The sequence below is a fragment of the Squalius cephalus genome (genome assembly GCF_949319135.1).
Source record: "Squalius cephalus genome assembly, chromosome: 1".
Lineage (NCBI taxonomy): Eukaryota > Metazoa > Chordata > Actinopteri > Cypriniformes > Leuciscidae > Squalius > Squalius cephalus.
In genome coordinates this window covers 49,313,664-49,602,021 of record NC_137122.1, presented here as the reverse complement: position 1 = coordinate 49,602,021, position 288,358 = coordinate 49,313,664, and the positions used below count along the sequence as shown (strand labels likewise).

At 38.0% G+C, this 288,358-nt stretch overlaps 7 protein-coding genes and 1 long non-coding RNA gene across 24 annotated transcripts; 7 read left to right on the top strand and 1 right to left on the bottom strand.

Moving 5' to 3' along the window:
* The first annotated feature begins 4,326 nt into the window (after positions 1-4,326).
* On the top strand, positions 4,327-9,488 carry LOC307171927. 2 transcript variants are annotated; one of them, XR_013823621.1, is made up of 4 exons: positions 4,327-4,456; positions 4,602-4,708; positions 6,458-6,695; positions 9,453-9,488. It is a non-coding gene; the product is annotated as an uncharacterized lncRNA (long non-coding RNA). The 2 variants fall into 2 exon arrangements; XR_013823622.1 differs by having other exon boundaries at positions 4,377-4,456; positions 4,607-4,708.
* Positions 9,489-50,746: 41,258 nt separating this feature from the next.
* ttyh2l (tweety homolog 2, like) lies at positions 50,747-89,429 on the top strand. 2 transcript variants are annotated; one of them, XM_079865267.1, is made up of 15 exons: positions 50,747-51,175; positions 55,526-55,698; positions 64,677-64,788; positions 68,206-68,426; positions 72,220-72,315; positions 74,306-74,378; positions 79,745-79,814; positions 82,215-82,270; positions 82,831-82,923; positions 83,023-83,115; positions 84,512-84,654; positions 84,730-84,906; positions 84,997-85,075; positions 86,910-86,934; positions 87,894-89,418. In XM_079865267.1, the coding sequence occupies exons 1-15, from the start codon at positions 51,047-51,049 to the stop codon at positions 87,932-87,934; spliced, it is 1,581 nt and encodes a 526-aa protein (XP_079721393.1). In that variant the 5' UTR covers positions 50,747-51,046; the 3' UTR covers positions 87,935-89,418. The 2 variants fall into 2 exon arrangements, with proteins under 2 accessions (XP_079721393.1, XP_079721392.1); XM_079865266.1 differs by lacking the exon at positions 86,910-86,934 and having other exon boundaries at positions 50,789-51,175; positions 87,894-89,429.
* A 911-nt stretch (positions 89,430-90,340) lies between these two features.
* Positions 90,341-99,052, top strand: chmp6a (charged multivesicular body protein 6a). Of its 2 annotated transcripts, none has more exons than XM_079891752.1 (8): positions 90,341-90,600; positions 93,232-93,341; positions 93,503-93,590; positions 94,224-94,310; positions 95,853-95,918; positions 97,537-97,617; positions 97,711-97,783; positions 97,880-99,052. In XM_079891752.1, the coding sequence occupies exons 1-8, from the start codon at positions 90,535-90,537 to the stop codon at positions 97,927-97,929; spliced, it is 621 nt and encodes a 206-aa protein (XP_079747878.1). In that variant the 5' UTR covers positions 90,341-90,534; the 3' UTR covers positions 97,930-99,052. The 2 variants fall into 2 exon arrangements, with proteins under 2 accessions (XP_079747878.1, XP_079747879.1); XM_079891753.1 differs by having other exon boundaries at positions 90,466-90,600; positions 93,235-93,341.
* Positions 99,053-99,249: 197 nt separating this feature from the next.
* On the top strand, positions 99,250-198,209 carry baiap2a (BAR/IMD domain containing adaptor protein 2a). Of its 12 annotated transcripts, XM_079868460.1 has the most exons (15): positions 99,258-99,445; positions 124,744-124,819; positions 131,601-131,699; positions 159,270-159,331; positions 161,241-161,312; positions 166,331-166,468; positions 180,105-180,257; positions 183,984-184,217; positions 186,017-186,233; positions 186,355-186,556; positions 187,010-187,078; positions 188,805-188,958; positions 190,336-190,373; positions 195,207-195,250; positions 195,786-195,863. In XM_079868460.1, exons 1-14 carry the CDS (start codon positions 99,374-99,376, stop codon positions 195,232-195,234), a joined length of 1,614 nt encoding a protein of 537 aa, XP_079724586.1. In that variant the 5' UTR covers positions 99,258-99,373; the 3' UTR covers positions 195,235-195,250; positions 195,786-195,863. The 12 variants fall into 12 exon arrangements, with proteins under 12 accessions (XP_079724584.1, XP_079724590.1, XP_079724580.1 ...); XM_079868458.1 differs by lacking the exon at positions 195,207-195,250 and having other exon boundaries at positions 99,250-99,445; positions 131,601-131,687; positions 195,786-198,209; XM_079868464.1 differs by lacking the exon at positions 190,336-190,373 and having other exon boundaries at positions 99,250-99,445; positions 131,601-131,687; positions 195,786-197,132.
* A 1,416-nt stretch (positions 198,210-199,625) lies between these two features.
* On the bottom strand, positions 199,626-250,484 carry aatka (apoptosis-associated tyrosine kinase a). 3 transcript variants are annotated; one of them, XM_079868429.1, is made up of 14 exons: positions 249,856-250,484; positions 226,442-226,575; positions 216,818-216,959; positions 208,242-208,321; positions 207,880-207,998; positions 207,557-207,644; positions 206,286-206,419; positions 205,872-205,956; positions 205,642-205,763; positions 204,995-205,144; positions 200,941-204,235; positions 200,665-200,809; positions 200,367-200,567; positions 199,626-200,216 (listed from the first exon to the last, which is right to left on the bottom strand). In XM_079868429.1, the coding sequence occupies exons 1-14, from the start codon at positions 249,935-249,937 to the stop codon at positions 200,188-200,190; spliced, it is 4,806 nt and encodes a 1,601-aa protein (XP_079724555.1). In that variant the 5' UTR covers positions 249,938-250,484; the 3' UTR covers positions 199,626-200,187. The 3 variants fall into 3 exon arrangements, with proteins under 3 accessions (XP_079724555.1, XP_079724556.1, XP_079724557.1); XM_079868430.1 differs by lacking the exon at positions 249,856-250,484 and adding an exon at positions 236,594-236,711; XM_079868431.1 differs by lacking the exons at positions 216,818-216,959; positions 226,442-226,575; positions 249,856-250,484 and adding an exon at positions 208,559-208,760.
* Positions 250,485-255,627: 5,143 nt separating this feature from the next.
* Positions 255,628-261,220, top strand: mettl26 (methyltransferase like 26). The gene is made up of 7 exons (XM_079894595.1): positions 255,628-255,907; positions 255,987-256,203; positions 258,606-258,768; positions 258,857-258,916; positions 259,013-259,080; positions 259,949-260,027; positions 260,350-261,220. The coding sequence occupies exons 1-7, from the start codon at positions 255,838-255,840 to the stop codon at positions 260,404-260,406; spliced, it is 714 nt and encodes a 237-aa protein (XP_079750721.1). The 5' UTR covers positions 255,628-255,837; the 3' UTR covers positions 260,407-261,220.
* A 99-nt stretch (positions 261,221-261,319) lies between these two features.
* On the top strand, positions 261,320-271,307 carry ankrd40 (ankyrin repeat domain 40). Its single transcript, XM_079894587.1, has 5 exons — positions 261,320-261,741; positions 263,696-263,844; positions 265,035-265,595; positions 267,117-267,298; positions 270,164-271,307. The coding sequence occupies exons 1-5, from the start codon at positions 261,608-261,610 to the stop codon at positions 270,308-270,310; spliced, it is 1,173 nt and encodes a 390-aa protein (XP_079750713.1). The 5' UTR covers positions 261,320-261,607; the 3' UTR covers positions 270,311-271,307.
* A 6,449-nt stretch (positions 271,308-277,756) lies between these two features.
* On the top strand, positions 277,757-281,952 carry wfikkn2a (info WAP, follistatin/kazal, immunoglobulin, kunitz and netrin domain containing 2a). Its single transcript, XM_079876781.1, has 2 exons — positions 277,757-278,123; positions 279,242-281,952. The coding sequence occupies exons 1-2, from the start codon at positions 277,920-277,922 to the stop codon at positions 280,754-280,756; spliced, it is 1,719 nt and encodes a 572-aa protein (XP_079732907.1). The 5' UTR covers positions 277,757-277,919; the 3' UTR covers positions 280,757-281,952.
* Positions 281,953-288,358: the final 6,406 nt, after the last annotated feature.

Here is a 288,358-nt window from a genome sequence, read left to right as displayed (position 1 = left end):
TCCCCAGAGTGTGTATGTGAAGTTTTAGCTCAAAATACCCCACAGATATTTTTATAGCATGTTAAAATTGTCACTTTTTGAGGGTGAGCAAAAACGCACTGTTTTTGTGTGTAATGCTGGTGTCATCACATTTTTTAAATTTCAGTACTGACTTGGTACTAAAAGTCTGTGCTTTTGACAACACTATCTTAGTTATATTTGGTTCAAATATGTTCATGTGTTTGATTTAATAAAGCCAAAATCTACTGGTGTGGGGTGATGTGAGAAGAACTGCCCCTTGTGTAAAAGTGTGCTTAATTGTATTTAATGTGCATTGTAGTGTAAACGTATATAAATAAACTGTACTTGCAAATAATCTAATATTAATTAAAAGCCCACTAATGTGCACTTAAAGACTTTAATTACTGTTTCTTAACACACTTAACACACGGTCAAAAAAGTACTCTTAAGTTCGACTAATTGCATTTAATATCAATTAAACTATAATACATTTTCACTTAATAGCAATTAACACGTGTCTGAAAACATCACATTCAGTTCGCCCTTAAGTCTATTATTTACATAATATGTTCTCTTTTTAAAAGTATGCTAAAGTGTACTTTTTCACAAGGATCTAGTCTTGATATTGCAGTTGTGGAATCTAATGAGAAGCACTGACTCTGTTCTCACTGATATTTTAGCAACATCAAGGCTTTGATTCCCATGGGAAAGCATGAACTGATAAATGTATAAATTTATAAGTTGATTTGGATGGTTATCTAAAGAATAATAAAAAAAAAAGTCCTTCACTCTGTAAAGAATGTGTATTAATTTAATGTCAGATTTATTAACTTAGAAATCGAATGAACTGTACAGAAAGTTGTTTTTTCAAAACCTTGGGTGATACAGAAAACTTTATACTCTACTTGAGGTTTTATTGTTGTCATATTACACACTAAAAATGTAATTATCCTCACCTTGAAACCGCAACATTGAGTGAGTCAACTTAGTTTAAATAGACCAACAATAAAAAAACGTGGAGCCGGGATTTGAAACTCCAAATACTCCATTTCCCTGACATTGTTCTGTGCTTAAGGTGAATAAATGTCCCCCTAGTCGTCATTATCTCACCCTTGCTTGTGATAAGATAAAGCGGGCCCATATAGACTGGTTCAAATGTGACGTCTCCTGCGGGTTATTATGCTACATTTGCTAAAAGCCGGACATTTAGTGAATTTATTCACGCACATTTTATGCGTGAACACAGAATTCCCAGACGACTCTTTTGCAAGCCCATTCATAGTCGTCCTGAGGGGAGACAGACCCAACACTGTTCTCTGTTGGGCTGCTAATCACAGGACCCTGTCTAATAATTGACTCAGCAAAGAAGGAGGGGCGGCCCAGGCCACCCTGAGGCATATAGCTCACTGCTAACAAACACAGCCTGTCGTCCCTATCTTTAGCACATGGAAAGTTCAAATTAGCAGGAAAATTGGCATTTTCACGCGGTCTCCTAATGACGCAGTCACAAACGCACTCATTATGACATATTTTTGGGATTCATATTTGGGATGAGCAGCAGAGATTGTTTAACTGAAGCAGACATGGGACTGAGCTGCTGTGCAATGTCTGGCCCTTGCCCTCAGTGCAGGGAAAGCTGTGGGGACGACTGTCTTTGTGTCTGTCACGGGGACGAGCCCTGTGTGGACCGCTGCTGTAACCTGTGCTGTCAGTTCTGTCTGGACTGCTTCTGTCTCATCTGCTCGGACGACTGCCGATACACTCTGTGTTTCTGGTGCACCAGGATGGCCGACTCCTGCGCTGGCGTTCTGGTCACCGAGCAGCCCAGATCTACACAGAAACCAAGAGAAGGTAGGAGTAACAAATGTGCAGTTTTGACCTGTACATTGCCGTGATTTGTTTCGAAATGCCAGCGCTCCACTGGGAGATTTTTCCATGTAATCTCATAAAGTTATTGGTAACACTTTACAATAAGGTCTCGTTTGGGAATATTTGTTGATGAATTAGCTAGCATGAACTAACAATGGGCAATATTTTTAATAATCTTTGTTAATGTTAGATAATTAGGGGTGTAACTATACCCTCATGTCACGATTCAATACATATCACGATACTAAACTCAATGCAATACTCCAAAAAAAGGTTAACAAAAAATGAACTGTTGATTAAAATGCTAAATTTGGTATTACATTGTGGGTGTGAAAATGAATACGCTTGGACTTGGTGCTGGTAACCCAATTCACAGGACAATGGTGACACCAGAATAAAAATATTCATGGTTCTGAAGCTGAAAATATAATTATTTTAGACGAATATGCTTGCACTTTGTCACGGACTAGATATATTTAAAATAATGTAGGCCACATTTTCCTGGTATAAGACATTTTGGCATTATAAGGACCCACAAATATTCCCCAATTGCATTATTATACATTATATTCAACATTATATATAGTAGTTTAATGTCGTACTGACACAAAAACTTTGAAAACTAAAAAAAATAAAATAATTTTTATTTTGGGTGAACTATCCACGATACATGTTGCATTTTTGTATTGCGATATATTGTGACACCATATATTGTTACACCACTATAGTTAATGATTTGTTCATTGTTTGCTTAGTCATTAACTATAACAGATTCAACTTTTGGTTTTAACATTATTCATGTTACAGTCACACTAAATAGTCAAGTAAAAGACATAAAATAATAAAAGTAATAAAAAATGTCAATTATAATTCATAATTTAACATGCAATTAAGTGTTGCATTCAATTTGCACTGAAGTATATTTTATGAAAGTATATTATTTTCATAATAAGTAGGCCTACTCTTTTTTTTTTCTTTTTTTTTTTAAGATATTCCAATGTGTAGGCCCACTTTTCGTCACAAGGGTATTCTTGTAAATATTAATGAAACCTTAAAAAGCGATACCAAGTTAATCTGTGGTTAAGGGTTAGTTCACCCAAAAATGAAAATTCTGTCAGTAATTACTCACCCTCATGTTGTTCCAACCCCGTAAGACTTTCGATCATATTCGGAACACAAATTAAGATATTTTTTTGATTAAATCTGAGAGCTGTCTCACTCCTCCATAGGCTTCTCTTTATAATTGAAACTTGCCGGCCCGGAAAGTTAGTAAAGACATCGTTAAAATAGTCCAAGTGACTACAGTGGCTCAACCATAAGTTTATCAAGCGACGAGAATAATTTTTGTGCGCAAAAACAAACAAAAATAACGACTTTATTCAACTATTAATTTTCTTCTGTGTGGGCCTCTTGAGTGAGTTCACTTGGTGTAACAGCGCAGCGCTTCTGGGTTGTACGTCAGAACGTAGGCTCACTATTGGCCAGCATCACACACATGACCAGCGTCGGCCAATAGTGAGCCTACATTCTTACGTACAACCCAGAAGCGCTGCGCTGTTACACTACATGAACTCACTCAAGAGGCCCACACAGAAGAAAATGAAGGTGAAATGAACAACATGAGAATGAGTAATTACTGACAGAATTTTCATTTTTGGGTGAACTAACCCTTTAATGCATTATAAAGTATTAACAGTGGTGGACCAATAAGTGTTTTTAAAAGGTGTGTGTGTGTGTGTGTGTGTGTGTGTGTGTGTGTGTGTGTGTGTGTGTGTGTGTGTGTGTGTGTGTGTGTGTGTGTGTGTGTGTGTGTGTGTGTGTGTGTGTGTGTGTGTGTGCAAGTAAAATAAGTGTGTTATCAAAAGTTACTGTCATGTTTTTTTTTTCATTATTATTTCTTGACCTGTAGGTTCTCAAGGAGTCCAACTGGTTTAGATTACATGATGTGCGTAATGGAAGCTGATGGGTTGGATGAAGACTTGTTTCCTACTTTATGATGCCATTTTTGTACAGCAAGGGACTAAAAACTATGAAGGAAATGTTTTTTTTTTCTACAGTGCATTTGTAGCCCATGATGCAATGTGTATACAGGAATGCACTATTTGTATTGCACAATGAATACTGTATATTGTAGCCCAAATAAATAAATAAAATACAACTGATTCTGTGAATTATCAAAAAGTGTCATCTGTGAAAACAATTGTACACTCATGCAAAAATAAATAAATAAACAAATAAATTCTCAGGAACGACTGACTCTCAAACCGGCAGCACTACTGGAAGGCCTCTCAGCCAATCAGATTCAAGGACCAGAACTAACAAAAGATTATTTAAACTTGTTCATCAAAGAATCCTAGGGAAAAATAACAGAAGCGATTAAGTAAAAGTAAAACTATTCAGGAGTGAAAACACTCATGCAAAACAACAGTACGCTCTAGAATGACTGGCTCTCAGGGGACAGGCAGGAAAAACTTGATTTACACACCCTGTGGAACACGCCGTCACAGAGGTGCAGTATTTATATTTAGGAATCCACCCAGGTGTAAATCAGACCAGACCCGTCAACATCACAAGCAAGACAACTAAGGTAATTTTGAATTAACTTTTTGAAATTGACTTTTTAGCTTGATTTTTAAAAGGCGAAAAGAGGACAGCAGGAACAAAGCGGGTAAACAAGATCGTCTGAGAAGCAGAGAATGTCTTTTCTATGCTCTTTTCTCTTTTTGTGGCAGTGCAGTGATTGAGGATTTTAATTTCTTCTCAATTTCGTGAAGAAAAAAAACAGAAGTGGGACTGAAGGAGAAAGAAGATTCTATACGTCTGAAGCCGCTTGAAAAAGGTACATTGAATTGAAATGGCAGTTGTTCTCTGATAATTTGAGTCATCTGAAACATATTCGTCGCTCGCAGCCTAGTCCTATGGTAAATTATTTGATTGGAACTGATTTTGTTTTGTGTGAAAAGTTTTGTGTAATAAAAGTGTCCTCCCCCGTTCTACATCTTAAGGAGCTCTAAGCTTTGAGTCTGTGACAGAAAAACAGATGACAAGGAGGAACTCGATGCTTTGTGAATGATTGTGCTGGCATTTTGCCCTTAAGCAACAGGGCTGAGCTTAACACATTCATTTCACAACTATGTCACTTATTGTTCCCATTTAAGTAATCCACGGTGGCCGAGAGAGCTCAACGCGCTGCAACTGAAGAAAACACATGCAAATAGAAAAACACCCGCAAATTAAGAAAACATCTTCATCAGGTTTGACCTGATGTCAACCAAATACAGAAACGCGCTGCAAATAGCACAGACCACAACAGAAATGTTTCCAGGGGACCCCAATAAGTGATGAACCCGGCTGGGACATGCTTATTGCTCAAAATGGGAAAATTCCAAATGGAAGTGAGCATCCCTATGCCCTACTCCCTTTGAAGGGCAGAGCCCTTGAAGTGGGGACTTTGGAGTGAGCCACTAGTGTGCCATTATTTAGCCGTTCGGAACGCACTTGGCGAAGGGAGCAACGAAAGACAACGTAATTTCCTCATTATTTTCACCTGGGATGTTTTCATGACAATGCAGCACGGTGTCCATCAGCTGAATACCTGTTCTTACGACAGACATTTCTATTGCTGTTAACATAACTGTTGCAAATAAATATACATTTTATACAAAAAAAGTTTTTAAAATATGCGTTATATATCTGTGTGTGCGTGTCTCACCTTTAAAACTTGCCGTCTCATTTTTGGACCAGCATTACCTAACATTTCTTACCTATGAAACTTATTTAAACATAACATGACAAAAATTGTACAATGTAACTGATGTAGCCTATAGATTAATATCTTACCCTCGTGTTCTTTTTCCTCTATCCTTTTTTATTTTTATTTTGTCTTTTTTCAGCTCTTTGTTAGCTCTTCTCATTTGTATTCTGATGACATTGAACATATTGTTAATACATTTTGTATATAGTATACAAAGTTGTATGGCATAAACATCTCTGTATGTTTTGTGATAAAAAAAAAAAAAAATTAAATTAAATTAAATTAAATAAAAGTAGACATTGAGCTATATAAGCATGTCCCTGCCGGGTTCATCACTTATTGAGGTCCCCTGGAAACATTTTCTGTTTCTGTGTTTGGTTGTGAACGTTTGCAGCGCGTTTCTGTATTTGGTTGTGCTGTGAACTCTTTGCTGCGCGTTTCTGTATTTGGTTGTGTTGTGAGTATTTGGAGCACATGTGTGTTGTAAAACTAATGAAGATGTTTTCTTAATTTGCGGGTGGTTTTTTTTTCTATTTGCATGTGTTTTCAGTTGCAGCGCGTTGAGCTCTCTCGGCCACCGTAGGTAATCACCGAATTAAATATAAAAAAAAACACAGGCAAGTAACATCACGTTGGTATCTAACTCTTATTACATGTTAAAACCATCTTTCCAACTTAGAGTTAAGTGTCAACAGCATTTAGATAAAGCTCGCGAGATACATAGAGCATCTATTTATTTCCATATCAGTTAATGACAAAGAAACCATGCTCTCAGATACTGGAACCTAATTAGCATCGATTGATTTTCCGCATCTCTCTCTCATCCTCCCTCAGGCCCGATCCAAGAGACTAGCCATGGAAGAGGAATACAAGAGACCACCACCGTCCTATGAAGAAGTTATTACCCAGCAGCACACGAGCAACACTAACCAGAGCTCGCCTAAGACTCAGGGCAGTTGCTGCAGGTGTTGCATAAGCACCAAAAACTGCCTGATGAGTCCGGAGTGCGGCCGAGCGCTCAACATCGCCAGCGTGGTCGCCATGTGTGGCATGTGCATTCGAATGTTTGTTTGTAAGTATACCCGGGAGAATGGATTTATGTGTGTTTACACTATGGTTATTTTTAAAGAAAGAAATGAATACTTTTATTCAGTTTGGATGCGTTAAATTGATCAAAAGTGACAGTAAAGACATTTATAGACTAATGTTACGAAACAAAATCTGTTTTTAATAAATGCTGTTCTTTTGAACTTTCTGTTGGTTAAAGTTTCCACAAAAATATTAAGCAGCACAATGTTTTCAACACTGATAATAATCAGAAATGTTTCTTGAGCATCAAATCATCATATTAGAAATGATCCTTCAGAAATCAGTGACACTGAAGACTGGAGTAATGATGATAAAAATTCTGCTTTACCATCACAGATATAAATTACATTTAAATACTTTAAATTGTAATAAAAAAAATTATAATAGATATTTTAGTTTTTACTGTATTTTTGATCAAATAAATGCAGCCTTGGTGAGCATAAGAACGTTTTAAAATGATTTAAAAAAAAAAATCTAACTGACCACAAACTTTTGAATAGCAGTCTATATAGGAGTTATTTGGGATGGATGGAGGGAGGGAGGGATGTGTATTTTGACATGGTAGTGTATATAGGAGGTATTTGCCTGAAGAGGCGATGGATGGATGGAACAAACTTGTTCAAATAGTAATTACTTATTTTAAAAAGTCACCAACAGCAACAGTTTTGGTTCTGTCCCAATCAAATAAAACTTCAAATGACTTCATCATATTATCTTTACTTTATTAAAACATTAAATCAACTGAATGAGCCATTGGTCTGAATATAATGCATATTATTATAATATAAATAAATAGTATGTTCTGTGGATCGTCCCAAGTGTACAGTAAAAAAGGGCAAATAAAAATCCTTGTCCTTATGAGGACATTTTTTGGTCCCTATGAGGAAATCATATTATAAATCATACTAAGTGATGTTTTTTGAAAATGTAAAAATGCAGAAAGTTTTCTGTGATGGGCAGGGTTAGGGGATAGAATATACAGTTTAGTTTACCAGTATACCAACAGTTTACCAGTATACCACGAATATTTTATCTGAGGCATCTATTGAGCTTTGTGAAGATTTTTTTTAAACATTTCACTCAAAAAATTGATGATATTAGAAGCTCCATTGTTCCATCTGAACCATGTCACTTGCAACTACCCTGTCCTATGAGTTGTCTGTCTAACTTTAAACCTGTTTCTCCAACTCAGCTAGCTGATATTATCTCTACTATGAAGTGTTCTGGTTCTAAGTGAAATATTATCCCGGCTCGTCTTTTTAAAGATGTTTTCTCTACCATTAGTCATATGGTAACCGCTATCATAAACAGCTCTTTAGCCAAAGGTGTCGTTCCAGCTAGTTTGAAAAATGCAATTGTGCAACCTATGTTGAAAAAACCTCAACTTGATCCAGAAATGTGCAGTAACTATCTCTAAACTGCATTTTATCTCAAACCTTTTAGAGAAAGTATAGTTTTCTCACAGCTCCAGTTTTATTTGAATTCTTTTAATATTTTGGACATGTTCCAATCTGGCTTTAGATCATTACATAGCACTGAGTCAGCTCTGTTGAGGGTTACAAATGATATCTTGCTTGCTCTAGATTCAGGCTCTTGTGTTGTGCTGGTTTTGTTAGACCTGAGCGCTGCATTTGATACCATTGACCACAACATTCTTCTTGAAAGGCTAGAATATATGGTAGCCTAGGTGTCAAGGGCACTGTACTAAAATGGTTTGCTTCCTACCTCGAAAAGAGGACTTTTTCGGTAAATTTAGGAAATTGTTTCTCACCATCTGCGCCCGTTTTGTTTGGTGTGCCCCAGGGATCTATTTTAGGACCTTTATTGTTTTCCCTTTATATGCTCCTCTTGGCCCTCATTTTTCAGAAGTACAACATTTCATATCACTGTTATGCAGATGATTCTCAGCTTTACCTTCCAGTAAGTCTTGACACCACTGCTCCATTTGATGTGTTATTGGAATGTGTAGATGATATCAAGAGGTGGATGACAAATAATTTTCTGCAGCTAAATGAGGATAAAACAGAGGTTTTAATTCTGGGCTGTCCGGCAGATTCCTCTCCTGCTCTGAAAGCCCAGTTAGGTCCTCTCTCAACAAATGTATGCAAACAAATTTTTTTGTTTCTCCTGTTTTGGCATCCCTTCACTGGCTTCCCATTAAGTTTCGAGTTGATTTTAAGATCCTTATGTTTGTTTATAAGGCGTTACCTGGCTGTGCACCAAGGTATGTTTTTTGATCTTATTGTGCCATACTGTCTTGCTAGGGCACTTAGATCTTCAAATCACTTGCTTTTAAATGTGTCACGAAGTCGCTACAAATTAAAGGGTGATCGGGCCTTTTCTGTGGCTGGTCCCAAGCTTTGGAATGCTCTCCCTTATCATGTGAGGTCTGCTCCTTCATTGGACATTTTTAAATCTACTCTGAAAACACATTTTTATTCCTTAGCTTTTGGAAATTTGTAATTGTTGTTTTTTATAGTGTAGTCCTGCTGTACAGCACTTTGGATCAATTTTTATTGTGTTAAATGTGCTTTATAAATAAAGGTTGTTGTTGTTGTGTGTGTTTGTTATATTATTATGTTAATTAATTTAGTTTTCCTAGAACTGCAAAACAAAGTTATATCAGACTAAAAAACACATTTCAAAAGTCTTGTTAGCATAGCAAACATAACAGTTCTGTGCTCTGCTACTGTGATATTTTATAGCTTTGTCTGAAATTTGTCTTTTCTTTCTTTTTCAGAACACAGTCTCTTGTGGACCATCTATTCCAGGTCTCTCATTCAGTGGTGGCCTTCTTAAATTAAAAGACACACAAAGGCATTTGCTCTGTTCCAAAACCTGATCTGCAACATTTATAAGCTCTCCCCCAAAGCGAATCTCAATGCTATTCCAAAAATAGTAAGCAGAGCAGCATGTATCATTAAAAGAGAAGGTAATCTCAGAACACGTTGTGATTTTATTATAATTTTTTTTAAATAGTAATGTCAATTTCAAAGTATAACTAATTTATAAACAAAGTATATTTCAGTCAGATGTTTGGAAATATTTTAGCAATGATGTGGATAGTGTAATTCTGTTTAATTCTGTGTGTGTGTTGTCAATGTGTGTTGTTAAGTATGTATTTATGTATGCTTGACACCAGTGTCAAAGACGTATTTCCGCTGTGTGACAAACAGAATGTACAATAAAGTTACTCTAATCTAAAACTCAATAGGAATCAACTGTGTTGGTAGAGCCTCTCGTGTGCTTCATTGGCCTCGTTCATGAAACACTAGCAAAATGTAAATCATTTGTAAAAATCATTCTTATGTCAATTGTGGCATTTAAGTTTGCATGAGTTGCTGTTAATGTAGACTGTTTAGACACAAGTTGCGGTCACATTTATTGCAGACGAAATAAAGTCTTCACAATAAGAATGCGATCTATTGGAATTTTCTGCATTGATCAACAGAAAGCTGCATGGTATGAATGTGCTTTATACATCAATATACTATTGACAATAGAGTGCATTAGTGCCCTTGAGATCATTACTGAAGGCCCTGACTGAAACCCCATGGTACGCCACTATATTAGTGGCGGGCATGGATAAATTTTTTTTTAATCTAGATTAATCTCACTGTAATCTTGGAATTAATCTAGAGTAATCTAGATTAAAATGGCTCATTTGAATTCTGCCGAAGGCATGACTAAAGGGCACGTGTTTCTTAAATACAAAGTGACATTTAAAAGAACTTGTGAAGAAATGCCAGAGATTTTTTTTTTTTTTTTTAATTAAAGTATGATTTTATTTTATTTTTACTTTGATGAGCATATAAAACAAAACAGCTCCTTGGAAAAAATGAAATGTAGCCTAATATTGTAGTAGTTATAAACAAAGGTCTATTTTTAGTTCAGATTAACATTTGAGGGCAGCAATTTTATTCATAATGTCAAAATAATACCAACGTAATGTTACTTGAAAGCATTATAGCCTACTATTCCTGCCAAACTTCCATGGTTGCAGTTAGTGTTACTACAGTAAATCCATGGTAAATGTTGCAGATCTGTGGACACTGGATAGTTCATTCATGGCACAATGTTTCTTCCTGGCTTCCACGCACTGTTTGATCCGTTAATAACGGAGAAATGTGAATGTTTCTCACTAGACCTCGCAGCAATGTTATTACTCAAGTAGCGAATTCAAATGATTTATTTACTGGATCTCTTGATCAAGATCGGCTCGCGCTGCTTTGGTCCAAACTGATAAACAACGGTCCGTCAACCACACAATAACGAGTAGCTCAGTTTCGTTCCGCTTGCATTACGTTTGCCATTTGATGTCGGACAATGTTGTGGTTGCGCCAGCGTCTCTTACATTATGAGCGCGCTTGCCACGCGCGACCCGCCTACATTTGAAATAACGAAATTTTGGTCGGCAGGAAAAATGGTCCAACGGTTCGGTTTGAAAATGCGTACCGAACACCGAACCGAATCCGCGCTAAAATATCAAGGTGGAAGTCATCATAGCTTGCTTAGTATAGACCCAGCTCCCAACCCAACTTTGAGAATAGATTAACGGCATGTTTTTTTTTAATCGCCCGATAAGTCTCACGTTAACGCAGCACGTTAACGCCGATAACGGCCCACCCCTAATATATATATATATATATATATATATATATATATATATATATATATATATATATATTAGCGTAGGGAGATTGACTCGATTATGTCATTCGCAGTGCTTCATGGGAGTGGGTGGAGATAAAGAGCTCTTTTGGCACGTTTTGCTTATTTCGACTCCCTGATTTGTGTAATTTTCAGTGCATCATCATGTTTAATGTAGTTTTTTTTTACCTCGAATTCCGGCGTTAAACTTGATAGTGTTGGGCGGTATGACCAAAAATGTATAACATGGTATTTTTCAAAATTATAACATGACATATAATTCAAGCATGACTGGGTGTTAACCACATTTTCTACTGATTAAGAGAGGAAATACTGCAGTAGATTGACTTAGAATGCCCTATTTTACTGCCATGACTCATGCTTGAGGGTGAGTAAATCATGGGCTAATTTTCATTTTTAAAGTGAACTACTCCTTTAAAAGCATATTCAAATATATTAAAACATCTGGTTACTTGAGCCTAAGCTCTTTTCAATAAAATCCATGCAAAAGTTAATATCAGATAGGATACAGTATAGGATGTACCGAATATTCTTCAGTTTTATGCAAAACAGAAATGCGACAAATAGAATATCAGACCTCATATGGCCAAAAATAAATGCAAAACAATTTTGCATAGTTGTGTTTGACACATGAAAACACATTTTAGTTTTATTCAAGTTCTCACTTTGAAAAACAAGTGCCGGACAGTAACACCATATATGAGTTTTGTTATGTTTGGTTGAAAATTCTGAAAAAATGAGTGATGAACTGTTTTAATGTTGAATATGTTCACATAAAGCATAATGTTCTGCACAATATTGAGAAGGTTTTTGGCAAATATATTTTGTATTATACATGTTTGACACTGAAGACAGCAAAACTGCCATGTCACGTCACCCACCCATGTATCTTACAAGGTGCAGTAACACGATGTAACCTTGCTCTCACTTGAAATGTGTCCCCACATTTTATTCCTTAAATTTGAGGGTATTGGACCTGGAAAGTCCTTGAACGGTCTTTGAATTTGAAGTTAAAGGTGTGGGAACCCTGTTCGTGTAAAAACAACTGCGCTGCGTTTTGACTTTGAAACGTGCATGCTCGTTTATTCAACGATGTCAAAGCCTTTTGGAAAATCTATTTGTGGCGGGCAGTGTTGATATTGTGAACCAATGTATGGGAAACACTGTTTGACAGCTATCAATTATAGTTTAACCTATCCATCTTCACCGTCACGTTTTGTAACATACAGCTGTGCATCACCAGTGCAACAGTGAAAAGCGACCCTCTCAAACAGTGGCGCGCCGCGTTCCGATCATTGTTAAAGCGACATACAGTATTGCGGTATATTAAAAATTAATTTCATAACAAAAATAAACACCGGTATTCAGAATGAACCGGTATACCGCCCAGCACTAAAACATAATTATTTTAAAAATAAGTTGATGCGGGCTGACGGCTTCAACGGGAAAAAAAAATACTATTGATTAAAAACCTTTTCAGTTTTCACTTCCAGGACCCGACTGTTGCACTCTATGGACAAGGGCCCTTTATTTTTGTTGTTTGCAAAATTTTACTAACGTGACCGACCGGACCTTTACAGTAGCCTATGAGTTTCCATTTTGGTTTTGAACAGATTAGCCTGATTACAATTCAATGATAGTCAATTTACCCTATTATTATTTTTTATATATATATTTCAAGAAGACAAAATGTTTAATAATTACACTAATATTTTCTCTCTAATTCAGAAACCAAAATAGTTGCAATCATTTGAAAAATGTTCATTGGATTTTCCAGTCATGTAATCGGATGTGGCATAGGGTACCCAACATTTGTATTTATCACTTTTTCTAAAAGAAATCTTTATGAAATGCGAAAGTACTATCATTTATAATACTGATTTATGTTTTAAAGGCTGTGCACTAGACAGACCGGATGAGTACACAGTCAGAATAAAATATGCTTGATTATTTTCTAAACTGTGGTGGAAATGTTCCTTTAAGTCTGTAAAATTCCACTAAATATTACATCTGTGGACTGAGAGTGAGTAAATGAGGGTCTTCTCCATCTGTCTTATAGCCGGTATGTAAACAAATACCCTTAAGTTTAATTAATACAGCTGGAATGTATACCTTCAGGAGAAATAAATATTCATCTAACTAAAATATTTAAAATAATAAAGAGATTAATGTATCTGACATAAGCAAATTAGGATGAATATGGAGTCTTTATTTTGTGTAATTTTAAATGGTATTTGTGTCATTTGCAACATAATCAGATATATATTTTTTTTTTATCATTAAGAGAGAATAATTTATGATGGGCATTTGGGATTAAAATGACATGGTTGCCACTCTGAAATTTTTTATCTCCTAATTATACCCTGAATATTTGGTGTGTCATGAATCAAAGGTCAAGCATTTCTCTGGGGCTCATAATTATTCATGGTTTTTTTCTGGCTGGTCTCGCTCACTGGCCCATTTTTTTCAATGCACGGGAAACAACACAAGATGTAATCAATCTGAAGGATCCGAGTACAGTGTTTTAGTCCAAATCACATATAGCCTACTGGAATCAGAATCCATCCGAGTAATGAAGGTAATTCAATATCGTAATCAAAACACACAAGCAGATATTCAGCGAACTAGGGAACAAATGCACTGATACAAACCACTCAGAATGAAATAAACGAGAGAGAGATTAACAAAAAGACGAAGGACAAAAAGAACAGATGGTTTTATATATGCTGAACAAAGCAATGCACATCTGTAACAGCACAATGGCTATTAGTTGGAGCGAAATAGCGTGCAGTACATACAGTAAAGTGCCTAGTATGTGAAACAGAAATGATAACCATTTTAACCCTCTGGTGCTCTTCGAATTTTTTACTTGCTCGGAATGGTTCAACACTTGGTAAAGGTTTTGGCACTGGCTATGTAAACACACACACAAAAAAAATCATGTACATCATTAAGGTTAAATGGTCCAGAAAAAAGTAGTCACACTTGTGCTCCTAGCGGTCAAAAATTACCGCATTGGAAGTTAATGGGAGACGAATTTCATCTAGTGGAAACTTTTGGTACTGCGGCCAAACAAAATCTTAAGGCCTGTTCACACCTGGACGAATTTCGCACGCGATATTCACTATGGAACGCCGTTGGGGACAATACCTATTTTATGCAACGCGTGAAATTTGGACGCATTAACACGCACAGTTTGTACGCGTCTTTTTGGTCCGTGTAAACGCGAACGTTTTGTACGTCTAAACGCGAAGTTTTTTGACATGTTATTTAAAGACACGATCGTTTGTATCGCCTTAACGCAACATTTTTGGCCGTGTATTTTTGTTACGTGTTTCTAGACGAACGTTTTCGTCGTGTAAACATTACATTTTTGAACGTGTAATATTTCTGAGTCTTATTTGATGTCCAACATACAAATTTTTCTGTTTTAGTTAAACTGGTGATAATTTAGAGTCAATGATTAAATACATCCAATGACTGCATGAATTAACATTATATTCTTTTGTAACGTTAAAGGAATTTGTCCTGTAGGTAAAGTGAGTGGTCTCTGTGATCCAACGACCATATTTCCCCTCTGGTTAATACATTTGAGGTGTCTATTTGGACCACTGCAAATAGCCTACTTGTTGACAGAACTAATTACACTAGGCCATATTAGAAAAGCAGAGCGCATGTGGCGGAAGACAAAACTTGTAGTCCATTATAACATCTACAAAGACAGCCTTCAGCCTTCAACAAATAGTAACGTTATCTGTCACTATTTATAAGTAAATAGCATCTAAATGTCTACTGAATCCACAACTGTTGCTATTTACACTTGGACTTGGACTGGCTGCCCCACAGTTTACGTGGTCCGCCTGCTGTAGTGATTCTGTAATGTTTATGTGTCGTATGATTGTGTCTGTGTTTAAATGTTGAATAAAGATTTGTAAATTGTCATAGGCTACTGGTGCTTTGTTTTCTGCTTTTGTATTTGCCTTATTGTTATAATATAATTGTTAAATTTGTGATTGTTACAATATATTGTTATTTTTTATCTGACATATACAGTACACAGTATATGTGTATTAATTATTTCCAGTCAAACTGACATCCCGACTTCAAGGAGCATTCCAGAGTCTCTCATACCAGATTGATGCTGGCCCACTCGGAGATTACTCGTCATTTTGAAAGAAAAAAAATAAAAAAATAAAAATAGCCACAGTATTTAGTATTTAGCCTTTGCTAACTTTATTATTCATTGTATTTATTAAAGTTGAATGATGTATGGCATTTATTGGCACTATTATCTATAATTATTGACACCCCACCGTGGACCTCACTATAATTATTATACCCTGGCTATGGCCGTATCCAGTGTTGTATGTTGTATACGTTAACATATGTTATACATGTGTATATAGCCTGTTATAAGAGGATGCCAACTGAACGCAGTCTGTAAAAGTTCTTTGAAAGTTTAATAAAAAAATTCTAAGAGCCATCGTAGAGAGCAATCCACTTTTCCACGTTACCGGAGACAAAAAACCTGCATGAGTACAAACGGGATGAGATGACACAGCATGACACATCACTGACATCACAACCAACGTATAAATGCATCATTGACTCTAAAGTTTTACGCTTGCCTATGTACATGCCAACGTAAAATTACGATCTCATTCACGAACAAATGTTACGTGTGACGTTTGCATAGGTATTTGCTTACCTAACAGCACATCATCCCTCACGGAAAGAAATGTCGTCTGATGTTTATATGTATACAGCAACGTGCCATCGCATCACAAATGCAAATGAAATCCTAAATAGAGCAACGCTATTGGCTGTTGTGCGGTCTGACGCGACACCCGAACATATACTTCGTATTTACGCGTACAAACTGTGCGTGTTAATGCGTCCAAATTTCACGCGTTGCATATAATAAGTATTGTCCCCAACGGCGTTCCATAATTCGCCGACGTTTAACGCCTCGTGACTAAACAAAGGGCGCCAATGGCCTCGTTTACACTGCAGGTCTTGATGCCCAATTCTGATTTGTTGCCTAAATCCGATTTTTTTGACTGTCTGTTTACACGTTCTTTAAATTGTGACCCATATCCGATTCATATGTTTACACTTGCCATGGCTAGTAGCCTAGGCTACTATCTGAAACATATCGCGCATGCTTAAAGGGTTAAATTCTCTTGCACAAATGGACGAATACAAAATATGTTTCATGCTCTGCGATATGCAAAGTTGCCAAACACCACTTTTGAATAAGAAACAATGTCTATAAAACTACCACGAATCACAAGCGTATCGGTGAGAACACTCGTTAAAACAACATACACACACCCGAACTTGACTGCACATCACATATTTGAGATTACTGATACTGCTTTCATTCGTAATGCAACGGACCGATCTACGGCACATACATTAAGGGCTGTTCACTGTTATACAATAAAGAGCCCGCACAGCGACAAGAAATAGAAATTAACACAAAAAAACTGTCTAGAGCCTTTACTACTTACACAACACTGACAGTGGAGTTGCGCTCAGGAGTAGAGCAGCTATGGACAATTTTCTTTTTCTTTTTTGAGCGGCTGCGGACAAATTCTTTCTATGCACACACAATATTACATCACAATCTGCGCGCATGTTTTAAAAATATAATTGAAAATGTAAATAGTCCTAGCACTTTTTAAATTTAAATAGCCCACTTAAAGTGTTTATTACAAATAAATTATTAATTGCTTAAAATGAATAAATGTAAATGAACAAAAATTTTCGTTAAATTTACAATCATGTGAAAACACTTCCCGTGCCCCTCTCCACATTCCTCTCCTACGATGACACGTTTCGTCGGGCCATCCGTCCCTTTGCAGATGTGCGTCGGGGTTTCTCTCGTCATTAAACCGCGGAGACGTTGCCTAATGCCTCAGAAAATCCGATCTGCCTGTTTACATGACAGTCGCATTGGCACATATCCGATTTATTTCCACATATGAATGAGGCCTGAAACCGATCTGGAAATATCCGAATGCATGCGTTTTTTTCCTGTTTACACTGTCATAGAACACATCCGATCTGTGTCACATGTGAGCAAAAAATCGGAATTGGGTCACATTTCACTGGCAGTGTAAACGGGGCCAATGTGAGTGTGCACACCGACGCGAAAAACGGCACGCGTAAAAGCGTCATTTTTTAAAAAACGCCTCAGGTTCGTTTTTTTGGTTTGAAAACTATCCGACCAATGAGATTGGCGCTTTTGTTCACGTGTCTGGAGCTTCTGAAGTTACAGTAAAACACAACTTGGGGGCGCTCAAACACAAAACGGTCTTGCCGAGCACACATACGTAACGGCGAAGAAGATATACACCAAATAGCGACACTGCCGGGAAGAAATAAGACGAGGAAGATGCAAGGCAAGATGATTGTAGAGCTGCTGGTCTCGTTGGTGTCGGAACATAAATAACTAAATGACAAACGCGACAGCGACTACAAAAATCTTGATAAAAGAGAACTGTTATGGAGTGGTTTCTGTTTTACATTAAGCGCCATCTAATGTCAGTGAATGAATTTGCATGTTCACTCGGCTCATCGTCAGCGAAAATCGCTTGGGTGTGAACACAAAAAATGCGTTGAAAAACGCTGGCGAATAACGCGCGCCGATATTCGTCCCGGTGTGTATGGCCCTTAACTGGAACAGCTCAAATTTTTCTTGCAGTTTTAGAGTCAAATGTGTTTTTGAAAATATATATTTCATATACAAATTAAAAATAGTATTTTTGTGCATTTTTTAATAACAATAAACATAAAAAAAAAAAGTAAAACTTTTTTAAATAATCTTCCAAGTGTCGTCTTTGAAAAGAGATCAAAATTAAGTCTGTGTTCTACAGCGTTCAAGATTTTACGACAGTTTAAGTTCTATGCTCAGAAAGTGAATAAATGGATTTTACATACAATGAAAATATCATTTAGTACCAAAAAATGCCCTAAAAATACAAAATATTAAATAAAAAAACATTATCAAATTAAAATATAGTACATTAATTTCATTGAAATAAAAAAGAAAAGAAAAAAATGTCATTTTTGATCTACAAGCGAAGAGCACAAATTGTTAACATGTTTAGAATCATAATAATGCAATTCTGGCATTGGTGTAACAAAACATAGAGCTCTTGGTGAAGCGCTTCTGGCTCTTATATGCTTGAGATTGTCTAAGAGAAGCAAAATTGACGATGAATGAATTTTTTATTGTTTTGGATTCGTTATTCTCTAACTCTGTAATGAAATCTTTACCTTCACTCTCAGTATGTGATGTTTGATTCTCTCTGTCCGGCAGAAGTGAATGTAGGGCGATTCTTCTGCTGTTCTACTCATGACCTGTCAATCATTGCATCTATTCCCAATCAGGCAGTATTGGGCAACACTTTCAGCTCTCTGGAAAGTGGAAAAAGTGCACACACAAGATCTATGAATTTCCATTGCTAATATATTATTACTCAGTTCCACAGCCGGTGGTGGATATTGATTTCAAAATGGAGTCTCGGTAGATCAGTGCATATGAATGCAGTGTGACTAGGCTGGAATAATATTTTTCAAGACATTAGAACATTCATGAAGAGCTGGTCAGGTCAAACAACTGGCCTTGTGATACAGTACATGCCCTCAAAAAAAAGAAATAAATGTGGCAGTACTTTAATACTGTGACCCCTAAAAGTGTTTACGCCACACTTAAAATGTATAAATGCCATCGATTTGGATCAGGAGCACGATTAGACCTGTTAACGTTTCCAGATCTATTTCCTGATCTATCAGCTAATTTATCTCATGTAAATTAAGTTCTGAACCTTTTCTAAATCTGTTAAATTTGGCCACAATAGGCTGGTATATTTGACATTATTATTTATTATAATCATCATTCTCCAGTTATTCACCATATGCATAACACGCTTCTGAAGTTAATAAAGCATAAATCAATTTTTATTGCTTTAATGACTCATTTTGGGGTAACATACACCAGGGGCCTTTACAGTATATACAGTAGAATGAAATTGGAAGCAAAAGTAAGAAAGAAAGAAAGAAAGAAAGAAAGAAAGAAAGAAAGAAAGAAAGAAAGAAAGAAAGAAAGAGCCACTGATCTTAGCTGAGAACAAAATAATTATAGAATTTAAATAAAGCTGCAAGAAGCCATTATCGGGGCCAAGCGCAAAGAAGACGATAAGACATGCCAACATGGCTGGGACTGTTAGACCAACTGCAGCAAGGAGCAATTAAAGACATTTAAAGATGAATTTAAATTACATTTTTTGTTACAGACATTTATATGTATAAACACATAAAAAATTACCCACTCCTGACTTTGTTTGCATTTTTATGCCACTTACTAATAATATTTTGACATTTGGGCATTGGCGTTTAGTCAGCAACCTATGTTTCCAAACTTCTGACAGTGGTTTCGTCTCGATTGGTCTAACAGTTTCGAAGATATTGGCAAATGTTTTTTAAGTGCTAAATCAAAACGTTACACAAACCGTAAGGCGAAACCTAGCATGTTTGGTATCATTGGACTCGGCAAGGATTCAGAAACCTAATGAGATGAGTACTGTGAAAATAAGTCAACCACACCCAGAGTTGTGACCCATACCATGGGTCATTCTGATGACCCATACCGAGTTTCGTAACGATACGAACATGCGTTCATAAAATACAGCATTTTGGTACAAAATTCAAAATGGCCGATGCCTAAAATGATCGATATGGAAAAATTTGAAATTACAAAAAGTAGGCCTGACGTCCTGAATCTAACGAGACCACTTTTATGATTTTTGGACAAACCGTTCAGAAGTTATAAGCAAAAATAGCCATTTTTCATATCTCCGGACCAGTAGGTGGCACTGCTCTGAAACACAGCGTGTAGCCTCAGGTCATGCTTTTGATGACATATACCAAATTTGGTCTGAATACGATAAAGCGTTGCGGAGATACAGCCTTACGTCTGTTTTTGCAAGCGCTACGTAAAATTAGTTTGCGCTATTCGAGAACGGTTTGACGAATCGACATGAATTCCATAACTTTTTGTCGGCATGGTCTGAAGACGATCTGATTAAATTTTCATGAAAATCGAGGAAACAGAGGATTCAAAATGGCGGACAAATTTTCATGACGGAAAATGATGTCATATGGTGCAATCGAATCGGGGCCTTCGGTGCTTGGCCTCTAATTGTAGAACTGCTTCTCAGTAACATTGGAAGCTATTATTTGAACACAGTCTTGTTTTTACACAGTTAATTAATTTATTGAACGTTCTTACTTTATGTGTGATTTCTAGAATGTTTGCTACTGTGTTTGTTCCTTTCCTCAAGAAGAACTGAATGTATTAAAGAACAGTTCACACCAAAATTAAAATTCTGTCATCATTTACTCTTTCCAGACTGCAACACAAAAAAAGATGACATGTTGAAGAATGTAACCAAGCAGTTTTGGTTATCACTGATTTTCATTGTATGGACAAAAAAGATCTATCTAAGAAATATCTAATTTTGTGTGTTTGTTCATGGAACCTTACGAGGGTTAGTAAATGACAGAATTTAAATTTCCGAGTGAAAAATCTCTTTAAGACTGAATGAACTACATTTTGAAGGGGAAATAAATAATTAGGCTATATAGAGCTGTTCAGTTTATAAACCTGGGAGAAAATTTGCATTTTTAAGCCACGGGTTCCCTCGGGAATTTCCTTTGGGGTTTTAGCATAGCAGTTATGACAAAAATAAGGTCTGTGGTTAATATGACTTTAGGAAACTTATGTTTTGTTCTACAACAGAAGTTACACACAGTCACACCTCAAACATACATTTTGAAGCCATTGCATGTTTAAAAAAAAAAAGTTCTTAAGTTCTGTGAACAGAATAGTGCATTTGCTATAGAGTGGTGCAGGTATGACATCACTTTGTAAGCCAAAACGCGGAAGCGAGTTTCTTTTTTTAGCACTTCCAGTTCCATCGTCCCGAAGTCAATGGGTTTTTTGAATGGGGTTTTGGTTAAGTTGTTGAAATAAGGTCTGTGGTGAACACAAGCTCAAGACACTTTCACGTTTTATTCTACGACATCAATATTGCCCCACTCGTGAAGTTTTGAAGCTGCTACATGTCTTGAAAAGGCGGTTGCTAACAAGTGGCTAAATGGGACTACGGAGGCTGTCGAGGACATTAGACGTCATCACGCCGAACAGGTAAACTCAGTCCGCTTTTACAGCCTCGCTTATAATTGTGCTCTTATAAACTATTCTAACTCAAACGTTCTGAAAGAAATGTTTTTAGATAAAAACTGAAAGAGTTGTCGGAAGATTAGTGATGGTGACGTTGAAGTCGTGGGACCGTGGTGTAGTTCGTTTGTAGAAGGCGAGCACTGCTACCTCTGAGCGAACTCTCTGCTCCTCATCACAGGGCTTCTCAGGTGCTCCGCCCAAGTAGCAGTGCTTCGCCTTCTGAGAATATAGTTCCCAGTATGTATACGGTTAGAAGATGGCTGTGTCTCATGTGACCTTGTTATTTGTACACGCTGTGACTATACAAATCACATGTAAATAGGAAAATGTTGGCGTTATTTTGTCACTTATTGGGAGCAGTATGCTAGCTGGAGCCGTTTACCTCCAGTCTTTGTGCTAAGCTAGGCTAGCGGTGGGTGCGTCAGACAGAGTTACGGCACGCACGGAGGTGAGAAGGGTATGTATGGACTTATCTAACTCTGGGGGATACGGTGAATAAGCTAAAGTCCCAAAAAGTCGGCGTGTTCCTTTAAAGAAAGAAACACAAGCATGAGGTTTTTTGAAACCTTTTTACATAAAAAAAAAGAAAAAAAAAGTTTGTTTTAAATAGTCAAACAGTAGATACATTGCCGCAAAACATGGGTAAGAAAAGTTATTTCTGAGATAAGTTCATTGTTCGTCTGCAGATTTGTCCACTATAATATCTAATCAAAGGACATTTTAAGTGTGGCTCTAGTACTTTTTGGGGCCACCATCGTACTTTAATCATACACGTAGTACTGCAAAGAACACCATGATATTACCGTAATGGTTTTCCCATATAATATATTCTGTGAAGAGGTCTTCTGTGGATGTCAGAGGGCAGTTTTTAAGCCAGTTGCCGAGTTGCAGTGTGGCCGGGGTGTGATTACATTCGCCTCGGAGAGCCGTGTGCGATTAGAGCTCATACCTGACAGCGTCGCAGTCATTTGCTGTCATTTGAGGGGATGATAGGTCTGATTCACTGATAGGTAATGCCATCTGACCAGGACGGACAGAACAGTTTTAATCCATCCCTTCTATACACATCAGACAGGCTCCACGGGTTGGACGCACATCGAGTAGTGACTCACTATAGAAAAAAGAAACCCAGAGAGGGAAATTCACTAAATTTAAAGGAATATTCAAGGTTCAGTGGTTAAACTCAATTTATATTTATTTTTGACTGGTCCCTCCTTTAAAAAACATAAATCTGGGTCACAGTGAAACACGTATAATGGAAATGAATTTGGCCAGTCTATAGAGTTTCAATAGTAAAGCCACAATACATAAACAATATGTCTGTTAACATTTTAGTGAGGCAAAATTAAAATACTTATATTAATTAAATATTTTTATATATTAATTTACATCTCTTTTGCCATTTACAGTTCAAATAATACACAACATTTCACAGAAAAATGATTTTTTTTATAAAAGTTTAAATTGTTGTTATAATAATTATTCAAAATTATACCATTTTAATCTTCACATTTCTGCATTAAACCCTCTGAAAACGGGCCACGTTCACTTCCATTGTAGCTATAAGTGCCTCACAAGGTTTTTTCTTTTCACCAAATGAAATTATTGGTATGTTTCATGTGGTAAATGAATATTTCTTTTCACTGAAATACTGCTTGCAAAAGGGCCCCAACTGTTTAGTCACCCCAGTCATTGTTTGTCTGCCTTGTTTTCAAGGACGTCTGTGAGAGAAAAAAAAGTCCCTACAGTGGAAGACAAAATTCCAGGACTTGCTGATTGTGTGCTGGTGCGTCCTCCTGTAGACACTGAGGCAGGGGTTTGGGCTATTGTTGAAATTGGGTTTTAGTTTTTTCTCCTCTCAACCACTTCCATCTTATCCAGCTCCCCAGCCCTCCCACTCCATTTCCATCGTGCTGGGTGAAAATTGGAATGAAATAAAGATGTGAGCAATGGATGGAGACAACCAGTGAGGGAAGAGGAGGAGAAAGGGAGAAAAGGGAATGAGACGGAGATGAAAGAGAGGACATGAAAGCAATATGTAGATTCAAAATACAGATCTTTACTCGACTGTTTCACTCCACTCTTAAAAAGCAATAAGATGTCAGAAAAGCCATTACGGGAGCTTTTTATACCGCACTTTGTAAGTGTATTACATTCACGTCAAAACGACCTTGCATTAACTGTGTCTGTGAAAAACTGCCATTAGTATTGAAGCTAAAACTAAATGATTAATGTCATTTAAATGCAATTGCGATACACATGCATGAACGCAGTCATTGCTGGAGTTCGCCGAGTGTCTGTATTATTGGTTATAGTGGACGTTCATACTGTTGTGTGTAATGTTATTGGTGGGCTGCACAACTGTTCATCAAAGGGTTGACACCTCTGTGATTTTGAGGGCTGAATCACAAAGGCTGCGATTTGTTTTATTTTTAATTAAATGAACATATGCACCACATGTTAGTGAAGAGCGTCTCTGTGATCAGTAGTAAATGCTGCTCCATCTCTGAAAGTACTGGGAGTTTGAGTCACTTATAACGTTAATTTGAAAAAGCAACATGCACCAAACATCTTCCCAAACTTGTAATGCGAAGCATAAACCTGTTGTCCAACAAACATTTGATAACATGTTTTTACTAACTTTATATCGTCAGTCAAGTGTTTGAAATTTTCTTTTGTGAGAAAAAGGCGATTTTCTCAATGTTTCGATTTTATTGCACCCTCAGATTCCATATTTTCAGTTTCAGTTGTATCTCTGCCAAATATTGTCCTATCCTAACAAACCATATCAACGGAAAGCTTATTTATTCAGCCTTCAGATGACATATAAACCTCAGTTTAAAAAAAAATATCCCATGTGACTGGTTTTGTGGTCCAGGGTCACAAATCGTAATTTTAACCAGAAAAATCGCAATTATATTTTTTCCCCCAAATCGTGCAGCCTTATGCTAGAGACTGCGGTCTTTAGACTGCGGTCTAGTTAGTGCATCCGCCACCCATGCCGGAAGTGCGGGTTCGAATCCCGCTCATAGCGGGGTGAGTAGAACCGAAGGGGATATATTGGTGCCGTGACCCGGATGGGAGTGAGGTTTAGGGGGGTGAGTGTAACGAAGGCCATCTAATTAGAGCTGTGCAAGTAAACCTCACTCCCCTGGCATCAAGAGGCGCACTAGAGACTGCGTCCTTGTTAGTGTGCCTGCCTCTTATGCCGGAAACACCGGTTTGAATAGAACCAGAGGGGTTAGATTGAACAGACCATGCGGTACGATCCCACACTGCATTAAAACCTCAAAATGAGTTGGTCTTTAAAGAAGCACCTGTATGCATATTCAATGCGACAAAATTTGCACAGTGGGGAAAAGAGAAGGCAAAATCAATGCGAGAAAAATACCTGAATAGCTGGCAAAGGAGGTTTGCACTCAATGTGGTGCATTAAAAATGCATCACAAGACAGCCCATTAGACTGTGTTGAAAAAAATCACACCCTGGCCTTCATCCAAACCCATTAACTCAGAGGTCTGGTCCAGAAGACAGTCTGGTAATTGACTAATAGTTAGAGGTAAATAGGAGGTAAATCATCGGGTCTCGGGATTAGAAATGATGACGGCACGCTCCGTTCTAACAGGCTGCGGAGGTTTACTAATAAAACTATATTTCTGAGAGTGGTCCCACAAGAAGGTAGCGAGTAATTAATTTTCATCCTCTTCAAATTAATCTTCTAAGTCATTACATTTATCAAGCCTTGTTCATTTGATTTTTTATTTTATTTTTTTCCCCCGGCTGAAAATATTACGGTGTCAATGCTTTCCTCAATACAGGGATTGTGGAAAATGAGAAACAGGGTACGCAAGATTGGTCAAATGACTTGCTTGGTCCAGATTGAAACCATGCAAATCAGGGTAACACATATAGGCTACTACAGTATGCATCTCATGTCTGTGCTACAGCTCAGCTAATTAGACTTTCAAGAACAATTCAGGCTCTAATGGTCACATGACATGCAATGCCACGTTAGCTTTTATTAGTATGATGATTAATGATCATAATCCATCAAACTTTACCTGAAACTACTGTCTCACTTTTTCTAACATGTTAAGGCAAAGAGGGACAGTAATGAACCCTTACGAAAAAGAAGTATACCTCAAGTTCATTTTATGAAGTATACTTAAGTAATGTTCAAGTATATTTTTAAGTATACTTTATGTAGTAAGTATACTATATCAATGTCTACTTGTAGTGAACTTGTAAGTGTACTATTTCAGTGCTGCTTGGGACTAAATTGGCCCACTTTTAGTATATAAAAGTATACGTTTAAGTGTACTGTAAGTGTAAGAGTAGTAAACTGAGTACACAACTAGATATCTCATTTGTAATACATCTGTTCTACAAGTGAACTTATAAGTATACTAGTAGTTTACTATTTTAATACAAGTATTTTTAGTTTATGAAAGTACACACTGAAGTGTACTCTCAGTAAACTATAGTTTAGTAGTTTATACTCCAAGTATACTTGTAAGTTTTCTTTAAGTGAACATAACATTATACTTCAGCTTCAAGCATTCTTTTTTAATCAACACTTGAATATCAGTAAGTTTCATAAAGAAAGGCAACATTTTAGACAAAAAAGTTGAGAAAATGTAGTCTGAATGTCTGATCAAGGCGATCAGACTCAGAACGATGATCAAAACACAGATGGAGTAGATCGAGTCCAACACCCCCAAAGCTTCACAGTCGTTTTCTCTTCATGGGTTACGCTTCATTTCATTTGGTAATATTAAGCACGCTGTTTAATGTTTGATGATCACGTTATTTTACATTTGAGTGAGCAATCTTCTATCACTTGTTTCAGCTTCTTCTTCTCCTGTGTTTTGATCCGGAGATTCTGTACTAGAAGATGTGTCACAGCGCCCCCTTACCGTATAACAGTGAAAACATGGATAGCTGGAAAATTCAGTCAATGGTACTGTCTATGGGAAAAGTACCCTGGAAATCCAGAGTTCTCGCGAGAGCACAAAATGAATTTGCTCAGCGAGTTACTCTGGCGTCGAGTAATGATGCTCATTAAATATGCCCTTGTATCCGAGCTGCACCAATCACATCGGGTTATCTGATATAGGCGGGCTAGAGGCGAGCTAAACAGATGACGACAGAATTAGAAACACATCTGTTTTATATCAATATTCTAATCAATATTTTCAAACAATGTAAGTTTCAGAAGACTGTAGCCTATGAAATGAAAATATATGGCTTAAAAAATATAGGCTACTCGATCAAAAGAGTTAACACAGCTACAAGCCAAGTATACTTTGAATACTTTTAAGTATATCTTGATCAAAAGATTGAGTACAAGTACTGGCCAAATATACTTGGACTTTTCTCTCAGTATAAGTCAAGTACACTGAAGTGTAATTTTAAGTATATTTCTGAGAAGTACATAAAGTAGGCCTATATTTTTGAGAAGTATATAAAATGTAGACTGAAAGTAGGCTATACTTTCTTATTTTTAGTTTAAAAGAAGTATACTAATAGGACACTTGAATAAACGTTTTTTTCGTAAGGGAAAACAGGCTCTCACAAATAATTAAGTGAGATTTATATACATATTTTTCTAACTTATACCATCCAATCATCATTTAAAAGCATTCTACTGTTTGTGATGTTTTTCTGTGATTAGTATTCTTTATAGAGATTTGTCTCATTTCATAGTCTCATCATGTATAAGCTGAGATCATCTAGATGTTGAAACTTCACTATGATGATCTCGGGTAAATTAAAATGTTTTAAAAATGGCTATGGCAAATACTGGCCATTTTTAATGACGGCTACATTTGTTTATTTCCTGATACTTCAAGGGCAATGGTGGTCAATCATAAAATGTATTTTTCCACGGTTTTCCTCACCCTACAATATATGCTGGAAAAACAGAGGAAAAATGTATAGACTCTGTTATTAGACTTTCTGCGGGTCCAAAAGTAATATGTACAAAAACTCAAAACAATGCAGAAAATACATTTGAGCTTGTGAGTTAAAGGAGAACTCCGGTCAGTTTTAACATTGAGCTCATTTTTTTGTAAATTTGGAGTGCTGTCAATACAGAGAACAACGACAAAAATCGGTGTTGCCTACACCGTGTTATCCTCTTTTTAAAATTTGCACCCTGTTGACTTAAATGGGGCAAGTTTTAAACCTGCTTTTAGCCTCTTAACATCCTTGATGTGTCATTACAAGTGACCAGCCATGTTAGATGATTCCTTCAGAGTGAACACGGGTGAATCTGACTGCAGTAGATGTGAAAGATATTGATAAAAGTGATGTTAATTCAGCCAGCGCACATACCTGTGTTTTCTTCCTGTTTTCAGTCGAAATCCATAGTAATCGATTGTCGAGTTCACGCGCATAGGTTTAGTTACCTATGATCACGCGCGTGAACTCAACAATCGACTACTTTGGACTGCGACTGAAAACAGGAAGAAAACACAGGTATTTGCGCTGGCTGAATTAACATCACTTTTATCAATATCTTTCACATCTACTGCAGTCAGATTCACCCGTGTTCACTCTGAAGGAATCACTCACATGACCTGTGCACTTGTAATGACACATCAAGGATGTTAAGAGGCTAAAAGCAGGTTTAAATATTGCCCCATTGAAGTCAACAGGGTGCAAATTTTAAAAAGAGGATAACACGGTGTAGGCAACACCGATTTTTGTCGTTGTTCTCTGTACTGACAGCACTCCAAATTTACAAAAAAATGAGCTCAATGTTAAAATTGACCGGAGTTCTCATTTAACCTGCTGTCAGTTGTTAGAAACAGAATTCAATTAAAACCTGTCAAATTTTGGCAGATCCATTGCTTATCTGATAGTATCAACCCAATCATTTGTAAACCTGACATGGTTTCCAGGCAGAAGAAAAAAAAAAAAAAAAACCTGTGTACTTTTACTCCCAGAAGAAAGGCAGCCAATCAGATCGGAGCATTTGCTATGTGGCAATGGATAAGTCTGAGCGAATTACTGAGGGCTGTCTAAGTGAACCTATTCAAACGGGCTCATCGATGATGTGTTACTCGGCCAGGGGAATAATACATCTGCAAATTACATATTGATCAAGTGTCAGTGTGTATTTGATTGCTGGCTTCTAATGTAATAATGCATTTATTGTCAATATGTTTGGCAGTGTGAGTAAAAGATGCATGTCATCTGCCAGATGTCCTCAATAGATCTGCAGATTAACATAATGAGCTTTTTCTCAATGTGACAGTATCAGTGCAAAACAGTCTTGAGGACAACCACTGCGTATTGCCGCTAACAGACTCATTTTGTAGCACCGACACATGTTCTCGCCCTGTGAAGATGATGATTATTTTGAAGTAGGTCGCAGCGTAACCTAAACCTGGTGTGTTGGGAAGAACATTGCGCTAATGGGCTCTTGCATCATGTAGACGATAGTGTTTGGGCATTCTGAAATGAGGTGCGGAACGCTACATTCGCCAGGATAGATGAAAGCACCAGGCTTGGTTATAAGCTCACGCCGCAGCCAGAGAGCAAATCCAAGAGCCTGCCGAGTTATTCCTCGAGGGAAACCTTATCTACTCTGCTTTCCACTCCACTGAACTCCCCTCTTCCGCTCTTCTCTTGGCCCGAACCGGTGGGGTGGTGTTGTTAGGAGGCAGTTCTGCAGTTCGGGTACGGTTGCGCAGCACGGGCCGTGCCGCTGTTCTGTTACAGTGATGAACGAGTGCGCCGATCCTCTGATAATTGCTCACTCAGGGGTACAGAGAGGTCCATTAATCAAAATGAGAGTGTTGCTCCGGGCCTAACCTTTCCATGGCACACTTTCATCTGACCACATTGACCCCTGGCAGACCTGACGGGGCAGCCTCAGAGATACTGACAGGGGCTGCCCCGGACATCGAATCGACAGACAGCTGTCAAACCCTCATGCCTAAGGTGAGCAGAAAATGATATGTGCTGTGATCACACAGCATGGACAGGCTTGTTTTTGCGGTTCTTTAAACGCCGAGAGGTGGGCTGTTGTGAAGTGTGAGTGAAATCGGGTGGTCCAGGAGCGATGAATGGGCCTTTCATGTGTGTGTCGAGGCCCTGATCGATTACTGCAATAATGCACTGGAGCTGTCCGTCTGAAGGGCCTGTGAAATGTTACCATTAGCTGTAAACAAGACAACCGATGCAGAGATTGCTTTGTCTCTGGAGCGTAGTCTGCGGGAGTAATCTCATTAAAGCGGCATCCGCTTTGTCCGATAATGAATGCTCTTGGAGCTTGGGCTTTATTCCAACTCAACCCTGAATATGTTTGTTTGCATGCCCTACCTGTCTAGGTGAAACACTTGCCAAAGCGTCTCTATAGTTTACTTTTTGCAAACACCTATGCCAGGGGTGTCCAATCCTGCTCCTGGAGGTCCAGTATCCTGCAGAGTTTAGCTCCAACCATAATTAAACACACCTTTGCTAGCTAATCAATGTGTCCAGGATTACTAGGCTGACGTTAAGCCTGTCATATATTTCAGTAATGGAGATTGAGGGTATGTTTATACGACAATGATATGCTTAAAACGGAAAAGTTTTTCCTTTGAGTTTTCCGCGACACCATTATCAAAACGATCCCCATTCACACAGATCCACGAAAATGACTGAAAACACTGTATTCTGATGCCAGGCCATTAGATGGCGATGAAACGCTATAGACTGAACACGTAATAAGCATGTGCATGACGTCATCGTCTTCAGAGATTCGCGTTTTTGTTGTTTATATGGAGACCGTTTTCAAAAACTTGCGTTTTCAGGCACCCAAAACGCCATTGTCGTGTAAACGAACGGCCAAAACACATAAAAAGTTTTACGTTTTTAGTTGAAAACGGTGTCATGTAAACAGCCCCTTAATTGGACAGGATTTCTCCAGTACATTTGAAGTCATCAGTATTTCAAGGTCTGGGTCCTGGAAGAGTTTTTTGTGTGCACTATGCATTAGGTGGTTAGTAAATGTGTGCCATCTGAAGATGAGACTACATCAGCACTAACTAGCTGGGAACAACATTCAAACTAGTCACTCAGCCAATTCTCATTTCTGTTTTGAAGCTCTAATTGGATCTGGGAGCTGTAACTGTAACAGGGAGCTGATAATTGTAATTGTAAAAAAAAACATATTGTGGAAACACAAGGTTGCAGATGCTCTGAGGGATGGCACACCTCCTGCGCTGTCTGTCCCTGCCAGCTGGATTTGCATAAACTCAAAACTTGAATGTCAACAGAAGTCAGATCTTGTTAGGCTGCGGAGCTCATTCGGTACAAGTAAACTATGCGCTTTACGGACAGGCGTAAAGATGGGAAAAACAGGTAGTGGGTGGACAGGGATGTGAATTAAAATTTCAGTGGAGGTAGTCGTATGACCTTTACACGAGATGACATGTTTTGAAGCATGCTAACCACGCGTTCATGTGATTCCCAGCCATCAGACGAAAATTGAAAAATCAATAAGAAAAATATTTAAATTATGTATATTAATGCTTGTGGTTGGCAACTGATTTTGTTTCAGGTTGTTGTTTGTTACATTTAAGGCGGTAAAACAACCAAAACCATACAAAGGTGAACAAAAATGACTTTAAAATAAAACATTGAAATGTAACAGCATTACCAAGAACTGCCTATAGGCCCACTGTAAAAAATAAAAATTAAAAAAAAAGTGTACATATACCTTTTGAAGCCTTCAAATTGCTCGAATGTAACTCTACACCCTTGCCTCATTTAGTATGTGGTTTTATGAATATGCAAACTAGCCCCGCCTCCACTTACTCGCACCAGCTCAGAGATCGTGATTGGTTACAATTTAGTTTGTGACGTCAGAAACATCAGTGATTTCAAACCGCCTTTTTGAGTTTTAAAGAGAAAATACTCAGCAATGGTGTTGACTTATGAATTTGTCATAATAATAATGAATTTGTTGACTTATGAATTTGTCTTAAAGCATATTAATAACACCACATAGACATATAAACAACATTAAAAGCTTGATTTTCACCACAGCGAGGCTTTAAAATGTTGAGTTCATTGAAATTAAAAATTTGAGTTAAAACAATGAAGGAGATTGGTTTCATCAGCAGAAACTCTAAATATTATGTTATGTGAACCACATAAATGATAAGTTGATTTGACAAAAGAAAAAATTGCTGTGCAGTAATATACAACATTATAAACATAACCGCATAGGAAAATTGGGGAAAAAGACAGAAGCTAACATGCTAAACTAGCCTGTGCAAATCAGTGGAGCATTTGCGGGTTCATCTCTGTGTCAAAGTTTCATAATTCACATTTTATTTTATTTTTATATTATTTATATATTAGAATGTAGCAATTTTTTTATCACTGCTGTCGCTATCACATCCCACCAGTTAAGAGTGGCTTAAACTATCACCTCCAAACGATTGAAGCCCTGCTCTACGTCGTCCACTGCCATCCATAGTTCTCTTTTCATCTGGATTAATCGTGCAATCTCCGATTGGCAGCTACTTTGCCTGTTATCAGCACTCCACACTTGCTCAGACCCAAAGTGCCCTGCCAAAAAGTGTATCAGCCACGTTGCAGTACACACACTGGCCTTCAAGACCAAACGTACGCCTGCTGCTCATTGTAATAAAGTCTTGCTGAGTTTAGACAACTTTAGAAGAAATCACTGCCGCCTATACTGGTAGCGGTGGGGGTCGGCCTGGGTTCTATCAATTTTCGTGGCTGAGATAAGAAACCCACCGAGTTTTTGAGGGAAAACATTACCTTCTGCTCTCCCAAGCTCAAATTCAGCAGTTTCACTCTGTCTGGATTTCAGACTCTGCAGAGCTTTGTATTCACCCTATCTACTATATGATTGAAAAAAAGGAAACACCTCAGACACTCATCTCTCTACTGTCACACCACGCTGCACTCGCAAATGCGATGACACGGAGTGCCGCGAAGTTGCAGCAATTGCCATGGTAAGAGACACGCTCTGGATATCTGCTTTGTCCTGTCATTCCGTCAGCCAGCCTGAGTCTGTGACTTCTGCCACAAAGCAGAGAGGATTTCCTTTTAAGCACACTTCCTCCGCGCCTCCCCTGCTCTCAAACTGATGGAATGAAGAATGGGAAAAGGGCGAAAAAAATTAAACAAAACCGAGAGACCACTAGAGACGGACTGCAGAAAACCATTTTCAACCTATCTGGAATACCAATGATGGTTTTTCAGGTGCCGTACAGTCACCATGGATGCTTTGACGATGTTCATTCCCATCTTACCTTTATCTCTCCTTGTTGAATGCAGATTCAAAAAAGACGAAGGAAAGAGTAAATTGAGCAGAACAGATGTTGAAGCATGTGAGGAGAAAATAGTTTTTTTTTCTCAGAAAGAATGTGTGAGAGGTTGGAGGCGTGGCCTAATAGTTTGCACACTATTTCTGCACATTGAGTCTTGGGGCTCATGTAAGAGATGTGTGTCTTTGTCCACCTCATGTCAGATCCTGACACTCTGATTCATTTTAGGATTTGAAAATGACCAAACAAATTAAACACATGCATCCTTACTGGGTCAACAACATCTACCCATATTTTAGGTTAGTTTCTGCGTGCATTTGCTAAATATTCTGTTAACTATTTCCCCTCCAGTGACAGAATATTTAGGCAATCTGTGTTTTCACTGTACTATGGTAGGGGGCACTATCGCGCATATTCTGAAATAGTTCAGAATGTCTGGATTAAAACACAGGCAAAGTAGCAGAAACAAGCGATATGTAAAATAACGCGATCATGAAATGTTAAACAGAATATAAACCAAATCTGCCTAACATTTCCAAATTAAATGTTGATCCAGGAAGAGGAAACGACTCTGAAGCTTTGGAGGTGTTGATGGACTCGACTTGCTTGATCAATGTTTTGATCATCGTTCTGCAATCCAGACGTAGTCTTTGACAGAAAACGTGATTTCTCACATGTTTGTTCAAAATGTTGCATTTTTTTTTTTAAATGAAACTTACCCACAATCAAGTGTTGATAAAAGAATGCATAAAGCTAGAATAAAACGATTTATGTTTAAAAGCAGTGGCTCTACTTTTTCTTTTGATGTTCAGATATTCATACAAACGCTGGCGTGCAAAGAGGTAAGTTAAGAAGTGCAGGCTAGTTGCCAGAAATTCACTGCGAATTTACTGTGGTAATCACACTGGACGAGGATGCCCTTTTAATGTTTTTCACCATAAATTATAAGATGACAACAATATTTTACTTTAAAAGTACATGCATTTTCTTGCTGAAATTATTATATATTTTAACCATTAAAATTATATGACTACTCATACATTTTTTTCCTAATATACTTTTTCACCGTATATAGTGAGGTAAATTACAATTAACAGTGTTATATTCCATTTCCTTAAATCATTTCCATCAAAAATATTACCATTTTTAAAGTGTGTCCACACACTTCTCCAAAGAGTTACAATATAAAAGTTCATATGCTCTGACATGTAATGGCAAGACTATGACTAATGAAGAAAGAATTGCATGATAAAATAATTGCGATAATGATGGGATTATGATTACTAGATAACTATACTTGCATATACAAGTTTTTGCTCCGACATGTAATGGCAATTACTGTATGTGTGGGCAACAGAGGCTTGCCTCTTTTCTCAGCCAAAGGCAAAAAAGGTTTTTCTGGCACTATGGGGGATGGCAATATTTGCCAGAGTTGGATTGGTCAGTAACTGCATAAAAGCTGTTTTGCAGATACAATGACGCACCCTCAGGTCTGGTGTGGCACTTCAGTGGGATAAAGGAGCACGCAGAAGCCTGTTAAACTGACGGCGGGTGATGTATGCGCGGTCGACTCCTGTTCTCATGTGTCATTGAATAAGCGCCACCTGGCTCTTCCTGAGAGAAGCAGCGCGGAGGATTAGTCAGGAAGAGTGATGAGATGTTCAAGGTGAAAACCAACTCCTCTGTGGGCGGCCATTCATCTTGCAAGTCCCTCATTCACACAGCCGTTGCATTCAATGCTGACATGCTCTTGTCTGCGGCATCAAGTGGCCCATAGGAGCCGTGAGTGGAAGGCTGAGAAAGCCATGCCAATCTCATCTCATCTTGAGCAGGGCTAGCCACATTCCCAAAGCTCTTCTCATCAGCATAAACATCTGCTCATCAGCAGTGGACACACACAGATGCACTCATGCACAATTCACACGGCATATGCGCCTCAGACAACGTCACGGTCCTTTCCTCGACATATACTCATCCTGTAAATGGTGTAATTGGAAATCAATATGATGAATGCACAGCAATCAACACAAAAGCAGATGTTGTTATGGTTTGATAATAAGCATTTAAATGGCTATTCCGATATACATGGTTTTGGTCAAAAAAAAAAAAAAGAAGCCTCAGACTGCATCTCTTTTATGTGGTAATGCATTTCGTACAGTGCAAGAGCACTCAGAAATGGTTGACATGCACAGCTCTGAATACTGAAGTGGAGCAGAATTAAGATCACGTTACGGTTCTTGCTCGAAACACAGGCTTTTTCTCTCCATGGCAGCATCCCAGTCCTTAGTAAATGGCAGAAATTGATTACCACTCCCAACTAATTGTGAGGCCTCCATCTGCTAAATCTTAATTGCAACTTCAGACCACAAAGCAGCCCATGTTTTCGGAGGAAACTACATGAAGCTCGCAGACACTCCATCAAACAGCAAACATTACGGCACTCGAGAAATTGATTGTGAATAATGCTGTAGTGTGGCGTTCGCTATGAGAATGGATCAATGGGTTGCAGAGAACAAACAAATAGTTTTGGGCTGGTCATGTGATCTCAGCATGAAAGCCCACCTTGAGGGTCCCGGTCCATGTAGAACAAAACAGCTTTTATTAGCTACAGTATTAGTCTTCATCTCATGTTTAAAATTACGTGCACTCAAACGTTTCCTATTCATTTCCGTAGGGACTTTTTAATGAGGAAACAATTGGTTGCATCTTTAAAATTATTACAGTAATGATGAGATGATGATTTTACCAGAGAACCGTACTTGCATATGCAAGCTATTTTACTGTCTCAAATTATGCATCAAGAAACACACCGAAACATGTTTTCTTACTGTTCAACATATTTTTCTTCACTTTTTTTTTTCTTTTTTTCTTTTTTGAGACAATTGGACTTTATTCCACTAGGAAAACTGTTTAATTACCTACCGCCTTTCCAGCCCACTGATTTACATTCTTAGCTATTTTAATTATGCAATTCATTGCATTTTAAATGTGGATAAACTACTTAAAATTCAGCGATTAAAAGCCGTTGAATAATATCAGCAGATTTAAGAATGGCCATTGCTGGAGGAATTAAAATACAAAATGCATTGGGGAAAAAAAATAAATGTTTACTTCTTTTGTTCCCTTTCTTCATGCGCCTACCCAGCCTATTCAATTTCATCTATCATTTGTCATTTCTATTTCAAACGCTTTTTAATGTGTCCTTATCACTCACAAGAAGCAGACTCTGAATCCCTGTGCTTCGTGAATGGTCATGTCATTACCTCTAATGGGAGTCATCTGTATAAAACACAATGTGTAACCACTGAGACAGCGAGACTGCTTCACCTTCCTCAATTTGATGTAAAGTGTTTCAGACCAGAATCTATAACATAACAGCTCTCTTACAGAGTCTGCGAGAACATTGAAATGCACCGGTTGTTTGGTGGCACTTTACAGGTCCCATGGACCTAGATAGCGGATCAATCTATGATTCTGCCGAGTCTAGCACTGGAAATATAATAATCAACAGGTCAGGTATAATACTCAAAAAGGCAGAGTTAGGATTAAGATCATAATAGAACTGCAGTCGAGGCTTTGGTCTCTGAGGTACGGACTGAAATCTTGTATAACATTCAGTGTCTGAAATAATAAATTATCAAGGTCTTTCGGTTCACGTCTTCAGAACTGTGTTCTGACTTCTCACTCCAAGATAGAAAGATTCTGTACGGTTTTTAATAAATGACCAGTATTGAGTATAACGTGCATTCTCAAATGTGACTGACAGTGTTAGGTTGCCTTTTATATTTTATATCTGAATTCAAAATGAATTTAAACTAAAGGCAACTCAAAAATGATACGGATTATAACTAATATTTTGAGTTCTATTAGTGTTGAGTACTATTCAAATTAAATGCAATTCAAAGGGATTTGTGTAATTGTTATTAATAGTAGTTTTTAATAAATGTATTTATTTTGTGTGTATTACGCAGTTTAAAAAACATACCATACAAAATATATGGGGTATATCCAAAAACAGGAATTCATTTAATATTAATTATTTATATCATACTATTAAATGATATAATATTTACAAAAATAAATAACAATCTAATGTTTCTGCAAATATATTGTGTGTGTGATAAGGTTTTTCTTTAACGATGATAATTATGATGTCTAATCATGCCTGTCTAAAATGCCATAAAATGTAAAATATGCACTCAAAAAAGCTTCTGAAACTCCAGCAATAACAAAACACTCGAATCTCACTCATCTAAAATCTCAGAAATAACCAGTAGCGGAGTGCGGCCTTACAGAGAGACTCAGGAAGAGGTTGCAACTTTTAGACTGAACCTGGACGTTTCTGAATGGTTAGTGGATACATTTACAGTGGTGGTCAAAATTGATGGCACCCCTGATAAATATGATAAAAAATGGCTGTAAAAAATAAATCTGCATTGTTTATCCTTGTGATCTTTCCTTCAAAAAATTCACAAAAATCTAACCTTTCATTGAAGTAAAAGAATTGAAATTGGGGGGTAAATCACATTATGAAATAAATGTTTTTCTCCAAAACACGCTGGCCATAATTGTTGGCACCCCTAGAATTTTTTATGAGAAAAATATCTCTGAAGTATATTCCCATTAATATTTGCCTTTTTTAGCACACCAGGGTGACTAGGAACATGAAATTGTCCAGCTATGACTTCTTGTTTCACAGGAGTTTATATATGAGGAAACACAAAGGCCAAATTCCCTGGCTCATCCATCACAATGAGTAAAACCAAATAATATAGTTCTGATGTGCAGCAAAAGATTGTTGAGCTTCACAAAATAGAAATTGGCTGTAAGACAATAGCTAAAGAATTGAAAATCCCCATTTTGACCATCAGGGCAATAATTAAGAAGTTCCAATCAACTAAAGATGTTACGAATCTGCCAGGAAGAGGACGTGTGTCTATATTGTCTTAATGGACGGCGAGGATGAAAGTTTGAGTGGCCAAAGACTCTCCAAGGATCACAGATGGAGAATTGCAGAGATTAGTTGAGTCTTGGGGGTCAGAAAGCCTAAAAAAAAAAATCAAACAACCCCTACATCCCCACATGTTGTTTGGGAGGGTTTCAAGAAAAATGCTCCTCGCTCCTCCAAAAATAAACTCTAGCATATTCAGTTGTCAGACATGACTGGATCTTCAAAAGGGACCGGATTCTATGGTCAGATGAAACAAAAAAAGGGCTTTTTGGCAGCAAACCCAGCAGATGTGTTTGGTGCAAACAGGGATGAAGAGTACCCCATGCCTACGGTTAAATATACTGCTGGATCTTATATGTTGTGGGCCTATTTATTTGCTGGAGGTCCTGGACATCTTGTTCAGATACATGGTATTATGGATTCTAGCAAATACAAACAGATAAAAAATGAAAACCTGACGGCCTCTGCTAGAAATCTTATAATGGGCCGTGGTTGGATCTTCCGTCCAAAACAAACATCAAAATCAACACAAAAATGGGTAACTGAGCACAAAATGAAGCTTCTGCCATGACCGTCCCAGTCCCCTGACCTGATGAGTGGAGTGAACTGAACAGAAGAAGCACCAACATGGATCTGGGAATCTGAAGGATCTGGAGAGATTCTGTATGGAGGAATGGTCTCTGATCTCGTCAGGTGTTCTCCAAACTCATCAGGCATTATAGGAGAAGACTCAGAGCTGTTATCTTGGCAAAAGGAGGTTGCAAAAAGTATTTAATAACAGGGTGCCAACAATTATGGCCAGCGTGTTTTGGAGAAAAACATTTATTTCATAATGTGATTTCCCCCCCACATTCAATTATTTTACTTCAATGAAAGGTTAGATTTTTGTGAATTTTTTGAATGAAAGATCAAAAGGATAAACAATGCAGATTTATTTTTTACAGCCATTTTTTATCATATTTATCAGGGGTGCCATCAATTTTGACCACCACATAGTTGTTGTGGAGTTACATTGATTCATCTCATCGACTTGCATGTACCATCATAACTTTCACACAAGTTGACACAGTTCCCTGAGGTTTTTATAAGACAGTTGTGACATTTTTTGGTCAAATAGTGTAGGGACAGAACAGTTTGCATGCTTTGCTCGAACTTTTGCCATTGCATTAGAACTGGTTACACCAGAGCCGATCCTGGCCTCCCTGGGGCCCTAAGCAAAATTCAAGCAAAATTTATTTAAGCAAAATTCTGTTAAGCCATGTAAACCATCTGCCATTGCCACCTGACTCGCCAGTGCTCCCACTACAATCCTCCCTCCTTTAACTAGTACTAATTAAAATATAATTCCTGATATCAGAAATAGACATTGTTACTAGAAAAAGTACATTCTTAATATCAAGAATTCACATTTTAAATTGTACACATTTAATTGTGAATGAATAAAAGCTAAAATGGCTTGTCATAGCATATCACTGTGTTTTAAATGACAAAAGCAATACTTGATACTTGATGGTTATTATTTACTGAGGGATGTGCATCCATATTGACCAGTAGCCTATGTCCAGCCAATCAACATTTTAAACGCAATATAGCCTATAAATCAATAGTCAATGTCAACACGTTGCTTTCCATCTTGCTTTATTGCAGAGTTGTAACTAAACTGACTTGGAGACTAGATAATCATTGTCTTGTTTTAAAAGTATGTGCGCCGATAATGAGGAGTGCCATCACGCCCATATTGTACAGGTCCCCACAGATGTTTTGCTGGAAAGTGCGCGTTTCATTTTGTGAAGGGGTGGTTGATTATGACTTCACTTTTCTAACTTTAGTTAGTGTGTAATGTTGCTGTTTGAGCATAAACAACATCTGCAAAGTTACAACCCTCAAAGTTCAAAGCAAAGGGAGATATTTTAGTTTATAGAAATCACTTTTTAAGGACTACAACAAACGGCTGGTAGGGACTACATGAGCTTCCTCCCAGGTTAGTGACATTACAAACCATAGAATTTATATAAACCCCACCCCTGAACCGGATTTATAGATTATCATGACATAATATGCTAATCAATGACTAGAAGATAACTACACATCAGCTACATAAATTCATCAACTAACCATTCAGAAATGTCCTGTTGCTTCTACATGTGGTCACTTCTTGAGTCTCTCCATCACTGACTCCGTTGACATCATCTGATCCCAGTTTGAACATAAAAGGCTAAAAAGTTTTTGACATTTTCAGTGCATGACTATGTGAGGTAAAAGGACACAAGTTGTTGTAGCTCCGCCCCCTGTGCGGGGAGCAGCAGCTCATTTGCATTTAAAGGAACACACACAAAACAGTGCGTTTTTGCTCACCCTCAAAAAGTGAAAACTTTAACATGTTATAAAAAAATATATGGGGGGTATTTTGAGCTAAAACTTCACATACACACTCTGGGGACATCAAAGATATATTTTACATCTCGTGAAAAGGGCATTATACCAACCCTTTGACGCGCGACGCGGTTATTCTTTTCCGAGCTGCAGTTTATAAACAAACACCGTTGCCCTTTGTCGTTTATCAAATGTAATAAATAGTTGTATTTCACTCTCACTTTTTTTGTCAGGCACAAAGTCACAGAACACAGCCCTGGAAGTGGCCGGCATTAGCAAGCAACATTAACTTAACTTTACTGTTCTTTGCTGACATCAAACTTGGAGAGGAGAGAACACAAGTCTGATTGCTCTTCCTGAAATTCACTGTCATTGTGGGTTTTTTTTTTTCTCTCTCTCTTTTCGTGACCAGAAGTATAGTTCCACTTAATTTTCTCATCAATGTTGTAAACTTTGTTTGACACGCTTTGACACGAGGGGGAGGCAGGGCCTTGAGTAATTTGCGGGGCCCTACACAACCTGCGTAGTGTGCGTATAGGGCTGATCGGCTCTGGGTTACACTAATGGCGGCGCCGTGGGTGGAAACGTGCAGATTAAGGGGCGGTAATATTATAATAAATCCCCTTCCTACGTCAGAAGGGCAGCGAAACCTGATCGGCTTATTTTTTAACATGCTTGCAGTGAAAGCTTACCAAAAGAAACTTTTCATGTTTTCTGGGTTGGTAGATGCACCGGGGACCCGATTATGCACTTAAACATGGAAAAAGTCCGAATTTCATGATGATTCATGTCCCCTTTAACATCCATGGAATCTTTCCATTACAAAAAGGTTCTTTATAGTGTAAAAAGGCTCTTTAGATAATTAAAATGTTATTCACACACAGAAAAAATAATGTTTTTTTCAGAACTGTTCACTGACAGGTTCTTTAGGGAACCAAAGATGGTTCTTCAATGGCATCACTGCAAAAAAAAAAAACTTTTGGACCTTTATTTTTAAAGGCCCCCTGAAATCAAAATTGAAGTTTTTTAGCTTTTAGTACAAATATATTAGCCTTAACACTAGAACTGCCAGAATTCCATAACTACTAGAACTGCCGCAAGCGGTCATTTTGACCGCTATATTCCAAACTCTATATCTTTAATGATAAATACCCAATTGAGAGATGAATGCATTTATTGTATTAATATGTCTTTAAAAAACAAAACAACACCAAACTGTACATTTAAACAAGTTTAATTATACATTTATAAATAAATAATATCCGTAGATGTCCTGAACAAAATGACGGAGTAGCCCATATTTGTTTACACAGTTCGATCGCGTCGCGCCCGCCGACACACACACACGCACACACTCACACACACATCAACCATATTCCAGTATTGCAGTCTTGACATTGCAGCCTGTTCATTATAGCCACAATAAAATATAATAATAAAATAATCAACCTAACATATAAAAATTCCACTGCTCTGTTTGTAGCCTATAGCCTACAATTCGTACCATTTTGCGCATGTGAAGAGGATGATTTTTTCCGTCGATATTGGAACGTGAGTGAAGTACAAAGCCTATAATAAAGAAATAGTTCACCATCCAAATACATCGCAAATGTTGAAACATTTTGATTCTAATTAGAAAGTTACGTGAGCCTAACGCCGCTTACTTTCACTTTCGCTTATAACGCATTTCATTTTGGCTTGTTTATAGTTATTTTTTTCATTCTTGTTCTGTTCTGAATATCATTACATTTAAATGATTTGTTGTTGAATATGTTTAGTGTATTTTTAACCACATTTTATTGTTGTGTATATTGGTATAGCCTATAATAATTCCGCGAAATTCCGTGCGGTCAATATGACCGTCTATGGCCGAAATAGGTAAATATGTTCATTTGTTTTTTTGCCTTATGTGTAATTTATATGAAAAACATTTTAAATGAAAATACAGACACTTTTAGGAAAAGTCAGGTACCAGCAGGATTGTATTTATTTTTTCAACGAAGTTATTGCAGATATAAAATTCAAAACGGTCAAAATGACCGCCATGGCCGTTCTAGTGTTAAGGTTACGAATAAGCTGGTGTGTTCCAAAATAATGACACAATTCGCATTTAGGAGATATAAGCATTCAAAACTTTTCAAAAGTTTTTCACTTCCGCTAAAATGGATCATGGATTTTTATGACATCCCAGTGGACATCAGCTTCTCATCACATCTTCTGTCCAATCGAATGCTCTCTAGAATCTAACATATCATCAGCACTCGCACTCGGATTCGCTTCCATGGTGCTGTCAAGTACCACTTGCAGTCTGTGAGGTAAACTAAACGCTATTGGCTATTTGAAAAGCCATTCAATATGTCCCGCCTTAGCTTCCTGTTTCAGTGGAAATTACATCAACGCGTCATACAAAGCTGCGCGTTCCAAGGCGCTTCAGTGGGTCTAAGAGTGCAGATATATGGAAATATATGGGCATAATTAGTCAGAATAAATTAGGTAATTATTTATGTTTTGTCAACAAAGTTATGTTGAAATTATTTGAATTGTAAGTGAGCAAATTGCTTGTTCACATCAAGAACGATAACTAGAATAATCCAGACCAGCAATCAATAAAGCTTTTTAAAGTTAGGTGGATTCTGATTGGACAGTTTTTTATCGTTAAACAGCTGTAAAAGCCATTTTGGAAGTGATTCAAAGGATATTGTTTTAAAGAGCTTGACCATTTAAAGCTGCAGACAACAAAACTGACAAAAATTAATAATGACAATCATTTGTCATTATTAATTTTTGTCAGTTTTGTTGTCTGCATCTTTAAATGGTCAAGCTCTTTAAAACAGGAATCTGATTGGCTGTCAACGTTTTTATCATTCATCAGCTGGAAAATAATCGTTAAGAAAGTGATTCCAACGATATCATTCCTCTGTGTCGTTATAGTTATAGTTGTGGTGTGGACTTCTTTTATATTTAGAACTATATCATTATCTTCCATGGTTCACACTAAAGGCCTGTTCACACCAAGATTGATAAATATATAGTTCTAAAAATCATTTTAAATATAAAACATTAGCAGCGTTGTCATGTACTGGCTTCTGATAATCCAGATTCAAAAGACTTGACACAGATGAATGATGAAATCACATTTAAAGGTGCTCTAAGTGATGTTGGGTGACGTCACTTCTTGTTGACGTTTAAAGTATTGTCAAACAAAACGGAGGCTAGCTAGACCCTCCCACCTCCTCATCCGCGCACTAACTCCCCAAACCCCACCCACAAATCCTTCTTGTCGGTTATTGGCTGGAACAGTTTGTTATGTTTCGTGGTGCGGGTTAGCCCAGTTTGTTTTTCTTGCCGTTTGTGGAGCCTGGGGCATCTACAGAGACCGCGTTTCTTTTTTTACAGTGTGTTCAGGGGACAGGCAGCTAGCGGATATGTATGTGACCAAAAAAAAATTGGCCTAAAAAACGCGTGACATCGCTTAGAGCACCTTTAATAAACACATAGCAAGAAGCACCAGCATGAAACATTAACACAAGATGAGGAAAAGGGTTTATACACAAGATGACAAGGGGCTAAATGAAGGACCGGTGTAGGAGATTAGTTAACAAACAAGATATGGAAACACAGGAAACAGGAACTCAACCACAGGAAGACAATATCAAAATAAGAGTCCATGAAACAGACACAGGGAATCTTGACAAGAGTAGGCTCCGTTTCAGTTAATGACTTTCTGTAAGTTCCACATGAAGGACGATAAGTATATAGTTCTTCAGAATTTTGCAACACTCACTAACACAGTGACGCTGACTGTACTATAAAACTGCGAAGTGATGAAATTACTTTTTGTTGGTTGTGGGCCCTATAGTTGCGGAATAAGCTTTTATCTTGAGCTGGTAACAGAAACCATAATCAGTCTTTAAGCCGCAGTCGTCTTTGTTCTGTTCCTCGTTGTCTTTGGTAGGTGTGCTGCTCGCGCTGAGATCAGTATAAGAATCTCCTCTCAAACCAGGCAATAAGCCCAAGCTTGTGCTTTATCTCCACTCTCTGTTCATATCGTCTCTGTGTCCTCAGAAATACAAGTGGTACATAAAAGCAAACAGTTATTGTGCAAAGATGTCTTTGGAGAGTTCTTCCAAACCTGCTTTGTTTGGCTCTCTCTACATCACACCAATAGATCGATACAGCGCTGCGACAATTATCATTGTAAACTGCAGATTACTATGATATGTTCCACAAGTGCATGTTTGGACCAATTCCGTTCATGCTGCTGCTGTAATCTTGTTTCAAACGATTATATACATACATCACAGAAAGAAAAAAAATTCAAGCTGTCAAACAATATTCTCATTTACTCACTTTAAGACATTAGTCAGTTCAACAGCTCATTCAAAGGAATCACTGCTGTTATTGTTGGATTCCCAGGCTGCTGAAAGCTTGCACTGAGTGTGCCTGGCGTACATATACAGTATATGTTGAATTTCACCTCAGTGCAGGTTAACAATGCTTTTCCATTGTGCTTTCTTTCTCAAGGTTGCCAGACAAAAGAACCCCAGGATTTCTTTATTCCCTCCTGCAGTGCACAAACTAGACTACTCTGTCACCTTGTTCCACTAAGCAAATGGATTATCCTTGTAATGGTCAAAGGGAACAAAACAAAAGATCAATAGTTTAGTGCCACACATTATAGGTAAAAATCAATTGAGGAAGAGAGACAGAGTTTCCAATGCAAGAACACACTTAAAACAGCAGAAGGTCAAAGAAATGCTGCCCAGATATCACATGCTATAGCACAGTTTGCCCATTACAAATGCAAATGCTCCCAAACAATATTAGGACTAAATACCACAGAAAAAAAAAAATTCTATTAAATGGATACTATACCGGGAGAGGGGTTGTATTGCAGTCAGCAGGTTATGGTAGGGTGCCCATACGTCCTCTTTTTCCAGGACATGTCCGGCCGGGATTTCGAGATCGCCCAAAATATGCGGGATTCGGCTTTTGCTTTCTCGTCGCCATTCATTTTGTTTACATGCACACCTTTTGATTTAATAGGACTTAATTAATTCCGATTGGTGAATCTGAATGTAGTGTTTACATGAACGCTAAACAAGTGATCGGTTGATGTGCGTTTTAGCATTGTTAAGAAAATTCCTGTGTTTTCGTCTCGGGATCCGTGTGAAGCAGAATGCATGACCTGCAAAGCTAAGTGTCAGTGTCAAATAATGTAATAATGTAAACATAATGAATGGTGACTGTAATCCTGGCCAGACATGTCCTGGTTAAACAGGACGTATGGTCACCCTAGGTCATGGAACATAACCGGCTAAATTTGCAGATAAAAAAAACATATGATTTTATTTGATCTTTTAAAAAAAAATTATTACATTTTTATTATTAGATACATTCGATAATATGAGTAAGTAGAACCCAATACTTGCGTTTAAAAGAGTGTAATTCTGCAATTTCTCTCAAAAAAAAAAAAAAAAAAAAAAAAATATATATATATATATTGGCGCACAATGAATTTTGGGATAGGCAAAGCCATGAAGGATCCATCTGTTGTATCTTTCATTTAGCGGGAAACAAATGGCGCATTTTGAGGTCGCATTTGAAGGAGCTTTTGAATTGGTACAGCCTTCGTCACGCAGCCGTGACGCAATCGGCCTTCGAAGGATGCAGACTTTGAATTGGGACAGGGCATTTATTTGAATGGGACTTAGTTAAAGATTTAAAGGATAAGATTAAAAGAAGATTGCAAAACTGCCCAGCAGGTGGCGATATGAACTAAGAATGTAAATCACCATTAAACAAAAGAAAAAAGAAGAAAGAAGAAGCATGGTGCCCTTCTTCGTAGTTGAATGAACTTACTCCTGCCCGTGTAATTTTCCTCCTAAAATTTAAATAAACAGATGCGAACATTTTCTCCTATGAAATCCAACACAAACATCTGTTAACATGTGTTTCATGACCCCTCAAAATATATCCTCTATACACCTGTCCAGAAAGTTCGGAATAATTTTTTCAAGTGCATAAGAGCTCTCGCCTTCCTCCATCAATGAAACGCTTTAATGAGATTCACTCTCTCATCTTGTTTCTTGTTTGGTCCCGTCACTTTTTGACCTCTTTATCTTCTTGATTACATACTTTTATTAGCCTGGAAATCCAGACCCAAATCTGTAAGATTGAGGGTCTGGCATTGAGTAATGAAAATCGCCCAGCTCGAGGGGCGGTATCAAGCATGCATTTGAACTCACTGCACGCAATTGGATAACACTACGACCAATCGCTGTCGTGATTGCACTGTCACTAGCGCTGTCGTCATCTGTTTAGCTCGCCTCTGGCCCGCCTATATCAGATACACCGATGTGATTGGTGCAGCTCGGCTACAAGGGCATAGTTAATGAGCATCATTACTCAAAGTAACTCGCTGAGCAAATTCAAATTGTGCTCTCGCGAGAACTCTGGATTTCCAGGGTATACTTTTATAGCTGTTGCAAAGTAATTACTTATTCAAAATGAGTACCTAATCAAGAGAGTATGCGATTTCAGACGCAGCCTTGGTCTTGGATGCCTGAAATAGCTGCCCGGAGGGGTTGCAAATATGGCCGCCGAGTGAACGGACTTTCCTTGAAAGGGACTTGTAAAGTCCTGTCTCTCCCTCTAGCTCTTTTAAAAACTCAGCAACGCAAATCAATCAGCGATTGACATATTCAGATTTAAGTAGCATTATTGGCATGGTAAAAAAAGGTAATGCGGTTGCTAAGGAGTTCTAAGTGGTCTGAGTCCAGGAATAGCACACTTCGCTCAACCCCAATTAAACATTTTAGCAGAACTACTCAAAAATGGCCATGATTAAAGACATAGGCTAGTTTCCCATTGCTCACGCAGCACAGCTGAGTTAGTCAAGGGCTTTCAGATAGAAGAATGTCTCAATGGATGAAAGTAGATCATAAAACAAAAGTCTGAGGGAAAGCACAATCTCCGTGCTCTGAAGCTGGGATATTACTGTTCACAGCTCAACCCTCAGAGCTAGTGAGCAGCGGCGTCTGATTGAATGCAAACTCTTTGAGCCTGATGTGTAAATCTTCATTCATATGTATAGGCCTTAGTCATCCACTGCACCACAGAGGGATTTAGGATTCCAAATCCCAAAAAGCAATAACCAAAGAGGAAAGACTCCTTAATATCACTCTACGTTGTTTTGAACATCAAACGCAAACCATCACAGCTGCCTCAGGAATTGGAGGATTAATGTGTAATAAAGTAAGGTGATGGGGAGGAAATTCCTCTCCCAGTCATTTTGATGATGTCAGCTACAACCTTTATGAAAATGTTTATTATGCAAATTCATCCTGTGGTGTCTTGGGACATCATAATTTCAGGACGTCAATTCACAGAGCAATGGAGAGAGAGAAAAAGGAGACGAATTAGATTTGAAGGCTCGTTTGTATCCCAAAAAATGGCACATCAAATGTGTTGACATCTCTTTTTTGTGTAGCATAAGCATTATTACGTTTAGTTACAGAAGCTGATCGGTTGAATAATTTGAAGTTAGCACAGCCTGTGCCTAACACTTTGTCGTTTAATTGTTATGAAGGAAGGCCGTCGCAGTCAGACCCGTAATTGATATTAAAATCAATCAGACCTCTAATCAAAAATAACTGCATGGCGGTTTGCACGGTTGACCTTGAAACATGACGTGCCAAAAATGACAAATATGCAATATACAGCTGATAGCTCAACACATTTCCTTCATTCTTTACAATGTCCATGTCAGTGAACTCATGCAGGACCAGCACACTTGAGATTCCACACATCTTACCGCAGTGATTCGTGGCATGACATATGACAACAGATTGTAATTTTATAGACGTGTGCTTTAATTAGAAAGAGTTAAATGTTAATTTCTCAGCACATTGGGGTTTTGGAGATCATGGTCTTTCACTCTGGTATCTTTTTCTTCTCTTTAACTTGTAATGTGCTACTGCCACCTCTCGGTATGTGATCACATGGCTCAACAAATTATTTAACACCCACATCTATTTTATAACACATGGAGTGTTATTGCAAAATAATATTATTAGGTTAATTTAAAAAAAAAAAATGCTCAAAGCAACATTTATTTTTATTTATTTATTTTTTGCTTAAAAAATTCATTAATTAGTACCGAACACATTTCTTAATGTTGGCCTACGTATTTTCCATTCATTTTATAGCTTTCCTGGACAAATCCAGAAAGCACTGTAATTGATTGCACAGTGACGATAGCGCTTATAGAATTATAGTCAATATTATAGGAGTCTTTTGTTTATTATTTTGGCCTTTCTCCCTCTGGAAGTATTTTGTGTGTCCATTATTTGCTCCTTTGTCAATAAACCTGACTTCAATTAGTTTCAGGTGAAATGTTGTTTCTAGTGCTGGAGTAGAGAAGTTTACTCTCAAGTTGTTCTCTCTGCTTTTTGTTACCCCTATACTTCTGAACCCCTGGACTAAGATGACTAGACAGTAACGGTCATTATTTGTAAATATAAAAAGGTTTCGAATGATTCCTGTTTCCATAGTAACAGCAACTTCTGCGATTGGTGGATTTTGTTTCAGCATTGTGGGTAGTGTAGTACTCCGCATTTAAACGTGATTTTAAAACATGAATAGCGGGTCATAAGCTAAACACAGAGTTTGGGGACATGAAAGTGTCATTGGTTTAGAAAGGTTTAGATACCAATAGGACGATTACTTTGTGAAATGCCCTTTCTGTCCACCAGAGGTCAATATTGAACAAGAGTGAAAGAGTTAATGGCACGCACTTTCTTGACTGTGAATTGTTTTAAATAGAAAATTTAAAAAAAAAATTTTTTTTAAATAGTAGACCCCATCCCCCCATATATAGCCTAGAGACTTTTCTTTCTTCCACTTTTCTGTAGTTGGGCTACTTTATTGTGATGGATGTGAGATTTATTCTTCTGATCTTTTTAGCACAGAAAAAAAAGTATAACTTTTTATTTCACACACTGTAAAAAATATAAAAATGGGAAATGTACTGGCAATTTTCTGCCAGGACATTATCCAGTGATTTTACGGAAATTTCCCTTAAAGGGATAGTTCACTTTGAAATTAAATTTTGGTATGTTTTAGCTTACCTCAAGGGCATCCAAGATGTAGGTGTCTTTTTTTCCGCAGTAGTTTCAATTTTGATATTTTTAGGTCAAACCGTTATTGTCTGTCAGTCATTTCATGCAGGTCTATGGTCACTATCTCAAAGAGCATGCACAGAGAAGTCCAAATTAAACAATTCCCCATCGTAAGTACACATTGATGGCCTAAGACACGAAACGAGCGGTTTGTGTGAGAAAACGAACAGTATTTATATCGTTTTTACCTCTTGTACACAACCACATTCAAGTGATCTGAGGGCGCGCGCGCTTCCTGGTGTGTGACGTGTGCGCGCGTTCTGGCTTAGTCTGCGCAAGCGCCGGAAAGTGTACAAGAGGTAAAAACGATATAAATACTGTTCGTTTTCTCACACAAACCGCTCGTTTCGTGTCTTAGGCCATCAATGTGTACTTACGATGGGGAATTGTTTAATTTGGACTTCTCTGTGCATGCTCTTTCAGATAGTGACCATAGACCTGCATTATATGACTGACAGACAAGAACGGTTTGACCTAAAAATATCAAAATTGGAACTACTGCGGAAACAAAGACACCTACACCTTGGATGCCCTTGGCTTGAGGTAAGCTAAAACATACCAAAATTTAATTTCAAAGTGAACTATCCCTTTAACACTAAAACACAATGCGTAATTCAAAATACAGGTAAAACACATTTAAAAAGCGTGTGACTGCATAATTTTGACATACTAAGTAATAAGTGACATAAGTCTAAATTATTACATAAAAGTCATAATTATGACATAGTAGCCTAAGTCATAATTCTGAGATAAAACGGTTATTAACGAAATTATGACTTTTTATGTAAAAGTAGCCTATAACTTTTTATATCATAATTTTGACCTTTTATCTCATAGGCCTATATGACAGTATGTCATAATTTCGAGCCTTTTCGAACTTTTCCACAGTCAATGCTTAAACCTAGTTTCAGAATAAAATGCATGTTTGAGATGTTTTAACTGAAAGCAAGTTAAGTGACATATTTCTTAAAATATGTCATTGTTGTGTCTCAAGCATGGTCTCAAGATGCACCAGTAGGCCTAATGTTATTTTTCTAAGGTACGTTTATAAAAGCTTCTTAAATGCCCTAATTGAACTAAGATCTAATCCTGGCCCAATCTAACTTGTCATTATGACATTTTATGTAGGCTACATTTTGACTTTTTGTCATATAGCCTACTTATGATTTACCAAAGCATGTTTTTCTTCCCTTACGTGGAATAAATGGGCTTCCATACATTTTGCTTGAAAATTTTGCCGGTGCTGTTTATACATGAGTTTGCAATTTGTCCGGAGCGATCAGTGCCGTCGACGCTCGCTCCCTGAGCGCGTGCGGTGCGCAGTCGCAGGAGAGACGCGTGGAGTCAGTCAGTGTCAGGGACAGGGAGCTCTGAAGGGGTCACAGCTGATCACTCTGCACGCAGTCACACACTCAACTCGTGTGTTATGCATCCTTTTAAGCGAAAAGAGCTAGGGGAAATACTTTTGTGCGGTGTTTCCCTGTGTTGTCATTGCGTCTCGTCTTCGGGTGGCGGATCTTCGTTGTGTTTGGTGTTTTAATAGAGTGAACAGTGAGGATTACCGGAGCGCTCCAGAGATCAGCGGTGTTCTTGAGTTTCTCGCCCGGGATGGCCTCATCGCGACAGGACTACATTGCTCCATGGTGGACCTACTGGCTGCACAATTTCCCGCATCTTAATTTTAATTTCCAGGCGGTTGATAATACTTTTAAACCGGAGGACGCCAGCTATCAGCAGGTGAGAGGAGTTGAATGTATTTTTAGTTTATGGAGGGGGGAAATCTAAGTAAACGTTACCAGTTTGGTAAACAACTGACACACATGCATACAAGAGTCAACTATAGAATAACTATTTAAATTATAATAGTTATAACTCTCTCTCTCTCTCTCTCTCTCTCTCTCTCTCTCTCTCTCTCTCTCTCTCTCTCTCTCTATATATATATATATATGTGTGTGTGTGTGTGTGTATGTATACGTATAATAGTTACAACTAATTATATATAACTATAACAAAATACTGTATTCTATATAAAACTATGTATAACTATAACAAAATACTGTATTCTATATAAAAACAAATTGATAAAATAACGTGCAAAATACCAAACCATTTGGCCAAAAAATATTATAATTAATACATTTATTAATACATACATTTACTACATAATGCATTAATTTACTACACTATAATACTTTCAAACGTGTGACAACTTACCCCAACCTGATATGAATGAAAAACACCTTTGTCCTGAAAACATAGCGGGACTTAATTTTAAAGTTGACTCTTGACTGTGTGCCAGTCTCTAAAACAAATTTGGCACACACAAAAAAAAACAAAAAACAAAAAAAAAACAATATATATATATAACTTCAGTCTTTGTTTTTTCATCAGTTTTAATAATGTATTTGCATTTATCTGGAAATCAATTAAATCACTTTTATATGCTACATTTTAGAGTCAACATGAAATGGAAGTTTAGTCTTTTCTTCCCTCCTATATCCGAGTGAAACGGCTTCTCAAACAAGAAAAAAATGTAGGGCCGAACTTGATTTTGTCCATGGGGAATGATTGAATGGTTGTGGTTTTCTATTGGTGGATCTCATGTGAGTGACAGGTTGACCCCGCCCTCACGCCAGTAAACACGTCATCAGAGAAGAGAAGAGAAGAGAAGAGATGTCACTGAAAGAGGGAGGGGAAGTTATTCTGATTAAACAATATGAGGACACATGAATAAATAAATAAATAATGCACGGATAAATCATTTACAATAAATAGTGAGCTATACCATTAAAATGGTGACTTTAAATGAACCCCAAAATATGTTGTAAATAGCTTTTTACAGGAATTCTAATCTTCTGAAATCGGTGTCACATGTCCCACGTTTTCCTATTTTTCTGGGCCAAGCCTTTAAGACATGTTCCTACAGAAACTGATTAAAAAAAATAATAATAAAACAACGTCCCCATAGAAATAATCACTGAAGTATCCTGTGACAACTAGCCCCGGTCTCCCCTGAAGAACAGTGGCCTGTTCTTGCAGGTGTAGTGGTGAAACATGCAGGATGATGAGTGTGAAATGTAATTCTGTAGTGGATCACTGGTTTCTCTCAGCTCAGCAGTTGTGTAGAACTCAAACAGCTTCTGACATCTGTGACTTGTAGCTATGCATCTGTTTGTTTACATAATCCAAATCCATTACTGCTAAGACAAGAGTTCCACATTCCAGTAATGGAATATAGTGTGTACCTTCAGCATCCTGGGACCAAAAATGTGTGATAATCATAAATGTCTCTCACTAAACTCTATAAATGTGCAATATCTGGTGTAAACAGATGTGTCTGGTGGTGTGTCAGATCTCCATTAAATAGTCTCTGTTTCCCCTACACTGTGATTTGTACTCTAGCAGAATACAGTCTCCAGAGGAACATTTCCCTCATCGATTCAGTCGATACTTCTGCTGGGGTTTTTATCATAAAGGATATTACGTTCCTTGTTCAAGGTCACATTTTCTGGGTTACATGAGAAAATCAGTGAAGCAGCAAGTTTATCTCATCCCTCGTTCTAAAATAAAGAATGCTTTTCACATCTTTCTCTCGGTTAAATCGAAATCAATCTCAGGAATTGTACTTTCTTTAGTAAACGTGTGTTATCAATCTTTGACATTGCGATTTGAAATTCACATCACAAAAAATGACAATCTTATTTAATGTGGTTGTAGTTTTTATTACATAATAACGTTTCTCAAAGCAATTACATTTTAGTATGTTCTTTTACTAAAAAAAAGAACCATGGTAAATAAATCCAGTGGTTTTCTGGACATGTACATTGGTAGTATCATCATAGTTTTTATGGTAGCTGAATATGGCAATTAGATGCCATTACTATACAATATACAATATTTTTTTGAAGCAAGTATATGTAAATGAAATGTTTATTTCCTTTATTGCTTGGCCTTCTGAATAGACGTCCGGCTTGCCTCAATATGTCTGTTTTTTTTAGCACTGGCAGGAAGTTTGGTTTTAAGTGGTGCTCTTCTGATAAACTTCCTCTGAAAACAATGCATGGGACAAATATAGAGATCAAACGGTTTTATTATTGGTAATAATGACTGTCACCGGTGTTGAGTTCGCAAACACACTCTGTTAGGTAGGAGGTTAGCAAGTCAGTTGCAGGTTACAGAGTTTATTGGTAATTAAGTTGTTTAAAAATTGTGAAAACGTATGTCCAGGGGACTGTGATGTTGCATTAGTTATTATTTTATAGCTTTGGAGACATAATAGAGGTCTCATGTTTGCATTTAACTATATCAGCATGTCTTAGATTTTACTGAAATTTCCGTTATTAAGGAGTACAGAGTAATGTGGATGTGTAGTGTTTGAGGTCGTGGTGAGATCTGACTTTTGGTTGCAGACAGTGTACGAACTACACAAATCAGGTATTTGCGTAAAAGTGCAGATACCCTGATAAAATATTACTTTGTTTCACTTTTTGAGTTAACCCTTAAATGCATGAATGTTTCGCCAATCATTTTTACACATTCGGGTCTTTAGTGACCCGGATCTGACGGAGATAGAGATTGACGTCACGGGTCACCCGAGGTGTCCGTTTAGGGGTCAAAGTACAAAACTACTTGATTTTTTATGTAAAAACTTGTTTTTATATACTTCATCTTACAGTAAGATGTGTTGGTTAAGGACTTGAATGTAAATTGATCTGCAAATAGCAATTTATTTATAGCAATTAAGTTTATTTACAAAAAATACACTATAAAACAATTCAAATTCAGGACACTAAAATATCAATTTAAAGTTAATGATAATTCAGTTGTTCAAACAAGAGAAAATAATGAAAAATTAATCATACATGCAATATAAAAACAGGTACAATACATAGGCATTATTTTAATATTATAGATTTGACCTAAAATAGCCTTTCCCATACAGAGAGTAACATGCAAATATGGACATGTTCACATTCATGCATTTGAACAGCTCGCAAATAACTGATACTCATGAGATAGATATGATTTTCATTAACAGTGATCAATACTAAAATTCGGCATTAGTAACTTACTTTTCACCTTTTATTATTGTAACAGAGCTATTCTAACTCTACACTTTGGTTTTGACCATAATTCCCAAGTTCTTATATGGCGGTTTAACTGTACCATTGAAAATAATGTCACAGCAGCCTTTAGTGATTTTAGTAATTTTGCTTGGAATTTCCCAAGAGCATGTTGTGATTATTTAATGTGAAATTGAGGTTTGCACTCTGTGGTAACCACACTTTTCCATCCCCTGACGCAACTTTAACATTTAAAAAGCTTGTCAAGTATTTGTTTTGCATTTAAATGAGCAGTAGCCCTTTGCAATGTTTTCTTAACCTAATAAAATCTAATCTAATGTAATATATATATATATATATATATATATATATATATATATATATATATATATATATATATATATATATATATATATATATATATATATAATATCCGGCTGTCCTTCTGGTCTCCTTTGATCACAAGACTCCAGAGCTGACGTGCTTTACTTTCATCACATGATGTTGGACTCAAAGACTGAAGGTTTCTGTTTAGCCTCAGTCCATGTGGGTTGCCATGGCGATGCACGTGGGGGCTCAAGCACGCCCTCATAACAACCATTATATGATTTATCCACCCACAGCCTTGAACCGTTCCATGCGCAACGTCAAGATACATAATCTCTTAGAGATGCAAACACCTTTGTTTTTCAATTTTCTACATAAGACTGTTCAGAAAACATCTCTGTTCAGTCCTTTCCTCATACCATCGCAAATAATGTACCACACTCAAGTGTAGCTTAGAACATTTGCATTATTTTTACACTGCAAAACATATTTGTCTTGTGTTCTGGTACAAACGTTTAACGCCTATTAGAAATTCTCTGAAAAAAAATATTTTTTTTTTATTCAAGCATTTTTTTCTGATGATCTTTTACTGGAAAGCAAGACTAAAATACTGATTAAGAAAGTACACTGCAGCAGCATCACTAATCTCTGTTTGATTTGACCATCTGGCCCGTGTTTTCTTGACTCTGTCCGGCAGGCTCTCGTCTTGCTGGCCTGTGTGTCTGCGCTGGGTCTGGGCTTGAGTCTGCTGGTTCTGTCTGCGTATCTGACCTGCCTGTGCTGCTGTCGAAGGGAAGAGGATGAGGAAGTCAAAAGGCCTGACACCTGCTGTGTCACATGGACTGCTGTTATCACCGGTCTGGTCATATGGTGAGTTGTTTATGGTCACTTTGTTTTGCACCTGTGAGGACATGTGCATGTGTATTTCTGAATTCAGCATCATTTTATTCATCACCACTTTAGAGTCGATGACGTAGCTATTTTATTTATTTATTTGATTTTTTTCTGTCTATGGACATTTTTTCCAAAATAATTGTTGAAAAAAAAAATTTTGGGGTCGTTGAGATTTAAAAAAAAAAAAAAAAAAAAAGAAAAAATTAATGCTTATGTTCAGCAAGGATGCATTAAATTGATTAAAAGTGACAGTAAAGACGTTTTTTAAGGTTACAAAATATTTATATTTCAAATAAATGCTGCTCTTTGGAACTTTATTTATCTAATAGTCCAAAAAAAATGACTAGAGTAATGGCTGCTGAAAATTCAGCTGTATCATTATGGGAATTTCTTTTTGGATAAATAAATAAATTGAATATATGGCATACTGATTTTTAAAAAAATAATATATATATATATATATATATATATATATATATATATATATATATATATATATATATACATATATGTATATATATGTATATATATATATATATGTTAGAAACATATGTAACATATCTATTCAGCATTACAGTATAATTGAAAGCTATACATTTTAACATTTATTAGGCTTTAAAAAATTTAACTTTTAATTTAAGTGAACTTAAACTCAATCTTTACATAAACCATTTGTAATCAATGACTTATTTAGCTGTGACTTTAATATATCAGGGCTCAATGCTAAGTTTTTTTTTTTTTCTCAGTTTATAGTAAGGCAACAACTCAAAGTCCCGTCCCTTGGGTGAAGGAGGAAATCCTCATGAAGGAGGAAATGTCCTCATGCAGCGGCACTTGGTCGATGGTAGAGAAAAGAGTTAAAAGAGTAGAGAATTTTAGAGCAGAAAGTAGAAAAGAGTCCACAATCTCTGCTTTATTTGGCTCTCTGAGGTCAACACACATCCTAATTTTACCTGATTTTAATGCATAACAACAGTCGGAGACACCCATGCAGAGACGTTGATGTGTTCTATCACCCCGGCTGCTTGCAAGCGATTTAATTCCTCTGACACAACACTACGAACAGAAAGTGGCAGACGGCGAAGTTGGCACACTGGTGTGACTGTATCATCCAGCTTTAGAAAGTTTAAAGCACATCCAAACTCAGTTGACTCTGCAACAGTGCACTGAAAGACTGGCACAGGAGAAGTCCGGTCATGTCATGTGTGTCAGCTCAATGACAAAACTGTCAAGTCACATCCTGTGGGTCACATCCAAGTCACCAGTGAGGGTACGAAACCCCTTGCATGTTCCTAAGGGACACCAAAAGTTTACCGATCCTCTCACAGTTGCCAAAAGACTTGGACTGAGTACATGGGTTCTTAGTGATGGAAAGACATGGAATGCTTCCCATCTTACTGCATTTCCATGCACACCTAGCCTGGATGCCAGCCAAACTTAGTCCCGCCCACAACATTTGAGGTCGGGAAGTTCGGTCTGGACTTGATCCGTTGTGGAGCAACTATGCTCGAACCAGAGCTGTTCGGACCAATCAAATTGTCAGGGCAGGCTTTATATGATGATGGACAGATGATCAACAGTAACGTAATCATCCACGTCACCAAAGAGCGCTTGGGTTGAATTCGTTTACAACAAAGATGGCTGCCGCTGGAGAATTGAGATTTGTAGATTCTGCCATCGAGTCTGTTATAGAAGATATCGACAGAGCATTGATTTTAAAAGAGGAATAGAGAACCGCGATCAAGGCATTTGTCGAACGGAAAGATGAATGAAGAACATGCGTCACTTACTCCATTGCTCTGATTGGTTGTAGGTCCATCCAATTGAGTGCAGAGGCATTTTCTTTCCTGGTTTGGTTGAAACACGCCCCATAATCACAGCCCAATGGAGCAGTATCAGACTCATATTCTGACTAGAATCTGAGTATGACGACGTCAGGCTAATGCACACCAACAACTCCAGCTGAGAACACTGTTCACTTCACACACACTCATACCACTAGACCTAAACGTGATGTTCGGAAGCCTAGTTGGTTGTAATTGCATTTATTGAGATTCAACTATTGTTTCACAGAAAAAAATTACTTACACAATTACATAGCTTGAGTCGCTAGCGACCCTATACACTTTAAATATATATAAATATAACATTTATAATAAAATAAAATAAAATAAAACAGACATTCTTTTATAATTGAATTTTTTTCTTGTTATATTGTTTACAATGAATTGGTTGAGGAGTACTAAGAAGGTTAATGTCTAACTTTAAAAAAAAAATGAATGAGGGGGAGGGTTGCGAATGACGTGCCGGGTCGATAAAGACCCGAGGTATGCGTTTAAGGTTTAACCTGTGGCATTTCATTTAGGACATCAGCAGTATTTTACCATGGATAATGGTGCATTTGGATTGGATTTGTTATGCGACAGGTTCATGGGTGAGATGTTAGCTGTGGAAGAGATATTTTTAGTATTTAAGCTTGTGTGCTGTGACCTCATGCACAGTTCCTTGTTCTCCCAAACGGCGGTGCAAATCAGAGCACGAACCACTGCATTCAGCTCCGAATGGTAGGAATTAAGATGGAAACTCAATTCTAATTTTGTGCGAATTAATCCTCCTTCACCTCTATTCTCTTTGAGCCGGATATGTAGGCAAATTCATTCTCTGCTAACCAGAACACACGTGTCACATGATTCATGATGTCCAGTGGTTGTCATTAGAATTAAAACACGTCAGGATCTCTTACGCACAAAGACTGTTAGAGATCATGTTAACAGTGAGATATGGAACAGGTTCAGGATACAGAAAGTGAGATTCGTCTCTGGTAGGATATGTGCATGAGTGATCTCCTAAAGCTTAGTTCCTACCCTCAAGAGAACCTATAAATCAATCTTCCCAGAGGCTCAAACCTCTAGAGCATTGGAGAGTTAGCACACTGCTAACACTGTTTGCGTTCACATTGTGTCAATAAAAGAGAACAAATGCTTCTGCTTAAGTGCTAAATTGAATTGGCAGAGTGTTCATCTTAAACTTGTGACAGTCATGAAAGTTTGGGTCGTGATTGAGTTAGCATTCCAGATCTAGACACAGGGCCATTGTCATGTTAACTGCTACTGCGTGATCTGCTTAGCACAAAGTCTGACTTAACCTTTTACTATTGTACATGCTTTCTAACACACTTTATTATTAATAATTGGCTCTTTTAAAGACCTATATAAAATCCAAATTGGAGTTTTGTGGCCTGATAGATATAAGGTCACACTATATATATAGGACACAGCGACAGTGTTCTAAAAACAAGCATCAAGTTGCAAGCTCAGTTTTCTCATGTCCTCCACTTACTATATGACATCACCTTCCTCTTACTGTTTCCTCTCTATCACAGATAAACATCACATGTGCTTGTGTTACTTCTATGTTCATTTTCTGATGACCTGAATAACCTGAATTTGAGTTTGTTCTTCAGACCAAACTTCTTGTAAATGGCTTCAGAAGGTGAATTTCATTTTTGGATGAGATATTCCTTAAGTAAATCCATACCAGTTGACCACTTATGTGAATTGTGGACACATACATTACATTTCTAAATGTTTATGGTGGTTGCGACCCTGCGTGAAGGTGCATGTGTGCTGTCGTGGGGATGTACTGCAGCAGAACACGTTCTTAAGCTAAGACACTGTTATACTAAGACCTTAACTCAATAATGTGGCTGTTTATCTCATTCATGTTTGTGTCAGGTGGCCCGTGGTCGTCCTTATTGGATTAACCCATCAGCTCTAAGGCGCTCTTTAATTCCATTATATTACCATTTTTAATCAGAACAGGGATAGTTTTTATTTTCAGTGGCTCCGTTCCTTCTAAAACACTTGGATGTAGGTAATACCATTGTCATGTACTGTATATTAGAAGCCAGTTCTCTCCTTTAGCCACTTTTCCTTCACATTTACAGAAAAACATTAGCCCCTTTCACCCCATAGTCCACAGTTTTTCAGTTTATCTCAATTTTTGCTAATCATAAACGAACGTTCTTTTCAGTTAGCTGTGCCCTGTGGTCTAATGACAGCGCCGACCCCATTAAAGCCCTGCAGAGATGCCTGATGGGTGAAGATTCAGGAAACTGACCCTCTAATTCTGATCCAGCTTCTGAACAGCACTTGACCCTGCAGATTTATAGAGATAGTGTGTCTCTCATTTGCACGTTTGGACATATTAGGCGTTTAAATGGCACTTTATCCTTTCAACGCTCTATCAGTGCTCAGCGGGAGCATGTAAGTGTTTACTGAAGCAATGGACAGCTTAGAGGAGGCTCACCGGTCTCTAGCTGTGATATCAGTCCTCACTGTTATTTATTTGTATCTATTGGATACAAAAGGAGAAGATTTGAAGTAGGGCTGTCACGATGTTAGATTTTTCACACCTTAATTTAAATCTTGTGAAAAGGACATTAAAGGAGCCCTTTCATTTTCATTTTAGGGTGAACTATCCCTATGAACATTTTAAAAACACCACAGGCAGTGTTTGTATGATCCACTTCTTTAAGAACTATTTAAATCTTTGCACTTTCACTTGTTTAATCGTTCACTGTGTCCAATCATTTATTTCAAATTTGCACCTTATTTGCTTTTGGCACTTCAATTATTGGAGAACTGCAGTTTGTAGGTGAGATGCATCCAGATGAGCAGTGATTTCAGCAGCTTGTGGTTGAAAGCCAGGCTAGCGCACTCAATTGCTAATGGGAGCAGAAATGCTGCTGGCCTGAGGGAGTTGTAGTAATGATATAAGGAAAGAGCCAGGAATCCATCATGCTTAGGGGAAATCAGAGACAGGATTCTCACTCAGACCACCTGCACACGCACACACACACACACGCACACACACACCCTGTTGAGGAGTTACTTTAGCAGGACAGTGTATGCCATCTGCTCAGTCTCCACTGTGGATTTCTTATATTTACAGTGGGTTTCTTATATTTGCATTGAAGGTGTTTTTATTTGGGTGTTCATGTGTGTGTTTGTGGATTAACAAGGTGTACAGTGTGTTAGTGAGAACAGAGGTGTCAAGACTAAAGAGTCCAGTCAGGCCCATGAGATGCTTTGAGGACAAAAAATGTAAAAATGCTATAAATATTAATGCCATTTACTATATTGGAACCATGTTCTGGTATCATGTATTATGTATGTTTTAACTGTTGGACAGACACATTATTTCATTTGCTGTTGCATTTTGTACATCACTTGTTTATGCAGTAGAGCCTTTATTTTAATTATGCACATTGCACAGCATTCAAATTCATGCTTTTCAGCTGAAACTGGATTTGTGGGTGACAATGTCCTTTGTCGACCCAGTTTGTTTTGTCTCATTTTTAAGTTTGAGTCAGTCAGTAATGGCAATAATGGCATGGACAAGGGAAAAATACTAGAGGTAAAAAACAGAAAGATTATGAAATCATAATAATAATAATAATAATTCATCACATTTATATAGCGCTTTTCTCAACACTCAAAGCGCTTTACATAGAAGGGGGGAATCTCCTCAACCACCACCAATGTGCAGCATCCACCTGGATGATGCGACGGCAGCCATATTGCGCCAGAACGCCCACCACACACCAGCTTACTGGTGGAGAGGAGAGTGATGAAGCCAATCAGTATATGGGGAGGATTAGGAGGCCATGATGGACAGAGGCCACTGGGCAAATTTGGCCAGGATGCCGGGGTTACACCCCTACTCTTTCGAAAGACATCCTGGGATTTTTAATGACCACAGAGAGTCAGGACCTCGGTTTAACGTCTCATCCGAAGGACGGTGCTCTTTTGGCAGTATAGTTTCCCCGTCACTACACTGGGGCATTAGGACCCACACAGACCACAGGGTGAGCACCCCCTGCTGGCCTCACTAACACCTCTTCCAGCAGCAACCTGGTTTTCTCAGGAGGTCTCCCATCCAGGTACTGACCAGGCTCAGCCCTGCTTAGCTTCAGTGGGCAACCAGTCTTGGGCTACAGGGTGATATGGCTGCTGGCTATCAATCCATCTATGGGTGATAGATCATGCCATGAATACCATTGGTGCTGGCATAGAAATTCCATTTTTCCATAAAAAGGTCAGCAGATTCATTCTGGGGCTAGTTATTAGTAATAAAATAAAAAGTAATTATTTTCTGAGGAGCACTTATAAACCTATTAAAAAAAAAAAAAAAATGAAGACAGATAAATAATCTACTGAACATTTTCTAATTTAGCCTATATTTAGGTTTTCTAATCTCCATCTTCAGTATTAGTTTTTAAAAACTTAATTAACTAGAAAAGAAAAGTTGGAAAAAGGGTTTCAAGGATAAATCCCCTGTCTGTGTTTTTTCATGCATCTTGGCTGTTTCCTAGAGTGTTGCTAGAGCTGATAAATAGATGGATGGATGGACGGATGGATGAATAGATAGATGTATATGTTACTTTATTATTAATGTGACAACTTGCCTTTGTTTCGTGACAGGATACTGAGGGATACTGAAGAAAAATGATGGATGGGTGGATGGATTGATTAATGGATGGATGGATGGATGGATGGATGGATGGATGGATGGATGGATGGATGGATGGATGGATGGATGGATGGATGGATGGATGGATGGGTGAATGGACGGACATGGTTGGATTAATGGACAGACATGGATGGATGGATGGATGGGGGGGATGGATTGATAGATGGATAGATGGATGTATGGATATATGGGTGAATGGACGGACATACAGACAAGGCAGATAGATAGATGCATGGATGGATGGATGGATAGATAGATAAACAGATAGATGCATGGATGGATACATGGACAGACGGATGGATGGATGGATGAGTGGATGGATGGATAGATAGATATATAGATAGATAAACAGATGGATGCATGGATGGATTGACAAACGGATGGAGGGATGGACAGATAGATGGGGGTATGAGCTGATGGATGGATGGATGGATGGATGGATGGATGGATGGATGGATGGATGGATGGATGGATGGGTGGACGGACCAAGACAGATAAATGCATGGATGGATACATGGACAGACCAATAGATTGATGGGTGGGGTGAATGGACGTGCAGACAGACAAAACAGATAGATGCACTGATGGATACATGGACAGATGGATGGATGGGCGAATGGATGGATAGATGGATGGATGGATGGACAAATAGCTGAAACATCCAATTAATCATACCAATGTAACTGTTACAGCCAATACAGTGTTTTTTCTTTTGTCAGTCTGAAAAATAGCCTCTCTGATGAAGCCTTCAAAGAAAATGAGACATAGATGTGGAGATGTTCTCAAAAACGCCGGAGAAATATCACATCTGAAATGGACTGTGTCTCTAACATAAGGAATGGGGGTTTTAGATGCTTTGCTGAGATGGACTGAGCGGTCCTAGAGCTTGACGGTCTGCACACATGCTTCTGATGAGGTTGCTTAATGAAGCGGATCTGATGCTGTCTGGAGAAGAGAGTAAACTGGTTTCTGAGCAGAGCAGGCTAATTAGGTAGAGCACAATTCTGGAGGCTGCTTTGAAATATTTACTCAGATTTCACATTAGAAGCCACCTCGAGACCAATTGAGTCAAAATGATGAATTTTTAAGTCAAACTGGTACTGGTGAGCTGTTTATTGCGGTGGCAGCTGGTGTCAGATGTGTTTGGGCAACTTGGGCCTGGGAATTGTCTACTCTGTGAAACAAGGGTCCTTCAATATAAATTAACAAGTGATAAGACGTACCCTGGGTGAATCTCTCAAAACCTGTCTCAAAAACCCTTTTTTTACTGAAAGAAATTAGTATTTTTATTCAGCAAGAATGTGATCAGAAGTGACAGTAAATAAATGTATAATGTTATTCAAAAAGTCTATTTCACATAAATGCTGTTCGTTTTTAAACTTTCTATTCCTCAAATAATCCTGAAATTTATTTTATCACGTTTTCTGCAAAAAATATTGAGCAGCACAACTGTTTTCAACACTTATAATAATCTGAAATATTTCTTGAGCAGCAAATCATCATATTAGAATGATTTCTGAAGGATCATGTGACACTGAAGACTGGAGTAATGATGCTGAAAATACAGCTTTGCATCACAGGAATAAATTACATTTTTAAATATATTACAGTAGAAAAATAGTTAATAATATTTCACGATATTTCTCGTTACTGTATTTTTTTTTTTCATCATAAAAATGCAGCCTTTGGAGAGCATAAGATTTCTAAAAAACGTATCGACACCACACATTTGTACGGTAGCGTGTCTTTTGTGCCTTGAGAAAATTTTATAACAGCAATGTAAAACGTCTCATTTACATATCTGTAATACAATATATATATATATATATATATATATATATATATATATATATATATTTATTTATGTATTTATTTATTTATACATTATGGTTGTGTTGGTTGTACTTCTATTAAAAAAAATCGTAATGCATTTTTTTTTTTTACTATGATATTGAGGAAAATTATTGAACCACCATTGAGAATAATTAAAAGTAGAAAATAAGAATAAATGTGCTTGATGGTCATGAAAATATAAAAATAATCTAACTACTTTTACTAAATCAATCTGTGAGACTTTACCATGTTTTACTCTTATCATTAGTTCTTCTGGTGTTTAGGAATGATAGTATCTGTCTTGTTTCATCGATCTGGTGCTAGTAAGTTGATTTCGGTTAGTTAGTTTAGTCCAAATAAAATGATCTTTTTGAACTGAGCAGGATTTTTTAAAGAAGCTCCGCTAAAATATTTAATCTCATAAGATGGATAATTTGATTCCTCATCTTTGTAGTGGTAAAAAACTTTACCTTGAAATGTCTCAAATCTTCAGCAAACCTTTTGAAGCAACATGAGAGAATTGTATTGATATGAAACTGTATTTGTAACACAAACTGTTGTTTTGCCTTGATTTGTTTTTCTCACAGTTCAGCGGTGGGTGTGGGTTTCTATGGAAACAGCGAAACCAACGATGGAGTTTACCAGTTGACTTACTCAATTTATAATGCCAATCACACACTGGGTGGCATTGGCAGTCTGGTAAGAGTTTCACTTCCTTCTCCCGTCACTCATCATGTCTCATTTCATTGGAATAGCCTGAGGAACGTTTGTGATTAAATTTAAATCTGAATTTTGCCTGTTATATGCTGCATTCTTAAAAACTAAGAGCTGGAGCCTCAGGGGCTTTTCGCTGGTGCTGGAATATCATGTGATGAGTGGCACACACACACACACACACACATGCAGAAGCGCAGCACTGCTGCAGGCGTCACTTCTGCCACAGAGCTGTAGTCATAAAGTGTCAGTCCCCAATTTAACTTCCAGTGTTTTGAGAAGTTTGAGTTGTTGATTCTAGAAACCTCTCCAGATGCAAATACATCCATCTGCTGTGTATATTCATCCGCAAGAGAAATCAGTAAGCACTGAGAGAAGACTGGGATTATCTGTTCATCTGCTTTAAAGGGGATTGAAAATCTATGTGTATATCCACGTCCACGGATGTGCTGGAAATGTTTGTCAATGCTGATCACAGAGTGATTGAGGACACCCACTACTGAACGACTATCACAGACCACCATTTAATTTAATTTAATTTAATTTTATTTTATTTTATTTTATTTTATTTTATTTTATTTTATTTTATTTTATTTTATTTTATTTTATTTTATTTTTTTATTTTTTTATTTTTTTATTTTTTTTATTTTATTTTATTTTATTTTATTTAATTTTATTTTTAAATGATTTGAACACAGGTAGCTCAAAGTTTTCTGACGACGATAAACAACAAAAAGAAGTTACAGGCTATGTTGAGAACAGAGAAACTACCTTAAAATTAGAAATTGGAATATCGCATAAAACGGTTGCGATTAAAGCATTTCCATCCCATGTGATTAAGAGAAAAAAATGGTCACTTTCTGGGAAATTGGTGCAAAATATCTGTAATAAAAATGAAAGTTGCTGCAATTGGGGAAGAAAATGTGGCTCTTTTTTCCTACATCACAAATGGCTTGCATCTCAGACCGTGTAGACGAAGCGGTCATGTTATCTCACGTTCAGATGCCAGGTGTTTGTGAACGCAATCATGTGAGACGCTTCTGGGATGTCATCATACCAAATAATTCTGATGACAGACTTATCTTAGGCATTTAAGAACCAATATTTGAGATGCTGCGATGCTATTGGTCTGCCGGCTAGTCCAGTTATCCAATCACATCCACTGTTGAGGCAAAATAACGTGAGTTTTCTTGTTGCGCATCGAAGGATTTATTCGGTTAATGTGTTTCCATCGTAGTAGATATGCGCATGTCTTCTTATCGGATAAAACATTTATCTGCCTCAGTTGAGCTTATACGTTTTTAATGCACATTTTTAGAATTTATGTGCATCTTTTCGTTTCCATCCAGAGTTTTTTGTTTATCCAATATCCCAAAATGTGCATAAAAATAGGTGGATGGAAACATAGCTAGTGTAAGCATCAATGTGATTTTAATGTTTTAATGTTCGTGTTTTAATGGCAATCACTTAAAAAAAAAAAAAAAAAAAAAAAAGGATGAGCTGTAAGGAAGACTACACTTTTTTTGAGCCAAAAAGCTAAATTTTTCGACTAATCTCAGTCTTTGTTGGAATCGGTGTATATTAAGTGACAGGTTTACAAGTTCTTTGCTTTCCCATTAAAAACGTCACTGTGTTATCTATTCCGAGAATGCACTGTGCATAGGGCGGTTCTTTGTAATTCACAGCAATGCTGTTTAAATCAACCCACAGACAGTGTTTCCTGCAGTATGTCCCAGATGTGAGGGCTGTGTAATTCAACATATGGCAGGTTGAGTCTGGTAAACGGAGCATTTGGCTGGCAGAACAGTTCTCCTCTCACAGCCCTGATGTTCATTACCTGTGGTGACATCCTCTGTTCCTCTGATACTCTTCCTGCCATCTCTCTCTCTCTCTCTTCTAGTGTATCTTTGGCTCACTCACTTATAATGCATTGCTTCACGGTTGGGCGGTCATATCTAAATGAGCTGAGAACAGACTTTTCACTATTTGCTGTAACTAAAACAACATTCAGAATGTGAGAACAACAAACAGCACTTGGCTTCACTAAAATGGCATAAATCCAATTTCAGCTTTAGTAAACGTCTCTTTTAAAATTGAAATATAAAGAGGACCAGTCTGAAGGCCAAGCATGATTGCACAACTGAATTCATGAATGCTGAAAAGTGAGGAGGGAATTTTCAGACCTGCCAAGCTTTTTAAATGGCTTCTGCCAGTGGTTGCGTGCCAGAAAATAGCTGTTGCAACCGTGAGTAAATGGGTGTAGCGATTGCCATTTTGCATGCTTCTAACTTTATTTCATTCAGTGTCCACACCTTCCACAAGGACACTGACTCTAATGCATGAAAGTTGCCCTTATGAATCTTAATCTTTACAAATCTTAATTACGCTTCCACCATCTCCAAATTATGAGTTATAGAGCTATTATTCAAAAGAGCTACATAATGCATTTCACTGAAACGAAAGAAGAATGAGCAATTATTGCCAAGACTAAGATTTATCAGAAATGCCACATGGTGGCCTTTAAAAGTAGGGAAAGAAGAGACAAATGGACAGACTCAAGCAAATGTATTGTTTTTTAGCATGCAAACACTGATGTACTGATCCATTATTAATGATTTGATGTCTAATAACAAACTTTAAAACCATTTAGACAGTCTAGTGTAGCTTATTCTGGTTAAAATAAGATGTCTGACATTTTTATGGCACACTTATAGTTTGGTGAGCAGCAAAGTGGTAGAACAAATTTGTTCAAGTCACAAATTTGATGTGTTGGCTAAGAGAAGTGAGTTCCTGTGCATTATACATCCCTATATTATAGACAATGGACCTTTTTGCACGCTACATTTTGCTAATGTGGCCACGCCGAGTCATACAATTTCCATAAATATTTCCATTTTTAGACCTAGCTGAATCTAATTGTGATTGATGACTGCATTTTGCTGTCTTGTACTGTTTCTTCTAAACTAGCTTCTTTCTGTCCCGTCTAGCCTGATTCTTGATTCTCGGTCCTCAAAATAGGAGGATAAGACCCCTCACTTTGTCCAAAACGCATCTTTCAAAAATGTTTAGCTTGCATATCCACTGGCTTGGGAGAAACTATCTCAATACCTGCCAATGAAATATCCCACTTACTTGGGGGATGTTACATTTGCAAAATTCAGTTTTGTCAAGTATGTGTGGACCCCAACATTCTTTCAAATATCTATAATAATTAAACAAACAAAACAAATCTCAGCTTTTTGTCACTCTCGCCACTTTGCTTCTTTGGCAATCCCATGATCACCCGTGCATGCCTCCCACTCCCATAGAGAATTCATTGGAAACGGCCATTCATCTCTGCGCCAGCGCGGCACCATTAGCCTGCTAATAGTGATCAGCAATTTTCTTTGTCTCTGCTCTCAGGTGGGAAACTCATTGGGTAGTATGCAGGTCGGGCTGAAGGAGCATCTGGATCGGTTGGATGAGATATTTTCTCCACGGGGGGACTACACCCAAACCTTGCGTTTCATGCAGCAGATGGCCGACAACATTATCCAGCAGCTGACAGCCATGCCAGACACAAGGAAGGTGCAAGTGGATTTGGCAGCCATCGCAGACCAAACTGCATTCATAGAGTACTATAGGTGAGCTGCTTTGAGCTGGTGGGGTAAGGCTGGCTTATTTACTTCACTTTGTGCACTTACTGTTTTACAACATCATGTCCTATGTTTCATCAGAGGTCAAAGACAGGTTGGCTCTATTTGCTCTTGAGACTGCTGGTGTAGATGTGGGTCAGAAATGTGTCTGAATGTTCCAGATGCCCTTGCTCGTCAAACATGTGACCCAATTTTTCAAACTACAAGCCTTCTCAAATAGGGCTGTGTATCGGCAACAAAGTCACGATACGATACGACATATATCACAATATGGGTCTGCACTAAATTTCACCCCAGCAGAATTTGGTATAACAGTTTATTAAACACTGCATACTATAGGGCCATTGCTAACTATAGGCAGTTGCCCTCTGCATTGTGAAGGGCCACTTTAGCACTGTATAACAATATGGCTTAGGTGTCATGTTAATATTGGGCACTCCCCACCAGGTACAATATTCTGATTATTTTCTTCTTGTTTTTTTAACTCTTTCCCTGCAATTGACGGAATATTTTGTCACTTACTGTATGAGAGAATGCTTTTTCCGGCTTTCTGTGTTTTCACTGTTATACGGTAGGGGGCGCTATTACACATCTTCTCAAAGAGTACTGAATCTCCTGATAAGAACACATGCGAAGAAGAAGCAGGAACAAGTGATAGCATATGTAAGCAGATGCGAATGTAAAATAACACGATCATCAACATTAAACTATACTGTTACAAAACTATAACGTTTCAGAATGAAAATTCAACCCAGGACGAAGTATAGGACTGTGCGAGTTGTGGAGGAGTTGATGGACTCGATCCACTCCATCTATGTTTTGATCATCGTTCTGAATCCGATCTGGTTGTAATCTCTGGGAAAAACACGATTTTGCTTTTAGCTCAAAATGTTGCTTTTTTATTAAAGACCGTCTGTCAGAAGCTAGTTATTTTAGTTTATAACGTTTCAAATATGGATATTTTTCTTACACAAACGCACCGCTTCACTTCAGAAGGCCTTCATTAACCTTTAGGTCTTTATTATTTTTCAAACTTTTTGCCCTGCTCCTCAAACATGGCCGTATTTTTCAAACTTCTGGCCCTAATCCTCAAACATCCGACTGTTCAAACTTCTGACCCTACTTCTTAAACATGTGACCCTATTTTTCAGAATTCTGGTCCTGCTTCTCAAACATGTGCCCTATTTTCAAACTTCTGGCCTTCTCAAAATGTGACCCTATTTTTCAGACTTCTGGCCCTACTTCTCAAACATGTGACCCTATATTTCAAACATTTTGCCCTGCTCCTCAAACATGGGACCCTATTTTTCAGCCTTCTGGTCCTGTTCCTTAAACATGGTACCCTATTTTTCAACTTCTGGCCTTCTAAGACATGTGACCCTATTTTCCAGACTTCTGGCCCTGCTCCTCAAACATCCAACCCTATTTTTCAAACTTCTGACCCTACTTCTGAAACATATGACCCAATTTTTAAAACTTTTTGCCCTGCTCCTCAAGCATGTGACCCTATTTTTCAGACTTCTGACCTTTTCAAACATGTGACCCTATTTTTCAGACTTCTGGTCCTGCTCCTCAAACATGTGACCCTATTTTTCAAACTTCTGACCTTTTCAAACATGGGACCCTATTTTTCAGACTTCTGGCCCTGATCCTCAAACATCCGACTTTTATTAAAACTTCCGACCCTACTTCTTAAACATGTGCCCTATTTTTTAGACTTCTGGTCCTGCTTCTCAAACATGCAGAGGTGTAAAGTCCAGGGGTCAGAAAGTAAAAGTCCTGCAATATGTTTACTCAGCCAGCTGATTTCACTAATTAGTTCTATCTCCTGGCTGAAAAACTGTGCTAATAAGCAAATCCAGGTGATTGGAACAAAATACTGAGGAGTACTTTTACTTTCTGAACCTGGACATTACACCTCTGCAAACATGTGCCCTATTTTCAAACTTTTGGCCTTCTCAAAATGTGACCCTATTTTTCAGACTACTGGCCCTGCTCCTCAAACATCCGAACCTATATTTCAAACATTTCTCCCTGCTCCTCAAGCATGTGACCCTTTTTTCCCCCTGTCTTCTGGCTCTACTCCCAAAACATGTGACCCTATTTTTTAAACTTCTAGCCTTCTCAAGCGTGTGACCCTGTTTATTTTTTATTTTTTTTACTTTTCGGCCTGCTCCTCAAACATGTGACCCTATTTTTCAAACTTCTGGCCCTAGTCATCAAATATGTGACCCTATTTTTCAGACTTCTGGCCTTCTCAAACACTTGACCCTATTTTTTAAACTTGAAAAATAGGTCTCTTGAGCTCTTCTCCTCAAACAAGTGACCCTTTTTTTTAAACATCTGACCATACTCCTCAAACATGTGACCATATTTTGCATACTTCTGACCTACTCCTCAAACAAATGACCCCTTTTCTAAAACTTTGTCCATTACACCTCAAAAATGATGGCCCTACTTCTCAGACATGTGACCCAAAACTCCTCAAACATTCTGCCCTTTTCCCCCCTCACCCTACCAAAATCAACCTGTTTTGAGTTTTGGCCTACTTGTTCACCTTTACTGGCACTACTACTGTATCTCATGTGTACTAGGTTGCTTTTGGAGCTGTTAGTCTTGTTTAATTGATTTGTATGTCCTCCTAGAAGATTACATTTCCATTTGTAGACCTGCGCGTTATGAACTTGCAGTGCATGTATTGACAAGTAGCTAGTGTTTCAAAGAGCTAAAGGACTGTGCTATTGAGCAGCAGCGCTCAAACCTCTCCTCCTCCATTACTCATGTGCAAATCTAATCGCCCGACCTCTGGACTCCCTTCCTTGATTCATCATACACCTCTGTCTCCATATATTTCGCTCGTTCCCTCCCTCTCTTTCTGTCTCAAGATATGTGAGCATTTTTAAGTCCTCATGGTGTAGGATTACAGATCAGATTGTGGTTTGCCAGGCATTCCAATAGCACACCAAACCATGTAGAACTTGAATCAATGCAGTACAGAAAATACAGCACATTACATGTGGTTTCAATTTTTTAGTTGGCTCTGACGTTAGTAAGAAAACTGTGCCCTGCTTATTAGAACATTTTGTAAATCTTTTATTAAAATGTTATGAGTTCATACGACATAAAAAAAGAAATTATGAGCTCAAACAGGATGTGTGTTCACCGGAAGGAACACCTTCTCAGCGTGAGCTGTTTGGCAGATTGTCTATTCTCACATACTTGGCTGGAGCTCATGAAATTCATATGTCTATTTGGTCTGTTCAATTATTAATCGTATAGATGGGAAACATACAACGGAAGAATAATGTGAGTGCCATAAACACCCACTTTTAAAGTCATACTTAGAGACCTGCTGACAGCACGCTCCCACACACTTACATCACACAAGATGAATATTAAAATTAAAGCTGTCCATTGATTTTTAAAAAATGCAATCGAATGAGATGATACACAGTTTAATGAATCAAATTATATGTAAAATAAATCACATATAAGGTATGTTTTCTTAGAAAAGCACTGAAGATAATTCTAAGACATTGTTATTATGGCAGACTTTGAATAAACATTACAAAAAATGGCTTTTTGATAAGTTTATCATTGGCCACAGCAATCCATTTTGAATAAGAGGGGCATAATTAAGTGCATTATCTTTTCATCACAGTTTTTTATTTTTTTATTCCAATTAATGTACAAAATTAAATTGAAGGGGCCTAATTAAAAATAGAAAACATCTGTATTTGAACATTTCTTTCCACCCTCATCATTGTTTGCTTTCTTTCAGATGGTTAACGTACCTGCTGCTTCTGATTTTGGACTTGGTCATCTGTCTCTTAGCATGTCTGGGATTGGCAAAGCAGTCTCGATGGCTGTTCGCAGTGTAAGTGTGCTCTAAATATGTATGGTTTAGACACCTGGCTTTGGCGATTGAACCATGACCTTTTTTTGCAAACATAAAGCCATTTGATGTCAACATTGATTTGGGATGCAATACATACTTGTACTGTATGCGTATGTACACAACGAGTCAAATGTCATATTACTTAGATTTCAGCATGTATATAACTTTCTCGTTTTGAATTGTTTGTTTAGTGTTGCAGAGTTGTTTATCTCTGCTAGCTTAAATCCCTAACGGATGCACAGTAAAATAATTTTGCCTCTGACATAAACAGACCTCTATGGAAAGACTCTTGAGTGCATCGAGTGCAGTGGTTAGCCAGTCGCCAGCGAGCCCTGCATTTCCCCTCTCTCTCTCTCTCTCTCTCTCCGTTTTCCTTATTGGAAGCTCCTTTAGATCCATCCCCACTTACCCCACTAATGCTTATTGATCTCTCTGCCCACGTGAGTGTGCGCTCGCCCTTAACTAATTACTACGTGCTTCCAATCCGCTTTATTGGTGCTTTTAAGACCATCTTCAGACGAGAAAGGCTGTTTGAGGAAACGTCGGCTCCATTTTCCATGGCCACCAGGGAGCCGTTCACCCCATTCATCTCTGTCTGCTTTTGACTTCCTGTTTACTCACATGATCACTCACATGCTCACGTGTTTGATCACTTTGTCACTTCATTCATTTGCTTCTTACTACTTGCTTATTAAGTTACTTAGTTAATAAGTCTTTTGTAGGTTGATTTCTGAATGCTTCAGCGACTTCAAGAATCTTATCATGATAGCACACCGTAGAGTTTACGCTCATCTGCAGTTGATCACTAAAACGTTTCCTGTTAGATACACATTCGGCAGATCCTTTTGCAATATTCTTAATTATCAACATTATGGTATGGAACAACATTCCAATCAACCAATCAGATTTGAGGGTCAAGCTTACAGTTTATGTCTAGTTTAGGCTTACAACCAGGGTTGGGTGCTTCAACATCAGTGTTATTCACCATCATTTCCCTCTGATTTTAGGGAGAAGTTATGGGTAGGGTTAGGACTACATTTTTTTGACAGGAATGTTGTTCCAGGATCAATAAAATATGTTGATCCAGGAACCAGTCAGAAAAGTCTTGGCAAAATCATGGTGACCCGAGAGCAGCTACTTGAAGTATCAACAGATTTACTTGCTAATAGGAAGTTTAGTTGATATTCATTTACACATTCACAAAACATGTGTGTAATAAATGGTGTTTTAATACATTTAGTACTATAGTTAAGTAGGATTAGTATCATGGTAGAACTCTACAGGAAACACTGATCTAACACTTGATGTTTTCCTCTTTAAAGATGTTTATCAGATATGCATTATATATTATATTTAATAGAATGCTCTATCACAGACTTTTGGCGATCTTATTATGGGCTAGATTAGCAAAATCTACATTATCTAGATTTTTTCAATCGTTCAATAATTTTTTCAATTAATTTATTAATGCTTTTAGTCAGCACAAGTATTCATAAAATTGATAAAGTGACAGTAAAGACATTTTTGAATGTTGCAAAAGTTTTCTGTTTCAAATAAATGTTGTTCTTTTCAACTTTCTATGCATCAAAGAATCATGGAAAAATTGTACCACCAAAATATTAAGCAGCAAACCTGTTTTTAACATAAATCAGAATATTAGAATGATTTCTGAAAGATAAATGATGGATAAATGATGCTGAAATACACTTATACACTTTAAAATGTATTCAAATAGAAAACAGTTTGTTTAAATTGTCATAATAATCACAATATTACTGTTTTTACTATTTTTGGTCAAATAAATGCAGCCTTGGTGAAAATGATCAAAATAATTTCTTTGGTGAGAATCTTTCAAAAACCTTCACAAATCTTACTGAGCCCAAACTTATGAAACGGTAGTTTATAGTTTTATTTTTGACCTCACATCTAACTGTTATTCCTTCACTTTCTCTCTTTTTGTCCATTTCAGTATTATGGTGTGTGGGGTACTGACCCTGATCATGAGTTGGGTGTCATTAGGAGCGGGCACGGCCACAGCTGTGGTAAGTTACTGTGTTTTCAAATGACTGCTCACTTTAAATGAGGGGAGCATGAGGTATGTGAAACTCTTAGGAGATTATCAGGGTTCAGTGACTGCATTTGTGTGTCTCGTGGTGCATGCCAGTTTGAAAAGCTGATTACAAAGCCCTGGTCATTTAAATTAGACAGTCCGCTGGCTTAATGGAGGTAAACGGTTTTACTCTCTGTGCCACTAAACATGCCAATGTACTCATGTCTCATGTCTCGCCACTGTCTTTATCTCTGCATCTCTCAGGCTGCATAATAATGACTGCAAACTCTATTTATTGTTCTGAAGATTCTTTATATTTAGTCTTGACTTGCAATACAGTGATTGGGTGTGGAGTACATTATGCATAGGGGCTAAGTGCCTTGTTCATGATGTCACAAATGTAATGAAGGGGGATCTCGAGTACTTTACACTTTTCTGTGACCTGACATCAAACATGCCACTTTTCATTAGTAGTTCAAATCCTCAACCATGATTCTACTACTACCTTCACATGAAGAAAACAAAGTAAATGTTGTTTTTTACTTACAAATGCTGCCAGAAGCTATCTGCATTGCCAAGAATCGTTAACTTCTGTAAAACACCTTGTAATATGATAAATGTACAGTACCAGTCAAAAGTTTGGAAACATTTCTATTTTTAATGTTTTTGAAAGAAGTCTCTTATGCTCATCAAGCCTGCAGTTAAAAAAACAAACAGTAATATTATGAAATATTATTACAATTTAAAATAATGGTTCTCTTTTTTAATATACTTTAAAATGTAATTTATTTTTGTGATGCAAAGCTGAATTTTCATCAGCAAGTACTCCAGTCTTTGGTGTCATATGATCCTTCAGAAATCATTCTAATATGATGATTTATGATCAATGTTGGAAACAGTTGTGCTGCTTAATATTTTTTTTATAACCTGAGATACTTTTTTTCAGGATTATTTGATGAATAAAAAGTTAAAAAGAACTGTATTTATTTAGAATAGAAATCTTTTGTAACAATATACACTACCGTTCAAAAGTTTGGGAACAATAACTATTTTTTTTTTTAAGAAATTAGTACTTTAATTCAACAAGGATGGGTTAAATTGATAAAAGGTGATGGTAATGATTTATATTGTTAGAAATGTTTTTATTTTGAATAAATGCTGTTTTTATGAATAAATGCTGTTAACGTTTTACTCATCAATGAATCCTGAAAAAAGTATTCCAAAAAAATATATTAAACAGCACAACTGTTTCCATCATTGATAATAACTGAGTATCAAATCATCATATTAGAATGATTTCTGAAGGATCATAAGACACCAAAGACTGGAGTACTTGCTGATGAAAATTCACAAAAATAAATTACATTTTAAAGTATATTAAAAAAGAGAACCATTATTTTAAATTGTAATAATATTTCATAATATTACTGTTTTTTTTTGTTTGTTTGTTTTTTTTAACTGCAGGCTTGATGAGCATAAGAGACTTCTTTCAAAAACATTAAAAATAGTAATGTTTCCAAACTTTTGACTGGTACTGTATGTGAGTTCAATAAATTATAGTGGTGTAAGCAAATGAGCAATCAAGCATTGCTGACCAATAGAGTGATTGCTAATGATATTGCTTATTATATCAACACTACGTTAATATTTCAGTAACTTATATTTCAGCATTGCCAGTTACTTTGTCTTTTTTTGCTCTGCCAACATAAAGAGTTTCAAATGAAGGTACAGCAGAATGACATTTCAATTCTGAATTCTGAATCAGTGTCTTTGAACAACTCGGTATGAAAGATTTAGTGACTCACTCATAAAGGCAGTTGTTTCACTCCTGAATCCTTTTTTTTTTACGTACGAACAGAATAACTTACTCATAAAGACATTCACACTTGTCACCCCCTACTGCTTTTTTTATATTAGGTTGCTGAATATGAGAAACGTACACTGAATGCATAAACATATCAATTTGTTTACCCTTTTTAATGTATTCTGGGTCATATCTTGATTAGTTTGGTTCATGGCTTTGAGGATGTAGAAACGTCACTCAACCTGTCCATCTGGTTAATATGACCTATATTCTACCTAGAGATGAATTTAATATGTTGTACAGTTTGATTTGATTCACAGCCTGTGTCATCCACAAAATAAATCGGAAGTTTGTAAGTCTATTTATTTTGCCATTCTTCTAACTATAATTGCAATGGTATGTATGTCAGAAAAAAAAGTATAATTGTGCTGGGTGCAAACCTGGGTGCAAATTGACATTTGGGGGAAAAAAAAAAAATATATATATATATTAAAGGTGCAACAGTTCAAATTACTCGTGGTTCGGTTTGTATCTTGGTTTTAGGGTCACGGTTTCGGTATGATTTGGTATGTGCTATGTCCTGGGGGGAAAAGGACTACTGTCAAATTTAAATAAAGAAAATAAGAACAAATAATCTAACTACAAGCAACAGCACAAATAAATGCAATAGAGCAAAGATACAAATAAAATAAACAGTGTTTTCCAGGGTTTGTCTTTTGTTGTTTTATTACCATTAAAAACAGACAGCAGGAATATTAGGCTGCTGTCCCTTTAAGAGATAATGCACGGATCCAGTACACACTGAAACTGATACACATGCCTCGACTCTTTTATTCACTTAAGACTAAACCGACTATGTCTGCTAGGATACTTACCAAGACGGGCATGTTGATAATTTTTGTGTGAATTTCTCCGTTGAAGCGCAAGAATTGAATGAGGAATCAATATTTTCGCGCTCTTTGAGATGCGGGTTTGCGTGCTTCAGATGAGTGCGCGCACAATCTTCTCACAGTGCGCTCGAGTTCTCAATCGCGTCTTCTGGCTCTTAAATGTTTAAATTGGCAAGGCTTAAATTAGTTTTGTTTAAACAGATAACAATGTGTGCTATAAAGGGTATCTCCTGCGCTCGCGCGTTATTAACACCCGGGTGATGACGGCATAATTGACTAGTCGTATTCGAGCACACGGCACTCGCATTGAACAAAGTTTACAAAGAGTGAGTGTTTTGTCCATGTTTTTTTTTTTTTTTTTTTGATCATCGCTGTTGTAATGTATTGGGAACCCAGGATGTGTATCCATCGACAGAAACATGCATTAGCAGAACTTTGTCTGTTTTACGTGCTGTTATTCTCAATAAACCATGTTATCGATGTGTCATCAGATTTAAGATGAACCGCGGTGCAAATGCGTGCCGAGACGTGGATGGAGAACTGCATGGTTTGATTTATTTTTGTATTTTTTTTTACAGAGAACCGCTACACCCCTAATTGATATAGATATATAAATGGGGTGGGGTATGAATGAATTGGCTTAATTTCTTGTTTTAGCTTCAGTCTTTGAGGAGCTACACATGAGGCAGACCTGAGCTCTACCGTGAGCTTGACTGTGATTAGAGTCACAGCTGACACTTCAATCAGGATGTCTGTGGGGAGCAGGACCTAAGACTGCTCAATGAGGGGTCAGAGCAAAGGTCAGGCCCCGCGGTAAAGTGGATTACTCCAGCAGTGCTTGACTACATCGATTCCTGAGAGTGGAAACAAGCATTGCAGGGATGTGTGACTTGCACGCCTGCATTCAACTCTTTTTTTTTTTTTTTTTTATTCAGAGAGAATTTCCTGTTGAAGCCCCATGTGTACCACCCTGATTGATTGAGTTTGAGAAATAAATAGATTAAGCATTAATAAGGACATTTAACAGTAAAAATGTAATCAATTGATAAAAAACAAATCAATGATAGGGATAGATAGGAAGCAGTAGACAAATAAAATATATGATTATAAACCACTTTATTAAAAATGTTCAGTGATATGTATTTATCTTAAAGTTCCCCCTGTTCTCTAATGATTGTATCCCTTAAAACTCGGCTTGAGTGTAACTCTACACCCTTGCCTCATTTAGTATACATGGTTCAATGAATATGCAAATAATCCCGCCTCCACTCACTCACTCCAGCTCAGAGATCCATTTGTTGACGATCACACGCTGACCTGATTGGTTACAAGGTAGTTTGTGATGATAGAAACACCAGCGATTTCAAACCCTGTTTTTGAGACTGTCTTTGGTTCACTGCAGTTTTAAAGGTAAAATACTCAGCAATGGAGTTGACTTATGAATTTGCACATGATTTGTCTTAAAGCATATTAAAATCACCACATGGACAAATAAACAACATTAAAAGCTTGATTTTCACCACAGGGGGATTCTTTAAGAATTGCAAATTAAATGGTTTTCAAATGATCAATGTTTTTATTAAATTCTTATTTTTGATTGTTAAATTATCTACTTATCCTCATGTCTATATATCTCATGATTGGTTTAGTTGATTCGTTATTTTTGTTTTGTAATTGATTTATTGATTTCTTATTGATTTAGTTCCCACATTACTGCATGTAGTCTCAAATACATGTAAATACATTTGGATTTGCTAAATTGGATGTATTTTATATTGGTCCTGGAACGACAACGTTCTGGTCCAACAAACACCCCTAGTCGTTACCCCAACCCTAACTTTACAGAGGAAATTATTGATAATATTGTTGCTCAATCCCCAATGCTAAGCATAATGCTAAAATTCAAATCTGGTTGGTTTTGCCATCCAGTATGTGCCGTCCAGATCTGAATGCATGAATGAGATTTCAGAGCTTTGTCAGAGGGGAGAATTAAAAGCGCACAACAATTTAATTAGAAGCAATATTTATGACCTTTTCCCTTAAGAAAGTTTCAGGTAAAGGTTCGTTCTGTTCGTTCTTGTCGCTGACACCCACTAATTTAAGTTTAGCCATCCACAGATCTTCACAATAGAATTTTCCCCTGTGTGAACAGCTCATATGGTCCTGACATTCAGCAAAGGTCATAAGCCCTGTTTAACACCAGGTGTTGCATTTCGGTCAGTCGGATCACTGGTGGACGATGCTAAATACAGGTGTAAACGGGGTCTAAAATGTTTTGAGCTTGTCACTTTCGACCACTTCCAGACGTAGTTGAAAACACATTTTACCGGATTGCTTTTGAGGTGTAAACCGTTCATGTGATCGAATGTGTTTGTACAACCACAAAAGATCGCCTACTCTCTGCCTACTGACCTAATGCGGAAACATTATGGGAAGTGCGCTAACCAGGCGGGATTTAAACTTTGTTGCGCATTTTCTCCCATCCCTAGACTTGTATGTCAGAGCAGAAACAAAAGCTGCTGCTCTCCTTATGTTTTTCCAATGTCTACTCTTGCAAATATCACAACCCAATATGTATGAACGCTGCAATAACATCCACAAAATTATTTGTGGCCTCTCAACATCAGAATTTTCCATGCGAATTTGTTATTTGTTCTGTTCTAGGGCACCAGTGACTTTTGTGTCTCTCCTGACAAGTTCATTGTCAATCAAACCAAAGACTCCTTAAGTGCAGGTAAGTAATATTTCATTACTTCATACGCCTGTGTCCTTTCCATGAACCAGATCTTTTTAGCACAGACAATTAAAGGCATATGCATCCACTTTTATACCATTTTATTTATTATAAACGCTGCAACAACAACAAAAAATAAATGTCCCATTTTCAGGATACTGTATTTTAAATATAATTTTGTAAAATCCAAATAAGCTTTACAGATCTTTATTTGAAAGGGTTTAAACAATGTTTTTCATGCGTGTACAATGAAGCAAAAACCATTACTGCACATGCACCAGTGGAACAGTCCATCAGACACTAAACTAGTACTAGTAATTTACATCTACAGTACATGTAATTTACATGACTGGTTGCTTAATACTGAATAGGTCTTGTATTTGGGTGGTCATATTGTAATGTTCTCATGATTGAAGTCATAACATGATGGTTTCCAAATCGATTTCAGGTAATAGCACAGTAATTTGGGTCCGGAATCTCAGCACATTCTCAAAGAAATGTTTTATAACTGCCATTTTTTTCCTATTTTTCTCAAGAATGAAGCTCAGAATATTTTGTACTCCCAAAAACAATACTTGAGAATGTACTTGTATTTTTCTTAAAGTTGTTCTGAAGACAATGCTTAGTTAGAGTTTGAATTCCCTAATAAAATGTTCCTAAAAAAAAAAAATCCTTGTAAATAATCGTAAAAATTAGGATAAGCTTCCAACTTTCTTAAAACTATAAGCTTGTTTCCGCCACAGAAAAAAAAAGTAATTGCGACTTTTTTCTCACAATTGCAATTTTTTATCTCGCAATTCTGACTTATAACACGCAATTGCGAGATATAAAGTCAGAATTGCATGATATAAAGTCACAATTGCATGTTAGAAAGTCAGAATTGTGAGATATAAACGCGCAATTCTGAGGAAAAAAGTCAGAATTGCGAGTTTATTTCTCGCAATTGTGACTTTATATCAAGATGTAAACTCGCAATTGTGAGATAAAAAGTCGCAATTATCTTTGTAAAAATGTTTTATTCTGTGGCGGAAACAAGCTTCCATAAAGGTAAGATGTGTAATTAATTTATCACGTTGTTTCACATATTAAGCTTTACATCATAACACTATCTACATACAGTGTTGGGTAAGTTACTCTAATAAAGTAATTACTACCTACTAATTACATCTTCAACAGTGTAGTTAGATTACGGTACTATTTACTCTCTCTGAAAAGTATTGCATTACTTATTACTAATTACTGTCTAAATCCTATATCAACCTCAACTGGTTGAACAATACAAGGATTGACATAATTATATAAAATTGCACAAATTATTCTTGAGCTGACCAAAGTATTTTGATGTTAAATATTGTTTTATGTAGAATTGTTCTATGCAGTGTTTAATGCAATTACATCAGAATTGACTGTAATCCCTTACTTGACCATTTCAAGGGAAAAGTAAATAAATGCCAGAAATTAATTACACCCAACAATGGCTACATATTATACATATTAATATTACTAGAGATGTGCACCTGTACTCTTAAGTGACGCTCTATTCGATAATGTAAACAATGATCAGTCATGAGTCAAATAGGGACCTCATTGTTAATTTTAGAATTACAACAATTTTCAGGCACATTCAGCACTTATGAGAGAGTGCAAGAAATATGAATAAAGATGGAGTCCAAATGAATCCTACATATACCACGCAATCTTTAGACGGGCTCTTAAAAATATTTCAAATACACAGTGCAGTAAAAATGCCAGTGGCAGTTAAGTAAGGGTTAATGCCCGACGAGGTGTCCATTATCAGGTATTAATGGACGACGGCGAGGCGTGAACCGTCCGACGCCTCCGCCGAAGTCCATTAATACCTGACAATGGACACCTCGAAGGGCATTAACCCGCTTATACCATGGTCACTTACGAAAGAAAGAAATATTTAATCAATTAATAATACTTTAATGTGTTTTAGAGTAAAAATCGTGAGGGTTTTTATTTATTAAGTCGAGCGCACTATTTAATATCTCCCGTATACAGGCGTTGCCAAGCAACGTGGCCACAGCGACCCGACCGCAGCAGTTGATCAGTGAGTTTGAGCCAGCGCAATCATTTAGAACTGTCATCAGGCAAATTGACAGGACGACCTTTCCTAGGTGTACATTATCACTTTTTAACGGACACCCTGCAGCCAATCAGAATCGAGTATTCACCCAGACCATGGTATAACAAAAGTTCATCTGCAAGAACCGTATATTATTATATGTATTCATTTTAAAGAACCTTTCAAGAATTGCACTCTCATCCTTACGAACTTCTTACACTTTATTTGAATGAATCTCCTAACTTCTTTCTTAAGAAGGTTTTGGTGACATGGGCCCCTGAATGTTGACTTTGCTTGTGTGTCCCCTGCAGATATAGTGCACTATTACCTGTACTGCAGCCAGAGTCTTCCCAATCCGTTCCAGCAGGTAAACGATTCAATTCCTCCCTGAACTCCTGACACGAGCAATTAACGGAGCTTACAGATTCATTTGACCTCTAATTGAAGCGAATACCCATGTTAAAGCCATTATAACGTCTCTGTAAAAAAAAATCTGCGTGGCTAATTCAATTATGAATAGGCGATATGAAAATATACTTTGATCAAAGAAGGACTCTTTTGTCTGTAGTTTTGGGATAATTAGATTTGTCTGGCTTTCTCGCGTCGCCTGTGGGAATCCTGCGAAAGCTTTTCCACTGATTTAGACATTTATTCTGTGCTGGTTAAGCTCCTGTTTTGGATGATCATCTATTACAGTAAACGTTCTGAGGGGAAATCATGAAGCGAATACAAGACAGATGTAACCATTAACCATATTTAAGCCCTGAATGAGTGTTAATCCAGATGTAAATACATATTCTCAGCAGGGATTTATGCCCTTTTACTAGTCGTTGCATTAGCATTAGCATTAGCATAACCTATGGCATGTATGTGTAGTAAGTAGTTATCCTTTAGCTCACATGTTTTGCTGTTGTTTCTGTGCTGCAGTCTCTGACCGTCTTCCAGAGGTCTCTGACCACCATGCAGATACAGGTGCAAGGTTTGCTGCAGTTTTCTCTCCCTGTGTTTCCAACTGCAGAGGTGAGAGTGCTGTCAAATATAGATGAAGAGTTCTGCATCACATTCTGTACCTTCTTTTTCTCCAAACATGATTCATTTCTCCTACATTAATCATTTCAGAAAGATCTTCTAGGAATTCAGCGTCTCTTGAACTCCTCAGAGTTCAATTTGCACCAGCTCACCGCCTCGCTGGACTGCCGTAGTCTTCATAAAGTGAGTCATCCTTGTATGAAAAAGAATATTTTAACAGTTTGTTAGTCTGGATCTGGAATAGCCAGACTTTTACACTGTAAAAAAAAATAAAAAAATAAAGTACAATCAACTTGGAAGTTTCAGTAATTTCAACTTAAATTACATTAAACTGACTCTTAAAAAATTAGTTGAATCGTATTTAACTTAAAAAAAAGTTGAAAGTTGTTTAACTTATTTTGATGAGATAAAACAATGTAAAAACATATGTTGTCATAACTTATTGATCATATACTTTTTTTTACAGTATACCTATCACCAGTTTTCACATTATTTTAACCAAAAACAGCCACAATGACAAATGTCCCCCAAAAAAAACTTTTTTGTTGTTGTTTCAAAACACGTCAATGTTGTCTTTGTATTCATGTTGGTTTCATGGGGTTTAAAAAATAATTTATTGAATTTCAGTTAGATATGAGTTTTAAAAGCATATTATACCTTGAATGCATGCAAGTGTAGACATGTTCATTATTATTTTTGAAAACTTAACATAAATTAATAAATCATACATCATGAAGTCGTACCACATTACACTTGTATAACCTCAACTAACCTTGCCTTTTCATAAAAAGGTAAAATTATCTGATATTTTAAGAAATTTATGGCATAAGGGTCTCTGTTTTTTTCTGCTTGTTGGTCGCACCACTTGACTTTGATTTTTACAGACAAAAGATTTTCAGATATTAATTAGCAACGAAGCAATTTTGTATTTTTTCCCCTAAAAAAAGTCAAACTACTTAAGGCAAGACACTACAGGCATTTTTTAATGCACTTGTTAATTTTGAGGCTTTCCAAAACATGTTGTTTCAGACTAGTGGAAAGAAAAACATCCAAAATACACTTTTAAGTTTTTATTTTGTTACACCATATCTACATCTGTAGATTTCAATTACAATACATATCTTTAAAGGCTGTTTTCTAAAAACCAGAAAACCAGAAATTTTAGTATCACTTACATACACCAGAATGTAGTTTTATTCCTATCTATATTCTGAAGGTGTGTGCACAGTGTTGACATATAATTTGCCTGATTTTATTCCTAAAAACATGGTGAAATATATTTTTTTCCTGACATTTATTTATGGAGTAATAAAAAGAGATACCCAAAATGCCCTCTGTAAAAACCTTTGATTCTAATTCATCAACAAAATGAGACCTGGCTCAATATTATAAAAGCTTTCGATTTCAGATATATGCTGTTCTTTTGAACTTTCTATTCATCAAAGAATCCTGAAATAAAAATAAATAACCGTTTTCAACATTGATAATAATGAGAAATGATTCTTGGTAGTGTATTAGTTCAAAAAACCCTTATTCCCCTGTGGAGTCATGTTGATCTAACAGCGTTGTGGTTGTGCAGGACTATCTGGAGGCTCTTCTGGGCGTCTGCTATGACGGTGTGGAGGGGCTCCTGTACCTGTGCCTGTTCTCTCTGCTGGCAGCCTGTGCCTTCTGTGCCCTGCTGTGTGCCGTCCCACGAGCCTGGACCCTCATCGCCATCAGGTACCATTCCTGTTGTGTCACTGCGGTGCATGGCATCGATAGATGTCGCTGACAGGTGCTTTGCTTGTTCCTCAGGGACAGGGATTATGATGATATGGACGAGGAGGACCCCTTTAACCCTTCGAGGCGCATCAGTGCGTATAACCCCGGCCGAGCTCAAGTTCACAGTTTCTGCAGTTACAGCAGCAGCATGGGCAGCCAGACCAGCCTTCACCCTCCGCTGCAGGCCGCATCCAGCACACCGGAGTACATGTGAGTGTGTGTGTGTGTGTGTGTGTGAGAGAGAGAGAGCTGTTGTTTTCTCTCATGCTTGACCCACTTATCTTTCCTCTTCTCCTGCAGGAACCAGTCCATGCTGTTCGAACGAAATCCTCGCTATGAAAACGTCCCATTGATTGGGAGCGGTTCACCACCACCATCGGTATTTACTGAGTAAATTTTACTCAATCGTTGTATGTTCGAGGAATTTCACCAACTATTGATTTTTTTGAAGGATTTTTCTTGCAGAAAATACAATTATTAAAGGTATAGAGGAGGATTTTCCCGAATTTTGGAACCGCCCTCTCCACTTTTTGAAAAAATGCACATGCGCAACACTCTACCTGCTCCCGAGAGGGAACGCCTATTAAACGTGTGCACGAGCTAATCATAGCTTACATTAACTTTTACTAGCAGTGATTTTAAATGGATTTCTCCAAATAGCATGCCAAACTTTACCTGTCAAGTAGAAACTTCGCGACTGAGACATCAGTGGGAAGCCCAACCTGTGTTTTGAGCGCACGCCATCGTGTGAATCATGTGCACGAGCACGTACGACGGCCTTACGTAAACATATCACCAGAATGATTGACACTTAGGAGGACCAATGGTCTTGATGATCCACCCGGAAAAAGAAAATCCTCCGCTATACCTTTAACTGGTAATTCTCAACTCTGCACGAGCCTGATAGAAATTCTGGCTTCAAATTAAATCAAAGCAGGGCTGTTTTTAATTCATTTTCATTAATAATTTAGCATTAACAACTAATAGTAATTTCTCCGTATTCCCTGTCTATCTGTCCCTAAAGGACAAAAATAAAGCCACATTTTTTATACTGTGATACATCATGATGTGTATCATATCTTTAGGTTGTGGTCGATGTTTAGCACTATTCCAATTGCACTATTCCGTGTTTTCCACAATTCCACTTTTTCTCGCAGATCATGTAAATATATTTTGGGTCTTTTTTAAAAAAAAAATTAAGTCAGTTATTCATTAATCACTTATACGCTACTGTTCAAAAGTTTGGGGTTCAGTAAGATTCTTTTAAAAAAAATAAGAATAATAATGATTTTATTAAGCAAGGGTCCATTCAAGTAATAGTTTATTCCTGTCCAAATATGAACATTTCCTGATTATTTACTCACCCCCAGGCCATCCTAGATGTATATGATTTTCTTTCTTCAGCCGAAGAGAAATTAATGTTTTTGAAGAAAACATTCTAGGATCTAACTGGGATCAAATTTTTGACATTCGAAAAACCATATTTAGACAGCTTCAGATGGCCCCACAAGACCCCATGACCAAATTATCATATTAGAATGATTTCTGAAGGATCATGTGACACTGAAGACTGGAGTAATGGCATTTAATATTGTATACATATCTTACAATATTACTGTTTTTTTTTATCAAATAAATTCAGTCTGGATGAGCATAAAATACTCCTATCAGAAACATTAAAACCTTTGAACGGTAGTGTATATTCACAATAATTCTTAATTCTAGCAGATATTTCAGCATGAATGAAATCGTAATGTTCTGGTACTCATGTAGCTTTGTGTGATTGTGGTGCACAAGACCATGAGAACTGAAGCTTTAAAGCAGATATGGAGCATTACTGCCCCCTAATGTTTCCTTTTTTTTACTGGAGTATCCATGCAGATAGAAAGGGGAATCATGAGAAATTACTATTAGTTAAATTAAAAATTAAAAACAGCCCTGCTTTGTTTTATTTCGAAGCCATTATTTCTATCAGGCTCGTGCAGATTGTGAGGTCTAAGATGAATCATAAGTGAACACGGGTGTAATTGAGAGGATCGTCTTCTGAGTCGTGTTGGTTGATGCATCGCAGAAGGCGTAAAACTCATCAAAGGACAGTCCTCTGTCTAATGAACCGATTCCCTGCTTCATTTTTAACTGTCAAGACGCTGTATTCACACAGAGATATTTCACAGCTAATTGAGTTCTTTTCCTGTCTTTTATCACATTTGAAGTTATATCCCCAGACATTTAGAAACAGTAAGTGAGCCCACTGCCCTCCTCCCTACCGTGCTTCTGCCTTCCTTCAACATGCCTTTGTCCTCATTTCCTTCATCAGACGATATCTTCACCCAATCCATTAGCATTATGTACGTCCCTATAAAACTTAAGAGCACTGAGCGGTTTTTGAGGTTGTTGTCTTTTGCTTTTTTTGCCCAGATATTCATCAGTATGTTTTCCCGCTCACGTCTTTTCCTGCACTAATACATCACCTGAAGGCTCGTTCACACATACAGTGATTTTATTTCGGGAGGTTTCCAGGCATTACCTTTGTGTTAAAGGAATAGTTCACTTTAAAATGAAAATTCTGTCATCATATACTCACCCTCATGTTGTTTCAAACCTGTATGAATTTCTTTCTTCTGCTGAACAGAAAGGAAGATATTTAGAAGAATGTCAGTAACCAGACAGTTTCTGGGTCCCATTGACTTCCATAGTAGGAAAAAATATACTATGGAAGTCAATAGTATATGCGTCCGAATTAATTAAGGTTTAAACATTAGTTTTCACATCTTTAGGTTTCATCTTACTACTGGAGCTGTTTGCTAACTTTCAAATGATTATTAAACAGCAAGCACAAACTATGCTATCCAGTGTCCGAATTAACTCACTCGTTTTCATTCACTCCTTCAAGTGAATTATATTAGTGGAGTAATGTAGGGAATAGTGAATGAGGGTATAGGGGGCGATTTCAAACACAGCTAGTCTTCACTTTTATTGGTCACTGCACTGTTCATTTGCATAAAGCCACTGGACACGCCCACTCCGCATCACAAAAGTTTGCTTTAGCTCATTTTGCCTCAAAGTTTCTCACTGCAGATCACTGTATGTGTGCGTGAACAAGGCTTGAGGGTCTTTTGCCTGTGGCTTTCACACATGCCATTATCCAAAGTCGATCGAATACAGTGTTTATCTTCCTCTTTCTTTATCAACTGCAGTATTCACCCAGCATGAGGACCACTTACCTGTCCATGACTGATGCCCAAATCAGACACTTCGGGACAGACTTTCAAGTGTAGGTTTTCTGGGGTCCTCTTCCCAAAGGAGTCTCTGGCGGCGTGAGATGAAGATTAAAATCACTCGACGTCTTCGAATAATCTCAAAGGACACGTGGATGGTAAAGCACAAATATTTAATGCGCATTAAAGGGAGTTCTCAAAGAGAACTGAATGCCATCCAGACCTTTAAAGTACTCTTCTCATCTAGAAAGGCAAATGATACCTCAGAGGTTTATGGGTGAGCTCTGATCACGTGTAAATATTCGCTTATTCTCCTCAGGGGCTCGTCAGATCATTGATAAATGGTTTTCTGTGACAATAATGGACTGGATCAGAAAAAGATCTTAAAGGGATAGTTCGCCCAAAAATGAAAATTTAGTTATACTTACTCACCCTCAAGTTGTTCCAAACCTGTACGAGTTTCTGTTGAGCACAAAAGAAGATATTTTGAAGAATGTTGGTAACCAGACAGTTTATGAGACCCATTGACTTACATAGTATGAAAAAAAAAAACTATGGAAGTCAATGTGCGCCGTCAAATGTCTGGTTCCTGACGTTCTTTAAAATATCTTCTTTTGTGAGTAAATCCACAGGTTTGGTGAGATGTTTAGGTGAACTATTTCTTTAAATGTCTTTGAATAATAATACTTCAGCTTAGGTTGTGCAAATGGCAATTAATAGCTCAAAATAATCTCTTCACTTAAAAAGAAAGGAAAAAAAGCGATTGCATTTTACCACACAAAGGCCTTGAGCTCCATAATGAGCCTTAAATGAATATTTCTCAGCACTGGTTAATGATGTAGCCTGAGAGAAATGATCAATTGGATGGCTTTCTGCGATCTGACAGACTAAATGGTCTTGAATATATTTTGCATGAGGAACAAGGTGTTTTGTTTGGTGCCTCTCGTTAAATATACTTCTGTGTTGTGATCATGTGATTTCGCCTCGTGAATGTCTGTATTCTAGTAGTCATAGGTCTGCTATCCATTCCAGACAAAATTCACGAGGCTCACGGCACACAACAAAGATAAATATGAGTCATTTTCTGCAACAGTAGATATGGGGATGAACAATTTGGATATGTAAATCGCTGACAGACTGTTGTTTGTTTGGTTCAAGCTTCTTGATGTTGTTCTTATGCTTCTGTACTCATATCAAACAAAGCTGACGAAGCCTATTTTTCTAGGTTAAGCATTTTAGTGTTTCTACGGATGTACTGTAGATATGGCCATTTCTAAAGAAATGTCTTTATTAAAGGTTTTTTTTTTTTTTAAATGCTCAACATACTGCTGTTTATACAGACAGCTGTTTATGATCCCAATGAATGAAAAGGAATACAATTAGATTAGATGATAAATGTTGAATTCTACCACTATATTGTCTTTATTTGTCTACATTTCTAAAGTGCTGTTTTTAATTGTTTATGTAATGCATTTTTTGTGTCATTTAATTCAATAAATATTTTTTTTTTAATTAAAAATCATGTTTTATTATTCTTAATTCATGCTTCGTGTTCAGTGCTCGCTGTGTGAAAATATGGTTTGGTATGAAGGAAATATTACTCTGTCAACCAAATATTTTTTTGCAGAGCTGAAAAATAAATAAATAATATATATTAGATAGATAGATAGATAGATAATATAAATTATTATATAATTATATAATATATTTTTCATATAGATACACACACACACACACACATATATATATGTATATATATATATATATATATATATATATATAAACTTACAGAATGTATATATTTTTTTTTATAATTCTTATTAAAATTTACATTTTTTTATTTTTTACAAAAGTGTCATTAATGTAAAACACTAAATCAAATATTCTACATACAATTTTATTTTGACAATTGAGTTGACTGTTCAATAATTCAATAACTGATAATGGCCAAAGGAGAATCCCAGTAAAAGAGATTTATCTGAAAGGTAAAATTATTCTATGACATATACATGGCATATGAGTATTTAGTTATTGAATTGCCCATATTTTAGTTGAAGATATGTCATAAAACATTGATGTGTCCACAAATCCCTCATTAACAAACAGAACTTTGATATTCAACATAATGTAATGTCATAGATCACTATTTTCCAGAGACACAAAATTAGATAAATTAACCTCAAAACTGTTTCTTCTGACTAAATCTCACAAATGTTGATCTTAAGATGAAATTATAAAATTAAAAATAGCGTGGTCATTCAGCAAAAGTGCTGAGATGAGATTTTGTGCCAACTATGGTCAGGAGAAAAAAATGATAATTTTGCCCTAGGGGGCAGCTTACCCCATGTAACCCTACTATATGAATGAATGTCCCTCATACACCTGTACAAAGCGAAAGAAAGGGGGCGCCACATAGTCCCATCATAGACGCTAGAGGGCGCAGCTGAGGGCCTCCATAACCACAACACACGCGCTTAAAGAGCCATTTGAAACGGCTGAATAAAAAACGCTTGACACACCAGAACACATCTTTCCCATGTGTTTTGAAGTAAAGAGCAGCTAGCACTTCAGATGAGATGTAATATTAGAAGAGAGGCGGGGATGTGGTGGTTTATTCGCGATGGGAAATGTTTTCGGCAGACAGGGACGCCCCAGTCGAGTGACAGAGCAGGACAGGGCGATATTGGTAAGATCAATCAATAAGTCGATCAGCATCATCACACTCTCTCTCACACACACGCGCACTTGTGTTGGGTTTGTGTCGTTGCGTACACGTGTAAACATACTATACTGTAGTGCGTCTGAAATGAGTTCATGAACTGAGAAAGAAAGGATTAGATCAGCTGTCCTACTTTACAGAACACAGAATAAATGTCTGCAGAAACGAGTATGTTATATAGAACACAACAGAACAGAGTCTGTAGAACAGAGTAGAATCTGCGTCGATTATGAATAGAAAAGAGTCTAGTAGAACAGAACAGTTTATTATAAAATAAAGTACTACAACAGAACAGTCAATTAAAGAATAGAGTAGAACAACACCTTTTATTGAATAGAATGAAATTGAATAGTATCAATTGTAGAACATAATGTATTAGAATGAAATGCAACAAATGTAGAATACAGGTGAACAGAGCTGTATATAATAGAATACAGGTGTAGAACAGAGAATAGAGCAGAACAGATCAGCATAGTAGAATAGAGTAAAACAGAACACGGTCTGTTATAGAACATAATATTTGAGAATAGAGTTTGTTATAGAATAGAGAAGAACACATTTTATTGAATAGAATGAAATTGAATAGTATCAATTGTAGAACATACTGTATTAGAATGAAATGCAACAAGTGTAGAATACAGGTGAACAGAGCTGTATATAATAGAATACAGGTGTAGAACAGAGAATAGAGCAGAACAGGTCAGCATAGTAGAATAGAGTAAAATAGAACACGGTCTGTTATAGAACATAATATTTGAGAATAGAGTTTGTTATAGAATAGAGAAGAACACATTTTATTTAATAGAATGAAATGGAATAGTATCAATTATAGAACATAATGTATTAGAATAAAATGCAACAAGTGTAGAATACAGGTGAACAGAGCTGTATATAATAGAATACATGTGTAGAAAGATAGAATAGAGCAGAACAGATCTGCATCGATTGTAGAATAGAGTAAAACACAACACGGTCTGTTTTAGAATATAACAATATTCGAGAATAGAGTTTTTTATAGAATAGAGTAGAACATCTTTTATTGAATAGAATGAAATGGAATAGTATCAATTATAGAACAATGTATTCGAATGAAATGCAACAAGTGTAGAATACAGGTGAACAGAGCTGTATATAATAGAATACAGGTGTAGAACAGATAGAATAGAGCAGAACAGATCGGCACCGATTGTAGAATAGAGTAAAACACAACACGGTCTGTTTTAGAATATAACAATATTCGAGAATAGAGTTTTTTATAGAATAGAGTAGAACATCTTTTATTGAATAGAATGAAATGGAATAGTATCAATTATAGAACATAATGTATTCGAATGAAATGCAACAAGTGTAGAATACAGGTGAACAGAGCTGTATATAATAGAATACAGGTGTAGAACAGATAGAATAGAGCAGAACAGATCTGCATCGATTGTAGAATAGAGTAAAATAGAACAGTCTGTAAAAGAACATAACAATGTTCGAGAATAGAGTTTGCTATAGAATAGAGAAGAACATATTTTATTTAATAGAATGAAATGGAATAGTATTAATTATAGAACATAATGTATTAGAATAAAATGCAACAAGTGTAGAATACAGGTGAACAGAGCTGTATGCTATAGAATACAGGTGTAGAATAGAATAGAGCAGAACAGATCTGCATCGATTATAGAATAGAGTCTATTCTATAATAAACTGTTCTATTCTAAAATATATTGTACACTGTTCTATTCTATAACAAACTCTATTCACGAACATTGTTATGTATTCTATAGCATACAGCTCTGTTCACCTGTATTCTACACTTTTTGCATTTTATTCTAATACATTATGTTCTATAATTGATACTATTCCATTTCATTCTATTCATAAAATATGTTCTACTCTATTCTATAACAAACTGCATCCTCAAACATTGTTATGTTCTATAACATAGAACATCTTTTATTGAATAGAATGAAATGGAATTGAATCGATTATAGAACACAATGTTTTAGAATAAAATGCAACAGAATTGTATTAAGCAAAATAGAACAGAACTATAGAATAATGCGTAGAAAACAGAACAACGTTTAATAGAATAATATATAACTTAGATTTACTGTAGAATTTATAGGCTATTCTATTCTACACTAAAATGTAAATATAAACTTACAATATAAGCTAATTAAGGGGGCTGACTTACGTTTTTAAATTAATAAAATGTTATTTTTTATGTATTAAATGTTTTATATTATATTTAAAGTGCTAAAAATGCATAAATTCAACATGTATTTTCCCCTCCTCAATAACTATTGTTTATTCAATATCAAATAATCACAGCTCCTTTTAATAAGACAAGTTAGAAAACAAGCAGCATTGTCAAAATTACAGAAGCAATCCTAGAAATATGCGAGTCTTAGAATATTGTGTTTGGACAATGTGTGTTTGAGTGGAGTCTGCAGAACACACAGGAACAGTGTTTCAGTGCTCACTGTTGCACGCAGATCCATGTCTGTTTATTCATCTAAGTCGAGAAACTGGCACCTTCATGAATAAGAAGTGCTTCTGTAAGTGAACTGTCATGTTTCTACATCACGTCCTGTCACCGGATCACAGCAGCTGAAACAGCAGAGAGATAAACTGAAACAATATCAGAAGAAAATCACGTTACGGCTGGAGAAAGAGAGACATCTGGCCAAACTGCTCCTGAAGGATGGCAAGAAAGAGTAAGACATTTCAGATTATGTAACCATTCATGATGTCCGATCACCCAGAGTCACCCATCATGCATTGCGCGGTGCCTTTGTCGTGCTGACGTGCTGCCACATGGCCAAAGTGGTTTTGGTTGAACAGATTCACTAACACTTGTGACTCATGCATTTCACAGACGAGCTCTTCTGCTGCTCAAAAAGAAGCGCTACCAAGATCGCCTGCTGGACAAGACCGAGGTCCAGATAGCCAACCTGGAGCGCATGGTGGGTTTACATGAAATTATTCATATTTAAGTATTAAATCCTCTGATTTGATATAAATTAAATCTTTAATAAAGTAATTAAAGGGATACTTCACCGATTAGCATTAAGCTTTGTAAACCCGGTAGTATTTCCGAATGACCGTGCTTCCCTCCCTCATGTCCCCCTGAGACGAGAGATTTCTGTATTGTGTGTCTGGAAAAAAACTCAGATGACGCAAAAGTCGCCATTTTTGCGTCATCGGAGGCTTTTTTGTCCAGAGGCGAGAGACTACAGCCAGTAGGCCTGCATGTTTTCAAGCATGATCTCACGATAAAACGGCGTCTTTTCAGTTTCGAGTCAACTAGTCGCCTAGTTGTATCATTTCTTCCGATACTGCCCTCTGTAACCGGTAGGCGTGGCTTGGGAGTGGCCTCGTAGGGAAGCGACGCAAGTGCATTCTGGGAGTTGTTGTCTTTCATCCACATGAGCCAAAAATACATTTTCTGGCTTTTCTCAGTCTAGAAGGCACTTCTAAAATAATTTCACATTTCTACTACATGACCCAATTTAAATACACGTTCATCTTTCCAGCGGTGAAATATCCCTTTAAGAGATATAAGATAATGAATTACATTCTGAATATGCCTCATTCAGGTTCAAGATATTGAATTTGCTCAGATTGAAGTAAAGGTCATCGAGGGTTTAAAAGCTGGGAATGACTGTCTTAAGCAAATTCATGAGGTAAGTCTCTAATATAGACTGAAACTAGTTTAATGTCAGCATGAAATGGAAGTTGCGATAGTCTTTTTTTCTCTATTGTGGCGTAAATCCTTCTTGAAACAGCTTATCGAACAAGAAAAAAATGTGGGGCGGGGTTTGATTCTGTCCATCGAGAATTGATTGGATGGGTGTGGTTTGCTATTGGTCGATCTCATGTGAGTGACAGGTTGCCCCGCCCTCACGCCAGTAAACACATCATCAGAGAAGAGATGTCGCTGCAAGAGGGAGGGGAAGTTATTCTGATTTGAAAAAATGATAAAGCATTTATAATAAATTCCATTAAGAATTGTTGTCATATTTGCTATATTATAACAAGTAAATCATCAGTCATGTTAAATGCTGTTATTAGGAGCTAAGGGGGTTCATTGGTCTGTTTTGGTGTTGTGTAGTTTGTACCAGCATGTTTTGGCAACTGTTGCTCATTGTTCTGGGATTAAAGGCTTAAACCTAACACTCTTAGATTACAGCAGAGCTTACCTGTCTTTGTTTTGTCCTGGACTATAGTAACATGAATCTCCAGAGTCCCTCGAAATCAACAACAGGAAGAAAAAAAAAGGCCTTTTTCGCTAAATCCCACATTTAAAGCATGACTACCTTAGCAATTGTTGCCGCCCATTATATTCTCAGACAAGCTTTTGCTGTTTTCTAATATAAGTCTTTGGAGGATTTGAGTGTTTGATTCCAAAATGTAGAACATGAGTAAGAACACCAACAGTATATTTGCTACAAAGTAAATTAATATAATATAATAACGGTTCAAAAGTTTGGGGTTGGTAAGATTTTTTGAAAGAAGTCTCTTATGCTCACCAAATCCCATTATGCTATTTTAAAGGTTCCTAATTTTTGTTTTGGAGGTGTCCTGCAATGAAACAAACTCTTTCATTTGTTATTTGTTCTTTTTGTATCTCTTTTGTTTGTTTCTTTCAACAATGGCGTCGGTTTTACCGTATCAATTTGAGTCCTCATCCATTAGAAGTGCATCAAAATGGATTTGCAGCGTTGAAATCAGCATCTTCTCGACACGTTGACAACACGAACCAAACTCTTCCAGGCCTCAGCTACAACTACAGTGGTCGAGGGGTAAAGCAGACATTGTTCGCAGGCAGTCAATGAAGAACGTAGGCTGGCATTATGCAAAAAACTGACCCCAAACTTTTGAGCGAGACTTTATGTATTGATTGATTCAAATTGCAGTAGAGGTGAGAGCAAGTTCACACTCACATCATGTGTTGTAGGTACATCAAAAACAATTCTGTTCACACAATTCCAGCTTAAATAAGAATTTTCACTGCTTTAAGAGCACATTTTACTGAAAACTGCACTATTCATTTCTGTGGGGTGTTTTTCAATGCTTGTCTCAGTGAGCAACCGTAACCAAATGGGGGTGGAGGTTAGCAAAAGGTCAATAATGTTATGAATATTTCAGAAGTCATTTACTGGTCTGTTATGAGCATTTGACTTAAGTCAATTTTTTTGCCACGGATTGATCTTTTATCTTCTCAGGTCATGTCAATTGAGGAGGTGGAGAGAATACTGGAGGAGACGCAGGAGGCCATCGAGTATCAGAAGGTTATAACCGTCACACTCAGAGCAACGCTAAATAGACTTTAAACACTTCAAAATCCGTGACACTCATTGCATTGCATTACATTACACAATCAAACAAACCAAGTGACATTTATATTAAAGAAAGACCGCACAAGAACACAAGCATAATAAATGTCAAAACATCAAATCAGCATATTAGAATGATTTCTGAAGGATCATGTGACACTGAATACTGGAGTAATGATGCTGAAAATTCAGTTTTAACATCACTGAAATACATTACATTTTACATATATATTAAAATAGAAAACATTTTAAATTGAAATAATATTTCATAATATTAATGTTTCAAATAAATGCAGTCTTTGTGAGCATAAGAGACTTCTTTCAAAAACCTAAAAGAATTTTACCGGCCCCAAACTCTCGAGTCGTAGTGCACAACCACTAAAAAAAATGTTTTTAATTTATTACAAAAAAGCGAATTTAGTTATTTTTAAGCATGTCTTGCCGCGATCGTGACGTAATCCACGCAACCGCAGCGTATTCTGAAGCAAAAAGATAGGTGTTGTCTAAGAGAAATACTAATATTTTAAACTCTTTTAACTATATATTACACTTCCAGGCCTACTAGTGGAGGGGCTAAGTGATATAATCGTTCAGTTTATGATACAAGCGTGAAAATTGGCATGAGCAGTCTCCATGGGTCACTTGTTGACAAGAAAATTGTCCGAGCCACTTGAAATTTCAAGATTTTTCATTTTTCAATATGGCCGACACCTTAGTGGAGCAGTTAAGTGATATAGTGGTTTATTTGGTGATACAAGCATGAAAATTGGCATGAGCAGTCTCTGATGGTCACTAGACAATAAGCCACCCACAGCTACTTGAAATTTCAAGATGGCGGCCATTTTTCAAGATGGCCACCACCTTAGTGGAGCAATTAGGCTCATGGCAATTTTCATGCGTGTATCACCAACTAAATGATTTCTTAAGCCTAATTGCTCCACTAAGGTGGTGGCCATCTTGAAAAATGGCCGCCATCTTGAAATTTCAAGTAGCTGTGGGTGGCTTATTGTCAAGTGACCCACAGAGACTGTTCATGCCAATTTTCATGCTTGTATCACCAAATAAACCACTATATCACTTAACTGCTCCACTAAGGTGTCGGCCATCTTGAAAAACGGCCGCCATCTTGAAATTTCAAGTGGCTCGGACAATTTTCTTGTCAAGTGACCCATGGAGACTGCTCATGCCAATTTTCACGCTTGTATCATAAACTGAACGATTCTGCCAAACATAAGCACTTAGCCGCTCCACTATACTGTTCACAAGTTCAGTTTGCATGAGAAGCTATATACGAAAGCTCAAAGGATCGCCACTTCTCACGCCAACTTCACAACGTGTCACAGCGTCCATCTCATGAACGCTCGTATAACGGATGGTTTTAAAAGAGTTTAAAATATGAGGGTTTTTTTGCTCCACTGTGCGCGTATTGATTACATCACGATTATATTCAGAATAAAATATTGAATTCGCTTCTCGTCATGCTGTTATAGCCTCGGGCATTGGGCACATTGCTCTTCCCTGGTTTTTATTGCTTCGAATGTCTAACTGCTTCTCGAAACTTCTTCCCTAACAGCAAATTGATGAACTGCTGGCGGGTTGTTTGACGCTGGAGGATGAGGATGCTGTGTTAGCCGAGCTGGAGGCCATCACTCAGGTATGGGCATCTTTATCTGTCGTCCGTCTTCATCATCGCTCACTGGTCCTGATCCAACGCCTCTGTATCTCTCTCTCTCTCCATCCCGGCCAGGGAGAAGACATAGGCCTAACCCTCCCAGAATTACCGTCAAATCCATTGCCAGCGGTGCCTACGGGAGAGACAGGTGTTGTTTTAGTACTGTCAAACACAGCAGTGTGTGAATGACATGGCTTTTTTATTTGGCTTTCTGTCACTCTCTTTGTGCTCTGTGTCTTTGCAGAGAGAAAAGAGGGACGAATCAAGCCGGAGCGAGAGATGCTGGCAGCGTAATGTTTGATCTTACAACCTGGCTCTTCGCTTTGGTCTTAATGAGAGGAAGAGCTAGGGGAATGTAATTGAGAGAAGAGAAGGCTTTCATGGGATTATTTAATAGGCACGTGTCAGAATTAGCATTTCCCACGATCATGGGAAACTTCAGGGAATGTCAGGGGGATTTTACTTTTTTGGGATTTCCAGACTTGAAAAAGTCATGAATGTCATGAAAAGGCCATGAGAATTAAAATGTATTCACAAACGATTCTAATCATTGGTCAAAGACGTGGACTCCCTGTAGAACAGAAATGCTGTTGTGACAAGAACAGAAGCACAAATCAAGTTTTATCTTTGGATAAAAGTATGTAAATGACATAGTTTACAGTGCGTTTCTACATATGTTCTTCTATTAAAACGGCTATTAGCTTTAGTATGTTTTAGTATGTTCACATTTGATTTCAACTGAACTATGAGAACTTTTAAGTAGCCTAGCTAATTTCAATACTTTTCCATAAAAGCACATTTACAGATTTGGTTTAAATAATGTGATTTTTTAAAAGCCTTTTCATGTATGCAAACCCTTTAAGAGCTTGGGATAAAATCTGTGTATTCTACAATGTAAACTAGATTGATTTCGTGGTTGTGCCACTTGGAGGTGTGTTAGCATCACATGACCACCAGGGGGCTCTTAATATCACTAATTGAGAGGAAATAAATCTGTGCTGACAGATTCAAACTGACAATCCTCTTCCGATGGCTTAGTTTGTGTTTGTAATGTAAACCTTCTGTTCATGTATGGAAGTATTATATGAATCTGTGCGTGTTATTTTATGTATTTCAGTTTTAAAATTGAATTCCATGCCATTGATAATGTGTGTTGAAAGTGTGTGTACTGATACATATTCTTTGAAAACTACATCTATTGAAAACTACTTTCCAGTGATCACAAACGAGTGGGAGAGTCATGGATATTCACTGGTAAAGTATTTCCATTGAAAACTTGGAAAAACAATCAGATGAAGTAGGCTACTATACGATCTAAATGGTTTCTTTCCAACAAACTTTACACATTTATCTTACCCTGTGTGTTAGGAATTTGCTCTGAAGAACTAATAAAAGAACCTGTTTTCTGCAGTTTCTCATATTCGAAGTGTTCATAGCCAAACCTGACACATAAAACAATGAAATCATGTTAAACAATAAAGATCAATGTCCAGGGAGCTCTAGAGGAATCACATCCGGGCCAGGGAAGGCGCAGGTGAGCGTAGCCACGCCCCCAGTGCGCGTTTTCTAGTATGGGGGCGTGGCTACTAATGTAAGCCCCTCCCCCTCTCTGTTGCCTCCGCACGGTAGTGTTGAGCTGAGATCAGACTCCCGTGGATCGGAGCAGAGATCCGCAGCTGACCCTCATCACACAGACACACTGTTCGGATAACACATCACGTTCAGCAAAACACCGTTTATGGTTTTAACTGAAGATTTCACCATGTCTCGCACCGACGAGGTTCACCGCATTACGGAAAATGTCTATAAGGTAAAGTGCAATGATCCAACTGTTGGAACAACTTATCGATCACAGGTGGTGATGATCTAATAGGCGAATACATGTGTAACGAAAGTGGATGCTTTATATATGAGTTATCGTCGTTGTTCGTAGTAGCCTAGTGCATAAGATTGTTGTCTTGAGTGGGTTTATGGTTAGATTTGTCATCATTAATGAACTTGATGAGAGATCAAGTTTCTCGTTCGTGTCGCTAGTGTCATTTAAATGAAGCTCACCGTGAGAACAGGAGTGATTTTGCATTGTTCTTTACTTATCTGCCACCTCTCTCTCTCTCTCTCTCTCTCTCTCTCTCTCTCTCTCTCTCTCTCTCTCTCTCTCTCTAACACACCTACACACCCACATCTATCTATCTATCTATCTAGTGATCGAAGATCACTTTACGACAATGGTTTAAATGTCCGATTACTTTATTTTTTTTAATGCTATCTATCTATCTATCTATCTATCTATCTATCTATCTATCTATCTATCTAAACGACAATATAACTTTTTACGACTAATAATATACATAGGCCTATCATTTTGTTTTAAATGTCTGGTAACTGATATGCAAATAACACATTAAAGTAATATAAAACACAATTACCATAACAATAAAAAACCATAATATTTATTATGAATTTTTACATTTATTTTAATTTATGCAGTTACATTTAAGCTGTGTTTGCTAAGTGGTCATAGTTGATAATGTAATGTAAATGAACCAGTCTTTCGGTCTCCTCTCACACATTTCCATTTTTCCTCAGAAAACCTGTATTGGTTATGTTTATTGGCTTGTGTTCTGTCAGGCATTCCAGCATATGTGTTTCAGGGAGGGGGACGTGCTGGTGTGTGTTGCAACAGGTTCAGTCAATGTGTGTCTCGTCAATGTTTCCATAGATTCCCAAAAGGTTTGTTTGGCAGTTTTAGGTTTGTAACTTTAAAAAAAAGTTAATACGTGCCACACCAGTAGGATTACAGCTCTCATCAGATACTTAAGCCTGTTAAATAGGCCACCTGAAGTCCAACACCTAAAATGAGGACAAAGAAACTATTCTGGTTGATCAAGGCCAAGCGGATGTATCTGGGGTGTTACTCTTAAAGCAATGGAAACCTAACTATAAAGACTAGCTTACAGCACGATTCACACAATATTTTCATCTGTCTGACAGATATTTCAATTCTGGTTTACTATGTCAGTCTGTATAGATTTACATTTCATAAACCTAAAGTGGGTTACACCTCACGGGAGGGCTTTGCATTAGACCACTAGCTGTCTATTGGTGATCTGCGTTTGCGTAGTCTGTGGTTGAACTGGGAATCGCTGTGTGCCAGTTCTGTGTTGGCGTCTTTCAGTGGTGGTGCTCAGCTGGATCGTTCGTCCAAATCCACCCCCTATTCAGATAGCTTGTTAAATCGGCCAGCTAAAGAATATGGATTGAGTTCAAAAGGAGTGTAGTATTGGTGAGTGAGTGAGTGAGTGAGTGAGTGAGTGAGTGAGTGAGTGAGTGAGTGAGTGAGTGAGTGAGTGAGTGAGTGAGTGAGTGAGTGAGTGAGTGAGTGAGTGAGAGAGAGAGGGAGAGAGAGATAAGAGGGGTAAACATCAGTGGAAGTGGTGGGATGTTTAACATCTGCTGAAGTATCAGAGCAAAGACATAAGCTTGTTTCTGCCTGGGTATATTAAAAAAAAAAGTTAAAGAAAAGAAAAAAAAATGTCATTTAGATTTTTATTTCACAATTCGGACTGTTTTCTCACAATTGCGAGTTTATATCTTATAATTCCGACTTTTTTATCCTCAAATTTGTGAGTATCTCTAAATTGCAAGTTATTAACTCGCAATTTTGACTTTTTTTTCCCTCAGAATTCCGAGTTTTAAATCTCGCAATTCTGACTTTTTCCTTGGAATTCTCAGTTTACATCTCGCAATTCAGGTTTTTTTTTTCTTAGAATTGATTACATCTCGAAATTCAGTTTTTTTGTTTCCGCCATGGAATTAAAAAAAAATAATGTAAAAGGTACAGTAATTGCCAGGTTTTTTTTCCCAATTTTCGCACAATTGTGAGTTTATATCTTATAAATCAGACTTTTCCCTTAAATTTCTTTTGTGACTCAACACATGGGTGTACCAGGGTGCGTGCGTGTGTGTGTGTGTGTGTGTGTGTGTTCTGTTGTTACTCAACTGTGCACACAGAACACTCCCTACCTGTGAGCAATAGCTGTGATCCTGCTGGAGTTGCCATGGATTTAAAAACAGGCCTCACCTGTGAGTCACAGCCGGCCCTCAATCACTCATCCTCCTGGCGTCAGACTCTCAGCACCAGGGCTCAGTCATCCAGACAGTGCCACACTCGGTCAGATCTCTCTAATCCCATCAGCCTCCAGGCGAGTACCAGCGGCAGGGCTGACAAGACCTTTGCCAGCTGGAGGGTGACATAACTGCTGTCCACTCACCTGTGTGTGTGTGTGTGTGTGTGTGTGTGTGTGTGGGTGAGCTGAGGTCAAGCCACTTATGTGCAGTTTGAGGCCAGACTCCTACTGTGTGCTAATGCAAATTCTAAAGCATTGTTAGCATGCGGTGATATTGTACTTGCGTGTGTTCTTGCGTCTCTGTGGTGGTAACAAACCTCAGTACAAAAGGACTTGGCACGGGAGTTACCTTTAAATATGTAGCTCAAAGTTATGGTTTTGATTCCTGGGACTTACTAAAAATCCTCCTGGATTAAAGTGCCTGTTGAATATAGTATATGGAAAAATGGAGTGTCAATGTCTGTGGCATTGAAGCTGCAGGAATTGTTTTGCTAACTGCTATTTTGCTAACTTTAGCCACACACCTTTTCTTCAATCTCTATCTGTCTGTCTATATATACTTGATTTTTATTATTAATTGTGTTATGCAGTATCGTGTAATAAATTAATTGTTGAAATCGAGAGAAATCACATTTTTGTGCAGGCTAAAGTATGATTTCCTTCCTAAGAGGGATTACATGGTGTAGTGCTTTATTGGAAACCCCTCCAGCTCTGTTGATCAGGGTGTATTAAGAGACATGTGACGGGAAAGGGCATGTCTCATCAAGTTCACAGGTGAAACAATGTGATGGGAGTGTCTCTAACTCCTCTCCCTAATAGTCAACTTAGAGGTTACCATGTTCACTCAATTGCAGGGGAAACTAAACTAAATTTTAAACCTATTTTTTTTATCCTACGTGCCATGCCTGATATTGGAGAATAAAAAACAAGCAAAGGTTTCAGTTACAATATGCATATTACTTTCCCATAAATCTGTTTGATGAAAGCATTATCATACCCAACAGGCGTACAATTTCATTTGTTCGGGGACTCATTTCATCAGAGATCACCAGGAGCAAACTTTATATAATTATGTTTTTTTGAGAGATTGAGAGGATGTATTTTTCATGTAGCAAATCTGGAAAGGTAGTTTCTTAGCAACAACGTGCTACAAAATGTTTCTGTCGTGTCATTCAGTGAGAGACACAGACCGCAGATAGAAACAGACATTGAGAGCATGTATTTGGTTATATTCATCAATAATCCATAAAAGGTGCTTGTTGTGGGGCTAATGTGCTAATAGAGGAGCTGTTATAGTTTTCATTTCGCCTAGTTCTTAAAGGGACAGTTCGCCTAAAATTAAAATTCTGTCATCGTTATGTCATTTAAAATCCCTTTTGAATTTCTTCCTTCTTTACAACACAGAAAAGCACCAGAAATGTATCAAAAGTAATCTATACAACCATTTTTAAGGTACAGTACATTATTTAGGCTACATTAAATGGTTGACAACTTGTGTATAAAATTGTGTATATTCAAACCTGGCACTTAAACTGTAGAGCTGCAACGATTAATCGTTAAAAGATCACGATCTCGATTCAAACACAAGCGATCTCATTCCATACCTTTGACAAAATCACATCGGAACATTCAAATCTGCAATCTGATCCAGAGAGAGCAGTTGTCATGTATAAGCATGAAACGGCTTCAGTTTATCATTATTTCTGTCTTAAAGTAATTCAAATTATCAGAAAACTGGGATAAGATAAACGCTGATGTCTACGGTAGCGATCAAAATTGAATAAATCTCCTTTTGAAAGTAACATGGCGCCTCAAATATCGATTGTATTGATTATGTCGTTACACCAGTAGGTGGCGACAAGTGACTGTTAACAAATGTATTTGTCACTGAATCATTCATTCAAGAGACTCGTAAAAAGATTCATCCAGTAATGAAACAATCTAGTGTTTATGAGTGAGTCATTGAATCATTCAACCCTATTTTTTAAATAATTAATTCAGATTCATTAAACATTAAAGGGGTGATGAACTGAGAAATCAAAATTTCCTTGAGCTTTTGACATATAAGAGATCATCATACTATAATAATATCCTGCAAGTTTCAGAACTGAAAACTACCTTGTTAGTCCAATAAAAGCTTTTATAGACATCAGGCTCAGCAAACGACTCGTTTTTCAATGTGGGGAACTATGACGTCAAAGAGGATTTAACACCGCCTCCACAAAAGAAGATCAACGCCTACTTCAACACGGCCTGTTTAGCCCCGCCCACCGATTCGCCCAAACATGCTAAATAACATAGGACGACATGATGATTGCTTACCGGATCGAGCTACTTCCAAGCAATAAACATGCGGTTTACTAAATATTGTGCGTGCCTGTTTGTGGAAGAAGACAGTCTGCATAAGCTTCCTTCGGATTCCAGCAAGGTTAAACTTTATTAAATCAGTCAATCACAATTTCCCGACACGGATCTGCCAGCAACATGTAAGTAACCATGTGTATTCTAATGCCTGATCTGCGATCAGTGGTTTCTGTGTAATTATTCAAGTTCAGATTCTCTTAAAATCGTTCAATACTGTTTATGCATCAGTGACTAAACGATCAACTTCACATAATTTCTCGTAGTATTATGAAAATAATCCTTTTTAAACTGTTATTAAATTATATACAGAAAGCGATCAAAGAACGATCCCTTTCCATTCGCCCAAGCTGTCAATCAAACAGCACAGCGCGAGCCGCGAGAGCTTATCTGGACACTTACCAAACTCGTGATGAAATAATGACACTGTTACACTACACAACGAAGCTCTTACTGTGTACTCACATCGTGTTTGCATTGTGATTTGGTGTAAGCATTTGTGAGAGTGCAAAAATTGCGTTGCAATGATAAGATCTTTATTCACGCGATCAACAGACTGTCTGTCATCTGCTCAGTGCTCATCATGCTGCAACCTTTCATGTGATGGAATAGATTTAAATATAATGCTTTAAACGATACTTTTCACCATTTGTTAATCTCGATAGCTGTAATAGTAAAAACGTAGTAAAAGTTTTCGAGAGAGTTCATGTAATACTAGCTATTTCATATGCAAGCATGTCAGCCAATCACAGCAGTGGGCGATTGCACTGAAGTCTCACAGCAGACACGCCCCTTAAAACGTTATGAGTGACTCAAACTCACAGTGCTTTCAGATGGAGCAGCGTTTACAGAGCCGTACATCAGTGACAAGCCGCGCATAAAAAATAGGCTAATCGCAGCCAAAGTGCGATTACATGGAAATTGCGATTAATCGTGCAGCCCTAATTGATTGGGATGTGCCAGGTTTGAATTTGGAAAGATTTTGTTAGCTTGTATTATTTATTTATTCAGCTTTCATTATAAGGGAAAGAGCAGCGTTAACATTTTTCAAAACGTCCACTTTTGCCTTTCGCCTATCCATATTTTTCCTACCAAGCTTACTATTATTGGAGGCACTTCCGGTTTGGGGAAGTTCCACTTAAAAAAAGACTGAAACAAATCATAAGGTTGTGCTACAAATAATCATTTTAGTCAGTTTGACTAAATGAGCTGTAAAATGTCCCTCATGTTCTATTTGCAGACGTCAGGAGAGTAATGTAACTCTTGGTATTTTAATGTGACATGATATAACAAGAATGCCTGTGGCAAGAGCTCTTTTCATTCACGGCATTCTTTTCCTCCTGGTTATTTTCATTTTTTCCTCTTTGTATTCCGCTGTCACCAAAAAAAAAAAAAAAAAAAAAAAGACAACATATACTGCGCATTTTGTGGTCTGTTCTCCCGATTTAATTTACGATATGTCCCATGAATAATTCACTGGAATGCTCTAAGAATCTTTTGGTTTCAAACCTCAAGTCTCTTTCCAGGTGTTTTTTTTGTTTTTTTTTTAGTTTTACTTTAAAAATGTAATTGCCTCCCTTTTCACTTCTAATCTCTATTAGCAGGGTTTACTGGAATGTTCCCAAAGCAGGTAAATACAATATTTACTGTCTGTCAAAATGACGGAAATCTCTGAAATATTATTTACTCAATATTACTCAATGTTCCAATTATTGAACATTTTTAATTAAGGCAACGTTTTACATAATACAAACATATATTACTACAGTGATATTTAAAATGTCTGTATTATTGCTGTGGAAATAATCAGTCTTTTGGGGTGTTCATTGTCTGTTGTAGTGATTTGTTAGTGCGTTTACACTTAAGTTTCCTTTTAATGTTCGATGGTTGAAGGGTGAGTGGTTGAAGGGTGAGTAGAATAATGTCATCTCGTTGCATCCAAAATACTTATTGCGTTCATAGAGCGAACCTTTCGCTGATTGTTTAGTTTAAAGGAAGTTACTCCTATAATTAGAGCAAAGCATCATGGGGCGTAGGAAAAAGGTGGATACATTTAGAAAATTATGGGGCTGTTTCAATGATTTTCACAATTTTCTCATTATTTACTCTCAAAAATGTACCAATGCTGTTTTCTTTTCTTCTGCGAAACAATAGAGAATATGGTCTAACTTTTTTTTCTCTCACAATTGCGAGTTTACATCCACAATTTTGTCGAGGGGGGTCAAAATGACCATTTTCACCTGAGATTTAGTGACAAAAATGTAGTATTTAGTACCAAAATTTGGTGCCAAATTTCAGAAAGATGCCAACATTTTATTTTAATTTTTACACAGAGATTGGTTGGTCTATTAGGTATACCTGTTTACTTTAGCAATCTTTTCTGCATTATATGCCAATGGTGACAGTTAAAAAATGGGGAAAAACACTTCCATGTAACTCAAAGTATTAAAGATTTCTCAGTATGATTTTAGATTCTGGTTCTTAACAAACTTTTATTTTTTTAAATCTTCATTTTCAAGGCCCTATTGATACTTTGCAGTCACGTGATATCTGGCGGGCAACAAACGCGGTTAGTGCATCCAATCGCACAACAACTATCTGGCATGTCGTGTACACCTCAAAACACCAACTTTTGTATATTAAAACTGGCAACGTCCTGGCAAGATCCTTGATTAGTTTACTGGTTTTCGTTGCTAGAGAATGACGTTCTTGCCCGCCAGCCAGTACAACTGACGTCATGTGCAAAGTATCAATATAGTTCTGTCTCAATGCAGCTCCATGTTCAGTTTGTTAAATGTTACCCACTTGGAATGGTCGAAAACCAAATGTGGTCCACTTTACGCACAGCTGATACTTATTGTATTTAAATGGGAAAGTCTGAAGAATAAATAATATCTTGTTTCCCCCTGTCAAAACAATTGCATAGAACATTCCCATCTGATACACAGAAATGGTCAAGTTGAGGTACATTAACTTGCTTTCAAAAGTGTATTTATTAGAATCTTTATTTGAATCAGTTTCAGGGATAATTGGAAGGGATTTTGTTCATTTTAAGAGCTTCTGAAGCTAGTGTTCAAATACACAGTATTGTAATGTTACTGCACTGATATCCCAATATCTCTGGGATTGAACCCATATAGGACCTTAACAATTAAGATCCCAAAACAAAATTCTATTAAGAATTAGAATCTAGAAGGAAAGTAAGATATCTTTAATACTTTTAGAGTTACAGGCATGCAAATCTAGGATTTAACCCTATAGGGGCTTTAAAAAGATACCAAAAGAAAGGTTTAAGAGCCAAAATCTAAAAGGATATTAAAGTTGTTGTCTTTAATACTTCTTGAGTTACAGATATGCAAACTTCAGGCAAAAAAACACAAGAAGTGCTTTTTCCCATTTTTGAACTGTCATCATTGGCACATAATACAACAAAGATTGCTAAAGTAAACATATTTTACTAATAGACCTACCAGTCTCTGTGTAAAAATAAAATAATTATGCTGTCATCTTTCTAAAATCATTTTTACCCCCCTGTAATTTGGCTCCAAATCTCAGGTGAAAATTGTCATTTTGATCCCCTTGACAACATAGTTGACATTTGACAAATAATAATTGACATTTTAATATTTTGGCTTTCTTCTTAAATTATGTATTTCTTTCACCAGAAAAAAAAAATATATATCAAAATCAATTTTTAGCTGGGGACCTCTGGTTGAGTTGACATGGAATGACCCAGATGTAAACTCGCAATTGTGAGAGAAAAAGTCAGAATTGTGTATATAGATATATATATATAATTGAATTTTTTTATGATTAACATTTTTTTTGTCAATTTTTTGGAGCTTAACAGATGTGGTCACTATAAATTGTTGTATGAAAAAAAGAGCTGCTTAAAGATTCTTCAAAGTTATCTTTATGTTTCATGGAAAAATAACAGATAATGGGTTTGGAACCACATTTTATTTGTATCCTTTTATAAACCGAATATAAACATCTAAGCGAGAGAGAGAGAGCGAGCGAGTGAGATTTTTTTTTTCCTTGTAATTGGTAAGTAAACAGAGATGTACTCTTGTAGTGTAAACTATGGCAGCTGTTTGCTCCTTCCGAGGCTTTTAAGGACTGGGAGTTTGTACTCAATCCTATGAAATTCCCACGGCCCTTTGACAAATAAACAATCAATGCGTTGGCAGTTTTTCCGCTGACAAGTTAATGGATCTCTCGACCCTATGATCACTCGCAATGTATTTAATGACAAGTGTAAAACAACTTTCCCCGGTCGCCTTTTTGATCTCGACAAAGATGTAGCTTTTTGTCGCTGTGTCAGAAGTCCCTGGGCCCCAGGAGATTGCATTTATCATAGGTTTCCCGACAGTCATTTGAAAAGGAATGGGTTTTATAAGAGATGGATTCACTCCGCACACCCACTCTCTCCTCTCGGTCCGGGGGTGGATGGCTCTGAGCCGTTGCCACATCTTATTGTCTGAGCTCTCTCTTCAAAGAGCTCTCTATCTCTAATACTCAGAGCTCACAAGTAATGTTGCACTGCGCTCACGGAATACACACCTTATTTAACATTAGCAAGAACGCGCTTTGTTTTTTTTTGCATAATGTATCAACACATTAAACCTGATGAGGTTAACTAAGGCGAAAACTTCATGCTTGTGGAATGGAAGCTTGGTTTTGGCATATCAATTAGAAAATGAGTGTTTCTACTGTAAATTTTGGCCCTTTTGGATTGTTTTTTTTTTAGAAATTAGGCCCTTACCAAACTATGTTATTTAATTTGTCTACTATTCATGTCAAACAGGGTGTATACATCATCACAAATAAACTTCTTCTTTTTTTTTTTTTTTACTTCACTAAATGTTATTTCCACCATTTCTCAAATCACTTTTTGTGATAAAATATCTGGCTCCATCTTGCTAAGGATAATTTATTTTAATATGTTAAACTTGCACAATTCATATTTACTTTCTTTCTTTTTTTTTATCGCTTCACACATTGCTCTTCATTGACACTTGTTTCAATGGCAACCAGGTATATACGTATAGCCTAACTTTGATAAAATTGCATTACTGGCAAAATTGTTGGTTGCTATGGAAGCTCGTTTCTGCCACAGAATAAAACATTTTAAAAGATAATTGCGACTTTTTATCTCACAATTGTGAGAAATAAACTCACAATTGCGAGAAATAAACTTTTTTTCCTCGCAATTCTGACTTTATACCAGCAATTGCGTGTTTTAAAGTCAGAATTGTGAGATCTAAACATGCAATTCTGAGAAAAAAAGTTAGAATTGAGAGTTTATTCCTCGCAATTGCGACTTTATATCACGCAATTCTTAGATTAAAAAGTCAGAATTGTGAGATAGAAAAAAAATCGCAATTACTTTTTTTATTCTGTTGTGGAAACAAGCTTCCATAGTTGCAGTGAGAACGACTTTGTAAAACAAAATTATATTTAATTAATATTGAAATGGTTTCGGTGCACACCACTTTTTGTTTAGATCAGTTTTGAAAATTCACAAATAAATAATTTTTTGTGGATTTTCATGTTGTAAGATTGAAACACAGGATCTGGGACAAGGGACAATAAAATATGTAAATTTTAAAATGCACTACCATTCAAAAGTTTGGGGTCAGTGAAAAAAATTTTATTTTATTTTTTAAAGAAATTAATACTTTTTATTCAGCGAGGATGCATTAAATTGATCAAAAGTGACAGTAAAGACATTTTATAAGGTTAAAGATTCTAGATTATAAGATTCCACAAAAATATGCAGCAGCACAACTGTTTTCAACATGGATAATAGTTCTCAAGGTTAAAGTTGACCTCTTCAGAGAGATACAGTTATACAGTAATACAGTTTTGCCCCATTTGTCACAGCAGGACTGACCCCTGTAACTCAGACATAATGAAACCGTGTTCCTATAGGAAAAGAGTCATTTGAAGGCCACTCGCTCTATAATGGCCCAGCAATAAAAGGGTTAGAATTAAACGTAGCCTTACTCTGTGCGTAATCCCATTCCTTATGCCTACGTGCATCTAAGCAAGTGCTGGTAAATTAGTGCTGGAATCAAAAGCAGAGGAGGTTCCTTTCGGCCGACTCCGTGACCTGCCGCCCGCACCTCCTCCTGAATAATTACAGGCCCACATCTCCACACGGCAATTACAGAGCATTTCCACAAGGATCAAGAAGCTCTCTTTCTCTCACCCACATCTGATTCTCGCTCCCACATTCATCTGCTCTTTCAAAGGCCACTCCTGAGATATCACTCTCTTCTCAGTTTTGATAGATATTCGACACTAAGTCATTCTGACCTTTCCAAATATCATTTTAACTTTCAACATGTTTTGGACTTTCGTCAACTGTGGGCTCTTTCATAACCTGTGGGTTGATTTTTTTTTTTTTTTTTAACTTTTTATTTTTGTTAAATGGTCACGTTAAAACCTTGCTATGCCTCAATCACATGTCAAAGCTGAATTTTCAGCATCATTACTCCAGTCTTCAGTGTCTCATTATCCTTCAGAAATCATTCTAATATGATGATTTGATGCTCAAGAAACATTTCTTATTATCAATGTTGAAAACATTGAATGGAAGGTTCAAAAGAACAGCATTTATTTGATATATTTTGTAGCATTATAAATGTCTTTTCTGTCACCTTTGATCAATTTATTCATGGTGTTTTATGTCACAATATCCTTGTAAACACAGTCGGGTATGTCTTAAGTGAACGTAAACAGTTGAGAAAGATAATGGATGTGTAACAGTATATTGGATCAGTGCATTGGATCAGTGCGTCTTAAAGTGACAGCAGCCTATATCCCTGCTCCCATGTGTCATTAATGTTAAGGATTTTAATAAGGATGTCTATATTTTTTATATATATATATATATATCTCGATGTCTAATCTATATTATTTCTAAAAAGTATAAATCAAATTGTTTTTATTTTACATTTGATTTCAATTTCTGAGATTTGTTCAGTTGTATTTATTTGTGCTAATTGTTAATTTGCGTATTTGTTCTTAATGTATTACTGACTATACTTGTCTTTAATAATGTTTGAAAATGTGTATTAGTCAAGTTCATTAGTTGGTTGTCCTTTAGGCCGCTGATTTTTGTTCATGGTATTCAACTGCAAAAAATTGTTTTGCAAAAAGACAGAATAAATATGTTTTTTTTTTGTTTTGTTTTTTTTATTAAGGATTTTCAAACAATACAAACATCGAAAAACAAAGACAGACAAGCAGACAAGCAAACCCCAAGCGCTGCAAATTAAATAAAATGTACAAATGTGTCTGTTTACAAAAAACAAATCAAAACAAGAGAAGCCAAAACTTTCTTAAAATAAAATAAATCAAGATTTGTGTAGAAAGGATTGGAGAGGATCCCAAAGACTCCTGAATTTGTCCTGTTTGTGGCTGAGGTCATAAGTTAATTTCTCCATAGGAAGAAAGGCTGACAGCTGAGAAATCCACATAGAAATAGTAGGGACCGGAGATGTACGCCAATTTAATAGTATGCATTTCTTAGCCAGGAATATAAGGGTAGTAAACAGAGGTTTGAAGTCTGAGTCAAGCAGGTCTTTAGGAATGTTATTCAGCAAAAAAAGTGAGGGAGATAAAATAAAACGTTTTCCTATTATCTCCTGGATTGCAGAATGAACCCCTTTCCAAAATGGTTGGATATGAACACAGGACCAAAATACATGAAAAAATGTGCCCTTACAAGTCTTGGTCGGAACAACCTGGGAACATTTTATGCAGACGAACAGGTGTAAAATAAATTCTGTGAAAGAATTAAAAATTTTGTTCATGTATGGAAATCGAGGTGCATTTTGGAAAAATACCATCACAGATCCTGGTCCAATCTTCGGGGTTAAACAGAACTCCTAGGTCCCGTTCCCACAGTGGTTTAAAAAAATCGTAAACATGAGGAATCAGAGTAAGCTAGTAAGGTATAAAATTTGGAAATAAGCCCTTTGAAAGAATTAACTGACAATATGGTTTCTTCCAATTCTGATCATTTGAATCGAAATTTGTTTCGCTTTATAAGAGACTCTATAAAATGCCGCATTTGAAGATATTTGAAAAAGTCTTCTGAGGGTATGTCAAACTCTGATCTAATTTGTACAAATGATCTCAAAGTTTCAGAGGTGAACATTCCTGAGAAATCAGACAGACCCCTAAAAGTCCAGTCCAGCAATCCAATGCTCCTAATCTGAATGGGAAAGTCCGGGTTCAAAGCTAGAGGGGAGTGAATGGATATATTTGAATAAATATGTTTGATATCTAAATGTTTGACTTCATTTTATTTCCAATTTTCCAATTTCCGATTCCAATACTTACCATATTGGAATCAAAAGTGGGAATCAATAAGAATCGGAATAGATAAGCAGAATCAGAATTGGAATCGGAATCGCTAAAATTCGAATGATTTTGAAGACCCTACCAGTTTTCTTTTGCAGTAGGTACGTGGCGTATTGAATGGAGTAGTTTAATGATCAGGGGACACTGAGTCCTGAGCTCCTAATTAAGTTCTCAAAAATAAATCAATCAGCGTGTAATCTGTAGAGGAAGAGACACTCTCAGATGTTTCCATGGAAACCATCAGTGAGCTGCGGGAATATGAAGTGTTGTAACAGGGTCAGGAGGTTATGCGTTGAAAGCGCTGTCTACTAACATCACCTACGTTCTGAAGCAAAGACGCATCTGTCCAGCTCAGATGCCTGTGTCTCTGGTTCATTTAATTAGGCTAATTAAATCTAGATACACAGTTGTCTCAGCCTATTAAATTGTATTGATCGCCCAAGCTGCTGCAACAGGATTGCTTCCTCTTCTTGCATAATGTTACATTGACTGTGTTAGTCATAAAGGATTTGTTCGTCTTGTTCTGACTTAATTCTGATTTGAAGTTGTTGTAATTAAGCAAAAAGTCTCAGTGGACTAAATATCATCACTATTGGAGCGCCAACGGACCAATCAAATTAAGGGACTGGAACTAACCGTTCAGTGGCGATAAACACACACCTGTGACCACACATTCAGTGTTAATGCAATTTGCTATGTTGCTCTGCAATCTTAAACATCTTCTAGTTTTGAAACTTTGGTGTTTCTTTTGGGTGTTTCTTCATTTAGGGACACTTTTAGGACTTTGAACGTTTAGAAATGAACTCTCTGAAAACACATTTCACACTAGTTTGTTACCCAACCACTACAATGGACACTACAGTGGACACTGGTGGATCATCCTATATACTGCCACCAAGTGGCAAGTCGTTGTACTTGGAATTTTTTTCCCCAAACCAAGATGGCCGACAGGCATTGAGAAATGCCATTCCTTCTATCCTAGGAGACTCTTGCAGAGATGTTGTAACATCTAGGCGTCGTATAATTTTTCCAATTTTCCAAGTATTGATTTTAAATTGGGAGGAAATTCTGATTAATCATCTTTCCATTAAAATGGACATCATGCATCACTAGCTATATTTCAGCTACAATTCATACTATTACTGTGACTGTTGTTCTTAAATACTTCATCTGCTGTATTTGTTTTGGCTGTGAAAACGTATTTGTGTTATTAAAATGTAATGTGCAGTTACGTCAAAAAGTAATCTGATTACGTAATGCATGTTACTTGTAATGCATTGCTTTACTCGTAACATCAAAAAAGTAATCTGATAATGTAATGCATGTAACCTGTAAGGCATTACTTTACTTGTAACATCAAAAAGTAATCTTATTACGTTATTGCATGTTACTGCTCATTTCAGATGAGATTGAAAACACCTGATCAACCAGTTTTTTTGTGTGTTTTTTTTAATCACATGCTTTGCATCGTGCCTCACAGCTCTTACCCATGGCAAAAGGCAGCCATACAGCCAGACTTTCCTGTGTTTATTTCCATTTGCTCAGAGAGTCGAGGACGTTTGTTGTGCATTGAATGTAATGCAGCATGAAGGTTTCTTGTCATTTCATGTGCATCTGAACAACAAGGCTTACTCCAGAAGCTCTGTGGTGCGGTCAGGCCAGTGAAGTGCATGCATTCTGGGAATTCCTACACATAATGGGAGGATCGTTAAGGACCCTTCAACCACTCAATGGTTTTAGCATGACAGTGTGTTCCATAAAGTTCAAGCCTTGTTTGAGCACAAGACAGCAAGTTTGAAAGAGTTTGCATGGATTTTCTATGGTTGTTCTTTAACCAGTGATGATATATTAGTGCTTTGCATGCACTCTCGTTTGGTGTCTTCTTTACTCATTAAATGGGCTGATGTATAATTTTTAACTCTCAATGGATTATTTTTAAATGGTAACTTACAGTCTTTGCATGATCAAAGTTCTCAGTTGATGGGTCGTGACCCAAACATGGGTCACAGGTCTGTTCTGGGACAGTATTTTAGCACAAGGAACTAGTATTGAACACTTCTTGCTGTTGTTTATGGATTTATAAAATTGTCATTTTTGGTTACTTTTTGAAGTTTTTCCAAAAAATTTTGTTTTTTGTGAATTTTAGTCCATATGTGTAGCTTTAAGGCTATTTGTATCCTAGTGTCCTCTTACAACCTGAACATTTTTAGGAAATATTTATGACATCAGAAATATTGTTGACTACATTTGCAGAGTTTTTTTGGTGCAGTCAAATTCTCTCTCTCTCTCTCTCTCTCTCTCTCTCTCTCTCTCTCTCTCTCTCTCTCTCTCTCTCTCTCTCTCTCTCTCTCTCTCTCTCTCTCTCTCTCTCTCTCTCTCTCTCTCTCTCTCTCTCTCTCTCTCTCTCTCTCTCTCTCTCTCTCTCTCTCTCTCTCTCTAGCACCACCTGCAGAAGTCTTCGAAATGCCCCTCCCAAACTACTTGTATCAATTGGACAGCATAGGCTTATTAGAAAAACATGCCTCTACCTGTATTCAACTTCTTGCACAATACTATGTTATGATCACAAAACACTTTTACCACAGTGCTTGAATTGTAAACTAATACATTCTGATGTTTTACCACATAACCACTTCCAAATATTTGGCTTTTCTTCACTCTGGTACGAGTCCCGTAGAACACGTGTAACGATAAAAAAGACTTGTAGAAGCAAGCTAAAATGGCATGGTTGCTTCAGCAAAAGCGGTCATCTCATGTTAAACTTTTAAAGCCACTCACCAGACATTTCATTTTCAAACAGTGCCGATACAACCAATGTAATAAATCGTTATACGTGTTCATCTCTTTTAGATAAAACTAAACGTACTTTTAGTGCCACTCGTTGGACATTTCACTTTGAAAGTGTCATGAAACGGAATTGTGGCCACAGTTTTCCAATGATCTTGGGTTTTAATGGTAAATATGTAAGAAGACTGCATTTGCAAGTGATTTTGTGGAGGTTTTAATCATCTAGCTCAGCATATTGGGGCTGTGCAGTTCATGGTAATATGAACAAATGCTTGTTTTAAGTAATTTTTATACTGTAAACAATTTTAATCTTTTGTTTGGTCACCGCTTGATGTGCAGTGTCAAAACTTGGTTGTAAACACAATGTGAAGTAACACCCACATTGGCATGCTTGTTTTTAGGAGTACATGTCGTTGAGCCTGAATTAGGGATCGAAACTGAGACTAGATTTGTATTGCATATTGAGATTTGTAAGCCTGCATACAGCCAAAACACAGATAGAGAGAGAGAGGGTGAGGATGATCCTGCTTTTTTCAGCCCCTTGATGTGATTAAGACAGGGGTCTGATGGGAGGGGGGTTGGAACAGTACGCTAGTCATTTTACTGATACAGTCGCTGTACTCCGCACATTCCTCTCTGATTGCACACACCATGTGCTCCGTCTGCCGAGAGCCCATGCACAGACCTCTGCCGCATTAGATTAGCACTGCCAGCATGTTGTCAAGCGCAAGGCCAGCTGTTGTTGGGTTCTGAACATTTGTAGTGTCAATCATTTATTAAGCCTCAAAAAAAAGCAGAAACGCATTCAAAGGGAAACTTTCTGACTCTATATTTTATGTTGGAAAAATATCCTTATGGAAAAAGTGCATTTTGTTTTTGTTTTTTTTATGTACAATTTTCTAATATTACAGATGGAAGGCAATAATTACTCCTTTGTGATCAGACCCTTTAGTGAACCCAAATTCATCTTCAGTCTGTTTTCAATAACTTTTTGATAGCAATGGCTTGTTTTGCTTCAAAAGAATTAGATTTATGTAAGGGATAATGTATGATCAGCTGGTCATAACCGTAAAATACACCCAGACAGTGTGATCAGGGCCCCAAGAAGAAAATAATTCACATCTGCAATGATGTCTTATCTCTCCTCCAAGACTTGTTTCCACCTAAATGCCTCTTGGAGTGTGTTTAAGTAACATTTTCCCTTTGCCTTTATTGCTAACACTTTATTTCCTTTATTTCTGGCTTGTCAGTGTTAATGTCAGTTATTAAAGTTAACATTGGGTTCCCCAGTGCACCATAAATGCTGGGTGGCGTTGGCAATGGTTGCCTCAGTCGGAAATCAAAAGGGTTGTAGGTTTTAACCTGGAAGTAGTACATGATGTGGTTTTATTTGGAAATAATAAATGGATGTACTTGTTGCACCTTTTATATCTTTTTTTTTTCCTACTCGTTGACAATAAAAAGAAGCTTTTTTGTCAATAATTCAACAAAATTATGGTACTTCACAGTAATTGATGTTCAGTAGTTTTTGATCATATACAGCCAAAGAAAGATTATTTATAAATCAGTGACATTTTCTGGAAAGCTTTATTGCTATTCTTCAATTGTACACAAAATTTGTACAATCAAAATTGAATTGACACATAGGCTACCATCCTTCTGCCACAATTCTTTAAATGACACGCCTCAGAAATATGAGGCTCAAAGGCAGCTCAAACAGCCAAGTACAGTAGATATTTTGACTCAACCTAAACTTAAACTGAACAACCCAGGTTCACCGGAAAAATGTGCCTGTGGCGTCATTTCTGCTAAATGTTACGTTGCTTTTTTCACATTTCATGACACTTTCGATGTGAAATGTCCAGTAAGTGGTGCTAAAAGTATGTTTAATATTCCCTGAAATAGATGAACATAAATCTGGCAGCGCTTTATTATGCTGATAATTGTATATTGTCCGTCTTTATTAGTCAATAATCTGCCCTTCTAATCATGATTTGTGTAAAAAGGAATAGAAATGGTTGGTGTTTTACCATCTCTAGAGTTTATTTCGGATGAGCTCAAAACTTTGATGAATTGTATGAATAGGTACATTTTTGGAGTTTTGCAAAAATGTAGGAAGAGGCACTTGTTTCCAGTGAGCTTGTGTTGCAGCTAAATACTGTAATAATGATTATTTATTTAATGTGCGGCCCTCATTTTTCAAAGAAGTGGTTGCACTGTTAGCATTGTGGTGTAATATCTCAGTTTGTTTACGCGCTTCGTTGAACCCATAAACATTTTAATAGCCTACTCAAAGTAAAGCTCAAAATCTGACTTCGATTGCCTACTTTTGCTGTTTTATCTGGCCAGATTTATGTGGTATTCTCTGTCACAGTTTTTACTGTCGCTTTCTTGCCTTGTCACTAAAGTGAAGGTGTTGCACACGCGTCCCCCTTACAGAGAGTCAGGAATAACCAAGCTCTCAGACAAAGTGTATGCTGGCCTCATATTCCAATTAGCTCTTGCAATTAGGCTGGCAGATGTAGCACACGAGGACTGGGATGATAAAATTAGCAACACTGACAGCATTTAGAAAAGAAACCACCTAAGCCCCGCCCAGTCCCTCTGACCTCACTTGTGATTCACAAGTTCAAGGTGTTAGCATTAGCCCAAGCTAATTACACCTAGCTGAAGTGACACTAGCATTTGCAGAAAACCTTATTTTTTCAGTGCTGAGTGGTGTGTTTGTGACAGTTAAACGGCCTCATTTTTGTAGGTACTGGAGTGCTGACTACAGCTTTTTTCCTAGTGAGCTGTCTTGCTGTCTTGCTGTCTACTGCTTACATAGACAGATGTCTTCATAGGCAGCATTTTAACTGAAAAGGCACCTCATAAGTTACTGAAGCGCAATGCGGTACTAAAATCACATAAAGAGAACACTACTGATTCGAATAGAATTTAACGTTAGCATGTTGCTAAGCTCATGTACTCCAATACACATAAACATACATTACACACACAAAGTGGGTATATAAATAATATAAATATAAATATTACGTAAGTATATTTTTAAACTTGGATATTTTTCACTGAGCTCAACCCATGAACTATTTTAATCTGATTTCAGATTCTGAAAGTTCTGTGTACATGATCCCTAAATGTTGCATTCTGATCCACATATTTGTTTACATCTGCATTACATGAGCGGTCGCTATGTTCAGAACCGGAGAAAGTCACTGTCCACAATGTCACCAGAGTTACTGCAAGTATAATTGTCATGTTTGCCTTGATTATATATTTAATAAAAAAGCTGGCATATTTGTCTGAATATTTGTCTCCTCCACTGACCAGTTCATAAGAGGTGAGATGTCAATAAACGTATGCATATGAACTGAAGATTCTTTAAGATCGATTTAGATGTTTTCTGTTTTTTCTGTCCAATTGAGCCATTAATTCGATTATATACTGATTATTTGGGTGCATGTAAATGAAGCTACAGTACATTCTTGGATTGCCTTCTCTGCAAAATGTACATGCAGTGCTTCATATTTTGGCCAAAACTAGGTGAATCCAGTAGAAGATTTCTGCCTTTGTTTAGGGAAAGCCTTGGCATCAGGAGCATGTATGTGGTGTCTTAAAATGCCATCTAGGTAGGCAGCTTGCCAAGTTTTGGAACAGAGCCTACTTCAATACTGTTCTATCATTCCAACGTCAGCGTCGCCCAATTTTGCTCTTGATTGCAGGAGTGCCATATGAGCGCAGACCTGGTCTCACCTATTCGTTATGTAAACCACCCACATCTAGCGCCAGGCTCTTCTCTTCTCTACCTCTCTTCATTGCACCTTATCTCTCTATTTTTATTTTTATTGCCCTCACATGTTATGAGGATGTAGACGTGTCTTTTTAATGAGGAATGCTGGCAGGGCGTTATAAAGTAGTCACCAAGGGAATAGGGAAGGTACGGGAAAGAGTCAGAGGGTAGGTAAAGATAAAAAAAAATCCCTTGAAATGGAGAGAGGTCTTTCATCCTTTAGAGAAGAGAACTGTACTCCTCAGTGTCACAGTGTACTCTCCACTTATCATCTTCTTCCAGAACATTTCATACCTTATCTTGCTGTTGTGCCAAAGCTTGCTAACTGGCATTAAGACGCAAGAAGCCCCCAAAAAAACTCTTGCAATTTTTTTTTAATGAATATGTATTTTTCCTTCACTCTTTCTTTCTTTCGATCTAATGGAGCTCCTGAGGTGACTGATTTTGCTGAGGCACTGCCGCCTACTCTCCGTCAGGTGCAGACCCACTTTCAGAGCTGCCCAGAGAGTGTGGCAGGAGCAGGAAGGTGACCTGTGACGTCAAGCCACTGAAGCCTGGGGAACAGGTCTTATTGTCGCTCAATCGAAGATTCAGAGCTCATTTTGCTCCCAGACTTCATTTATTGTAGGACACATTGATATTTTTGAAGGTTCAATGAAATATTGGCTGAAACATTTGTCAGACTAGTCTTTGAGTAGTTTGGTGCCTATTAATACCTGACCTAAATCATCTTGTTATAGAGTCCGTCCAAATATGTCTTCCATTCCAGGCATCCGAGAGCGTTTTGACCTGGTATTTCTCCATCTGTTGACATGCTCCTGCCTGTATTTGGCTTCTCTATGTGATGTGTGTTGACTGATTGAACACCATCTACCCTGCCTAAAACTGTCAAAGATGCTTGATACTGGGTTGGACCAGTGGATTTGGAGGTCTTTTTTATATTTGGCCAATTAGCTACTACTTATTTTGTGACCACTTGGTTGGGTGCCACTGGGTTCCTAATAAATCACCTAATGCTTAGCTACTTAATGTCGTCTACCTTATTGAGTTGTAAATTTGTAAACAGGAAGTTGTATTTAAAGGACAATTCCGGTATTTAACACTTTGAGTCTATTTTGTAGTTCGTTTTGGAAGAACAAGAGTGGTGGATAAAGAAATTTTGACAATGGTTCCTGTCGCAACTTTTTGACTATTTTAGATTTGCCCATGCTCGCTTTAGAATGGGAGTCAATGGCCATGCACAAACATGCCCTTAAAACAACCCTTAACGTTCGTTTTCAAAACTGTGCAACTCACCGAGTGGTTAGTGGTGTTCGTTGATGATTAAAAACAAGTAGCGTAGCGAAATACAGTTTCTGTCGTGTTTTATTTGGCATTTTGTAAAATCCATTGATTTCCGTTGGAGGACACTTTGCTCGTTGATATTACTGCGCTACCGGAAACGGAAAGGATGCTGTTTACATTTGATTGTAGTCTTTTAGGTCTTTCCGCTCGGTTCTCTGTCTCTCAGAAGGCTAGCGTGAGCAGAGCAACAGAAGTTGCGGAAGAGCGGAAGTTTATACGCGGTTGTGAGGTATCTGAAAAAATAGTTCCACTATAGAAAAATAAACAGATTGAAATCATATATTGCGCCGATATATTTGTTTTTAATCATCAACGAACACCACTAACCACTCGGTGAGTTGCACAGTTTTGAAATGAACGTTAAGGGTTGTTTTAAGGACATGTTTGTGCATGGCCATTGACTCCCATTCTAAAGCGAGCATGGGCAAATCTAAAATAGTCAAAAAGTCGCGACAGGAACCATTGTCAAAATTTCTTTGTCCACCACTCTTGTTCATCCAAAACAAACTACAAAATAGACTTAAAGTGTTAAATACCGGAATTGTCCTTTAAAGATTTGTTTTGACCTTTCCCCTTCATTTAATTAGGAGAGTAGGAAGGTAGTTAGATTAGTCAGGAAGTGAAGTGGGAGAGAGGGGGGGATGGGATCAAGATGGTAGACAGGACCACGAGCCAAGAATTTAACTTGGATCATCTAGGGCGCAACCTGTGTCAGAGTTTGTAGTACGCACAATATGGCAGAATAAGTCCCGTCATCTAAATAAGAGCCAATCAGCTGTTGTTAAAGCCATCGCATCACTGTAGCTACTGTTAGATGCTTATGTTAGACTTGTGCTTAGGACTGCACATGCACATTGCTGGACCAACCTGAAATATACATCGTTTTACTGCTATTTGAGTGTAAGAGATTTGTTTTATGAGATTTGTCGCTGTTTTTTAAATGTGAGTTTGGCAAGCAGTTTTTGAATTTTGGCATTTCCTCATTCAAATAGATCATAGATCTGTAGATAGATCTGTCATAGCTGCCTGGAGGCGTTGCAATTTTCCTTGAAAGAGACTTTTGTGTGAAATTCATAGTGTTCAAAAGCAGTAGGCGAAAAGTACCCGGATGACCGACTACTACTGCCAAGATTCTGAAGTTTGCATCCAATGGACACTTTACTATCCCACGGCCACGGGAGAGGATTTATGAATGGCAGTGAAGCGACACAACTACGCTATATGTCACATGACAATGACAGCAATGACCAATGTTGTACATCCGGATTACATTCATACTACACACATTCATACTATTACACACTTTCTGAACAGTCGCGAAGTATTCAAAAACGTACTCAGAGAGAATGTGATTTTTGAACGCAGCCAGTGACTCTTTTGGGGCTCATATTTCCCACAAACCCTTGTATTATAGATGAGGCGGAGTTTGTGGCTGCTCTGTTGACTTTTTTTTTTTCAGTTGAAGAAAATGGTGAGGAATGCATTGTCAAAGCTGCCACAGCCATTTTTAAATGCTTGAACCTTAAATGTTAATTAGTAATGGATTTTATGGTCATGGTCACATTAGCTAGATGCTAATGCTACAAGCAAACTTGTACTCTGCATGTTAAGGGCATATATGTAATTGTATGTCGTGGTAATGTGCCAGGACAGGGATTGAGATTGAGGGTCAAACACTGACCAATAGTGATGTTAACTGTGAAATACTGGCTAGATTTGGACAGTTTTTTAGTAGGAATGGTCATAAGGTTCCTGTGAGGTGTTACAGGCTGCTGTATTGGATTTAGTTATTCGTAGTGAATTTTAGAGAACGAAGCAGGGTTCGGTGTTGTTGTGCTGTCAGCTTCAGGACTTTGTTAACCCTAAGGCCCTGGCAGACTGTGGCTGCTCTAATTGGAGGAAGCCCTGAAGGGGAAGTGGATGGTGCTCAGGGTGCTATGACAGATGCCCACTCGAGTGAGCCTCACTGAAGGATTACAGCATGATGAGGCGGTAAAGTGTTTATTTTGGTTGCACTAGGACCGGAGCTTCGAGACAATTTGCCCTGGCTGCATATGTGCCCTGCCCTCTCAGAAACACTAGACATCCCAGCCCTTCCTTAAAACTCACTGTTTAAACTTCCTGGCAATTTAACAAGCCTAACTCGCACACTGGCACTTCAAAGCAAAATATGTTCATTAACTCCTAGCATATGCGTCCTTTCCATCTCTTTTACTTTCCCGCATCCTCTTTAATAGCCTCAAAGCCCTGAACAAAATGTCAAAGCTCTTTGCTCACCCCCGAATGAGTGTCTGCTTCCCTCCCACAAGAATAATCACACTCTGTTTAACACAACATGGAATGATGGGTGGTGTGAATGAGGGATGATGCTGTGGACAGTTTTGCATAAGGGAAAATGGAAGCGTCCTTGGTATGTTTGTGTGTGTACAGATGCACAGCCCCTGCTGAAAAGATGGGGCACCATCATATGCTGTGTTTAGATGTTTTTTGGTCAGTCAGCTAAACTAGAAGGTACTAATCAGCCTAAACCAGCATGGAAATTCATGTCTAATCAAGTCTTTTCAGCAGGGGGGCTGAATGGAGCTAGACAATGCTACACACTTACAGTATAGGTAGCTGACAGCATGATCAAATGAGCCAAGCATTCAGTAAACAAGCTAAAGCCCGGGACACACCAAGTCGACGTCAAAGAACTAGCGGCGACAAAAGCTGACTTTGCTGCGTCTCGGCCAAAAAACACGGTTGAACACACCAAAAGGACTAAAGGCGACTGTCAACTAGGACGTGCATACTGCGCCTGCGTGTAAGTAAATATCTGTCTATTTCAGCAGGTATCAATAGTCTATTTTTTGTCATTCAAAAAGGGAAACCGAAACTAGGCCTGCAGATATACAAACCTTCAACAAAGCGCTTGCTTACCATTTTGAATATCAATCACGCTGATCACTTTCTTCGTTCCAGTTGGCTCATGTTATTATGAAAAAATGCATGCATTTGAATGCTCAGGTAAGATGTCGTATAATTAGAACAGCCTTCTGTCCGTTCCATCTTGGCTTCTCTGCTCGCTTTCGTCACTGTCGCTTTTATTCTCGTGCACTGACTCGTTCGCTAAGATAAACAGCCAATCAGTTCTCCCTCTCAGCGACAGCCCAACGCCGATTGAACGTGCTGAATCGGCCAAAAAATATATTAAAAAAACATGGACCAAAGACATCTAAACGATATGTGACCCTTAAAAGGACAGAATGCTCAGACATACCTAGTTTTTCTCATCATAGAAGCTACGTGCCCATTACAGTTTGGTACAGGCTTCGAAAATGCTGTCTCCTTGCAGGAGATCTTCATTTGTGCGTAATGGAATTTCCTGGTGCTGCTTTGACTCGTATCAAATGTTTAATATTGGCTTTTTTGCTATAAGCTTTGTAATGTTGATGCATCCTTAGTGATAACACATGCACACTTAGCATGTTACAATTCTGCTCTTTAAAGGGGTGGTATAAGGCCCCTTTTTACAATATGTAACATAAGTCTGTTGTCCCCAGGGTATATATGTGAAGTTTTAGCTCAAAATACCCCACAGATAATTTTTTACAGCATGTTAAAATTGTCCCTGAGGGTCAGTAAAAACACGTCGTTTCATGTGTGTGTTCCTTTAAATGCAAATGAGCTGCTGCTCCCGGCACATAGGGCGGAGCTTCAAGAGCTTGTGTGTGTGTTAGCAGCTCCAATTACGCAGACAAGCACTAAAATGTCAGAACTGTTCTGCCTTTTATGTTTAAACTTGAGTCGGACAATGTTGGAGAGACTCAAGAAGAAGTGACAACATGTTGATTGCAACAGGCCATTTCTGAATGGTTAGTTGATTTAATTTATGTTGCTGATGTGGAGTTAACTATCTTCAATTAGCATTTTCTGTCATGATAATCTAAAAATTGTGTGGGAACTGTTGTAAGATGCCTAAAGAGTGACATGCTATTGCATTTGTGTTAAGTACTGTATTGCATGTGAAAAGACGGATGCGACAGCTTGAGCAGACTCACAAATGTGCTCTACTGCAACAACTCTTCCTCTTCTCAACATGGACTGCGTGTTCCCGGGGGCGGGGTTTATGTAAATTTTAGGCTTTGTGATGTCACTAACCCGGGAGGAATGTCGTGTTGTCCCTACCAGCCGTTTGTTGTAGTCCTTAAAAAACGATTTCTTTAAAAGCAAATATCTTCCTTTGCTTTGAACTTTGAGCATTGTAATTTTGCAGATGTTGTTTAACATTACACACTAACTAAAGTTTAACACCCCTTTAACACAGCTTTCCATCTCTTGCAGGGCATCATGGAACAATACAATCCCTGTTTGCGGAATTTCATCGCCATGGGGAAGAACTACGAGAAGGCTCTCTCCAGTAAGTAACGCCCACATCACATCTCCAAACGTCCCCCGTTTCATCCATGTTCAGTCAGCTGTCCAAACCCTCCACGCCTTCCCATCCTCCTTTAATGCCACTTCATTTGAAGATGATGACAATGTTTGTCATCCTGTCATTCAGATGGCCACACAGCCTTATCAACTCTCACACAGCCCGAGACACCTCCTGAGCTCAGATGGGCCAAACACAAACGCTCAGCTGATGAGGGCATTCAGAGAGGAGATAATGTGTCCTGCCTCACTGATGATTTGATATTTAGCCATTAGACCGAGGAACAATCAGACGACTTTGAAGGCTTTGTGCAGTAGGTGACTGATGAAAGCCAGACAATTGCCCATTGATGTCTGCATTCACATTGGCAAATGTAATCTTGCTCCGGCAGCCGTGGGTGTACAGTGGCTGTAAAACATTTATGGTGATGTGTAGGAATACACCGTAAAGGAAAATCCCAGATTTAGCGGAAGCTCAATCGACAGCACCGGCTTTGGAAAAAGAAAATTCGGCCTCTCCCTTCTTTTCCTTAATAAAGGTAGAAATCTGGGTTACATTGAGGCAATTACAATGGAAGTGAATGCAGAACATTATTTCACCAAGTGCAATGGTTCAACATCTTGGTTGATCCTGGAACAACATTTCAATCAACCAATCAGATTTGACGGCCAAATTTACAGTTGATGTCAAGTTTAGGCTTATAACCAGGGTTAGGTGCTTCTTCATCAGTGTTATTCACCATCATTTCCCTCTGATTTTAGGGAGAAGTTATGGATCGTGTTAGGTTTCAGGGTAGGGATATGGTTTGGACTAAATTTTCGGACAGGAATGTTGTTCCAGGATCATCAAAATATGTTGCCCCAGGAACGCGTCTAACTTGGCAAAATCAGGACGTGCGGAAGGAAATGGGGCCAATCTATAAACTTTAAAATTCTCCCTGTTCTATAGTATAGCCACAAAATGTAAATAATGTGAGTGTAACATGGTTTTAACATGGTTGTGAAAAAGTCACTTAAAATCACCTTTTCTGTTTAAATTTCCATCTTTGTCGCCATGACAACGCAATATCATATACCATAAAATGACTGTAAAATGATTTAAAGAGTTTTACAGCTCAAATAATACACACATTTTACAAAGTTATTAATGTCAGTGCTTTTATAAAATTATTAGCTTAATTTTTCTGCTTTTAAATCCTCCAAAAATGTCACTCCCGTTGTAAGTGCTCTCACTGTAACCTTGATTTTTGCTTCTTTTTTTCTTTTTTTTAAGAAAACAAGGGACTTTTTTTTTATGCTGTAAAAAAAAAATTTTACTTAAGGAAAACTTTTTTTAATACAATTAGTTTAGGTCGCTGCAACAAGTGAAGCAAAATGTTTTTTTTTTTGTTTTTTTTTTGCTGAGCCAACTTAACAAATGTAAGTTCCTGTGTCATATAAGACCGACAGCATTCTAACATGCACCATTGCTGGTTAGCATGACACAATTAAATTTAAGTTGCCTCAACTATTTTTGGAGTGCAGTTTCAATCATCATAATATGCAATGTATAGCATGAATAAATAAGAAGACACTGGTGTCAGTACTGGTATTAGTATAGTTATTGCTCACTGGGTGAAGCAACTAAACTCACACTATAACTATATCCTGAAGTGTGAATTGGCCTTTAAAGAGTCACAAAGGAAACCTGGGCTACCCATAAATCCCAGCACCCAACCCACTGGGGGGATTTATGTAAAATCTGTGAGACAGACTGCCCTTTAAACTCTTGAGCATTAAAGACAGATTGGCTGAGGTGGGTGAAAGAGTCTTATCCTCAGAAAGGGGGTACACAAGGGTCCATATGCTTCAGACATCTATCCACTAGTAGCAAGAAGTTCTAGAGCAAATAATGCAGCAGTTGGGTAGAGAAGAGCTTGGGTTTTTGCCGTAAATACATGGATGAAAGGACATAAAGAGAAGAGACCGAGTTGAAAAAGAGATTTATTCCATAATTGACTACCCAGTAGTGAGGGAAACTGGGCTCTGGTGGGAGGTCCTAGTCCACACTAAGCCGACCAGAATAAATCGTAATCCTCTTTTGCTCTCAAGCCATGTCTTTACCACTCTACCCCGTGTTTTAGGAAATGAAATCACTCAGACACAAAGTCAGCAAAGCTCTCTACCCCCATTTATTATTTCTGACTGGTATTGTTCTTGCTGATTTGTTTTAGAGCCTCAGGCACAGAAAGAAGAATGAGTGCGGTGGGGGAGTGTGTTATGACAAGGTTCTTTCTCAGTAAAAGAGAGAATTTCAAAGCGGGAGACTTGCATGTATGGATGGGAATTGTAAGGATTCCAATTTCACTTAATGACCCATTAGCAAGTTTTGAGAAAGCAAACTATCCTTTCATCCTCCAAACCACTTGTCCTATGTAGGATGCTAGAGCGTACCCCAGTGTCTGTGGCCGTAGGGTTAGGGAAACGCCGTGGACTGATGGCCAGGGGAACTTCATGCTGTGAGATGAGATTTTTGTGAAATTGTTTATTATTGTTTATTCAAGTATATTATTTTTATTTAAAATACCATTTTTATGAAGCAATGAACCATAAGAGTCATCTGAAAGAGAGTATTGAGCATAGATGGGGTATAATTGGAAAAACATCAGCTATTTTCTGTCAGCTTTAATGGAATTCATTCAGAATTGATTTGGTTGTGAATTAGACTAGACTAGTCGTGCTGTATGTTTGTGTTGCTTGCAATTATTTAGGACAAAGAAATAATACGATTGTGCAATTGTCTATTTATTATTATATATATTATTTCATTATTTCTCTCAGTTTGGTCTACAAACAACCTAGAACATAATTGGCTGTGGCTCTCAACAGAGGCGCATGGAATTTGAGTAAATACTGTTCTACATTGACATTCAGGAACCATTAATGGAACTAAACTTCCATTTGACTTCCAAAATGATACAGCTGTGGTTTGTTTTTTGTTTGTTTGTTTTTTTCTTCATAAAGGGACCATTTCCATGGAGTTTTGGTAACACTTTAGTTTAGGGTTCAATTCTCACTATTAACTATTTGCTTATTAGCATATTACTAGGATATTGTCTGTTTATTAGTACTTTTAAAGCACATATTAATGGCTTATTCTACATGACCATATTCCACATCCTTAAATCCTACCCAATACTTAAACTTTACAACTGCCTTACTAACTATTAATAAGCGCAGTAATTAGTAGTTTGAGACAAAAGTCATTGTTAATAGTCAGTTAATTGTGAGAATTGGACACTAATCTAAAGTGTGAAAATCAGCAGTTGTATCCGTTTAATATTTAAAGGGATAATTCACCCAAAAATTTAAACTGTCATCCTTATCTCATTCTCACGTCGTTCCAAACTTGTTTATCTTTCTTTCTTCTGTGAAACTAAAAGAGATTTTGAAGAATGTTGGCAACCAAACACCAAAAATTAAATGGCGGTCAATGGGAACTGAAACTGTTTAGTTACCAGCATTCTTCAAAATGTTCTTCAGAAGCAAGAATTGAACACGGGTTTTGAATGACATAAGAGATGTCAGAATTTTCAGAATTTTTGGCTGAACCATCCCATTTAGGTTGATCATACTAAATGACCTAAGAGTTAACTTTTTATGTAATGTTAACTTTTTCTGCATTCGACAGTTGAATCACGCTGTGTATCAGCAAAAAATATCCAACCTAGAAGACTATAAGAAGAAAGAAAAAAAGAACAGAGACAGTGAAGAAAATGAAATGGTACAGTGGGAGTGCCCAGAGTTGATGGTCCCATCTGTCAGGCACATTTCTGCATAATTTCCCTGTAAATAAGTCCTGAACAGTAGCCACATATTGTAGTCACAGACCTAGTGCAACAGTCTGCTTTGCCTTACTTAATCAGAGCCACAGCTGGTCAGCTTGATGAACTGTTTGCTCAACCGATTTTTGTGGCCTTTCTGCCCGTGCCAGAAGCTCAGGGTGATTTTCTACAGGCTCTCAATGGATCCAGTGGGTCCCAATTGATTTCTGAATGAATTCCATAAAGAATAGCTGACTGGTATCCAGTTTCTCCCCGTCAGTTTTTTTTTTTTACGCTCTCTCTCTCTCTGAGGGAGATGTTGAGGCATTATTACTGAACTGCTCTTGGACATTTTGGGGGGGAAGAGCTGCATCTTGGCTGCCAGATCTTGCTGTGCAGTTATAGTTATAGTGGCAGTGGCTTTGTAACTCCTCAGTCCTGTGGTCATAGCCCAAGAGTGACAGTCATGAAGCGAGTCCGAGCTGCTGATTCCATGAAACATCTATGAGGCAGGAGATGAGCCCTGTATGAGTGGGCCAAACCTCTACCTCTTCACTGCTCTACACAATAATGAGTCCCGCCAATCCTCCGGAAAACAACAGCATATGCTGTTTGGCTGTCCCAAATCTCACACTCTTTCACTCATCAGTTCCTACTTCCTCAATTGAGAATGTCACACAGTGCACTATATAATAGGGAGCGGTTTTGACACCCATTCTATACCGGACACATGGCGAAAACTGAATTGCTTCATTATGATTTCCATAGCTGTCTACATTGTGAGCACCTTTTTTATTTACTACATTAAAGCTCCAATATGTATTTTTTTTTCGCCGCTAGGGGTTGCTAACCCCTTACAATAACAAAGGCGTAAGTTGATGACGCATAAGCATTAAGGAATTCTGGATCTTGTCGTCAAGCTGATGGATCTAATAATGTTTATGGATGAGTGAATACATTGATTTTAACATGACTGTGGTATGAAGCAGATCACGATTGCTAATGAGAGACAGATATCAGCGCCACACACGAGTCCCGCGGATTTAAAGGAATAAGGACAATTAATTCTACCGAACTACACAAAAAGTGCTGAATTACCACTCACATAGGTCAGTTTATTAGACGAATTAAACTTGTGAGATAACGCAGCACTGTTTCACTTGGTCTAACAGTTACAGTATCACACTAAACTGCATTTGAGTGTGTTGAATGTTATTCTATGGGTTAGTTTGTTTGCTATATGAGACTAGCAGTAAGCTAGATCAGCATTAGAATAACATACAGATCATATTCTAACATTTCATCTGGTTGAACTATATAACATTGATTAGTTTTATGTACATTTGCTCACCTGTCTAATAAAGTACATGCAACACTCTTGACAGAGACGCCACTCGCCACTGTCAAGTCGAAGTTAGTCACGGACGTGGAGCTCGAAATGATATTGATCCTCGTTTTAGTCCTCTTTTTGTCTCAAAATCTGCTTGCCATGGTCTAAAATGTTTGAACAAAACAACAACAGCGTGAGCGTACCGCTAGGCGTAACCCAATTGTCCACGTCTGTCACCATGGTTACTATGGCAGTACGAGCGGAAACCGAGGGTAACGCGGATATGACGCCATTGACTGGCGACTCCCTCACACCTGCTCACACGTCCCGGTTCCTTGGTTAAAAACGAAATTTTATCACGATTTACAAATAGTTGGAAACATGTGGGATATTGTAAGTAATCAACTAAACAAAATATATAACACTGGCCTAGTGGTTTTGGGATATATTACTGCAAAATTCTTACATAGTGCACCTTTAAGCAGATTTTTTTTTTTTTGAAAGAAAGAAAGAAAGAAAGAAAGAAAGAAAGAAAGAAAGAAAGAAAGAAAGAAAGAAAGAGAAAGAAAGAAAAAGAAAGAAAGAAAGAGAAAGAAAGAAAGAGAAAGAAAGAAAGAGAGAAAGAAAGAAAGAAAGAAATTGATACTTTTTATTTGGCAAAGATATATTAAATGAATCAAAAGTGACATGATAGAAAATATTTCTATTTCAAATAACGACTGTTCTTCAAACATTTGTTCCTCAATGAGTCCTGAACTTCCACACTGTTTTAAGAAGCTTAACTGTTTTCAACATTGATATTCAGAAATGTTTCTTGAGCATCAACTTATCATATTAGAATGATTTCTGAAGGATCATGTGACACTGAAGACTGGAGTAATGATGCTGCAAATTCTGTTTTGCCGTCACAGGAATACATAAAATTTTAAAATGTATTACAATAGAAAATAGTTATTTTAAATTGTACTAATATTTCACTGATACTTGCTTGAAGCAAAAGTGTTTATGAAATCTCTGGAGAGATCACAGTAACATTCAGGTTTTACAAGTGAATAGCCTAGCTGTATGTAGTCCCACCAGTTAGACCAACACCAGACCAGCATAAGCCAAGCATAGGCTAGACCACAATGAAACTTGTTATTAGACTAAGCTGTAAAATCACACTCTCACTCACAATCAAACGCCCATATCCTCTCGCTCTCTCTTCCGCACATGTGGGGATCCAGAGAGAGTTGTGGAAATAATGATATTCTGTTTATTCTCTTTTCACCGAAGTTGACATTTTAAAACCGTAATGAGGCATGGGATTGGGAAACTGTGTGTGTGTGTGTGTGTGGGAGACAGCTGGGCTGGTCCGGTAAAAAAAAAGGGGTAAATTTCCATAGTCACAGGAGGGCTATCTTTACTCATTCTAAATGTGTTTCCTGTACAACTGATTGTGTTTCCTGTTGTGTGACAGACTCATCCACTTCTATAGCTTTTTTTCCCGCTCATTACCCAGCTGGACTGACACCAACTTGCACAGCTGATAGCCGTCCCATCCTCGTCATGGGCACTTTGATCACTGAATATACTGTTGTAATGAGAGATGAGAATGTTTGACATGTTTTTCTTTTTGCCTCCATCTTTTGCAGGTGTGACATTTGCAGCGAAGGGCTATTTTGATGCTCTGGTGAGAATGGGAGAGCTGGCCAGTGAAAGTCAAGGATCTAAAGACCTGGGTGAGTCTCGGCGTCTTGTTTTGCCTCAAGGGAACAGGCAAACTGTGTGGCCTGATCCGACATGACACCACAAAACACGCACTAATGGAACCACATGCTCAGCAAAGTGCCGATGTTGCTTTCATTAGGCCCAACTGTCAGAATTTGTACCTACGAGAAGCTTTTATATCGTACCTTTTTAAATCTGACGCATTTCAGACATGGTTTATGTACTGGCGTAAATTATTCCTTGTTTCCCATGCTCAATTTTTTGAGTTTGCTTGGAAAATGAAGTCAAAGGGCTGACAGCATTGGATGGGAATTCATCTGCCGTGCTGCAGGGAAACTTGGCGATGCATCATTTATGATCAGTTTAAAAAGCGGATCTAGTTCGAGGGCTATAACTTCTTGAAATAGCATTTCACTTTCTGCTACAGGGAGGCTGTCAGAATTGTTGGTCGGTTCTTTGTTCTGCCAGGGATGTGAGAGTGGGTGTATATGTGACCCTCAAGATGCTTGTTGCTGATGGGGATCAGCTAGAGGTATGGCAGCATAATCTTGTTTGTATTCGTGATACCATCTCCAATGTCTATTGAACTTTCTAGTCCTTTTGAGCATGGACTAAACCACCTTCTACCTCACTATCAGGAGCCCTGAGTGAATTTAGGCTGTAGTTGACTTTTGTTTTGGATACTTTGGGTTTTTCAGACAGACGGTCAGGTGGGAGTCTTTCTGCATGTTACGTAGCTAAACCAGACAATTCTGCATGTCATTGAATCATTCAATCAATCCATTCGTTCAAATCACTGATCAATTCAAGAGCTAAGCGAGATGCTGTGTTTGACGTTACTTACTGATTGAGTAGGTACAATTGATGAGGAACAAATGTGAACATGTTTGTTCTGTAACACTGATGGCACACTTTAGACATTCTACTTAATATAAGTAACTTTGCAACTACATGTTGACTAACTCTTATTAGAGTATTAGTAGACTGTCTGCTTAACTGCTAACACTTTATTTTGATGGTTGATGGTAGAGGTCTGCGCGGGACTGTTTTATTCGTCCCGTTACCGCTAGGTTCCATTCCACTCTTGCCCGCTATCCGCTTACAATGATTTTCTTCCCGACCCGACCGATCCCGCTAAATCCCACTAATCTCAAATTTAAATTTCCCTTAAAGAAAGAGAGGGCAGAACAAATATGAAATGTTGGCTATACAAGAATTTTATGTTGTTTTTGTCTTATCGTGATACAGTGAATACACACAAAAAAAGTGTCACAGAGAAAAATAGGCTATATTAAATATGACATCTGTCACTCAAAATGAAAAGCCAAAAATACGAATAAATGAAAACTGTTGGCTCGCTAGCTATACTGCAAAATGAAATCTTTTTTTAAACATCCATGCAAGAACAGAATGTCGCTGACTGGCAATGGTTTCAGTAGCTTACATCTCTCCTCCAAAATCCAAGCACAAAGGCTGAATGTTCTCTCTGAAAGTGCACTCGTGGTCGGGATGCAACGAACATATCTTGCCAGGTTGCTCAGGGCAGGGAACTGGGAACAGTGTGAATGCGACAACTGCAGAAAGTTTTGTTCACTTCAAGTTCAAGCAAGGATACACTGTTGTCAAAGGATGTCAGGAGCGGCCGGGCTTTTGTCCGACCGCCCGCTCCCGTCCAAGAGTTACAGACCTGTATGTCTGTGTCAGCTGTGTCGCTTGCCTGTGGCCTCATGGGATAGTAAAGTGTCCATCGAATGCACTCTCCAGAATCTCTGTGAGTGAGTTTCTTTGTCTTTATGAATGAGTCATTGCATCATTCAATCAACTGATTTGTTTAAACTCTCTAATTCACATTGTATCCGTAATCACATAGTCTCCTCTTCTGAATAAGTACATAATTTGCAAATATTAATGAATAATTTGCTCGAATGATTCAATCAAACAGTCTGATTCATTCAGGAACTTAACAAGTGAGTGTTTTTTATTTATGAGTCATTGAATCATTCGCTCAACCAATTCATTCAGACACACTGATCCATTCATGAACTAAACAAATGACTGTCTTTATGAGTGAGTCATTGAATCATTCAATCAACTGATTTGTTTAAACTCTCTAATTCACACTGTATCCAAAATCACAGTCTCCTCTTCTGAATAAGTACATAATTTGCAAATATTAATATTTATATTATACAGACAAAAAAAGTATGTTCTGTATAATATGAATGTAATCCTGAAATACTACATTAATAATTGTTTCATTGTCATGTAACTTACCACTGTCAGTTGCGTCACTACGTGGCCATTCAAAAATCCTCTCCCGCTGCATCATGGGATAGTAAAGTGTCCATCATATGTGCGTTTCAGAATGCCGAAAGTAGTTGGTCATCGGGGTACTGTTTTATGAATACTGTGATCTGGACATAATACTCTTTGACATACTGTTTTTGTCTCCTATATAGTAGGAAAACATGCTTATTGAATAATTCGCTCATTCAATTCATTCAGACACACTGATTCATTCATGAACTAAACAAGTGGCTGTCTTTATTAGTGAGTCACTGAATCATGCAATCAATCGATTTAGTTCAAACCCATTGATTCATTCAGGAAAAAACACCACTACTGTGCTGATCGGAGATGCGCTTGTGATTCCAGTTTGACTTTTGTTTGGTACTGCTTTTGGTGGAGGTGCAAAAACAAACTGCCATTATTGTATGAAATGTACTGTAAAGTTACTCAATAATAATTTCTTGTACATAACCAGTAACACACTCATGCTGTTGGTCTGAATAGCAGCAGCAAGGCTGTGATTGACAGAATTTAACAGCAAGCGCTTGTGATATTTGCTTAAAGATTCACACAAAAATAAAAATTCTGTCATCATTTACTCACCCTCATGTCATTGTTTTCATTTTTGAAAAACAAATGAAGACATCCTAAATGAAACCTGAGAGATTCCTGTCCCTCCTTTTGAAAGTCTGTTCCACCAAAACTTTGCTTCAGTAAGTTCAAATAGATCCTAAAAGGACTCAATATGAATTGAGCATTTTTAAGGGATATAAATCTCTCAGACTTTATTGAAAATTTCTTCATTTGTGTGTCTAAGATGAACAAAAGTCATACAGTTTTGGAACAATGAGTAAATGAGAACAGAGTTAAAAAACAATTTGGTGAACTATCCCTTTGATTATGCCGCATTACAAAATATTTGCATAAACTGTCCTTTTCAAATGCTGTTTGAGATGTGAATGCAGAGTTTGAATTTTATTGGCTCATATCCATCGCATTGGGTCATGTTCCTCAGGACATGAAAGCAGCATCTACGTTATTTCCACAGGGAGTTTCCTGGACTGAGGCAGAGTAAACTCCCCCTTCATATATAATGCAATCAACTGTGCAGTTCATCTCTCATTTGAACTCGCAAAAGGCATTGGCACTTGAATCCCACTCTCTCGCTCTCACTGAGAGTGAATCACACCGAGTCCCAGCCTCAGTGAGAGACCCGCTGGACATACAACACAATGAGGGCCTCTCGAATTACTCTTCATAAACACACAACAAATCATCTGTTATGGGCGAAAGACACTCCTGTCCAAAAATGCACTTTGGTAACCATATATTTTCAGCAAAATTCCATATTTATTACTAGGCCTGTGTTAATACAATATTTTTCCCCACAATTTTGAATTTATACTTTGTCATTTAGTTGAAATTGTATATTTGATTATGCTAGTGAATAATACTAAACCTTACAAAATAGTTGACCTGGTAACTATAGTTACTGCAAAGATACTATAATTAAATACTGTTGTTCATGTAGCATCATAATGCATTAACATGGTATCTCATTCAAAAAGTATGACACTTTGAAAGATTATGATTATGATGATTTTTTTTTTTCTCTTTTTTTTCTTGATGACACTGGTCTACTCTGCTCTGATTGGTCAGATGGCCCAGTCTGTTGTGACTGGTCTACTCTGCTCTTATTGGTCAGATGGCCCAGTCTGTTGTGATTGGTCTACTCTGCTCTGATTGGTCAGATGACCCAGTCTGTTGTGATTGGTCTACTCTGCTCTGATTGGTCAGATGGCCCAGTCTGTTGTGATTGGTCTACTCTCCTCTGATTGGTTAGATGGCTCAGTCTGTTGTGATTGGTCTATTCTGCTCTGATTGGTCAGATGGCTCAGTCTGCTCTGATTGGTCAGATGGCTCAGTCTGTTGTGATTGGTCTACTCTGCTCTGATTTATCAGATAGCCCAGTCTGTTGTGATTGGTCTACTTTGCTCTGATTGGTCAGATGGCCCAGTCTGTTGTGAGAAGTCTTTTAAGCTGTATGTTATACAACTAAAAAGGTTGTTGACTGTTTTGCATTGTCATTCTCTAATGCCGTTACATGGACTGTAGTTAATGGGCAGGTGTGGTTTGTAAGAGGCTTTGCCGTTGTTCCTCAGCAGTGTCACAATGAGTCATTCTGCTCTGATTAAGTGACGAGTGTGTGCTTGTGTGTGTGTGTGTGCATTCATTACTCAAGAACCAAAACACCTGCATTATGCATGTAGCTGCTCTCAGTCTGCTAACACACCTGACTATAATTTTCAAGTGAATCCAAAGACCTTGATTAGCCGTTTCAGGTGTGTGATTAGAGTAGCAGCTGAACTCTGCAGGAAGGTCTACATCCAGGAGCAATGTTAAGCTACGGACACAGTAGGCGTCGAGCACGAAAAAGACTTTGGGCAACAAATATGGACAACAGGATGTGATGTCATGGTCTAGAACCTGTCCTTAAGTGTTGTTATTGTTAACTTGAACTATTAAATATGTTGTTGTTTTTTTCAGCTGAAATAAAATATAATTAAACATTAGATTAAAAATTTTACTGAAAATTAGAAATTTTGCCTTGGCAACTGACTGAAATATAATAAGTTAATAACTATTATAATAAAGTCATAATGAATTAACATGGTATCTCATTCAAACATTATAAGACACTCTTTAAGATTATAAAAAAAATTATATACCTCTGTTCTGAATGGTCAGGTGACCCAGTCTGTTGTGATTGGTCTACTTTGCTCTGATTGATCAGATGGCTCAGTCTGTTGTGATTGGTCTACCCTGCTCTGATTGGTCAGATGGCTCAGTCTGTTGTGATTCTACTTTGCTCTGATTGGTCAGATCTGTTGCTCAGTCTGCTGTGATTGGTCTACTTTGCTCTGATTGGTCAGATATGTTGCTCAGTCTGTCATGAATTGTCTACTGCTTACAGCATGTGTCAGAAATAAAATTATTTTAATTATAATTCTAAATTAACTGATAAAATCTTAAAAGTAATCAAGTTAAGTAATTAAAATAATGGCCTTAATGTAGCCTTCAAATATTAAAGTAAATTTTGTTCAAGTTGTCAAGTAATTATTCAAGTAAAGGCAGTATTAAATATTCAAGAAAATAATTGAGAAAATTCCAAGTAGCCTAATTAGATTAAATATAAAAATACTTAATTGGCATGTTTGTCACTGTATGATTGTTAGATATAAAACTAATAATATGGTTTTGATGGTGTCTGAGTTTGACTGAGATGCAGGTCTTTCATTAAAGTGAGCTTTAAATTAGTTTTTTCTTTTGTTTTGCTTTAGGCTTAACTTTGTGTATGTGTTTGATTTGTTTGAGAATAGTAGTTTATTAACCAAAGTTATCCAGCCACAAGCAGTGAGTCGTTTTCTCTTTTTTTTTTTTTTTTTTCTTATTAATATTTATTGTTTGTTTATTAATGACTCATTAGACAGCGGTATGTATGTTAGTCAGATACCCAGCTGAGATGGTACAGGAACTCTGCTATTATTCCTTTTTGTGTACTTTTTATTTATTTTTTTCATCAGCCTAAGTACTAGTACTTTTGACATCCCTACCGCAAACCTTTGATGTTTATATTCTTTATATTTAGCCAAGAGGTCAATCTGTGACATTTAGTTCCTCTATTGGTCAAATGTCACAGATGTGTGTTTATCAGCATTGTCTTCGGCTTCAAACGCAGCTCATCCTGCTCATTTAGAGTGGGAATTATCCTTTTTTTTTTTAATTTTTGGTCCACACCCAAACCTCATTTGAGCTTTCCTGCCATGTCTTTCCCAGAGGGATCGCTCAAGGTTATATCCTCTCCCGTGTCAACACACCTACTCGTGAGAACAGGCCCAACTCAAACACACGTACCACAGAGTTTAGCTCAGTCAGACAGAGCATCACGTGGTACTTCTCCCCACTCTCTATGAAATGATAAACTGGCCATTACGAGCAAAGATACACTCCAGCACCGCTGCGACCGCCGACCCGCGGAGATAATGACAGGGTTTTTTTTACTCTCAGCTGAAATGGAAGACCGCTCTATCTCTGTTTTGGTTAGGAGATGTCCTGCGCCGTGAGGTGGAACACTAAATTCTTGTGGGCAATTTGCAGTGCTGTGTGTCTGTCTTCCTTCATGAGAGCCACGGGGGTTCGCGTTGAGACAGACTGTAAATGGTTTCCGCCTACACGCGCTCTCTCTCGCTTCATTCCTTGCTGTTTTTCTTGCATTTCTCGCATTAAACGCCACAGATTCTCTCACTACATACACACACACACACACACACACACACACACTTGCATAAACATAGTCACGCACTCATAGTTGTGCCTGGACAAATATCGTGCCTTCGTATATGGCGTCCTTGGATGCACAAAGCGCTTGCAGTGGAGAACGCTCATTCTCATCTGAAAGTGAGGCGTGAGGGAGAGCGTACACACACACACACACACTGTTCCTCCCCCTCTCGCATACACTCCCACGCTCACTGGTTTGTTTAGGATAATGATGCCCCTGTCACCACCTCCCACTCATATCCTCCCACCACATCTCTTTCTCAGTGTTTTACTGCCTTCATTACATCACTATTTTCTACTCTCTGCCTTACACAAGCAGACAGTGGTTGGACTGCTCGTAGACGACACATCACAACACGGCATGCTCACAATCTGCACGCTTACCAAGGTTACGTCGTGTTTTCTCACCACTGTTTTGGTATCTCGTCACGTTTTAAAGGAATGTCCTGGGTTCAAGTTAGGCTCTGTCAATGGCATTCATGGCATGACACAGAAAATCTTTCAGTTTGTCCCTCAATCAGGGTTACAGTAACGGCGTGGTCACATTTTTCGTCAAAATCATAATGAAATTTCGTTAATTTTGTCTGCAAAAAAGTCTGTGGTCCATTGTCAATAGTGTAATGATGTATGAATCTGCGCTCACACAGAAGTCTCTTTCAAACCAAGCAGCTTTCTGTTGGTCAATGGAGCGAAAATACTTGTAGTTTTGTAGTTGCATCATTGAATCATTTTCCTGTTATCACTGTAAAGCTGCTTTGTATTGAATAATCAAACAATCTGTATTGTATAAAGCGCTATATAAAAAAAGGTGACTTAACTAGAGTTGTTAAAGGGGTCATGAATTGAGAAATACAATTTTTCCTTGAGCTTTTGACATAAGAGGTTGTCATATTTTAAGAATATCCTGTAAGTTTCAGAACTGAAAACTACCTTGTTAGTCCAAAAACAGATTTTATTGAAACCAAGCCCAGAGAATGAATCGTGTTTGAATGTACCCATGTATGACATCATATATAGGTGAAATAAGCCTCTGCTGAAGATGTTACCACTGTAGCTCCACCCACTGTATTCACGCATGACTAAGTAATAGGTAAATAACATGCGTGAGCATGACTTTGAAGAGTACAAAATGTTGTGCAGTGCCAGGTTGTGGAAAAACACAGTCGCTGCATTGGATTTGCAGAGAGCCTGAAATGAAAAAACAATACTGTGCCTTCTAAATTGGATCCGACAGGAATGGTGCAACACAATTATTCGAGTAAAAAAGTTTTTACTGTGTCGCCATTGCTTTGTTACAGATCGTTTGATAAGTACTGATTATGTGTACACATCTAACCAAAATCACCAGTAATTTCTGATATGTAATGATTCATGTACAGTCAGTTATTTGTCTCAAAACCTTTTATTGTTGTTTATGTGTCAGTAAATCAATCCAGTGACTAAACAGTCAACTTCACATTGTCTCTCTTAGTAGGATAAAATATAATCTGTTATTTTACTGTGAAAATGATATATAGAAAGTGATCAAAGAACGCTCCGGTTACAATCGCTGGAGCTGTCAATCAAACAGCGTGAGTTTATCAGTGACTGAGTTCTGGACTCAACTCGACAAAACTCCCGTTATAATCACCACATCTCTTATTTGCACTGTTAGTTATGATGAAAGCATTTGTTAGTGTGCAGAAATAGTTACAATGATGAGATCACTGCATTCATGCACTCAACCTATCCAAATATAATGCCATAGATCTAAATATAATGCTATAATCAACACGTATAACGATTAGTTAACCTTGAGAGCTGTAATATTAAAAATGTGGTAAAAGTTTTCAGGATAGTTCCACATGTAATACTAGCTATTTCATATGCAAAGATGTCAGCCAATCACAGCAGTGGGCGTTTACACTGAAGTCACAGCAGACACGCCCCTTCAAACAGAGCATTCAAATCAGAGGCTAAAATCAGGGTAGGAAAAAATGCCTTTTATTTCTAAATTAAAGCTTTGTACCATTTTCGATTATAAAAATCATACTTGCATTATAAGTGCACCGCAGGAAACATAATAAAATAATGTAATTCATTACCCCTTTAACACGTTTACATGAATTATTCAAATAAAAAGCGCTTAATTATTTGAACTTGTGATTTGAAGTTGTTTAAATCATATTTTTTGAGGTGTAACTACTTTAAGCGGATACATTTCTAGTTTTCTAGTTTTCAAAATGTAATTTATTTCTGAAATGGCAATGCTGAATTTTCAGCAGCCAGAATGAAGGTTCATATTTGAAATATTTTTTTTTAATATCATTACAAATGCCTTCAATGCTACTTTTGATTTCTTTAAGGCTTCCTTGTTAAGGAAATTTAAATATTAATTTCTATTAAAATTCTTATTCTACTATTTGTCTTACAGTAAAAACTAAGGGATGAGTTAAAATAATTTGATCTGACACACTGTTGTTGACAAAGCTTATTGAACCCAGAACATTCCTAGAAATTAGTTTAATGTGTCTTTAATTGGGTTTTGTTATTGATTTTCGCCGTGGACTGTACTGTTGCTTATTGAATAAGTCTAGCAAACGGGGAAAAATGTGTCTAAAATCAAGCAGCATCCTTCACTGCTTTAGTTAAGTTGCTTGTGAAACAGTTACCATGAGAACAAAGCTTGGTGAAATTCGCCTCTCTCTTCTATTCAGATATTAATGTTGTTTTGATGTTAGGCTTCCATTTAATGTGATAAATTAAATAATTATCATTCATGCCTATTTTCTTTTTTTTTATATTCAATTTCCGGATAAATTATAACTGACTGATTTAATCTCATTTGTATTATATTCTGCCGTACACAATGTCTAGACAAGAGCCTGATGGTGTGTCACGTCACATCACTGCATGCCACAATAGCTTGAGGTCATTCATACTGGAAGCTTCACAGCTATACATCCCCGGATGTTTACTTACAACCAACTGTACACCTGAGGACAAACTCTGGATCCTACTTTATATTCAACAGAAATCCATTTTATGTAAAAAGAAAATTTGCATAGAGACCGTTTAAGAATAGTGAAATCATTTAACATAAAATCTTCTATTTTAGTATAATTTAGAAACAAAAGATGATTTAAATTAGTAGGCCAGAGACCAAATACATCCCAAGCTGGCTTTGAGGTCGCATACGTAAAACGTTGACTTTGAAGTTCCCCTATTATGCTTTTTCGGATATTGCCTTTCATGTTGTGTTATATAGCTGTTTGTGAATGTAAAAAGTATACAAAGATCAAATAGAGTTATTGAAATAACTAATTCTGAACTGCCTGAAATGAGTTGTCAGCAATTCCGGTCTCACTTCCTGTTACATACATACACAACAATGTAACACATTTGCATAATGTCAGCCTATGGTCCGCTAATGACGTCTACTTTCACCCGCCCTTGAACATTGCTGTAGCTGGGGTCTGGAAGAGTTTGGTTCATGTTGTCAACATGTCTAGAATATGCTGTTTTCTGTGCTGCGAAAGCAAATCAACTTTGCATGAACTTCCAAAGGACGAGGACATGAAGATTTATCGTAAAACCAATGCCATCGATACTATTCATATCACTATGTATCAAGTGCTGAAGAAGATTCGGAGCTGAATTTCAGATATGCAAATGGACATTTGGTTTCTGATACGTGTTGTAAGTGGTAGACCAATCAGAACAAACTGGGCCATTTGACCAATCAGAGCAGAGTAGTCTCTTGGAAAGGAGGGGTTTAGAGAGACCGAATCCTTTTAGCGAATTTTCAGACACTGTGATAAAAGAGGTGATGTTGCAATGTATATTATAAGCAAATGAAAGAGTTTTTTGGCCTTTGGATGCATGTAAGCCTTTTGCAGGAGATCTCCAAAACAAAAATTAGGAACCTTTAAAATAGCATAATAGGGGCACATTAAGACCAACGAGAAGCATTTACCAACCTGCTGCTTCAACATTGGACTGAACAAACACAAACAGTACACTTTAGTCCTTTTAACCATAGGGGCTTTCACAGCGGGTAGTTCTAGGATCTAGCCATCAGTGTGATTCCCCGAGAACTAATGGTTCTCTTAGGAACATTTTCCTGGTTGCATTCGCTCCGCCAGTAGGAAATCTGGAGTGACGTAAGCCACACTTGATGTTGTGACTTTTATTTTGACACCGTGGCGGACCTTTATTTAGCCTGAGCACACAGCATTCATTAGTTTACAATCTGTCTAACAGTCCTGTCTAATACGTTATTAGATAGAACTGTTATACATAAAAAGACAGTATATGAAAAGGTATTAGCTTATGCCGTGTGGTTGATGTCCAGTGTTGCTAGCGGAGCAGAAATACATAATCATGTTTCTCTTGGTCCCCTCAAAGTTGCGTTGGATTTTCTCCTCAACGTAAAGGTTAAAAGGCCCATTTATCACTGTTTGCTATATTTGTAGAGTTCTTTTCTGGAGTAAATATATAGGCTATAATCTGTTTTTACACAGCTTTTATTTAAAACGGCGGGTGCTGGTGTTTTGCATGCGTTCAGCTAATCCACGAACACTAACGTCACTGGTAGTTCCTATAGTGCTGGTTTAGACCCTACTCTGAAGTAGAAGCTAAATTAGTTCCTCCAAAAAGAGTTCCTAGAACATTAAATCGTTCCTAATTCCTGCGGTGCGAACACGCCAAAATCCTAGTTCTAGGAATTTTGAGAGGGTTTCTCTGATGCAAAAGCCCCTCACGTAGCACTTCTCTACCCACGTCTGCCTTTTAGCCAATCCAGGGCCCGGTTGCATTTAACTCTAAGACTAGTCTTACAAGATAGACAGCAAAATATGACTGTTCATAGCTTTTTTTTTTTTTTTTTTTTTTTAAGTCAGTTACATAAAAATGTAGATTAGCCTAATTTGATACCGAAAGTGACTGACTGCCCCTGAGTAACTGCTACTGGGTCATACTAGAACTTAATACACTGTCTTAACATAATGTTTATGCAACCGGCCCCAGAACATTAATTTCCGGAATTAATATTTATGCCTGACAGAAAGAAACTTCCCGAGGAGAGAAGACATGACTAAGAGAAGTCGTCTTTAACAATGCTGTTCAAACTTTTTAAAAGCGTAACTTTTAAGCAGAGTGACTGACATTTGTGTAAAGTTAAATGGTTTTTCATATGAGTGTTTCTATGGCAACTAGACTTTTAAAACAGTGTAGTATCAGAGACAGAATGAAAGTCCCACCTTGCATTAAAAAAAAGCCTCATTCATATTTGGCACTGTCTCGTCTTATTGCTGCCAAAGCTTTTAGCAATAATTTCAGTTAAAGAAGCTAAATGCATTATACCATTTCATCAGTTTTTATTGATGATTTGAAGTGCGATATTACTTTGATAGAAAATAGCTCCCATGGGCATCACGGTGCCAAGATGGCTGGTCTAGTGAACTGACTTGCTTTAAAGGGACTGTGATCGTTGTAATTGTGAAAAGAGGTTGCTGAGATTAATTTTTCCACATTGTTTCTGCGGCCATGTCTATAATGGGGGAAAAACTGTTACATAATTAGGACTCATCAGCATTTACGCCCCTCTGAGCGGCAAATGATGTGGTGATATGCCGTTTTAATTTCCTGTCTGGTCTGAAGCACTTCCCTCAGTGGTTTAGGTTGAGTAGCCAGTGAATTAGTTCAGAGATGTTGATGCAGAAAGAACTCAATGACACATTTTGTTCCTCAGAGATCCGCAAAGGTGGCCTGTGATTTACCTCAGTTTGAGAATTGTTTTGAGTAATGCAAGTACAGCTCCTATCTAATTGAATGAGGAAATATTGAACTAAAACTGTTTGCTAGACTCAAATTTCTACAACATATTTAAGGCAATACATAACAGGCAAATTGCTGTTTTTTGGGCTATTTTGCCTCCAGAACTACTACTTTTAGACTAGTGGGAAGAAAACATCCAAAAATACACAGTTAAGTGTTTATTTTATTACGCTTTATCTATTTGCGTCTTTAGATTTAAATTACAATGCATATATTTAAAGGCCTTTATCTCACAGTGAGTTTTTTCTCCTCCACTGAGCCATAAATCTCTACTTCAGTAAGACTTACATTCACCAACGTTTTCTTCATATCTTATATTATAAAGGGTTTTACAGAGGGATTTATGTTCAGATTCATATAGATTTGACACGAATGTTATCATACAGCTCTTGAATATTAATTCCGGCAGTTAAAGTTCTGATTGGCTAAAAGGTGTCCAATGGGCCAAAGGCAGCCAAAGGTCTAAAGTGTACCATTTGTGTTTGTTCAGTCCCGTCTACTCTGCTGTTGCCATTGTTCTTCTCTGCTCTGATTGGTCAGATGACCCAGTCTGTTGTCATTGGTCTTCTCTGCTCTGATTGGTCAGATGACCCAGTCTGTTGTGATTGGTCTACTCTGCTCTGATTGGTCAAATGACCCAGTCTGTTGTCATTGGTCTACTCTGCTCTGATTGGTCAGATGACCCAGTCTGTTGTCATTGGTCTTCTCTGCTCTGATTGGTCAGATGACCCAGTCTGTTGTCATTGGTCTTCTGCTCTGATTGGTCAGATGACCCAGTCTGTTGTCATTGGTCTTCTCTGCTCCGATTGGTCAGATTTGTTTGGAGTCTTTTTGCGGACTGTGTATTAAGAAGGTGGGACTTATTTTATTAGAGCCGCCATATTTTTCATTACAGATTTCTCCCATTCACTGTAATGCCAGTGGGTCATAGCATTGAAAAAGCGATTAAGCACTTATTATTATTTGTAATTCATCTTTTTGATGTTCATATGTCATGCATCGGACAGAAAAATGGCGCTAGTAAATACTAGTAAGCCTAGGAGTTGTGTTATTTGTTTAGGAGGGAAAGTGTTTTGTGCAGTCACTCCTTTTAATGGAATATAGACAGAGTCCTATGATAACTTGTTAACCTATGATAACCTATGTCAACCTCTCTCTCTCTCTCTCTCTCTTTCTCTCTCTCTCTCTCTCTCTCTCTCTCTCTCTCTCTCTCTCTCTCTCTCTCTCTCTCTCTCTCTCTCTCTCTCTCTCTCTCTCGTTCACCTGGGCCTGTCGGAATGAGAGCAGCGGAGCTCTTTTATTAGCCCTGTGCCTCGGTCCCAGGAGCCCTACTTTCTCCTGCTCTATTTCTGAGAGCTGCACTGCATGCTGGGAGAACGAGGGCCCACACACTCCCTCACCTTGCCCTTGATTTGCTGTCTTGGCATATATGTGCCGAGTGTCTTGATCCATGAAAGCCTTCTTGTATATGTATGTTGCGTCTGGCATGGCTTTTATAGAGTTCAGAGCTGGAATAGTTAATAAGCTTCTGCAGCCCCATGAAATTAGAGGCTTTCTGCTTTTCATCCTGTAGTGCTTTATTACAGAGATGGCTTCCTCTCAATTGCTGTTATTATAATATATCCTTTCTTTATCTTGCTTGCTTCTTTTTTTAACTATCATGATCTTTTTGTCTTCAGACCCCTCACTTCTCTTAGAGGTCATGTCATGAAAAACATGATTTTTTTTTTTTCTTGCTTTTAGAAATAAGAGTTCAGGGTACACATCAGTAGTGGCTGAAACTCAAAAGGCTTAATTATATACACAAAATAATTAATTTATTTGATAGAAAATGCAGTAAAACCTAATATTGTCAAATATTATTACAATCTAAAATAACTTTTCTATTTGATTAGAATGGCTCCATGTCCCAAAACATTGTAATACCTTGGTATTTTTGTGTTAAAGTCAAAATAACTTCCTCTTGCAGCGTCTTCTCTTCTCTGATGATGTGTTTACTGGCGTGAGGGCGGGATCAACCTGTCACTCACATGAGATCCACCAATAGCAAACCACAACCATCCAATCAATTCCCCATGGACAAAATCAAGTCCCACCCTACATTTTTTCTTGTTCGAGGAGGTGTGCGCGCGTGCGCTCTCGCATAACCCTTAGCAAAACTATACTGCTCAAAGAGAAGAGCAGTTTAATCATATAAATAGCTGGAGACAGGCCATGTCAGGCCAGAGATCCTGCCCTATTGACCCAATAAAATCCCTCCACTGTCATGGCTTCTTCACCTCAGCATATAGGACAGTTTCAGCACTGTTCAAAGACACAAATCACTGCATTCTCCAAGACAGTTTAGCTGAAGCCAGCAAACTAGCCAGCATTAATGTACTGTATAGACGAGAGTAAAAACCCAAATACTACAGCATTTCTAAATTCTTCTGTATGTATTATTGGTATTTCCAGCAAATATAGCATTATATAAGAATAAATACATTGGGAGTTATGGAAGATCTGTTTACTTTACATTAAGAAATCTTTGGTCCCACTTTATATTATGTCTTTATGTACAGTAGTTGCATTAACAGAAAATCTTTATTAGGTACAATGTACTTATTGCTATTAATTTACTAATAATTTGAATGTTATTACATAGTATTTAAAGACACTTCATATAAAGTGGGACCAAATCTTTTTTTTACTGTGGAGTGCCATGGTATATAAATACAATAATCATTCAGTGCCATGGTTAAAGCACCATTACATACAAAATGTTCCCAACATTAACAAAAATAAATAAATAACTACACAATTCCTGTGGTTTTTCAAGGGTTTGTGTGAGTGAGCATCTGTGTGTTTTCAGCTTTGTTCGCCATAAGAAGCTACAGAATTTGAGGATGAGGAAAAAGAGGGAAAAGAACGTGGTGGAGATGAGAGAGTCTGTAATCCTGACAGACAACACAGTATGTGAATGTAGCCATTAGAGCTGACAGGGGCGCTGCTTACACTCCCAAACTGCAGCTTTTGGCAGATTTGGCAGTGAAGGGCAAGTGTGAGGGATCCTCTCGGCACAGGCTGTGCTCCTCAGCTGACGGGAGGTGGAACGACTATGATAGGGCTAATATGAGGTTCCATTAGGCAGAAGAATATACACCTGCTGGAAATGAGAGAATATTCCTGAACTACGGCAAAGAAATCCAGTGACTTTATTTAGCCATACACTCATTCTCCAAATCAATCTGTTCTTAGAAGAAACCTTTTCCTGCCTTGTTGTGCCATGTTCGGTGTAGAGCACATTGATTCAGATGACCTCAGATGTGACAGGAACACATTGCCACAAAGCGCATTTTAAAGGCCATTGCTTCAGTGCTGTAGCATTTCATTGTTACGCTATATAAGCTGTTTTACTACTAACTAGAGTTGTCAAAAGTACCGACTTCGGTATTGAAATTTAAAAAAAAATTGTCGATATCAGCATTTTTCTTTAGCATTTTGAGCGCTGTTGAACAGATTCTTAAACACCTCTGATTGGCTGTTGTGTTGATGCGCTCAACAAATATGTCTGTGATTGGCTACAATGATCAATGCTTCAAAAACATGTTGTCTTTGACACTCTTCATCGAGCGCTTGCACAGATACACACGGTAGCATCTGAAAGCGGTGTCTATCAGCGAATCCAATATTAGGGATATTAGACGCCTGCTTTTAAACGCTCCCATGTGTATCTGTGTAAGCGCTCTGTGAAGAGCGTCAAAGATGTCATTGGTGATCATTGTAGCCAATCACAGACAAATTTGTTGTTGAGCGCTTCAACACAATGGCCAATCAGAGACATATATGTTGAGCGCATCAACACAATGGCCAATGAGAGACATATATGTTGAGCGCATCAACACAGTGGCCAATCAGAGACATATATGTTGAGCACATCAACACAATGGCCAATCAGAGACATATATGTTGAGCACATCAACACAATGGCCAATCAGAGACATATATGTTGAGCACATCAACACAATGGCCAATCAGAGACATATATGTTGAGCACATCAACACAATGGCCAATCAGAGACATATATGTTGAGCACATCAACACAATGGCCAATAAGAGACATATATGTTGAGCACGTCAACACAATGGCTAATCAGAGACATATATGTTGAGCGCTTCAACACAGTGGCCAATCAGAGACATATATGTTGAGCGCTTCAACACAGTGGCCAATCAGAGACATATATGTTGAGCACATCAACACAATGGCCAATAAGAGACATAATTGTTGAGCGTATCAACACAGTGGCCAAACAGAGACATATGTTGAGCTCGTCAACACAATGGCCAATCAGAGGTCTACTAGCTAAGTACATTTAAAACTAGACAAGCAAATAATGATAAATCTATCAGATCACATGATTTGTACAAATTATTTTTTTTTATAAATTAATTATAATTATCTAGTACAGATCAAATAAAATCACTGCTTCAAATGTATATACATTTATACAAAGCAAATGAATAGCTCTCTGACTTGTATAACTGCAGGGAAAATGCCATTTTGTTGCTACATATATATTTTGGCTATAATAATTCTTCTGGTAGCACTAGTAATGATGACTGTGATTCTGTGAATCATTTTTTTAAATTAGTTAATCGAAATGAATCACCCAAACAAACAGTTAAGTTCAAATGAATCAGACTTCCCCATGCACACTATAATTGTTGTTGGTCTGTTTCACACATCTTCAGTCCTGCTCCTGCAGGTCCGCCTTCCTGCAGAGTTTGTCTCCAACACACCAGCCTGGAAGTTTCCCGGGATCCTGGAGACCTGGAGCTGGTTCAGGTGTGTTTAATTAGGACTGGAGCTGAACTCTGCAGGACGGTGGGCCTTCAGGAGCAGGATTTGGACACCCCTGATTGTGAGCTTAGCAGCAGTGTAACCGCAACAACAGGCTCATGCTGCATGAAAGAACTGCAGCTGTGTGCAGAAAATAATGTGATGTTTGTGTTCGGCTTCATAAAACTCTGCATCGCAAAAGATTGTGCTGATAAGAAGATTTACAATGCTTTTTCTCTATATTTTGTTCATGCTTGTCGGTTTAGTGTGCAAATTGCAGCAATGTGGGCTCAGCAATGATTATGCATCATTACTGCAGATGCAAGATGCCGGACATTCACACATGCTGTGGTTTGCAGAAACAAAGAATTGGCAATTGTTTAATAAAAAATGGTTGATAAATGTTTAAAGTGCCCCTATTCTATTTTAAATGTTTCTAATTTTGTTTTTGAGGTCTCCTTCAATAGGTTTACATGCATCCAAAGTTGAAAAACACTTTAATGTCTCATACATTATAGCATCAACCCTTTTCTCACAGTGTCTGAAATGGTTCGATGAAGGATTCAGTCTCTCTAAACCCCTCTTTCCAAGAGCCTACTCTGCTCTGATTGGTCAGATGACCCAGTTTGTCGTGATTGGTCTACTCTGCTCTGATTGGTCAGATGACCCAGTTTGTCGTGATTGGTCTACTCTGCTCTGATTGGTCAGATGACCCAGTCTGTCGTGATTGGTCTGGTCTGCTCTGATTGGTCAGATGACCCAGTCTGTTGTGATTGGTCTGGTCTGCTCTGATTGGTCAGATGACCCAGTTTGTCGTGATTGGTCTACTCTGCTCTGATTGGTCAGATGACCCAGTCTGTTGTGATTGGTCTGGTCTGCTCTGATTGGTCAGATGGCTCAGTCTGTCGTGATTGGTCTACTCTGCTCTGATTGGTCAGATGACCCAGTCTGTTGTGATCATAGACTGTAAAAAAAGATGGACGACGCCCCTTCGCTCTCTTCCATTGATGAGAACTGAAGCTGCCAGTGTGCCGATATGGCGCTGACATATTGGAACTTGAGTCTGCGCAGTAGCGATCTCGGGACCAGACCTGCGCAGTAGTGAGCAGGAAGTAAAGCCGCGAAATCAACGCTCCGTCCTCACTCTCGCAGAATGCACTCAGGGAGAGTGGATTCTGCACACTTTTTTAAAAATTGATTGCAGTACGACAAGAGGCTTGTTAAAATAAAGTAAATACAATCTCCTCAGTCCTCCGAAGATCCCGAAAAAAATGTCCGTTGGCGCTTCAGTGACTACTTCGCTCTGAGAACCTGTCAATCACAGCTGTCAATCATGACGTTACACCACCGCATCACGTAACTAACTAAAAACCAACTTATTTTAGAAACAGACACTTGAACTTACATCAGCGTGATAAAATCGACAGCAAATGAAAGAAACCACCTTTGGAAAAAATATATTTGAAGTGTAATTTAATTGTTTAGTTGGTCTCACGTCCCGTTGAATAACACGGGGAGGCGGGGCTTATGACCTATACTAGGACCAGTCACCGGGGGGCGATCGAGACGTTTTGGCTTCACTTTTCAGGGCTTGTGCGGCACGCTTGGTTGTGATTGGTCTACTCAGCTCTGATTGGTCAGATGACCCAGTCTGTCGTGATTGGTCTACTCTGCTCTGATTGGTCAGATGGCTCAGTCTGTCGTGATTGGTCTACTCTGCTCTGATTGGTCAGATGACCCAGCCTGTTGTGATTGGTTTACTCTGCTCTGATTGGTCTGTTGCCCAGTCTGCCGTGATTGGTCTGCTCTGCTCTGATTGGTCAGATAGACCAGTTTGTTGTGATTGGTCTACAGCTTACAACACGTGTCGGAAATGAAACGTCATTACCATATCTGAATTTCAGCACCAAAGCTTCCTCAACACCTGTATGCTATACTGTTATATGAACAGTAATGATGCTGTTGGTTTTACCGTATTAATTCCAGCGTGAGTCCTCGTCCTTTTGAAGTGAAGCAAAGTGGATTTGCTTTCACAGCACAAAAAACAGCGTCTTCTCGACATGTAAACGACACAAACCAAACTCCTACAGGCCTCAGCTACAACTACTCTGTTTGAAGGACAAAGTAGACCATACCAGCCAATAAAGACCATACCATTATGAAAAAAAATTTAAAATGTGTGTAGGTTTGAGCAGGAAGTGATCACATTTTATATTCACAAACAGCTATAATAGACAGGTGATATCCGGGAAAAAAAACATAATAGGGGCACTTAAACAAATCAGCAGCAATACCATGTGGCAACTACCAATAGACATGAATACATTTAATCACACATGATCTGTCTCCTGTCAGGTACCTTGGTGAAGTGAAGGAAAACTGGAGGACTTAATGTTACCATGACAGTATAACATTTCCATATCAGGATAATTATTGAAACTTTATCATGGTATTGAATTACATTACAAGCACAAGCTAAAAAAGATAATTAAACTTCAGTGCTGTCCTCTTATTAATGAGCTTAATAACTTTTTTTTCAAATAACAAAGATAACCTTGATCATTTAAATACAATAAAACAATACACAGTAAAATTGTATGAAGCAAACAAATGATTCCAACAAATGAAAGTGCTATAAAGAACTATAAAGAACAATTATCAAGAATCAGAACATTTTTAACCAATATTTAGATATCTTTTCTGGGATGGCATGTTTTAATTCAGGTTCAAATGTAAAAATGTATTGGTGTAAACAAATGTTTGAAAATGTCATCTTTAAATATTTGATGTTGTTTGATACACACAATAGTAGCTAATACAAAAATCCCAACCAGTTGATGGAAAAGAACAATAATTTATAATGTAAAGTATCTAGGATTATTTACTGTTTTTTGAGGTGTCCACGATAACTATCAAGCATGTTCATTTCCGCAATATATCGTATTGCAAAATACCAGCAGCTATTTTTTTTTCTGTTCTATATGATTTGTCTTTGTCTATGAAATGGGAAAACGTGTGGAAAACCATGAATTGTCGCCATTCTGTGAGTTTAATTCGTACGTTGATAATCGTTCATCTTGTACATGTTGTATAATGCACTGCTGCAAATGATATACAAACACTTGCATAATGTACACTTTTAACAGCTAGAAAACTTGTCAAAATAATATGACGTCTTATTTTAATTGACACCACATCTCATTTGTGATCATATTTTCCATTGTAACGCAACGCACCAATAATATTAGAGTATGAGCGCCCACTACGCCAACAACAATACAGCCACCTGACAGCTTCCAGTGATTAAAGTCACTGCATGCATGCACAATACTCTATGACACAACTAAGTACTATTTGATGTACTAGATGCACCAGTGCACCATGGGATACATGTGTTTTGTCAGAAGCTGCACCATGGGGAGTGATGTAATCTGCTTTCTTTACAAAAAGACAAAGGAGGCTACGCATTTCTATGTTAAGCTGATAAACAAAGTCCTCCATTTTGTTCTTCAGAATCTTGGTTTGGCTGGAAGCCTCAACATTTCGACTGTTTCCATGACACCCTGCAGCGATCCACACTTGACCATTGTCAGTGATTCACTTGTTCTCCTCTTCCCAAACTGGTCCGGCCTGTCGGGTTTGCCTGCGGCTGCCGCGTCTCTCCGCTACCTGCGTTAGTTTCATAAATGATGATGACACTCCTGCGCTTCAGATGTTCTCACATAAATGTTTGCATAGAGCCGGTGAGGTGAGGCGGGGACAGGAATTTTGCGGCGACTTATTTGGCTAGATGGACTCAATCCAAATGTTGTGTTTTTTTCTCACACACACACATTTTTCTCTCCGAGTAGAGACATGCAAGACTACAGGCGCAGACTTTCCCAAGACAACCTGCTCTACTGACTGACAGGTATCTGTTGCTCTCTGCTAGTTGCGACAGAGAAGGAGAGTTTTAAATGTCTTATTTTATAAGCTGTCCTAATAAAAAGTATTATTATAAAAAATAAAATAAATAAAAAAATACATTTCACTGTTTTATTTCACTACTTTTGGCAAAATCATAAAAAATGGCAAAATCAGTAATTGTAATAATAATAAATATTACTATTAATAAAAGAATAATTATTAGTATTATTATCATAGAATTTGAATTCTTAATAATGATGATGGTAATTATAATTATAATAATAAAATTCATCATCATGAATATATATATATATATATATATATATATATATATATATATATATATATAGACACCAGATATCATTTTTATATCTATAGGACTCTATAGTTCATTTATGTGAGGATAGCAAAATAAAGTAAACTGTGACATATTATACCCAGAAATTCTTTATACAGTGGACTACCAGCAAAATGTATAAAAATTTGGGACCAAAAATTATTCAGACCATTTGACCTGACCATGTTTTGCTTAAGTGTTTTTTCTTTAATTGGTACTGCGACCTTTTTATACCACAGACTGAACAAAATTAAGCATTGCTGGTAAGTGGTTGACCTAAACTGGTATTATCTAATTGTGTACTTACATTTAACAGCTGACAGCCATTCAACCTAACTCATTTGTGAGACAGTCTAACAGAAGGATGGCCAAAACCAGTGAAATATCAACTGATATGATAACTCTGAGTTCTTGTCATATTTTATTACCATTTTCTAATATATATATTATTTTTATTTCTCTTAATATTGATACTAATGATAATTCTAATAAAAATCATGATCACCATCATAATAATCAGCATCATAAATACTGTATGTGTATTTATTAGTAGTAGTAGTAGTAGTAGTAGAATTAGTAATATAAATATATTGATATTAATAATCATAATAAATGTTATTATTAATAATATTATTAATATGACTTATTTTTATTTTAAAATGTTTTTGCAAACCTGCTTCACTGTTTTATTTTATTATGTATGTATTTATTTATTTTTTAATTTGATGGCTGTTTTTTTTCTGCAAAATCAATGTCATGTAATGCAACCACCAGATTTCCCCCAAGAGAACCTGCTGAATAACTGACGTGTGTCTATTGTTCTCCGCTGGTTGTGTGTTGTGAGGGAGAAACGGCTGTGACGTGAGGTGTGTGTGTGTGTGTGTGGAGGTTTTCCATGTCGAGCTCTCTGCAGTGACCGTGACCGCTTGTTGCCGTGTGTCAGTCATGCATAAAGCAGAAGGAATGCGGATGTCACACGTCCGTTTTTAAAAGAGCTAAGAGTACCTGCATGCAAAGAGCCCCTGTCAGGCACATCAAAGCCGAGTCAAGTTTTCTGAAAGGCTGTTAGTGTGTGTTTTTGCTGTAAAATGTCACTGCACATCTTGGTCTGGTATCAATTTCAATATTTTTTACTCGTATTAATTCGGTAACCGCCTCGAATCAAGTTGAGTTTGACTCGAGCCACACCAAATCAGATTTTTCATCTGTTTGAATAAATGATCTAAAAGTGGATTGAGGAAGAAGCTTTTCCTGTAACGTATCGGGAAGGAAGGTTCGGGTGTGTCTTTGTGGCCGCATGCACACTGTTGAGTTTGTTTTGGGAGTCGCATTTAAATGCAGGATTTAATCCTCTAAATCATTGTTAAGTGAGTATGAAATACATGAGTCACTCCCGAACATGGCATGCTTGATGTGCTGGTAACCATAGCAACCTTTTGGAGTCTCAGTCAGTGTTGTACTGATTTTTATTTTTTTTTCATAGTATCTATTAATTTATTCAAAAATATTTTTAAAATGCAGATCATACATACTGTCCACTCACGTATGGATATGGATTTTGGTGAATTAAAGTTGTTGTTTTGTTGTTTTTCATGTCATGAATTGATGTGACATAATCTCATGAAAAATGTAAGGGTTGATAAGCATATATATGTTATGTATGTATGTGTATGTGTGTATATATATATATATATATATATATATATATATATATATATATATATATATATATATATATATATATATATATATATATATGTATATATGTGTGTGTATATGTGTGTGTGTGTATATTTATGTATACATACATACATGCATACATACACGCATACATACACGCATGCATGCACACACACACACACACACACACACACACACACACACACACACATATATATATACATGCATACATAATGACTAGCCTTGATGTAATATTAAGTAATAACATTGTCTTAAATTAAATATATTTTCAAGACAAAAGGTAAATACAGTTGTGGTCAGAATCACCCCTAGTAAATACGATCAAATGTGGCTTTTAATATAAATCTGCATTGTTTATCCTTTTGATCTTTCAATAAAATAAAATGGTCAAAATAATGGCCAATATAATTAATGGCACCCCTAGAATTTATAATGAGTAAAAATCTCTCTGAAGTATATTCCCATTAATATTTACATTTTTAGCACACCAGGGTGACTAGGGACATGAAATTGTCTAGTTATGACTTCTTGTTTCACAGGAGTTTAAATATGAGAAAACATAAAGGCCAAATGTCCTTAATCATCCATCACAATGAGTAAAACCAAAGAATATAGTTCTAATGTGCAGCAAAAAATTGTTGAGCTTCACAAAATAGAAAGTGGCTGTAAGAAAATAGCTAAAGAATTGATAATCCCCATTTCCACCATCAAGGCAATAATTAAGAAGTTCCAATCAACTAAAGATGTTACAAATTTGCCAGGACGAGGGCGTGTATCTATATTGTCTTAATGTACAGTGAGGAGGACAGTTTCAGTGACTCTCCAATGATCACAGATGGTAAATTGCAGAGATTAGTTGAGTCTTGGGATCAAAAAGTTATAAATAAATAAAAAAACATCACCACGTCACATGTTTGGGAGGGTTTATATATAAATTCATATATTAAGGGTATAAAAAATGCATGCCAACAGTTTAAACAACTATTATAAACTAAAATAATATTAAATTTGTGATGGAGCACAATTATTGTTTGCTGTGGGTTCAGTTAAACCCATAAAGAAGACTGTCATAGAGGTAAACACGGCAACTCCCATGATTCCACACTCCATCACTGTCTCATCTTTGTCATTGTTTTGAATAAGCGACCTCTAGCAGTGAAACTTACATACTGTGCCTTTAACTTTAAATATAATTCACATGAACTAAGAGAAACAATCATTTCACAACATTTATTAATTGTATATACTAGTTCATTTTTAATATTAAGTTTTATAAATTCACATTAGTACATTCACCCACATTAATAATGCTGTAAAACTGATCATTGTAAGTAGATGCCTAATGTTAATGAAAGGAATATTGTAAAATGTTACCCACCATTTTATTAACAGCATTTTCTGCCCAGGACAGATAAAAAGCATCACACATCAACCGCCCACATAGTTACCGGTTTCACTCTTGTGATTTGATTGTTCTCTGATTTATCATCACTGTTAAAGTAATGTTTCCAATAAGCTTCTTATGATGAGAATGGAAGTGTGTGATTTATTTAGCATTATGGAATGAAAATTAATAAATGAAGGAAAGAACAATTTTGTGTTACTGAAGTAGTAGTTTACCAAGTAATAGTTTCACCAAGTTTAACATGTTCCTGGAAGTTTAACATGTCAAGTTTAAAATGTCAAGTTTAGGCTTACAGCCAGGGTTAGGCGTTTCTACATTCACCTATAATTTCCCTCTGAATGTAGGAATAAGTTAGGTGTAGGGTTAGGTTTAAGGGTAGGGATAGGACTAAATTTTCAGACAGGAATGTTGTTCCATTATCAACAAAATATGTTGATCCAGTAACGCGTCTAACTCGGCAAAATTAGGATGTGCCTTAATTACTAGTTGTCAAAGGTTGATATTTGGCTTCTTTTTTTTTTTGGATATAAAGTGTTTCTGCTTGCCCGATAAGTGTTAGACTTTTATTATGACAGTACCAGGACTTTTATTTTGACAGCGCCCATTCGGGAGCCTCCATTCTCTGTCTTAATAGCTTAATATCAACTTTATATCCTTGATTTCAACCTGTGCTGCACTATATCCAGTTGGCCACTATGCCATATTAATTTCATATTCACTGTGTATTGTATGTAAAATTAGCATTACTGGTCTTTTATTTGAGAAAATATGATTCCCAGTGCGCACAGACTTACTGAGTGTACTATTGGTTTCAGTGTTTACTTCCCATTTAGTCTTGTTTTTAACAGTTTCTTTATTTGTTTTGCATGTTTATTTTTTTCATATTGATTAATTTCCAAATCATTTTTAATTTAGTAAATGTTGAGTAAAATACATATACATTTCAGTTGCACTTTATTTTACACTAGGTGCACTTACATGTACTTACTGTGAACTTACAGTAGAAAGTACTGGGTAATATAAGGTAACTACATGGGTAAAGGATAGGTTTAGGAGTAGGTTCAGGGTTAGTATGTAGTTATTACTCAGTTATTGTAGTTACTATAGCAAGTATGTACATGGGGAATAGGACTGTCAAATAAAGTGCTACCTAAATTTAATCGAAGCGTCTTATTTTCTAACTTTAAATAGTTTGATGTTTCTCTCAAATATTGTTCACAAATCTGTCTAAATCTGTGTAAGTGAGCACTTCTCCTTTGCTGAGATAATCCATCCACCTCACAGATGTGGCATATCAAGATGCTGATTAGATAGCATGATTATTGCACAGGTGTGCCTTAGGCTGGCCACAATAAAAGGCCACTCTAAAATGTGCAGTTTTACTGTATTGCGGGGGTCCGGGGTGGTCCGAAAACCAGTCAGTATCTGGTGTGACCACCATTTGCCTCACGCAGTGCAACACGTCGGCTTCACATCGACTACAGCCTCCCAGCTCTCAAAGATAGTGGTATCAGCCATCAAAAAAATCCATATTGTTCAACCAGTAGTACGTTCCTGCTTTTTAGAGCTCGACAGCCCTGACTACTTTCTGCTTTTGTTGTATGGAAAAGAGCAGCATAAACATTCGGCTAAACATCTCCTTTTGTTTTCCATGGAAGGAAAACAGGTTTGGGACATGATGAAGATGAATGAATGATGACCTACTTTAATTTTTTGGCGAACGGGTCATCATTAATCTCTCCAGGAGCAAACAACAGACTGCTTTTCTGAGCCCAATGCTTGTACTCTTCAGCGAGAGCTCTTCAATCATGTGTATGTGGTGTAAATAAACGACCGGAGATCCGACGTGTGTGGTTACACTCAGTCCAAAGTGTTCAAGCATGCGCAAACACTAAATTCGCTTTGCACCATGCTTAGAGACGTTCTGTACCACCTAACTTTAGGCTGGCGTGCCGAGATGGGCGGAGGTCAGGCCGGCTCGCTGTTGTCTTCCATTGCTGTGTGTTCTTTTCAAAGGTCTTCTCTGTGCTCTGCTCACTGTCTGTTCCTTTCTTCACAATGCATTGCATATTCAGAAGCAGCAGCATGTAGGTATATTAAAACAACTTCCACCAGCTGCATGGCCTCTCTTTGTTTCTTTTTTTTTTCTTCCTGTTTTCTTTACTCTTCTGCAATAAGTTTCACAACATTCTGACAGTCATCCTGAAGGAGAAGCACTTAAAAAAAAAAAAAAAATTTTTTTGAAAAGACAAATTAAACTGATTTCTGATTTACAGTCAAGAGTTCTTTGGTTTTTTTAAAGGAACACTTCACTCAAATGTAAATCCTGTCAGTATTTACTGACATTCATGTCATTCCCAACCAAACCCATTTGCTGTTATTTTTCTCTGCGGAACACACACACACACTTGCATAAAATAATCTTTTCCATAAAACAGTAGTTCAAAGTGAGCATGCCTGTCAAATTTCCCCCAAAAACCACCATTAAAAGCGCTATAGTCTTCTGAGGTCATATGATAGCTTTCCACAGAAAAAATAACAGCATATGGTGAGTAAATAATGACAGAATTTTCATTTTGCAGTGAAATATTCCTTTCCTATACATTGAAATGTTCAAACCCTGTTTTGAAATGCTTTGTATTTTTGCTCATCCGAGTGTCTTTGTTTGTTCTCCACCCTTTCATCCCGTTGTTCATGTCTCTGTCTCTGTTTAATGTCTTTTGACCGTGTCATTGTCCCCATGTTTGCCCGTCTGTGGTGTGTGTTCAGTGCGATGGCATGGTTATAATGCACGCTGGGACTTATCTTGCTTCTCTCCCTCTATAACTCTATCTTTCTTTCTTGCCTACTCCACCCTAACTCGATCAGTCTCTTTAACCTTACTACATTTTTTTTTCTCACTTGAATCACATGATTATGAGTCCGTTTCCTGTTGTCCTCTCTCTTAACGGACGTCTGTCCCTCTTCTCTGCAGGGGACGTGCTTTTCCAGATGGCAGAGGTCCACCGGCAGATTCAAGTGCAGTTAGAGGAAATGGTGTGTACCCTTCTCACACACAGTCCATTTCTCCTCTTTATTAAAGGATTATTTAGCATAGATTTTATTCCAACAGTTTTTGACATGTTTGCAGGTTCAATACAAGTTTAAACAGCTAACTTTAGCTGTAAAGCAAACTCCACCCATAGGAATTGCATCAAAAGGAGGATTTACAAGTTTGCATGTTATTGTCACAGCTTAATCAAAATCAAAACTCAATGTTTCTACTGTAAAAACCTTTACTTCAGTTGCAGTTTTTACTGTAACACTTTGTTTTAAAGGGATAGTTCACTTTGAAATTAAATTTTGGTATGTTTTAGCTTACCTGAAGGGCATCCAAGATGTAGGTGTCTTTGTTTCCGCAGTAGTTTCAATTTTGATATTTTTAGGTCAAACCGTTCTTGTCTGACAGTCATATCATGCAGGTCTATGGTCACGGTCTCAAAGAGCATGCACAGAGTCCAAATTTAAACAATTCCCCATCGTAAGTACACATTGATGGCCTAAGACACGAAACGAGCGGTTTGTGTGAGAAAACGAACAGTATTTATATAGTTTTTACCTCTTATAACACAACCCCGTCCAAGTGATCTGAGGGCGCGAGCGCATCCTGCTGTGTGTCGTGTGCGCAGACTGGTGCATAGATATATACACTAGAGGTCGCCTTGGCTACGGCAGTTCATTGGAACGAATGTCTTTAATGCGATATCTAGTGTATATATATCTATGCACCAGTCTGTGTACACGTCACACAGCAGGAAGCGCCCGCGCCCTCAGATCACTTGGACGTGGTTGTGTTATAAGAGGTAAAAACTATATAAATACTGTTCGTTTTCTCACACAAACCGCTCGTTTCGTGTCTTAGGCCATCAATGTGTACTTACGATGGGGAATTGTTTAATTTGGACGATGGGGAATTGTTTTAATTTCGACTCTGTGCATGCTATTTGAGACGGTGACCACAGACCTGCATTAAATGACTGTCAGACAAGAACGGTTTGACCTAAAATTATCAAAATTGAAACTACTGCGGAAAAAAAGACACCTACATCATGGATGCCCTTCTGGTAAGCTAAAACATACCAAAATTTAATTTCAAAGTGAACTATCCCTTTAAGGTGACTTGTTACATGTAATTACTGTATTAATAACAGTAAATGATGCATAAAGGGTATGTTTACACGACAATGATGTACTAAAAATGGAAACGTTTTTCCTTTCGCATTTTTCACACACAGATGACAATGTTGTAAAACAATCCCCGTTCACACAGATCCTTGAAAACCAATAAAAACATAGTATAATTCTTCCAGGCCAGTAGTTGGCGATGTCACTTTGTAAAGAAACGCTACGCACCTATAGAGTGAACACGTAATACACATGCGCATGATTTCACCGTTTTCACAGATTCATGTTTTTGTAGTTTACACTGAGACGATAACGGTATCGTTTTCATAAACTTGCACTTTGAAACCCTTTTTAAAAAAGTTTGCGTTTTCAGGCCCCCAAAACACCGTTGTCGTGTAAACGAACGGCCAAAACACATAAAACGTTTTCTGTTTTTAGCTGAAAAGGGTATTGTGTAAACTACATGTATAGTAATATTACTTGGTGCTGAAATGCATAATTGCCCTGTAGCAAGGACACCTTAAAATAAAGTGTAACTTTAAAGTTTTTTTCTTTTTCTTTTAAAAACAAACTGAGGGATGAATAATTCGTTTCTGTGCTCATCAACATTATTCAAAAAATGCGGTCGATGGTGTATTTGAACCCATATATCATGGTATAATCTGCACAAATAATAAAATTATATAATTATATATTTTTTATATTAATAAATAACAAATTACATAATTAATAAAAAGTCAATTTAACGAACTTCACTCAATTCTTCTGCTCTTTTTTGCAGTTGAAATGCTTCCACAACGAGCTGCTGTCGGAGCTGGAGAAGAAGGTGGAGTTGGACGCGAGATACCTGACTGTGAGTCCGCACCTCATCCCACTCCTTACAGGCTGACAAGACGCACATTGAGCTCACTAACACTCTGAACAGAAGTGCTTCTCATCTACTTTAGTAATACACATTCCTCTGTTGGGCACTGATTGGCACAACCAACACACACACTCTGCACACACACACTTTTCACAATCCATTTAGTTTCTGATTAATTAAACCAATCTAAGTTTTTTTTTTTTTTTTATATATTTCAGTTGGAAATGCATCAGATTATGGAAGTAGAATGGATTGAAAATGGCGTTTTAGGTTGACTTTAAAGGTATAAACCTAGTGGGATGCTTCAGTATGTTGGATTTTTAATGCCACACATGGCATCCAGTTACCATTTCAGACATATACAGTACTACAATTCAACGTTTTCCTCAGTTCGGGTTGGTGAGATTTTTTAATGTTTTTGATAGAAGTCTCTTATGCTTATCATGCATGTAAACAAAATAAAACCCTGTAATTAATACTTAAATATTAATTATTTATTTAAAAAAAAAAATATTTTACTGATGCCAAACTTTTGAATGGTAGTTAAATAGGGTTATTTAGCATTTTTGAGTCATATTTTGCCTTGCCTCTTGGCAGTCTAATGAAACATTGAGCCAAAAATATGTAAAAAATCTGGATGACACTGTTTTTGCTGTTTTGATGATATACTCCACATTTTGGCAAATGCAGAAGGTAATTTGCAAACAGTTTATGTTTACGGAGTGTCTATTTACACTATGTGCAAACAGCCCGCCTTGTTGACAGAGGCTATTTACACTAACTCCACCCACTGACGTCTGGTGGGCCAGACAAAATTACAGTGGACGCTGGATTGCCAACAGTAGCAATAGTGTAGGGGTAAGATGCGTGGCAGAAAGTTTTGACGCAAATTGACCCAAGTTCGAATCCGCCTTTTGCTGAACTTACTCTACTTCCTTTTCCCATCACATATCAGATCAGAAAGGCATTTACTTTCAATAAAAATGAAGAATGTATTCGAAAAGTGGAAATAAATAGTCTAACGTGTGTTTAATAATCAAGTGTTTATCGGTTAGAGTTTAGGGGTAGGTGTAGGGATGGCTTTATTGTCCCAATAAGCCAGCATCAATTTGATAATTTTAATAAACATAATCATTTACACTGTTATTATTGCATACCTTTTAATGTACAACAACAGTGAGGTGCAAATAGTATCTGGCACTATTCATAAATATAAATAGCATCTACTATTTACACTTATTGCAAAGAAAATACTGATATTTACTAATACTGGTATTTATAATACTGATGAATGTGTAGAAAATGTGTACACTACACAGCATATATATATATATATATATATATATACACACTGTTAACTACTTTCTTAATATGTGGTATGCCATTCCAAACATACCCAAAGATCTTGAAGATCTACATCTTCAGACATTGGTCTTGCTTTCTTTTTTAGCAACGGCCCTGTTTTCCCGTCATTCCTGTTTCCACTATTTTCAACAAATGAAAGTACACAATTTGCGGGAGATTAAAGAATGTTTGGAGCAGTGCTGAGAGAGATATCTTTAGGCCGTGAGTGGGTTGGAGAGGAGCTGTGTAGAGCAGTTCATTGGGGGGGTTGGGCGACTGGGATTGGGCGTCACTTGTCATCACTTTGCATTCAGATAAAATTAATGCCTTGCTGTCTTGCCTTAGTTCTGGAGAGAGCGGTCTGCAGTCGTTCCCCATGGAAACCAAACCATTTTTTTTCTTTTTCCTCAGTCCGCACATTCTGTGCAAACATGTTGAGTTTCTGCTTTGGAGTCTCTATTTAGGTCTGTAAGATTATTATGATATTCATTTTGTGGTGCTGCTGCTGTAAGAACGCAGTTTTATAAAGATTTACTGTGGCATAACATATAAATATGTTTCAAAGGTTCCAAATGCATGTTCTGTTCTGCCCACAACAAATCAAAGATGAAGTATTAACTATTAAATGATTAGTTCACCCAAAAATAAAAAAGTATCCCATAATTTACTCACCCTCAAGCCTTCCTAGGTGGCTATGACTTTCTTCTTTCAGCCAAACACAATCTGAGTTATATTAAAAAAAATATCCTGGCTCTTCCAAACTTTATAATGGGAGTGAATGGTAACCAAGATTTTGAAGCCCAACAAAGCGCATCCATCCATCATAAAAGTAATCCATACGGCTCCAGGGGGTTAATAAAGGCCTTCTGAAGCGAAGCAATGCGTTTTTGTCAGAAAAATATCCTTTATTGTAACTTTATAAACTAGAATCACTGGCTTCCATACGCGAGTCTAGTTCCGGCGGAAGAGTGACCTCTGACCCGACGTATGGCGCATTGACAAACGCAGAAGCGCAGAGGAAAGAGCAAAACAAAACACCAGTACGAATTAGAAGTCTAAAACGAGAATTTTTAAAGAGAAATGTCGGAAGAGCTTGAGTTTGTTGCCCAGCCCTATTAGTTTGAACTGCGAGAGGCATCAACTCTCACCTAAGATTACGTTACTCCTATATCCTACGTCATGCGTCGGGTCAACGGTCACTCTTCCGCCGGAACTAGACTCGCGTACGGCTGTTACCGCAACCCAGTGATTATAGTTTATAAAGTTATAAATATGGATATGTTTCTTACAAAAACACAATGCTTCACTTCAGAAGGCCTTTATTAAACTCCCTATGGATTACTTTTATGATGGATGGATGCGCTTTTTTGGGCTTCAAAAAACAAGGTACTATTCACTCCCATTATAAAGCTAGGAAGAGCCAGGATATTTTTAATACCAACTGTGTTTGGCTGAAAGAAGAAAGTCTCATAAATCTATGGTGGTTAGAGGGTGAGTAAATTATATGATAATTTTCATTTTTTGGGGTGAATTAACCCTTTAACTGCAAGTTAACCAGCCACACGCTCCATCTTTTGTATTCCAAGAGAAATCATGATCCATAACACATTCGACTTGATTTATATGTATTCCTGTTGTGCTTTGTGAATCATTCATGTGGTGAGAAAAGGGGATCATGGCTGGCAAAGCAGAATCTTCCTTTCTCTTGCTCAAGATAGAGCGATCACTCACATGTAACGTTGTCTTTGTAGACACATTCCTGCTGTGCAAGAATCTGGTTGAGCTGCCAAACTATTTATAGATGTGTAGTCTAGAGATCATTCTCTCGACATACCTTGTGTAGGATGTGCGAAGATTCGTATATCTAGAAATGTTCCCATCCAAGAGTATCAGCCTCCAGAATTTGGCCGTGAGCCATGTTGTGCGGTTGGGAGTGAAGACCTTCACTTCTTTCTTCTGCAGACATCAGAATGCGCTGCCCCGGACCTTCAGCTCTGTTCCAGACCCTAGTCTGGCTTTTCAAGGCATCATGGGATCCTGACTTGAAGGCTGTTCCCAGCAGTTGCTGGCAGAACTGTTGCTGTCTTCCCTGAAATTTAGGCCATATTCTACACGATACTGGATCACATAAATTAAATAACTACACAAAATATTGATTTGACTGAGTTTTAATCTTTTATTAGCTCACCAAATGCAAAACTTCCATGAAGAAACCCGTCCTAGAAAGCGTATAGCGCTGCTGACTTCAGTAACCCGGATGAGCCCGTGTTATCTGTTATCAAGTAATAACATACTGCTGGATGGCACGATTGACCAATCAGAATCAAGTATTCCACAGAGCCGTGTAATAACTGTTATTAATATTGGATGACTATGTTTTCAAACAGCTAATAATGTGTTGCTAATGTTACACAAACCATGTTCCCATTCGCCATCTCAGATGACGATGATCAATGACATGCTAAAGCCCACCCAAATTGACGTGATTGGTTACAACATGTTTGTGACGTAGAGAACGGGCGATTTCAAACCGTGTTTTTTTTTCCGCTGCAGTTTTAAGGAGAAAATGCTCAGTATATGCTTATGAATTTGCACATGGTTTGTCTGAACGCATATTAAAAACACCACATAGACATATAAACAACATTAGACACTTGATTTTCACCACAAGGGGACTTTTAATTTGATGTATCATTCAGTTCAGGTGTGTGTCGTTAATTATCCTTGTCCGCCAGTGTACTTAAGTTCCTCTGTTTCTGTCCATTGCTGTGAATTGCTGTGAGGTCTCGTCAATGGTTTAGTTGTGTTGGATTGCTGTTCTCGGTTTGTGGATATACCTGTGGATTTATACGTTGTGACTATTATTATTATTATTATTATTATTATTATTATTATTATTATTATTGTTGTTGTTGTTGTTGTTAACTCACAAATGAATCTGACAGTTATGATATCAGAATTAATTGTGATCTAATGTTTATACAATAACAACAGCAATAATTCTAATAATGAATAATGATAATAGTAATAACAATAATTTATTATTGTCATTGTTATATTTGTTGTTGTGTTTTTTTTTTTAGAATGCACATTAGCTTATTTTCCATTAACTTGTTAAAATTTGCCAAAAATGTAAATCGACACTCTGTCAGTAGGTGGCGCTTATGGAACAGCAGAAATCCTCTCGCTTATTTCCGCCGTTTTTTCCAAACAAAACGAAACCTACGCTGAATGCTGTATCAGTATTTACTGTGAGTTTTTCAAATGCTGGCAATTAAATACGGTTTTAATGATGATTATATTAAACTGTAATATTAAACGTTGAAAATTGCATCGTGGTTTATCGTCAAGCTGGGAACCGTTTCATCCCTAACCCTCAATCAAGATTGAGGTTGGCGACCCCTCGTAAATCTTTACCGACCCCCAGGTTGGGAAACACTTCTGCACACAAGTGACCACTAAGAAAGGTCCTGCTTATGTAGGCCGTTTACAGATTTAGAGTTTAAAGATTTGCCTTGAGGAGAGCAGCTGCTTATGTAGACAGCAGATAGCGACTGTTTTGGAACATGGCTTTTGACTCCCATGTCTTTCTTAATTCACTAGCTACAGTCTGATGATTTCTGCATTTACCGACGGTGTTCCTTGTGTTTTTTCTCCTGAAGGCGGCTCTTAAGAAGTACCAGATGGAGCACAAAAGCAAAGGAGAGAGTCTGGAGAAATGCCAGGGTGAGCTGAAGAAACTGCGGAGGAAGAGCCAGGGCAGCAAAAACCCCTCCAAGTACGGCGAGAAGGAGTTGCAGGTGAGCCCCCACACCGCTGCGGGTCGCGAACAGAGCTAGCGTGTCGCAGTGGGCTCCGTCCCAGGCCTTTGAAAGGGACGGAGGTGTATGGATAGGCTCTGGTTCAGCAAGGCCACCTACATCATGCTAATGCTGAGATGATTTTCACCAGCGTCTGAATGTAAGAAGTGCTGTGAGCCCCTTGAGGCAGTGAGAACACAATGGGTGGGCGAAAGCCGTAGGTGTGTATACAAACAGCGCTGCGGCGTATCAGCTGAGGAGGTTGTGCCGAACACACACACACACACATCATGGCTGTTTTTTACTAACTTTCTTGCCTGTGTAAAGCATGCGAGTGGACCAGGCCCCAACCCACCGGATTAATTTCGGTGTGAATGCTAGCCTGCTGAGAGGAGTCTTACACTACGACAGCGGGGCGGTGGAGACCCAGCACAGATCAATAAGCCAAGTGCATGTGCTCTGGGAAAGCTTACGTGCTCTGCCGGGTGTGGAAGAACCCTCCTGACCCCACTACTGAGTCATGAAATATCCCTGATCAGCTCACACTTCCTCAACATGTAGCTGTGCACCTCTGGTTTTAGCTTTGAAGTTTTTATTTGTATTTAGATTGTTTGGATTATTATTATCTGATAACAACAACAACAATAATTATTATTATTGTTAATTAATAATAATAATTATTATTATTATTATTATTATTGTGTTTAGATCAAGTGTGTGTGTGTGTGTGTGTGTGTGTGTGTGTGTGTGTGTGTGTGTGTGTGTGTGTGTGTGTGTGTGTAATAATTATTGATACTAATTATATTGTTATTATTGTTGTTATTATATGATAAAAAAATAATTTTATTATTATTATCAGTTGTAGTAGTAGTATATTTAGATTATCATTGTCTAGATTATAAGGTAACATCAATAATTATTAGCTGGTATTATGATTATTGTTTAGATTATTATTATATGATAATAAAACTAATTATTATTTTATTATTATTGTATTTAGATTATTATTATTATTACTATTATTATTATTATTATTATTATTATTATTAGATAATATTTATGATTATTAGATCATATTTATTATTATTTGTATTATAATAATAATATTATTATTATTATTATTATTATTATTATTATTATATTATTATTATTATTATTATTATGATAATAACAACAACAATAACAATAATAATAATAATAATAATATACAATATAATATACATTTTATTATTATTTTTATATCACAACTAAAGTTTTAATTTTCAGTTTGTTTTCTATTTCGGTGTTCAATTTAATTTATTGCAAAATATGGGAAGGAAAAATTATTTGTATAGCACAATCCATACACAATGGTGAGTCAAAATGCTTTACATAAAGATTGAATAATCATTATTATTATTATTATTATTATTATTATTATTATTATTATTATTATTACTTTTTTTTATTTATTTTTTTTATCACCTTTGTTATGGGTAGTCTTTTTTTAAAAACTGTATACAAAAGTCTTCATAATAGGTGAAGGTTGTATTAGCAGAAGTGAATATTGCTTGAGTGTGAGTGCGGTCAGATGTAGGGCTGAACTGGCCTCTGGCTGTGAGCGTGTGTGAGCAGGTACTGTATCAGTCAGTGATGCAGTGCTGCTGGGAGTTTATACAGTAAATATGTCTGTCTGCTGCAGAAGCTCTGCAGATATTGAGCTCAGGCCGGGTGGAGCTTCACTCGCCTCAGAGAGACGCAAACATTTTCAGTTTCGTGATTTTGTAAGCTAAAGCTACAAGAGGTATTGCTGTAATGGTGGCAACAATATTCGTATACTTGCTAAGCACAATAATGTACACCATACCATTCAAAAATGTTTTTTGAAAGAAATTAATAGGCTACTTATTCAGCAAGAATGCATTTAATTGAGGGAAATTGACAGTAAAGACATTTAAAATGTTACAAAAGATTACCTTTTCAAATAAATGCTGTTTTTATTTTTTATTTTTCTATTCATCAAAGAATCTAGAAAAAAGGTTTCCACAAAATATCAGGGAGCACAATTGTTTAACATCCATACTAAGAAATGTTTCTTGAGCATCAAATCAGCATATTAGAATGATTTCTGAAGGATCATGTGACCAGTGTTGCCAAGTCCGTGGTTTTCCTGTGAAATTGCGCTACTTTTAAATTGTTACCGTGTGTTTGTGTCAGTTTTCTGCTATTTTTCATTGGCCATCGGGCTCCTTTTGTTGCGCAGACCTGGCAACCCTGCATGTGACACTGAAAATTCAGCTTTACCATCACAGTAATAAATAACATTTTAAAATAGTCAAATAGAATAGTTATTTTAAATTGTAATAATATTTCACTATATTACTGTTTTTTTACTGTATTTTTTTAATCAAATAAATGGTGAGCATTAAAAAACATTACCGACCCCAAACATTAAAACAGAAGTGTAGAATTCGACTAATGTACAGTCACAGCTATTTTACTTTATTTACTTTACTTTAAAACAAAGTAAATCCAATCAGTCTCATCCAATCAGATCTGTGGCATAATAAAGCAATTATTGCCATGTTTAAGACCACCTTTTACCCTTGGTAAAATCACTGTTACACACTACAGCTTATTGCTTTAATAAAATGACAACTGTCACAGATGTTCAGTTAGTAGTTTGATGTATTAATATTACCAGTTTGCGCAGAGTTTCGGGCCTCACAGTTGACAAGCAACACTGTCACATGCCACATTAATATATAATGTTTGGTCACAAGTGTGTCTCTGCATTTAAAGGAACACACCGACTTTTTGGGACTTTAGCCTATTCACCGTAGTTAGAAAAGTCCATACATACCCTTCTCATCTCCGTGCATGCCGTAACTCTGTCTGACGCACCCACCGCTAGCCTAGCTTAGCACAAAGACTGGAGGTAAATGGCTCCATCTAGCATATGGCTCCAGCTAGCATACTGCTCCCAGTAATGAATAGCGAGTGATTTGCTCGCAGCACCTGAGAAGCCCCGTGGTGAGGAGCAGAAAGTTCACTCAGAGTTGGAGTAAATCACTCCGCCCAAGTAGCAGTGCTTCGCCTTCTGAGAATATAGTTCCCAGTATGTATACGGATAGAAGATGGCTGTGTCTCATGTGACCTTGTTATTTGTACACGCTGTGACTATACAAATCACAACATGTAAATAGGAAAATGTTGGCGTTATTTTGTCACTTATTGGGAGCAGTATCCTAGCTGGAGCCGTTTACCGCCAGTATCTGTGCTAAGCTAGGCTAGCGGTGGGTGCGTCAGACAGAGTTACGGTGTGGTGAACAAATGGGTCCTACTGAAGAGATGAGTCCTAGCCAAGCAATCCGATTGGTTCAAAGCTCGTTTTATGGGTAATAATCGCTTTAGTGCCTGGTTACAAATCATACAAAATCACTTTATTATAGAAGACGTTTGTATTACGTTATAACGAGTCATTAATGTATTTTAACTTATACGTTTCATATACTAGTATTTAACTGAAGCTATAGATTGTGAAATTAAACATTTCTCGTTGTTAGTGTTTTTTTAGTTAGCTTAGATAGTAGCATAGCATACAGCTAACGTTATCCGATGATCGTGCTAGCTGAGCTTTACCTGAGCTTATACTGCCCTGATACTGCCTTACCGTATTCACAGCAAGTTATTTTTTATCGTAATAATCAGCGCAATATGTTACAAGTACACTTTTTTGTAAATTAAAAGAACCATAAAATAATGTTTATTTGTGTATATTACTATTTTTCTTATTAACAGTTTAGACAGCTCACGTTAGCTACAAGTTATCGCAAATACAGATTTAGATCAGGCATGCTACTGGCATACTAATGGGGTCCTAAGCTCAGACTCATCTCTTCAATGGGACTCATTTGTTCACCACAACGGCACGCACGGAGATGAGAAGGGTATGTATGGACTTATCTAACTCTGGGGGATACGGCGAATAAGCTAAAGTCCCAAAAAGTCGGCGTGTTCCTTTAACAACTACAATGAACACTGCTAATCAGATCAAAAGCTGTATAATCACGCATTTAGATGATATATTATGAGTTATTTTATCTTTCTGAGCTTCTAAAAGATCGATTCTGAAAACCTGCTTCAGTCCAAAGAAAAGAGCAGCTCTCATTTTCTACCTCAGACTCTTTCTTTTCATGTAAATGTGGCCTTGAGCGAGAGGCAGGAAAAGTCAACTGATTTAGTCGAGAGCCCCAGGGGCGCATAAAGCAAAGTCTGAGTGCGCACACACATAAATGCAGATACTTCATCTGTATTACGGTAAATCACGGGCTATCGCTTAGAGAGTGATGGCGGTTTGGAGGTTCACGGATTGTGATTCATTGGAAAAGCTCCATGAACCGGCATGAATTGACTGCTCTGTCTGAGCGTGTTCAAACAACTGTTTATGCACTCGGGTTTTCTCGCTCTCGACTCTGTTGTACCTCTTCTTTTTTTCTTTTTTTTTTTTCCTCGTCCTGTTGCTGCTGAAATAATTAGTCGCTGAAGTCCCTCTGAAGATGCTAATTAGCTAATTATTCAGTTCGGTAGAGTGGTCTGAGTTACAGCGGGAGGGATGTGAGATTCGGCGGAGGTCTTCGGCGCTCGCTGTAATATCACGTTAACAGACGTGTCATGCTTCTGAATGGTGTGGACTCCTCGGCGAGTTCAGGGAAAGCAATTAGCGTATCTACAGAAGAACACTTGCACGTGTGGTTAGCGCACATGACTCTGTGAGAGTCATCTTGAGAGAGCCAGGGATTGTTGCTTTGCTAGGCTGGAGAGGAAGCTTCTGTGCCACGGGATGAAGGACTGCTGATGTCAGAGGAACGAGTGGAGCTGCGGCTATATCAGGCTGACGCAGCGGGACACCCAGCAGGAAGCGTTTAAGTTAGAGAGGGCTTTGTAGGCTAGTGTACAGCACGTGAGTGTTGATTTAGACATACAGTAGAGGGATTCCAACCTCCCATCCAGCACACAGCCAGGGTCCAAAAAACACTTTTCTAAAGCGGCAAATGCTGGGTAATTTATGAAAATGACTCAATCTTATAATGAGGAATTATTTAGCTGAATATTTGCAGCAAACAGCACGGGTCAGTTTAATTACGTGTGTCACCTCTCACAAAATTGACAAACAAAATATGAAAACGCTACACAAAATTGCTGCCTGAGTCCCAAGACAACATTCGACGGTCGCCTAATACTGATATGTACCTCTGGTACTACTTCTCAGTTTAATGTTATACATCTGTTTTTAGAGTTTTAAATTTCTACATTTAAATCATTTTAAGACGCACACTGTTAGGACCCACCAGGTAGTTCACTGTGGGCCACAGCTTCTACTGTTTTTAAGGCTTCGATATACATCGAGGAAATTCGAAGAACAAACTGGTGTGATGTCATTTAAAAAAATCTGAGCAAAACAAATTTTGTTTCGGGAGTTTAAAACGGGCTGGTAAATGCCTTCGAACTACCATTGGTCTGTGGTGATGATGTAATAGGTGGGTGTGGCTCTGAGGCTCCGCCTTCTTGAACATGGGTAAATTCTCCAGTTCATTTCTTCTGTTCAGTCTGTCGAGGTTAGACATCCGTGAGTAATTACATGAACACACTGAAGAGCAACTTTATAATAGAATTTGAAGTTGTAATTCTAATTGAAAGAGACAGACATTTTCTTTGTGTGTGTTTATTACTGAAAATGCTGCTTACTTTTAAGCAGTGTATTGTAGAAAATGCTATATAAATAAACGGGACATGACATGACTAGAGTGTGGAATTGCAGAGCTTTTTCAAACACGACCACGTCGCTATGATCAGATGCTTTCTTAACTGCCGTTTTCTCACCACTGTCATTCTTGGCTGCGTTTCCACTTGGCATTAACATGCGATCACCATCAGTCACTCAGGACACAGTGCGTTTACACTTGTCAATATCAAGTGGCTCCTGTATCAGGGTAACTGATCGGATCTCTTTTTCCTGTGCAATGGATGGATTTGGTGCAAAGTCGACCTGAAGTGGTGTGTTTTCTTTTAAAAAACATTTTCAGTCATGGTAGACTTTACGAATCTCGCAAAATGAGGAGGATGCAAATAGTAATTAGGTGGATAGATGTAAACGGTACAAAGAAACATATGGATCCGAGATCGGTTCCAGCTGTGGTGGGAAAAAAGCTAGTCTTTACAGAGAATTAATGGTTCTGCAACTTTCGGGTGTGAAAGCAAACTTTCCATTATATTTGCGATCTACACCGCCCTGACAGTTCGGGAGAGGATGGGGAATAATGACAGTGGACGGGGCTTTGTGAGACGTCGAACTGTGAATGCAGAGACGGCTGGATTGCATTTACATTGCATTAAGATCCGATCACAATGCGTCCTTGACTACCTCTGAACCAGGACACGTTGATCGGACAACATTCTGAGTTATGGTGACAATGAAAACAAAACTAAGCAGAACAGAACAAGACATGTTCCAAATCAGGGCCATCCTTAGGGCGGCGCAAACGGTGCCACAACGAGGGTGAATCCCCCCGGAACACAATCGCGAACGGACTGAGGAGGACTCCAAACCCTCTGTTCCTATGGCTCCACCTTGCTCAGTCGTCCCTCTGGTTTCGCCTCGGACTTCCGAGTCATCAGCTGCGCCTCGACCCTCCATTTGCCTGAGTTCCAAAACTATTTATCAGTTTTTCAGCAAAGCTGATCATTTAGAGGCCTTGGAATTTTGCATATCAAATATGAAACAGTATGATTTGAGTTAAAAAACAATTTGATATGTATTACCTGTTTGTTACTCAAGATAACATGCATATTAGCTGGACCAGTTTGGAAAATACTTTTTTTGTTTTTTTTTGTGATTTGAGCAAAAGAAGCTAAATTTATGATGCATTTGCTGATTTGAAGTATATTATTGACAATAAATAAATAAAAAACTCTCACATCCTTGAAGTTAGTAGGTGTATAAGATAATGTCATAATGTCAGTATATTTTATGCCACGTTGTGCAAGCAGTGCTGGATTTTTTCTTTGGAAATGTCATCTTGGTAAACACTTTTGGAGGTTTCATTCTTTTCCTGTTCAATTAGATACTGCAGGATCTTGGATAAAATACCAAGTTTTCAAAAACAATAACTGTAACTATGGTGGGAGGAAACTATGCCCTTTCAAAAACATTCTGTAAAAATACCATGATAATTTGATACACATCATGACACTGAATAATTAATCTTTTAACATGAAAGTACTGCTTTAGGCAAGGCAAGGCAAGTTTATTTATAAAGCACATTTCATACACTATGGCAATTCAAAGTGCTTTACATAGAAAGGAATACAAATAATCACAAAATAACAGCAAGGAAAATTAAAACAGTTATTCAAAAGGCTTTAGATAGAAATTAATTAATACCACACTATGGCAATTCAAAGTGCTTTGCATAGAAAATAAGCACAAAATAAAAGCAAGGGAAATTAAAACAGTTATAAAAGGAATTAAAAGAGATAAATGACACAGTTATAAAATTAATTAGAGTAAAATTAATTAAAGTAGTAAAAAGATGATACATAGAATAAACTTCTCATCTGGCAAAACACCAGTGTATCTTATTTTGCATCTAGTTTTACTCTTACACTGTATCTGTGGTGTTTATTCGGCGTGCCTAAGAATTCCATTGGACGTCTCCGATGGACCTGATTTTTCCCTAAAATCGGACAGGAGGAGCTCTAGGACTGACCTCGGGTTCACTGCCCCATCAGTCCGCAGCCCATAGAACCTTGAGTTTAATTTAGTGTGGTTTTGTAAAGGTATTCATTTTAGATGAGCAGTTCATTGGAATAGCTGTTGCTTTGTGGAGAGGAATCCGTGATATTGTTGACACTAACACGAGCAGAACAATAACTGTGTCTGGAATTTCCCTGCGGTACATGTCTTCGGTTTCACTTGTTAGTGAAATGTACCTTGTGTCAAAATAAAAGTTGAGCTGGACTGGTTCAGCATGTCCCAGAGTAAAACATGGCTGTTTTTAGTGAGTTTTTCTTGTTCTCCAAATTAAAGTTACATGTTGTTGGAACTGCAGCCTCCCTTTGGCAAGAGAGATGAGGTTGCTTCAAAATTGGTTCTGATTGGGGTCGGGAAGATTTTTTTTTTAAACGTTTTTGGAAAAACAGCTTAGTCATTTTTTGTTTCTGGACGCTGAGAAATGTTCAACATTAAAGGAGACATATCATGCTTTTAAATCGTTCCTTTTTACATATAAATCATACATTTGTATTCTATATAAAGCGGAACTGCAATGCTTGGGTCTGAATTCCTCATTATTATAGCTCCACGGGCCCCTTTTTTACCCCTTTTCTGATGTGTGTCTGAGAGCAACTCGTTTTGGTGCGGTCTCTTTAAATACAATTGAGACACTTCATACCCCGCCCCCTCTCCAGGTTGTAGAGGTGACACTCGGTTCAACTCCACCCCGTTAGGCCATTTTTGTAGTTTGATAGCAGAGATACGATTATCTAGCGGCACAGAAACTTTTTATTCACACGTTATTAACAAAATGTCAACAACGGAAGACTTGTCCAGCCAGCCTTACATGTTCGAGCCAGAGTCGGAGCCGGAGCGAGATGAAAATGAAGACGACGAACCTGCAGAACAACGTCTTCATATGGATGTATCGCAATGGTGTGTTACTGTATTTATACATGAAACTTTGGTCTTCCGACCTTTTACCACCGTGTCGATTTATTTTGATTAATATGTGCGAGGGAGAGAGAGCAAGACAGCGTCTAGTTTGGAGATGGTGTCTTGTTTACACTTTCGTCTGGCTCCGAAGACTGCGGAGAGAGTGCGTGCGTGCGACCGGGTCTCTCTCTCTCTGCTCGTTCTTTCAGTTAAACATGCGCCCTGTCACAAGCGCGGCAGTTCATCTACATTAGACAGTGTAATGAAGCGTGTGGGTTACTACATCCAACAACCGAACATTTTAACTTACCCTCTCGTAACTTCTGCATCTTTTAGCTTGGACTACAAAATTCCAGCGAGAAATAAAAATGGCGGATTGCTCGAAGTGTTGGGCCGGAAGTCAATGTCCTTATTTGGCAGTTCCGCTGCAAATACTGTGACGTAATAGTTCACAAAACGTCATAGATAACAGAAAAATCGGAACAGGTTGGAAAATAAGGCCAAAACAGAATATAAAGATATCAACGAAGCACCTGAAGAGAATAATTTCAACTTTTCTGTACTTCTAAACACTCCAAATATACAACAAAATGCATTTAAGGGCTAAAAAAGTGGATTTAGCATGATATGTCCCCTTTAAGTAAAAGTTTTACCGACCCAAAACTTTTGATTGGTAGTGTATCATACTTTTGGATTCATATTATTTGAGTATTCAGTATGATAATAAATAATCAAGGCACGGGTACTGAAATCTTACTGTGTCACCAGTATACAGTGCAGCAATTCTCTCCACTTTCTCCATCATTAACTAGAGCGTATGTGCTGAAGTCACATGACCTGTAACATCTTTCATAGCGGCTGATTGAGTAGGTCTGACAGCTTCCATATATGAAACGAAGGGTCCTGCCTTCTCCATCCATCACGCCATCAGCACGCCTGTCACCCGCGTCACGCCTGTCCACGCGGCCGCCTGCTGTCATGACCTCTAATGCATCTTTTCATCAAACACTCATTCCCCATGTTCTATATTTCCGTTGTGCTTTTCCTCATTTCACCTCCTGTGCTGTCGTACCTCACCGTATCTCTTTCACACTGCAGTACTCTATGACTCATAGTACAGTTGTATCTGTATTTTATTCTGAAGGCTGTAAAACAAGTCAACATGTCTGATTGATGTATTATTCTACAAGGCAGGAATCTTCCTTTAAAGTTAAAAAATGTATCCTTTATCCTTTTTAATGAATTATTTTTTGTCAGCAAATATCATTTTGCTTGAAAATATGTAACATTATGCAAGTATAAAGGGGTTTTGAACAAGGTTTTATGTTTTATTCCATTCATCAGTAATGCAGAGTTCTGTTTTTCAAGGTCTTCAACAGGGGTAATCTCCTGCTGGGGTTTATCTCAAGCTATTTTTTGAAGTTATAGGTCAGCCAAATCTTTCATTGGCCCTCCCTCATTAAGGCTACATTCACACTGTCAATTGGGATTGACAACAGCATTTACTTGGTTACAGGTGTGACTCTTGAAATATCCTATTCAAACAGCAACTTGCAATAGCGTCTTGAAATTTGAACACAGTCTTTATGAACGTGCAATGGGAGTCAAGCCCATATTCTATTACCAGTAACCATAGCGACAGTGACCAAAGGAATATCAAAGAAGGCGACGTCCATAAAATAGAAAAGTGTTATTACTTTTGATACGACAAGAGTCCAATCGAGCCACGAGTTCATCCGTCAAATCTTCATTAACTGACAGCAGCTTTTACATCTGATTGGAGAGCGGAGCATTTGAGTCACGCATAAAACACAAAACAGAACAGTGGATCTAAAACCTTCAGGTGACACACAGCTCATATCTCCGTCGCTGTAAGTCACCTAAATGTGAAGCCACACATGAAAAACTTCAGCACACGGTAGGCACATTCACATATAAATATTGATCAGCGAACATAAACAGATCAACCGTACTTGCTTGATGCGTGAGAACAGACCTCATTGGTTGCTGTGTAACTCAGGAGAATGAGTCTCATTGGTTCTCACACATCAAGCAAGCATGCTTGAGCTTCCGTGTACCATAACTGATGTGTGAGTTGATGAATATTTATGTGAATAAATCTGTTCATCATATAGAGCAATAGAGTCTCTTCAGAAAATGTGGACCAAACCGCTCAATTCATATGGATTAGTTTCCGAAATTTTTTGAGCGTCAAAGTGGTATAGTAATTGCGTAGACTTTCAAATCTTTCTGTTTTAAATTGTTAATTTGTGTTTTGAAGATTAACGAAAGTCTTACGGTTTTGGAATGACCTGAGGGTGAGTAAATTATGACAGAATTTTCATTTTTGGGTGAACTAACCATTTAAATACTTATAGTCCCATTTTTCTGGAAAAGAAAGACAGTACTATTTAAATACATTCATCCAGGGTTTTTCCTGCATAGAGAATTAAAGGATTAGTTCACTTCAGAATTAAAATTTCCCGATAATTTACTCACCCCCACGTCATCCAAGATGTTCATGTCTTTCTTCAGTCGAAAATATTTTTTCTCCATATAGTGGACTTTAACAGGTGTAATTGCAGTTTCAAAGGGCTTTACCCGATCTCAGCCGAGGAATAAGGGTCTTATCTAGCCAAACGATCTGTCATTTTCTATTAAAAAAAAAATAAAAAAATATATATATATATATGAAATTGTATGTATGTACTTTTTTTAATCACGCATTACGTAATCACGTTGAAAGGTTACAAGTGACGTAGGCCGAAGTACCGACCTAGAGATTTACAAAGTGAACGCGCAAAGACTAAGTCAATTGCCATTTACAAAAAAATAAAAGGTAAAACAACAATGTCGTTTGGAGTTTTTCGCCCTACCCTACATTTTTGAACCGGAACACATGTGACCTTTCAATGTGATTATGTTATGCGTGGCGCGTCGCAGAGCTAGTGCAAGACGAGCATTTGTGGTTAAAAAGTTTAAGTTTTATAAAATAAAAAATAGGAGGCTGAAATGTTCTGCCTCTGGCTGTGCACTGTGTAGATGACAAAATGGCTTTAATACAATGTTTCATGACCTTATGTTATGTTTATGTTCAACTACACTGCAAAATGGCCCTTTTTAGCTGTTATGTTGTATTTAATTACTTTGATGTTCAACAGGTTAGCTTTTTGTATAATATTCCAATTTATCTTGATAATTGTCATTTTCTTAAACCATCTAATTATTAGAAAACCCATAATGCATTGCTTGTAAAAGGCAGCTGTTTAACAGCTAAAGGGGTCCCTTTTGCAGTGTAGTTGAACATAAACGTAACATAAGGTCGTTAAACATTGCATTAAAGCCTTTGTTTTCATCTACACTGCACAACCAGAGGCAAAACATTTCAGCCTCCTATTGTTCATTTTTCAGAATGTTTGCTTTGGCCAGTTGAAGTGCATGTGTACACATCATCAGGATGGTACCACCTCCGCCTTGTTTTGAGCCAGGAAAAACCCTGCATACTGTATATCTGTTAAGAGTTACTTTTTGGATTACATTAGCATATAGATGACACACAATGACTAAAAGCCACAAAACTTACACTTCTTTTGTCTTTAATGCAATCTTCTGTTGTTCCTCAACACATGTAAGCCAGCAGCCATCAGTGTAAAACTAGCGCCAACCTGTGGTAATAACTTCACACTGCATGTACTCACTTCAGTCAGGACCTTGCATTTTGTGGCAGTGTCGTGAACAAAGGTTGTTTTATCTTGCGGATACTCAATCTAGTAAATGCTCTCTTCAACAAGCTCTTCATTCAGACAGTTCAGTCCACTGGATACAGAGTAGATGGGAAGACCATCAAATCTCTCTATAAAACTCTCTCCTGCTGCTGGTTTTACAACCCATTAATTTTACATCCCAATCTTCATCTGAACGCAGTCGAGCTTTCGCTGTGTGACCGTAGGAGATTTTCTGCTCCATTAGATTTCTGAGTCTGACTTGTTCATCAGCGTTCACTCTCTCTATAAGTCCGTTTTTTTCAATGGAAGTAGTTCCCATCATTGATTCTTGATGGTGTCTGAAGTACTTTTCTCATTATTATGCTTTTCTCATCACTTGTTTCATTCAGGCCACTATAACTGAATACATGATACCAGTGAGTGATGGGGAGTCCCCCTCGTCCTGTTGTGGGTAAATTGGAATAGGGCACTAAAACACCTGGATGTGTTGAGATAATGAGTTCTGTAATGGTTCTGACATTTCCGGGAGCTGAGAGTTCCCACTGGGGATGTGAGAGAGGGAGATGGCAAGGTGATTATGGACCAATCAGCAGAGAGCGGGTATAGACGAGATCATTTTAGTATTCATATATTCACAGCACTTCTGCTCGTTTTAATCTAGAGCACAGTCACTGACAAAACAGCACTAAAAAGCACCAAATTTGTAGTGCCATTATACATGAATATGATAATCATTCAGTACCACGGAACTGTCGCAATAGTTTTTGTAAGGCATAATGGAGAACCTGCACTCTCCTGTTACCAATTATTTGCAAAATTATCTTCATTCTCGAGTTTTTAATCCGTACCGAAAAACGAGTTTCACAGCCTGATGCCAAGCGAGAACATTTTTAAAGGGATAGTTCATCATTTACTCAACTTTTTAACTAATGTTCAGCGATGACATCACAGGAATAAATTACATTTAAAATATATTAATGTAGAAAACAGTTATTTTAAATTGTACAAATATTTCACAATATTACTGATTTTGCTGGATTTTGGATCTAATAAATGCAGCCTTGGTGAGCAGAAGAGACTCCAAAGAACCATGAAGCCATCTTAAGAACATAACACAGCAAAGGAAGGTCAAAAGGCCATTCAAGAACCTTTAAGAATGTAAATGCAAGCTTTTTGTATGTTCACCATAGAAACGAATTGTTTTTTCTTTTATCTTCCGCAGTTTGTTGAGACCATCAGCAGTAAACAGAGTGAGCTGGAATCCTTCATTGCAGAGGGCTACAAAACAGCACTTTCAGAGGAACGTAGGAGATACTGTTTCCTGGTGGACCGTCAGTGCGCCGTGGCCAAGAACAGCAGTGCCTACCACGGCAAGGTGAGACCCAGATGCTTTTTCCTTTGCCGTACAAGATAGACAGCATCACCACCGATGCACTTTCACAGTCTCTCCTGTAATATGGCTGAAGACAGCAGCAGTTGCCATGGCAATCCCCAAAGATCACCCCTCACTACCGTCTCCATTGGGCACAGTTTGTTTGGGCTTATTGCAAAGATGAGATTTATTCTCCCCTGCAATTGTCTGTGTTCCAAAGATGCCTGTGAAGTATTGCACGCCATTTCTGGACATATCAATTATCTGTAATAACGGAGCCACTTCCCCACGGCAAAACGTCATCATTGTAACTCCAGACTGCATGTAGAGCAGTTATTTAGATCTGCAGGTGGTCCCACCTCATATGCAATCTACTTAAATGCTCCTTTTTACATCTGTATACTTGTGTGTGCTGAAGAGATGCTTGCACGTGGCTATTTTGTGTAATATACTATTGTATAACTTGCTCTGACTAAACCATAAACCCTGATCATGGACTAGACGTGTGGTGCTGTCTTCTGGGAACGTTGTTGAAGCTGTAGGGAGGGGCGGAGAAAAGCCTTTCGTTTTCAAGAACATCCTGTCCAGTAGCTAATCAGTACGGAGGCGTGTGTGGGAAGAGTTCAGAAAGGGCGCGCTGAAGAGAGAGAAAGAGAGAGAGCGAGTGTGGTAGAGTCGGGAGCCGTGAGTGTGTTGTGTGCGTGAGTCACCAGGAGTGGGCGGTAGGACGGAGACGAAGGCCCCTCACCCACACTGCAGTGAGCTGTACTGTGAGTGGTCCGAGATGTGAGAGACCCATTAGCAGTTGCTCAGAATCAACAACAGTCAACTGCTAGGACAATGACGTGAGGTGAATTATATGTTGAAAGGATTGTGCAAAAAGCTCAGGGTCAAAAACGGTCGATGCCCTTAGGGTTAGGGCTTTTTCAAACCTCTTAACCCTAAGTTGAACTTTGCCACATAACTCAGAACACCCTAGCACCCACCCTGAACATCCTAGCAATGGACTAAAACACTAAAAACACCTTAGCAAACACTCAGGACATCCCAGCAACACACTAAAAAGCCAGTCAGAACACCCTAGCAATCACTCAGATCAACATTACACACAAACAACCACTCTGAGCACTCTGAAATGACCCAGAACATCCTAGAAACACACCAACAATCAGTCTGAACAACCTAACAACACTAAAAATCAATCAGAACAGCCTAACAACTCTCAAACAACCATTCGGAACACCCCAAAATGACCCAGAATATCTTAGTAAAACACCAAAAACCAGTCAGAACACCCTAAAAATAAATCAGAACAACCCAACAACACTCAAACAACCATTCGGAACAGCCTAAAATAAGCCAGAACATCCTAGCAAAACACCAAAAACCAGTCAGAACACCCTAGAAATCAATCAGAACAACCTAATAACACTCAAACAACCACTTTAAACGGCCCAGAATATCCTAGCAAAACACCAAAAACAAGTCAGAACACCCTAGAAATCAATCAGAACAACCTAACAACACTCAAACAACCATTCAGAACAGCCTAAAATAAGCCAGAACATCCTAGCAAAACACCAAAAACCAGTCAGAACACCCTAGTAATCAATCAGGGGCCGTATTCACAAAGCATTTTATCTTACCACTAGGAGTACTCCTAAATCGCACTAAAAGATTTTAGCTTGGAGTTTTCTCTTAAAAGTTATTCACAACGCCTTTCAGACCTACTCTTAGTAAAGAAAAATGACAACTCCTAAACTAAGAGTGAGTCTTCGTTGCTATGGATGACGTCATTACTCCTGCACGAGCTTGACTGAAGTGACCACTTTGATTGGCTGATGATTGTAACGCGGGAATGATTCCAAACCCCTCCCCTACGATGATGATTGACAGGTGACAGGTCTGAGAATGCGTGCGCTACACAATTAGTGCGAAGGACGGAAGATGATGAATAACTGAATAAATAGCCTAAATGAATAAAGAGTAAGGCAAAACAAAAAGCCTATAGCCTAATGAAACATATGGATTGATGCAATATCTTTGCAACATTATTTAATTAATCTGTCACTATATGCCTCTGCCTATATGTTTGCAAAGAGAAGAACATTTTAATTTAAATCACAATTAAACGTTAAAATTAGTTTACATGCAATGAGTAGCCTAGTTTTGGTTGTTGGTGGTGTTATTGCATCCCTAGTTATGCCTACAATGCAAAATTGTTCCCTCACGATTGGAAGCTCCTGTAGCCGCCGCATACGCATTTCAAAACATCACAACGTGAAATGCCACAAAAAGCGGTTTGTGAATAGGTCTTAGTGAGTTAGGAGTCCTCTCGACTTCTTTTAAGCTGTCCCAGGCTTAGGTGCTACTTTTAGGGCTAACATGCTTCGTGAATTACTCTTAGTCAAAAAAATTAGGAGTCCTAAAGTTACGAGTGACACGCCCATTATTTTTAGGAGTTGCTCCTAAATTCGCCAGTTAGGAGCTACTTTTAGCCTTAAAATTATTTGTGAATACGGCCCCTGAACAACCTAACAACACTTAAACAACCACTCGGAACATTATAAAATGACCCAGAACATCCTAGCAAAACACCAAAAATAAATCAGAACAACCAAACAAACAACTCTCAAAAAACCACTCGGAACACTGTAAAATGGCCCAGAACGCGTTAGCAGCACACAAAAACCAGTCAAAACACCATAGAAATCACTCAGAATAACCTAACAACACACAAACAACAACCTCTAAGAGAACCCTAAAGACCACCTAGACCATCATAGCAGCATAATAAAAACAACACAGAAAACCCTAAGAATCATCCGCAACACATTAAAAACACTCAGAACACTGGCAACACACTCAAAACTATCACTCTGAACACCCCAGCAACCCAAATAACTATTTAGAACACCTTAAAAACCACCCAGAACACCATCGAAATACATCAAAGAACACTCAGAACACATTTGCAAAACAATATAAACCACTTATAACACCCTAGAAACCTAGCAACACAATAGAAATAACTCCGAACACCCTAGCAACACACTAAAGAACACTCAGAACACATTAAAAAAAAATGCAGAACACATTAGCAACACACTAAAAAACAATCAGAGCACCCAACACCCAAAACACTTTATCAACCACTTAGAGCACCCTAGCAATACACCAAAGACCATTCTGACCACCTTAGCAACACACAATAAACCATTTAGAATACCCTAGCAACAACCTGAGAACCACTCAGAACACCTCCACGACCATAATTGAAATGTCTAGGCAGCCACTTGCATTTTCCTCTGAAAGTGTAAAAATCTAGTCACGAATCTGAAGTAGTAACAATAACTGTAGTAACTCTGGTGTTTTGGCAGAAACTACAGTTACCGTTACCATAGCAATTCTTTTTCCTTTTTTTTTTACATGAGCAGCAAGTGTAGTGGTGTAAAGCCAACAGAGGACATCTGGCATCTCTCTCTCTCTCTCTCTCTCTCTCTCTCTCTCTCTCTCTCTCTCTCTCTCTCTCTCTCTCTCTCTCTCTCTCTCTCTCTCACTCACTCACTCACTCACTCACTCACTCACTCACTCACTCACTCACTCACTCACTCACTCACTCACTCACTCACTCACTCAGACTTGTACATTTTATTCCACCATTTATAGACCAGCTTTGCCAATGCCATTCTAAACAATCCCTATCTCTCCCGTGGTGCTTGTTTGTAGGGTAAGGACTTGTTAACCCAGAAGATCCCGGTGTGGCAACAGGCCTGTGCAGACCCCAACAAGCTGCCCGACAGGGCCATGTTGCTCGCCCAGCAGATGAGCTCTGGATCAAGCACCCTCATCTCCAGCCCTCTGCACTCCTCCAAGGGCAACCTGCTCATCTCAGATCCCATTCCTGGAGCTCAACCGCTGCCCGTGCCCCCCGAACTAGCTGCCTTCATGGGCCAACAGGGGGTTAGTAAAGAATATTTGCCATCTGTTTCACAACATAAAGGATTGATTGTTGGTCTGAATACACAAAATAGCATTTCAAGCCTCGCGTATCCTGATGTGAAAAGTAAATGTTCATTTGCATACTGCAGCATTAGCTGAGCGTAGGATGATTCAACCTCTTTAAAACTCATGTCTGCAGGCTGTGCTTTAGTCGAGTGGCCCCTCGCTAGAGCAGAACGCTCACACAATGTTAATTGTGCCTCTACACCCCATAATGCACTAACGCTCTATTTGTGCTGCTGCTTGAGTGATACTCGTATATCAGAGCTTGTTTAGAAGTCTGTGGCCTTGTCTGCTGGTTTAAAACCCAGCCTTTTGTGTGTTTATCTGGAAGTGGCCGACCGATATTGATATTTTTTTTGATGGTCGATGCCGAAATCACACTATTTAACGGACTACACATGATTTTATGCAGTCTACAAATGCACACGGTATACTTGTTCCTATACTATTTACTATCTTTGTTTAACAGTTCTGTCTTATAATGTAATAATGCAGAGATCTTCAACCCTGCTCCTGGAGACCCAGACTGTGTTTGAAATCGCCCCCTCATACCCTCATTAACTATTCCCTACATTACTCCACTAATGTAGTCCATTTAAAAGGAGTGAATGAAAACGAGTGAGTGAATTCACTGGAAGGGCTGCCGCTTTTGCATAGTTTGTGCTTGCTGTTTAATAATCATTTGAAATTTAGCAAACTGGCAGCTCCAGTAGTAAGATGAAAAGATTGGAAACTAGCATACAACTAGCATGGAAACTAGCATGTATAACTAGCATGGAAACTAGCATGTATAAAGTTTAATTAAACAATGTAAACAAGTAAAAATGAATTTATACCTGTATGATCCGCTGTAGCCACATTGGAAATGAATGGATGGATGATTCAGCTGCAGGCGCCATCTTCTGGTCAGACACGGGAATTCATTCGGCGCGTTACTCTCACAGTGCATTATGGGTATTCTCTATCCATTGAGCGTACACCGGTTGTACACTCGTAATTTGCGGTGCATTGTGGGATTGAATGAGTGCACTCGATAATATCCACTATGGTTTCAGACACCACTACAAATGGCTGTCCCCTCAAATAGTGCACTATTTAAGGGTATGGGGGGCGATTTCGGACACAGCCCCAGTTTCCTATAAAGTTCAATTCTACCCTGCTTCAGCACACCTGAAGAGCTTAATTAGTTTCAGGTGTGTTTGATTAGGGTTGTTAAACTCGAGCAGGGTTGAAGACCTCTGTAATAATGTATTGGACTGTTAAACAGAGACAGTAAACTAATAATAAGACGCGCTGGCATTCACAGCACCGTCAAAATAAAAGTAAAAGACTGGTTCCACTTTATTTCGATAGTTCACTTTTGACATTCTATTAACTATAAGTAACTTTGCAACTCTCATTAGCGTATTAGTAGACTGTAGTAGACTGTTAGGTGTTCGGGTTAGTAGAATAAGTTGACTTGTAGTTGCCAAGTTACTTATAGTCAGTAGAATGTCTGTTGGGGGAGCATCAAAATAAAGTGTTAGCAGATATTAAGCTGACCGTTTACTAATACTCTAATGACAGTTAGTTGGCATGTAGTTGCAAAGTTACTTATAGTTAGTAGAATGTCTAAAGTGGACTATCGAAATAAAGTGTTACCAAAAGTCTTATTGGCCTAAGCCAATAATGAAAACAGGGCAAATATTGGCATAGGCGATATTTCGGTCGACCATTAGTGTCTGGCATCGCTTACTTGGTGATCTTGATGCTTGCAGCGGCTAATGGGTCCTGATGGCATGTCTCTGGTGAACGGGACGACGGGCGTCCATGGAGACGACTACTGGAACGAGGGAGGGGTCTCTCAGGGAAGACCGCCCTCCCCACCGAATCAGTCTCAACCGCAGAGCCAGCCCCAGAGACAGGTCAGCGACGTCTACTCCAACACTCTGCCCGTCCGCAGGCCTCAGCCCGCTAAAAACAAGACCACTGTGGGTAAGAGAAACCAACCCTTCCACACAACCTTTTGGGCAAATAAAGTCCTTTTGATTTTGAGAAAAGCTCCATAAAAGTAGTTATGGAAGGAATTATTATTAATAGTTGGTTCGCTCTGTAGGAGAGACACGAACTCTGCCTAGGTCAAGTTCTATGGCGGCTGGACTGGAGAAGAACGGACGCGCTCGCGTACAGGCCATTTTCTCCCACGCCGCTGGTGACAACAGCACCCTGCTCAGCTTCACTGAAGGCGACATCATCACCCTGCTGGTGCCAGAGGCTCGGGACGGCTGGCACTATGGGGAGAATGAGAAAAACAAGATGTAAGCGCTCAATTAGCAACATAGCTGAATAGAAACATGAAAAGTCTTAAATGAAGCTCACATCTCATGAAGCTCTGCAGATGACGTTGGGACCATCACTAGGGTTTCTGGCCCCAAAAGAGATCTCAATATCTCAAAGTGCCCAGAGGGCGACTGCAAAGTGGCATTAGACATGATTCTCTACATTCTCTCACTCCATATTTTGCTGTAAACAATGACTTAAGAGATAAAATGCAAATAGATAGTGATACATTTAATTACTAGAGTCTTTTTCTCAGGAGAATAAACTGAGATGAATAAATCTCCGTTTAATCTCTTTTGTTTTTGTTTAGGAGATTATTTTTCTAAGCAAGTTGAGATGTTAAAGATATCTCACTAATGCTTTTTCTTTACATTTTGTTTGATCCACTGTCATGGACGTAAAGTTTCTAAAGAAAAGCTCTTTTCTCTCAGGCGTGGCTGGTTCCCTTTTTCCTACACTCGAGTGCTGCCTGAGAGTGACGGCGAGAAGTTAAAAGTCAAGTAAGTTTCTCTCTTTACATTTGGCTGTACATGCATACTGTACGTTTTCGGTGATCGGATCATGATCAGATAGCACTTGACCACATTAAAAGCCAGGTGTAAATGCAGCACAGATATCACGTCATAATCTGTCCACTGAAAACGCATTTGGAAGTCGTCTGGGATGGATTTTTACCACATTTAATGAAGGTGAAAAGGCAAATCTTCTCGTTATCAGTTATGTAAGGAATACGAGGTTACACAGCAAATAATCTCATACTGTATGTCACTTTAACTGACTGAGCAGTGGGATGCAGGTTTGGGCTTTTCTTTTTCTTCTCTGGCGATTTGAAACACAGATATTGTTCTCTTGCGCTTTGATTAAATCGCCTGATTTAATCTACAATATCTGATTATTAATCAAATGATTTCACTGGAATATGGTTGGAATCTTGTTTGGCTCGTCTAAATCGCTTTAAAACCTTTTCTTCCTGTTTCTTCACTTCTAATCACTATTAACATCCTTTACTGAGGAGTTTATAAAGAAAGGAAACACTTAAAATTACTGGAAAAACTTTTTTTTTTCACATTTTAAATAACTAAAATATCTAAATGATTTACGAAAACTCGCACCTCAAAAGTTTGTTGTCGGTAATTACATTTTTAATGTTTCTGAAAGAAGTCTTTTGCTCGCCAAGGCTGCATTTATTTTGTATCTTAAATCAGTAAAAACTAGGGCTGTCAAAAGATTAATCGCGATTAATCGCATCCAAAATAAAAGTTTGTGTTTACATAATATATGTGTGTGTACTGTGTATAATTATTTTGTATATATAAATACACACACATGCATGTATATATTTAAGAAATATTTGCATATACTGTATATATATTTATATAGTTTATATTATATATAAATATATATTTTTTTATATATAAATAACACATTTTTCTTAAATATATACATGCATGTGTGTGTATTTATATATACAAATTTAATTATACACAGTACACACACATATATTATTAAAAACAAACTTTTATTTTGGATGCGATTAATCGCGATTCATCTTTTGACAGCCCTAGTAAAAACTGTAATATTGTGAAATATTACAATTTAAAAGTACTGTTTTCTATTTGTGTATATTTTAAAATGTATTTTCTTCCTGTGAAGACAAAGCTGAATTTTCAGCATCATTACTCCAGTCTTCAGTGTCACATTATCCATCAGAAATCATTGCTGCTTAAGAAAACATTACATTATTAATTTTGCTTCATATTTTTTTTGGTGGAAACCTTGATGAATTTATTTAGTATTGTTTTGAATTTATTTAACAGCATTTGTTTGAAGTATATATTTTTTATATTATAAATAACTCAATCAGTTTAATGATAGTATTTTATATATTATAATATATTTTATTTTTAACTAATAATAACAAAAAAAAAAAAAAAAAAATATATATATATATATATATATATATATATATATATATATATATATATATATATATATATATATATATATATATATATATATATTACTTTTATTTAAAAAAAAATTTTTAAATCCCCAACTTTTGAGCATTAGTGTGTGCAACTGGCGATTTGCATTTTGCGATGATAAGCTACTGGAGATGCATTTGAATAAGGTGTAAATGCAATCCAGTAAAAAACTCGAGCGAAACACAAACACATGTTAATGGCAGGTGTAAAGATGACTGATTGACTGACCTTCATCCTGTAGTCTTCACCATGGGAAGAGCAGCAGCACAGGAAACCTGCTGGAGCGAGAGGACATGTCTTTGCCCATGCCTGACTATGGTCTGACTGCCCGACTGTTGGCACAGAGCCTAACACAGACTCGACCACGTCCCTACAGCATGGCAGGCTTCGCACAGGTACACACTCACACACATACGTATTAAGACAGGAATCTCTCACTGAAGTCTCCTTTCTTGGAAATTTCTCTGTAATTCTCTTTAAACTCTGCTCAAAGTGTAATCTTTATGTCAGCTCTTCTTTAATCTGTTCTGTAAAGCTTACTAATGGTGTGGGTCTCTCTTAACGTGCATGATTTTCATATTAAAAAGATAGTTCATCACAAAATTAAATTCCTGTCATCATTTACTCATGCTCATGTCGTTTCAAACACAAGACTTTCTCTCTTCTGCGGAACACAAAAGCTGTTTTGAAAAGCTTTACTTTTCTGTACACCGAAATCATTTTGATTAGGGGCCAAAAAATGCGATGGAAGTAAATCATATGATTTGTGCACATTAGTACAAATCTGTCATATCTCATTCACGTTTATGCATGTTCAGATTTGGCAAGTCATTTTTTCCAAAAACGTACCTGTACATACAATTCACTGCAGTTTACAGCTGAAATAAATGCTAGTTGTTGTAAAACACCAACAACTTTTATTTCTTGTCACACAAATTTTGATTACAGGGGCAGATTATCACTTAATAACACTTATTTTGGGGCCGTTCCTTGCACGGCACAATGATATGACCTCAAAACACTTTTACCCTAGTGCATAAATTGTAAACTAAGCCACATTTTGATGTTTGCGTCACATAACTAACCTCATATGTTTGGCTTTTCGGATGTAGTAAACTCGCTCTGTAGCTCAGCATTGCATTTTGGATGCGAAGCGCGAGTCCTGTAAAACACGTTTCATGACCAAAGGACACTATTTTTATCTCACATTTTCCTTTGTTAACATTATCGGTTAGGTTTAGTGTAGGTGGCATGTTATTTTCAAATGCGATTAACCTTTTAGAGCCACTCAAACACATTTTTTGTGCCACACACTGGACATTTCACTTTGAAAGTTGCGTGAAACGTGCAAGAAGCAACATATCATTTTGTAGAAATGTCGCAACTGGTACATTTCTCCAATAAGCTTGGTTTGGGTTTGTTAAATTACATTTGAGACCAAAAGCAAAGCAGAAGGTGTTCATTGAATAACAAAACGCAAAATTATTATATGGCTTCAGTAGACTTTTATGGTGCTCTTTGTCTATTTTTAAGCTTGACAATCCCTGGTCACATTCTGCTTTCATTGTAGGAAATACAATTGAAACATTCTGAAAAATGTATGTATCCTTCCGTTTGGAGTGAAATGAGAGCGAGTAAATGATGACAGGATTAGTATTTCTGTGTGTAACTGTCCATTTAATACACTGTGTTGATGCACGCTTGGATATTTTCCTTCTAAGCTGGAAATAAGCTTCTAAGCCGCACTGAAATGTTGTTTTTACGAATTCCAGCCAGCGCTAGAGGATTATGACAGTCAGTTTGCCCCAAGGTAAGATCGGCTCTTAATGGACAGAAATGACAACACTTAATAAAGAGTCTTGTGAATTGATCCCAAAAATGCCAAAACTGTACTGCTAATTATACTTTTGTTAGTCAATAGTAGTTAATATCTGTAAATTATCCCTTTCTTAGCTCTTGCTTGCTTATGCTAAATGTGCAATGTAGTGCTGATATTTGTTGGGAGACCAACCCTGTATTATCTGAGAAAATGTAAATGGTTTGACAAGAGAAGGTTGTGTGTCTGTTTTCGTGAGTGGAGTGAACGAGCTGTTGGATTGTGAAATGCATCGTTGTTGACCTCATTGTAAACTCACTGTGTGTGTGATCCATTAAGGTCAGGATCAGAGCTGCTCACAGTATGTGTGCCTTGAAGTCATGGTTTCTAGTAGCCTCTAGTTGAGTTGAAAATTAAAAACAGACTTCTATTGACTCTATTGACTGCAGATAATAGTTTCATATCATCCCGCAGTTTATAAAAGCAAACCAAAACTGTACAATAATGCACTTACAATTGTTCATTCAGAAGGGTTTAAAAGTAGAAATGTGAAGCTTGTATTTTCATGGTTTCAAGTAGAGTTGTCAAAAGTACAGAATTCGATACCAAGTCGGTACTGAAAATTAAAAATGTGACGATACCAGCATTTCCCTCTAGCATTTTGAGCGCTGTTGAACGGATTCTTAAACACCTGATTGGCCATTGTGTTGACGCGCTCAACATATGTGTCTCTGATTGTCTACAATGATCAACGCTTCAAAAACATGTTGTCTTTGACACTCTTGGGTTGATTTGTAAAAAAGGACTACATGCCTGCGCACGTATATTAAAACACGCATACCTCTGGACTGAACATGTGATGCGCATGTGCGCGAAGTCGGTGTTTGCGCAGAGGTTGCGTAGGATTGTGCAGAGATAAGTGATAATCGTTTGCTTCTTGGAACCTATTTCCGGGAGTGCGTTCTCAAGCCACCAGGCACTGTTTTGTGCGGATGGGCGGCCGGAGCGCGTTGAGGGTTTTCTGTTAGAACGGTGTCGTGTTAGCGCCCCCTAAGTTAATAACTAATGCTCTTCGCAACGGAAGTGAATCAATCAATCGAAACTAACTTTAGCTGGACAATAACTTTATCCTTGAGTTATATAAATGAAGGTGACTTGACTTGACTCTTCATCGAGTGCTTACACAGATACACACGGTAGCGTTTGAAAGCGGCGTCTATCAGTGGATGCTATATTAGGGATATTAGACTCCTGCTTTCAAACGCTTCCGTGTGTATCTATGAAAGTGCTTGTGAAGAGCGTCAAATATGTAATTGTTGTTCATTGTAGCCAATCACAGACATACATGTTGAGCGCTTCAACACAATGGCCAATCAGAGACATATATGTAGTGCACATCAGCACAATGGCCAATCAGAAGTGTTTAAGAATCCGTTCAACAGCGCTCAAAATGCTAGAGGGAAATGCTGGTATCGTCACTTTTTTTAATTTCAGTACGAACATGGTACTGAAGTCTGTACTTTTTGACAACTCTAGTTTCAAGTGGATAAGCTTCTGGCTATACCATGATCAATATTACTCCTGTTGGCATATTTGTCTATATAACAGCCCTTTCATGTAGCAGAAGTTACTAGGTTTACTAGTTTTTTTGTTGCCGTTGTTGTAACATGTAAGATTGGGCCTGGTCATTAAAAAACAAACAACACTATCTTAAACTGGATCCTAAAATAAACAGGGAGCCAATAAAGAGAGACCAGGATTGGTGTACTATGGTCATATTTGTTTGCCCGAGGTCAACAGTCCTGGACCATCTGAAGTCGAGAAAGTGAAGACTGAGGAAGGTCAAAATAAAGGGAGTTACAATAGCCTAATGTAAGAGTGAATAACTAAGTTTTGTAGCCTTCCTTTGAAAAGGTTTTCCAGCGCTATGCCCTGCCTCATAAATGTAACATGTAAGTGCATTACTGTAAACACGATTTGACTACCAAGTCAAAAGATTGTTGTTTAAGCCGAATATTTTTTTTGGCAACAGAAAGCTTTCTTTGAGATGAAACTTGACCTGACCTTTTACCAGTTTAATCTCTTTGTCAAATGTCCCATGGCACATTTCATAACTGAAGTTGGCTGTTTAGTTTGATGTTAGACATGTTAAGGTTGAGGAATAAGCCCCCTACAGCCTTCACTCCCACCCATTTGTGGCTGTCTTGTCTTTTCTTCATTTCTCTCTGAATGTGTCCGACCTGGCAAGCTTCCTTCTCTCTTTGTTCCACAGTTCCGATGGCAAATTGATTTCGACAGTGTGAACACAGACAGACTATCAGACACAGATCCGGATAGCACAGGGGCCACGCCCCTACTTCCCTTAGCCCCTCCCCCTCTTAAGCTCTGCCTCCACACACTCCTCCTCCAATGGAAGGGGCCAGTCTCATCCCTCCTTTCTGTCCTCTCTTCCTCCCTGCGTCTTGCCGGGGCGATAGTGGTGGTCGCGTGTGGTGGGTCGGGGGGGAACTCTGAGAAGAACGACCGGAACGCAGTCCAACTGCTCGTCTCGCTGCTTTACGGACTCTGATTCGCCTGTAGTGACGCCGCTATGACATCGCTGTGGACTCCAAAGAGACTGCTTACCACTTCCCGTCTTTCATGCATGTGCACAAGTTTTGCTATGTGGTTGTTTTCTAAAATGACATCCTCATGTAAAAAGTGCCAAAAGCCAATTTAGTCTTTTGGAGCAGCTCTCCTCATTGCGAAGCTCTTGCTGAGTGTTTTTTCTAAGCAGATGTGATGGGAGCCTCATGCATAATGAGGAATGTTTTTGGGTTTTTTTTTTTCTTCTTCTTCTTTGTGGTTTAGTTGTGCAGAGTGTACTCTCTCTGTGTGTGTTTTTGAAGAGCATTTGCGTTTTGTGAATCCCTCATGTATTACCTGGTGCTCCTCTGGTCCAGAGACTGTGTCGCTTTGTGCCGCAACAAACAGCAGCTTAGATTTTCCTCCGATTTACTGACGAAATTGGAATGATTGGAAGGAAAATCGAAATTTTTCCCTCATTAAACAAGTGCCAAATGAGAGTGGACCTACGAAACTAGAGTGAAGGTCGCATGAGCTTCAAAATACTCGGGTGGGACTGTGCCGATCGCCCGGACCGGCACGCGTCCGCTCACCCTACATGCATGAAAGAAAAGTGCTCTGAGCAGAAGCCTTTACCCCCAAAAAATACCCCATTATCCTGCCTCAGACACCTTGAAGTATGGGATCAGAATAGTAGTATAATGAATATTTTGACAGTATGATTCACAAATGTGTGACCCAATTCACAAAATACAATTCTTAAATATTCATGCGTGTTCACCAATTAGATGCTTACGAATTGATGGATTAGTGTAGGGATGTTTTTCAGACTTTTTTTGAAAGGTTTGCCAAAATGACCAAAATTAACTGTTTTTGGTAAAATGGTCATCGCAATGGTTTATTTTGAATTGCTTCTTTTTTTACATCCGCTTCAGCCAATCAAATGAGAGTTAGATTTCAGTACATTGGACAATGCCGATGAAGTAATGTGAAAGGGCCTTTGTGAACAATCAATTGGGTTACGCATTTATGCATCACATTTTGATGAATATATATTAATTTTAGCCTATTCTGAGCCCATATTGAAGTGCCAACAGCCCATGTCTTTAAAACATTCCCGTTGTAGTATGTTTCCGTGCAGTTTTAGGATGCTGACTGACAGATCCTCTGGAGCTGTGGTGTAGTCCTCGCTGTGTTGATGTTCTTTTGTTTCTTTTCTTTCTTTCTTTCTTTTTTTCTTGGAAAATATACAAACTAGGAAAAATGCACAAGAAATCAGTGTAACAATCACAATATGCATGCTGAGGAGGAAAATAGTGAACATTGACCTTGAATGTATGGTGACTTTTTACGAAAAGAATAAATAAATATCTATATATTAATAAAACATTTGTTCGAATGAGCTTTTGATGATTTTTAATTTGTCATCCTGAATTTACAATTTTCTGCATTGAACAAAAAAGCAGAAAAGACCTTTATTGTGATATTTATTTATATTTTTATGGTGTTATTTATTCATATATTCATATATAAATATAAAAAAAAGTGACAATCTATGGCATGAACAATTTCAAACCATTAATGGCTAATCTTGCACCCTGAATTTAGTATTCAATTTCTTGGCTTTGCACCCACATTCCGACAAGACAAGGTCGTCCACAAATAAAATCCAGATGAGGTTATGTTGCCGTCCTTTGAGAGCAACTGTGATCCAACATTGCACGAACCTGAAGAGCACACAGTTCTAATCTAGCGTAATGTTTGTGTGTTTGTGCATCATGATGTTGTGTCCGTATGAATATGTGACCTGTCCGTGTATTTCTGTGGCTGTGCTTGCCTGCTCGCCTTTTTTTTTCTTCTACCTTATCTTCTAAAATCTGATCTATTTGAGATGTATGTGTCAGTTTTCTAAGCATGCCTTTTAGTTCAAGAACCGAAGGGATTTGATATTTAAATGTGCTCTTCAAGAGTTCTTTGTTTTTTCCATACACATCTCTTTACTAATCGAACCTCCTATGCAAACTGCTTTCATTTTGCACTATATTTTGAACCCATGTCATTTCTAGAGGTGCGTTACGCACTCATCTTCGAACATAAGATTGTGACGTCATCCATGACCAGTCTAAACGCTCAGTAACCTACAGTACGGCCATCGTACGCAACACTAACAGTCATGTGAATGCGGTGGAAATGTAGCCATGCATAGCCTCGGTCTGAGCTGAGATCTCAGGTACAAACCCCTGGACTCTCTTTACCTTCCAGTTTTGGTCCTGAATTGTCCCGGTTCTGAGTGTTGCAGGACCTCCGTAAGTCACCTGCCTCCATCGCTGCTAAGCCAAACCAATCATGCCCTTTCTTTTTATTCTTTTGTTTTTTGGTTTGTTTTTCGACTCCCATTCGCTGTTCGGCTTAAACAGGCAGTAGGGCTTCACAACTGTTACGTCTCATGCCGCCACCTGCCTCTCTGGTTGGTCCTTGGCTTTTTTATTTTTTGTGTGTGTGTGAGCTATAGTTCGTACCAGCCAGAGAGGTCATAGGTTGCCAGGAAATGGTGTTGGCGCTGGAGGTAACCCTGAATCTAACTCTTGCATGCCTCTATCAGAAGTAACTATGTCTTGTTCCATTTGCATGCCTGCTCCAAACACCCTTCAGATGCCTGTTCATAAGTATATGTCAAATGAATCACCGTATGCCTTTCAGCAGTCCTTTTTCTTCTGTTTCCCAAATCAAAGTGCTGTAGACTTTAAGATGTTTTGGTGTCGTAGAGTTCAGTGGGTCACTAGCACGGGCCGTGTTGCGGGCGTACTGACCGTGTTTGTTCTCCACCCCCTCTCTATCTAGTGACCGTTCCCTGGAGCTCTACTTCAGGCCAAGCATCATGGACGACCGATCCGCTCCTCTCTACTACTAGAGGGGCCGTGCAGTGGCCTGTGCGCTATACCGCCCTCTTCTGTTCTGTCTGTGTCATTGCAACAGCATGTGGAGGCAGAGCACATTCATTTACCCACAGGGCATGGAGGAGAGAGAGCTTGTTGCGTCCTGAAAGGATTAGAGTAATGATCTTAACTCTGTAGCTACAGTACATAATTATCGGTATTTGTAACCACCAATTCACGTATTTCAAAAGCTTTTCTAAAGGGTTCTCTTCATGTTAACAAACTGAATGTGCTTCTTTTTTTTCTTTTTTTATGCCTGACTGTTTAAATATGAGATCTTTTACTTGAATGAATGTGAAAATGTAAGAAAAAAAAAAAAAAGTGAGCAATTGGTAGATATTATTTCTATAAATGCAGTTCTATAGGGAAGCCTTTCTTTTTCTGTCAGTTCTAAACGTTTTTGTGGCACATGCCTCTAACACTCATTTCAGAAAGCTGATGAAGCCTCTTCTTGATATTAATATTAAACAGACCACCACGCTTTGCTAATGTTTTAGTGATGCCTCTGTGAATTCTCTGTCTACGCAGAGATCTGTACAGTGTATTAGATGCAATATATAGTGCAATTTCTCAACGCAAGCAGCCCCGACACAGGAACTGTGCCTTTTCCTGCTGTTTTGTGCTTAATGCGGTTCTGAATATCTGTAACTCCACTGGTGTAAGTAAAAGGGATTTGCTTTTATGTGATATTTTTGTTGTTCCATTTGATTTTTTGTACTATTATTTGCTTTTTCTTTTTTTTTTTGTTTCTTAGAAATTTCAATGACTGTTATAGATTTAAGGGGGTTCATTTGTGTTCACCTGTTGCTTTTGCTTTTTCACATTCTGAGCAATACTGCTTATTAAATATCAAAAAATAGACTCGCTGCATAATAGTGAAAATATTAAATTGCAGGTTCTGTAAATATATCTTTTGGTTCGTTTCTGATGAGGGACTAAAAAGAACTAGACCAGTCACAAAAGCCATTGTGTATATACAACATTTGATTTGTTACAGGAAAAATATGAAATCAGGTAGATTAGATACTGATATGAATTGCATGTTTTATAATAGGGCGTCTCCTCTGGATTGTTTGAGGAAGGTGGGAACGTTATGTGATTCTTCGATGGAGAGATTTTGTCTTGATCAGCTTTAAAAACCCATTTTATAATGTTTCGTTTTTGTTTTGGCTTTTCTGTTTATTCCTATTTATGGAGAACTGCTAATGTATGTGCACATTCTTGTCTTTTCTGAAATAAAAAAGCAAATGTAAACTGACCTCTACCACACTTTCAGATAATAATGACGGAGATCTACAATTTCTTTTCTTTGACCGAAGCTCAAGCTGCTCTTTGGATCATGCTGGAAAACATGACCATCACTTGTGGAGTTCAAGCGATGCTGGGATACATGAACAATTTATATATTCAATTAAAGTGGTCTCAGACCTTTTGAGCCCACTGTATTTGAATCGAGCTCATGCATATGTATGAAGAATCTTTAATAACTCACAGGCACAAGGAGAAACTATAGTTTGGTTTATTTTTAGAATAGTACAGTAGGCATGAGTCGTGAGGACATACGGTTTGACAGCTATGAGGCAGTAACAACAGACTTCTCCCCTCAACGCTACATTCAACACTCAGTTCACTTTCATTTAACCTCTCTTTGGCAACCATAAACACCCAAATGAAGCACTGATGCTCTGGATGAGAAAAAGTACCTACTGCCGCAAGGTTCAGCACAGTATAAAACTCTTAAAAGGCAAACAGCGAGAAAGCGAGGGTACATTGCAGTGATTGTGACTTACAGCATTGGCACAAATGTGTATGGGCTCCAGTGAATCAAGGCAGAGCATGACAGGTACAGCTGTACGTTACATTTAAACGGATATCATAACTTTTCTCGGTGTAACACCTCAGATCATATAGGGACAAAATATATTGAGAGAACTTGTAGAAACACATGAGGTCCACATGCCGTCTGGACCATCTGAATTGTTTTGTAGTATATTTTTGAACATCTATCTGTTATTGGATTTAACAAAAAGAACACTTCTGAGATGAGGCTTCATCACAGACGGAGGATCAGATCTGCAGGAGCTGCCATTATTGTTTATAACAGATTTTGTTCGCAGATGAGATGGTCACTTTCCTTTGACTTGGTTAAGTGTCTTTAAGTATCACAGCTGAAGTGTGACTTCGATAACCCACTGGTTTTTTGCTCAATCCTGAAATCAGTTCCTGTAGCTCTTGAATTCGAAGCAAATGTTATTCATGCCCAAGACTGATTGCTGTGACAGACTTCCTAAAGTTCTCATCCTGACAAGCACCAATAAACGAATCGTCATCAGGGTCATTCCTCTTATGCCGTGCATTTTCATTCTTGCCATACTGGATGAAAGATTAAACTCAAAACTAGTTAAACGGTTAGTTAACTCATGTCGTTCCCAACCCGTAAGACACTATCAGAGATTGACACAGAAGAGAAGAAATTGTTGAATGAAGTTGTTATTTTGTTTTTATAGCACACAAAAAGTATTCTTGCCGCTTCATAACATTAAGGTTGAACCACTGTAGTCACATGGACTATTTTAACAATGTCTTTACTACCTTTCTGGGCCTTGAAAGTGGCAATTACATTGCAGTCTATGGAGGGACAGAAAGCTCTTGGATTTCATCAAAAATATCTGTGTTCTGATGATGAACGAGGGTCTTACGTGTTTGGAACGATATGAGGGTGAGTAATTAATGACAGAATTTTTTTTTTAGTGATGTTTTTGGGTGAACTAACCCTTTAAAATTGAAAACGTAAAAAAAAAAATTGTCATTCACTCATTACATTTTTTTATTTTCATTTTTCTCACAATTGAATGTCTGAGCTACAGCTTAAAAAATGGTAAAAGCCCCATAAATGTAGCCTATTTAATTCCTCGGAAGTCATACAATAGTTTTATGTGAAGAACAGACTGAAATTTACATCGTCTGATAATTATAACCATAACTGTGAAATCGTGCACTCATTTAAGCTTTCAAAAATTGCAGTCATGAGGCATTATGAAAAGTTTGATGCAAATGATGGGTCTTGTGATCGACTGTGATATGCCAAAGATTTCAACGGATCTTTTTGAAAGATTTAAATCAGACTGAACTCAGAATGTAGCACTTAGATTTGTTTTAAAGGGTTTAAGTGCCTGATATTTCTGAAAGTCTGAAGACCCATTATAGAAGCAAACATATTTTTAAAATAGTTTTCAAATGGCTGGATAACAGGAATGACCCATATGCAAGCTGTCCTATATGCAAGCTACCTCTAGTAGAAGAAAATCGCTGGTTTATCACCTGCTCACCAGCAATACTCTCATTTTTAGAGCAAACAAGTACTGTAATGTATTACTGTAGTCTGTAAAATATTTTGGATATTGAAGTCTAGGGAACTAAAGATCTAACCAGAGAAGAACTAGCCTTTTAATAATTGAACTGCACTTTAATAAGACATAAATAAGATCTTGATTTAGATGTACTTGATTATAAGGAAAGAGATGTATAAAAGATGTCTTGGTTCAAATAATTAAAGTGCAGGTAGTTTTTGTATGAAAGTTGTTCGGCATTAAAAAAAAAAGCAAAACAGCAGACAGTATGAAGACTTTTAAGCATGATGGTTAATACAGTTAATACTTTTGTTCCTTACCCTTAACACCCCTGAGCTAAAGTGGTCAAATATAGAAAATATCACTTTTGAGCAGCTTGTGGTAGGGGGCTCAGTTTATATCGTTTTTCGGTGGTCTCATCCTGCACCCTATTTTAATGTGGCTCATTGGGTCAACCTGAAACATGTAAAGCACTATGACAGATATTTCATACTCTAAATCACTTATTGACAATATGGAGCATGACAAGCAAATGAGAGCAGCCTTGTATCTGTATTGTTTCCTACAAGTTATGTGTAAAAAAAAAAAGTTATGCTTTCAGCATGATACTGATACTGAATTGTGCAAATAAGTTATAATCTTCATACATCATGTTTTAATACATAGATAATAAATATGTTCTGTTATACAGATCTCTTTTCCTGTTCTTATTACTGTTATCCTCAACAGACTGTCACTCAACCATCGTCTGTCTAGGAACACTTGGAAGGGGCTGGCTAATCCACTACAATATGAGGCACTGTGTCCAAACAGCATATCAGGTTGACAGGACCCTTTCATCCAGCACGTTTAAAACAACAAAAAGATAGTGATACATGAGAACCCACAGTCTGATCAGACCAAATCAAACCATACAGGTTCTAAACACCTCTTCAATTAAGTGTGTTAATGACCCCTTTACTCCTGGGCTCCATTCTCACTGTTACCTGTGTGACGAAAGGAGAGAGCTAATTAACTTCCAGTGTCAACCATAAATAAAGCAAAAAATCAAAACTCAAATGTATCTAGCACAGCCCTGAAATTCCTAAATGATTTCAAGATTGTGTTTATGTGAAGAAGTGCAGAGCTAAACTGACCTCCCATGGAGTCCGTGTCAGAGTCAGACACCTGCGTAATGGAGAAACGAGAGACGCTAAATCGGGAAAACGGTGGTACTGGTTTTTCATCTGGAGACTTGACGGGAGAGTTGGGTGGAGTAGTGATTTCTTCAGAGCCAGGTTCTGATGTTGAAGGGCTTGGCATCAATGGAAAATCATCTTGCCACTCACATTCACCACCTTTTTAGGGTGAGAGGCTTGTGAAATTTTACTGAATGAGAGGTAAAACCAATGCAAAAATCTAATCAATGTAGAAGAATTGTTATTGAACACCCACTTTCTTCTGGGAAATTCCTTCCTAGTGAATCCTCTGGGGCAGTGACCCTATCATGGGGTTGTGGTTGCTCCACCTCTGAAGCTTGGCCATTAGGTTCTGCCTCCACAGGAAAACTGTAGTCTCCAAGCTCACCCGTGGGGCTCTCCTGCGTCAATACACAGCAAAACTTTGAGTCAGATTAGCATTGCACAAATCAGTCTATTTTTCTGAACAGAAAAGGAAGTAACATGCTACTTAATGCTCTACCTCAAAACTACAAGAGATAATTCTACGAACCTGGTCAAACAGAAACACAGTGACGTCATCAAAGAATGACACCGCTTTTTTCTTGCTCTCCAGTTCATCGCAGAAGGACTGTGTAAGTATGGAGGGCATTTTTAGGAGGCTGCGTAGATGCCGTGCACTGCTACGGTCGCTCACAATGACAGGCACCACGGGGAACTCCTCATCACTCTCATCACTCTGCTCCTGTATGTTGTAGCTACGAAGTTCTTCATCAGACTCATCACTATCCTCAGAATCCTCCTCATCTGCTTCCTCTCCATTTCCCAGTGGAGCTGAGACATCAAGGTCTTCTGGCAAGGCTGGAAGAATGTTCTCCAAGGAATCATCACGCTTTGATCTTGAAAAAGCTTGACCTATGCCACCTTCTTCCACTGAATCTTCATCTTCCTTTTCCTCATTGTTTACTTCTCTTGGAAGTTCCGTATTGTCCACTTTGTTACAGTCCTCTTGGTCTTCTGCTTGGATGATCTCCCCACTGAAATCTACTATGATACAGTCTGCACCTAGTGACTCTGCTGAGGAAAAATCCCTGTCTCCGTTAGACGGCTCCTCCACACCCGAGGCCTCCTGTGTCGAGGAGGAACCTTCCGACACTGTGGAAGAATAGCATTCAGAGTTTGGTTCCTCTCCAGAATGATCAGATTCCAGCCCAATACCATCATCTGGAGTTGACTCCTTGGTCAAGCATCCCCCCATCTCTGGAGGAAAGGGAGAAAGCATGGAAATCATTGGAACCAATGTAGGTGATGAACACAGATTTGGATTTGTCTTAAGACACAATTGTTTAGCATGAAGGGCTGAATTGTTGTTCTTTAGCACAGAGATGTTATTTCCCCTCTCACTCTCCATGCAATGTCCTTCTTTCCCAACTGTCTTTTCCGCTTCGAGTCTAAAGACATCATCCTCATCTTGACGATTGAAAAAGTTGCTTCCCCCTACACTGGGGCTCTTGTCATTCTCCATGTCATAGTCAGAAAAATAAGCAGAGTCTCTGTACTGATTCCTCTCACCAAGGCTGATCAGTGGTAGGTGACTGCTGGGTGGATGCAGGAGCATTACATCGACATCATCATCTAGGTCCATCTGGAGCACCATGTCACACTCATCTGATTCTACACTGGTGCTAAGTGCTGGATTCCCTTCAAGGTCTTTCAAGATAAACTCTGGGGATTCATTGTTCTCTGTGTCATAGCCACTGTCGAGGGATTTCGGCTGAATGGGTGTGTGATAACTATCAGGACTGAAGGCCTCACATGGACTGCTGCTAGAGGCAAGATTTATCGTGTCCTCACAGTGTCTGGACCCAGTCTCCCTCTCTAACGGTCTATGAGTCAATTCAATATTGCCCACCTCTGCATAGTCCAAGGGATAATCTGTAAGAACTCCAGAAGGGATGTCAGTGCAGTCATAACTGCAGTCATTAATTTCCACCAGACTGATACTGGAGTTGTTGGGCACCATCCTGCTGTCTGTCAAAAGGTTACACTCTGAGACACCCTTAGACAGATCCTTGGGGCATGACACCATTTTTACACGCACTCCAGCAGAACCATCTGTCCCAAGTTTAATTTTTTGTGCAGGGGATATCCTTTTCTCGAGTAATATGTTGTCTTTAGTCGCTACAATATCCGTTGGAAGAGTTGATGGATTCATTCTGCTGTAATCTCCTAAAAGTAATTCTGATGTGTTGTTTTTAATATGTTTATGAGCAATGTTCTTCTGCCGTGTATGAATATGCTGACTTTCTGTGACAGAATGACATTTGGAAGATGATTCAACATCCTGAGTACCTTCAGGGCATACATGTAGGTACTCACCACACTCTGAGTCAGTGTGAGGGTTGCTAGTGGTGGGTGTACTATCTGTGGCTTCCATATATGAGTGGACTTTGAGAGAATCGATGTAATTATATGTACAACTGTTGCTTGTTTCTAATTCTCTTGATTTAAAAGTCCCGACATGAGAAGAGGGTGTTGGATGACGTAAATCGAGATATGCATCTCGAAAGCCCACAGCTTGCGTACGATCGCTTAAACTGTTGTTGTTTGCTGAGTGGTTGGAGTTCCAGTTAGTCAACATGTTCTGAGAAAACAGATCATCATCATCATCTTCTGGACTGGCACTGCCCATGCCCAAAAGAAGGCCATCACCAGCATCAATATCAATACTCATGTAGTGGGGTCTGGGAACATTCTTTTGAACAGGGCCCATCATGTCATAATAGGCCTCATTGGCCGTACTTCTTTCTGCGGTTCTCTGGTTAGATTCAAGGTATGGATCACAATATGCCAAGCTGGGACTACTAACAGAGACTGAAATGCCAAGTGGGCTTTCCTGTACTGCCTCAAGTCTATGGCAGAGACTTCCCGACCCTCTCTGCTGATTAGAGTCTGAACCATACTCTTTTATCAAATGAACATCTGACCCTGCTTGAGGTGACTGTTCACACTGTAAATTGTGCCTGTCATTAGAAGAAAAATGGGTTTCTGACTGGTCAGTCTCTACCGAGTTTGGAACTCTTCTTTGGAGTGGCTCCATGTTTAGGCTACTATCTGAATCATAATCATTACTGATGGATTCTTTAGCTGCTGACCAGTAGGTGTTTGGTAGAGACCCAATGGGGCTCCTCCTGTCCGTTGAAGACAAGCTGCTGTTGCTGTCTTCAACTCTTGGGCTGTAATCAAGATTGGTGTCTTCTAAGTTGATGTTGCACTCAACTGGTTCCTCAATGCGGATATAGTACTCACTACTTACTGAGGGGCTGTGTGCACTCAGCACTGGAACCACCCCTGGATGGTCTGACTCATAGTAGGATGGAGAGACCCCGAGAGGGAGGCTCTCGCCCTTACAGCTACCTGTGGAGTTGCTATGAGGGTAATAAACATCCTGGTAATGGGGATTATTCTTTCCCAATGGTCCACTAGCTGAAGAGGAGCAGTAGGGCTGCTCAGCTTGTGCCTGCTCCCATTTATACTCAAAGTTGAGCCCATGGCTGGTCTCAGTTACTGTCAATATGTCGTCCCCATTCTCAGACTGGAAGCTGTCTGCCATTGAGAAGTGTTCAAGTAGAGGGAATGAAGAGGAAGTAGAAGAAGCTACTTCAGGTACAGGTGTCCTGTGAGAGCTGTTGGAGCCCAGACTTGGCCTGAGGGAGTTCCAGCGCTGCTCAAAGTCCCCCTCAGCCTCAGTGGCACCCTTAGCACACAGATAACTTAGCAGTAGATGGATTTCCTCCACGACAGGTCTCTGCTCAGGCTGCAGCCAACAGAACTGCATTACCTCATACCTGCTCACACACGTGACAGAAAAGCAAATATTTTAGACCCTGAACTAATATATATCAGAAAAATAATTGATTGATTGTAAAGGATTAGAATAGATTGGTTAGACCAAATTGCCTGCAAAAACTATATTTAATTTTATATTTAAGTTCAAAAACCTTAAAAACACAGACATCAACATGTTGCTTCTTTTCTTGGCACCTAATGATTTATGAGTAACACGGTTTTGATTATCTATTATCTTATTGTTTTATGGATACTTAAAAATGGATGCTAGTACAGTATGGACAATAGCCAGAAAACCATTAAATGATGATTTGAAATATGGACAGTTTAGCGTAATAGTAGCCTTACAGTCTTAAAGTATGGTCATTCATTGTTTAATATCCCATAGGGGATGGAGTGGTATAGTTGTATGCATGACTGCTATTGATTAAATGGACAATGATTGGAGTGTGTGAGGGTAAAATGAATGACTGAGTGCTTCCAGGACTGGATAAATGTATGATTGACCACAGTGGATTTGAGCAGTATTGATTTGTTGGTCTTGCCAGAGAAAATGGCAACGACTGGCGGAAGCGCTTGTGGTTGGAAAATATTCATTGCTTTAGATGTATTTAAAAGAAAAGTGATTTTGTGGGTGTGTCTCTGGAGGGGAACATTTATTGGTTTGAATGCGGCGATGGGGGTCAGGGGAGTCATGGTTGGCAGATGCAAGGGGATGGGCGGTTCATAACAAGGACTTGTGACTTGAGACGACTCACCAGCGTTCACACAGAGGCACTTTCAGCAGGGGCTTTGGCAGTTTGAGCTGTTGTTCCTTTACAGCATATGTTAAAACCTGCCTATCAGAATAGTGCCTGTAAGGCTGGTTCCCCAGTTCAAACAACTCCCATATTGTCACACCTAGTGACCTGCAGGGTCAAAAAACAAACAGCTTTCTGTTAGTCAGAGTCTGTTAGACAGTAAGGAAATTAGTTTAAAGTAAATAATATTTCTTAAATTCTAGATCTTAAATTTTACACACATATGTCAGTATGTCACAGGGCAGAGGTTTTCTACCTTTATTGGTCAACTACACCTTTTTTATTCCAAACTTCTAGAGAACCCGCACATAATTAAGAAATGTACTTCAGGATATCACAGGCTGCAAATTATGTGAGGAATTTTACCTGTTTGAGAGTCCAGTCCAGTATTATCATTAAAAACATGCTTATGTAAGCGAAATATTACCACAAAATAAGTATCCAAATAAGAGCTAGTTCTGCATTCGCCATTTGCGGCATCCTGATTGTTATGCTGAGTTCACCTTTGCATCCAGGTTACATTTCAGTGAACATGTCATGTAATCTCCTGTGACCTCAAGATTGAGAACCTCTGTCATAGTGTTCTTCTCTGAATCATTTCTCACCAGACATTGCTATCCTTGGTTTGGTCCACGACTAAGAGATTGCCGTGGACTTCATCAATAAGTTCTGGAGCAATCCAGCGTAGAGGAACCCATATTTGATCTGCTGTTACATAATAGTCATCCTAACAGGGGGAAAGGATGCATTGATATTGAATATGAGGAAATGCTGAGACAATGTCAAAATAATAGGATCAGCATGACTGCAATCCTTATAGCCTTCACAGACTCACCTTGTACTTACTGTGGCTGAGGCCATAGTCTCCAATTTTCACTGCCATCTCAGAGGTCAACAGGCAGTTTCTAAGGGCCAGGTCACTGCAAAAAGGACAGAGTGGAGCAATGTTTGCATCATTTATAGTTCTTGTCATTAGCAAACTTTCATGACAGAGTAACAAAGGAAGTCTGCAGTGTCATCTCACATTTTCTTCATGGGTAACTTACAAATAATTGATGGTGTTTGTTGAGTAAGGGGTTTTCCCCCAGCAACAAAATCACTGATGCTGGAGTCTGTGACATGTACTCAGGCAGCACCAGGATATTGTTGCCAGGAGACACCAGAGCTGGACGTCCAGTGAGCGGCGTAGTGAAAAATAACTCAAATAATTAATATGCGGGGAAAAGGCCAAAGGCTAGTGGATCCTGACCTGTGAATGTAATTGTGTTTGTGAAGGTACAGAAGACCAGAAGCAATCTCGCATGCCATCCGCTGAAGGATCAAAGGGTCAGGGGTCACTGAGTCTGTGGCCCGACAGCTTCGTAGGTATCCTTTAACATCACCCTGTATAAAGTAAACATCATTCGTATGAACAACACGTGGATGCTAATGTGTGTTATCATACATATCATACAGCTACAGTGTGTTATCTTACTACCTTTAACTGTAATTCTGGCACCATTACTGTGTCAGTTTGTAACACTGCAAATGCACAATTTTTAATATGACCAGGAGAGGGAGCATTAACCTGTTTAATAATCCCTATACTAAGCTCCGTCCCCCTTGGATGCTCAGACCAGCTTTACAGAAACATCACTGCATGTTTTTCAATAAAATGCTCATTAAGTGGTAAAAACCGAAATATTATTATTCTTTTCTGTGTTGGAATGAAACAAAGCAATGCTGCTTTTCTTAAATTGTTGAATGATGCTGTAAAAATGATTAAAACTGCCAAGACTGTGAAATTAGTAACAAGACAAACACCCAGCATAGTCAAGTAAAAAGAAAAAAGCCTAATTTGATCTGTTCCTAATGTTATGGTACAATGAAATCTTTATTTACTATTACCTATAGTAGAACTACATAGTATGGATCAATACATAAATTACATTTTAGGAAATGTATAAAGATTACAGATGCTGCACGTTCATTTGGGAATGAGGGTTTAATACACAGCATTAACTTATCAAGATTTACATAAAGATTTGGTAAATGGTACATACAATAATGCATGCATCCTCTACTCCCTGGGTTCATTGTTTTACTATTATAAGTGACCTGACAACAAAGTTTTACTTAATTTCTCTTTATGCATTTAAAAATTCAAAAATCCAAAATGTGAAATTTAAATCCAAACACACAGACTCTACATAGACTTATATGAGAAAAGAACAAAAGTCTGATTATATGGCAAGAGTTACTAAGCTAAGATTGGTCTGTAACATTGGCTTCCCAAAGGGTCAACTGTGCAATTGTGGTCACAAAACCTGTGCAGTTGCTTTTTTGCAGTTTCTTGTTTTCAAAACAATACTTAGTAAATAAGGGGGATGCTATTTCAATAAATCATATTATACTTGATATAATATGCCACATCATCTCACAAGGCTGCTGACCGCTAGTATAGATTCTGAAGGGTAGGCAGACCAACTCGGAGTGTGTTCTGAGTACAGTGAGGGAAGTGCCTGGTATTCGGTGGCTTACCCGGGGACAGTGCTCCATAACCAGCAGGTAGGGTGTGACTTCTGAACACTGGGACAGACACTGCAAGAGGGCTGGATGCTGGAGCACCCTGTAAGATCCACACATTCCAACATCAAAACACTGCTCACACAAGCAACTCTTTAGTTATACGTTTCAAATAATAGCTATCGTTAATGTTGTTTCATTTTGTGCCTCCAAGAGAGATGTAATGACAAAAATGGCATAGACAAAGCATGTATTTTAGCATATAGCACACGATAACATAAGATGAGGGGGTAAGTAAAATAAGATGAGGTAAGACAGATGAGAGGAACGGTGAGTACCGGTAAGGTTGGACCTCTTCCAGGAACTGCATCTGCTCCTGTACACTGGCACTGGCCTTCAGCTCCTTAACCACCACCTGTGTGGTGCTGAGTCCAGCATTCACCTCCCCCAGCAAAACCTGAAAGCCAGCCCAAACCACACATTAACACTGAGGAAATGGCTCACACCTGCCACCTGTGAAACTGGCAGCACAGGTTTACACAGTCTACACTTGTGCGCTATTTATCTCAAACTGTTCGTTTAACGGTAGCTCATAATGAGATCACGACCACATTGCACTGTAATATGTTTAATATCAACTCCATGCTGCTGATTTCTAAAGGCCACCTGATGGTATGGCTTGGGTTATAAAAGGTCTTACCTTGCCAAACCAGCCATGTCCCATTTCTTTTATGTAGAGGAGGCTGTGGCGTCCGAGGTCTGTAGATTTCAGGAGCTGAACTGAGGGAAACAGAGAGAAAACATGCATTCAGAGATGGTAGAGACATAAAAAATAGACACAATGAGTGGTTTGAATGTTCCCAAACAATGGAACAGTGACCAATATCCAGGGAGGCACAACCACAAGAACCATGGTTATCTGCTTAAACTACCTCTTCTATTACCACATCTAGATGCAAAATGGATCAAATTCTTTGAAAGTCGACGCAAAACTTCAGACACTCTGGTTCCAAATACCTTGAACCATGATAATTCGGCAGATTAGATACAGCGACGAAGAGCAGCTCTCTTTGTCTGGCAGGAAACCGTAGGATGAAGGTTTGACGATGCTGTGAAATGGAGTTGCCGTTCTTCTCTGGTTCTCCATGCCTCCGTCCAAGCTCCAGGGGTTTAACCCTCCAAGCCCTCGGACAGCTGAGAAAGCAGCGCTGTCTTTCTTCGTTCCCAGAGACAGAGCTCGCCTTCTCGCTCTGAGATATGGAGTTCCACATCATTCCCATAATGCACCCGGCTGGAACTCTCAGCTGGAGCCAACTCAACTTGAAGCTGTGGTAAAACTAGCGACTCTAGCTGAGATCAGTGTTTAAAGTGCCAAGTGTCCCTCAGCCCCACCAGGAGCTGGACGTATGTCTGCCGCGTAGCTCCGCACATGCTAAATGCATCTGCTCACGCAAGCAATGCCATGAGCACATAATGACCCTCGCTCCTCTGCCCTTCCCTTCCCTCCTTCCCTCTGTCTATCTCAGCAAGACTATAGGGGCAATTGTAAACAAATAAAGCACTGTGAGCAGCAGAAAGACCTCTGTCATTAACACGAGCCCCCCCACACACCTCCTCCAGCGCTACGAGCAGGTCTCACAGTGTGCGTCTCACAGACCCATCCCTGTATTAATGCACTAAACTGTTCTCCTCCTCTGCAGCGTTCCAGAAGCTTCTCATTCCAGCCCCTCACACTCCCCGCCACAGTTACATTGTGGCTTTTGTCCGCAGAGCAGCAGCGCCTGGTACCCCAGTACCAGTCCAGACACAAGGCCCATTCTCTGCTGCTCAGAGCCAGGATTGTCACAGAAATGACCCCCCTCCACCTCCCATTCCTGACACACAACTATCTCTCTTTTCTTCAGCAGACTTGAACTGGCCTTTTATATGATTTGTGTGGAATCTGTGAGTTGTGCATTCCCGTCCCACTCCTGGCATTCCCACAGCAGCCCTGGGCCATGTTAAAAATGCATTAAAACGCAGCACAATTGCACGAGAAGACCCAGGCTGGCCTATGATTGCACATGGGCTGGAAGAGAAATTCTACTTAATATGTCAACAAAAGATTTCAGAACGAGTAAAATTGCAAACTTAACTGAATGAGGGCATTTCAAAAGTGCTGAGATGAATTTTTTATTTTTTTTTTTTATTTTTTTTGAGTGAACTTTCAATATGGAAGAGAAAATATTCCTACATCAAATTTGTCGATTTATTTATAACGGTGTTGATTCTGGTATAGAACCAGCATGGTAGATAAATAGAGCTGAATGACAGTATATACCATGCAAAGTTAGAAATGTGTCAACCATTACAGATTTTACTACACCGTTTAGGATATGTATTGCAAAGGATGGCGTACATTATTTACATCTTTTGAAAGAGAGACAAAGAAATATGGAGTGATGTGAAAATACAGATAGGACATGTCTAATATGATGAGGATGAACTTATTAAGGAGTGTTGTTTGGCACAACGGTAAGCAGGTTTTAGTTGTTCATGGGCATTGAGCAATGTCTCGACTGCATCAACATGGGTGGTCTATAAGCTATTTTAACACCTTTGAATTTGTGTATGATATTCATTTTGCTGTTTAGTCTTTAAAGGTAGGGTACACAATTTGGGAGAGGCTAGCAATAACAAGCTAGTTTTGAAAGCATGAGATCCCACCCACCCATAGTTTTTCCATTAAAACACAATTCCGACTAGAACGTCACGGGTTGCCATCTCTTTATTACGGTAATTACGGCATGGCGTGAACGCAGCATAATCTCGTTTTGGTTTGCGACGCTTGGTGACTGTCTGTGTTCAACTCTTCATAGCCTCATTTTTGCACTGATGGCGTAGGAGGTAAGCAAATACATACAGTATGTTGACAGGCAGGTAGGACATCCTATCAATGCTTTCGGGCTGATTGCAATGATTGGACGAAAAAAATTTTGGTTCTAAGACTTCCACAGAAGATATATGTACATGTTTTAATATTTAGACCCCTTCTATTATTGATTTATATCGGGATGTGAAGAGTGTTTAAAACAGTATAACCAAAATGTTTATGAAAAACATTGCCTATCCTACCTTTAACTAAAGTGATATTATATAAAGTCAAGCTGTTTTTGTCAGTAATTTATTAATAAAATATATTTTGTCTAAGTTCCAAATAAAAAGAGAACATGACCTAATCAAATGATGTAGCTTTAATAAACAGTTTGTAATTTACAAAATTCCCCCAAAATAGTCATTACCACTTGGTTATTAAATATATAAAAATTAATTCCAGAAAATTTAAAGTCGCAATAAAATCTAATTTGACTAATTTGATATTTTTGTGGAATGTTTCAGTTCATTCTGAATGATTAACGTGAAAATTGCAACTATTAGCAAATGTCAACAATCGAGTGATCCAATCAATTCCCAATTAACAAAATTAAGTCTCACGTTTTAATGTTTGAGAAGCTGAACTTGTATGGGAAAGAAAAGTCAAAATTTCCATTTCATGCCGACTTTAACTATATTGTGATATATACAGTTACTATGTTTGTTCCATACTCGCTCAACAATTGATAGAGAATGTTGGGTTCAAATCCCAGGGGAAATAAGTGATAGAAATGTTTCCCTTAAACCAGGGTTTCTCAACCGTCCCTCAAGGGTCCACTGTCCTGCAGAGTTTAGCTCCAACCCTAAACAACAGGGCCAGAGTTGAGAAACCCTGCCTTAAATGTTCTATATGCTACTTTGAATAAATTAGCTGTTTATGGACATAACCGTGAGACCCTTTTTCTCCATGCTCAACCTCTTTCAGATTGAAGCTTATGTCACAGTCAGTGAAAACCTGGAAATGTAGTTTAGGAGTGAAAAAAACACCAGGGACATTCAATTGACCTTTCGCCGGCCCCTCCCCCAAAACGGCCATTGTCCAATCACACATCATAGCAACCGTTACTATGGGAGCAGGTCCGACAAACATTAGCAAGATGGTGAAGCGTGCGCCCATGGCGTTTGTAAATCGGACACTACATACCCCGAGAGATTGTCTGGAGGAGTTGTGTTCTTTCCATTCCCAAAGCCGAAAACACAACGTGAGCGGTGCCTACAATGGATAAAACAGTGTGGACGGCCCCAATCCCAGTTAAATGTGTCGAACATTACGAAGCATAAATACGTCTGCTGGCTGTGGTATCGATGGCTAAGTTACTTAAAGTTTTTTTTGTTTTGTTTTTCTGATCTGAAAAACTCCTATCTGTAACTCAAAAAACATAATATTGTCTGAACCGCGAGTTTTATGATCCGTTGCCCCACTAATAAATATTATGGTCTCAACCACGATTTTTGTGATCTGTTGTCCCCCTAATAAATATTATGGTAAGTGCATTATGAAAGACAATCAATGAAAGTTATTTAGATGCAAATTTGGTTAAACAGTTATTGTGTGATTTCGTTTATTGTGCTTTGTCAACTTGAAGCATGAATTTGAGAAAGAAAATCATTTTTGGAATAAAATGCACCACATACTTTTGTCAATGATATAGGCCTAAGTTATAGCTAAAAGATTGTAAAAGCTTTCAGTTCACCTGCCTAATTGTAGTTGAAAAGTCAAATTAAGCTTGATTAATGATATACTGTGACTGATCAAATAAACTACAGCATCGGGAATATAACTCCCATGTGTTTTGCAGCATTTAAAATTTTAGTCGTGTTATGCGAAAAAACACACATAAGAAATTGTTGCTGACAGCACATTTATTTTCAGAGACAGTTTTTTTCTTTCACACAATAACACAACAGTAACGTTAAGTGTCTTACAATGCTTTTAAACACTTGTTTCCTTGTTCTTTGTCATAATCACAAATGATGTGTATGAACACCGGTAACGTTAAGCATTAGCCTCGATAGAGACGTAGATAGTAGTCGTGTCTCCTTCATTGCGTATTTTTATATTATAATATATCCCTCCACTGCATACTGTAACCCTTTTTGCCTCAATCTGGAGGATATCGCGGAGGTATTGCTCCAAAAAAGGTCACTGACACGCACGGGTATACCTCTTTCCGTCATGGCAATCTGTCGCGCTGGTCGTGTTTGACCATTTGTTTGTCGGACGTAGCAACAGTAACTAAGGGGGGCGGGGCTCGGCGAAAGGTCAATTGTGGGGGTTTTACTTCATTGCATTCAGTCAAGTGTTAATTTCCGGCTCTTTGCATTCATACAAAATGATTGAGGATGAAGAGGAGGAAGAGTGGGAGGATGGAAAGGGAGCGGTCCAACCATGACCGAGCCCTTCTCAATATCACGAGGGACTCAGTGCTACCCTCTCACTCTGCAACACCTGGACCAATCACATGGCCGTAACCACGGGCGACCAACAGTCCAGAGGCTATTGGCTGACTCCTAAAACTCTTTTGTCCAATCCCTGCTTTCATTCCAGCATCCCGCTGTCTCCCCCACCCTCCTCTGAAGCTCTACGCAGACAGTGTCTGAGTCATAGGGAGAAAACCTGACTCGCACGGATTCACCCACGACAGTCAGCCATTGAGCTATTGGGTTTGACTTGATGCAAAATTATATGTAATAAACTCAGTAGATTTGTAGCATTCTTTAAGAAAATGTGATGTTGTTTGCCTGTGCAAAACTCACTGCCATTATGCCAAGCCATTGTGAGCGGTGGCCAGGGTGTTACTATGCAATTGCTAAGGTTTTAGGTGACAATTCAGATGGTAAATATCCCACTAAGGCTTGTTTTTCAAATCTGATGTTTAGGATTGGCTGTTCAACCAATCAATCATCAATCAGTGCTGTTATTTTGCAAGTAATTAAATCAGATCAGTTTGTTCAACAGTGTACATGTATCAGCGTCTGGTTTATCTACATCGGTAGCAGTGCATCATTGGTTTGGAAAGATAGGATGGACTTGTTGACTTATTCTCTGCTTAGTAAATGTCACATGGCATATGACTATAGAGTTAGTAAAAATATGACAGACAATATTGGGCACTTTCAATTATGTTGCATAGACGTTATGTCCCAAATTATGAAAAACTACTCATCTACAGTAGGTGTTTAGATTGAGACTGCAAAAAATGTATGTGGTTTGAATCAGGTTTCCCAGACAGCAACATAGTGTCGGCCCAGATCCGGCCTGCATCTGGTACATGTGGATTCCACACGGCCAGATCTGGGGCCTCATTTATAAAGCTTGCGTACGCACAAAACGGGGCTGAAAACATGCGTACGCCAGTTCCTGCGCAAAAGGTGGGATTTATAAAGAAAAACTTGACGGGAAAATTTGCGCACCTGCACGCAAACTCTGACCCATGCGTACGAACGTTTTGGAGATGGAGCACTTTGGCGACACCGATGGTGAGCTGGAGTTAAATGTATTTTTGGTCACTTTTATACAGAAAATCTAAAGAAAATTAAACATATACAGAAAGATTCTACAAATACAATTTCAATCACCAAGCCTGTCACTTGAAGCAAATATCCATTCCTTCTTAAATGTCCGCGGCAGCGAGCGTGTTGAGCCGTTTAGTGAAACTGACGCAAATAACAGTTTAAATAAATAAAATACTTCTGATATAAATATTTATATTAAATATGCCATTCAAATGAATGGAGTTAAACACTTAAACATGAAATCATTACTGAAGTTACAACATTTTTTTAAATTCAATCATTAGAAATATTTGTTGTGGATGCGATTGTTTTTGAACACTTTTCCTGTGGCGTGCTTTAATGTTTTAACCACAGAGATAATTGATTATCATGATAATACCAGATTGTCTGAGAAAATAGTTTCGTGCAAATAATGCCCAAGGCCTATCTGTTTCCATTAAAAATATAAATCAATTAAAAATACAATTCGGCAAGTGGAAAAGATTGAGAAAAACTTTCTCTGAAATGTATTTTACACTATTTGATTTATGTAGGCTATTCAAAAACAAGGCAAGGATAGACAACTACTTGATTTGTATTAACGTAATGTTTTTTGTACCGTTTATATCATTTGCATAAGATTATTCATCCACGTGATAACGTTTAAGTTATCACGTGGATGAATAATCATATGCAAATGATATGTAGATGAGGATCTGCATAGTAAAACTAGGCGTTGTAAGCTCCATACATGGTTATTTCGGGTGGAGACGCATGTACGCACAATCTTCCGCTGACTGGGATTTATAAAGTGAATTCTGCGCAGGTTCTGCCGTACGCACGGTTTTATAAGTCTGAATATTTTTTTGCGTACGCCATTTTTGGCTTTCGGGCGCACGTACACTTTTAGTAAGGTTCCTACGCACAGTTTTATAAATGAGGCCCCTGATCTGACAATATATTACTCTCTGGGTTGTTTTTCAATCACGTTTTGTTTTTTAGATTTTTTGGTGTTAAGACTACAAAAAAGAAAAATATGTCAAAAAAAATTGTTGTTGAATGTCTCTCTTATGTTCACCAAGGCTGCATTTTTTTTTTTTTTACCAAAAATAAAAATTTAAGAAGTTTTAAATTTTAAAATTAAAATGTAATTTATTCCTGTGATCAAAGCTGAATTTTCAGCATCATTACTCCAATCTTCAGTGTCATATGATCCTTCAGAAATCATTCTAATGTGATGATTTGATGCTCAATAAACATTTCTGATTATTATCAATGTTGACAACAGTTGTGCTGCTTAATATTTTTGAGTGATACTTCTTTTTATTCTTTGAAAGTTCAAAAGAAAATCATTTATTTAATATTGAAATCTTTCGTAACATTATAAATGTCTTCACTGTCACTTTTGATGAATTGAATGCGCCCTAAATTAATAAAAGTTTTAGTTTTTTTTGTTGTTTTTTTTTAAAGCCCCAAATATGAATCAATTTATCTCTTCTAAAGAGAGGAAAAGGTTTTATTCAATCTGGGTTTAGGACACATCTGTTTCATATCTGTTGAAATATTGTTGGTAAAAACAGCTTCATTTCCATCTGTACTCTCTAGTGCTCCATGCATTAATAACTTCTTTTCCTTTCTGTAGTCCAGTTCACATGCATCCATCATGCCAGGAGTCCTCTGGGCCAATCTCACGGCGCATTATGCAACTGACAGATGTGTGTTCTGCTTCCAGAGACGGTTCGCTCTCCACCCCTCTCTGCACTGTGAGAACATAAACAAGGCCATTGCTCTTTTTTCCGGAACCATCCGTTCACAATGGGCACAGAGAGAGGTCCTGTTCTTTACTCTTCCTGTCACAAGGCTATTAGGAATGTGAGGGACAAATATCAGTGTAGTGTGGCACTTCACTTCCAGTATTGTTTGTTAATGAGAAATGCAACCAAGCCTGCAATGAGTGAATGCACATTCAATGATGAGCTATAAACACTTCTGTTAACACACAGTGTCCATTAAGGTCCTGATATACTTCAAACGAAATTGAAGAATGAACCATTTCGAACGAAATCAGGCCAAAACAAAGTTCGTTTCAAGAGTTTAAAACAGCTTTCCAGAAAAGTTCACTCCGGCTGGTAAACACCTTTAAACTACCATTGGTCCTTGGCGATTATGTAATAGGTGGGTGTGGCTCTGAGGCTCCGCCTTCGTTGACGTGAAAGTCGTCTCTGGTTCATTTCTTATGTTCAGTCCGTCGCAGTCATACACGAGTAAAAGCATGAACACACTGGAGAGCTGCTTTATACTTTAAATTAAAGTTGAAATTCTAATTGAAAGCGTCAGTGCGCTGTTTTTTAATGTTTAATACAGCAAAGCTGCTTGCTTTAAAGCAGTATATTGTATAAAGTGATATAAAAAAATGTGACTGGAGTTCCGAATTGCAGGGCTCATTGAAACATATCCACGTCTCGATGATCAGATGCTTTGCTGAAGTTTTCTCACCGCTGTCATTTTTGTTGTGTTTATTTCGTTATTAAGAGGAAAGAGCGCAGCACATATTTACATATTCAACTAATGCAGCTCTCAGCAAAGTGGCGTTGGGATGTTTGCTAACATTATATCACTGCTTAGCGATTTCAAAGTTCTTTGAACTTTTTCGAACTAAAACGGACTTAGTATATCGGCGCCTTTAGTCAGTAAGTCTACTTTAAATCATGTTTTCCATTAAAACATGTCAACTTGGGCAGCCTTCTCATGGTTGGCTACATGTTGAATCACATGACCAGCACTGGTTCCATGAAAAAAACACATTCTTCAAAACATCTCCTTTTGTGTTGGGTAAGTAAATAATGAACAAAACGATACAATTCTTACATGACTTGCCGGGCTGTTTGGACACAGGTAGTGAGACCTCCGTGAGAGGCAGGATATAAACCTCGGGGTCATTCTGAGAGCTGGGGGAGGCTAAAGTGGAAAGGTTAGCTTGGCCCTCCTCCCCCTCTGTATTTTCAAACTCCTGCAGGGAACAAAAGCACAGAGAATCAATGACACAATTCAGACACAAGCAGGAAATTTAGAGTGACGGTATTACTTCAGCACTATTACTTTACGCATACTGGGAAATTAATATGGAATTTTAATGGTCTCTTTTGTCACAGTATGATGGCAGATGATGAAAGTCTCTCATGTGTTATTTCTTGTGTTGTGAACGCTGGATGCCACATTTCGAAAATTGAGCAATCATTTGCTTGAACCCAATAACCTAAGGGTATTCAGCTCCCACAGCTACACATATTGGCTCATTCTCACACAGTCTGACTATTGTTGAGCATCTGTGTCGGGGAATTGAATTTTAGTATTGAATCTGCGCCATAACCAACGTGAATTCAAGATTTAGATTTGGGTAGTAAACAGGATGCAAAATTATATGTATAGTGACGTATGTGTGTGTGTTTCAATGAAAACCGCGCATTAATACAGAACTGCTTGGAACTTCCAGCCAATCAGAATCGAGTATTCAGACAGACCATGGTATAATTTGAATTTAAAGTAAGTAATATTTCAGTATTCGAAATGCTGTCTGCAGAAATGTTTATTTAATTTGAAATATTTCATTATATTTAATACAGTATTTTTTTGTCAGCTGTATGTAAATATTTCACATTAAAGCACTAAATTAAAGTTTCTGGGAATGTACTATTTTGTATCATAAAATGTAGAATGTAGTAGATGTAGTATTTTACAGTAACATTTGTTATTTATTTGCTGTTATTGCTCTTGCTGTTGGCTATTTCTGCTGCTGCAGAGCAAGTACAGGAACTTGCTACTGCCAATACATACACGACACGCTGCTGTGAGCAAGTAAGACATGCTTTTGCTGTACAATATAGCTTGCAGGAATCACCCGTAGCAGATCTATACAGGTGGAGCTGGGGAAGCTGGAGGGCTTCTGAAAGCATGCTTGCACTGCTACAGAAAATACTGACCATGTATTTGAAGTTTGAGCAGCGAGCTCATTGGCTACTGATACAGCAGGAACCAATCAGCTGTGCCCAATAGAAAATGATGTGATTGCAAGCAGATTGAGTTGAGGATCTATGAGCCTGCTCTATCTAGAGTTTCATGACAGAACTTTGTATTTTTACTGTAGCTTTTTTTAGTCTTTTTTGTTTAAATTACAAACAAGCAAAAAAATACATTGTATTGTGTGATGTATGATGAAATTTGAGGCAGTTCCAATATTAAGACCAAAGTGTCCCTTAAAGGAATAGTTCACTTTAAAATGAAAATTCTGTCATCATATACTCACCCTCATGTTGTTTCAAACCTGTATGAATTTCTTTCTTCTGCTGAACAGAAAGGAAGATATTTAGAAGAATATCAGTAACCAGACAGTTTCTGGTACCATTGACTCCCATAGTATATTTTTTGTCCTACTATGGAAGTCAATGGTACTGTCTGGTTACTGACATTCTTCTAAATATCTTCCTTTCTGTTCAGCAGAAGAAAGAAATTCATACAGGTTTGAAACAACATGAGGGTGAGTATATGATGACAGAATTTTCATTTTAAAGTGAACTATTCCTTTAAGTGTCTTGATATTATACTCAGTAAGATAAAGGCATTCAGCCTCTTTCCATAAGTTTTGCTGTCGACAGAAAGGAGCAGTTGTGAGCATCTGCTGCGTGACTGTAATGAACTTCTATTAATTGTAATTCATGAAATTCTTTTTCTGTCAATTCAATTGAAATTCCAATTCAATTTACATTCCTATACTTATGAACTGAAAGGGAGACAGTTCTTCAATTGTGACTTTTGTCCCTAACTGGAATATTGCTCTGTGCTTGCATATCCTCATATTCATTGTATGTCTGATTACAATGGACAGCACACTCTTATCTTATGCCGTAGTGCCTCTCCTATTTTAAGAAGTGCAATCTTTCAGTTTGTAATGTTACAATTGTTCTCTGACTAAAATAGGATTTGCTGAGGAAGGAAAAACAGCAATTTCTCTATTTTTCAGGCATACGATGGGAAGATCGCCTTTTTCCTGCATTAAAAGTAGCTTTGATTGTGTACATACAGTATATGAGACAGCTAGTTTATTTAATTCTGGTACTCAGACAGAGAGGTTAAAAACTAGTTGTGTGTAGTTTCTATTTGTATTATAAAATGTAATCTTTTGCCACTTCCAATGTAAAACAAGCTCTCAATAGCAAATCTTTACTGGGTGTTTATCATGGACAGTGAATGGCTGTGAGGCAAATTGATGCAATATCATTTCGAACCACTTGAGGGTGCAAAGTAATTTTCTTAATTCACACAGTCCATCTAAATATTTCATACTTCAATCTGTTATTCATTCATTATGTGTGCATTACTAAAGTGCTAACAGGACATATTTGAAGAGGAGGGAGCAGTTTATCTTTATTCACCGGCAGTCGATAAAAACTTTAATTTGAAGTGAGCAACTGCTTCCATGCGTTTCATGTGCATGATGGATGAAGAGAATAAGACGAGGCTGGAAAATGTTGGCCTGCTCCTCTCTACCACATCCTTTTAAGATTTCAAGACATTTATAATGTTACAAAAGATTTCTATTTCAAAGAACTTGCTATTCATCAAAGAATCCTGAATAAAATGGTTTCCACAAAAATATTAAGCAGCAAAAATATTTTTATTTCCCCGTCTTTTTATTTCTTTATTCATTTCCCCCTATTAATTGTCTGTATGTTAGTTCAATAAGAACTACAGTATTGTACAATATTTTAACAATCATGCAAATACAACTTTGTCGACTCTGTTCAATATGAAATACTGTATGTATACAGCAGTGTCCAAAAGTGATGTTTCCGGCCTAGGGAAATTTACATATTCACCCTTTATTCAAATATTATAAAACGTTTGTGAGATTTTGTAAGCATATTGCGTAGTTGTGATTGGAGTCATTGTGATAACGCAATAAATTGTGCAGATAACATTTTTGCTCAGGCTGTCATGCAAAAACAAGAGAGAACCAACAAAATATGAATAGCTGATTATGTTGTAGTCAATGTATGTTTTATCCTGTGAGCTTTTTTGTTTTTCTATGCAATTTATTTATTGCATAGTGAAATAAAACATGCTGTTTACCTGCATAATGGTGTGGTTATGGCATCTACCAATAGAGACTAACTGTCAAAGCTAAACAATCAAATGTACTATGACAAATGTCTATTGACATACATGGACAGTAGACGGCAAGTGTCCACGAGAAAGCATGCAGCATGTTTTTCAGTGCCAGTTTGCTATTGGCACAGGATGTCAGACCCTCGTGGACTGCAGCCACACAATCAGTTTCTTCCCAACAGAACCTCAAACATCTTGATGAAAAGTACGCCAGTGTGAAGCAGCCAACTCATTTCAATTAGACTCCAGCAATAGTTGTAGCTCCGGGGAGCGAGGGCTGTTTTCCATTCAGGAAGAGCAGCTGTCTCACTCCATCAGCAGTGTGCGCTTCTCGTTCACAATATAAACACACACACAATCCCTAAAGAGGCTTTAGTCACATTTAATACCAACATGGCTGTCTGTTACAGAGACACATGTGAAATCAGGATGAAAAGATGTGGTCTGGTCCCACATGCACTGCAAATGCCACCCACTCCTTGGCAATGTTACTAGGCATTATTTGAGAGATTTATTCGGCGTGCGTTCCCTCACAGAAACATACTACGGTTCTACCAGGGTACAGTGGTTGTGCACCATTCAGAATTGAGATGCCTTTTAAATGTCAATTCAGTTATTGAATGTCAAATATGGTAAACAACAGGGGACTGAAATTAAAACAAATTAAGCTTAATTAGGCCTATTGTTGTGAATTTCTTTTAACATTTTTGCTTTTTAGGGCAAGGGGAGAGTGGAGTTTAATAATAATTTTATTATTTCCAGTCAGAAAATATTTTACATATTAGATATCTACATATTTAGATTAATTAATTAATCATCATTTGTCAAAATTAATTATGCATTTATATTTGTAAGTATTTATAAGTATTTTGCTACAGTTATTTGAAGTTTTACTATATATCACATTAGGGTGGCACAATATTGGAAAAAACTGCAATAGTTTTACGACCAGTATTTTACCGTTGGGGCAAGTAGGGATTTTTTTTAGGTTTGGGGTCGACAAACGTCAAGTATGTCATGATGAGAAAAGGAGATAATAAGATAAGAGGTATAAACCACATTTACCATTGTCTGCAAATAAATATAAGCTGACACCTGAACAATAAACTTTAAAGAAGCTTGACCTCAGATCTTGGTCTTTGATGTAATTTCTTCCCACAGCTGTGCATTCTCGACTGAAAGGGCTGAGAATATTTGACGGCGCTGATAGATAAAGAAAATAATCTAACCGATAAATATTGCAATATGAAGAAATACAGGAATGTTCACGAGATGACTTGAATAGCTATATTTGGAAATAATGAATCATCCTAGAATGAGTGGGGTGTTTTTTGTTTGTTTTTGAGGAGTGCCAAATGAAAAATAATTGAAAAAGCTGGAAAAAGTTGAAAGTCAAAATTGACAAGTCTTATTTTTTATGGAATACTGCAGTATTTATTATAAATTATTTATCTGTGCACATCTTTGTTTTTTTTTGTTTTTTACATGCAAAATAACTCCCTCCCTCTTGATGACGTGTTTACTGGCACAAGGGCGGGACAACCTGTCACTCACACACTGTAAGATAAATATGTATATTTCACTGTATATTTTTTTCTTGTTCGTGAAGCCGAATATACGTCACAATTAGGTGTCATGATCTTTTTGTTTGTCTTTGGAATTTTGTTTCACTTCCTGTGTCATGTTAGTTGTAGTTTTTCACCTTGATTTGTTCCTTGTTCCTGTTTTGTGTTCACCATTGTTTCCCATTGTTTCATATAGCCCTTATGTTTCTCTTGTTCTTTGTCAGTCATTGTTTTGGCCTGTTTTGGTATACATACAACCGGCACATCCGGGAACTTAACTGTCAATTTCGTAACCGCCCCTTTTTAGGGGAAAACAAGCCAGACTTCCCATAGACTTCAATACAAAATAGCGGCACAAAACAACGTCCGTACACAGCCGGCAGACGTGTATAACTTCAGAAATCACTTAGATGAAATATGTCGAGTAATTATATGTCCACCCTGCTTTCCATAGAGCGTGAACGATACATTTATAAACTTAATTTGGGCAACTTAAAAACATGTCCCTTTCATTCTACCAGCGTCAAATTGGTCTAACAACCCCACCCATTGGCCAGAAGTGTATTACCCGGACATTTACTCGTACCTCATCGAGTCACCAGGTAGCCAGTGAATGATTTTACTTCGGTTTTAAGAAGTAAACATCTTTAAATGTATAATATTATGTCTTTATATTTAGAGTAGCTACTGAGTGCATTTTTCTGTCCAGCCATACAACTAGCCTGATTTAACTTTCGATAGCATCATCCGTAATTCATGATATTTCCATAACAGCAAGATATTGATGATGATGGCAGGCAGAGATGGGCATAAATACATGGAAATTGTATTTAAATAAAAATAAAAATACAAAATACTGTGTGGAAAAATTTAATTAAATGCAAATACATAATAGGGGTAGCCTACTGTGTGAAAAAAAATGTTTAAATACAAATTACATGTTTGTAAGGGTTAGTACACGTCCTCAATCTGATACTGTGTATGGCGCTCGCCGGATTGTTTTCCCCTAAAAGTGGGCGTGAACCTTTTCAGAGACGTTCTATGACGCTACGCCGGTTGTATGTATTGTTGGTTGTGTTGGATCTCCTTTATTCTCTGGATTCTTCGTGTCCTGTGTCTCCCAGTCCTTTGTTTTGATTTGAATCCCACATTTTCATTTGGATTCTCGCCTCTCCTGTCATCTTCATCCTCCCTCGTAACGTAAACAATTAAAGGGGTCATATAATGGTACATGCACTTTTACAAGTTGATTGTACTGAAATGTGTGTTGGCAGTGCCTGTACACAACCATCATAAAACGATAAAAATCCATCCAGTGTTTTTTTTTAAATCTTCTTATATGTTTCCCCCTCTCCTGAATCAAGCTGTTCGATTTTGTGACGTCACAAAATCGACGCCCCTCCCACAATGGTTGAGTGACAGCAGCGTTTCAACACAGACCCGCCCTCACGCCCTCGTGAGCGAGCTGTCAATCATAGCCCGCGCGCACCGGCGCGTTCATTGCTGATAGCTGGAGCACTGAGTAGAATGGCGTCTAAGTGATTGTGGTGTTCTTGGGTGTAATAAGGAACAAATCAGTCATTTTGATGTTCCTAAATCCGTACAGCTGAAGACGCAGTGGCTGAGTTTGTTTTCGAAGGGAATATTCCCCACAACGTCAATGCTTTCATGTTTGCGCGAATCATTTCACCAGACTGCTTTACAAACGAGGGTCAGTATAAAGCTGGTTTTACTAAGAAGCTGCTCCTGAAAAAAGGATCGTACCAACTTTTCGTGTTCCTGCTGCACCTCCAGAAGAACTGAAGTGAGTGTAACGTTTTATTAACCTTTATATTAATCTTTGCAAATCGCTTGCTGCACGCTTCATGATGAATGCGGCTATTTTTACACTCAGGGTACATTACGGCATGTTTTCTATGTATGACGTTCTCAATATAATTCATAATCCCACGTTTATAATGAACAACGCGTTATGGTTATTGTTTGTCCGCACAGAACAGAGGGGCGGGGTGAGCAAATCTCATTATCATTTAAAGACACATGCACTCAAACGGCGTGCTGAAAACAGAACTGTTTTTGACCAGGTAAAATTAGTGTTTTCTTACAATACTAATGAGAATTTTTAATTAAAGTATATTACAAACTTTTAATTTAGACCCTAAAGAATCATATTAGCTTGTACAAAAATGACATTATATGACCCCTTTAACCTACAAATGGATCCAGCAATCCGTTTAATTGGCGCCATCAAGGCAACCATTCCCTTGAGGACCACACCAGAGACTTTTTGGACATTGCACATTTTATGGATTTCCCAGACTTCCTCATTGACTTTTATTACTACAGGACTCAATAATCATTTCCAATCTATACTTCTCTGTGATGATCCTCAAGGGTCGCTGGTTGAATTCCTGGGTTACACCCTCCAGTTAAGTGGATCCCCCTTCACTGTGGTGGAGGTAGAGGAGGACCCTTCCCCTAAACACTTTTTTGGCGGGTGAGGGGTGGCTCTGTGCCTTACTCCCCTCCAGTGCTTCCAAGTCTGGTGCTTTCAGCACTTCCAAGTCTGAGGGTCTCAGTGCATCCAAGTCCGGTGGTCCAAGTCTGGTGGTCTCAGCACATTCAAGTCCAGTGGTCCAGAGTGGGTGGTCCCAGTACTTCCATGTCCAGTGGTCCCGAGTCCGGTCGTCCCTGGTCTGGTGGTCCCGGAAATCCTTCCACCATCGGCTGCGGTTCCTGTCATGGCAGCTGCCATCTTGTGTATTTGGGTTACACACACTTCTCCAGCTTCTCCCAAGGCACCGTCAACCACTACTGATCCTCTCGAGGTGGCGCCAACTGCTCCTGAACCCTGTGCCTGCCCTGTTATGGCCAAGGAGCCCACCTTTGAACCCTCTGTTTGCCCTGACACGACCACGGAGATCATCATTGAAGCTTATGTCTGTCCTGACACGACCACGGAGGTCGTTCCTGAACTCTCTGTCTGCATTGACATGGTCATGGAGGCCATCTATGAATGGAAGCCCTCCAAGCTTCCTGTAATGGCCACGAAGGGCCGTTTTTAACCTCTCTGTGCTCTCTGTTTTAGCTCAGCCGTGGTGGTCTTCATCTCCATCTGCTCCGCCCTGGCCTACTTGCTCTGCCCTTGCTCCCCAATCTGCCTCAGTCTCCAGTCATGCCTCCTCTCCATGGGCCTCTGGATTCATCATGTTCTGTGTCTCCCAGTCCTTTGTTTTCATTTTGTTTGTTTATTGCACATCTAGATGAGCAGTGCCACTCTGGAGTACACATACTTATTTCATTAAATCGCAGTCTGCGTGATATGACAATCGCACTAATATCACAATAACAATTTTATTTTGAAATTTACAATGTACTAATAACACAATTAGAGGCTTAAGTGCTGGTTTAATGAGCTAGAAAGAGGTGGTAAAGCTAGAAATTCACACACAACAATGTACATCTCTAATTTGCTAGTATTAATCCCACCTTGGTCCATGTTTTCTGTTGCTTTCTATAGAGGTCAGCTTGTTTTCTGTTTGAACAACCATACGAACGTGGACAGACTCTCCACAGGGTGGCATCCCTGCGATTTGCACTGACAACCAAATGCCATGGTAATTATCTGTGCCATTGTGATCCCTGGACTTGAACCACGTTCACAGTCTGCCACAGACAGCCCAGTGTGGGACAGACATGGACAAACCATCCACCCACTCACAGAGTCACTAAAAGCAGACGATCCTATTAAAACCAGACAGTACAGACGCCGGGCTTTATGGGCAGCATATTAACAGACTGTAGCTGTGTGCTGCGATGGGTCTTATGATGTGCCATTCTCCCACTCTTGCTTTCATGAGGACATAAACAGCCTGTTTATTCTGATACATTAATCCTCAACTGTGTGTACCAAAACCAAATCTAATAACAACTTATCCCTCAGTCTGTCTGTTCATATCTCTGTCAAACATCCATGCTCCCTCAAATTTTTGTTCTTGAGCAAAACCTATTTCTGTTAGGTTCAAAATCACCCCATGTATCAGAGCCATGCTGGGTTCGATGTGCCATACTTCACAAAGAAATGCTATGGCTCTGTTCCTAAACTTAGTGAGCTGCCCCACTGCCTACATGGGCAGCTGTCTTATAACGCAGCATCCCACCTGAAATGGATGCGATGCATATGAGTGACTCCAAAAAAAAAAGCTAAGCTAAAATCACAATACTCAGATATATTGTAATGCATTAATGTATGACAGCATATCACGACTTTTTATATTGGTATCTTTTTATACTGGATATACTCTACCAAACATCTACCAAACACACTATTTGTACCATGATGCTTTGGATTCACAGTTTATTTCAGAAATGCACAATTCAGGATGCACAATACAGAAGTAGCTAAAACAAAGATGGTCAGAATTAAGTGTAGGCTTTAATCTTCTAAATGAAGTAAAAAAAAGAATTTTTTGTTTTGCACTGGAAAGCGCCGCAAGATTGACGTTTTCTTTGTGAGGCTTTGTAGGTACAGTACATGACTAGAAAGACAAATCAGACCTAACAGGCAGAATGACATGATGTAATTCTGTGAAGAAACAAGGTGACATCAAACAAAAATGATAATAGGTTGCTGTAAAAAAAGACTGCATGACGTGCCTATAAAACATTAGGATGAGGTGCCGGAGAAGACATTAATTTCTCATCTTCCTTTAATTTGGGGGGCTGTTTTGATGGATGAAATGACTAATGAGAGCTGAGATCTCACCTTGAAGCTGATGTCCCCTTTCTTGCAGCAGAGGCAGGCGAGCATGAGGAAGACAAACGTGAAGAGGCCAGAGAAGGAGACAGCCACCACCGCCAGAGAGGATGGCCATGACAGCTCACTCAGCGGGGAGCCACCTGGGGTGCACAAACACACACTCGGTGTCAAACTCCAAACCACAGACTTCAGTGCATGAAGGCTCACTGACAATGTTTAAAGGTGAAATGTGTTATTTATGTGCCTCTAGTGCATAAGTGGATCCAAACCAAAGGTGTATTTTCCCAAACAGTCCTCCCATCTGTCAATAATCAGATCCATTTCTTCCCATTTATGGTTTAAAACTTTGGTTACAATTTGATTTAAGGTGTCCGTGTTACGGTTGAATTATACATTTAAGTACTGAGTAATAATAATTAACTACATGTACTGTCTAATGTTAGGATAAGGGTTTGGTTTAGGGTTAGTTGCATGTAATTATGAATCATTTATAGTTAAATTGGCCCTATATGCACATTTCTAGCCTTGTGGTTAACAATTAATCCGTGCAAATTAATCCACAAAAGAAAAAAATGATGGTAAAACTTTACATTAAGGCCCATTTGTTAACATTAGATAATGCATTAACCAACATTAACTAACAATGAACAGTATGTTTTCACTGCATTTATTAACCTTTCTTAATGTTAATTTAATACAAATGTTCATAACGTGCATTAACTAATGTAATCAGATACAACTTTTTATCTTAAAAATGTATTAGTAAATGATGAGATTAACATTAACTAAGATTAATAAATGCTGTAGAAGTATTGTTCAGTGTTTGTTTACTTTTCTAGCTCATTTGTAGTTAACTAATGTTAACAAATTAATAATTGTAAAGTGTTACCAACGTGTTAGTCTTCGTAACCTTTAGTCAAAATCAGAAAATTTGCCAAATAACTAAAATACATTAAAACATCAGAAAAAAAAAACCAGACAACCATTACAGACAAAATTGTATTTTCACTGTCTTTACGACGGGAGAGACTATTGGGGGCTATTAACAGCTGATAAGTCAATAACACGGGTTATCTAAATGTTTCATAACAGCATGTGAAGCAGCATGCAGCTGCTGTCAGAAATTTGATTTGGTGTGTATCACATTTGAACAGATCACCTGTCCATGAAGGAACATGATGAAACCAGCGCTAATGGAAGCCAAATCTGCTTTTTTTGTTGCGGTGAATCACTGAGACACAATCTGCATGATGATGCAGTAGAAGGTTTAAAAAACCTAGATATGAGATGACACTTGTTATTCATAATTAAAAGCAAGTTGCACAGTTTTATCATTTAATGAAGTGAGAGACAGCGAAATGGCTGTCAAATGAAAGCTGAGGGTATGCAAATAAGCTCTGCAGTTTGATTGGCTATAAACGTAAATTGAGAAAAGATAATGCAATCTTAAAGGGATGTTCCATCAAAAAACTAAAATTCTGCCATTATTTTTAGCCTAATGGCATTGAAAACCTGTATGAAAAAAATAAATAATAATAATAATAAAAAATAAAAAATAAAATATATATATACAGTATATATACAGACAGTATACAGTATAGGCTATATATATATTGCAGACTGCCTGTGCTGTTCATTCATCCTACACCAAAATGGATGGTAATTCACACTGCCAAGCTCCAAAATTGAAAAAAAGCACCATAAAACGCACCATAAAACTTAGTCAGTGCAACTTGTGCCCAATATTTCAAGTCTAAGTGCAGTGGTGATGTATTTTTTTTAGGCCAACCCGGAAGTTAGCTTCATCCTGGTTCCATTAACAAAAGGCCAATCGGCTTTATTCAATTAGCTTTTGGATTATTGCAGAAAATCTGGTCTGTGACAAACTATAGCTTATGATACTTACACATTTTATTCAATAAGTTAATTTTTACAAATTAACACAACTTTTGATTGCCCAAATACAATATCCAGAAGTAAAAAGCTATAAGTAGACTATAAATGAACTACACCATGCTCGCACGACTTCAGCGTAACCACCATTAAGCTTCAAACAAATTGATCAATCTTTAAAATGTAGAACAGTTTGCAAATTTTGAGTTAGAATACTTTGTAAAAGCGTGAGTATAAACACAATAGTGAGTAGAATAGGTTACCTTTTTGGTCTGATGACGTTTAATGTCCCCAATAGTCCCATTTAGCCACTTGTAAGCAATCGCCTTTTCAAGACGCATAAGATCACAACAGAAAAAAAAAATTACGAGTGGGGCACTCCAGAATAAAACATGAAAATAACCTTGTGTTAATGTAACGAATGTAGGCCAGTAAGAGCTGTGCGTGTAAACCTGACTCGGAGCGGTTTGAGTAGGACCGGTTACATTTGGTGCCATGACCCGGATGGGAGTGAGGTTTAGGGGCGTGAACGTAACGGACATAGGCCAGTAAGAGCTGTGCGAGAAAATCTGACTCTCCTGGCCACAAGAGGCGCTCTAGCGACTGACACGGTTCGAATCGCACCCAGAGTGGGTCAAGTATGACCAGTTATTTCAGGTATTTAACCCAAAAAAAAAACCTACTGACTTCAGGACAATGGAACCAGAAATGCAGACTCGTTTCTGGACTTTAGGACTCACTTCTGTAGCAATAGCTTTATGTGAAAAAAAAGATCTAAATTAAATGAAATCTCTATTGTAAAGATGTAGATCAATTCATGCATTTAAAAATCCAGAGACATAGGAACGACTAAAATCAAATTGGCTTATGCATAATAATTACACTGTACACACTAGTCCTACCAGATTTTCTGAAAAGAAGAGACTTGTAAAATGCCGCCAGATAATGATTTATGAAATGTCCGCTTGAGCCGAGGTAAAGTTGTTGCCATTTAAACATGCCTCCCAGCTGTCCAGTTTGATTGGCTGTATGCTAATGAAGCAGAAGCGATGGGACTCAGGCCAACAGCATTTAGGCCTTTTCACACTCTGTCATTATAAGGACACCGCAGGGGCTGGTGTCACATTTTGGACCACTGAGATTTAATCTGACTTTCACTGTAATCCTGCTGTCAGCAAGGGACAAAGACACACACATAAAGACACATGTTAAGCATGTGCTGTCTTTCTATCTCTCAGTTGAAAAGTGCATGAACATTCAGATCTGCAAAACTCTTCACCACAATGGCAATGTGTCCTGAAATGGAGGAAGTGGCTTGTTTTGCTGATATGCTGACACATGTCGCTGTGGACACCATGTTCCACATATGACGTCTGTCACTGCTCATGTGGGTTGAAAGGTCAATGTCTTGAAACAGGAATAGACATAGGATGGTATAAACACACACAAATATAAGAAAACAAAACTCTGATGGGCTCTGCACCAAAACATAAGAGCTGTATAATACCTACATAGGCAGCTGTCTTTGACCAAAAGGGTGTAACAACTATGGCTTCCTAATAAAGCTGTCTATATCTCAGTGGGTTTTGGAACAGGAGGCAGTGACCAGTGACCGGAGCATGTGTGTATACACAACACCACATGCAGAGACACGGTCAGCAACGTGCAAAAGCATTTCTACCGCCCACTCCTGCGTCTCCATGGTAACAGGCTGGTTGCCTGACCCGTCATGTATTGCACTTCGCTTTTTGTCAAATCTCTCCTCAGCCCCCACCTTTCATAATGATGACGCATTTCTGCTGATGCATTAACAGCTGCTCCTTTTATTTTCCTCTGCTTCTTTCATCAGGTTTCCCCCTCACACCCAAGCATTCTCACACAGTCTCCTAAACACACAGCTTCGCTTCCCTGGGGTGTAAGTGTACACAGGAGATCAGAGCTGAGATGATGACGAGAGCAGGACGCGAGCTACTGAATTTAACAGTGAAACAGCTTTCTCCTGCTTTTCTGAAATAGGAGCACACAGCACAGGTGTTCGGAAACGCGTACTATCATAGTTCTTCTGCAGTATGCAAAGTGTCTGCATGCATAGATGCAGTTGTCACCAAAAAAGCTGTCTTAATGAATGTTAATTAGGTGCTGACATTTAAAGAGGACATATTACGCCCTTTTGCAAAGTCTTGACTTTGGTTTTGGGCTCTACTAGAATAGGATTTCATGCTTGAATGTACAAAAAAAAACGAATTATTTTTCACATATTTTACATTGTTGCAGCACCTCTCTTCCCAGTCTGTCGGTAACGTTCTGGGGTGGGTTTCCCGAAAGCATCGATAGCAAACTATGGTCGCCAATTCCGTCGTCATCTGCATAGTTGACAGCATTACACACTAAAGAAAGTTCAAAATGTTAAAAAGAGTTTTTCTACCTGATTTAACTTATAAACATGAGTTTTGTTGGTATTTAGGTTTATTTGGATCGAAAGGCAGTATGTTACACAAGTGAACATATTTTTCTGTCCCTCCACTGGAAGTCCATTAGACCAAAACTTTGACGCTTCAAAAAGTTAAAGTTTAGGCTTTTATTCACATAAACACTGATCAACGCACATAAAAAATGCTAAATGAAAGCTCAACCATGCTTGGGTGACATGCGAGAACAAGCCACATTGGCTTTTGCACGTCAAGAAAGTACAATTATGCTTCCATTTGCCATATTTAATGTGCTACATGTGCATTGATCAATGTTTATATGTAAATAAAAGCATAAATGAAATCTGTTTATATATAAAGCAATCAAATCTCTTCAAAAGACTTGGGTTAAACTGCTTGATTCATATGGATTACGTTCTGATGTCTTTATGAACTTATTGAAGCAAAGTTTTGGTGTAACAGACTTTAACAGACTTGTAACAGAAATCTCTCAGACTGAGTGAGTAGATAGAGCAGTCACTGGGGACATAAGACATCCTGTTCACTGTGACTCACTCTACTCATGGAGGATTTCACAAGACAGGGTTCCCTGCAAACTCTATTTTCATACCAATTTATCCTCTTTAGTAGGTCTTGCCACTGAACCCAAAACCTTATTTTGATTGTCCATTTTAGACATTCTACTAATTAAGTAACTTTGCACCTACATTTCAACCAACTCTCATTACAGTATTAGTAGACTGTCTGCTTATTTTCTGCTGACACTTTATTTCGATGGTCCAATTTAGACATTTTACTGACTATAAGTAACTTTGCAACTACATCTCAACTAACTCTCATTACAGCATTGGTAGACTGTTAGGTTAGGGTTGGATGAAAAAAAAACGGATGGAAATGCCAAACTGGGCATAGATTCTAAAAATGCACATAAAAAATTTATGTGATCGATTGAAAAACAGAAAACAACAGAAAAATGTATCAATTGACAGCCCTAGTAAATACACTGTAAAGATGTTTTTTTATTCAAAATTGTAAATAAAACAAAGTTTATTGAAGTATGTTTTACATTTTTACTTCAGAATTGAATTTAATGTTTATTGTCATTGTCTGTGAAATTTGCTAGCAATTTCTGATTGAAAATTGTTTCAAAGTAAATCCTTGGGAGTGAATTCAAGTTGGAAAATGCACTTGTAAGCATTAACTAAGAGTGCAACAGTATTTAGCTGTAGTGTGTATGTGGCCTAATTTTATGAGCACCCAGATTCTCTTTATTACAAAGCTGTTTAAACACAATCAGGTCTGAGATGGATACACAAAGTTGCAGTTTCAGCACTCTCTGCTATTGAAAAGGGACAGTAGGAGAAAACGAGGGAAATAACTGACTGATATAGAGAGAAGAGGCCCTATATCTTCAGCTGTCCTAACAAACCCAATGTCAGAGCTTGCACGTCGCTGCCTCTATAGTGAGTTTATGGTTTACAGTGCATGGTCCAGTCACAAAAGTTTCTAGTTTTAACGTTGATGCCAAGCTATGTCGATTTAGCACTGTGCTGATTTGCTGAAGTTACAATTAGGAGATCAAATATAAAAGCGAACAGTAGATAAGCAGGAAGCAGGGCTTCCACATGTAGTACACTAACACATGTGGAGTCTGTGGTAGCCACTGCTGTGTTCTGATGACAGGCAATGCTAAGAGGTGCTGCTAATAACACAGAGTGACTGCAGAGAGCCTCAGGTGCTGTGGCTGCTGTTAACCTGTGCTGTGTGAACGTCCTCCAACTGCACAGGACTCTCACAGTGGTGCAGTGTGGCTGCGTTACACCTAATCTGTCATCCCAGATGGAGGGTTACTCTAGAAAGGTTTAAGGTACGTTATATACCAATTACTATAAAACATAATAGGTAGCCACATCCAAATATCTCAGCATGGATGTAATAACATAACATATTCTGATATCTCTAAGTTAGTTTTGGATTACCCTGTAAGAAGCACATTTTCACTTCGTAAAAAAAAGGCAATTTTATATATATACACATACTACCATTTAAAGGTTTGGGGTTTGTACGATTTTTAAAATATTTTCTAAAGAAGTCTCACGTGATCCTGAGACCCAGCCGATGTGTCCAAAGTTCCCACTACCTCTTTTAGGAACCAAGTGGTGAGAACCTCGGGATGAAGCAGACCCAGCCTTTTCGTTGATGTGTCCAGTACTCACCCTGTGTGTTTACTTGGACCACATGCAGAGCTTCAGAAGCTCTGAGCAACTCTTTGTCTGTTTTGGCAGATAGAAGAAGGGTCTCCAAACAGAGGATGACCCATTGGATTGTGGATGCCATTGCCTTGGCATACCAGCCCCAAGGCGTGCCATGCCCATTATGAGTGTGTGCACAAGACAAGAGAAGTGTTGCATCCTCCTGGGCTCTAGCAAACGTTGCCTCTCTAACATCTATAGAGCAGCAGGTTGGGCGACACCCAATACCATAGCGAGATTTTATAATCTCCAGGTTGAGCCAGTTTTGTCTCGTGTGCTATTGTGTACGAACAGGTAAGACAATGGGCCGGGTGTACCACTTACACACAGCGCCTTTCCCACTTTTTTGTCCATGTGAGTTCCCTGGACCGGCAAACCTTGGATGTGAATTTTCCCTCACCACCCTGCGGGAGTCGAATTCTCCTGAAGTACTCCTGGTGCATGCCCTTTCAGGTCAGCCTGTATACTTGGGCCAGTTGCTCCATATGTAGTGATTCCCTTATGGTAATCCTATTTGATGTATTGTCCACAATATGGTGTCCCTAACAGTAAATGTTTTGTAGTACTTCCTCCCACTTCAGGTAGGATCTACCGCAGGGATCTCTTTCCACGTGTGATACATCCTGGTTGGTAAGTTCATGTGAAGTATTCTCCACATATTAACCACCCTTAAGGCACTATGTGGTCTCCGTTAGCGCTAATTCTGGAAAGCTGTGAGTTTGTTTGCTTTTTTAAAAGGAAGAATAGGTCAAAAGAGCAGCTGAAGCGTCCTTTTCCCATGGTAAGTACTACCCTCTCTGTCCCTGCGTGGTACGAGGGACTACATGGCTTACGTGGGGCATTCAGTAGTGATCTGGCACGCGGGGGCTTGCCGACATCTGCACCACCAAAACCTCGTAACACGGTTTAGCTGCTGTGGTGTTTTCCCTTGAGGACCTTCAGTAGTTTTAGTAAATCGACAGCACCAGTCTGGGTGACTGACAGATAGGGAACGTCTCGGTTCCTGTTGTAACCTACGATTCCTGATGGAGGGAACGAGACATGGTGTCACTCCTACCACAATGCTGAACTGCCCGCTGAAATAGTCGGGACACTGTCTCGGTTCCTCAGTACAAACCTGAATGAGTGATGCACGCCGGCCCCCTTTTATACCCTTATGTCCGGGGGAGTGGCATGCTTTCTAATTCTCATTGCCCTTTTCTCAAAGAATGTGCAGAGGTGCTCCCAAGTATGACCCCTAGTGTCAGTCATTCGACACCATGTCTCATTCCCTCTACAACAGTAACCAAGACGTTACTATTACAATCGGGGCCGGCACAAGCTCAATTGCCGCTATACTGCACGCTTACTTCACACTCACAATTGAACACGATCTTTGAGATGCATGTGAAAGATTAGGGGATTCGTTTATTCATAAAATTGCACTAAAAAAATCGGAAGATTTGGGAGAATTCATGGCAGGCCGCTGATAAATTGGGCCGGCAGCAGTAACAACACGGTATGCGGAAAGCACAAGTGTCTAGTTCACTTTCAATTAGAGACACACGGAAATCAGCAAATTAGTGGTAGCTCTAGTAGCGGTAAAGCGACGGTGTGCAAGCACTAGTGATTGCGAAATTAAGCTTTCTGAATCAGTGAAGCTTTCAACACAATTGTATCAGAAAAAGGTTCATTGCTCGAAGCTTTTCAAATCAGAGCTCGACGAGGACCTCTGCTGGTGAAAGTAGGGGAAAGCGATGTGTAGCAAAATGTTTCAAAAACCGACCAACGCATTAATCTTAGAAGCAAAACTCAATGAATGAATGAATGAATGAATGAATGAACCAATATATTAAATACATGACAACAATCTGTTCCATTTCATACTCCAAGTAACTCAAAACAATAAAGATAACATTTTGTTTTCTGGATGTGGACACATTTTCTGTTTGTAAACAAATAAAACTCATGAATAAAGGAATTGAATAAATGTAGGTGCATGCACACAAAGACACAAACACACACACACTTTCACATGATTGTAGCAACTCGCTAGCCTGGTAATACCAAACTCTGCTACTTCGTTTTGCTTCATAGACAGAGTCTGGCATGGCATAATTGAAAAGCGTTTTTCTTTCTCGTGGGGGGGGGGGGGGCGCTTGTCTTAAGTTTAAAATCATTGGTTACCCATAAGCCAATCACATAATGTTTGGTTATGGCGTGTGTTATGCGCATGCTCAGCCGCATCTAACTTCCACTGTAAACACATTTATGATGTGAAAACAAAACCATCGAGCGAAATACCGGAGTGAACATGGCTGTGAACGACGTAGTCAGGCTAGCAACTCGCACCAATAAACACCTAAACTCTCACAATACACTAAACTCTTAAACTCTCACAATACAATAAACTCTCCAAAACTCTTGCAATATAATAAACTCCTAAACTCTCACAATACAATTCATTCTCATAACTCTTGCAATACAATAAACAGTTCAATGCAACGCAGTACTCCTTAACAACCCACAAGGGTGCGCCCTGTGTCGCACATTTTTAAACCTTTGAATCAGAGTACGAAGAGTAAGTGGGTGTGTGTGAAACGAAGCTTCGGATGTCACTGGTAATGTGATTTTGATAGAACGACTCAAGCATCGATACAAAGCTTCACTAAAAATCACAATAAGGTGAGCTACATAACTTCTCCCCCATTTTCTCTCACACACACGTACATAAGCCTTCTTTTCAGAAGAGCGTATAAAGCTTTAAAATCATTAGTAATCACCAGCAGTAAAAAATCGTCATCTTTTATATTCATGTCCGGATAACAGATTGCATGTAGACTGATGCTGCTCTAAGAGTTGGGTGGGGTGGAGTGGAGTGGGGACGGGGCAGGAGTGGCACTACTATGTATGAAGGAAAACTTAATGGGGTGATTATGTGTTGATATTGTTAATGTGTAGAGAATTCTCTCTCTTTCTTGCACCCTGACTGTGCTGCCGCCCTAGGCGGTTACATGGCTCGCCTATAGGCATGCGCCAGCCCTGATTACAAGGCTCTATTTTATCTTAGAAAGACAAAATAATTAAAAGTTGTAAGGTGTTAGGCATGGAAGTTGAGTCAAATGTGATGCAAAAGAAGGATATGAGCAAGTCAAGTTGGCTTATTTAAATCAGGAATGAAGCAGCAAGTTATTTTAGCTCACAGAGAATGAAACAGCACATCCAAAACAGGAAGGGAGAGTAGACTGGGGTCCATTTTCCACAACATTGTGACACAGGAGGTTAGCTGGTGAAGCAGTGGTATAGAGAATGTAATGGGTAAATGTGAATGTGTGCGGTGTGAATAAGAAAGCTGATGGAGGAGAGCCCTCAAGGTCAGGACTGAAATGTGCAGTATTCAGCACAGCATACGAAAGCATTGTGATTTTTCTTATTATGACACATAATGTTTCACTTTATAAAATGTCCTACTAGGACTTAATTCATTTAAGTACAACAGTTTACAGAACTTTATTTCATCATCATTGCGCAACTATTCAAACAACTCTTTTGTATTGCTTTAATACACTCTCACTCTCTGCAGATGAATGTTTAAAAAAACCTACCAAAAACAACCCCGGTAGTCCTTGAAATTCAGAAGCAGGTGTTGTCCAAAAGACATATGACTCCCCACAGACCTTCAGACATGGACATTAATTCCAAAACTCATCAGCCAGGAGCCCTTCAGGACGAGAGCTGGGCTTTATGAAGTAGTGGCACAACATTGTTGTGGCATCAATAAGTCATCGCCTCGTCCTCTACAAGGAGTGGACACTGTCTGCGAGAGAGAGCGTATTTTAACAACGCCGGACCCCAATCTCGCTGATGCCTAATAGGAAGGAAGAACAGAGGGGAGGGGGGCCACCTGTGTCCCTATTTTTAGCCTCCATCTCTCTCTCTCTCGCCGTTTTTCTCATGTATACGCACTCTTCCTTCTCATGCCTCAGCACAGCATAAGTTTCCAGCTGAGCTGTTCTTTCCCTCGTGTTTGAACACTTTAAAAGCACGCGAGCACACAGACCCACAATGCCTTTCACCTCTGTGACCGGGTGTCGACAGATTTGCAGAGTTGGTGGTGTGCCAATCTTGACACTACTGCAATAAAACCTCTTGTAAGGGAGGGATGCTTTCCGGGGTTAAGTTAAAGCAACATTTTTTTGTTTTAATTTTGTTTACCTAAATAATTCAAACTTAAATAAAATTGGTAAAAACTATAATTAGTAAAACTTTAACTAAAATTAAAATGGAAAATATAAAAATAAAAACTGATTCAAAATATTATTAAAAACTATATATAAACTATAAATAATTGAAAACTTAAATAAAATTATTAAAAACTATATAAACATATTTTTTTTAAAACTATTAAAAATGACAAAAACACGCAACAAAATTTGTAAAGCATAAAAATGGAAAATAGAAGATACTAAAAGATACTAAAATAACACTGATAGTTTTATTTGAGTATTGTTTATATACTGTTATAGTATTTATGTAAATTTTCAGTTTTCTTTAGGTTTTAGTAATTGGTAATTTGCTTTTGTAAATTTTTATTAGATTTAGATTACATTTATTTTTATTTCAGTTTTAGTCATTTTAGCACTACTTTAACTTTTTTATTTATATAACTGCCAGGGCAACATTACAAATTTTTCTTAAAATCTTTTTTTGAAGTTAAAATATTAAAATATTTTCATCTAATATTTATTTATTTTATTTTATTTCAGCTCTATATCAATTATTAAAAACATTTTTCAACAGTTATAACAGCACTGTTCTAGAAAGGGAACATTATTCAACACCCTGCTGAAAAATCCAGCATTGCTGGTCACCAGCATAAGGGATGTTTTGCATGCTGGGAACTAAATGGGATGCTGGTTGCTAGTGGACCAGCGCAGATTTGCTAGAGAACAGCAAGATTATACTTGTACACCAGCTCTATACCAGCCTGGAACAACATGGAATTCATGCAGGTCTATGCTGGACTTTTCAGCAGGGCAGGCAGTGTTGCTTAGGGTCATTTGGACGGACAGCACATTTTTCCCCTCTCTTTAAAAAACAACACCCAGCTCCATTTGCTTCAGTGGATAAGCCCGAATCAGTAGGAATCAGAGGATGAACAATGAGCACGGGAACGTTAATGGAGGTACTCGTTCAGCTCCACGACAGTACTGACCTTTACACACTGATATAGAGCAGAGTGCATCAGACTCTGAGACAACAGGAAAGCAGGACAAGTAACATTTAGGGAAGAATATTGGGTCTAATATGGGGTGGGATGGGGGCAGTGATTCACATTTGCTCCAGTTTGGCCTTCTTGGACTTCAAGGAACATCAATAAGGAAAAGTCTGCCTCTGTTATAAAACGTAGTGATCTGTCTACAAAGGCATCATAACCATGCTCACAATGCAAAAGCTGCTCAACCAGGTAGTTAGCATACAATCTAAGAGGGGGAAAAGCTGTAACCGGGGCAGTACCCTTAAAAAGGAACACCTTTGTACCTTACATACCACTAAAGTGTACATATAAGCACCTTAAAAGTACATATTATTATCTAAATGGTATATTATAGTACCTTTTGAATGGTGTTTTGCCATTTTTGTATCATTGAACTATTGTGCCTCCTAATATACTGCCCTTCCTTTTGGCAACATGCTATAGCATGTTTTCTTGCATAATATGTAACATATTAGTTATAGGCTGATATTAGAGATGTTTTCGGTCAGATATTGGACATATTTCCCCCATTCCCCTTTGACATCATCTAAAACTCATTCAAGTTAATCTTTAAAAACACTAATAATTTAATAACACTCAAATGTTATCTTTAGAATATGATTATTATTATAATTTTTTTTTTTTTTACAGTTTATCACCATTTAAAATCTGTGGACAGACAGGACGCTGTCAGAAGCAGAACGTTTATTTAGTAGAATGATTTTACTTTTTGTGTTATTTTTTTATTAATTACAATAGTATAGAATTTAAATATTGTCCATTTATCAGTTTTAGCCTTACCAGTAGAATAGTTATCGGCTATTTGATAACTGCCAGAATTTTAATATTGTCGTATATCTTTAAAAAAAGAAAAAACATGCAGGATGGTAGACAAAGCAAGAGTTTGATTAAGAATATATTTTCTTATATTTCAATCTGAAAAAAACTATCCATAAACTTAATTTGAATATATGTTTGTGTGTGCTATGCTAACAGCAATCTCTATTAGAATCAATTGTAAGATGCGTCTCCTTGAGCAGTGCTATTTGTATTATGCAGTGTCGGTAATGCATTCAGTTATGCATTCAGTGTAGTATCCATTAAACATGTTTTACCATACTTGCACAGAACATATGAAAAATTATACAGATTGCAGGAGGGCCTTATCATCGCCTATTCAGAAATACACACAAACAAAACATTCTTTTCATTAAACAGTCAATGCTGAATCAGTGGGAAAGTGCTGTGGTCTGTTCACTGCCCTCGAGAAGAATTGATGCTGACAGCTGCCTTCTGTCAACCACTGAGTGAGTGAGATGACAAAACCCAGCGAGAGAGAGAGAGAGAGAGAGAGAGAGAGAACCATATTGCCAAATTGCTATTAGGTGTTGAAGCGGCTGAGAGAACGAAGACATTGAACCACATGGTGATACGGGGAAAGAATGTTTCTTTGTGAAGGTTGAATGAGGTTGGAGGGTGAACAGCAAGCGGCTTCATTCATGGCGTGTAAAACACCGAACCACTAGTTCGGCACAGAGGCAACCAATGGTTTTCCTAACCACAGTAATCAGCATGGCTTGATGGGTGATGGGGTGCGAGCAATAATTAATGTCCCGTCTCAGAAGATTTATTTCTGGAGCTGCTTACATCTACTAGATGGAAATGAGGCAAAGATTCACTGAAAATATATATAAAGGGCAAAGACAAGATTAGTTTCAAATCTGTTCCAAAATCTAGTGAGCTTCCTTGCTATCTAGCGTCTACATCGGCTGCTGTCTTGGAACCTGTGACATCATACAAACAGCATGCATAATGTGAACTATATTATCACCCATCTGCTAAAAACATGACGACATTAAGATATTTTAAGCATTAACATCAAGATTTTCTGTAAAGCTGCTTTAAAACAACGTGTATTCATTTTAATCAACTCCTCCCACAAAGTGCATGAGAGACTGAAGTCAAACTGATTTCAATACAGTTTGGTATTAGCATTTTTGCTAAGTGAACAGCGCGATACCAAGGAAAGTCCCTCAAGGAAAGTCAAATCACTTGGCGGCCATATTTGAATCGCCTTCAGCTATTTCGGAAATGCAAGACCAGCTTCTTTCTACTAAAATATCGAAATCTCAAAAGCTGCCTGGCAAATTCACATGTAAATAACATATTATTTCAAACCAGCAGGAAACTCTGACATGAACCATCTCATAAATCTTGTTTTTTTACATTTAATTAGCATTGAAAAAGCTTAGATTTCAGGCTGGATGTGCATATGCAGTCCGCAGGCTTGTATCTTTAGACACTGACTGTTTTAATGGGAACCCAAGCTTCTTTTACTTATAAGGTGGTACTTACTCCAACATATTGCGTGTTGCACTTTCTCTCATTCAAAGTAATACAAGTGCACTGTTTTGGCAATACACTAATGAGCATAAACTGCATTGAACAAAAATATATTATTTTAATTAAAGCTGCAGTCCGTAGTTTTTCCTCTTTGTCGCCATCTCTGTTCAAAATCTGCAATTGCAGTTATTCACGGAATTATCAACTTTACGTGGGTTGTGCCTCGGCACGGCACAACGCGGATGAATCCAATGTTCTGAGGAGAATGTGCGGCTGTCAGTCACCGCGCCGGTGTGGATACTGGCATTCGCAATCACAGATTCTACAGTACTTTTTGGAAGTATGACCAACATTAGAATTTTCACCGGAAAATGTTATCTGAACAACTAGGCTAAGTAACATCCACTTTTGTTCCGACCAACTAAGGGGAAAAAAGCATTGCAGTACAAATGATTAAATCTAACGATCGCTTATCATATCACGTCAATCCGTGCAAATTATACTTTGTTCTCAAATTGTTAATGTTAACAACATCAGCATTGCGTGACTACATTTAATGCCCTTCCGATATTTATCCTTGTTTTCCCATTGGCCCGGTTGCAGTCTCTTTTTTTCTGTAGCCACTCCGAAGTCTTTTGCATTTTACAACGGATGAATCTCTAGTTGTCACTAGTGATTGTCGTTTGAACCTTTCTGGATCCGACATCATATTGATAAGTTTAATTATATCAAGTGCTGTGAGAAAAGGCTCTAAATCTCCACCTCCAACATCCTCACACTCATAGTCTACTAGCCGAGACTCCTTCTTTAAGTGTACAGATGTGACGTAATGAGACATGCTCGAATTTCCCACGGAAATCCACCAGTACCACTGGAATCAAAAACATTATTACAAGCTTACCGTTTTGAATCGAGCTAAGGCAAGCAGATAGTTTTGAACACCGGCTAGTTATGTACTTGCTCAAAAATGTATTTTGGATCATTTTTAACCCAAAAAAGTTACGGACTGCAGCTTTAATTTAATTAATAATATATAATTAACATTTTAATTAATAATATGTAGCATTTTCATCAACTTCTGCCTTCTCCATGAATGATACTTGCCATGCTGCCTTGGAATTTGATAATAGGTAGGCAGAATGGTTATTTTGCTTACCGTTTAAAACTGACTTTCCGTCAGAAGCACATCTATGATTCTTTTGTTCCAGCTCACTAGGGGCCTCATTTATAAAACGTGACACAGGTTTGATCGTAGAGGTGTGTGCATATATCCATGCCAACGTATTTGTGGCAGAGAGTCGGAGAACTGCAGGTATTTGGATTCGCCATTTTCAGGTAAAGCATTTGGACGTTGACTGGTGTTCTTTTATATGCTAATGACATTAATTAGGCGGAGTTTACAAGTCGGAAACCATTCAGCTGCACACAATTTCAAGATCATTTGCGATTTATAAATTTCACATCTGGAAGAGAAGCATATACGCACGTTTTTTTATGCGTACCTTCGTGTATGCACATTTGAAAAAGGATGTAGGACGGTTTCTACGCAACATTTTATAAATGAGGCCCTAGGTTTAGGAACAGACCCTTTGACCAGATCCCCAGGTTTGTTGGGTTGTATTCATCCTTGGATAAATCATAATTAATTACTCAAAGTCATTTATTTTTAGTGCAGGGTACCTCTGCAGTGCTGTTTAGTGTGTGTGTGTGTGTGTGTGTGTGTGTGTGTGTGTGTGTGTGTGTGTGTGTGTGTGTGTGTGTGTGTGTGTGTGTGTGTGTGTGTGTGTGTGCGCTCAATATTCAGGAAGGAGGCGGCAATGTTTTTTTTTGTTTTTTTTTGCAACCATTCCTTCCCAGGAACAATGTGTGACACAGATAAGAAAACAACATCCAAAGACAACACCACCCCACCCCACCCCTTATACAACTAACACAAAAGCACACACACACACGTTGTGAAATATGCTTAAGACATATGCCATCACAAATGACGAAATACACACTAATAATTTTCTTCTAGAAGCCGAAAATACAAAAAAACATTCAGGGAAATCCTTGCCACAGATATGATATCTAACATTGAACAAGAACATAATGTCTCTTCCTTTTGCATGGCCTCAAGATCTCGCTCATGCATCTGCCTGTTCACACGCTTTCCTGTGTATTTCCTAATTTTGACTAATGACTGTTCTTTTCTCTTGCACAACAACATGCACATATGCTCAGTGCACTACTGAAGCACATTTAAGACTCTAAAATTTGAATATTATTTAGTATCTATTCATATTTTGAATTAGCTTTCAGTTTTCATTTAAAGTTAAGTTTAAGTAATTTTGTTATGTGCATTAGTCAGTTTTAGTATTTTCTTATATTTCTAATAAGCTTACATTTATTTCCGTTTTGTTTTTAGTCATTTTAGTACTTCTACTTCAACTTTTTTCATTTAATATTTATATTTTATTTTATTTTAGCTTCATTTCAATTACCAAAATTATTTTTAATAGTTTTAATTTTAGTTAACAATAACAACACTGTTGCCATGCATGTTGGTGTGCATTTTACTCAACGACCGTAGTACCTACGTCCTGCTTATTAACTCTCAGATTTTTTTTGGCTCCCACTTCCCACTTGTGCTCCTTTGCAGTATCATTGGCTGTTGCTCATCATACGTACATGATAACTGGTTAAACTAGTAAGAAATGTATCTATAGTTTAGTCTATACCTGCAATGGGTCTTAAAGTCGGCATAAAACAGAAGTTGTGATAGTCTTTTCTTCCCTATATTTGAGTGAAACGGCTTCTCGAACAAGAAAAAATGTAGGGCGGGACTTGATTTTGTCCATGGGGAATTGATTGGATGGTTGTGGTTTGCTATTGGTCGATCTGATGTGAGTGACAGGTTGATCCCGCCCTCACACCAGTAAACACATCATGAGAGAAGAGAAGAGATGTCGCTGAAAGAGGGAGGGGAAGTTATTCTGATTAAACATTATGAGGGCACAAGAATTGTCCTTTTTGATTTCATGGTGACTTTAAAAAGTGTGCATACTAAAAGAATTATGATGTTTGTTGTGGAGAAATTTGAAAGGTTGACGAGTGTTTTGTAGTGTGTGCTGATTCAGTTTCTTCCAAAGTACTTCAACAAATTTTCCTTTACTACCCTCGACTGTTATTAGATTGCACACCTACAGTGTACCTGATCGTTCTGTAGGTGTTTCATTTGATCTTGTTCTGAATCTTCCCACATTCTCTCAAAGACATCAACACACTGCAGTCTTTTTCCAGACCGCCTCACATGGCACGCAGCACTCAACCAGACGAGGTCAGGACGAGGTGCTGTATTAAATTCTGCATGAACTCATCTGTCAGAGGCAGTCGAGTGAATCCGACTATATGTGTGTGTTTGGTAAACGAGACGCAGCAATATGTACAAAAGCCTTATACAGACAGACAAGGTTAAAGTAATTATATGCAATATATCATGCTTGTCTAGTCTTAAGAAACTAGAGATATGCACTGATAGTATAACTCTGTCTGATAACTGATTAATATCTGATGTTAATATTCTATAGTATGCTGTAGGGTTACCACAGATTACAACTAAAACTAAAATCAACCATTTGAATTGCTTTTGGTGGATTTAAGCATCACAACATGTTGATGTATATTTATTTAGATATGCTAAATATTACATTTAAAGGTGATTTTAAAGATTAATTTAATAGAGTATTAGATGACAAATTTGACTCTGAACTTTAGCAATTCACCATGTTTTTCAATATAAATCTTACACTTAGACGTGACCCTGTCCATGGTGCTGATTCTGTGCACAGGTGCACAATCCAAACACCTTCTGCCACCATGTTAGTGAATCAGAATCACTTTATTCGCCAAATGCATCAGCAGACACACAGGAATTTGATATGGCAATCAGTAACACAGAAGCTCGACAAATAAACCGTATATGCGTATAGCTGCATAAAGCATGCTTAAAAACAATCAAATCAATAAAACAGTCCTGCGAAGACCTGCGCATGTATTTCTTTAGCAAAACAACAGAAGATGTAAACTCACACCATTAATAGGCCTATCAACACAGTATCGATCTGGCATGTTATAACAGAGAACACTCAAACCTAAATTTCATTAGACAAAAGAGAACAAAATATATAGAAGAAGTCAGTGCATTTATTTCCAGCATCCATCTTTAAAAAAAAGAATAATTCTCATTGAATGAGCCACGGTTTAAGTCATTGACTGCAGATTTTATATTAATGCCCTTGCATATAAGTCAGCATATTTACACTATATTTACCACAAACTGCCTACAGTTAGACCAATGAACTGCATTACTTACTACTATTTTTCACATACTGCATATTTCTGTCTTACGACCTTCATCTTGTACTTCACATGAGTTACATTTTCCCAACACAACCACTTATAGCCATTCAGGTCTTTATTTGTTTTTCATCTAAAACAGAAAAACCTGAGCAATTTGAATCGGAGAGAGTCTGGGATAAAACAGAATCCTCTTAAACTTACAGTCAACTGGAGTAAACAGTCACAACCACAGGCAGGCTTTGAAGTATTGAGCAATCGTCCTTCTAACAGTGTCTGAGGATTCTGTTGTTGTGAACGTGGAGCAGTAAAGCCCGGTTCACAGACAGTTCCAGGCCGACCTCATCTGCGGTGCATGTGGCTTTATAGGATGCATGAATAGAGCCTGGCTTTGAGAACCCAGCATGGTAAATAACCATCAGAATGCAGCACGGCTACAAATTCTGGCAAAAGCAAGATGTCTTGCCCTAACAGACCAACTTTGAATGCTTTGATGTGGTTCCTTCCATAAACCCTAAACATAGGGATGGAATTGTGAGAGGAATGTAAAGATTCTGGTTCAGATTCCACATAACAATTCTGGTTCTATGTTAAAGTGATTTTGTTGTTTTTTGTTAGATAAACGCAATTTATTTTAACAAACTCAGTTGTGACTATCTTTAACTAATTCTAGTATGAATAACCTGTAATTAAACTGATTTTACACTACCATTCAAATGTTTGGGCTCAGTAAGACTTTTTTGAAAGTCGCTTATGCTCACCAAGGCTAAATTTATTTGATCAAAAATACAGTAAAAACGGCAATATTGAGAAAAATTATTACAATTTAAAAGAACTGTTTTCTATTTGAATATATTTTAAAATATAATTTAACTATGATGTCAGTTGAATTTTCAGCATCATTACTCCAGTCTTCAGTGTCACATGATCCTTCAGAAATCAGTCTAATATGATTATTTGATGCTCAAGAAACATTTCATATTATTATCAATGTTGAAAAACAGTAGTGCTGCTTCATATTTTTGTGGAAACCATGATATATTTGTAACGTTATACGTATCTTCAATGTCACTTTTGGTCAATTTAGTGCATCCTTGCTGAATAAAAATCTAAATTTCTTTAAAATAAAACATACTGACTCCAAATTTTTGAACGGTTGTGTATGTCTAAGTCTCACAAGCTTTAATACAGTAATGGTGAAAGGTAATGACGTAAGGTTCGGAGAAAAATCGCTCCAAATGTTGTAAATTGGACTATAGGTAAGGCAACACAGTAAAAAAGCTGTACTGCATAGCACAATGATTTTCATTTTCATTGTGTATTGATTTATATATCGGGTCGCCCAGAGAGCAACCGCACCGTATGGCAGAGCACTTTCCAACACAGCTATGGCTCTGACATGTTATGATATTTTTTAAAAGATGGAACCAGTTCTTATCCGATTCCCAACCCCATACATTATACTAATACAGTCCAAACCTTAAAAACAGCACTTGACTTTCAAACTTCTGTAATGTGATGAAGCAAACTGCCCTGTACCATTATAATCCGGATGACTTTGCCATGTCCTTGCATATGTCCAAGATCCTGAGAGTGGGAGACTGATTGGTCTCCTATCGCATCGCAAGCCACACCATCCACTGCCACTGAAACATTGATTCTCAATCCCATTACTTGGCCAGTCAGAGTAACAGATTGCTGCTGACTCCAGCCTGTTAAAGCATGTACATCACCCCAACAGCCTACAGTCACCCTAAAAATGTCCTCATAAAGCAAATGGGAATCTTTACAGCCTTAAGGCTGGAATATACTACACGACTTTCAAAATCTGAGCTTAATGCTAGGCATCATACAGTTGACAACTTTGTAAAAGGTAACACAGAAAAATAGGGCATCAAACACGACTGTGGATCCCATTGCATAAAGTCATTCTGAGCACAACAAACTCACGCAGAAACATATGCCTCGTTGCCTAACAAATGAAAACCATCAGGCCTGGTTTCACAGACAGGGCTTAGATTAAGCCAGAATTAGGCCTTCGTTCAAATAGGGCATTTAAGTAGCTTTTATAAACATGCCTTAGAAAGAAACATCACTGGTGTATCTTGAGACAAAACAATAGCACTGACATATTTTAAGATTTGTCAGTGCACGATGCTTTCAGTTAAAACAGCTCAAACATGAATTTTAGTCTGGAACTAGCTTAAAGGGTTAGTTCCCCCAAAAATGAAAATTCTGTCAGTAATTACTCACCCTCATGTTGTTCCAGCCCCGTAAGACCTTCGTTCGTCTTCGGAACACGAATTAAGATACTTTTGATGAAATCTGAGAGCTGGCTCACTCCTTCATAGGCTGCTAGGTAATTGTATCTGCCAGCCCAGAATCGTTAGTAAAGACATCGTTAAAAAAGTTTATCAAGCGACGAGAATAACGACTTTATTCAACCATCTCTTCTCTTCCATGTCATTCTTCTAAGCTGTTGACGTAGTGTAACAGCGCAGCGCTTCTGGATTGTACGTCAGAACGTAAGCTCACTATTGGCCGACGCTGGTCATGTGTGTGATGCTGGCCAATAGTGAGCCTACATTCTGACGTACAACCCAGAAGCGCTGCGCTGTTACACTACGTGAACTCACTCAAGAGGCCCACACAGAAGAAAATTAATAGTTGAATAACATCGTTATTTTTGTTTGTTTTTGCGCACAAAAAGTCGCTTGTTAAACTTAAGGTTGAGCCACTGTAGTCACTGTAGACTTTCTGGGCTGGCAGATATCAATACCTAGCAGCCTATGAAGGAGTGAGCCAGCTCTCAGATTTAATCAAAAATATCTTAATTTGTGTTCCGAAGACGAACGAAAGTCTTACAGGGTTGGAACAACATGAGAGTGAGTAATTACTGACAGAATTTTCATTTTTGGGTGAACTAAACCTTGTCTGTGGAACCGGGGGAATGTGTTTTAAAATGGGCTCAAAACATCGAACATGTTTTAAATGCTCCGACAGGATGGAATCATAGTCTGACGTTTGCGATAGTCCGTGCCCAGCATGAATATGATGTTCTGTGAAATCTGTCAACTCAAATCTGCAGACTGGCTCTGACTTTCAGCAACTGATGTCGTCTCGTCCAGACTGTAAATCGGGGGGCAAAATCTGGCCAAAATTGTTCCAGCCTTTGGCCAATGGCCTTCCTGCACTGCTATCATCTCAAACCTTTTGTAAATCAATTCACGAGTTCACATTTACAAATACTTAAATAGAGTAAAGGATATGCGTATTTGGCGTGCTGTCCGAGGGGAGGGCTCCCAGCTCAGAATTTGGCCCGACACCAGAGTACCCCCCCCCCCCCCCCCCCCCCCATCCCAGGTTGGGATAGAAATAGTAAGTGAGGAGATGGGGTGGTGGAGGGTTGCTGGAAAACTCATATGTGACCCTGGATCACAAAACCAGTCACATGTCGCACGGGTAAATCTGTGGCAATAGCCAACAATACATTGTATGGGTCAAAATTATAGATTTTTCTTTTATGCCAAAAATCATTAGGATATTAAGTAAAGATCATGTTCCATAAAGATATAAAACATCATATATGGAAACTCATATCCTCACTTAGTTCTTATTTACTTTCATTAAACACTCAAGAGAGATTCAGGTAATTCTGTTACGGTTAGTGGAAGTTCCCTCGGAAAACAGGAATGCAAAAAGTGCAATTGAATCAAGCACAGGACTGTGTGCCGGTCAAGGCATCTTTTCAGACTTTTTAATTCCTCGGCCGTGATTGGGAGTGTCCGTCCGTGGCCCTCATATCGCCCAATCTAATTACAATGTTGCATAATCGTTTGTTACAGCATCCCAATCAGAGAGCCATTCAAACGCTTATCTGCATGCAAAATGTATATCGCAGACAGTGAAAACCGAGAGCGATATAAAAGCAAGCTGACTCCCTCTGCACCCCAGATTCATTAGTATGCTGCACGTCACTTGGGCCAGGGACACTTTTGGCTTCGTTTACGGCACTACCTATTTCTCTCCTCACCTATGCCACCCTAATTCACACGGCTCTGCTTTTTCTATGGTCTCAGCACACCCGCAGGTGCATCACATGCTGTATATGTCGCATTCAATGAACGGTGTGATCCGACTGCAGACATTCAGCCAAGTTGCCCCACTGCGTTCTGCTCGGCTGGGTCTCTCTCACCGGGCATGCATGCAGAGCGAGCTTTAAGCTGCTTGATTCCTCATTATGTTGAAGCAGACATCACAAAAGGGGGGAGGGGGGGTGCACGTGAATCTCAGTGTCACAGGTCGGCCTTCAACCACAAACCCTCACAGTGTCTGAGACACCACAGGCTGCTGACTTCTCGAGGAAGTAAACAGCCGTGCTCAGATATGTCAAGCACAGACGTTATGCAACGGAACTGCCTTGGGAACACAGGACACACAAGAAGAGGAACACAACAGTTCTGGCTGACGAATGCCAAGTCAGCTCTGTCCGACTGCAAATGTGCAAAACACACTCTCTCCCTGTAGTGCAGAATGCATGCATGTGCACGTGCAGGTTGTCTTTTGATAAATGCATTATTCACAATAACAAATGTTGTAATACATTTAATCTGCATCACAATTATATTATTAATTAGAAAACAGATCAAAAGTATTCATTGAAGCATGAACAAAAATATGAAGCACATTCATATAAACACAATAAATAAATAATGAGTACATATATAGGCTATATATATATATATATATATATATATATATATATATATATATATAGGCCTTTATTATGTATGTTTTACCATGGTAAGCATGGTAAATTCCTCAAGACAAATAAAAAAAAGTCTTGTTTCACATCATCGGTAGCATCTATATCAGCGCATTTACTGAATAATAAACGTTTGCGTGTCAGAATGTGTTTTCACTCACCTGGGTCGAAATGCGAGCTGAAGGCAAAACTGGGATTAAATAAAACCGAGGACATGACCACGACAAATACCGACGCTTTCATCCTACTCGTAAAGGCTTCAGATTTACTGCAGGACACAGCGAATGTACAGTAAATAAAGACAAAATCGCTTCATTAAAGAAAAGTAGGTATGACGGTGCTCCGATGCATCATGAACCACAGCGTCATCTCTCTCTCTGCCTCACTTCAGATGCGTCGGATTAAGACACAGATGCGGGGAAACATTTCCGCTCGTCTGTTGTTCTGCGTTTAACGCGTTTCAGTGTAAACAGCGCGGTGTGTCCTCGTCCATCTGGCTGTTTGCTGAAGGCTCCTCGGGGCAGACCACCTATTAGCGTCGGTTTTTCTCCATGTGCAGGCTATGCACCAAGATGTTGGTGTCTGGCAGTTGTCCAGTATCATTCCTGCAAATGTGTTGCTGTGCCTGCAGCTGTGCCCTTTGGACACGCAGTCTGTAATATTATTTGGAGCTCTGGTCAGTTTATGTCGGTGTGTGTGTGTGATGGAGTGTGTAGAGGAGGATTATTAATGCTGCAGCGGCAGTGACAGACAGGAGAGCGCGAGCGAGCGCCGACATCAAAACTGTGACGGATTTAGTCAAGAAAAAATAGTTCAAATATATTGTTTCACATCATCTGTAGCATCTATATCAGCGCATGTTTATTGAATAATAAACGTTTGCGTGTCAGAATGTGTCATAATAAGTTATAAAAGCTTTTCTGACGAAATGACTACACAACAACACATGTCTTCCCTGCTGAAACAGCTTGAACCAGCCTAAACTGGTTTGCTGGTCTTATAGCTGGTTTAAGATGGTCTCCCAGCAGCCCTGACCAACAGAGAGAGACCAAAACCCAGCTAACATACCAGACTGGGAAATCAGCTAAACATTTTAAGAGGGGTTTGTCAGCAGGAAATAACTTTAAAGGGTGTATTGCCACCATAATGTTTAATAAACGTGTTGAAAAATAGGTAGCAAGGTTTGTCATTTAGAAAATGCATGACATGGGCTCTTTCATGTTGGCAGAACAAAAATTGAATTATTTATCATTTTATTATATTGTGTTATAAAGTGCCTGGGCCGCTGAAAATGGGGGATAAGTGGACCTTTTGTCCCAAGCCCCAGGCTATCCTGGATAGCCGATGGGGTGGGCCAGGAAAGCAATTGTTAGTAGCCTATACGGTTACTGTCGAGGGATAAAAACATGATCTTAAAAAAATGCAATTTCTACTGAGGGAGAAAAAATAAGTAACTTTGCAACGTCTAAAGTGGATTATCGAGATAAAGTGTTAACTAAAATGACTACTGAAGTAGTTATGTTAGTCACCGCCTATTGGAAATAATGTAAAATGCTGTGTCTTATGAAAATTGGGGTTGATCATAAATCTGCACAAGCTACAAGCTGATGGTCCAACCTTAAGCATGATTACAGTAGTATTAGAAGGTGGAGGAATTCCAAGTTTTCTGGAATGCAGCATTATGTATCTTGAGAAAGCAAACCATTAGCATTTGCTGAGTTACACATGCTGACACATTTGCTTTATTCAAGACTGATCACTCTGGAAAATGACAACCTGACAAATTACAACTGCTGACCAGCCAAAACATGTCCCCAGGATATTTTTAATACCATATTCAAGTTTGTGAAAGGAAATAACGATACACTGTGAGATCTGTCTTATTAATGATGTGAACTAATTGTTAGTCACTGAAAGGTTGAAGGATGTGAAGTACATACAGGTCACACAGTGCCCCCTTCAGGAAACAGAGAGTAAAGCAACATAAAAACTGGAGGCATACCTATAGTGTATAAGGGCACATTTATTTTTCACCTCGGAGTAGCCTCCTTCCTTCGTGATGTTTCTGTTTTTTACTTCTTTTTTTCAGGCACCGACAGAAAGACAGGTAAGCAGACTTTCGATAGAACTTAAAAGGGAAAATTCATCATCATTTCTTCACCCTGGCTAAATGTCTTTCTTAGCTGTAAGCAGAGATTGATCTAGATTGTTTACATTGCTCTTTTCTACAGTTCTGCTCATAAGTTTACATACCCCTTGCAGAATATGCAAGATGCTAATAATATATGTATATTTTTAATAGAGGGATCATAAAAAAATTGCATAGCCTACTGTCCTGAATAAGTGCTTTTACATAACAGATATTTAAATGAAATCCACAAGACAAAATATTAACTGAATTTACACAATTCAAGCAATTCAAAAGTTTACATATACTTGAATCTTAATTCTGTGTACTATTACCTGGATGATTAATGACTGTTTTGATGTTTGTCCTGAAAAATCCTCCAGGTTCCTCACATTCTTTGCTTTTCTAGCATCTTCTGCATATTTGAACCCTTTTCAACAGTGGCTGTATGATTTTTAATGTCACACTGAGGACAATAGAGGGACTCATATCGATCATCTAATTCAATTAACTTAATGCATATTCTGCAAGGAGCACTTTTAAAGTTAAGGTGCACTTTTTGTTAGGACACATCTGACTAAATCTATCTAAAATCGGCTAAAAAAAAACGATGTAAATCCTCCGACTGGATGGACTTATAGTTCCCATCCTAAGTATTTTCTGTGAAATCTGCAGACTATGATTTGACTCTGATTTTCCAGCAACTACAAAAGTACAAAAGTCAGCCTTTAAATATTGATATAATTGAGCAAAGTGAGTACTTTTAAAAAGTTTAAAGCTATAAAATACAGCTTTAATTTGCATAGTATGTTTTCGAAAAAAGAATTCTGAAGCTTTAAATTGATTTTAAATTAACTTTCATTTAAAAAAAAAGCAATAGCATGCTATCAAAAGAGAAATAACACTAGCAAAGAAATGTTTTTTTTTATATATATATATATATATATATATATATATATATAAAAGGTTGTAAAACAAATACTTTCCTAAAAGTACAGTATAAAAGGAAATGTCAAGCATCTTAGGGTGTTGATTTGGAGAAGGAGGGGGTTCATGGAATAAACGTGGTTGAGAACCATTGCATTTGTCCGATCAGAATATGCTACAGGGTGTCTGGCTTTATTGTTAATTTATTTTTATTTTTTTACTGATTTTCATTTGCTTTATTATATAGCTATATGTAAAAGATTTAATACTGACATTATTATAAGTGATGTAATTGAAAATTACACTTTTGAATGAAGTGACATTATTGTAACGTCTTTGGTTGGTAGGTTTTGTCCTTTAGTGCACTATTGAGGTTGCCTTCTTTACACACCTTGTGGTATAAAGATATTTAATGGCGGGAAGGTTGGCATCAGTGATATGCTGTGCCATCTTCACTACCTACTGCAGGGCTTTCGTGTCAGATGCTGAGAAGTTTCTATGCTAAACGGTGATACAGCTGGTTAGTGCACTCTCAATAACGCATCTGTAGAAACCAGTTGAAGACTGCTCTTTTCAACCTTCTTAGGAAATGCTGGGTTTTCTTTACTAAGGATAAGTTGTTCAGTGACCATGTGAGGCTGTTGGAGATGTGATGTGCAAACTTTACGACGCTATTGCTTTGGTGTTTTGCAATGCATGCAGCCGTGAGTCAGCAGGCCAGGGTATATGACAGTGGACTCAGTACATACCCCTGTGGTGCACCGGTGCTCAAATGTGATGGGTTGAGAGAGGTCTGTGTGTTCATTCTGTTCATTCTGTAGTTGTGCAGGAAGTATCTAGTTAATCAAGGTTAACTTACCATCACATATAACCCAAACCTTGCTTACTCTGGGAATATCAGTTCCAAAACACACATCAATCAACCTCCAATTGGTAACCCAGAGTTCACTTACGCACATAGTGAGTACATAAAGACATTGTCACAGGTGCAAATTTCAGGAGTCACCATGGAAACGGACGCTAAGAAGAAGCCTGAAGCCCGCCATACTTATTTTTTCTTATTCTTTTGTTTAATGGTGAGTTACAGTCTTAGTGCATCATATATATTTTAATATATATGATTATATTTAAGTGTGAACTCGTGAAATGATATGGGGGGGGGGGGCTGTCTGCATATGTGTACAGATAAACATGAACCATGTGATTGACATTTTTTAGATTTTCTCAAAGCAGAGAGACCTTTTAGGGTCTCTTCACAAACAGAGGAATGAAGATAAACTCTTAATGCCTAACTCTATGTCCCATTCACATCAAGTGCAAACACTGAATGCAATAACAGGCCTATAACTTTATCTTGCACTTTACAAATTAACCCTACATTGTAAAAACTGTTGTATACCTCGGTTATGTTTTACCTGATGGTTTTCTTCATGCACATTATTTCATGTTTAATATCGGTATCACTGTACCGTTTTATACATTAAAAAGTGCAGTTTGGAAATTAGGTTGAGCCTTGTATTAAAACATATAAGCCTAATTATAAAGACATGGGAAACAGATTTATGCCTCGTTTTAATTTCAGCTTTAGTCATTTTGTTGTCCACGTTCGTCATTTTTACTGTGGTAACCATAGTGGAAAAAAAGTATACTTTATTGTATTTGAAATATATTCCCTTTTTCAATAGTACATTGCAAACATACTAACAATTTTTTTTTACTATCTTTAAATATATAAAAAGTATTTTAATCACTATTTTACCTATTTTCACAATACAACTTTTAACACACTTATATAGTATAATATAGTATAATATATATAGTATATTTTTAAAGAATATATTTTCTAAGAATAAACTTGAAGTGAAAATTCTGTTTATTTTTTAAAAGTGTATTTATTTGCACTTATATTTTTAACTATATTTTTAACTGTACTGAAAATGATCATTGTAACAATGCATTGAAAGTATACTTTCAAAATACATTATAGTTTACAATAGTATATCGTACAATATAGCTAAGTAATATTTGCTTTTTTTTAAACAAAATGTGCAATTTGTAGCATTTGGAATTACTGAGCATATACTTTTTACTCAAATATAATACACTTATGGTATATTGCTTGTATGTTTTGAAGACACTCGTAATGAATTTGTGCACTTGTAACACAAAAAAAAGTACACTTTAATATCAATAATCAAGCATGTAATTAGTCCCTACACAGGTAGGCCTATATAAAGTATAGTAAGTACACAAAAGTACTCTAAATACACTTAAAGTTATGCTTTACTACAATTTAATTAAACTAAAATATACTTAAAATAGCACACTTCAGTATGCTACTGAATTTTTCTAAGTATTTTTATTTATTTTTCACCAGGGAACAAGTAGGAAAACGGGCCAGATCCACGAAATAAGAGAAAAGAAGCCCTTGCAAGCCATTAAATGAACAGGTGGGACTGATGAAACAGTATTCATGTCTCAACTCAAAATATCTTATTTTATCTATAGGCTATCCTACCTCGACTAGATTTCTCTTGTTTTTGCTGCTAATTAGTTTTATTTGTGCATTTATTTGTGTTGTTGTGCTTATATTTTATTGCTACTCATGTAGAGTGACATTGAGCCAGGGAAAGGAGCTTTATATTAAAACAAGAAAACATTCTATCATTAGGCTACTTTCATCAATTTAATCCATCCTCGGCTGACTATCAGTTTGTAACAAGTATTCAGAGCGATTCTAAACTTCTGAACAGTGTATAATGATTGAAAGAAAATGATATCTTATTTTAATACAAATAAAATACATATAATCACTGGTCGTGATAACAGACTCGTGAATGTGCGCCACTTTTTAAATGAAAGGAGGAAGTTGACGCGCGTTGCATTGTGGGATGTGGCATCCAATACACTGCGTTCTAAATCGAATTACACTGTTGAACGTGCTTTAATAACAACTACTACGGAGTGAATAGAGAACAATTCATAAAAAGATCTATCTAAATTATTTTCGCAGCCTTGCAATTTTCCTCCGTTATGAAATACAGCACCTCGTCATGTGACCTGATGTGAGCAGCCGTCATTTAGATGCATGAATCTGTTCTGGACATTTGCTCAGTTTAGGAACGGCTTTGGATCTTCGAACTTTGGAGCTTTTAAAGGTCTTGTTGGATTCTGACTGACATTGCCTTGTTTAGTCGCGGTTATTTTTACGTAGCTCCCTTCTGCTCTTGGTTCCAGGAACTTGTCGTTGGATGTGTAAAATGCTGAATGCTGCAGCAGCCGACAGAAATAAGGAGCCGATCCTTGCCGTATTAAAAAGCAGAGTGACATCAGACAGGCATCTGATGGCTTTGGAAATCTCTTCTGGCACGGGACAGCATGTCATTCACTTTGCCAAAGCATTTCCGAATATTACATGGCAGCCGTCTGAATTCGAAGCACAGTCAATATCGAGGTGAATATGCGCAACATCAAACTTCATCTTGAATTCTCGGCTTTCTATGTAGACATGAACAGCTCTGCAAATATAAATCTCTTATTAAAAGATAATCTGCTGCAGAAACGCATTGATTGATTGATACTTACCTATTCAGGTTATGAAATCGTAAAACATTTAGGCTACTAATTGATGAAGAGGCACAAGGTCGTTGAAATAGTTAATAATATAATAATATGTTCTTTATTTTTTCGTTGACTGAGTACAGGTGCAGAGATATATGAATAGATGGCGCTGTTTAGTCACTTTTAGAAACGTGTGCTCTAGTGAAAGCTTATTTTGAATGCTTAAAGCATTTTAGTTTTTATTTATGAATGAAATAAGAATAAGTCAAAATCCACGATATTACTTAATGAATGAATGAGGCATTTATATAGCACATATAGGTGCCACACACCAGCTATAAGTGGAGAGGAGAGAGAGTGATAGAGCCAATTCAATGGAAGGGGATTATTAGGAGGCCATGATTGGCAAGGGCCAATGGATGGAATTTTGCCAGGACACCGGGGTTACACCCCTACTCTTTTACAAGAAGTGCCATGGGATTTTTAATGACCAAAGCGAGTCAGGACCTTAATAGTTTCTTTCAAAGTACACATTCTTTTCAGTGCATGCTATTCCAAAGAACAAAAACTTTGTATGCTAATCTAATCTTTCACCTGCAATCAGAGGCGTAATTTGTGGGGGGGTTGGGGGAGATAAACCCCCCCAATATTTAAATCTATGCATTACAACCCCCCCAAATATTTATACCATGATCACATGAAAAATACGCAGACCCAAACTTCAACCCCCCAAATGTTCAAACCAAATCTACGCCCTTGCCTGCAATCAATTGCTTCGATCCCCTCCGAAACTACTTAAATTAAAGTCCAACTGAAATCAAAATTGACCCTATTTACTTTGTTAGCGCATATTACTAGTCTTGTGGTGAAAAATGAATCCGTGCAAGTTAATACACAGAAAAAAATTGTTTGCCGTCGTAATCTTTAATCAAAGTCTGAAAAGTTACTTCCGGTCTGGAATGGCGTTCCTTCTCTGATGATGTAGGTTTGACGGCTTGGGTTGGGAAACCCTTAACCACTCCCTCAAACCGTTAGTCTGTTATGAGCAGAGATGGAGAGGATTTTCACTGGGAAATACGGCACAACACTGGAGAAAAGTCGTTTGCAACCTCCGGTTCACGCGGACTTTAAAGTTTTGGCTGCGCGCGTTTATCCATGTAGCCATTTAAGTAGAAAATTGTCCCATCCTAGGTGTATACGACTCTCTTCTTTCAGACGAATACAAACGGAGTTAAATTAAAAAATATCCTGGCTCTTCCAAGTTTTATAATGAGAGTGAATGGAGCCTGAGATTTTGAAGCTAAAAAAAAGCACATCCATCCATTATTAAAGAATCCATACGGCTCCATAAAGGCCTTCTGAAGTGATGTGATGCGTTTTTGTCAGAAAAATGTCCATATTTATAACTTGATAAAGTATAATCTCTGGCTTCCGGTAACTGGCGTTCGCGTTTTCAGGAGAGAGTTGAGCTCCGGCATATGACGTAGGTGTAGTGTAAGCTCCGGTGAGAAGTGACGAAGATCCGTATGGATTACTTTTATGATGGATGGATGCGCTTTTTTGGCCTTAAAAAAATATATTTTTTAATATAACCCTGATTGTGTTTGGCTGAAAGAAGATAGTCATATACACCTTGGATGGCTTGAGGGTGAGTAAATTATGGGATAATTTTCATTTTTGGGTGAACTGTCCCTTTAATGCCAGTTTAATAACAAATACGACAAATTTTGAAAACAACTTAGTGTTACCATTGGGAAAAGGACATGCATGTGTTGTTTCAGGATCGACTAGAAAGAAGACCTCCACAATCCACTGCAAACTTTCAATTCTCAATTGAATGAAGTCCTGCCCTACTTTTTTTTTATCTGATATCTGTTCTCCTCTAAATTGCTCAGTAACAAGCCGAGAAAAAAGAAAGGAGTATAGGGCAGTGATAAACACTTGTGACAGAGCTGTGTTAGTTCTATGTTAGTTCAAAGTTCACTCTTGATTATTCTTTAGATTAGGCTTCATACCATAAAACGTTTCCTGCTACTCAATACCAATATGTACCCCCAGTTTCACAGACAAGGCTTAAGTCTAGTCCCAGACTAAAATACATGTTTGAGATACATATCTACATATCTTAAAATATTTTGTCCTAGTAATACTTGTTATTTGCATAGCCACATTTATAAAAGCTACTGAAATGTCCTAATTGAACTAAACTTAATCCTGGCTTAATCTAAGCCCTGTCTGTGAAACTGGGCCTTTATGTACTATCTTGTGATTTTTTTTTTTTTTTTTTTTTTGCAGCATTGAAGCATATAGACAGTATCATAGGCTGCAGAATGTAAAGCCACCCATCTATCTTGATGTGTCTCAGAGTTGGGAGACCTGGGGTGGATTTCAACCTGAGTCATGTGACCTCGTCGTGAACATCAACATGATGCACATCTCACCTCTGTCCTGCACACTGGTATCATGCTTGCTTGCTTTTATTTCTCTTTCTCTGTATTTGTTGAATGTCTGCATATAAAATCATCTAATATTCTTTCGCTTTTTAGGGTTTGTTTAATGCTGTTGGAAAAATACTGAAACGCCAAGGATTGCTTCTGACTTATGGGGTATTTGTTGCATAATAAGCTCAAGCACCTTGAATTATTATGCATTTGGTCACATTTATTGGCTTCTAACGTTTTGCATCTGATATTGTTTTGCAGCCTTATGCTTTCAAAGGATCGATTACTCCTCAGAGCAATGTTGACTTTGACCAGAGCTTGAGATACAGGTTAGTGATAAAGGAAATCACTGGCAAACGAGCAACATCTGCATTGCTGCAAACTTGGTGTGGATCCTCGATAAAGTTTATTTCACTGGCGTGAAAAGAAATGCTTGCAGATATAAAAACTTATAATCACTGTTGAGGAAATGTAATTTTAAAAGTAATGCATTCAATATTGGAAACTTTTTCTCACGTGGGCTGGGCTTGCTTGTTTGTTTTTAGTAACAAAAAAAGTGATATTTATGCAAATGTAAAGGCCCTTTCACACTAAAAGTGAAATGAATAAGCCTCAGGCTGAAGGAAATGCAAATTCACGCCTGTACAGTAGAGCAGCTCAAACAAACCTTTCAGCTGTGCTGCCATTCTGAATCACAGAAGAATTGGAAAAACAAAAAAATGAAACACTAGTGTGATGTTTATCTAAAGTCATTTTTGATTTAATCGGATCATTTAAGGTCAGCAGCAAAGACAATGGCTAATAAAATGAGATTAAATACATAAAGTATATTTGTGCAATTTAACGTATTATTGCAGGATTATGTAATAATCTGAGTTTGATTGTGTTTTTAGGAATACTGAATCTTTGTGAATGTTGTGCAAGTGAGATGAATAAATAAATGCTCACATACAGTCTAGATCTTCACACAGCGCACACAACGCCTCTGCACTTACTCACGATCTCTGTTACTAGGACAAACATTTTTCAGAAAACAACACTTACTATCTAATAGTCCTAACAGTCATGTTGCTTCTCGAGTAAATGCATCTTGATTTAAGAATGATTTGATATTTATACTGGAATACAAGACAAAAAAATTATTACACTGCAAAAGTTGATCATGTCATATTTTGCTGTACCAATGTTGTTTTACAGAAATCCAGAGTGGGGTCTAAGAGATGTATCATTTCTGAAAAAGCTAGGCCAAGAAAATGGACTACGGTTGGAGGAAATTGTAAGAGTGTTTATTACCAAAATGAATTGCTTAATGCATCTGGTGTAGTGCAATGCGAGTGCATGCTTGATGATAATTTAGTTTAAAATGCAATGCCAATTCTCCCTTGCCTATTTCTGTTCATTACAATTCTTGCTGTAAAGGTTTTTCTTAGAAGCTATGATCTATTTTTTGACCATGATCCACTGCAAATTAATCTGTCATGCCTTATTCTCATCTTTCTTTCTTGCTTTTAAATATGATTGGCTTGATTATGTGATGATTCACCACCTTGGGAAATTGTAGGCTTGTAAATGCATCTGTTTTTGTTTTGATTTTCTAGGTTGATATGCCCGCCAACAACCAGTGCTTACTGTTTCTCAAGGACAGTGTGGTTTGATTTAATTCAGTTTCGTCGCACTGTATTTGCATATGTGCAAAGATACTGAATAATACAAAGGCTTTGCTGAAATTTGTCATCACTATCTTTTTGACAAAGATGTGTTTTTTTGCAGGATGTATTATTGTGGGGTTTTCCCCCCCCCAAACTTTTTACAAATATGTTTAAAAGGATGTGTCATTTCATGAAACATAACATAATACAACATACTTCATTCCAGAATGATTTTCACTACATGGATACCAGAGAAAGTAAAATTTAAAGTGCCTGAGGATTTATTGCAGGACATGATCATAGTTACTCTGAATTTCTTAGGACATTGTCATTGGTTATCTGGATTATAGGTGTTGTTATTTTATATGCAGTGTTGTTATTTACCACCATATTATAGCCTACTACTACAAAAAAAATTGCCATGCTAACCATAGTAACTGCTTAGTGTGTGTGTGCGTGTGTGTGAGAGAGAGATTGCGTGAAATCCAGCTCAACCAAACCGCCATGCTTCAAAAGCAAGCTAATCTAAATCTATAAAAATGTATATCTTGAATGCGAGTTGCTTTGAATGTGCATTTATGCTAAATGCATAAATGTATGCTTTATTTTAATCAAATTGGTGGGTAATATAAATTTACCAGTATACATGGTGAATATTTTTACGCTTGTAGTAAAGTAAATGTGTGAACTCTCACATTTCAAGGCAGAATATTTGTTTGAATTTTCATGAAACACTAATACATTATACAGTTAATTGCTGCTCTTCTTTTATGCGATTGAAGATCCTTGATCAATAAAGAATATCTGTCTGTTAATGTGCACTGAGTCTGTTTATTGACTATAGATTTTTGTCTCTTGTTTTTGGAATGGTTCACTGGCGATTGTAAGTCGGAACCAAAGATCATGATCTGAACGTGTTACACCGAAAATTGCCCCCAACATGGGAGGTGCAGCGGATATGAGTGGATCGCAGTAGTCGGCAAAAGATTATTTGAACACAACCCGATTTATTATACTGTATCGTTTTAATCTGATTTCATTCTTAAGACTTCAAACACACTCCTTCCGCTTCTCTGTCGAAAATCATCCGGAACAGGCAACAGTTTAAGCCACGGCGGAGCAAGTTGAGTGTCTATTTTTGTCTCCTGCCTCAAAAGCACAGTGTGTCGGTTCGTATGAAGCTTTTATTTCCATAAAGACTTGAATAATGTCAACGACATCGCTGGATAAAGAGCTGCAGGAGCGTCTGAGAGAGGCCAGTGCCATCGGAGACATCGATGAGGTGAAGACTTTAGTGGAGAGCGGAGTCAACGTTAACTCTCAGAATGAGATCAACGGATGGTGCGTATATAAACACTGATCCGACTCAGGCTAAACCACTTATTTTATTTACTTACTAGTGTACAGTTATATTAACCTTTCCTTCGAGTGCAATTCACCTTTATTCTTTAAGATAAGAGAGCTCCTGGCCACAATTGTTACCTGACACATTAGAGGAGGGGCCAGGAATTTAAGTTGAATTTAAAATAATAATAATGATAATGTTCACAGATAAATCATTTATCACTGCAATTTTCTATTAAAAAAAAAAAAAAAACATGACTTGTCCATTTTAATTTCATGGTAACTTTAACATTTTAGAAAGGGGGTCAAATATGATCATATTTGGGGGTCCATGGTGTCTAAAAGATTGATCTAGGACACCAGTGTCAGATTCATGGGATACTTACCTTATACAGGCTTTTCACACTTGAGATTGTGAAAAATGCAGTATGTCATGTTAAAATACTTTCAGTTTAACATGCAGAGACAGCGAGTAAGACATTACCTTGTAAAGTGCAAACACTGGGGGGTATTCCAGACAGCAGGTTATTTTTCTCGAATTATATTTTTTCTTATTTTATTCTCGTATCGTAGATGTGCATTCAAAAGGTTTTTGAATGGAAATGGGACATTTTCTATATAATGTAATAAAGTACCTTCTGGGTTGACTGATCTTACCGAGAAGTTCAGAGTTGACAAAACCATACAAATTCAACCTGGTCAATTGATTTATCAATTTGATTGAGAGTTAGTGATTAACTAGCGAACAGCCGATCACACAGAACATGGAGAGCGTCAGTTTGATTCCCTTCTAGCGAGAGAGCCGGCAAAATTCACTTCTCCGTTGAACATGAGATGGTTATGAAAAATATCATGCATTTAAATGCCTTCACAAGTCAGGAATGAACACTGCTGCTTCAGTGAAAGATTGAGAAGGCAACTATTGATTATTTCAATGCAACTGAATTTAAATAATAATCTATACAGATTAATAATACAGAGAGCTCGAAAGAAAACACGCAAGATTAATCAGTTTAAAAGCTTTATTTAAGCATGCATTTATATATTTTTATTCATTTAAATGCAACGTTTAATATTAATTACCAATTCTTATAATAATTGTGTAATTATATGAATTATACATAATTATAGTCCATAATAAAAAAGTAATTAGCAGCAAAAGAAAGGTAAAATGTCTCTTAAATTGTATCAGTTTGGGGGCCGTTTACACAAAATCATTTTCAACTAAAAGCGGAAATCTTTGTATGTGTTTTGGTCATTCATGTACACGACAATGATGTTTTGGGGGCCTGAAAACGCAAACTTTTGAAAACCGGTTTCAAAGTGCAAATTTTTGAAAAAAGTACCTTTAACGTCTCCTTGTAACTAAACCACAAAAACGTGACTTAGTGAAAACGGTGATGTTCAGTCTATAGGCGCTTAGTGTTTCTTTACAAAGTGACGAATAATACAGCGTTTTTAGTCGTTTTCATGGATCCGTGAGAACAGGGATTGTTTTGAAAGCGTTGTTGTCTGTACGCGAAACTTTTAAAAATCACAAAAGAAAAACTTCCTTTTTTACATAATTGTCATGTAAACATACGATCTGCTGTAATATGGAGTGAGAGAGACAGGGATTGTGGCTTGAATGCATCAGATACATGTCACTTTCCTCACAGCTGATTGATGAAAATGTAATGGTTTCTGATTGCTATAGATATAGCCCTAACCTTTCAAGTCATGTAGCTTGGCAGCATTCCTGAAATGCTTTATAAGAGAGCTTGTCTTCAGGAGCATGTGAAGCTCTCTGTTTTCTCACTGCTGATATTTGTTGATCAACTGACTTTAGGTGTTAGATTTGTTCTGACGTTCATGCCAGGCCTTAGTAATGCCTGAATGCATTAAAACTCATTTGACTGATTCGCTGTGGAAAGTCATGTTTAAGATAATCTGGTGTCCCCTGTTCATCCAGGACATGTTTGCATTGGGCCTGTAAAAGAAACCACAAACAGATAGTGGCCTATCTGTTGAACGCCGGAGCCGATAAAGACATTCTTACAGCGAAAGAGGAGTTAGCTGTTCAGCTCACTTCTAAACCTGAAATCAGAAGACTGCTGGGAGGTATGCTTTTTAGAAGGAAAAAAAAGGACATGATGCATTACATGCTCAGATACTCTCAAAGCCGTCATACAAAGACATTTAGACTTTTCATTCTAGACATTTACAGTTTAGATTATCATCTAGCGAAGTGTTTTGTTGACTAGAATATGAACACCAGAATATAACGGCGTGATAAATACAAATCATGTATTCCATCTAAATAATGCTAGAAATGCATAAGTCATTTTAATTTGTAAGTTCATAAAAGATAATTAATATTAATTCATATATATATTTGCATTAAAGTTAATTATATAAATTATAAAAAAAAAATGTTTTAATTAAATTTTAATAATTAAATAAATTCAATATTTTTTAATAAATTATTTTAAAGAAAAATTAGGTAATTAAATAAAAGGTTTTAATTAATTTTTTTTTGTTCAAGATGCATAATATTTCAGTGCCACATTAGTTGTTGACTAATATAACATTTTTGTTATTATTATTATTATTTATAAGTAATATTATTATGTATCTGTTAATATTGGATCATTGATTTAGCTAATTTCCCCTATTTCTACATTTAGATTACCTTTACCTTATGTATGTATGTATATATATATATATATATATATATATACATACATATACACAGTAGTCAACATTTGAAGTGGATCAAAAATGATCACCAAAGTTGTCCTAAGATATAAACATATACATTATATTAAAAACTATTGTTTTATTTTTTAATTATTTAAAATATAAAATATAGTGTCTATTTTCTTTTTTGCATCCCTATTTTTTTATATAATCAACTCCTAAAAACACTAAAATACGTATTAAAATAGAAAATCTTCCTTATACTACTGTTTTTACTTTTTTTGAAAGCTTTGCTTAAATTAATTTAATCTTTAAAAACACTAATAATTTAATAACATCATTAAATGTAATCTTTAGCAAATCTCAAAAAGAATGACAATTTTTCATTCAGTGCATTAACTTTTACAACTAGTTTTGATTGTTTTATTTCGGCAATTTGTCGATCAGTGGCCATTACAGTATAATTTAATTATTAATTTATTGTAATAATTTATCATTTTTGTTCTTTTTTCTTAAAAATATTAACATGAAAACAGAAAACCTTCTGTGTAAAGTCATAACGCCCTTTAAACCCTTACGCCTTCACATTCATGTTTATCGTCCTTCTCCAGTGGAAGAGGAAGACATGCCTGAGGTGAAGGAACCAGAGCTGCCAATCATTCCAAACTATCTTTCCAACCCGCCCTTCCTGTACAGCAAGATAGATAAAGATAACCTGAGCATAGCACAGCAAAACGGCACCAACAGTCACCCAGAGCCCCTGGAGTCAGAACCAGCGACCCTGTCGCCGACGCAAGAGCAGCAGCTCCCGCCTCAGCATCAGCAGCCCAAGAGCCTTTACACAGACAGCCAGAGCCCGCAGGAGCTACCCTACGTCCCCATGGTGGAGCAGAACGGCGTGGTCAACGGCGGCCTGCCAATGGAGCTCTCCTCAGAGACTCATCACACCAACCACTGCGAGTTTACACACGCTCATCCTATCGCACAGAACGGCCCAGTGTGTCCCACGCTTCCTTCTCCCGGCGGAAGCAGCAGCCAGACGCAGGTTCCCAACGCCACGGTCACCCGGCAGCCGTCCATCCCGCAGCAGATCAACTGCTCCCAGCTCGGTGGCTCCATGCCGGCCTTCCAGCCCTTCTTTTTCACCAGCACTTTTCCAGTTAACGTTCAAGGTACAGTGTGGGTTTGCTAAGAAGCTTGTTGGTCTGTGAACCGTGCCCTGTCATGTGACTCAACACACCTCCGCTTTCACCTCCACATAAAAAAGTGCTGCAGATAGAGTCACTGAAAGGTGAGGTTGCTAGGTAGCAAGAAAACAGATTTACAGTGTAGGATACACTGTAAATGAAAATAATGAAAGAAAATTATATATATACATATATTTACATATAAATGTCTATATATATATTTATTTATTTATTTATTTATTTTATGCATATAAATATACCAGAACATGTATAGAGCTAGATATATGTTAGAGAGTGCATATATTTCAATAGGGTATATATATATATATATATATATATATATATATATTTATTTATATATATTATTGTTATTATTATTATTATTATTTATTATTTTTTTCAAATAAATTCTTATCTTTTCAACTTTCTATTTACCGAAGAATCCTGAAGAAAAAAAAATATTAAGCAACACAACTGTTTTCAACATTCATAATAATCAGAAATGTTTCTTGATCATCAAATGACACTGAAGACTGGAGTAATGATGCTGAAAATGCAGCTTTGATCACAGGAATACATTACATTTCAAAATATATTTGAATTGAAAACAGTTATTTTAAGTTATTTCAATTATTAGTTATTACAATATTTCTGTTTGTACTGTATTTTTGATCAAATAAATGCAGCCTTGGTGAACAAGAGACTTAAACATTTAAAAAATCTTACCGACCCCAAACTTTTGAAAAGTATCTCAACTGAATTTATTTGTTCGCATCTATTTTACTGTAAATCTTGGCTGCTCGGTCATACACTTAAAGGAGAACTCGGCAACTCTAGCGAACTCTAGTCACTTCTTCACTGATTTTCCCTTTTGTTGTCGCATGTTTTCCCCACGAGCTCCCCCTACAGCTGTGGGGGGGCGTATATGTCACAACACGGTCGTAAAAAACTCACTTGCGGCGGCCTCCTCCCCTCTCCTTTGATCGGAGAAAGCCAACTGTATCGCGTGGAGCTATGTCTATCGAGGTGGGTAATCTGGTAATACATCATACATGCGTGTGTGTTTATGTTGAATTGCCGTAAAGCGATTCGTGTTTCGCGCTCGTTCTCGTTCTCGTTCTCGCTCTCGCTTCTCACGAGACTTCCAATTTCTATTTTGCCGGGACGGTAGTCCCCAAGTTGCAAGGTTGGTTTTCCGCCTGGGAACGCTGGGGGGAGCGGGGAAAGTCACCAATATCACCAGAACAGGTTGTTTAACCATCCAAATGATTTCTAGACAGTTGTATTAAGTTAAAAAAGTTACCAAGTTCTCCTTTAAATCTAAGGGATTTTAGCAGACGTTCTTATACATATTGACTTGATGCGCTCATTCCAACATGACTTCAAGGCAGCAGATCTCCACAAACAGGTTTGCACACGCTTTCTTTAAATGCACATGCACCAAACAGACTGGTTTGAGGAATTCACAAAGATGCCTCGAGTCATAATCGTGCTGTCTCTTCCCAGAGCTCGTCCTGAAGGTCCGCATCCAGAACACCAATGTCAGAGAGAACGACTTCATCGAGGTGGAGCTGGACAGGCAGGAGCTGACGTATCGCGCCCTCCTCCGCGTCTGCTGCCGCGAGTTAGACATCAGCGCAGAGCACGTGGAGAAGATCCGCAAGCTGCCCAACACTATGCTCAGAAAGGTGAGGCCTGAGCCTATTAACAGCTTAGTCAACTCACCCAGATCTGACGTATGTGGTCCTCACAGCCGACTGCCTTCTAAGGCAGTATCCTAACAGGGATGGAACTTCATAAATGACTGATTTGGAACGATCTACATAAGCAGTAGATGACAAAATAAAAGCTTGATGGTTTAAAGCTGCAGTCCGTAACTTTTTTTTGGGGTTAAAAATGATCCAAAATAACATTTTGAGCAAGTACATAACCAGCCAGTGTTCAAAACTATCTGCTTGCCTTAGTTCGATTCAAAACGGTAAGCTTGTAATGTTTTTAATTCCAGTGGTAGCCTGGAAATCCAGACCTAATTCTGGAAGATTAATGGTCTGGCATCGACTAATGAAAATCGGCCAGCTCGAGGGGCGGCACCAAGCATGCATTTGAAAATCTAACTGCACGCAATTGGATAATACCACAACCAATCACAACAAGCCCCATACGCTTCGCTACCAGCGGAGCTAACTGGTAGATTAGACTCTTGCCGTATCCGGTCGGCAAAACAGCAAAAAACGCCCTTCTTGCAAGGCACAACCCACGTGAAGTGGATAATTCTGTGAATAACTGCAATTGCAGATTTCAAACAGAGATGGCGACAAAGAGGAAAAACTACGGACTGCAGCTTTAATGTATAAATATAAAGAAATTAAAACATATAATCACAACATTTCTGGCCAAATTGTGCAGCCCTACAAACAAGCACAGCAAATCTGGAGATTTAAATCGCAATTGCAATTTTTATCAGAAAAATCGCAGATTCTTCCCCCAAATCGCACAGCACTAAACTTTAAAGGGGTCATGACGAAGTTTCGATGAAGTTTTTTGCACAAAAACAAATATATATGCGGAAAAACGATTATTTTCAAACCTCTGTCTGAAATGATCTATTTTTAAAGGGCGGCTCCTTTAAAATAGCAGAAAATAGAGTTAGCATTGTTAGGCATTGAAAACATAGTTTCCTACACGTTTGAGAGTTTTGCAAGTCGTGTTGTTTGATTTAATACAAAGACAAATCTTCCCATGCAAATGCATATTTCTAGCTATTGGTGAAGGAATGATGTTTTGGATCTGTTCCTCTTGGTTTAGTTCGCTTGAAGGGCCATCATGATGCTTCGTAAAAGTGACATTCTGTTTGGTTGAGCAAAATCCTCTCCTGTTTAAGCTTGTCTAAATCTACAGACAAAGTTTGTTGAGATGGTAAATCCAAACAGTGCTTTTTAACATTGAGTAGTAGAGGCAGTTCTAGCTTCAAAAAGAGTGGCCAACATGATAATAATGGCTGAAATTGGACAAGCAAACCCCATTGTGCTTTTTGCCATGTTGTTCATTTTATTATATCCAACTGCAGACACCGGTGGAGTTTAGTTCTTAAGGCCTGTTCACACCAGGAACGATAGTTCGTATATTTTTGGTACATAATATCCTTAAAAGACAAGTGGAGTTGGGAGAATCTGTCACTCTGATTAGAGAGTCGTCGTCTTTTGAAGACAAATTTTATTCATACTTTCGAATTAATCAATAATAGTTTGTTGCATTTACACGTCTTTTACCAGCAGATGTCCTCAGCATGCTACGTTCTGAGCGCATCTAAACAGTGAATTTGGCTGACGAATTCAATAGTGGCATTTTTCTTTACCTCGGCGATTAACTTCTCCACAATGTCGTCTGCATTTAGCCTGGTTAAAACCAGACCATTCTCAGTAGTAACTGAGTTATGGTCTGGCAAAGCTTCATTAATAACTCATTTCCAAAGGGGCGTCACCAACGGACGTCGCTCAAAAGCCTCTGGGCGGAATTGGATAGACCTAAAACTCAATCAGAGCGATCGTCATGTGTAAAGCCATATGCTGCGTCCCAATTCGCCTATGTTACACTACGCCATAAAAGTATGTACTCTTTTTGTGAAGAAAATGTATTTACTTTTGAATGTGTAGCAAAAAAGTAGGCAACTTTGGGACATACTACTTCGTCATCTTTATCGGACGGATCTGTCGCGTGCATCCTGTCACGTAAACTGCCCTGTCAATCATCTTGTCACAGTTAAAATCCTCTATTAAATCTAATTTAATTTCCTACCGTTTTGGAGAGAAATGTAGCAGCACGTTCATCTGCCAGTGGGTCTTTCATGGAGACTGTCCTCATGTGTTTGCAATTTGAATATAATAATGCTGCATTTAAAAGTTGGTGCGCTTCACCAACGGAGTGGACGTCGCTCAAATGCCTCTGGGCGCAATTGGACCTAAAACCAATCAGAGCGATCGTCATCGTGTAAAGCCCGCCTCATCGTTTCTAATTGGTGCCGCGATTTCCACGGCATGGAAATGGACTTGAATGAGCTCTTTGCATTTAGAGCAAATCTAAATTTGCCGGAAGTTGTCTGGGTTTTCCCAGGCGAGTCTGCATTTTAAATGCCCTTTAAATTCGAGTGGATTCTGATTGGCTGTCAGTGTTTTATCGTTCGACAGCTGGAAAAAAATCCTTCTGAAATCCCAACGATATCATTCCTCATATCTTTATCGTTATAGTTGTGGTGTGAACTCTGCTATTCTTTAATATGGAGAACGATTTTTAGAACTATATATTTATCGTTATCTTTATAGTTATCGTCCTTTGTGTGAACAGGCCTTTAGTGTTTATGCCAGACAGCGATGGGTACAAAAGTTTTCTTCAGTGCATTAAGCTGGACAACCCTACTGCATCATGGGAATGTCTCTGCTGCCACATCGAATGGCTTCAGCTCTCATTTGCGATCTCAAAAACAACAGAACAATGGACACTACTTCCAGATCATTCAACGCTACATCTGTCTAAATGTGTACATGTTCCTTTGGCAGGATAAAGATGTGGCACGGCTACAGGATTTCCAGGAGCTGGAGGTGGTGCTGGAGAAAACCGAAGGCTTGTCGCTGTTCTCTGGAGGTCAGGGAGGTCTGACCGACAGGCCCTGTTACAACATGAAGGCCTCCAGGCTCACCTACTAGCTTCACATTAGAGACTCTCACGGTTTACCCGCTTCCTGAAATCCCAAACACATTTTGGATCCCAAAATATGCTCATGCTTTGGGTTGGTAAACAGATATAACATGTTAGCCTTATTCCTCCTCTCCTTCATTAACAGATGTATCCTTAGTGCCTCCTCTTCCATTGTAACCATAGATAGCTTGTTATACGGGCTTTGACTTGCTCCGGGGTGGATGGTTTTTTTTGCATCGCTTCAGTTTGAATATTTAAATCCATCCAGGCCATGATTGGACTTCGGGAAATATTAAAACGCACCACTTTTGCATACTGTCGGGCCTTGGAGTGTGTTCAGATCTGTCTTACTGCCTTGCCTTCATATCGGGTCACTGTGTGAGAGAGTAGGCACATTTCATCGAACATCCAACAAATATACAGTGTCCTATCTCAAGTTCAGTCCAACATTCTGGTGAATCAGTTTATAAAACTTACGTTTAGTGTCTTTTATGCTTGCGTTGATTGAAGGAAGCCACGCTGATTTCATATCAATGCTTCTAATTCAATAAATATTTTGTTTGCCAGAAAACTCTCCGTGCACTTTACCAAAGCCTTGCCATTATTGGGGAAGCGTCCTTTTTATTTAACCCTTGAGAACTTCAGTGCTGTCTTTTGAATGCTGTTCTGTCAGTCACTGTAAGCCAAAACACTCGTTCTGTAAACTAGCATGGACTGTTTGGAGGAGAGAGGCCTCATGGTCTTGTATGAAGACAAAATATCTTTTAATTCTCTTGAACTTAATAATGTAGCAAAAAAAAATCTTTGTTTTTTTTCCCCTAGGATGAGCTTAATTGCAAAAGAATAATAGGATATTTAACCACAGAGCATACTTTTGAGTTTTACCATGCTTCATTCTCACATATTTGAGAAGCAGGACCTGTATTTAAGAAATAGCGGTTATAGTCGTGCCATTTACTAAACACTTTGCTGCATTGTTGATTATGTTGAGCATAGAAATAAAAATTTTGTTTGCAGTTTGGATAACCCATTTGTGGGGAATTCTTGAGGTTAGGTTTAGGAGCGATGCATAAACACTACATTGTTGTAAATTAGTTTTTTGACTCGATAGAGATTGTGTTACTGTGGGAAGAATTTCTAAAGATTTGTCTTACGAATTGTTTGTAGTTTTCTCTGAGAGTTTGACTGTCTAACCAAGCATATGATCATTAAACATTTAACAATATGCTACTATTGTTCAGACGTAATATTAGCCCCTTGAAAAGACATTGTTAAATTATTGAAATTAAAGGTTTTTTAAAAAATGTGCAATTGTTTTAGTATTATATATGATACTAGAATCTGACGATTAAAAGAAGTATTATACACTTCAGTTGAAATAAAACAATCGCATTTTCTTTTCTTTCATATGTTCTCAATTAACTTAAAGACAGCTGGGAAACAATTTCCAGAAATTCCTTTGCTTTTTTTTTTTTATGTGTGGTTAACATGATTGACAATTTACAGAATCTATCAATCTATTCTAGAATAATGCTATTTTTTTAAATATACTATTGTTTATTGTTAATTCATAATGCATTATCATTACACAATGTATTGTTAACTGATTGAACCTTATTGTTCATTTTTACTGAATTTAACATAGATAGATAGATAGATAGATAGATAGATAGATAGATAGATAGATAGATAGATAGATAGATAGATAGATAGATAGATATTTTGACAGAAAGATAGATGGCTAGATAGGTCGACAGAACGATAGATAGATAGAGCGATAGAAAGATCGACAGATAGATAGATGGCTGTATCGACAGAATGATAGATAGGTAGATAGATGGCTATATCGACAGAATGATAAATAGATAGATAGACAGACAGACAGACAGATAGATAGATAGATAGATAGATAGATAGATAGATAGATAGATAGATAGATAGATAGATGGCTGTATCGACAGAATGATAGATAGGTAGATAGATAGATAGATAGATAGATGGCTATATCGACAGAATGATAGATAGATAGACAGACAGACAGATAGATAGATAGATAGATCGATCGATAGATAAATGGATGGCTATATCAACAGAACGATAGATAGATAGATAGATGGATGGATGGATGGATGGATGGATGGATGGATGGCTATATCAACAGAACGATAGATAGATAGATAGATATTTTGACAGAAAGATAGATGGCTAGATAGGTCGACAGAACGATAGATAGATAGATAGAGCGATAGAAAGATCGACAGATAGATAGATAGATGGCTATATCAACAGATAGATAGATAGATGGCTATATCGACAGAACGATAGATAGATAGATAGATAGATAGATAGATAGATAGATAGATAGATGGCTATATCAACAGAACGATAGAATGATAGATAGATACATGGATGGATGGATGGCTATATCAACAGAACGATGGATGGATGGATGGATGGATGGATGGCTATATCAACAGAACGATAGATGGATGGATGGATGGATGTTTCCTTGAAAGTAAAGGCAAGTGAACAGATCTTTCTTTGGGTAAAACAAAAATGTAGTGCAACATGCCATTGCTAAAGTTCACCAATAGAGGACAGGCTCAGTCTTGAAGAAAGAGACTCCAGACAGCAGGAAGGAAGTGTTTCCACTCTGTTAAACTCAGTGGAGCTCCACACCGCATAGCAGAGTTACTGCACCACACTGCACAATGCAACATTTACAGTTTTAAACATCAGAGTTGCAGAAGAATATTTAGCTTTCACTAAAAGCTTGAAATTCTGAGGACAATATTGTGGAGAGAAGGGGGAATTGCAGTAAATAAGACCTTGTTACATTTGCATTTTGTTTAAACATCTGATTTACATTGTAAATATAAAATTGGTGACAGGTGTATTGATGATTTTTGATCAAATGTATTATACAGAAACCCTTTGTTTATTCAAACTTGTGAATTTCTTTCACATCGGAGTCGGGAACTAACTCGGCTCACCAACTGCCCTTTGACCTCTTTCGCTCAATTGCACATTTTAAGGGAAACGGAGCCCCGCCCCGTTCAGCACTATAGATCACATGAGCGTGCAGGCATCTTACCCAAGACAACAGGAAATTACACTAGAATCCTTGCATTTGTGCAAGAACCAATGATCCAATGCAAGCTATACATTGTAACTAAGAAAAGCATTAGAGCATTACAGTTGTGTGTTGTAGAAAGATCCTGAAGCTATTGTGTTCTCAGCTTGGTTTCCCATCTGAACTTTAAAACAGTTGCGCTATCTTTTCATGTTCTCGTAGCAGATCACATCTCTCACCCCTCACGGTGAAACTAGCATGAGATCTCTGTCCGTTTTCAGTAAACAACAGTGTGTCCGTCTGAAGACCAGACATCTTGCTGCACCTGGCAAAAGGATCATTCTGCTCCGCTGATCCGGGAACAACCGTCCCGTATTAACCTCAACTACTAGCCAATACAAGAGAAAGTGACAAACTGTTCAAGGTTTAGCAGATCCGGGTCAGCTTTAAGTATGTGTGTGTTCACTGGCCAGTTTATTAGGTACAGCTTGCTAGTACCGGGTTGGACCTCCTTTTGCCTGCAGAACTGCCTTAATTATTCATGGCATAGATTCAACATTGTGCTGGAAACATTCCTCAGAGATTTTGGTCCATATTGTCATGTGGCATCACACAGTTGCTGCAGATTTATCGTCTGCTCATCCATCATACGAATCTCCCATTCCTTCACATCCCAAAGCTGCTCTATTGGATTGAGATCTGGAGACTGGAGGCCATTGAGTTTAGTGAACTCACGGTCATGTTCAAGAAACCAGTTTAAGATGATTTGAGCTTTGTGAGTTATCCTGCTGAAAGTGGCCATCAGAAGATGATACACTGTGGTCATAAAGGGATAGAGATGGTCAGCAACAATACTCAGGTAGGCTGTGGCGTTTAAATGATTCTCAATTGGTACTAAAGGCCAAAAGTGTGCCAAGAAAATGTCTAACACACCATTACACCAGCAGCAGCCTGAACCACTAATAAAAGGCAGGATGGATCCATGGCACGCTTTCATGTTGTTTACGCCAAATTCTGATCCTACCATCTGAATGTCTCAGCAGAAATCCAGACTCATCAGATCAGGCAACATTTTTCCAATCTTCTACTGTCCATTTTTGACTGACTGGAGTGTTACGTGGTGTGTGTCTTCTGCTGCTGTAGCTCATCTGCTTCAAGGTTTGGCGTGCTGTGCGTTCAGAGATGCTCTTCTCCAGACCTCCGTTGTAGCAAGTGCTTATTTGTGTCATTGTTGCCTTTCTATCAGCTCGAACCAGTCTGGCCATTCTCCTCTGACTTCTGGCATTAACAAGGCATTTTCGCCCACAGAACTGCCACTCAATGGATACTTTTTTGGACTATCCTCTGTAGAGATGGTTGTGTGTGAAAATCCCAGTAGATTAACAGTTTCTGAAATACTCAGACCAGCCCGTCTCGCACCAACATGCCACGTTCAAAGTCACTTAAATCACCTTTCTTCCCCATTCGGATGATCAGTATGAACTTCAGCAGATCGTCTGCATCCGAAATCGCACACTTCCCTTACTATATAGTAGACGAAAAACAGTATGTGACAAAAGCAGTATGTCCGAATTCACAGTAGCCTACTAAGGCAAAAAAGTACCTGAATGACCTTCCACTTCCAGCGAGATTGTGCATATGATATAGAACATACTTTTTTTAGTAGCCCTGAAGTAATTACTCAAATTCAAAAAAAGTACCTACTCAAGAGAGTATGCGATTTCGGACGCAGCCACTTTCTACATGCCTAAATGCATTGAGTTGCCGCCATGTGATTGGCTGATTAGATATTTGTGTTAACGAGCAGTTGAACACATGCACCTAATACAGTGGCATGTGAGTGTGAGGTACCATATATAATATTTAAGAAATGTATACATATTTTATTTCTTATTGACTAAAGAATATTTAAAAAAAAAAATGTTTGTGGCTGTTTTTTATAAGGTGGCTATTTTGCCCTAAACACAATAAGTCTGAGGAAAATTGTGTAAAATGAAAACACATCTCATGTGTCCTCCAGATGTTGCGCCACACATTCTGCCGCTCTTGCATAAGAACAACCTGCTGTGTTGAGAAAAGTGACAGGTCACCCTGCCCGCCTGCCGCGTGCGTGTGGAGGCGACTGAACGTTTCAAACAGAGCTTAGCTGAGAGTTGGTGGCTCTTTTGTGTGCCAGTCAGACGATATAATGAGCTTATGAGAGGTAATAACACGTGCATTGTTTTTTATGACCCTTCCCTCGGGTGGGGAGCCCATGGCACACAGACAGTGTGAATACCTTTCAGAAAGCTCATAAGTTCACACAATAGATTCATCTGAAGTAGAAGCCCCATTGAATCACTGCTCTATTGCAGTGTATTGATTTACTGCAGGTGGTACATGTTTCCGTGACATAAAATGGAGACAGCTGCTCATTTCTGTCATGTAGTGTGTTCTCAAAATCTTGTGAAATCAGTCACATTATATTCTTTTTTACAAAAGCTCGCATTCTGTAAGTAATTAAAGTGATTTAAAGTCCAGGTCAGTTAGGTTAAACTAGCAAACCATAGGAATATCGCTTCATGTTCTGAACACAGAGTTTCTATTAAATGCAAGTCATAATGTTGTTCCTGTGTAAGGCGGACATTTTGGGTTTTTCCAGTCAGAGCTCATAGACTACTTTAACGTTGTCTTATATGTTTAATCATTTAATTTCTTTAATCATTTTGAACTATTTAAGTATCTGCTATGTTGATGGGCTACAAATTGAACGACTAAAAATATGGGGAGAGGAAAAACCATTGTATGACCGTTTCATATGAAGTCTGGTGACAGCATTGGTTGTATGTTTGAACCACATGACCTCCACCCTGTACCCTCAGGTGAGGTCGCGCACATGTAGTGTTTCTTTACAAAGTGATATCGCCACCTACTGGCCTGGCATGAATAATACAGCGCTTTTTTAGTTGATTTCTCAGATCTATGTCCAGATCGCTTTGACAATATTGTCGCTTGTGTGCAAAAAACGCAAAGGAAAAACATTTCCCTTTTTAGTACATCTTTGTCTTGTAGCCAAAACGTACCCTTAGTAAATAATGTGTGTATGAAATCATTGTGAGACTGATTCTTTATGTATGTTTAAATTATTATACTACCAAATATAGTAAGTACACTGCCTTTCAGAAGTTTGGGGTCAGTAAGAAAGCAAAAAAATTTTTTTAAAGTAAATGATTTTATTCAGCATTTAATTGATCAAAATGCACAGTAAAGACATGAAATGTTACAAAAGATTTATATTTCAATTGCATTTTAATTAAATTAAATAAATGATTGAACCTTTTAAAGAATAATGAGAAAAAGAAAATGAAACATTAAAGAAAATATTTTCAACATTGATAATAATGAGAAATGTTTCTTGAGCATCAAATCATCATATTAGAATGATTTCTGACAGATCATGTGACACCGAAGACCGGAGTAATGATGATGAAAGTTCAGCTTTGACATAAATTACGTTTAATTTTCATATTTTCAATCAAATAAATGCAGCCTTGCTAGCAGACCAGACTTCTTTCAAAAACACCAGAACCCCAGAAAAAGAAAAAAAAAGATGATATAATCAATAAGTTATGACAACATATGTTTTTACATTGCTTTAACTCATCAAAATAAATTAAGCAATTTTTTTATTTTTATAAGTTAGCTTTTACAAGATTCAACTAATTTATTAATGCAATATAGGTTGAAATTACTTAAACATCCAAGTAGATTAAGGCAGCAACTTTTTTTTTTTTTTTTTTTTTTTTTTTTTTACAGTGTACTGCATAGTGCTCAACAGAAAATTAGTAGGCTGTTTTCAGTGCGCACTGCGCATTACACCAGTTGGGTTGGCCATTCCAAAGATAGCAGACTTCTTATTGGGTAGTGAAGAGTTAACCCCTTACCTGACAGGGATCACTGGTGATCCCAGATTATTTTAGTTCAAAATATGTTTGAGCTTATATATCTCAATATTAATAACAGTCTGGTTAATTTTGAGTCTTGAACTATAAACTCTCAAGGGTTGGCTTTCTAAATGTATGTGTGTTATGTTTCTATTCAGAATTACTTATGAGCAGTAACCTTTTTATTTTGGGCATTTCATGTATGCAGCACTTGCCAAAATTGGGGGTGATGAGCAAGGGGTTAAAAGGTGTTCTGGTGCGTCACGCAGGTGCCTCTCTGCGTCTTAAATTTCAAAAGCGTTCGAGAAGTTAGTGTACCCTTAACTGCTACATTGAATAAAAAACAGTGGCTATAGGCTTCGTTTTCAAGTGTTTGAAATGTGTAATAATAGGGTTGAACCGGCAACCTATAATCTCCCAGCACTGATGAACGTCGCGCGCGGATCGACCTCTCTTCCACTCCACAAACCTCTTGAACGGATCACACGTCCTCCACTTCAGCCAGGGTCCTCACTTACTTGTGCCCTATTTTACGCATTGTTTTGGCGGTGACTGCGTAGCTTTTCGACCACTGGAACGTTTCCTTTTTCGAAAGGACTTTTTTTTCTTTATCGTGTGGATATGTGGTGGATGCTGTTTCCCAGATGGATTTGGTTTTTGTTCGGACACTTCTGCGTCTTGCGTTTGGACTTGCGCGCGAGAGCGATGCCAATGACTCTGTCCAAAGTGGTTTATTCTCACGCGGGAATGTGTCCGAACGAGATGAACCCGAACCTGTGGGTGGATGCCATGAGCACCTGCGCGCGCGAGTGCGAGTCCGACCAGGTGAGTCCAGCTGCTCCATTCCTATGCGTCTCTCTATCACATGGCTAGCAATTAAAAATAAATGCACCATGTAACCACAGAAAAAAAAAAAAAAAAAAAAAAATAGAAATAGTTTTACTATTTCTAGATAGCCTACTGTAATGAAACTGCTGTAACGTGACATCAGCAGCTGTCTAAATATAGGTCATTTTCATTCATTCATTTGCAGTGTATTAATTTAGATTTGTAATCTCACATACCTATATTATTTTGCCATAAACAATAGTTAGCATAGTGCCAAATTGGCCATGATAATCATAGTTCACGCCGACGCATATTTGCTATATAGATATACAATTGTAACTACAGTAAAACTGTTAATATGGCATCATTATCAACAACTGACATGAAATTAGAAACAAAACAAAGACAGAATGATTATGAAAATATAAAACGGTTTTACTAATTTATCACGAACTGTAACTCTAGTATCACTTATGGTTAGCATGGTAAATTTGATCGAAATTATAATCTTACTAAATTGACCATGGTAAGAAACCATAGTTTTACAGTTATTGCTGCTAATGTGGTTTTAGCTAGTACTGTCATCAAAAAGAAATTAAGGAGAAAAATGACTAACACTATAAAAAAATTAAAAAAAGATATATATACGATATATGTAGCCTATATATTATAATTACACTGTCTGGAGATATTATTTTTATATTAATTTTTGAATTTTACTGTTTGGCTGTTACCATGGTAATTTTTGTAAGGGTGGATTTACAGCATTCAGAGATGTCATGTCATTACAAAATAGCATGTTTTTTATAAGATCAACAAAAATCTGTCCTTATTAATCCATTTGAGTTGCTGTGACACCAGAAAATGTCTAATTCAATATGTTTTAAATACTTAATTTATAAATGATTTAAAAAGAATATGCTTGAACTCCTAATCATCTGCATACATTTTATTAAAAAAAAATTCTAATTGTTTGAAATGAATGAAAAACATGATTTTTTTTATTTACATTTTTAACCTATGCTAACAATAAAAACTATCAAACAGCATCAGTCATGCTATTAACTTCTACAAACTTCCACATTCCTAGTGATATCCCATTTTTGTTCCTCCAGGACTGTGAGCCATTCGAGAAATGCTGTTCAAATGTTTGCGGACACAAGAGCTGCGTGGCTGCCCGCTACATGGACCTTCAGGGCAAGAAAGGTCCAATGGGGATGCCCAAAGGGGTCACCTGTGACAAATTCATGTGCACCCAACAGGGTTCGGAGTGTGAAATCTGGGACGGACAGCCAGTGTGCAAGTGCCGGGACCGTTGTGGACGAGAGCCCCATTTCACCTGTGCCTCGGATGGCATGACATACTACAACAAGTGCTATATGGATGCTGAGGCTTGCACCAGGGGTGTGACCCTCACAGAAGTCACCTGCAGGTACCACTTTAGTTTGTCCAACACCAGCCCTCCCCCAGCGGAGACCACTGCCCGGCCAACCACCGCCCATCTTGAGACCACTCCCATGGACGTTCAACGTCCCAACATGGTCAGCAACCCAGCGCACCACATTGTGTTTGTTGGCGAAACGGCCAGCTTCCTCTGTGAGGTGACAGGAAAACCGAAGCCGGCGATTACATGGGAAAAGCAGATTGAAGGTAAAGAGAACACTGTGATGCGACCCAACCACGTGCAAGAAAATATAGTGGTTACCAACATCGCCCAGCTGGTCATATACAATGCCCAGGTCCAGGATGCCGGCATCTACACCTGCACTGCCACGAACCAGGGTGGATCTGTGCAAGCCCATTTCCCACTTTCTGTGGTCCCTAGGGAGCAGACCAAACCGGAGCCGGTGATGAATTCCACACGCCTACCTGCTGAAGAGTGTCTGAAAACACCTGATATGGATGACTGCGGCGAGGAGAGTATGAATTGGTACTATGAAGCCAAGCGCAACAACTGCTTTACCTTCACGTACAGCCAGTGCAACAAAAACCGAAACCATTTCGATTCATACGAATTGTGCATGCTGTCCTGTGGAGCGGAGCTTGCAGCACCTTGCTCCCTGCCCAGCGTACAAGGTCCCTGCAAGGCTTACAAACCACGCTGGGCTTACAGCCATGTGCTCAAGAAATGCCAGTCATTTGTTTACGGAGGCTGCGGCGGCAACGAGAATAACTTCGAGAGCAAGGAAGCCTGTGAGGAGATGTGCCCCTTCCCCAAGACCCACAACTGCAAGCCATGCAAACCCCGGCAGAAGATGGTGCCCAGCTTCTGCAAGAGCGACTTTGTGGTCTTGGGCCGTATTTCGGAGTTGAACGAGGACCACGATTCCGGCCACGCGCTCATCACGGTGGAGGAGATCTTGAAGGATGAGAAGATGGGGCTGCGGTTCTTCGGGCAAGAGCCTCTGGAGGTGACTCTGCTCAACATGGACTGGAACTGTCCCTGTCCGAACATAACGAGAGCCGAGGGACAGATGATCATCATGGGGGACGTTCACAACGGCATGGCCGCGCTGCAGCCCGACAGCTTCGTGGCCACTTCCAGTGTACGGCGTGTTCGCAAAATCCGTGAGGTTATCAACAAAAAGACTTGTGATGTTTTAAAGGAGTTCAGCAGCACAAAGTACTAAAGCGCTTACAATACCTAAATCTCTGGACGCCCTAAACCAGGGGTGTTAAATCCTGCTCCTGGAGGGCTACTTTCCTGCAGAGTTTAACGCTAACACACTTTCCTGTAAGTTTGTAATGATTCTGAAGACCTTGATTAGCTGGTTCAGGTGTGTTTCATTAAGGCTAGAGCTAAACTCAGCTGGAGGGTGTCCCTCCAGGAGTAGGTTTGGGTTCCCCTGTCCTAAACCAACGTGCCTGCCTCTCACCTGCTTTTCTCCGTGAAGCAGACTCACTCGCAAACTTGACTTGTAGTTTCTACGATCATATGTTGTGCTTCTGCCGCAGCATAAAGCTGCTTGAATTATCCACAGAGAGATGAAATATGTGGATTACACTGTGTGAATGACACATAAACATGCTTATATACTAGATGATTTCATACGAAAGTATTACCTTATTTACATCTACATGTTGTAGTGTGAGTCCAGTTATTTTAGTTTGACTAAAAATCCACAGATGTTTTTATTAAACTGTCTACCTGTCTCAGAACAAATGCCTTTCAGGCGGTTACTGAACATGAATCTTCAGTGGAAGCAGGTGGTTAAACATTACTAACCTAAAACTTTATTTATACTCCATGAAGATTTCATTCAAGCTGAAGTGTGTAATTTTTTCGAAGATGGAATAAACCCCGTCTTAACATGCAGAGGCAATTTTAAGTAAGTTGATTACCTGGTACACATTGCTTATTTGTTTGAGCAGCCCGGCACAGCGACATTGGCTAATCCAGTACCGTAAACTTATGTATGGATTCTGTTTGTCTGTGTTTAAGAAACCTGTGTGAATACAGTCAATTTTGCAATTTCATTTGCCGCAAAAATTACACACTTCACCTTTAATTATGAACCCATGTCATTCTAAAACTAAAAAAAATATGACATGTTAAATACTCTTGCACCTTATTATAATTCATAGTCTTTCGTATCTGTAATCGTTGTACTTTGTTCCGTCTATTTATGCTTTTACATTACTACCATACATTGAAACAAAGGTAGTCCTATGTACGTGCTTTACAAAGTATGTTACGTGTTTTTTGTCAAACCATACAATGGCAAACATATAATGAGATTATAACTATTATTTTATGAGCTGTTGAAAATGTATTAAACGTTTATGGAAATACACCAGAGAGCCGATTAAAGACATTTTTCCAATCAAATCCTGGACCTTTTCTTGCAAAACTTTCTGCATAGCTGGGGTTGTGGGACTTCATGAGGCGTTTTTGAATGAGCTTTGATAAGGGGGGACATGCTTTATGATAGAACAGCGGCCCCACCCCCCAATCCCGATGGATTCTATTGTCGGTCAGTCCTGGCCTTGGTTCTGGAACAGGTCACATTCCAGCTGTTCTTTGGTGGGAAGTGTTGCGGCTAAGGGGGGTGGGGGGCCAGTCTGATCCCTTGTGTTGTGTCTAGGTCTGGGACTCTCTCCTCGGCTGCAGACCTTTCATGTGAGAACCTTCGCCTCCCCCCAGCCGCCCGGCCCTCTCATCTCCCCAGCTCCAACTCCAGCCAAGCTGTGACCCTGCATGGGAGGGGAGCCAGCACACACACCACTCTCTGTTTTAAAGACACGGCTTTGAACTTTTGACTGGAGCTGGATGGGAGGGAGAGGGATAACACATGCTTTTTCCCTAGGGTGGGCCTCCGATGGCTGCTACCTCAGGCTGGCTGACAGGGCCTCATCCATGACCCCGTAAGAGGCTAATGAAAGGAATGAAAAGAGCGAGGGAGAGAATCAGAGGTAGGATTGGCTTGGGGGTGGATGCTGGGAATGTAGAGTGGGGAAGTTTCATTAAAACTGTTGACAAGTGTCAAGTGAAGCACTCAGGCTCAAGTTCAATGGGCAAAAAAAGAAAGATTGTTGTTTTCTAGTTTGCTTAACCGTTAGTTATGAATGCTGGATGTTCACTGAGCAACACTGTAAGTGCATGTATTTGAGGGGGAAAAGCATTGAAAAGACCGTATCAGTTGGGCGCTAATCTGAATATTTGAGGGGACGTGTCCCCCTTAAAGCCGTGGGAGTTAGGCTACAGCTATTGATAAGCATCTCAATCTCAGAATAAGTTTAATATGACCTTTACATCACCAAACCAAACTCAAAGGCAAACAAGAGATGATGGCACAGTATTTTTGCTCTCATGTTGCTTTTGTATTCCTTAGATATATGCTGCAATGGTAATCGACACAAAATGTCTTCCTGTAGCTTAATAGGAAAAGCAAGGTGCTATAGCAAGATCATAGATTAAATTCCCAGAGATCCTGGATATCCTGAATGCACTGTAAGTTGCTTTGTATAAAAGTTTAAACGCAGGCTATGTAACATTTAAGAAACTGTTAGAAAACGTTTTTTTCAGTAAGAAAGACTTCCTTGTGAAATTGTCCTTCTAAAATGTACCATATTAACCAACAAAATATCTTAGCTACCAGGTAAGGTTGCTAATTTTCTGTTAGCTAAATGCTAACAGAATCTCCAGACAGTGTAAGAAGTCAACAAAATCTGTCCTTTTCTTTTCTATTTTTGCTGATTGTTTTATATATAATACCACAGTTTATGGTAGTGTGGCAGTAACTGTAGTAACTAGGGCCTATTGTTGCCATTGTATATTTTGATTGTTTGGCAGATTCACTGACATCTACTGGTCAGCATTGGAAGTGATTACTTTTTAGAAAATACACTTCTGTTCAAAAGTTTGGGGTCAGTACGATTTTTTTTTAAAGAAATTAATACTTTTATTCAGCAAGGACAAATTGAATTGATCAAAAGTTAATAGTAAAGACATTTATAAAATAGATTTCGGTTGCACTTTATTTTGCAGAACATGTACTTACAATGAACTTACCTAAGAAAATACTGGGTAATATAAGGTAACTACATGGGTTACGGTTAGTTTTAGGAGTAGGTTAATGGTTAGTACCTAGTTATTACGCAGTTATTATAATTACTATAAGTACATCGTATTAAGGCTGTACAAAATTATACAATCAATAAGTTGTGACAACATGTGTTTTTACATTGCTTTAACTCATCAAAATAAGTTAAGCAATTATAAGATTCAACTCGTTTTTTACTGTAACTTAAGTTGAAATTACTTAAACATCCAAGTTGATTGTAGCTACTTAAAAATTTAAGGCAGCAACTTTTTTTACAGGATCATAAAATAAAGTACTTCCAAGATTTCTATTACAAATAAATGCTGCTTATTTTTATTCAACTTTTTATTCATCCTGAAAAATGTCTCACTTTCCATAAAACTATTAAGCAGCACATCTGTTTTCAACATTGATAATAAAGTGCTGCAGGGATAACATGTTTTTGTAGGCCAAAACCCGGAAATTAGTTTGCATTTTAGCATTTCCTGTTCCATCCCACAGGAATCCCATATCCCAATATTTTTTTTAATAGGATTTTGGTTAAAAGCCTGATATAAGGTCTGTGGTGAACGTAATATATTTTCACGTTTTAGCATTAAAACACATCAGTAATACCCCACACATTTTTTTAAAGTTTTTACTGTCTTTAAAGCTTTTACTCGTCTTGTAAAAGCTAACCAGTTGCAGTAGGTTGTTGACATTAAACGTCGCTTTCACAGCCTCGTGTTTATACTCACGCTCTTGCAAAATATTATAACTCAAAGTTTCAGAGATTTTTAATTTATTTTTTATTTTTTATGAAATGTTGTCAAAAGGTGATGGTCGTGTCGTTGAAGTCGAGCGACGGTGGTGTAGTTCGTTCGTTTATATCCTTATAGCTTTTATTTCTGGCAATATTTAGGCTTCAAAATTCATACAAGTTTTGTTCATTTGTTAAAATTATCTTGAAGGACAAAACGTGTAAGTATCATAAATGTTTGTTGATTACATGCAGAGCTTGTTTTCTGCAATAATCCAAAAGCCAATGGTAAAATCCTTTTCCGTTTTTGTCGAGGGAACCAGTGTGATGCTAACTTCTGGGTTGGTCTACAAAAATACGTCATCCCTGCAGCAGTCTATAAGAATAAATGCTTCTTGAGCACCGAATCAGCATATATTAGAATGATTTATGAAGGATCATGTGACACTGAAGACAGAAGTAATGATGCTGAAAATTCGGAACAAGCTGTCCCCCTCGACATCTGTGGTGGGTTATTATGGTCTTCATTATAGTGGACTATCAGGTACAATTTCAGTAGAAAGCAATTGGACTTTTAACTGATTTATCCGATGATGGGATTTTTTGCTATTAGGATGAGATTTGCAACAGCATCTATTTGAATCATCTTGACCCCTGCAGTCTCGCCTCGAAGGGCCTCATGCACTTAACAGTGTTCAAGTACTTCTGCTACAGATTTATCCTGCCTACTTATTCCTGGTGCCTCAGAAGTCACTCTCATGGAGGCACTTTTCTTTGGTGTCCACTGATTTGCGTGCTCTGCTTTGACAGGGGAAATTGTTTCTTCTCAAAGTAAATTATGCAAATTAAATGTTTCATTCCATATGCAGAAGTGGGCGTGCATATGGCCCATTCATACCGGGAAGAGGTTCCCACAGCGATCAGGAGTCTAGTGACGTCCCGTATGCGTGTGAGTCCCCAGAAGTAGACAACTGATGTACAGCATCTAAAAACAAGACCAGTTACTTTCAACTAAATGTATCTGACAGAGTATTAACTTGCTGTCTATCATATTTCTTTTATTCATATACTTGCGTTAACATTTACTTACTTATTTATTTGAATAATAACAGGTCTGCTAATTGTTTAGTATACTGCATACTTCTGCCAGGCTGTTGTTGTCGATAATAATTAATTCTTAAGTGACTTTCATTTTTAAATAATGGTTAAATATTACCAACTATTTTTTAGAAAATACTATGTGAAACAGTATGTAGTACAGCATGCAAACAGTTTCATAGTGTTGTATCATGACCTCTTAACAGTTTATGTTTAATTCAGTGAATGGCTTCCAGTTATCATTTTGTTGTTGTGCATTTGAAATATTTAAAGTCCTCCTGTAGTCAATAATTGTATCCCTTAAAACTCATGTTTGATCACCAAAAACGTTTTTTTCCTCTGAAAAAAAAATTCTTCATGCCTTAAAATAGCTTGAATGTAACTCCACACTCTTGCTTCATTTAGTATAGGCGAATTCATGAATATGCAAATTAGCCCCGCCTCCATTCACTCATACAGGCTCACAGATTAACTCGGCCAATTTACTGAGGTAAACGCTGCACAATGGTATGGCTCTTTACAACGTCGAACAAATAACGGTAAATAATATGATTAGCCTTTTTCTTGACTATGTTATCAAACAGCTAATAATGTGTTGCTAATGTTACACAAACCATATTCGCCATCTCAGCCTGCCTTCTAACAATAATCAGAAACGCTTTGAACAACTCAGAACGTCAGTGGAGAAAGGCATATAGTTCATCATAACATCGTAATATACATCATTCACCTGCTATATTGCTAAATCCCGATTTTTCATTTAAAAAAAAATAAAAAATACTGGGATAACCTGGTTTCTCTTGAGTCTCCCCTGCTTCAGAGAATAGTTGACGATATGCTAAAACCCACCAGCACATCCTGATTGGTTGCAAGGTAGTTTGTGACGTCAGAAACCCCAGCGATTGAGAAAATACTTAGCAATGGTTGCACATGGTTTGTCTTAAAGCATATTTAAAACACCACAAAGACATATAAACAACGTTAAAAACTTGATTTTCACCACAGGGGCACTTTAAGGTTTGTGTAAAACGTCTTAATTCTTGACAGAACAAATAGGTCAAGGAAATATTTTGGGAATGAGATGGGAGAAAAAAAAAATTCAATGCGTTCTCTCATAAAAGTTTTGCGTATACCCCCCCAGAAAATTTGCATTCAAAAGTATTGCGAGCAAACGCAACGTTTCTCGGGAGAACCCAAAACATTTGCGAGAAAATGCAAAAGCAATGACATTGAATTGACGAGATTTTTTTTCCTTCATCATGTGACTTTAGGGGTCTCGTATATTCGTCAGCATTGGAATGGAGGTCAGTTCAGTTGCAATGCATGCATTCAAACCATGTTCATTTTCAAACCTGAGGTGATGTGAGATCAGTTTTGTAGTTTGTCCTGTGTAAAGTTATGCTTTCAATTCCAGCAAATAGATCAGGTTTTCAGGGTCACCGAATCCTCCACTGGGGGGCGCGCTTGCACCAGTGCTAGTGTAATTTATATAAATGGCCATGTGTCTGTAGCATTATATCCAGAGTAGGGTATTCTCATTAACTGTCATTGTATGTTAGTTACACTGTCATATGCTTTGACATAAATTATGCAGTGCATATTATCATATTGAGTTGACAGTGACACTACATGCAATCTTGATTTGAAATAAAAAAAATGAATGATTAAGTTGACGAATGAACAAATTAAGGTATGAATGAATGATTCACACTGTCACAATCAATGTCTTGCGAGTTTTTAAACCAATCTCGTGGGTGAGTGAGCAGAATAATGGGAAATTACCATGCTGCAGTCTTTTTTTGCCAGAAGAATCCTCTGCTTCGGTGCTTAATTCATCAATAAGGAATAATTTATGTGCAAGCTTAATGGGTCAGTAGCTTCATTTAGAAAGCTGGCTGAAGTGGAAGGTGGGAAATCTAGAGCATGATGCACCTAATCTGATTCCTGAAATTAAATGGAACGTAATTGTAGAGTCTTAAACATATCTAATGTAGTATGGAGTCATATGACTGCGAATATCACCAAACATCCCAAAAACATTTCAAGATCACAATCCACCTCAAATTCAAAGTGAGAAATTATGTTTTGCTTAGAATAAAACGAGGTCGATTTTTAGGACCATTAAGGTTATTTTCATGAAAGCTCCTTCAGCATGTTAGTTTTTGTATGATATAAGCCAATACTCTGATCCAGCTTGTTTTCCATGAGATACAGATATTTTCTCTCGTTATAATGCCACACAGATGGCGGGCAAACCTCTCATTGTAAATGGATGATCTTCTCAGGCCGTCATCGCATCCCTGCTCTATAATTACTTTTAGCCAGTAGCAAGTGGGAAGAAATAGACGCGTACACTGTAATAACAAAAGTGAGGGAGTAATATAGTGCATAACCGAGTGCATAAATCAGCTGCATCATTGATTCAAATGGCAGAATGTGTGTCTGTTCGGCCTGGCATTGTTAGGCCGAAGTGAAGCCTGGCTTTACCGTTTAACACATAACTCTGACTTTCTACCGACCACAGCAGCCATCGCGATCATAAATAACGCGCCTCTCCACACACACATTCAATATTATTTGAATTTGTCACAGCATGACACCGAGTCCATTCCCCTAAAAGTCATGGTTGGCTGTGCAAAATGAACTGACTGTCAGGTCTCACGGAGAGACGTTATTTATTGTGCGTGTAAAGGTGTGTTTTCCTTCCAGGGGAAAGCTCCAGGGAAGAGGAGAGAATAGAAGAGTGGAGAGCCGAAAAAGGAGTGAGAATGTTCTCAGAAGGAAATGACATCATAATGACTATTCCTAGTTGTTGCTCTGCATGTTTTAGCTGCAAAGTGTCCCTTACTGTA

Excerpts from the sequence above, each read along its gene's own strand:
- ttyh2l (XM_079865266.1), top strand. The coding sequence starts at position 51,047 with ATGGCCTCATCGCGACAGGACTACATTGCTCCATGGTGGACCTACTGG. Across the intron at positions 68,427-72,219 it reads GCATTCATAGAGTACTATAG|ATGGTTAACGTACCTGCTGC; the intron begins GTGAGCTGCTTT and ends GCTTTCTTTCAG. Across the intron at positions 85,076-87,893 it reads GCGGTTCACCACCACCATCG|TATTCACCCAGCATGAGGAC; the intron begins GTATTTACTGAG and ends TATCAACTGCAG.
- chmp6a (XM_079891752.1), top strand. The coding sequence starts at position 90,535 with ATGGGAAATGTTTTCGGCAGACAGGGACGCCCCAGTCGAGTGACAGAG. Across the intron at positions 95,919-97,536 it reads AGGCCATCGAGTATCAGAAG|CAAATTGATGAACTGCTGGC; the intron begins GTTATAACCGTC and ends CTTCCCTAACAG. Across the intron at positions 97,618-97,710 it reads AGCTGGAGGCCATCACTCAG|GGAGAAGACATAGGCCTAAC; the intron begins GTATGGGCATCT and ends CATCCCGGCCAG.
- baiap2a (XM_079868453.1), top strand. The coding sequence starts at position 99,374 with ATGGTTTTAACTGAAGATTTCACCATGTCTCGCACCGACGAGGTTCAC. Across the intron at positions 159,332-161,240 it reads AAGTGCAGTTAGAGGAAATG|TTGAAATGCTTCCACAACGA; the intron begins GTGTGTACCCTT and ends TCTTTTTTGCAG. Across the intron at positions 184,218-186,016 it reads CCTTCATGGGCCAACAGGGG|CGGCTAATGGGTCCTGATGG; the intron begins GTTAGTAAAGAA and ends TGATGCTTGCAG.
- aatka (XM_079868429.1), bottom strand. The coding sequence starts at position 249,937 with ATGAAAGCGTCGGTATTTGTCGTGGTCATGTCCTCGGTTTTATTTAAT. Across the intron at positions 216,960-226,441 it reads AAGGGGACATCAGCTTCAAG|GAGTTTGAAAATACAGAGGG; the intron begins GTGAGATCTCAG and ends TGTTCCCTGCAG. Across the intron at positions 200,217-200,366 it reads TGACACGGACTCCATGGGAG|GTAACAGTGAGAATGGAGCC; the intron begins GTCAGTTTAGCT and ends TTCGTCACACAG.
- mettl26 (XM_079894595.1), top strand. The coding sequence starts at position 255,838 with ATGAATCTGTTCTGGACATTTGCTCAGTTTAGGAACGGCTTTGGATCT. Across the intron at positions 256,204-258,605 it reads GAAGCACAGTCAATATCGAG|CATTGAAGCATATAGACAGT; the intron begins GTGAATATGCGC and ends TTTTTTTTGCAG. Across the intron at positions 259,081-259,948 it reads GACCAGAGCTTGAGATACAG|AAATCCAGAGTGGGGTCTAA; the intron begins GTTAGTGATAAA and ends GTTGTTTTACAG.
- ankrd40 (XM_079894587.1), top strand. The coding sequence starts at position 261,608 with ATGTCAACGACATCGCTGGATAAAGAGCTGCAGGAGCGTCTGAGAGAG. Across the intron at positions 261,742-263,695 it reads CAGAATGAGATCAACGGATG|GACATGTTTGCATTGGGCCT; the intron begins GTGCGTATATAA and ends CTGTTCATCCAG. Across the intron at positions 263,845-265,034 it reads AATCAGAAGACTGCTGGGAG|TGGAAGAGGAAGACATGCCT; the intron begins GTATGCTTTTTA and ends GTCCTTCTCCAG.
- wfikkn2a (XM_079876781.1), top strand. The coding sequence starts at position 277,920 with ATGTGGTGGATGCTGTTTCCCAGATGGATTTGGTTTTTGTTCGGACAC. Across the intron at positions 278,124-279,241 it reads GCGAGTGCGAGTCCGACCAG|GACTGTGAGCCATTCGAGAA; the intron begins GTGAGTCCAGCT and ends TTGTTCCTCCAG.